General features: G+C 44.0%; 1 protein-coding gene across 2 annotated transcripts; it reads left to right on the top strand.

Annotated features, from left to right (window-relative positions):
- Positions 1-19,234: 19,234 nt before the first annotated feature.
- On the top strand, positions 19,235-182,966 carry Zswim6 (zinc finger SWIM-type containing 6). 2 transcript variants are annotated; one of them, XM_021180894.3, is made up of 14 exons: positions 19,235-19,988; positions 119,376-119,732; positions 134,292-134,440; positions 138,107-138,257; positions 158,587-158,766; positions 163,005-163,181; positions 163,460-163,606; positions 166,861-167,007; positions 168,578-168,838; positions 173,318-173,453; positions 176,375-176,532; positions 177,202-177,365; positions 178,938-179,019; positions 180,281-182,966. In XM_021180894.3, exons 1-14 carry the CDS (start codon positions 19,235-19,237, stop codon positions 181,141-181,143), a joined length of 3,726 nt encoding a protein of 1,241 aa, XP_021036553.2. In that variant the 3' UTR covers positions 181,144-182,966. The 2 variants fall into 2 exon arrangements, with proteins under 2 accessions (XP_021036553.2, XP_085686979.1); XM_085830853.1 differs by lacking the exon at positions 19,235-19,988 and adding an exon at positions 65,860-67,616.
- The last annotated feature ends 105,392 nt before the right edge of the window (positions 182,967-288,358 follow it).

Below are 288,358 nucleotides of genomic sequence, written 5' to 3' on the forward strand. Positions count from 1 at the left end.
TGCGCTCTATTGTGAGGGCTTTCAAATGGGCACCAACTGCGAAGAACTTTACAGTGAACAACCGTATGACTCCCACCTTCCTGTAGACGTTACCATTAAAATGTGACCCTTCTTGGGGTTGGAGAGATGGCTCAGTGGCTCAAAGCATCAGTTTTTCTTCCAGAAGACCTAGGCTCAATTCCCAGCTCCAACACGGTGGCTCACAGTGATCTGTAACTCCAGTTCTAGGGTGATCTGATGTCCTATTCTAGCACGAGGCCCACCTGGGATGCACACACATGCACACGCACGTGCGTGCGCGCATGCATGCACACGTACGGGGGAGGTGGGATGGGAGGTGCTGTGGGGAGCTAACCTTCATCAGTCCACCTTAAGTTTTCATTTACTTAAAAGTAAATTGTGGAGTGGAGATATAATTCAGTGACATAATACTTGTATGTATGAGGCCCTGAGTTCGAATCTCAACAGCATTAAATATATATATATATATATATATATATATATATATATATACAGCTGAGTATAATGTAATAGAATATTTGGCAAGTATATATAGGGCCCCGAGTTTAACCCCAACACTGAGAAGAAAACCAAACGATAAGCATCTCTCCACCTCAGTATTCACATCAAACATCAGGGCAACATTTGTGCTCTTCGTTCGATGTGAGATGTTGTATTGTTGAAATGTGGGAATAGTAAGCTTGGGATTGTGGAAAATATTTACCTGTGTATCAAACCCTTACTAAGATACAGACATTGTCAGGGGGTGGTGGCCCAGGCCTTTACTCTCAGAACTCAGAGGCGGAGGCAGTCGGATCTCTGTTGAGTTTGAGGCCACTCAGGTATTCGGAGTGAGTTCCAGGACAGTCAGAGCTACACAGAGAAACCCTGTCTCAGAAAACAAACAAACAAACAAACAAAACAAATAAAAAACAAAAATGAAAACAAAAACAAGAACAACAACAACACAACACAAAACAAAACAAAACAAAAAAGAAAAAAGAAAAGAAAGAAAGAAAAGATATGGAGCATTTTCGTTACCCCGAGCTCCCGCATGGCCTCTCTGCCAGTGCTTGCAGCTGTTCCTTGGTCCTGGATGTGTTCGCCCTTCATTGCTGAGTAGGACTCCAGGTGAGGCTGTGCTCCACCAGTCTCACTGTCTGCTCTTGATAGGTGCTAGGGTTCTCCAGTTGTGTTGATTAGGATTACAGCTGTTGTGTAGTATGCCAATCTTTTGATAGGAGTGGGGGATACCTACTGGGTTATTGATGGGTCACAGCTGGTATGCTGTTCATTTTGAAAGAAATTAAACATTTTTTCCAAGGTGAATATTCCTTTTTGGAGGGTGGAGGTTGAAGACAGGATTTCTTTGTGCAGCTACTCACTGTCCTGAAACTCATCCTGTAGACCAGGCTGGCCTTGAACTCAGAGATGAGCCTGCCTCTGCCTCCTGAGTGCTGGGGTTAAAGGCCTGCACCGACACCACCCAGCTGTGAGTATACATTTTTATGTTCCCAATAATAATATACAAGCATTCCAAGTGTGTTTTTTTTTTAAATATAATGTGTAGTGTCATTAGTGTTTTTATTTTAAGCCATGCTGGTTACACATATGCTGGTATTTCGTTATGGCTTTAATTTGTGTTTTTCTGGTGACCAAGGATATAGAGCCCACTGTCTTTATAAGTCCTTTATTTATTTTCTTCTATTTAAACCATATTTAACTGCCATTTTTTTAACATATTATATATTTTATGAATCGCTGTCTCTGTCTCTGTGTGTGTGTGTGTCTGTGTGTCTGTGTGCTCACAAACTATGGTTAGAATGTGGAGGTCAGAAAACAACAACAAAGAGTTGGCTCTTTCTTTTTCTTTCCTCTTCCCCCCTCCTCTTCTTCTTCCTCTTTCTTTTCTGAGATAGGGATTTTCTGTGTCACCCTGGGTATTCCAAAGCTCTCTGAAGACCAAACTGGCCTCAAACTCATAGAGATCTGCCTGCCTCTGCCTCCTGGGATTAAAAGCATGCACCACCATGCCTGGCTGTTTCTCTCTTTTTACCAGTCGGATTGGACTTGGTTTGTCAGGCCTGGTGACCTCTACCTGATGAGCCATCTGGCCATCTGTCATAGATCTCCTTTGTGAGGCATCTGCTAAAATCTTTTGTCCACTCGTGATTTGTTGTCTTTATTTAGTTAAGTCAGAAGGATTTCTGTTTGTTTTGAGACCAGTTCTCATTCAGTACAAGGACCAGTCTGGCCTTGACTCTGCAATGCTCTTCCTGCTTCTGCCACCTAAGTGCTGGGATTACACATTTGTGCCATCACTCCTGATACCAGATGATCTTTACTGAGCCTGGACATCAGTCTTCTGTCCAGTTTGTCCTATAATTCTTCTCTTCCAGCCTTATCTATTCATTTTTAAATGATCCCCTTTGCTGAGAGGGCTCAGTATTTTTTTTTTTAAAGAAATCTGCTATATCTAATTTTTCTTCAGTGGTTATTGTTGTTGATAACTGAATCAGAGCACTTGGGTTTTATTAAATGATATCTCTACAATCTGTTCCTGGTCTTAAGAAAATTCAAAGGTGCCCTGGGTCCTCTGTAATAAGTGGTTTTGCCTAGTGAAACATCCATTTTTTTGAAATGGCTAATCTGTAAGCTTCTCTGGAATGAAGGATGGAGAATGAAGCCAACTGCAGATCTCTGTTTTATGATCTTCTATATGGTGACTAGAAAGAGTCACCACCGACAAGCCATGTTGTCATCGCCTCAAACCAGTTTCCTGCTTAGGGACATACTAAAAGAAATTCAAAGATAGCTGCAGTATGTGTGCAGATAGTGTCAGTACGATGATATGGGAAATGCAGGTGACGGTATGGGAATGAACAGGATATAGTCTGCTGTGAGAGAAACAGGACTTGGAATGACGGAGGCTGGATGCAGGGATGTGGCGATTCCTTTGGCCCATTCTTAGATGCCATACTGAAACCTTTCCCCGAGTTTTACTGGTCTGTTTGTCCATGAAGTTGGTTTCTCCCTGCTTTGTTTGGACTGGGGGGCGGGCACCCAACACAGACGTGATACTTTGAAAACGAAATCACATCTCTTTACCTGGTGTCCTTGCTGCTTGACCCACTTTCCTCCCAGTGCTCCGGGGGGGGGGGGTGCAAGCTGACTGCGGGCTTCTCCCCATTGCTTTCTCCAGCGTCCTTGCTTCTCTTGGCTATAGCTCCCCGTGCTTCTTCAGCTATGGGTTAACCTGGGTCATTGACGCCTGCCTTTCTGTACCTCCTGACCACTAAAAAGGCCTCCCTGCTTGTTAGAAGCTGGTGGGTTCAGGAAAGGAAAGGGTTGAAACTTGAATGGATACACTTTACTGTTTGGTTGCAGGGTGAAATTTGCAATCAAGTTTTTATTTTTCATTGATCTGGTAGGCTTTTATAGATCAATGGATGCTTTTCATCGGAAATTACCCTGAGATAGGGAATGTGGAGGAAGGATCAAGTCCCAAAGCCCTGGGCAGCTCTAACTCTAAAGAAGCCTATGTGGTGACTGTGCCTCGTGCCAGGGAAGGAAATAAGGTAATGGCGACTTTAATAGCCCACCTTCTAGGTCTAGGTGTTTTTAATGGGGATGGAAGGTGAGTGGTAACTTTTCTACAGCTGTCCCTGAAGCAAAATGGTAGAGTCGGGATGAGTCTGTGTTATAAATATCAAACAGGAGCCTGGCACGGTGGCACACATTCTAAACCCTGGCACTTGGAAACCTGAGAATCTCCAAGTCAAGTCCAAAGTCATCCTTGGCCCCATCATGGCCAACCTGGGCTCTGTGAGATCCTATCTCAAGAACTCCCAGACCGAAGTAGAATAAAACAAAAAAATAGCCATCGAGATGCCATGATATCTAAAGTGAAGATAATGGTCCTAAGTAGTTAATAAGCAAACATGATGGAATTACAGATGACAGATAGATGGAGCTGATCACATGACCACAGGACAAATGATGCCTGCTGTTCAAATAGGACATGTTCTTCCCTAGTTCACGGCCTGTATTAGTTCCTTTCTATTGCTGTGATCAAATAGCAGGATGAAGGCACTTGAAGGTGCTTTTATTTTGGCTTACAGTTCCAGAGGGAGAGGAATCCTTTGCCATCACAGCAGGGAAGTGTGGCAAGCAGGCAGACAAACAGCGGAGAGCCCACATCTCAAACTACAAACCATGGGTAGAGAGAGGGAGCTGGCAAATGTCTTTTGAAACTCCAGAGCCCCCTCCCCACAACTGACCTACTTCCTCCAGCAAAGCCACACCCTCTTAATCCTACCCAAACAGTACAAACTGGGCATCTGGTATTCAAATGCCGGAGACTATGGAAATGTATCTGTTATTCAAAAGACCATGAGGCCAATGGTGCGATAGCCACACTCAACCAAAGAATTAACTAAACACTCTTTTTCTTCCCTTTCAGGATAGTAATTCCCTCTATCAATAGCTCTTCCATTATGACACCGGAGGAATCCCAGGAAAGTCCAATCAAGATGTGTACCAGCTACAACATTGGCATCAAGTGGACACCACCGCTTTGCTATCTGTTTATCTCTTCTGGCAGTTCTGGTGCCGACCCCCCTTCAAAGTCACATTCTGCCTGTGGACACTCTTTCTACGACAGAAGAGGAGAGGGGAACTGCCTAGCACTGGTACCTTCTATTCTTTCCCCTCTTTTTGAGCTATTCCTAAAGGTATCTGAAGCCATCCCACAGAACCCTGAGACATCCTTTCTGCCTGAAGCTAAGCTGAAGTCTGTCAGCCTGACTGTGGGGTCTGCTGGGAACCCCTGGGCTGGATGAGGTAGTGGATAATAATGTGTAATGTGCGATGCGACAGAGAACACAGTTCACTGTCCATTCCCCTCCCCGACCCCGCCCTTCCTTGCTACTTCCCTTCCTCTTCCCGGTCCTTCCCGCTGCTGTTCTTGAGTGGCGGCTCCAACATTCTGAAGCACAGGTCTGACAGCCAAGTGAGAGGCTTGGCAAGGGAGACTTAAACTTTTCTTATGACTGAATTAAAAACTGGCAATAAAAACGTTCCAGCTTGGTGATTATACTGATAATTGAATGAAAAGTCTGTGTGAGATGAAGCGTGACATTCTTTAGCTCTGATTTTGACGTGGCACCTGAGTTCAGTCAGAACATCTGTTCTGAGAACTAAGCTTTGTACAGGAGTGTCCAGTCCTCACCATGGTCAAGGGCTCTCCTTACTATTGTTCTTCATTCTACCCTGTCTATCTGAACCTTCCACTATCTAAAATGATCTAAAATTTTCTTTCAAGCTGATTATTTGTCTTTCATTAATGTCATAATTACCATGAAGGTCTTACCACACAGTCAGAGGCCCACCGGTTCCCTCGGTAGCGACCCTTGTCACTGTTCTTAAATGAATTCGTAAGAACTGTCTGATTTTTTTTTTTTTCAGGTTGGCTTTGTGGTGCAAGGTCTGTGAATGTTTAGTTGACAATACAAGTGTGCCTCTCTCGTTTCCTGTTTTCAAGCTCTGTGCTTAAGTTATTTGAAAGGGTGGAATATTTCAAATGACAATTCAGCAGTTTTACTGAGGAAGGCTGTAAAACACAATGAGCAAGGAGTTTTACTTCCCCCTTCAGATAGCTACTCCCCTCTTTTGAAATAGTGATAGCCTCCAATCAGCAGGGATGACTTTAACTCACACTGTAACATTTGGAGCAGCTACTAGGCCATGGCTGGAGCTGTGGAGATCATGGTACTCTTGCACACTGGAGTTCCAGACGTCTTATTAGTACATGGAATGCGTCTGCCTGTGCTGATATTGTTCTATCTTGTTAAGCTCCCCCCTCCCCTCCCTCCCCTCCAGGCACAGCCTTCGGATTGGCTAAGGTATACAGTCGCTTGACCAATCAACTGAAACTTTTCTCCTGCCACCCTAGCAACACCTGACAATGGTCATTGACAAATGTTAAGAGGAAACCCCTGACAAAGCTAAACAGCCCTTGCAGATGGGTCCTGCCAAGGGCAGACAAGGCTAGTGCTACCTACAGAGTACTTCGTATGCTCAGAGGACTTAGTGGTTTCTGTCAGCACTGCTCCCTTGTAACCAAACCTCCACACCCACCAGGATGTTTTCAGTGGTTGGAGAAAGAGTTCTCGTAAGATTCTCACGCTCTGCTCTTGTGCTGTCCCTGATGCTAGTTTGTTTTTAAGGGCAAGGCAAGAGGTGCATTTTCTGAGGGTGGTAGGACACCTGGCTGTATCCCCAGTGGCATCTTTCCCAGCCTGCTAGCTATGTAACTACTGCTTCCCAGTGCTACTCTGAGTCCTGATGGTGTGATGGGTAGACTCATCTGCAGGCACATCGAGGCAACTCCTCTCAGGGTGCTATAGACCTCACTGGCTCATCCCACTCTGTGAGGCTTGGTGACTGAGGGATCTGAAGGCAAGCCCAGCAGAAGCTGGGCGGAGTGCTAAAAAAAGACAAAGAAAGGAAACCTGCCAGAAACATGCACTGACAGTTCATAGGCAAATATGTTTCCTTCAAAAGACATGATAACTGTGTCTCTGTGATGCCTTCCCAAAGTCTCCCTAAATGGTCACTTCAGTTAGTCTAGCCACTTCGAAAGCATATTCAAACCCTGTCTGAGAAATCCATTGTTACCCCTCAGCTGCTAATGAAGCTGAGAATGCCCAAACCATGCAACACATAATCTAGATTAACTTTTTATGATTACCAATGATACGCATTGGTAGCCCAACAAAGACAGACCTGAGGATACAAACGCAGACATTTTACACCCAGAGCTATAAAATGTGCACACAGCTAAATTACAGAGACAAGTTTAGACAAGGAGAACAGAGTAGGAGAATGTGTGTATGTGTCTGTGTCCATGTATTCATGTATGTGTCCATGTGTGTGTGTATGTGTGTATGTGTCCATGTATCCATGTGTATGTCTGTGTGTGTGTGTGGTGTGTGTGTGTATGTGTGTGTATAGTGTTGGGGCAGGGAAACCTTCAAGGGACACCAGGGAATAAAAGAGTGTGAAATCCAAGATGGTATTAGTTTTTATTGTCATCTCTTCTCATCAGCACCACCCTCCGGTGCCTGCCCTGATGTTCATTTTCCATAGAGGGTTGGCACTATGTCAGCTTAAGGAATCCCTTGGGAGTCTAAACTGATAATGACTTCCAGTCTAAGCCCTTCAAGGGATATTGATGGTTTTCAATGGGGATTTACAAACGTGAAAAGAATCAAATCTCTAGTGGGTGGATTGTAAATTAGGAAATATCTTTAGTCTGAGAACTTGGCTCTGCTCAAATATACTTTTTAGGTTGAGGTCTCTTGTGAGTATTCTTTTTAGAAAAATATTCATTTATTTATTTTGTGTATATGTGTATCTGAAGGCATACCACATACATGCAAGAGTCCACAGAGGTCAGAAAAGGACATTGGATCCCATGGAATATAGGCAGTTGTGGGGTGCATGTAGGTTCTGGGAACTGAACCTGGGTCTTCCACAAGAGTAGCTAAGTGTTTGTAACTGCTGAGAAATCCTGTTTTAGGGCTATTAAGGCTAGCATTAGCATTATGGGCAAGAAAAAGTATTTCAGGTAGAGGGTTTGCAATGAAGAACAATTCATGGAGGGCGGTGCCTCCTAGAGGGAGAGGCCAACAGACTAAGTTTCCACACAGACACTAACTAGTAGTTAGTTTTAGAATGTTCAGTATCTGCTCTCCAGAGAACTTCTGAACTTTCTGGCGACATCAGATAAAGACTTTTAAACCAATGTATATTATAACATGGTACAAAAAAAAATCTTATACTGCCACCTGCATGCAATAAGGTTTTCAAGGCCAGAAAGAAACTACATCATTATATAAATATGTTGAATTGTGTTTGCCTATTAAGAGGGGTAGATATTTTCTTTCCTAGGTCTTTCAGAAATTTCAATAACTTGTTCAAGTTTACAATAGATTTGAGAAACTATTAAGTTTTAAGATTACAGAACAATAACAACCAAATGGTTTAACACCAGGTGTTATTTATTTGTTTATTGCCCTGGAGGTTGAGATATTTTATCTACCTGTTAAAAAAAAAAAAAACAGAAAAAAAATTAACTTGACAATGTATGGTGTGGTTTCTTCCTTTATAATCCAGCTTTCCCAGGTTGACAAGAGGGGTTCAGAGGTTGAGGAAGGGGCTTAGAGGAAGAGGGAAAGGGGAAGGGCGAGTTTTCACTCTACACCGAGACCATGGGCAGCTATTTGAACATCACTTGAGGGTAAAATCAAGAGCTGGCATCTGGGAGGGTATGATGATCTTCACAGAGAAGATTCAGCCACTGGTGGTGGCATAGACCTTTGATCCCTAAACTCAGGAAGCATAGGCAGGTGGATCTCTGTGAGTTCAAGGCCAGCCTGATCTACAGAGTGAGTTCCAGGACAGTCAGGGCTGCAGAGAAAAACTCTGTCTCAAAACACACACACACACACACACACACACACACACACACACACACACACACACACAGAGAGAGAGAGAGACAGAGACAGAGACAGAGACAGAGACAGAGACAGACAGACACACACAGAGAGAGAAACAGACAAACGGGGGGGGGGCAATAGGGGGTGTTTGGAGATGGAGGGTTCCTGGCCAGAATAAAGCTCGGCACATAGTAGGCACAGAAATATTTGCTGACAAAGCTGCACAGCCTCCAAATCACTCTCTTGAAATAAAAAATAGCAAAAATCTAGAACCCTGATAGAGTAATAGCTCCCCCCCCCAAAAAAAATAACCAAAAAAAAAAAATCTCAGAGATTGTTTTCTATGTCTATGGTAACAAGAAGACTTAAAATTGCCCAAATTTGAGAGACACTTGAGACGAAAGCCAGGATGAAAAAAAAAAAAAAAAAAGACAAATGCTACAAGCAGCATGTGTGACAGTGTGGTAAAGTTTTTGACATTTGTTTGGGGAGATTGTCTTATTTCTTTGCTTGGAACGATGTGATGATTTCCAGAATGTAGCAGTAATAGCTTCACACCACGCTGCTGATCGTTCATGGAATAGATTTTATTCTTTTCCTGAAAGGGAAAAAAGAACAACCCATGAGCCTTGGTGGCAAATGAGTGTCTGTAAGCCCGTGGAAACTGCTCTCCTGGCATACTCCTGCATGCTAACTGCAATGAGAGGAGGTTTGCCGGGCGGAAGTGACTTCGTTTTTTCCCTTCTTCAGGGTTAGCAAATACTTATTGAGCATCTACTATTTTCCCACATAATCTGCCCTATATACAAACTAATGGAAAAATCGTGACTTTGATAAAGATGCCTGCTACGTGTAACTACTGGAGTGTGTAATAGGCAGAACTGATCTAGCAGAGCGGCCAGGCTTTCCTACGGAAGTGCGATTAAGCTGAGTCTAGTAAAACAGCCATGGCTTCAGAGCCTGGAGGAGGAGAATGTCCAGGCAGTGGGAACTCTTGGGCAAAGGGCCCCCTGGAGAGAATGAGTGTTCAAGGAACTGAAAGCAGGCCTGAGCAGCCTGCTTTGGCAGAGGCCCAGAGCATGAAAGGAACACACTTGGGACAAAACCAGTCGGGGAGGTGGGCAGGGCTAGCTCTTTCCTGTTCTGTTACACAGCCGTTCTTGCACAGTGGAATTGTGAGGGATTTGGTCTCCAACCTTTGGCATATGTACTGGCTGGCTTTGTGTGTCAACTTGACACAAGCTGGAGTTATCATAGAGAAAGGAACCTCCCTTGAGCAAATGCCTCCATGAGATCCAGCTCTAAGGCATTTTCTCAATTAGTGATCAAGGGGGAAAGGCCCATTGTGGGTGGTACCATCTCTGGGCTGGTAGTCCCGGGTTCTATAAGAAAGCAAGCTGAGCAAGCCAGGGGAAGCAAGCCAGTAAGTAACATCCCTCCATGGCCTCTGCATCAGCTCCTGCCTCCAAGTTACTGCCCTGTGTGGGTTCCTGTCCTGACTTCCTTTGGTAATGAACAGCAACATGGAAGTGTAAACTGAATAAACCCTTTCCTCCCCAACTTGCTTCTTGGTCATGATGTTTTGTGAAGGAATAGAAACCCTAAGACAGCATACTCCAGGGAGCTAAGGCTGTCACAGGAATGAGCAGCAAACTATTCTTGTGTGCACTCTAGTAATGGCAGCCTCTGGACCACCTAAAACCTGTCATAGCATTGCTATAGAGTCCAGAAGAGAACCACCAGATTCTAGCATTATAGCTTCATGACATTAAAACTAAAGCATGTCCAATGTATATTATTGGCACCTCAGATCATCATGACTTTCATACATTAACTCCTCAGGAGTCATGGTTTGGACATTTAATGACCTCCCTCCTAGTTGGGAGCCATTTGAGATCCAGGAACACTTTAAGAAGTCCAAGTAAAAGAGACCAAGGGAACTTGATTTTTATTTTATAATAAATTCTAATATGCAGGCCTTGTGCTTTCTACGGCCACACAGAGTGGGAGTGATGGTTCAGGAAGAACAGAGTTCTTATGAGTTAGGTGTGGGGTAAAGAATTTAAACTTATAGGGAGGCTGGAGAGATGGATTAGAGGTTAAGGGTACTGGCTGGTCTTCCAGAAGTCCTGAGTTCAATTTCCAGCAACCATATGGTGGCTCACAACCATCTGTAATGGGATCTGATCCTCTCTTCTGATGTGTCTGAAGACAGCAACAGTGTACTCATGTACATTCAATAAATAAATAAATAAATCTTTTTAAAAAAAGGTATAGAGAACAGTGCTACTGTAAAGGCAGAGTCAAAAACAAGACTAGAAAGAAAAAAAGGACATAAACTTGGGGGGTTAGAGAAATGGCTCAGAGGTAAAGATCAATTGTTATTCTTGCAAAGTACCCAGACTCAGGTCCCAGTACTCACATGGCTGCTAAGAACTGTCTAGGGGTTCCAACAGTGTTCCAGCCCCCTTGGATACTAGGCATGTAGGAGACACACGAACATACATGCAGGCAAACCACTGTTGTGTAATGGTTTCCTCCCATATTGAAACATTCTATTCTTCAGGGCTGTTCTTTCTACTGGAAGTAAAACATGTGAAAGTAGCTTCAGGAAGTCCCTGAAACTGACTCGATTCACTAGGTCCCACGTTCCTCCAGAGCAAACTATAAAAGCTGGGTGTTCTAAACTTCAAAGAAGTCTCAAGCCACTGCAAAGAAGATGCTGAGACCATCTGCCTAGAAGATGCCGAAAGCATCGGAGTAGCCTGGAAGGGGTTTTGACCTGTAGAGTCTCTAGGGAAGGACACTCTTCAACCTGTTGAGTTGCCTGTAGGCTGTGCAGTGTGCTTCAGGTTCCCAGCTTTGTGAGCTTTCATCCGTGCTGGGGCGGGCTTTGGTGAATTAGCTGTCTTTTAATTATTTTTGCTCCTGAAAGTAATCTTTCACCCACATTCCTGTCAGTAACCTTAATAAAACTCATTGGTTTACCAAGTTGGACTTTGGTGGTATCTGCACTTTGGTCTGGCAAAGGCTCCCTATTTGGAGTGAGTAGATGTGTATGTTATGTCTCTCCCAGAAAAAAAATTTTGTCATAAAACACACTCATACACAAAATAAAATCTTTTTAAAAACTAGATATGGAGAATTGAAGCAAAAATATCTTAATAGAGCTTAAATAGTTTCATCGTGTTTATAAGTCTTTATAATGGACTTATGAAGATAAGAAAGTATATTACTATTTAGATTTCTAGTCTGTGGAGTTGAATATCCTAAGAGTTTCAGTGCTTAAGTAGATCCTGTGTTCTAGATAGCTCTCCTGAAACTTGTACTCTGTGGTCTGGAGGTGCCGGTGAGGGCAGATTCATATTGAAAAACTTTACATCCGGTTTTGCTGAAAACTGCATCTTTACAAGTTACTACTTGTGGGTTTTTTGAACATTTATTAGAAGTGACACTTTTCCTGTCTGCACCGTCATGATGCTATTCCTGACAGGAAGTGACTTCACAATGCTAAAAAAAAAAAAATATTGTAGGTGATAACACACCCTTAGCAAATCCATTTTAAAGTTTGGTTTAGACATTTTAAACTGATTTTAAAAATATTTTTAGTTGCTTATTTTATGTATGTGAGTGCTTTGCTGCATGTAAACCTGCAGGCTAGAAGAAGAGCATCCTATCCTGTTATAAATGGTTATGAACTACCATGTAGGTGCTGGGGATAGAACTCAGGACCTCTGGAAGGGCAGCCAGTACTCTTAACCACTGAGCCATCTCTCCAGCCCTTAAACTGACTCGTAAGTCTTTCTTAAATGGAAATACTCTTTTGTCTAGTAATAAGATACCCCCAAGAGATACCTGGTTGTTTAAATTCTACATCTAAATTCTACTGACGGGAATGAAAACTAATAAACTATTTGATCACTGTAGAAAATGCTTATGCTATGTGCTTGCAACATGACCTTTTGGTTATGATTATTATTATTATTTTGAGACAGGATCTCTTTATGTAACTGTCTTAGAACTCACTCTGTAGAACAGGCTGACCTCAGATTTACAGAGATCCACCTCTGCCCCCTGAGATCTGGGATTAAAGGTGTGTACCAACATGTCCTACCCTTTCTATTTTCCTTTCTGACACAGGGTCTCATGCTGGCTTGGAACTTGCTACGTAGACCAAATGGGTCTTGAACTCACAAAAATCTTCCTGCCTCTGCCTCAGTATTGGGATTAAAGGTGTGTGCCACCACTCCTGGCACAAGGTGATTTCTAGAATGACATTTTTCTTTTAACTAATTTTTTTTCATGATCATTTTTTTATGTGTATGGGTATCTTGCCCACATATGTCTGTGTACTGCCTGCTTTCAGTGCCCTTGGAGGTCAAAAGAGGGCATCAGATCCTCTGGAACTGGAGTTACAGATGGCTATGAGCCACCAGGTGGGTTCTGGGGATCAAACCCAGGTGCCTTGTCAGTGTTCTTAACTGCTAAGCCATCCCTCCAGCTACATGGGAGGACATTTTCTACAAATGTGTCCTTCATACATGTGAGAGCCTTTGGTTCCATACTACAGTTCTTAGGATGTCCTAAATATGTCTGCCTTGTGTCATATCACTTATCAGAGATGAAAAAGGAGTAAATTAACGAAATTGGGGTTATCAATATTTTAAACTGTGATTCTTTTGTGTTGCCTTTACAGTCTTTAAAAGTGGGAGCTCTGTCTTTCCTGGTTGACATGGGCAGAAACTGAAGTAAGTGCCTTTATCCACTTAAATATTGAGTTATAACTGAGAATGATCTTAAAATGCTTAATGAAAAGTAAGTTTTCAAAGGCAAAAGTGAGAAGGTTGTAACTGTTTTTTTTGTTTTTGTTTTGTTTTTTGGTTTTTTTTTTTTTTGTTTGTTTGTTTTTTCAAGACAGGGTTTCTCTGTGTAGCCCTGGCTGTCCTGGAATTCACTCTGTAGACCAGAAATCTGCCTGCCTCTGCCTCCCAAGGGCTGGGATTAAAGGCATGCGCCACCACAGCCCGGCGGAGGCTGTAACTGAGTGCAGCATTTCCTCCTTGGTAACTAGGCTTTCAGGCCGCTGTCAGGTCTCACAGACACCAGTGCTGCGATGGTTCCATACAAAAGAGCTTCACCGTTATACTTTGAATTGGAAGGCAGACTAGTACCTCCATAGTCTGGGCCACTTTCACAAGACCAAGACTGCACACACACTATATTCACAACTAAGTTTTCAACTTGACAAGGAGAGTAGACTACCCACTGAAGAAAGCAAATGCAATGCCTCTGGAGAGCTGATCGAGTCAAATTTTCAAAACTTCAAAATACAAAGTAAACTTGTTAAGTGGATTGCTGACCTGAGTCCTTGGAATACGTTGAGTTCAGACGATGGATTTTTTTTTTTTTTTTTTCAGAATTCCGGACCGTAACCAAAGTTTCCTGTTCTAACAGAGCACATTTTTTTTTTTTTTTTTTTTTTTTTTTTTTTTTAAGGATAGAAAGTGGTTACTCAGTACTTGAACGATAGTCTCATGACAGACTGTGGGAGGTTCCACCTTAAGGGAGAACATGGCAAGGACCAGAGGGTGACAGGGAAGCACGGCATGATTCCAGGTTTTTCCTATTCTGAGGAATCCGTGGCACGGGTTAAAAGGATCAAAAGGATCAGTTCTAAGCCTCACCACATCTTGGTGGAAAGTGAAATTCAAGAGAGTTGAGAGAAGTCTGTATTTCTAACAAGTGCTGGGGGGGAGGGGGGATTCTTATGACCTGGCACGTTTGAGAAATGCTGACTAACGCCATGAGCTCTGGCAATGAACTCAAGTTTGAGTCTTTGCTCGACTGGACCACATAATCATTGGCAAAATTCTTTGTGCCTCAGTTTCCTTATTTGATTCTTAGGTAAAGTTGCTGGGGCACTGAGCTATCTGTAAAGGTCCCAGTACTGTGTCTGTGGTCACTCTCGAAAACACAGGAAGACGTTAGTGGCTTGATTCTTTGGGATTTAACAAAGAGAAAAAGAGTTTCCAAACTTTCTCCTCTTTGAAGATGGAACAGTTGTTCTAAACTGGCTAGTTCTCCATCACTCCACACACTACTTTTGCCTGAGTTTATTTGGTAGAAACGACTGGGCTGGAAGATTCCCTGGGCATTTTCCTATTACAGTCATTTCTTATTGATGAAGTGTCATCTCCAAGACCCCATTCTTCATCCCTCTTATCCACACAACATGGAATTATCTGTCATTCCATTGGAGGGGAGATTAATGCTTGGTTCAGAGGTTAACTATGCTATTTGAGGCTTTTATTTCCTTCTAAACAATTGAATTATATTCCATGGAACATTATTGACTTTGGTTATTATACAAAAAAAAAATATCCCAGTATGAAAAATAGCATTAAAATGAGCATAGCTTTGTGTCTGTCTGCAAATGGCTTGAAGTTCCTTAGATCTAATCCAATTTCCATGTCTTGGAATCTTCCTGCTAATGGCAAATTATTGTCTTAATTAGCCGAGATGACTAGTAATAATGATGAGGCAATGCGGTTTTCTTTTCCTGCAGTCCTAAATACTGGGACTGTGTGAAGTTCTGACTACCAAAGAGTAACTTTCAAAACTCATGTGTTAACTTCAGATCCCCTGTCCAAGGGTGTGGGCTTTATGCACCTTTTCTACGTGTGCAGGAAAATTAGTGCTTTGGGGATTTGATAAACTAGTATCTATTCGATTCAAAGATTTCAGTTCTCATTTCTTTGAAATTCATGCTGAATAGCCCAAGCTGGCCTTGCGTGCCTCATCCTCCTGCCTCTGCTTCCTGTGTGATTACAGGCAAAGAAGTGAGAGGAGCCCTGTTAGATCTCAGGCGAGGACTCCACTTCCTTTCTTAGAGTCCTGTGTCTTCCTGCAGGCCTGCTATCCATCCAGCCATGCACCCAGTCACATGGTCCAGGTGCTGTTTTTGGAGCCTGGGAATAGATGGGGTTTTCTTCCTTGAGTTCATTGGTTCAGTGACGGGGAGAACTTTTTTATGGAGTTGACTGGGGAGCCTATCTTCTGACCTCACTGTGATACCAGGTTGAGTCACAGCCCTTTCAGCAGTCTGGTTCCCTACTGTTGCCTAATGGTAGACACCGGACATGGCTCCAATCCTGGTTTGGTCCCTTGGGTAGAGGCCTGGTAGGAAAGGGAAACTGTAAGTAATTTAGTAATAATTTATACGAGTAGCAGGAAAATAACAACCATGAATCCTTAAAATAGAGAAGCAGCAGGAGAAGCAGCCGAAGATGGCATACGTACGGTCACCAAGTTCATGGGAGTAGCTAGCTATGGGGAGAAAGCTTGGTGTAGCAGGGGAAGGGGCTCTCAGAGGCTCTGGAGAAGCAGACATAATCCCAACGGCTCAGAGAACTTGTAACCTGGCAAGAAAGAGAAGACAATAGCTCAGAGCAGGGTGATACTTGGCGCAATGGTCTAAATGTCTTAAGACAGAAAGTAGTGAGGGTGCTTAGAGAGAAGCCACACACCAAGGTGGGTTTTTCCAGAGGAAGTGGCCTTTAAGCAAGTCCTTGAAGGAAGGGGAGGAATTTAACAAATTCCAAGAGGAGAGAGAAAGAGAGAGATTTCAGGCCTCAGGAATGTATTGAGCAAATGTGTGGGGCAGGCATGTCCTGTTGGGACATAACAGCATTCCTGTTGGGAAACTGGGGGGAAAATTCTGTTGCATTTTAGAAGACAAGGCTGGAAAGTTGGGTTTGGTCTTTTGGTTGAGACAGATCATAGTCACTCTGGACTCTTCCCAGTAGGCAGCATAGAGCCATTTCAAGGGACTTGAGCAGGAGGGTGACACCATGGCAGCTGGTGGGGGAGGGGGGGTAGGCTACACAGACATGCCAGCCAGCAACAAGGCCCTGCACAGCAAAAAGAAACACCTGTGAGCAGTGAGAGGGGCTGGGATAGTCAACACCGAAAGTGAATGGGGGTGGGGGTGGGGGGGAGCTGCATCAAAGAAGTTATCAAAGGGGACTGCAGCTTGGGGGACCCTGATAGGTCACCGCGGGGAGACAAGAAATGCAGCGGAAAGGGAGTACTTTAAGTTTGAAAGAGGCGCTCTGACGGTGAGCGCTGTGATCTGGACACGGAGAAGAGATGAGCCAAGGTTTCTGGGTTTGAAATGGTGTTGACTCTCCACGGGGTGTCATCAAAAGTCGATCATAATAGGCTGTAGGATGAGGGCACATTAAAGTTTGGAGGAAGAGAAACAACAAACAACAAATGAGGCAAGAGAGGAAGAGACAGATCAGAGTCCAGAACAGAAGAAACAACAGGATACCAGAGAAACCCAAGAATGAGGGGAACCATTCCAAAGAAGAGTGGGCAGAGTGTCTGAGACCCCAGGGAGATCAAGTAGGGTTAGATCATATTCAGTGGCCCTGGGCTTTCTTTGAATTAGAAAATGAAGCTGGATTGCCCCAGGGCTAGGGGGTATAGTTCAGCCCAAGAGCATTCACCCTGGAGGGCCTATGTTCCATTCCCAGCAAAAACTTAACAAAAAATGACTGGATCCCTCTAGGGAAGGTCCATGCCTTAGATCCAGCCTCTTTAGTTCATTGCGATATCAAATTCTTTAAATGTTAGCCTCCTCTAAAGGTATGTATTTTCCGGTAACGGAAATTAATCCCTCCCACCAACACCGCATCTGACCCTGAATGAGTCATTAATTCTGTCCGAGGACACCAGTTCTGTCCTTTTTAACTTTCTAATTCAGAGATCCGTGGACACGGGTGAAAATGTTCAGCGATCTGTACTGCACACGCTTTTGTCGTGACTTTTTGAGGACAGACTGGGGCTGACCTTTCTTTCTGCTCCGATACTCTAAGTTTTAAAGTCTCTTAAAATTATTTTTAAAAGAGATACAGATATTAAACAACCGGAGGAAAGGGGCTTCCTCTTCCGCTTGCCCATAAAGCTCTTCCAGTTTTCTGTTCGGCTTTTTCCTAGGCACCGAGGAGGTGCCTAGAAAAATACTGGATGAATATACAAAAACATGTCACCAAAATTTTCCTAACAAGCAGCTATGGAAAGTCTGCCAGCGTCCTGTCTCCAGGGACTTCTAGCCTGGGGCTCCTGATGCCCGACATGGATCACGTCCAATGTCTCGGGCGGCCTTCGCTTTGAGTGGGCAATTTTCTTTACAACGCCGATGCGCGCAGTCGCTTTAAATTCAGACCAGGTAGGCAGTGGGGAGTTGCCAATATGCGAAAGTGTCAGAGGAGCGAGGGCTTATCTCCAACAATAGGACAGTATCTCTAACACTGTTTACAGTAAAAACAGAAGGTGGAGCAAGAAGTCAGGGTGTCTAACGTGGTCATTAAGCCTGCGGCTTGGCTGAGATCTAACCAAGCTCTGCAGAGTGCGAAGAACAATGTCCGCAGGGTTCCCGGTTCAGACGGGGACTCGTTTCTCCGCCTCCGCTGGCGCCCGGGCACAGTCTCCCAGCGCTGCTCGCTCGTCCTGCTGCCCTGCAGCGGGAGGACCCGCCGGTCGGGCGCCGCCAATGCTGCAGGGAGCGCAGCGCGCGTCCCGAGCGCCAAGGACTCCAGGTCTCAGCCCCGCCGCAGACTCCAGAGCGCCCGCGGCTGCTGTCCGCCACCGGGCGGCCGTGAGCGACAACCGTCTCGCGATCGAGAGTTTGCGCGATCCTCTCGGCCCGTGTGTGCGCTCTAAGTGAGCGGCCGGACCCCCTGGGTCTGCAGCAGGTCGCGGCAGAGGGCGACTGGGGCTCTGGGGTGAACCCGGGCGGGCCGGCTTCTTGGCCCGAAGGGCTGAAAGAGTGCGAGGGCGGGGCGGGGCAGGGCAGCGCGGCCGGCTCGGGACGCGCGTCCAGCGGCTGCGGGGCAGCATCCGAGCGCTGCGCGTGTCCGGGCGCTCGATCGACTCGGCTCCCTGGCGTGTCGCCGGGCCGGAGCGAACCCGGGGCTCAGGGCTGGGTGCGCTGCAGTTACGCGGGGCAGCCGCGCCCCTTCCCCACCTGGGTCGGCGAAAAGTGAAGTGGAAAACAGTGGCTGAGCTCAGCCCTCCTCCCTTTCCCCCCCTGCGCCGCAGCCACGGCCGAGGGTGGGGGGAAGTTCGCTCCGCCGGGTTGGAAGGAAAGCAAGGCGGCCTGGGCCGCGCCTCCCCCGCCTTCCTCTCGGCCGCGTCCCCGGGGCTTCACGCAGCATTTCTTTGTTTTGAAAGCGCCTCCTCCGCCCAGAGGCTTTTCCCCGCGGGGCCGGCTGAGTGGGGGGTGGGGCATCGAGCAGTCGGCCCGCCCTCCATTTAGTCCGGAACCCTCCCCCCTCCCCGCCCCGCGGCGACCCACGCGGAGCGTCCTCGCTCGGCGGACATCAAAAGGAGGCAGGGCGCTGGAGGGCTAAGTTGAGTAGACAGGGGGCGCAGAGACCCACCCACCCTTCCCCTTGGCAGACGGCCCGACCCCTCCCGCGGAAACCCCGCCTGAGCCCCGCCCCCCGCGTCACAGCAGCCTGACATTCTCACAGCCCACCGGGCACCCAACCCGGGTGCCCCCGCCACCCCCGTGTCCACGGAGCGCTCTATTTATGTTTCAGCCCAGTGATTTGCATAGGCCCCGCCCCCTCCCCTAGGTTCTCCCTATCGGCGCTCCTCCTCGGCGACGTCGTCACGGCCTAGGCCACACCTCCCGTGCCCCTACAAGGAGCGGCGGGCCCTAGATGGCAGCGTGGCGTCGCCACGGCGTGTGCGTGTCGCGCTTCCTTGTGCCGTTTATAGGGTCCCGGCACTTCCGCTGTCGGGTTAGAAGCGGCGCGGTCATGGCGGAGCGCGGACAGCAGCCTCCTCCCGCGAAACGGCTCTGCTGCCGGCCGGGCGGCGGCGGCGGCGGTGGCGGCGGCGGCGGCGGTGGGGGCAGCAGCGGCGGCGGCGCGGGTGGCGGCTACAGTTCTGCCTGTCGGCCCGGCCCGCGGGCGGGCGGTGCGGCGGCGGCGGCGGCGTGCGGGGGCGGCGCGGCACTGGGGCTGCTGCCGCCGGGCAAGACCCAGAGCCCCGAGTCTCTGCTGGACATCGCAGCGCGCAGGGTGGCGGAGAAGTGGCCGTTCCAGCGCGTGGAGGAGCGCTTCGAGCGCATCCCGGAGCCGGTGCAGCGTCGCATCGTCTACTGGTCCTTTCCCCGCAGTGAGCGGGAGATCTGCATGTACTCGTCCTTCAACACCGGCGGCGGCTCCGCGGGCGGCCCCGGCGACGACAGCGGCGGCGGCGGCGGCACGGGCGGCGGCGCGGGCGGCGGCGGCGGCTCCTCATCCTCGCCGGCCGCCACCTCAGCCGCCGCCGCCACCGTCGCCGCGGGCACCGGGACCCCGTCGGTGGGGGCGGCCAGCGCTGCGGACGGCGGCGACGAGACGCGGCTGCCCTTCCGCCGGGGTATCGCGCTGCTGGAGAGTGGCTGCGTAGACAACGTCCTGCAAGTCGGTGAGTCACGGGGCCGCCGCGGGCCGTCGGTCGGTCCTTCGGTCTGTCCTCCTGTCCCTCGGGGGTGGGGGAGGGAAGGGTCTCCCCTCCGCTCCCCTGGGCCGCCCCGGGCCGGGCGCGCGCGGTGCAGCAGCGGGCCACTCGGACGGTCCCCGGAGCGGAGCGCCCATTTCCTCCCGCTGGTCCCCGCCCCCGTCTCCCCGGACGGGCTAGCGCGAGTGGGAAATGAATCAGCAGGACGCGCCCCTCGGTGGCGGGGCGGTGGGTGTCGGCGTCCCGGTCGTCTGTCCCGCAGGCTGAGTGCGGGTGTGCGGGGCGGGCGTGGACAAAGGCGCGGGTGGCCGCGGGGCTCGGGCTGGGGCGTGCGGCGCGGGGGAGGGGGCGCGGGCCGCAGACAATGCCGACCGGGGCGCTCGCTCTGCACTGCCCGGCTCGCGTCCTTTCTTCTGGCGCCGCTCCGCGCCCCGCGGTCCGAGGTGGGGTGGTGGCGATCCCTTCCACCCCGCTCGGCCACCGCTCCGCTCGGGGCTCCGACGGCCGGCCGGCCCCGCGTACTCCGGCAGCTTAAGGTGTCTGCGACGAGCTCCGCGGCGTCCGCGTCCGGGTCCCCGAGCCACCCCGGCCGGGAGCGACGGCCGGCCGGGCCGCTGAGGGGCGCCGCTCGCGCTTCTCCGTCCGGTGAGGCACCCCGCCGCCGGACTTCTGCCTGAGCCCGGGGTTCGGGCGCGGTGCTGAGGGAGCGGGGCAGCACCGCCGATGCCGTGACCCGCGGCCGGCGTCCGCACCGAGGGGCCCCGCGGCCCCTGCGCCGCTGTGCGCCCCGCACCTCCCGGCACTTTGTTCTCCTTTCGGGTTTATTTGTGCCCCTTTCAATTTTCTGTCACCCTCCGAAAAGGGGAAAGCAAACAAAAGAGCCTCTTTATTTCTTTTCAGGGCTTGTAAAGTAGAAGATATTTGACAAAGGCGAGAGAAGGACTTGTGATTTAAAGCTGCACAGCCCTTCTTTCTCTGACAGACCAGGAGAGTTTTCTCAAATCCCTCTGCCTTCCGCGGGGCTTTTCTTTTTCTTCTGATTCGATATCTTTTCCAGCCATAGTTACGGGAACGTTTGAACTGGATTGAAGTGAACAATGCTGCAGCGCAGCCTCCCTGTCCCCATATTTTTCCTCCGGATTGCTGAAGGCGTATTTTATAACCCCCTCCCACTCTGGTTGAAATTGTAGGGATGAACCCCGAAGCAAATGAATGAGGAGAGATAGATTTGAAAGGCTGTGTCTGCCTCTGTCCGTCTCTCTCTCTCTCATTTTTAACTTGATCTTTTCTCTCTATGGTTCAATCTTTTTATCCTTTTCCTTGGGAGTGGAGTGGGGGTCTGGACAGTGGCCCCGACACAGAAGATTTGTTTTAATCCTGTTTGGTTAATTTGAATTCTAATGTAATCTGAAAACGTGATTTTCTGCATGGTCATTTATTTCCAAAGACAGCCCTCAGTGTTGCTCAGCACCGTTTCCCTCTAAGAGGGGGGTTGGTTTTTGAGGCTATCCGTCTTTACCCCCACCTTTTCCCCTTTAAAATCTAATTAACATTCTTTCTAGTTACACTGCCCCCCCGCCCCCCCCCCCGCCCACCTTCTCCTCTTTCCCTGCCGGTTTGAAGCTGATTGAATCAAATGTATGGTCTCTGAGTATAACTAACTGGAGTCTGAATTTTTATGGCTTGGCTGGCAATGTTGCGTCGTGGCCCCCCGCCCGCCCCCCCTTTCCCCTTGCTGTGTTTGACTCTGCTTGTGAGCAATGAGGAATGACAGGAGAGCACATAGGGAGGGTTTCTTGGCTGATTGCATTTAAGCCAGGAATTCACTGTGAAAATAAAGCCAAGGGGCGATAAATAAAAGATGCAATCTTCTCTAGGAGACAGACACACAGCGTGGGCTTTGCCTGCTTTCATCAGTGGAAGAGGCTAGAGTGAACGGCAAGTTGTAAAAGAAAATAGTAACTTTGTCAGTAGTCGCCAAAGCGGGAGGGCCGCCACTTGAGTGAGTGCAGTTGGCCAGTGGACTTGAAGAGGCATGCATACTTCTAGTACTGTTTGAAGACTTGACCACCTCTTGGAAATACATATGTACTAAACCAATGCGGTACAAATTGTGGAAAACAACGTTTTTTACCCCTTTCTTCTCTGAGTTCTGCCAGTTTCTTTAACATCCAAGTTTTCTTACTTGTGCCAGTGAGCGTCGAGATGGAAGCCTGTTAAACAAATGTCTGGCAGCTGGCACTGTGAGCTAGAAAAGGTAGAACCAGGTTTTGACCACCTTTGATGAGTGGGGAGGCCAGCTAGATTAAATATCTAACTTAGCATCAAGTGGTGGCTGGAGTTAGTATACTTTAAGAAGTTTATAATTGTGATTTGCTGTAGAGTCACCCCTCCACTCCCCCAAGTCAAAACCAAACCAAAACCAAAACAACTCCAAAAACCCGAGATGGAAAAGAACAGAATACTATATTGATGTCATTATAGACAGTTTTCTGCTGTTGACAATTTGGGTTTGTACAGGAAGTGTTCCTGAAGGCTGGTCACATAGGACACTCTCGTTGTTGGCCTTATCTTACAAGCTTGTCCACAGCTTGAGCAGCAGGGAATTGGGCTTGCTAGAAATGAAGCTTGTTGGGTAGATTTTCAGAAATGCACTAAATTTTTGCACTGGCAAGCGCTATTGAATTATTAGATATAAATCACTGTATTTAATAATTGCTCTTTGGTGGATATAGGGAAGTTTTATAGAAATGTGTTTACTTACTTTTGCTAAATTAGGATGCTTTTTGTTAAGAAGGGTCTCTGTTGGTCTGTAGTCTCAATCTCAGTTAAGCAAGAATTTCCGAGATAACACCTGAACAGCTTCCCCCAGGTTTTTGTCCGACCCTCTTGTATATGACTTAAAATCAAAGACAAAGACAGATTAATTGGAAAAAAATCTTTAAAAGTTTTCTGTTGGTCTGAAAACATCGTAAAGCAAGTAAAATCTTTGGAGTAAATATTTATGGCATGTTTGACCAAAGTTAGGCATTTATAATCTATAGGATTATAGATGATTGTGATAGTGTCCAATAAAAGTGCTCTGTATGAGAACGCCCACTGCATGTACTTTGCAGCAGTGAAAACCTGGGCTCATTCTCGATATCTGTCAGATAGGATTTGGTCAAGAACTGATTGGAGTACTATGCAGCTATGAACAAAAGCAAATTTTAACAGAGAGGTGATCTTTTACAGTAAGTAGTTATGTCAAGTGTGATGGCTCATGACTTTAATCCCAGCACTCAAGGTGGGGAATCTCTGAGTTTAAGGGTACCCTGTTCTACATTGTGAGTTCCAAGCCAGCCAGGACTATATATATTAAGGTCTTGTTCCAGGAAAAAAACAAAACCCAAAACAAAAACTACACACAGGTTTAAAAAACAAACAAAAGACTTTGGCCCAGCAGTGTCTGGAGAGGGGTTGAGTGGACTGGCAAGTCTTAGAGGATTCAGTTCTCTCTTAATGCAACCACGGTTTCAGAATTAAAGACGATTAATCTTGGAGTTATAATGTAGTTTTGGGGGTTTTTGTCCTGTGTGTGAAGATTATTCTTTCTGAGGGATGGGTATGTATTTTTTTTTTCAAAGTTTATTTTGATTACAGTATTTTTTAGAACCAAGGCAAACTTAAGCACAACCAGAGCCCTGTGTGTGAGAAGGAAGGAGTTTGGCTATTTCTTTCTTTGGTAGTTGCTTTTGGGAGAGAAAAGTACTGCTTGCATTTTATTAATAGATTAGCTCATATATTCTTTTTTTTTTTTTTTTTTGCTGGGGGTGATGGAGTGAAGACAGGAAAGTACAAGGAGAATATGTATTGAAATTAAAATGAATAAAAATTTTAGTCAGTTAATATATTGACCTTTACTAGAGTGTTTTTATTTTCTTCATTGACCAAAGATGACTGTATAAAGATGAGATTCTAAATTCACTTTCAGAGTTGAGTGTATTTTAGATGTCTGTTTTATTGCACTCACTTTCAAGGGTGAAATAATAGGGAACAATTTTGTATAGCACTGTATACTAATTTATTTTTGCTTTTCAGGGGGATTAAGAGCAGGGACAAGGGAGGCAAATGCTCTACCACTGAACCATACCCCAGCCTTTTGGTTAGGGAGCAAGTTTATTGAGTGCAGAGAAGAGGACATTGTGGAAGCATTCACATGTGTTTGTGTGTGACGTGGGAGGTTGGTTTGCAGTTTTTCAGTACCTGCTAGGTGAGGAGTGCTTGGTGTTTAGTGATGCTTCCATCACTGGTATTGGTCCAGTGAAGAACTCTCTCTCTCTCACCAGTGGGCTCAGACACAGATCCAAGGAGGGAGGGAGGAGATGGCTCAGTCAGTAGAGTGCTTGGTGAACAAGCAGGAGGACATGAATTTGGACATTCAGTACCCCCATAAAAAGGATACATTTCTTACCCCAGCATGCAGAGGGCAAGAGCCAGGGGGATCGTTGGAGCTTATTGGACAGCCAGCCTTGCTGAATTGGTGAGCTCCAGGCTCAGTAATAAACCTTATTTCAAAAAATAATATGGAGAGTAATTGAGATGCATACTCATTGTTGACCTCTGGCCTCCACATAGGTATACTCAGATGTATACACATTCACATGAACAATGTATACATCCCATGGCTATACACACACACACACACACACACACCAATACGTCAACAATACTGGAAGATGGACTTGCAGACTTTGGTTAAGCAGCCGTTTCTATTTTTGCTTCAGCCTTGCTGTTGTTTGTTTTTCGTGCAAGGGGTTGAATGGAGTATCTCTTTGATGCTAGGCAAGTGTTCTACCATAGAGCCACATCTGCAGTCGGGCCTTGTAATTCCTTGCTAAATAGTTGTGTTATGAGTACACTCTTGGACTGCAGAGGCTGTCTCTCTTTTTTCCCCTTTTGTGTTAAATTTCAGTTCTTTGGAAAGCGCTAGGCTTCAATGCTATTCTTTTGGAAACATCAGGATGCCTGTGAGCCATGGCCTTTAATGGAAGAGAATTACTGCAATTAATCAAACATTGGAGCTTCTTATTCTCTTAAGTATGTCCTTGTTGCATTTAAGATGCTCATTTTGTCATTGCCAGCCGCTTGCTGTCTCCTTCTTTGCTCTGATGTTTCATAAGGAGAAATGCTGGGCCAGGATCTCCCATCACACTCATGCTTAGCATTTAGTTAGGGATGTGTGATTTCTGCTGGTAATATGTGCACAGAACAGGATGGCTTTAAAGAAAGCAATCCCTTTTAAAAGCTACGTGATTGGTTTGGATCTTCACTCTTTCTGTTTTTGTGTTAGACTGTAAATTTTCTTCAGTGCATCAGAATGAGTTTGGTATCTCGAAGAAGCCTACTTTAACATACATGTGATAAAACAACTCATTTAGTGTTAGGAACCTCATTGGGGAGACATTCAACTCCAACTGCCATGACTTAAATTGTTAGGCTAAATGGGACATACAGTCTTATTAGGAAATGTGATTGTCTTAGAAATAAAGCAAATGACATTTTCATTACCTTTTAAATTACCATTGCATAACTAAAAACTTTGCTCAGTGAAAAGCCTAATTTATATCTACCTTGCTTTATTTGCTTTTGACTGTACACGTGTGTAGATTGCTACACATGTGGAAAGTGAGTTGTACATGTGTGCAGATTGCTACACATGTGGAAAGTGAGTTGTACACGTGTGCAGATTGCTACACATGTGGAAAGTGAGTTGTACATGTGTGCAGATTGCTACACATGTGGAAAGTGAGTTGAAGTAATTAAGCAGGATGACTTTGTCTCCTAAGAAATTAATATCAAATGATAATTTGGAGAAAAAGAATGTTATCTTGATTGATGGAAAAGCACTTCTGTTTTTCAGTTTAGCCAGATTCCTCAAACAGTAAAGTGTTGGTTAGATTTATTGAAAACGCCTGGGTATCTAATTTTAAATCAATGTCCTGTGTACTGCCGAATGTTTGCACATGGTTTTAATTTCTTTAAAAATAGGGTAGTTTTCTTTCTTTCCTCATCTAGAAAAGAGGGATAAAGTAAACTTTGGAGAGAAAGCAGTGTGAAATCTGCTATTGTTTTAAGCAGACAGAAACATGGACTTTCTAACAAATAGTAGGAGGCTGTTTGCTTGTAAAGGCTCTGGCAGAGATTTTCCGTCTTTGAAATGCTTGTCCGCCCTTCCTTCCTTCCTTCCTCCCTCCCTCCCTCCCTCCGACAGCATCTCACATAGTGGCATTGATCTCAGGATTGTCCTGCCTAAGCCTTCTAGGTGCTGAATTACAGGTGTGTAGTCCCATGCCTGGCCTATTTCTGTGGAACTGTGAAGTGAGAGTTTTGAGGTAAATATAAGTAGAAAAGGAGACAGGCCAGGGCATGGCCATCTCAAGACTTCGTTCAGTGACCCTGTGCAGTGTGCAGAAGCTTTCCTCTATCAAAAGAAACAAAACACAGTAGAGTGTTATTTTATCATTGTGTGTGTGTGTGTGTGTGTGTGAGAGAGAGAGAGAGAGAGAGAGAGAGAGAGAGAGAGAGAGAGGCTTTTAGAGATAGATCCATTTACTTCAGCTTCTCTTGATTTTCATTTTATTGAATATGTATTTCTAGACAAGAATCCTATTCTGTAGTTCTGGACCAGAACTCACTACGTACATGGTTTGGGATGGCCTGGAGCTCCCAGCCATACTGTCTCAGCCTCTCTCTCAGGTGGTGGGATTATCCTTGTGAAACACCATGCTTGGCTTTCCTGATTTTTCTGTTCAGAGCAAGCCATACGTGGCAGAAAACAGTGACTTCTGGTTTCCACAGCTTCCACTTGCTTGGATCTCTGGGGCCATTGGGTCATCTCAGAAGGGACAAGCAGCACTTCTTGAAGGTGAATTGATACAAATGCTGGTGAAGTCACTTTATGTGAGTGTTGTAAATGTGTTCTATTTCAGGCTAAAGTCTAGGGCTTCAGTTCAGTTAGTGTGCACAATAAGCGCTATTTATTGCTAAACAGTAGTAGCAGTTGGAGTTAGTAATGCTATGATATAAAAATCCATGAAAAGTTGTGTCTGCTATGGCACAAAACTTTTCCAGCTCTGTGCATAGGGAAAGTGCATGCAGACACCCATGTAATAGAGAATTTACTCAAAGTGGGCAGTGCTTACACACAGCACAGTTGTAACACAAGGAAGAAGTGTGGTGTGAATTTAATGTGTTTATAGTCGTACTCATATTTGGAAAAAAAAATTTGTACATATCTCCCTGCTCTCGTCGGCAAGCTGCCTCCTCCTCTGGGAAGGGAATATTCAAAGCCCTTCAGGAGGATTATACCCATATACACTTTTTTCTTCTTCCAGTCAAGTGTTGAACTTCTAAAAAGATTTTATTTTTTTTTCCATGGTTTGGGGCAGTTCTTTGTTAAATCAGTATGTCTCACAATCAGTCTACTGTAACATTTTCATAAAGTAGTAAAAGCTAAATTTATAAAGCTATTAGCAATGTATACTAGGTCTTGTTCTCCTTATTCTTTTTGCTTTTATTTTGTGTTTCAACACCGGGTTTCTCTGTGTGGTCCTAGCTGCCCTGGAACTTGCTCTGTAGACCAGGCTGACCTCCTTGGTGAGTGCTTTGCCAGCCTACTCGGCCCTGCCTGTGGTGTGTCCTCAGTATGGTTACTGATTCTAGATTATTCTCAAGCTTACAGTTACTCGCTGCTTTTCAGAGGCCTTCATGGAGATCTGAAGGTCAACTGTTAACTGTAGCTTGGATTCTAGTGTCTGTCAGAGCCAGTCCTCCCTCCTTCCCCCAAGCCCTCTGGTTCCTGCCCACCACCAAGCCACATCTGCAGCCAAATGCATCTTTTACTGTCTCTCTACTGAATTTCAGCTTGTATTAGGTGATAATCAACTTCCAGGAGAAGCTCAACTGTTAAGGAGTAACTTGAAGATTGGTCATGTGTGTGCTGCAGAGAATGTTCTCAAAGTGTGTTTAAGGGCTTACATTTTTCCTTTTCAGGCCCTTTAACAATAACTGTGATTAGCAATGATACTTCCTAGTGCTGGCAGAGCACTCAACTTTCTTTGAATGAGATAATTTTATAGCTTCATCTGTACAGTTGTTGTGCCCAGATGTTAATTGGTAGGACACAGCAGAACCTTTCAGTACATTTAAACTCTTAAAACCCAATAAGTTGATCAGATAAATTGGAGGCTCATTAAGTGAATTAATGTGCTTAAAATTCAGGTGACTGGCTGCCTGATCTTGCCTTACTTAACAGTCTATTTGAAGGGTTTTCATTGTTAATTAATATTAGGTCTTTACAAGAAATATCCTAAGACGATGATATAAAGATGATCCTTGAGAGCAGGTTTTAAATTCTTTTTTGTTTTGTTTTGTTTTAAATAAAGGTTTATTTGTTTATTTTATGTGTATGTGTGTTTGCCTGCACTTACGGGCATCTCATGCATGCAGAAGTCATCAGAGGTCAGAGGAAGACATTGCATTCCCTGGAATTGGACTCACAGGTGAGTGTGAGCTGCCACGTAGACGCTGGGGACTAAATCCAGGTTCTCTGCAAGAGCAGAAAGCGTTCTTTAAAAATATTTTTATTTCAGTTTTATTTAATTTTATATGTATGAGTGTTTTGGTTGCATACATGTGCATGTACCACATGAATGTAGTGCCCGCAGATGCCAGAAGTGGGCATTTGATCCCGTTTTGGAGTTACAGGCAGTCGCAAGCCACAGTGTGGGTACTAAGAATCAATACCTAGTCTTTTGCAGGAATAGCCAGTGCTCTTAACCACTGGGCCCTCTCTCCAGTTCCACACCAAGCACTCTTTCAACTGCTGATCCGTCACGTTTGCCTCTGCATTTTTGATTCTTTATGTCAGCACAGTTTAGAATACTGTACCTCATTTTACCCACTAAATATTTGCTGAGGCAACTAGCATCCCAATATCTTCATATGTGAAGGACAGTTGTTTCATAGTTTAGGTACAGAGGACAGTGCTTCTTTCTCTTAATAAAGACTTGGTCAGGTTGAAGGCTGCTGCACTACTTCCTTTGTCCTCTCCTCCCTCCTTTCTTCCTTTTCTCTCCTCTCCCCCCTGCCCCCTGCCCCCCGCCCCCAGACAAGGTTTTTCTGTGTAGCCCTGGCTGTCCTGGCACTCACTTTGTAGACCAGGCTGGCCTCGAACTCAGAGATCCACCTGCTTCGTCTCCCATGCGCTGGGATCAGAGGTGTTCATCACCATGCCTAGCTCATTACCTGGTTTCTAAAAGAAATGCTCTGCTAAATACCCATTGTAAAATAAACCCTGTACCTCAGAGGCGAGAAACCCGTTGTCTGACTGTTTTATGTAAGTAATCTTCTAAACTTTGCCCTGTTCCTGAGGATTTTTTTTTTTTTAAATAGCATTCTTTTAAGCTGACTTCTATCTCTGATGGATCTTATTTCTTCCCTCTCTCCATCCCCAACTATCAGTTGTGGAACTTTTATCAGCAACTCAGTCCTACAAAGATAATGGCACATGCCTTCCCTGGACAGTTGGTGAAGCTGACAGTGGGACGACCAGTAGAGGCTATGGGATGATGGAGCTGCAAGTAAGAGCCAGGGCATGCAGCTTCTGAGCCTCGCTTGCCCCGCAGTCTGTTTCCTTCTCTCCACATCTCTTCTCCTCCCCTCTGCTTCCCTCCTCCTTCCCGCTTCTTCCAGACCCTCTGTTGCACCCCCCCCCCCCCCGATTTAGGGACATAAGCTGACGTCAGAAGGACCTATGTGTTCCAGCTGCTGCTTAGCTGCTATTTTTAGCCTGGCCCTACATCAGGCTGGCACTAGGCCATGGTGGCATAGGGCCAGTACTTTGTGGGACTGGTGGCTGATGTCGGAAACTTAATTTTTCATCAGACTAAGTTTGAGATATACTCTGTCCTACAACGTTCTGTTAGTTTGTACTTTTAAAAGAGAATAATTTTTTAATAAAATAAATGTTTTAAAAATAGTCATCATAAATAATAAATCTTGAAACACGTGCTAGAGAGATTATTTTAGAGAGAAGAAAGATTTAAAAGTTGTTTTATCGGGTCGGACATATTTAGCTCAGAATTTGGGCGTTGTGGTGGCACCAAGAGGTGCAAAGTTTACGTGGCTCATTGAAGTGCCTCAGCATTTTTAAAATTGCCACTGCTGTTAGAGTTGAGTTATATAATTAGAGGTGTCATCAGACCCAAAACCAAAAAAAAAAACAAAACCAGAAACAAAAAACCCCAGACCAAGAGTTTTTTCCTGCTGCACCCCTTTGCTCCTGCGTGTCTGTGGGTTCAGGTTTGTTAAATGGTCAAACACTTACTGTTCTTTAGAGAGCAGCAGGATTCTACCTGAAGGCCTGAGATCTGGGTCTAGATTCTACATACTTCCTAGCTGTATCCTGGAGCTCACATTTGCAAACCCAGCCCTACACTTTCAGATGCATCTGTACTTTTTTGTTTGTTTGTTTTTGAGACAGGGTTTCTCTGTGTAGCCCTGGCTGTCCTGGAACTCACTCTGTAGACCAGGCTGGCCTCGAACTCAGAAATCTGCCTGCCTCTGCCTCTCAAGTGCTGGTAAAGGCATGTGCCACCACCACCTGGCTGCACCTGTACTTTTTTTTTTTTTTTTTTGGTTTTTCGAGACAGGGTTTCTCTGTGTAGCCCTGGCTGTCCTGGCACTCACTTTGTAGACCGGGCTGGCCTCGAACTCAGAAATCCGCCTGCCTCTGCCTCCCGAGTGCTGGGATTAAAGGCGTGCGCCACCACGCCCGGCTTGCACCTGTACTTTTAAGAACCTACTTGACTATCTGCTGTATTGAAAATGGAAATTAGGATTTGTTTCTGAGTGATTTTTGGGAAGAAATAAAAAGTGTCACCATATGAAATGGCAGGGAGATCAGTAAGGAGGCTAAGCCATGCTTTCCTGCAACGGCGCACGGAAAGCTGAATGTGTTAGGGCTGAGCTGCGGTGCAGTTGAGATGACACTGTGGCTTCCAGTAGCGGCAGTGACGATCAGTCCCATAATTCTCTAGAAAGTGGTCCAATGTGAGGCTAATGTTAGTGCGTTGACCTGACACGCCTTCCTAAGGCAGTACACCATACTGATATAAAATCAAATTGATTTCTTCCTTAAGGTTGTTAAGGATGAATTCTAGGAAATTCACTTTTTATGAAAAGTCCAGGTCTAATGGCTTAGTGAAAAGTAGATGTTTGAGAGATTGTATTACGGTTTTATAGTTTTAGTTTTCCTTCCTTCTTGAGGCAGTCTTGTATGTTGCCCAGGTTGGCCTTGAACTTGTGGCCTCGTGCCTTTACTACCTCAGTATTGAGATTGTAGGCATGTGCTGCTACATTCAGCCCTACGTTCTCATATAGTAAATCAGAGATGCTTTTCAAAGCATGTGAATTATTTTTAGCCAGGGTCTGTCAGAGCAGTTCAAAATACCTCGGCATTTGCTGTCATCTTTGCCTCTTTCCCGAGTGCTGGGTTTGCAGGTGAGTGCCACCATGCCTGACATCTTGGAAAAGAGCAAGGTGAGCACTTGGATGAGTTATCTAAGAGTGTTTGATTTCTTTCATGGTGAAGGCAAATATTTGATCACAACTGAAGGTCTTGAGGGTGGAGGATCAAGTGTATTGACGTATATCACATCGTAGACATATTCCCATGTTGCATCTTTCTGCAGCTAGAGGCTGTATGTTCTACAGGTAGGTTTTCTTGAGATAACCTCGGAGAGTTATCTTGGGTGTAGTGTGGAGAGTGACCAGGTGGCATCAAGGGGTGCCTACAGAAGTGTGTCTGTGAGCCTTAACATGACTGATAGAAGATGATAACCTACCGCATGGTAGTTGATGGATGACTGTTGTTTGGATTGTTAATTTAATTGAGATTTACTAGGTGAGTTACGTTGTGTCAGTTTTGCTTTCAGAAGCTTGATTAAAACCAAGGTTCTAGAGGTTAGACCAGTGGACCTCAGAACCCCTGGAAGAGGTTAGACCAGTGGACCTCAGAACCCCTGAAAGAGGTTAGACCAGTGGACCTCAGAACCCCTGGAAGAGGTTAGACCAGTGGACCTCAGAACCCCTGGAAGAGGTTAGACCAGTGGACCTCAGAACCCCTGAAAGAGGTTAGACCAGTGGACCTCAGAACCCCTGGAAGAGGTTAGACCAGTGGACCTCAGAACCCCTGGAAGAGGTTAGACCAGTGGACCTCAGAACCCCTGGAAGAGGTTAGACCAGTGGACCTCAGAACCCCTGGAAGAGGTTAGACCAGTGGACCTCAGAACCCCTGGAAGAGGTTAGACCAGTGGACCTCAGAACCCCTGGAGGCAGTGTTTGATGACTGTGTTCCTTGGAACTTGCCAGAGCAGTTTCTTTTCAGTTTCCATGGATCCCTCTTAGCAGTGTATTCAACAGGCATTTTGTTTAAGCCGTTTCACAAATAGCCAGGAACTCCAAAAGCCTGGGTCATATTACAGTTTTGTTTTTAGTAAGGATGCAGCAGTGAGAGAGAAAAAAACATAAACCTATTCACTTAACAATACAACAGATTTTCGTTTCATTGAAGATTTTCATGTTTTTATAAAGTGCTTTTCGTTTTCAGGGATAAAGATGGACCACAAAGCCTTGAGCATGGGAGGCTAGGCTAGCTCTCTATTGTTGGCTTCTTCATCCTCTTTACAGTAACCCATTTTATTTTCACAGTTCAGACTTTCAGATATTTTTAAGAAGTTGATGACAGAGCTAGTAGTGACTAAAATTCACATTTTAGTGTGAATTAGGTCTGGGTTTGTGTTAGTAATTTATTGCTTAGCAGTGATTCTTTGATTTTGAAATTATGAAACTTGTGGGGTTTTATGCATAAGAAATCTATTTTAAAGTTTTTCTTTGTCTTGGATTTTTAAATATGTATGGGTGTTTTGTGTGCCCATGTCTGTACCCCTGTGTGCATGTGATGCTCATGGAGGCCAGAGAGAGCACTGCAATCCTCCTAGGGCTGCAGCTATAGACCGTTGTGAGTGCTGGGGCCCTGTGTGCATCTGATGCTCATGGAGGCCAGAGAGAGCACTGCAATCCTCCTAGGGCTGCAGCTATAGACCGTTGTGAGTTGCCCTTTGGTGCTGGGAATTGAACCCAGGTCTTCCTGAGGAGCAACCAGTGCTCTTAACTGCTGAGCTGTTCCTCCCAGCCCCCTGCAATCTATTTATTTATTTTTTTTTTTGGCAAAAGTGTATGGTTTGTATTTTTTAAACGCCTCCCCCATGTGTATGTGCCCCCCCCCCCCCCCCCCCCCCCGTGTGTGTGTGTCTGTCTGTCTGTCTGTATCTATGTGTGTCTGTGTCTGCTGGGGGCTAGGTGATAGTGATGGGTAAGTTCTGATAAGCACAAAACATTCCAGCAACTCTGGTCAGCTATGGTAGGCACTCTCCTGGTTCCAGACATTTATAGTTTGTTAGGCTGGTTTGTAATGTTATATAGGATTGTATTGTTAGAGCTGGGGATGATGGCCTATACCTCTAATCTCAGCATTCAGGAGACTGAGACAGTCTCATTTTAGTGAGTTCTGTTTGGGCCATGCTGGGCTAACAGAGGTAGATTCTGTCTAAAACACAGACAAAATCCCAGGAACCTGAAAGTTTTTGTCTTTTCAGCCCCTGATTTCTTATCCAAGGCCGGGTGTCTTCTGCCTTGTGTGTATGTGTAAGTCTGACGTGCAACAACGTACCTTGATGTCTTTTGTGGCAGTCTGTCTTATGATATCTTCTGTGACAGTCTACTTTATGGTATCTGCTACTGCATTTCTGCAGACTGACTGCCTGTGTTGCCTTTTAACTCTTTACAGTTGTTGGAGCAGTGTCTTTCAGCTTGCCCTCCGGACAGTTAAAATTTGAATTTCTGTTACGAAGCAATATTGAGCACATCTAAAACTTTAAATGTCTTTTAAAATTTTGTTTAAAATGGGCCTGACTGTAGTTCAGACTGCCTTCAAACTCAGTCCTCCTGTCTTAGCTCCTGAGGGCTAGGATTATAGGGGTGCACCCCCACCTGGCACTCATTCTGGCTCCAGAGTACCTTTGTAGTACACAATCTGGTAGATTATGTAGGTGCAATGGGTTTCTACTGAGGTTGAAGCATGATCTCTCTGTCCAGTGAAGGTCAGTAGATCTGTAGGTTGTGACATTCTACAGTTAGTGAAGAGATGAGCCGAACTTGAGAACTCAGCGATGGAATTCATTTTTAATGTGAAAGCTGCAGGAAATGAATGGCAGTTTCTTATGAGAAATCAGTATGCCTGCTCTTAAATCTCAGATTGCAGAGTTCTATGCATCTTTGATGAGGGGAGCGTCAGTTAGCTAATCAAATGGACTGAAAGGCAGGGTGCTAACAAATGTAAAAATATTCCACCACATGTGGTTCTGAGGTCGTCTGAGTTTGCCAGTTGTACAAAAATCTTCTTAAGAATGAATGATGACCCTGGTAGTCTGGGAAAAAAAATGTTGGTGAATTTTAAATCCAGGACAGCCAACTATCAATAGTATCAGTCAGTGTGTATATTGCAGACATGGAAACTGTCATTTAAATGAATGATAGATGGTATGCCAGGCCTGCGGTATGTAAGTTGCAGTATTTATTTCTCTTCAGCTTTCTGAGCAAGTGCTGCTGTGACTTAGTAAGAGTATGAATACTGGGTAGATGGTTGGGTTCTGGTACTAGACTCTTGTGTAAAGCCTCTTGGTTCCGTCTGGTTGGAGAGGTCTTTTCTCCTAGTTCTGACCCAAAAGCTATTCTGAAAGCAGTTCATTTATTGGGTGGTTGCACCTTTGAGTAGGTATTCCTGGCTCATTCCCATGCAGAAGAGTCTTTGTGGGTTGCCCAGGGGAGCCTTGCCATTATGTGTACCTTTGTAGAGTTTAGAGCCCTTGCCCTTTTACTTGCTGTTTCACTTTTTGTAAAGACTCTGTCATACCTCGGTAGTCTGAAGCAGAACTGAGCTTTGCAACAGCCACAGGTTTGACCGAGTTCCCCTCAGCCCTCAAAGAAAATCCAAATCAAACTTGGAAAACTAAACTTAGTCTTTTGACAACTCCCTCCCAGCGATGACTTGCAAAAGCACGCACAACTTCAAGGCATCCATAAGATCTTGTACATTTTGAAGATACATTGGCTGGTTAACATCAATAGTTTGTTAAACTTACCTATAAAACACTGATGGCTTTCCCTCGAAACTTTTAGACTTAGTTTTGAAGTATAATAAGATTTACCAGAGGGTTGTTTTGTTTTTAAATTTTATTTGAGGAAGAATTTAGCGGTATGGGTGTACTCCCAAAGCCTGGCTCACAGCAGGGTCGGTTTGTCCAGTCTGTCTTGGTTGTGCCCTTTCCATTGGACCGTTTTTGCTCTGGCAACTGCTTTCTCAGTTCTGTTGGGTGTTTTTTATATGTCTGTGTCTTGGAAAGCCATGATGATGGAGCCTGGGATCTCACCTCCAGTCTTTCTAGCTGTAGAAGGTTAATGCATTTCCCCTTTGCTGATATGTTAGTGGCTTTTCTCAATTACTTTATACCACAAAGCTCTTAAAACTCGAGCTGCTCTGTACTTGGATATATTTGTGATTGTGTAAGAGCAGACCATACACACGCACGCACGCGCACGCAATGAGTGTGCGTGTATAATCTTTGAACAGGTGGAGATCAGCTCTTAGATTCTGCACGTATCATAGCCAGTAGGGTCCTGTTTGTATCAACCTTTTGTAGACCCTTCAGTGGCCTGCTTTTGCTCATAGGTCCAAAGGTCACAGCATGGCCCACCCCATGATCCTCATCTGCCTCTTGCATTAATATTTCTCTTGTCCTTCAGTGTGCTCAAGCTGTTCTGCCACTTAGGGCACCTTTCTTTGCATAGTTAGTACCTTGTTTAATTATGGCAACAAACAAACAAACAAACAAACAAACCAAAAAAACCTTTCCTTTGAAACCTTAATGATTTTTTTTTTTTTTTTTTTGGTGGTCTCTCCCCTCCCATTTCTCCTGTTAGATTGTAAGGCCCAGTGTGTATATGTCTGTCTGTGTGTGTGTTCCTAGCCCTGTGTCCTAGGACAACTATACATAGTTGATATCTCAGTAAAAGCTGTTGATTCAAAGAAAGAAGTAGTGTTTTGCCATAGAACTAGTTTTTCTGACTGTCCAGAAGGAGGCACTGCCTCATCTATCCTTACCCCACCCCTCTGACATGAAGAACATGAAAGGTATTTCCGTGTTTTTTATTTGTAGTCACTTGGAGCTACTCCCAAATTCCCCAGAAGGTATATTTGCATCCACCACTGCTAGACTGTCCTAGACGATGAGAGCTCCCTATTCTTTGTATGTAGTAAGTACCTTACCACTGTTAGCTGCATTACAATGTGGGTTTGGTTTATATGGGTTGAGAAATTGACACATTGGGAAAGAGCAGCCAGCTCTGTTTCCAGTTGTAGGTTGCAAGTGAATGGGAGGTCTGAGGGATGGGTGGCACTCTTGCTTTCGCTGGAGCCCAGAGCTCACTTCCTTTCTCTGTCCTGCAGTTCTGACGCAGTTCTGCTTGGTCAGAGTAGACACTGGCTTGCGATAGTGCCATTTGCAGGGGACAGTGTGGGCTAATTCCAGTCTGCACGGAGTAGTGTTTTTTCTTGCCTTTTCATTTTCAGTCCCCCACCCCCAATCATTTTAATCTTTTCACCCTCATTAATCAAACAGAAAAGTAGCAGGCCAGAGTGATGGATGTAAGAAATCTTAGCCAAGCATCTGCTGTATAAAGTTCTTTCTGTTAGAAATTACTACTGTTAGAGGTAGTCTTGGAAGAACAGCATCTTTTTCTAGTGTCTTTGTATGTGGGGGTCAGGATTGGGTCAGCGTTTATTTGAAATTTGTATAAATCTTTCCACTTTTGGAGTGCCAGTTTTGTGTTACGAGCATGGTTTTTACGTTTCTACCCACTTGAGAAGGCATGAGCGTGAGATGCCGGGTTCCTTAACGCAGCAGCAGCAGCACCAGGCAGCCCTCTGTGGACCTGTACCCCAGGAGTCCCATGTGTCAGGTCGAGTTGTCTTTGAGTGTTGTCCCTATTGCTTATCATCTTACAGCTGCTTGAACAATGTCTCCCTACTGCTGAATTTGCTGTGGCAGCCATCTTTACACAAAGTAGTGGATATATGGCCCGTTCATGATGCAGTGCCTTTTTGCTCCTTGGAGCTGATGCTGTGCTTAGTTGAAGATATCTTCTGTCCTTTGTTAGACTTAACAGAAATACAGTAGTTACAGTTAACATTGGGGACACTGGGAATTTGGCTTGAAAAAAGTCCCATTCCTCTTTGTCATTAGAGAGTGGTTTTCAGAAGACATGGCAGCAGTGTTTGGAGGAGATGCTTCAAGAAGCTCAGTATAACAGAAGTGTTGGTGCCACAGGAAAGGGACTCTGGGCACCGTAGGTTGTGAGCAGTTCCGCTGATGGAGGCTCATTGCCCCTGTCACTCTATTGCTATCAGATTACCTCCTTAAAGGTCTGCCAACTCACACAAGCCAGCCTTGGGTTTCCCTTGTTTTTAGCAGATGTCCTTGTTGTCGGGAGAGGAAGATTAGATGGGTCTTTCTAGGTAACATCCAGTCTCAGCTTTTGCACTTTCCCGTATCTTCTCAAATTAGTAAGTTGCCATTCTTTCAACTTAGCCATCTCCAGCGGGATTTATTTGTGGCGGTTGCAGCTTTTGGTGTGGTCTGGTTACAAGTTAAAAAGCTTCGGAAGTCTATATAACTTGCCATAATTTTAACACTTTGTACTGTTTTGATGATACAGTACACAGGTACTGTATAAAATCCCACCTCTGCTGTACAGTCGCTGGAACAGTGAGTGAGCTCTGCTTTTTATGACCAAGTTATGGGATGAGTAATTACTCTCTAGAGTGAATGGCTCAAAATGAAATAACTGTATGTTTAAGGTGCGATGTGACACCAGATGTACTTAGGCCTCAGAGGTATGTAATTATCTTGCTACACCAACACATACACACAAGCACGTTTATGCTTGTGGCAAGAGTTTTACTTGCAGAAGAAACCCCACTTTCTGGTAAGTGAAAGAACAGTCCATTATCTTTGAGGGATTCAGAAATTGCTTTGCTTTACAGGTGCCATCTCAATCCCCCTACATTTCTTTAGGGCATAATTTAAATTATCCATCAATGGATCCTGGAATAAACAGGTATACTCCGGCTTTTAGATATTAAGGGTGGTTTAGGGATTTGCCCAGAGCATCATGCCTCTCCATCCCTGGCTGCTTCTTTCGCTAACTTGATCCAGGCTCCATTCTTAGACTCGGTCTTGATTATCAGTTATATTCATTAAAGGCCACACCTGTATTTTGGCTTTCCACTGCAAGTAAGATCTTTTGTTAGGCTACTTAGATTTTAAGTTTTCTATATTCTGTCTGGTCTCATGGATCATGAAGAATTAAAGATGCAAGTACTTTAAATTCATTTGTTTTTCCTCCTTTTAATTGAGTGTTAAAGTAATCCTTGAGTCACATAAAAATGTGACTTTTTCTTTTTTTAATAAAAATTTCTGCTACCTACACAGGCAAGTTTTCTGTGCTGTTATTGAATGGTATTAACTTGCTCAGCTGGCCCCATGTTCCCTACCATAGGACCAGATACTTGTCTTGGAGATTGAGGGTGGTGGTTAGGACCTAGCTAGCTCCCTGTTCACAAGCCCAGGAGATGAGAATTCCTTACCTAGGGAGCCACAGAGCCCTGTAGTAGCTGCTCACGCCTCCCCTGGGCTAGAGAAAGTAAGCAGAGGTGGGGCCTGGTCTTGGGACTGGGAGCGAAACTCACTGAAGGGACCTCACTTGTTTGTGGTATGATGGTTACATGTGATCCTCCCGAGAGAAGTTAAAGAAGGACAGTAATAGGCTACAGATGCCACAGCCACCATGTCACCTGAGAGCTTTTTAAGCAATGTAGAAACATTAAGGATTCAAATTTTTAAAATTAGAATTCACAGATAATTTATGGAAAAACTAGTAAGTTGTTAGCACTGTGCCGGTTATCGAAGCAGCGAGGAAAGAGACATGAATTTCTGTGGCGTCTGTAGTCACTAGCTGTGTGCCACCATTGAGCATGGACATGTGCAGCACTTTCCATGTAGAACATGGGCATGTGGCAGGCTAGAATTGAGATAATACACACACAGAAGATTTTGAAGACTTAAATTTGAAGACAACAAAAAGAATTAAATGTATTATGACTTAATTGAGTGCAGTAACATTTTGTGTTAAATGTATGATTAATCTCACATTTTAAACTTTAAAGTATGGCTAATAGAAGGTTAAAATTACATCTGCATCATACCTAGTTATGTAGATGTTTTGATCTGGTAATAAGCACTTTAGTTGTCATGGTTTTCTTATATATTTGAAGTTGACTTTTTAGCAGCTTAACACTTTAAACTTAGATCCAAGACACTGAGTCTTCATTTTGGTTTCCTTTCAGGTTGAGACAATTTTTTGTTCTTAAATTTCTAAGACTGATGAAGGATGGGGGATGATCACTTTATTGGCCAAGTATTTGCTAATAATCTGGGCTTAGATATTACTTCTTATTATCATAAGCAGTTCAATGAGTTAGTATTTAAAGTTTTTTATTTCTAGGCAGAATATAGAGTAAGCGCTAAAATTATATAAACTTATCCCTTTAAAACAAACTAGAATTTATGGTAATTAGAAGAAGCTATCTCTAAGCCTTACCTCCTTCCCTTTCTCACTCCTCTCTCCACTCCTACTTTCTCTTTGTTTGAAGACTGATAAATGGATTTTCCCTGAATTTAAAAGTGCATTTGGCATCGGATTAAACGTAACAGGGATACAGACCAGTGGGTAATTTCTTCTGTAGTAGTTTTCATTGTGGTCACTGGATCAGCAGGTTCGTTATCACCTGGGATTTGGTTAGACATGTGAGTTTACTGACTGGAAAGTTGAAGTTAGGATCCAGCACCTCGGGATTTTAATGTCCTCCAAGTAATTTAAATATTAACATCACCATTGGCTTAGTAGGCACTGTTCAGTGTCCACACAGAGAAAGAGAACCTGGATCTTCAAGTCAGACTCTAGAAACTAAATTTGATTGCGCACACAAAGAAGGCAAGATAAGATGATGGACTGACCAAAGATCCACAGCAAGGTGATGATGTGCCCAGGAGGGAGGATTGTGGGAACCCTGCTGGAACTAGAGAAAGGGGAAAAAAGTCATCCTGGCTTCTCCCCTTTTCCTGCCAGCCTTCCCCAGTGCCTCTCACAGGCTGAACCCCAGGAAAAGCCAGGTGACCCAGGAGTTCAGAGAGTGGTGTGTACCTTGGTAGTAATCAGGAATCCTGAGATACAGTGTCACGGAGCCCAGGCTCTGTGGGCAAACAGGCTTAGAAGTGGCACATCTAGTTACTGCACTTTCAAATGAAGCAATATTTTAATTAAAATATTTAAGAGGTATTTTTAATGTTAAAAAAATCTGACTATAGTAGTCTTCTTACTAGAGTACATACATGTTTATGAAAACTAAAATGTTTTTTGAAATAATTTTACTGCATTCGGGGAATTCTTTACAGGGACTCGAGCCCATAGGCGATGGCTGTTGTGGGTTTTTTGGAGAGTTTGATGCTTTCTTCCTGTTGCCAGTCTATTTTGACTCTTCCTAGTTGAGGGGTTACCAAGCTGCCCTTGGTTGTTAGTGCCATCGGATGGCAGACCCAGGAAACACTGTCATTTCCCGTTTAACAGCTTGCTCTCATCCCCTAGCTTAAGCAGTTCATAGAGTATGAAGTGTTAATATTTACAACCTCCTTTGAAGGTGCCAGGCAGCGATCAGAAGTACTTTTAAAATTCATTGTATTAGAGCAATCTCCAATGATGTGCTAGTGGTGTCCACAGTCTGCTCATGAAAGAAGCACCAGGCGTTTTGAGCAGAAAGGGATTTAATACAGAGAATTGGTTACAATGCATTTGGAAGGAGCTGAGGGGGAAAGTGATGAGGTTAATGCTGGGTCAGCGAATGGGTTTAAAGTCCGCATATGTGTGTGAGCACGTGGCCTAGGTGAGTTCTGAATGACAAAATGAGGAGGAGGCGCTACCCATTTCCTTTGTCAGACGAGTGCTGAATGACCTGTTGCACAGCTTAGATTCTGCTGCTTAGAAACCACACAGATGATGTGGGCCATGTTCAGCCCTTTGCTGCTGTGCCTGTGGGTACCACTTGAAACAGGAACCAAAGGTCTTTCCTTCCTCATCTTACAGTTTCCTGTTACTGTTCCCACGGGCAGAACCAAGCTGGAAGACACATGACACGGGAGTTTGGAATATGTAGTTGGTAGATTTTCAGTCCAAGTGCCACTTTTGTCATTACACATGCAGAGACTTGAGGCACGTCAGACAGGTATGCACGGCAGAGTTAGAACGTGGATTCAGGGAGTGTGATGGCAGCCTTTACCCTGAGCTCCTCCTCGGATTGGATTGAGCTTCTGTGTCTGATGATTGGATCTTTCTCCTTGTTGCTGAGCACCCCAAATGAGTGGCTGTTTCTCTCTCTCTCTCTCTCTCTCTCTCTCTCTCTATATATATATATATATATATATATATATATATATATAATTTTTTTCTTATTTAACACTTACTTTTCTTTTGATTTCTCTGGAACACTTCTCTTCAGGTCATCACTGATTTTGTAGCCAACACACAGGGATGTTTCGGCTTCTGTTTCACCTTGGTTTTTTCCTGACCTTTAATCCCTAGGAGTGTTTACGATATGTTCTAGCCTTGACCACTATAGAGCTGCACTGAGACACGATTCCCTCCTCTTATGAAGGTTCTTGTTTGTCTTCCTTTTCTCCCTTTCTTAAGTATTGATCACTGTCTAGGATTGAGTTGGAATTTAGATATAATATGCTTTCAGTGTTCATTTTTGTATTAAAGTGTAATAAAAAACAGCAAGCAGACATTGTTGTGCCTTTTCCTACTGAAGAGACACTACAGTCTCTGAGGAGTCTGCAGGCTCTCCTTGAGCAGGAGGAGGCCCAGGAACTGGAGAGCACTCACTTTCCAGTGCCCAACATCTGCCTGCTCTGCATTGTGTACACTAAGTACGACACCAGCGGTTGACTTACTCTGGAGGCCAGGGCTTCCTTTAGATCACTTGGGGGAATGTCTCAACCTCTTACTTTTAAAATGAGGAGAATTGCCAAGATTTCCGAGAAGATAGTGAAAAAAATTAATATTAAAATAGAATTCACTCTGAGATATTTTGGCACCTAGAGAACAAATAGCCCTAAAATCAGCTCTCCTATAGCAGCTTCAGACTGGCAATAGGTGGTGCAATAAGTGGCCATCAAAACCCTTGTTACAAAGTGTCCACCATAAAACATCAAACACTGATTTCTAGGTCTGTATCAGTGGAGTGAAAACACTTCCAGGCTCTGCAGGAAGCTTTTCAACTCTTATTTCCTAGTATTCTCCAGTTCTTTACCTGCTCACACTAACTTTGTAAAAATGGGAGGTTCATAAGATAGACCTCTTAACTTTGAGGTTATTTTTTGTTTTGTTTTGCTTTGCTTTGCTACACTAGAGAAAGTTTGAGGGAGAATGTCAGCTCTTTGGTTTCCTGCTACCTCTCTGTGCCTCTCCTCCCTTGGTTTTTGTGGTTAATGTCAAGCCTTCCAGAATTTTCTGTGTCACTGTGGTAGTCACCTTTGAGTTGCTGTGAAAAGGGTTCCTGGAGATAATTACGAAGATGACAGATTAATTTTATCCTGCATCTTTGGAGGTTCCAGTCTAAGATTGGCAACGTCTACCTGCTCCGGCCCTCTAGGCCTGCTGGATGGCTCCTAGCCACCATCTAGCAGTGTGGTGGAGCACACTGCTTAGGCCATGGCCCATGATGCTTGGTTTTAAAAGCTCCAGTTCATGTGTAGTTGCTCTGTGGTTTTGGGCTGTGCAGGGATGTATGGTGGAGCAGACTCACTTAAAGTCAGATGAAAAAGAGAGAGACAGCTGGGAAAGAACTAGGGTCCTACCATCCCCTGGAGCACAGCAAGCACTGACAGTGACCCAAGGCCTAGCAGTGGCCTTCATCTTCTAAAGGTTCTGCAGCCAGCAGGCGTGTCCCCCTAGGAGGCACACTTTAACCCAGGGATCTGAGTGACGCTGTCCTCTCAGGCTTTACCTCAGGTCTCAGGACTCTTTGTCTTTTATTGAAGTCTGTTTAGGTGTGGCAGTCATTTTAGGCTGTTTTTAGACAGTCTTCTTTCAAAGTGAGACTATACATACAACACACACACACACACACACACACAACTATTAATTTAAAAAAAAGCTTCGTAAGAAAAGACTTAATCCTTAAAACGCCATGCTCACTGATGTTCTTAATAACGCTTCCCCAGTTCCATTAGAAAATGCTCTGTGTGACTGACTGCATTGATTTTTTTGACCTGTGAGTGAATCACGACTGAATCACCATTTGCAAACCCTGTTCTTAAGGCAGTGTAGTAGTTTTACAGATACCTTGGGTTAGTGGAGCTTCCTGTGCTCTTATCCAGAGACCATAAATATCCGAGGCAAACAAATAATTACAGTGTAAAAAAAGGAGTGGGAAGATTCTTGGCCCTGCATTAGGAAGCCAAACTTGCTTGGGTTGTACTGTGCTCTAGGTCACTATTATTCTATGTTTTTACCTTTTTTTTGATGTGTTACAAAGGGTATTACTACTATATTTAAAAGATTATACAATAAACTACATACATTTCCCATATAGTTTCCCTTCTGGATGCTGTTTTAGGTCATCATCACATTCATTCTAGTGAAGCTTCCGGAGATACTGTTCATCATGCCATAGACATTTTAACTGACCCAAACGACTTAATGGCATTAATTGACTTGCAGATGTTGGGGAGAAAACCAAGATTATCAGGACAGACCTAAGAATGCTTAGTGTGGGCTAGGCATGATGATTGCACACCTCTAATCCCAGTAATCACCAGGCTGAGACACATGATCATGAGTTTGATTGAGACCAGCCTGGAATCCATAGCTCCTGCCATAGAAAATCAGACAAAGGGAAAAACAAGACTAAGCTACTGAGAGGTGCTAGTGTCTAAGCCATCCTTGAAGGAAGCAAAATGTGTTTAAATATTATTTAAAAGACAAAGATTCATTTACAATTTTTGATATTAACTTTAGTGGCTAGGACTTTGGAATAGCCTATACAGCATAATTTCTATTTCTGAAGATACAAAAACAAGTGTTCCCTTTAGATTAGAAAATAATGTAATGATCACATTTGCAAGTTGGTGTTTTATGCACTTTCATTTTTGAATATTAATTTGTATCCATTAGGATTCATAAAATTTGTGGTGCGTGGGGCAAATCTGGCCTGCCACCTGTTTTTGTGTAGCCTGAAAACCAAGAATGGTTCCTTCTTTTTTTTTTCTTTCTTTCTTTCTTTTCTTTTTTTTTTTTTTTTTTTTTTTTTAGTGGTTAGAAAAATTATTACAGAAAACTCTTTTCTGCTATGTGAAACTCATATGCCATTCAGTTTTGAGCCATGAGTAAGCTGTCTTGGAGCGCGTCCTGATCAGCTCACTGGTCTGCAGCATCGTCCCTTCAGGTTGCTTAACAAAATACTGAGGGACTGTTAGACAGGAGAAATCTGTCTCAGTTTGGGAGGTCAGGAAGGGCTTCCTTGGAAGTCTCCGGGTCAGTGTGCCTGCAGGTTTGGAGCCTGGTGAGGGACGTTTTAGCAGGTAGTACTCTGTGAGAACTCTCACATGGCTGCAGGTGTGGTGAGGGCTTTTTCTTGTGCCTTCTTGAGAAAGGGCACTCATTCCACTTGTGTAATGTTTGTACTCTGGAAGCCCTCAGTCTCACGCCATCACATTGGGGGTACCCAGCACTCAGACCACAGCAGTTTACAAAGTCTCTGTGACTGCTTTTATGTCAGTGAGTTCAGTAGTTGCCAGAGATTTCATTGCCTGTAAAACCTTAAATATTTACTTCTGGGTCCTATAAGAAAAGTTCGCTACCGATGGCCTACATGGTTTGTATTTTATCATCAGTCAACAAAATTATGTATAAAAGTTTCAATGTAAAATGCCATGCTCACAAAGCTAGATAATAAAAATAAATTGGAAGTTAAAAACATGAAATTTTCCCTCTCCTACGGTTTGCAGTCCAGCTTCTTGGAGGAATAATAGTGATAAATTTTGAAAAATGGTATAGTTTCTGCAATGAGTGAGCACTGTAAAGGTTGTTCAGATTTGACAGCTTTTCTTCTATTTCTGTGTGCCCACCATCACTTCTCCCTCCATTGTATGCTTCTTATTTTTCATCCATCCAGTGAATATTTGCCTTCACAGTAAACAGTGATCATATTCTCTTCTCCCACCCACTTGGTGGCTTCAGTACTTAAGCTTGTCTTAATGGGCTCATCCCTAAAACAGTGATCATATTCTCTTCTCCCACCCACTTGGTGACTTCAGTACTTAAGCTTGTCTTAATGGGTTCATCCCTAAAAGGTCGGAGTTGGTTTTCTCTGCTGATTTGCCAAAGAGTACACGCAAATAGCAAAGGGGGTGGATGGCCGACAGGAGGGCTCTGTCACATCTCCACATTTGTCCATAAGCTCAGCTGTTGTGTTTCAGATGAGGACATCTGCTTGATATCCTAGTTCCATTTCCCTACGGTACCCCAACCCTCAAACCTGCCTTGTGCTCGATGCTACTTCTAGTCAGTTGTGGCCCTTTGTGAGTCAAGGGAGAAGCAGCTTTTATTCTAGGATCATTTGAGCAATCAAGTGTATCAGTCCCTGCTCACCATCTCGCCCTTCCTCGTGTGTAGCTGGTCTTGAAGAAGAACACCTAGGAGTGCCACACTAGTGAGTTCCAGTGAGACCAAGGTTATCTCTAGGTCTGAGATTTTTTTCATACCACTATCTATCTATATCTTTAGTATAGATATAAAGAAGCCTGTGTGAGAAGTCATATAAATAGAGAACTTTGAAAGGTAAAGATTAGGTGATAGTGCTTACATGTTAAATGTTTTCTTTTAATTACTTAAGAGGACTCAGAATCCTCTCTGAGAACTGGTATGTTCTTTGTAGAAGTCAGAAAGTCCAGCTTTGTGCTTTTCAAGTTTATAGTGCATTTGAAAGACCAGTAAAGGCAGAAGAGAAGGGGACCCAGTGGCCGAGCAAGGGCTTGATTAAGTGACAGCCTGAGAGTGGAGAACATTAAACAGTGAGAAAAAAAAAAAAGAGTCAGGAACTCACTGAGAGCAGTTCATGGCCACTTGGTATGGGGCCAAAGCCCAAATATGTCACTGTCCCCTGAGGAGTCACTGCTATTGCAGACTGTGATCACTGAACTCTGTGGCAATCACTCAGTTGCTGCTTTCTAAGAATCGTGTTTGCTCCTCACAACCATTCCATGACGACTTAGAAACTGCCCATATTTATCTAACTTACTTCTTAAGTGTTTTACAGCACTGCTGAGACCTTCACCAGGGCTTCAGATATGTTCTGCCAAAGAGCTGCACCCCCATCCTTTGAAGGAGGGACTTGTTAGCTGAACGAGTTTGGCCTTAAATCCAAGAGTGCTTCAGCATCCTAGAGTAGCTGGGGTGGCAGGTGGGAAGGTAGCGCTGGACACGGAAATGCTTACGTGTCTGTTTTGGTGTTGAGAAAAGTAAGATCTATATTTTTTTCAAGATCACTGAGCTATGTAGTTAAGCTTGAGTCTGGATCAGTTCCAGAGTCTGAACTTTTTCCGGTATCAAACCCTAAAAGAACAAAGGTCATGCTCGGACAGAGCGTAGTAGGTGACTTCCTGGCTTTAGGTCCCAGTGCCTTTTCTGATTGGCTGACCGATGTTTGGGGTTCATGTCCCCCCCCCCCAGATAAGATGTAAAGTTGTTTGTGCCAACTCCACAGGACCGTTGTGAGGAGTCAGTGAGACTGTATGTAGATAGCCTCCTGCTCAGCTAGCTGTGCATGGCAAGAACTCTGCTCTCTCTTATACTCTTAGCAGACAATTTCCCATAGTTTAAGAAAATATTTAATAAATTCTAGAAAAAACACCCTTTATATAGTTCCCAGGGATTGAACTCAGGTCATCCCAGTTTGCACAACAAGCACCTCTGACTACTGAGGAATCTAGCCAACCTGGAATTTTCACCCTTAAAAGCTCATGTCATTAAATGATCATGGTTAATTTTAACCTTAGAGTCTGCCCTACTCTTCTGATAGTCTTGAAGGCAGATAGCATGGTGTTTGGTTTTCATTCACATACACTTGGGGATGTATACAGTAATCACCAACTACAGTCAAGAGAGCAGACAATACAGGGTGTCCAACATCAGAGATAACTTGTAAGATACTGGAAATATTCCGGAGAGCTTCTTAAAGTAATAAATCAAAAAATCCAAACTTGAGCTCAGGTCACCTAACCCTAACATAGTCAAATCTAGGGAGTGTAATAGTATACATTTATTTATTGTAAAGGTTTATCAACTTCTAGTTCTATAAAATGGCGGATAATACACAGTGCTCACTTACTGGAACAAAGAAAGGATGTATTTGACTTTGATCCTATGTTCCAGTCAGGTAATTCTGCAGTAGATAATTGTGATTGGACTAAAGGGTAAGTTCTCTCACAGAATGCAGTGCTTGGCTCACCAAGAGCCAGCAGTTCCCATCAGGGTGAGTAGTCTTCGTGTCTTAGAATGAGAGGCAGAAGTACACAGTCTATATGGAAAACCCAGGGAGGTGACGTTACGTCACTAAGCCCTCCCCTGTTATGTGCTGACTGCACAGTGCATCCCAGGTGACATGCTACTTGAGTACAATACAGTTAGGGCTTTCACTGTAGCTTTCTATCCTACACACACACACACACACACACACACACACACACACACACACTTGACACTCAGCAAGCCTTTGTGTGTAGGGTGTTACTGTCTCAGAGGTGGAGATGGATGACTAAGCTCAGGTGAATTACTGAAGGTCAAATAGCCGAGGCAGAAACTGTGCTTGTGAAGTGAAGACTCTCTCTCTCTCCTTTGTGTCTCCTGGTGCCAGATCTCCAGCAGAGAGCTGACTGCCTTGCTTCGAAGGCAACGTGATGAAGGGGGGGGGGGGGTCATTTCATTACAACCCACGCTGGAGGCCTTTCTTGATAGCCAGTTGGTGACAAGAGCACTTACATCTACTGTGACACAGCCAACTGATTATCCACAGGACTCCTGCTAAGCCAAACTCTCAAATGGAGGGGCTGGCATCATAAAAGAGAACCCCCCCTCTCCTTCCTCCCACATATACCCTCACCCATGGCTGGTGCCTGCCCCCACAAAATGATAAGTACAATAAAAGTCAAATTTTGTGGATATAGATCTCCAGAGCCTCCTCCCCTTATGGGGAGGCTGTAGATAAACCAGCTAAGGAAACCTCGTCTTAAAGCTTAAATGAATATCTAGTTCTATTTACAAGGAAATGAATTCCTAGATAACCTCTAAGGCCCAAGATGAGCTTCCAGCCAGGCGCATATTACTTTCCAAGGGATGATCATGGAGCCTGCACTGTGTGGGGTGCTTATGTGAGATGCCCTTGTTGCACCAATACTTTGCTTTCTGTGGAAGGTTTCAAAGGACACACATGGCCTTCTCTAGGGTCTGAATATATCCCTGTCTAGTCTGTTCTTGTGAACTTGTTTTGAAAACTTCATTAAATTAGTAAAGATAAAGAACTCATGTTACAACACCTTTGCAAGACAGTGGGAAAAAAGTTGTTTTATGTCCTTGTTATTCGATCATAGTCACTAACGTAGCATTTCTTATGGTTCTATTTTTCTATGCGTTAAAGGACTTTGTTACCTGTGCATTGTTACATCTGGCTGTTGGCTTAGAAACAGACTAAGAACTTTTTTCTTCTGTTGTACATGCTGACATTATTTTAATGACCAATAAACAGTGGGTTTATGGTATTTGATGTAACTGTCATCTTTGCCTTTAGCTGGCTTCCAGGTTCTGTCTCGTTAGGTACCTACCGCCCGGTGCTGTGTCTTAGGTTTCCAGGGTGGGCAGTGGGGCTAAATGGCATGTTGGTGGTTTTTTTGTTTTTGTTTTTGTTTTTTTGGAGACAGGGTTTCTCTGTGTAGCCCTGGCTGTCCTGGAACTCACTCTGTAGACCAGGCTGGCCTCGAACTCAGAAATCCACCTGCCTCTGCCTCTCAAGTGCTGGGAATAAAGGCGTGCGCCACCACCGCCCGGCATGTTGGATGTTTTTATGGCACTCCATACACATTGCCAAGCTGCCTACTAGTCTCTGCACTGACCTACCTCACTGGATTGTTTCCTGTTTTCGCCACATTAATAGCAAAAGTAAACTGTTAAGTTCACCGTGAAAATTTAGGGGTATTCATGAAAGCTAAAATGTTTGTGTATTTTTCACCTTTTCTCTTTGATGGGTTTTGTTTATACTCTCCTTCCCACTGGTTGGTACAGGTTTGTAGAGGATTACAACAGTGCTGAGTCAAAGTGGTACTGAGCAGGAGCTCAGCAGACCTTGGTGGCCTGAGTCCCCACCTCTGCTCAGCCCTGAGGGCAGGGAGAGAGTGTGAAGTATCTGCAGGTGCTGTCACCTGGAGGAGTTTAGGACACTGGAAAGATTTTACTGAGTGATTCAGTTTTATTTATTTATTTTTTTAAGACTTATATCTAGATTTGTATAAATTTCCTTGCCTTTCCTGGATTTTATTTTTGTTTTAGTTTTTTGAGACTTTTTTTTTTTAAACATAGATAGCCAAAGATTGGTCTGGACTCCTGCTTGCTCTTCTGTCTCAGTCTCCCAAGTACTGAGGTGGCAGTTGTGAGCCGCTGCACTTGGCTTCTGGAGTTCGCCGCCACCCGGTTTTGTATTTCTTTTCGTTTATAACATTTCCTTCTCTTTAAGCCACTGAGATGTCTCTTTTGTATTTTAGACTCTTAAAATTAATGATGGTTGTTCTAGCCTTCTGTGTTTATTATGAAGGTATAAAAACATTTCTCAGAAATAAAAATCCCACTTTTGGATTTGAAAGTTGACACGGTTTTGTAGCACAACCAAAAGTTTACAATTCTATGGCACAGTGGTGTGTAAATAATTTGTTAACACTTTTACCTGTGGCTTTTATTCAGATTATTAGGACTATTCACTAGTACTTGTTAGTTGCCTTGTTAGCTCTTGGGTAATTACCAGCAGTTGTGTCTCTTTAGAAAAGATGGCCATATGGTTATCATTTTCCTTTCAGGTGAGTTTTCTATAGGAATCTGTATCTCAGGATCACGTGGTGTCAGAGTGTCCAGGGAGCAATTAGCAGGGCAGTCTGTTAACCCTTTTGCCTCAAGACCAGACCATTAGGTGTGCTGTATATGATCCTCAAGGGCTGTGAATCACTAAGCCATCCACGCAGTCAGCTTTTGTTTTTGTTTTTGTTTTTGTTTTTTGTTTTTTGTTTTTTGTTTTTTTTAATTTCGAGGTATGTCTGAAACCTTTACTTCATAGACAGATCACAGGAAGTTTACCTGCTGGAAGCACACATTAGTCTCATCTGATTATGTTGTGAAAGCGTATTACAGGTTAGTGAGCGAACATTGGCCCTGTGAACTTTCAATTCCACATTCTATTTTGATGTGAGTGTCCTAAAAATTCCCTTGTGGGTCAGATGTGAGCAGATCTTCTAAATGAACTCCCCTGTGTCTGCTGAAGAGGCCGTGTCCTTAGTTTATGAGTTCACTGCATGATTGCTGTGCTTTTTCGACACCACTGCAAACCATCCTTGTCCTTAGAACTCAGCACTGCCCGTTTGCTTCCCGTATTTCTAGGGCATTGTTGAAAGGAGGATTATTTTTCTGTGTGTTGTTGGGCATGAATAACACTTAAATGACAAAAGTCTCTTAGATTAGGCAGTCTTCTTTGGGCTGGGATGTAGCTCAAGGGTAGATAGAGCATGTGCTTAGCACATGAGGTTCGTTTCTCAGTATTCACAGTTTTTTCTTTGACATCAGCCTTTCTAATCCCATCATTTTCTCTCAATAGCCTGTTTTTATTTTTATTTCTGTATTTAAGTTTCTGACTTACCACATGCACCTCATATTCTCCATTCTGCTCTCCTGTTCTAGTCCATGTCCCTCTCCTCCACTGAACCCATAGACGTGCATTGGTTCACGTAGTGAGGTAGTGGGGCTTTCTCAGTCACCTTGCTGTGAGAAGCAGACAGGTCTCCCTCCACAAGACTGCAAGACCACTCTAGTAACACAGTCCTCCCTTGAATTTCCTAAACCCAAGCTTTTCTGATTTTTATCTTACTTCCTGGCTACCCTAGCCTTCTCAGTAAGGCTCCCCCATTGGATAGCCTTTCCTGGGCCCTTTTCAGCTCATCGCCTGTCAAGAAGCCACGTGCCTGCTTCAAATGTTTACTTTCCTGAGCATCGGACTCACGGAGTCCAAAGCTGTTCGCCGTGTTAGCGTTCCTTACTGAGCCCGTTTGTGATTCGTGCTTAACTCGGTTTCTCCCAAATCTGTCTTTCTCTGCTTGTTCTCTGGTTCTGTGAGCACTACCACCATCCCCTGAGTTATTCAAACCAGGAAGTTATCACTGCCTCACCACTTCTAATTTCCCCACCCCTGATATCTTTTGTTGGTAACATCTCCCTTTGACATCAGTCTTGTTACCTTCCCAAGTCCAGTGGCGACAGCAGGTTCATTGTAGAGCCTTTTATTGCCCTTCCTCGCTGCTCTTCAGTGAACTGTCTTCTGTCTGGACCAGGTCATCTAAAAAGCACGTAGGATGGTGTCCTTTCTCTGTTTAAGATCTTTTACTGATTTCTTACTATTTCTGAGGCCGACATTCTTACTGCTGCCTACCGGCCTTTCACAAGTTGGCCTTGTCTATTTTAAGTTGAGTCTTAAGTTTCCCTACCCCTTCAACAGGTGCTGTGTTTCTGTTTTGAACTTAAGATGGTTTAGTATTAGAATTCTCGGAGATAGATAAAAACCAGTTTTTGGTGTTGTTTTAGTTAGGGTTTCCATTGTTGGGAAGAAACACCATGGTGGAAAAGCTAGTTGGGGAGGGGCAGGTTTATTTGCCTTTGGCTTCCCTCACTGGTCGCTGTTTATCCTTGAAGGAAGTTAGAATAGGAACTCAAGCAGAGCAGGGACCTGGAGGCAGGAGCTTATGCGGAGGCTATGAATGGAGAGGGGCTGCTTACTGGCTCGCTTCCCCTGGCCTGCTCAGTCTGTTTTCTTACAGAACCCAGGACCACCAGCCCAGGGATGACACCACCCGAAAGGGGCTGGATCCTCGCCCATTGATCACTAATTAAGAAAATGCTTTACAGCTGGATCTCATGGAGGAGGCAGTTTCTCAATTGAGGCACCTTCCTCTCTGATGACTCTAGCTTCTGTTAAGGTGATCTAAAACTAGCCAATATACTGTTGAAATACTTTTTTTTTTAACTTTTAAGGAAGGAAATGTTTTTTGGCTTATAATTTTAAAAATTATCTTTTTATTTTTTAATATTATACTATAATTACATCATTTCCCCCTCCCTTTTCTTCCATCCCTCTGGTTACACCTTTCCATATACCTCCTCTTGCTCTTTCAAATTCATGATCTTTCATTAATCACAGTTACATACATATATGTATACCTATATGTGTGTGTGTGTGTGTGTGTGTGTGTGTGTGTGTGTATGTATATATATACACATACATACAAGTATAGCCTACTCAGTTGGTATGTTATTTGTATGTTTTCAGGGCTGACCTTTTGTATTAGGAAGCCAGCATGTTTGCTCCTTGCTGGAAAGGGTTATTTTTCCTGTGTTAACATTCTGTAGTTGCCTGCAGTCTTTGTGTAGGCCTCTCTCACTTTAGCATGTCTGTTGTCCTTGCTCAGCTCCTGCTTAGGCAGTCCTGTTGGTGAGCCTTTATGGGTGTGGTTTCTGACATTCCTAGGAGACATAGTCTCACAGCAAACTCCTTGATCTTCTGGCTGTTAAAGTCCTTCTGCCCCCACTTAAGCAGAGGTGAGCCCGAGCCTTAGGTGAGGGTGTTGTGGTGTAGCTCTCTCTGTTGGAACTGGGCTCCACAAGCTGCCATTTTGATTGCTTGTGGTTTTCTCTGATGGTCTCGTTTTGTTGAAAAGTGAAGTTTCCTTGGTGAGGAATGAGGACTAACTACACTTCCCTGTGGCATAAGGACAAATGTTTAGGATGTAGTTAGGGAGTGTCCTGGTTTAGTAAAGTGCTGGTTGTAGATCTTCCTTCAAGATCCATGACTTCACTAGCACTGAGTGGTTGGCTAGGTTTCCACACCAGGCATGATTTCCTCCTTGTTGTGTAGGTCTTAAGTCTAATTAGAGAGCTGTTGGTTACTGCCAAGGCGTGCGAGCCACTAATGTACCCTTAGGGTTACCGTGCCGTCGTTGTGGCTCGCAGAGACAGACATTATTAGCTGGGTAGGACTGTTGGACGGGTCCCTCCTTTAGAAGCTTGCATGACATCTTCTGTACCATAAAAATTAGTCCTCAGGGAGGAAGCTTTCAGCTTAGTTCTAGCTCAGGAGCCTCTGGGCCCCCTTTCTAAAGTGTACAGTACCAGTCGGGCCTTAACAGCTATCTCTGGGGCAACCAAGGGCAGTAACAATAGCCTGTAGTAGTTGGGGAATGTCGTGGACAGTTCTGACTAGCAGCTGAAAGATGGTCTCATGCCTGGTGCTGGGGTTTGGTTAGATGGCCTTTGGTTCTTAGAGGAAGCATTGTCCATCAAGATGAGAAAACGTTGAAGTAGTCTTCTTTATAAAAGTGATTGTTCTTCTGGCAAGCTCAGTCTCAGAGAGCTTGTGTGACCGTGAAAAGCCTGTTACTAAATTTTGTTTTCACACGTGTTTACACATGCCAAATATTCCTGTGAAACTGTTGATAACTAAAATATAAATGTAGAATACGATTTCTCTCTTTCTCTTTTTGCTCCATCATTCCCTTTGCTTCCATTTCTCATGATAATTAAGGATGCTGTGGTGTATGAGTCTTCTTTCTGGAAAAGTGTAGCAGCCACCCCGTATCAAAGAAGGCTCTCCTTTTAGCAAATTGAGATCATCACAGAAAAACACAATTAGACAATTGTGTAGAGATCAATGAATTGTGGGGACCTAGCCCTAATGGATACATCTACGTCACAGCTTCTGCAGAGATGTCACAGGAAACAGAGTAGAAGGGGTGAGAAAGCATTGCAGGGTTCAGGGTACCAGGAGGTGTGCCGTGAAAGTCCCTAGAAATGACGAAGGTTGGGACAATGGCAGTATCAGTGGACATGTTAACAGGGAAGGGGGTTTAGTCTGTGGGACCCCACACTTAGAGAACTACAGGGAATTAATGACTGACAGAGAGAATTGGCTCTTCCCAGGGCTGAGCCCCTGCTTGACTCTCCAGTGCAGAATGGTCAGTTCCAGAGCCATGTACACACAGACAACAGAGATGGACTCAGCACGTGGGGTTTATATATTTGTGCATACACATACATATATACAAATGTATGTGCATATAGGTATGTGTATGTCACAGTAATGACCAAAGGAAGAGTAGAAGGAGCATGGGAGAGGAAGGAGCATGGGAGAGGAGAGGTAGGAAAGAGAGGAAAGAAAAGGGAAGGGGAAGATGATGTAATTCTCTTTCAGTTAAAAATATATTTAAAAACATTTCTTACTACAAAGGATGCTAAATGTTTAATATTTGCATAGTAATATTGGAGTGACGTTAACACGATTTCCCAATGTGCAGTGTCTTTTGAATGTAAAATTAGGAAACAGTCTATAAAATAGTCCACACCAATGGAACTGATACATGTGTAGAAGACTGGATTGTTTAGGACCTGTCTGGATCATCTGTACTCGATGCCATAGAGTTGCTACTGTGGCAAGAATGCAACTTAACTATCTAGAGATAAACTCAGATTTTACCAGTGCTTTTGACATTTGTACACTCTTCATACAGCTCTTGGCAGTGCAGATTATTAGCCAATGTCAAATGCCACTGTTACCTTGGAGGAAGGCCATCCGTCGTCATGGACTTGGAGACGTGAACATGAAATAGGAGGACTTTAGTTACGGTGTGAATAGTTACCATTTGGCACAACAAAATTATCAGACATTAGGGTTGTTTCTTAAGTAATAGTACCCTAACGTTGCAAATTGGAAGTACCACCAATAAAAAAAATGCTGCTAGGCCCTTTTGGTTTTAGAAACTAATACCAAAATTCATACAGAAGTACACATACAGTAGGAACTTCATTAAAAAAAGGAAATGACCCAGCTTTGCAAGAGTTCTGCCATTTGTGAGGAAGGCATGCATATGGAATGGAATGGAGGACTGCAAGGGGCCCAGAAGCAAAACGGATAAATGGCATCTGGTTTATCTGGTAAATAAGGCAGTAGGATGACTAGGTAGACGTGCAGGAAAAACCATACCTCCATGATGATGACTTTTAAATGAGCCAGACTGGAAGCTCTAGACAGTTAATTATTTTTTATAACGTAGAGGGAAGCTTTTACTTTCGGTAATGTAATATCTTGAAGCAGTAGAAAAGATTCACAAATTAGACTGTGAAGATAAACAGTTTCTTTATATCCAAACTACCACAAGCAAAATCTAAAGACAAGTTGAAGAAATTTACAGCTTAATGGAGATTATGGACAGATTTATTCACCATATGAGCAGTAAGGAGACTCAGCAATTCAAGACTGTGGAGATAAACACTCACGCGATGTTGTTAGAAATAGAGTGGGTTCTGTACCCTGCAAGTTGTCCTTTGACCTCCACATATGTGGTGTGGTGTGAGCCTTCATGCAAATACAAATAAATGCTATACATTAAAAACAAAAAGACATTACTGAAAAAGCATGAAGACATTACTGACTTGTAACAGTGTATGAAAACCCTGGAAGGGAGGTACAGAATAGTGGGTTTTGCTACCATTGAGTAGAAAGAAACAACATTAAATGGTGCTTATGTGCACATGCAATGTCTTTGGAAAGGTTCACAAGGAAGTGATTGTCTTAGGTTGCTTGGGAGAGGATTTGGGGGATAGGATCCCCATTCATACTGTTTCAGTCGTGAGCCACCAAATACAAAAACAAAACAACAACAAAGAGCTTAACAGTGAATCTAAAGTTTATTCAGAAAGAAAATTTAAGTTTGATTTCCAGGCTGGAACTTTTGAAGGGAATTTTATCCTGAGAGCTGTATTTTGTGAAGTGTATTTTATTGCCTATCTAAACAGCTGCCCTGAAGTGTACTGTCATCTTAAAATTACAGCCATTTACCTATGGCCTAGCAACCCATTGCCTTTCACAGTTTGTTTTTCCAAAGGGTCTTTTGGCTACTTTGAGTTGATAACTGTATGAAGACAAAGAACTTAAGAACCACAAGAAAGTGGCGTTGTTTTTACAGTGCACAGCCACAAACAGCTCTTTCAGGGGATGGTTTATTCCCAGTGTTTTGTGTGAGGCGGCCTTTTGGGAGGGACTTGCTCTTTATGCAGTCTCAAGCGAGAACCAGAACAAAGCAGAAAGAACCTTTCCAAGAATGCTAGCAACCCCCTCTGCGGCATTTTCTGCTCTGGCGGTACGGGGAATGGGAAAATACGCTCCTCTGCACTGATATTGTTAGCATGTCCTCATCCCCAGGGCAGGTTCCTTATTGCCACTCAGAAGAAACTTAAGAGTGTGAGTGCAAGAGGACTGTTAGCAATGCAAATGCCAGGGCGCCTCGCCTCTGATAGGCAGTAGCAAAATGTCCTGCCTGTTGGTATTGGTGCAACAGATGCAAGAAAAGCCTCTGCCTGCCCTGCACGACTCTCGGTGGCCCTGGGACTGTTTTGTTCTGTGTTCATTACTTTATCTTCACACTAGATTTTTCTATAGTTTTAGGTTACAGTAGTGTACCCCGGGTGGTTTTCCTAACAATTAGCATCTGTAAATTGGTTTTCTCACTGGATTTTAATTTGTGTTCTGAAAATAGCTATAGTATAACATTCACAGCTCTTATTACTACAATATCTCAACAAAGCTACCAGTATCAAGTGTGTTATACTAGGGTGAGCAGCCATGAGTCTTCAGAGACCATCTTTGTGTCAGGTCAGTGTAGACAGAGGAAACAATAAGCCATGTTGGATTGACACATAGTAGGTACTAAGGAAGTATTTGTTAGGCCTGAAGAGGTGACTGGATGGTTAAGAACATTAGGGGTTTTGCCCAGGACCAGGGTTCAGTTCCCAGCACCTACGTTTGGCTGCTCACAACTGTTTGCTTCATGGGATGTGCTGTTTCTGGGCTCCATGGGCACCCATGTGAATGCATGCATCCAGACACAGATAAAAAGAAATCTTTAAAAACATCTGCCTAGAGCAAGGAGATTATGCCTTGAACAGTGACCACCAAGTCTTCAGAGACCACTTGCTCCATGTCACTTTAGTGTCAGTGATTTTTAACCCCGGTTTAGAAGTGTTACTGAGAGCACAGGCACATCTGTTTGTGTTCACAAACTTTCACTGTTGCTTAAGGCATTTGCTTGTGTATTTGTAGAAGGCATCATTCTAAACCTGGTTGCCTTAGAATGACTCCCTTGCAGATAAGGTGTGCTGCTATAGTTCTGCCTCGTTGTTTGGGCTTGTGCTATGCGGCCCCTCTGCTAGGGAGAAGATGCAGAACATCGCCTTCCTGCTACCCAAGTGATACTTTCCCGAGTTGAGCTGAAAATCCATATAGACATCCCAGTTGGAGCCAGGAGAAGGACTGTTTGCCCTTGGTAACTGAGGCTTGTAGGCAGCGTGAGTAGATCCTTCTCCTCAGTGCATTAGCTACCTACTGGTTTAGCTAGCATTTGCTGTACTGGCAAAGGTCCCGTGCTGAATGTTTCCTTCTCTGTTGAGAGGTAGATAGCCTGATGATATACAGATGTGTGAGGGAATGAGACTGGAGTGCAGGCCAGAGCTGGTCCTGTCGAGATGCCTGCCTTAAAGACTCAGCAGCCTCTGTTCATCTGATAGATGGGCATCCTTGTTACCAGCTGGTCTGGTGTGCTGTCTCCTGCTTGTTCCTTCTCTTTGCAAGTGTCATTTGGTGGAACCAGAATTTACCCTTCGGCATTTCAAGGTGGAAAGCAAGGATTCTTTTCACTTCACTCTGTGCTCAAAGAAGTTAGTGGTGCACCGTGATTGTCTCTTGATGTTCCTATCAACTTAGATAGAGCCACATAGAAATCAGTTGCAAAATTCACTGGACCTAATGCCAACAGTTCTCTTTGAGCGGTTTCTCAAAAACCATTCTGCCATTCAGCAGTAAAGGTAGGGTGCCTTAGGTGAGAAATGAAAACAGGTGCCTAGGATGTACGTAGGACATTACACAAGATGATTTGCAATAGATTAGAATACAGGGAATTGACGGCCAAGAACCAGGATCAGTTTAGTTTTAAATAGTATGTTTTACTTTCAAACGACATACTTAGCATGCTTTTCTTTAACCTTGAGACATGTCTCAGGGTGACATTTCTCTGGTTACAAAGCTAGATATTCAGTTTATAACATGCAGGTAGTATGACAGGACAGAGAGAGTCTGGGATGTCTGTCTGGGCACAGAGAATTTTGTGTTTGTTCAGTATCTATCTTATGGACGTTACATTCTATTTAAAATGAAGTTGTCCTGGTTTTGTTTTCAGACACCCTGCACTGTGTTGCTTTTTATGATTTCTTTTCAAGTTTCAGGCATGGTGATAAAATAACTTTCTAGAGACAACAAAGAGACTTGGCAGATGACAGGCAGCCCCCCTCAGTCTGGTTAAGGAGCTGGGCATTTGGAGGTGGGAGGATACTGGCAGGCGGGTGATGGAGAGCAGAGGGGGTGAGGCGGACTGGCTGGGTTTGCTGTTCGCCCAGCAGCTGAAGTTGCTTTCAGGTCTTGTTTTGAGTGAATGAAGACCTGGGAGAGGTTGATGACTCCAGGGTAGAAAGACTGTGTTAACCTTTCTCACTGTCATTGAAATTCTGGGAACTTTGTTTTTCTCATATGCTAAAGCCTTTTCCTGTTTGCTTTAAGTAATAGGGCAAGAAAGAAAGGATGTTTTTAGTCGGTACTGTCTCTACTGAGGAAAACTTTTGTTTCTGCCAGGTTAAAATGTTCCTTTTGCCAAAACAAAGTCTCCATGTTTCTGCTAACAGGTCTTCCACTTTGAGTAAAGAAAGGTGTTGAGAACAAGCACACAGCGGAAGCACACAGGGGAAGCGAGCTCCCCACCATAGTGCTAGGAACTGAACTCAGATCCTCTGTGAGAGGTCTTAACTGGCACAAGCCAACTTTGCAGTCCTTAAAATACTGGACTTTGGTTGTTGTTGTTTCTTTGTTTGTTTGTTTGTTTGTTTTATCTCTAGGATGAAAGTGCCGTGCAGTTTTAGATTTGGTATTGGGGTTTTTGTGTGCCCAAAATGTCTCATGTACAGTTTAGATTCATGGGATCGTGTGTGTAAATGGCTTTTATTTTGTACTTTAACAACCAATGACTGCAACTTGGAGAAATCTTAGGAAGAACCTTTGGCAAGCCAGTGGACAGTCGGCGGGACTGTTTATCTGTTTCCCCTGAAGGGTGTTACAGCACACTCTCATTCAACATGGCAACCTCTACTGTCTTGCACACACATTGTTACAGTTGGTCAAGAAAGGAAATTTTATTATGCTTTGCATCTTAAGAGATGGGAGACACTTTCTTGTTTTTAAAGGATTTTCCAGAGATGGAGGGCATGCTTGGGTCGCTTGCATCTTAAGACACCTGTACTAGATGGCAGTGATTAAGGAAAGCCTAGCACTTCACAGCAGCTCTGTGATGAGAAAAATGAACCCTTGCTTTGTAGTTCCACAGGCCTGGGTTTGAATTCTCATTCTCTTTTGACTCCTTTGTGACCTTTGAGGAAGTTACATAACTCCCCTGGGTCTCAGTTAACCTTAATTGAGATAAGATGTGCCTAGAATTGTGGTGACTGTGTAGGTACTGTCACCTCCAGGACCTAGAAGCTGCAGAACCCTGACAGACACGTCTGGCTTTTAAGGACCAGTGACTGGAGATGTGTCATTTGAGTATAGGCAAATACCCTGGAGAGTGATGCCTGACTGGATTTGCTTTGGACGAGGGGGTTTTAGTGCCATTTGTGCAGGCTCAAGGAAGAGCTTTCCTCAAAGCCATACTTTCTATCGGGCAGTGGTAAGAAATAGAGAGCATCCGAGGCACCGTTTGCTGGGCAGTGGAACATGGCTGAAGATAGAACACACTAAGCCTGCTCTGCACTTATTTATGCATTGCATACTAATTAGGAAGGCACTTTGATGCTTGGAAGTTGTGAAAAGCGTGCCTGCCTGCATTCAAGTTGATGCCTATCTGTCCCTGAGATGCTGTTTCTTGTGAGTACTGGGGAAGCACAGACCTCATTGACCTTTGGCTTATCCCCATGCCTCCATGGATGGTTCTCTTCTGGCTTCTCAGTGATTTTCCTTTGCCACCGTTCCTTGGCAAGTCTCCCTATTCTCTGTTTAAACAAGGATTAAAACATACTTCCTTTAGCTGCTCCGAGGCCGTGCTGCATGGGCGGGTGCTGAGTGTAAAGCCTTTCGGAGCAGGTGTGGAACAATGAATAGTCTTTAATTTCATTTTTTTTAATTTACATTTTTAACCTCTTTTGCAACAAATGGTGGGGCACCATGGCCACACTGTTTTCTGTGCAGAGTTAATGGTTTCTCCAGACCTCCCAGCTGCTTACCATGTGCACAGCTGACAAAACCAGAAGCGCCTTTCCAGTAAGGTGAGCTGGGCTGGCGTTTGAGCAGGACAAAGGGCTTTGGTAGAAATGGGGCTTTGACAAAAGGAACAAATGTAAGGCAGCTGGAAACTCGAGTGTTGCTAATCAGGAGTATGTTTCAGGATCCGGAACTTTCCAAAACACGGGTGCACAGAAGAAAAAGGATCCCACAAGTAGTGGGCTAATAGACTCGCCTGTGCTAAACCCTCTCCCTCTCTGTGTTGGTTTACCAAACAGGGTTCTCATACCTTTGAGCTGTTTGCTTTCTCAAGAAACATTTCTGGCTTTCATTTTCCTTTCAAGGCACTTTGCCCTTGCTCGCCTGCCAAATGCCCACTGCCCAGCTTACTCATTTACGGCAGGTTCCTTTCTCTTTACTTGCTAAATCAGATTCTTTTCAAGGGAGCATTTGGCTTGTGTTGAGTTCAAAGGGGCTTGTTCTGATTCTTGTGAGTGTATTTCTCTGCAGTTGGCTGCGTATGTTTGAAAGCAGCTTTTTAGAGAGGATCGGCCATCTGCTTTCAGGGAAAATCTACTTTCCTCAAGTCAACAAATGGATAATACCAGTAACAAGATACAGTAAATACTACTGCCCCACCAAGCAGCTAGTGACAAGAGTTTCCTGGTGACATGACAATCTAGTGTTGGTTCAGTCCATGTCCAGGCTAGAGATATCTATAATTGAGAGAAAATGATAGGATATTTTAAGTACAGGATACAGGGAACAAGGGTAAAATAGCTTTCCGGTTAAAAGTTACTTTGTAGGAAAGGACTGCTTGGAGTTAATTGAGTGGTTAGCAGCAGTCTGTAGTCTAGCATTGTAAGGCAGAAGCACTTAACACAGCAAATGCTCGTACAAATGTGTTTAAAATTAGTTAGAATTAATGACATGTCAAAGCCATCCTCTGAAAAGCAAAATAACCCACAGACCTATGTCTTCTTTTTCCCCTTGAAATCTGGAACCATTTATACTCAGAACCTTGCTTGTTCTGGTGAGGTCTACAGAAAAGGGCTAGGAACCTAGACATCTTGATCGCCCAAGTGCCCCTCAGGCAATTTACACTGAGGCCAGTGCAAACATCTTAGGGATTCCAGGAGCAAGTACGTGTGGAAACTGCATTCACATGCAAGAACAAAGTAGTGCCATGTGCAAGTCTAGGGATGCCCACTTCACATCGATTTAAATCCATGTGTGTTTGTCTTTTCTGTCTGTTGGTCTTTCTGTGCAACTGTCAGAGTTTACAGCAGGCCACAATGTGTCTTGGTGAGGATATGGTCTTTTATAGTCTTCTGCTAAGCTTGCATTAACTTCAATGTCCAAAAAAGGGTGCAACGATAGTTTGTATGATGTAGGAACAAAGAAAGGGAGTCCTCTGGCTGGTTTGGGCGATTTCTATGAGGCAGTGCAGTTGATGGCTTTTCCTGAGGGGCACCTGTGAAATGAGGCAGAGTGGAATTTTCCTTTCTCCCCGACATAACTTGCTACAGTTTGTTTTCTGTTTCATCGTCTTCCTGTGACACCTTTCTCTAACTCCCACCTGACTTCCTGGATTCAGTCTTCTTCTTAACTCTGAGACATCCCACCTTCTCCAAAGTGTCTTCCCAAGCTAGTCTGCTGCTAGGAGAGGCTATCTTTTTTAGCCTGGTGGCCCTATTTGTTTTGAGCTCTCTATGTATTTTGACTAAGAATTTCATTCTATATTATGCATTTCTTAATCGTTTATGCTTTTTATAAAGAGAAAAATTACTAGTGTTGAGAAATGATTTGATTGCTGTTGTGCTAAGCCCCGCCCCCACAGCAGTAGTTGGAGAACAGTGTGTGGCAGCCTGCACTAGGTATGCCTGACTACTTGTCCACGAACTGATGTGTGAGACAGGCGTATTCTTTAATATTTTTTTCTGATCATAAGAGAATTGTTTCATAGGAAATGCTGATGCTATAGAAAGTTGCAAAGAAGCAGAAATCAGTTCATTTCGGTAGTATGGAAGTCATGGCTGTTTATAGTCTGGCAATGTGCACATGCCAAAGCACTTAGACACACGTCACTGGGATATAATGTAAGTGAAGCCCCGCATCATGTCACACTGTTGACCAGCTTTTATTTTTTTCATTCCCCACTGTGGCTTTCTTCCTTTGCCGGTGAATGTGATCTTGAAAATGGCTGAGCCTGTTCCATTTAAAGGGTGTTTCTCAGCGCCCTTTAAAGATGCTTGCTTGCTTCATGGTTCTGAGTAATTCTATATAAACATATTGACATGACCTTCTTGCCCCTTAATATTTTGGGTACAGATATTCATAAGTGAAGTAGCTTGTGTAATTTATTTTACATATAATTATATTTAAACTATAGCAGTACACTAAAATATATAGTACAGTCAACTGTGTCAGTAGGTCAGATACACTGATCATCCAGACACATAGGACAAAGTGGGCTTGCCGAACTGACGAGTGCTGTGTGGGCATTTATAGTTCCTTCATTTTGTATTCCCCTCTCCCTTTCTCAATCTGCAGAGCGGTTAGAAAACAAGTAACTTGGTTATATATAAAGTATAAATAAAAGCAACCTCCAATATAAAGCGTGTGAAATGTTCCGTTACAGATGGGCCAGGGAAGTTCTTGGTGATGTTTGGCCCAAGAAAGACTTGCTTTCCTTTGAAGAATATTGTGTGGACACTCTGGAAGGTTGTTACTTCTGCTTCATAGTAGCAGTTTACTGTCACAGGTGGAGTCAAGGCCATGAAGACCCAGATAAAAGGCAAGCTTGTCTGAGCTCCTTCAGGTTGTGGTCTCTCTGCTCAGGAACTCAGTGTTGGTACAGTGCAGGCTCCTCCCATCTATCTGTCAGTCATCTACCTACCTACCTGATTCCCTACCTTGCGCTGGTGTACCATCTCACCCTCAGTCTCTGTCTTCTTCCCTTTCCCCTCCCACGGAACTCCCTCTTCTCAACTCTTAGGAAATGATGAAATCCTAGTTTTCAGTAGAGACTGTGCTAAGCGTTAGTACCAGAGGGTGTTTGTTTCTCACGTGACTTAGCCCCCATCAGCAATGCTGTACCAAGGCTCAAACAGTGAGTAGAAAGAAGGCTGAATTTAGGGACACCGTTTCCTCAGACTGTAACTGCTCAGTGCTGAACTGTTTCTCTGCAGATAGTGTACTGGAGGAGGAGGTAGTCAGTATAGGGCATAGACAGGCTCAAGATAGGACAGACAGCAGGGTATATAAGGGCAGTCCTTCTGTGGAACAGGAGGGCCACTTATATGTTTATCCCTCAGCCCATTGATATCTACACTCAGCTAGGAATCTAGCAGGGTATCACCTTTGTATATTGAGTTAAACTGTATCAGAGTTATAATTAAAATCAATGGGTTAATTGATGGAAGAAACAGAGCTAGATATACGGTGATAGTTCAATAAATACTAAATTGATTTCTCAAAACCCAACTTCAAAACAGAGTAGACTTCAGATGTTGAAAAACACTTGGTTAGAAATTCTGTTTCTTTTTGATGTGTCAGGGAATTGAGATTTCAAATCCCTCATTTATAAATTAAGGTATTTTATTCACTTGGCCTTTTAAGATAAGCTTTGTAACTAAGACAGAGCAGGCCATGGACTGAACTGGTAATTGGAAATTTAAGTGTTATAAGGTAATTTATTGCTCTATTAATTGTTCAGATGAAGTAAAGAAAATTGCTTTCCTTGGGGAGAGTGGGCTGTTGATTTTGAATGTCTACATATTTTTTTGAGGGAAGTTGATTTAAGACACCCTAACTTGGTATAGTTCTTCGAAATTACAGTCTGGAAAGGTTGTGTTTCTCGCACATTTAACAGACGGTGATCATAGCTGCAGTGTGACATTTGGAGGCAGAGTAATGTTGGGCAGGGTGGGGCAGAGGTTCAGCTTTGCTTTCACGTTGTCTCTGCTAGCTCTGCTGTGCCTGGGGTGGGCAGCTGTTTGCTTTGGTGTTCTGTCCAGCAAACCCCATGGCTAAGCTAAAAGTTTGCTTAGTGTACAATCTGCTTAGCAATACAGGACCCCATGGAATTCCTGTCCTTTCCTCTGGTGACAGTGTGGCCTTGTAGGCTGTAGCTACTACCAGAAGTACTGTGGCAGTACTTCTTCCCAAGGAAAGAAACCAGGAGGTAGGATTTCTACCGAGGGGCTGCTGCATTCACCCCTCTGGAAAGCCAATGCATAGTTAAGGGCCATGGCTGACTTAAGTTGGTCACCTTTACCTTCCTCGTTTGAGCAGTTACCCCTGCTACACATAACTCGCCTGGCCTTACTAGTTTCTTTTGAGAATTGGATGTTTTCATTCAAATGCCAGCAAGACCTTTCATGTAGCCTGTATTATACTATGCAAATGGCAATGCTGGTATCAGAAATTTTTTAGAGATAAAGTGTACTGTTTAAAGTGGCCTGGCTTAGGCAAGTTTAGATCACAAGTACAGTAAATATTTTGAAACATGGTAGATAAGGGACAGGGGAGACATAAATGAATTGTCTTTTAATTTCTTCTACACAGTCAACTTTACTCAATTGTCAGACTGGAAAATTCTCTTAGGAGTACTGTAAACATAATACCAATGAGCTTGTCCTTTATAGGGTTTTAAAAACTGTTTCCAGTGTACAAACTAGGGAACTACATCTTGGGGAGACTGTTCCATGACTCTTTCCCTGGTGAAGAGGGAAGGCGACCTTGAGTTAAAATTTCTGCCTCATTGTTGAGTCTGCCTGCCTGAGGTCTTTTTTTTTTTTTTTTTTTTTTTTTAAATTGTATAAAAGAAACAGGCTGTTCACTTTGGGATATTGATTTGTATGCAGTCAAAAAACCATAATATTTCAAATGTATCCCCTTCTAGAAGCCACCTTATCTCTGTTGTAACACAACACAGCTTCAGCATTATACAGAAAATGTATTCTAGACAATCAAAATAACTTTCCTTAACTGCTTTGAATCCACCACTAACTAATTTGATCTTAATCAAGTTTACCTCAAGTGTTCTGTTAGGATGCCAGGAAATATCCTGGGCACTGGTGGCCTTCATTTCTGGAGAAAAATGACAATTTAGCTTTCTGTCTGTGGGTATTGTGGGCTCCTTCGGGAACTATAACATAGGCGGTTCATCATCTAAGCTATTTTGAGGTGACTTCTGCGGGGGACACAGACTGCTCACCTTTTTAATTCACTAATACCTGTGGTCCGAAAGTATGGGCGAAATTCTGCCACATTGAGGGAAAAGTGAGGGAGTTTGAACACAGAAGGAAAGTTAACCATTACTGTCATATTATGCCAGGCAGCTCCTCCTGCCATTTAACCCTCTGATCCCAAAGCAGCAGTTCTGTAGGCACTAGAAGAGATGATGTCTTGCTGTCTGGAACTGTGAAACCCGTGCGTGAGCTTGGATCCCACACCTCACTGTGGTTCTGGTCCGTGGCTGGGGTCTTAGGTCGGGATTCTTGAGCAGCCGATCAGGCCATGCTGTGCCATGGTTGTGCGATATTGGAGTTTGTGGCTTTACTTTTGGATTGGAATTCTAAGAGTTAATACCTTTTGACCTTGCCAAATAAATGATTCTCTCAGAGCCTTGTTTTCTTTGGTAAATAGGAATAGTATTTACTTTGTCAGCATTGCTTATGGAGTTCTCAACACAGTGACTGGCTCAGTTAATATGGCGGTCCTCATGATGAAAGCAGCCATTGTGTGATATCATTTTCTAGAATCTTCTCTGAGTTAGAAGACAAACTGAATCTGTGAGCTGGTGCCATGAGAGAGTGTGTTATGCCACAAGGAATGGTGACTGAGTTTAAGGTTGAGTTGTAGGCTGTGGTATTGTAAAAACACTCATAAAGACTAATATTTGAAAATAGTTTGAAGATGGACATTCTGATGCATGCCTGTACTCCCAACACCTGAGGGCAGAGACAGAGGAATGACCACGAGGTCAACACTAACATGATCCAGTGTGTGGCCCAGTCTCAACAACAAGAATGTATTTTGATCGAACACATTGAGTTTGTCTGGTATATTGGGTTGAGAAATTTACTGTCTCATGCCAGGTTCTTGTACACATGAAAATTTGCTTTGCCAGTGAACCCATCTGTTTTTGACAGGGGGAAACAATAAGATTTTTTTGTTTTCTAGATCTCTTCCCTTACTGAGTTGGTTGAAAGGTGTGAGCAAGACTTGAAAGCATGTCCTTTGTGGCTAAGGGCCCGAGTCTCCGGTTGCAAAGCCTTTAGAACTGACTTATAAAAGAAACTTGGATGCTGTCAGCATGTACTAAGGAGTGGTGGTTTGTGGGCAGTTTCAGCACTTTTGGACATTACACGAAGAACTGAAAAACAAAACCTTTTGTCCCGTACAAGGTGATTGGTTCCTGACTTCTCCCCCAAATCTGAAAGGACTCTTGGGAAGCTCACATGTCCTGTGAGAGTGAGGACTGAAGTGGCACAGTGTTTGGAGGTAGAAGAGCGCTGGCCTCGGATGCCAGCTCGCTGGTTCATGGTGATGTGCCTAAGGGTGGCAGCTCCCTGCAATGGCTTCAGTGTCTCCCCTGTCCTCAGGCGAGCCCCGGATTATGGAACATGGCGTCAGCAACAGCTTGTGTGAGTGTCCGTGCGAGGCTCATTTCACTGGTAGACATTTTGCTTCTGCTGGAGATGGGGCACCCTCTGTTTTCAGAGTTTCGGTTGTAAGCGGGTTTTCCCTATTGTGTGGGCTCCTTGCCGCTTCCTGGGCCTCAGTGTGTCTGTTTCGGAGCTTACGTGATACGTCATCAGGTTCTGGATAAGGATTATGTCTGCTCATTTCCCGGCTCTGCGCCCAAAGCTTTGCTTATGCTCCTCTGACATGATTTCAGACTCCAAATAATCACGCTTGCTTCCCCCAGCGACTCCAATTTCTCTCTGTCATTTTCAAAATGTGACCCTCAGAAAATCATGCAGAACCCTACACAAAACTGACTCAGTGAGTGCAAGACACACTAAGTGTGCCTCAGAGCTGTGATTTCCTCTCAGAGCCCAAGTGTTATTTTTAAGCAGACAGCATCTCTGTGTGGAGCCTCTCCAGGGTTGCCTTGTATGTAAGCTGCTCATGAACAGGGCCTCCTGTGGTAGACGGACAGCCCATGTTTTGAGCCCCTAAAGAGTATTTCATGTTTATTTTTCTCTTTGTGGGTTATATCTGTCACTTGTTCTGGTCTGTGGAATTTTTATGACCCTCTCTTCTGGGTATTATTAAGTTCCTCTGGTTACCTCCTCATTCCCTTTTAAAAAAGAATACTTTTAATTAATTTTGGACAAATTATATATATGTATATATGTGTGTGTGTATATATATGTGTGGGTGTGTGTATATATATATAGTATGTGTATGTCTCTATGTAAACAATACACATTGATTATATGCACCCCAAACTCCCTCCAGGAACCCCAACTCCTACTTCCCACTTCTATGGGTATCCCCAACATATCCCCTTCACCCTTTTATGTCACTTCCTTTTTGTTATTAACTCGCTGAATCCAGTTTGTGCTGCCCGTTGGAACATTGGTTAATCGCAGCTGCAGAACGCTCTTGTGAGCGAGAGCCTTGTCGTGCCCAGGAGGCAGCAGTTCACAGCAGCTCCCCACCCTCTGACCCTTACATCCTTTCGGTCTGTCTTCACAGTGCTCTTAGGGTAATCTTAGGGATGGCCTTAGATAGAGATGGCTCACTCAGGTCCAAGCATTCACTAGACTCACTGACCACTTAGGAGTCTGCGTTAATGTCTGACCACTGCAGGGAGGAGCTCTGCCAAGGCTGAGGCCAGCACCCATCTATGCTACTTCCTCATTCTTGCCAGTCACGCCCGTGAGTTCCTCCCAAGTGGTAAATGGAAATGCTTACTAGGGCACAGTCTAATAGAGGATTTGGGCAAACAGCTGGTGTCTTTGTACTGTTGTGTGTGTGACTGGTGGAGATCCCTGACAGTGGTTTGGGGCTCTGTTGCCCATGTATTTTTAACTGGGTTTATGTGTCACTTGCCTTGCTTTGAAGCTTTAACTTAGTTTCCTGATCAATGTATTGTCTTGTATCTTGCAAATTCTATGTCAGTTTTGACTTCTTGCTATGTTAGCTACAGATAGGAGGTTCGTCCTCTGCCATGTTTGTCCAGCCTTTAGTTAGTGATTTCTGCTCCCTTCTCTTTTTCTTTGTATTCAGTCTCCATGGTTTCTAGTCCCAGAATGCATGATATTGAGAGTTAAAAATGGACCATCTACAAAGGAAGTCGTGAAAGTTGAGAAACTGCAGTGCTTCCCACAGGAGCCACTGCAAGCACATACCAAGGTTTTCCTAGAAGACTTAACCTGAACAGTCTGAGAATATTCCGGAGTCGGCTCCATACAGTGGCCTGGAGGAAGGCCTCTCGGGGTATTTTGAGTATGTTCTCTGGTGAGAGAGGCTCTTTGAGAAAGCAGAGGAAATGTGGGCATTGCTGAGATGGCTTTGAATTATGAGTAGAATGTAATGGAAAAGCAGCTGGTTAAAAACCATGTAGGAGGCTGGTGCTGTTATCAGAAGCCTTGGTGTCAGCCTCTGACTTGGAGCTAGAGCCTGCCACACCCTTCCTTTTAGCCTGCACTTCTTAATTCAAGCCCCCTGTGTGCACCAGCAGAGGTTCATTAAAACTGCCACTGCTCACCTGCTGTCCCGAGCCAAATCCCAGTTCCTGCTGCTTCTCATCATCTCCCTCTTTCTTCTCTGAGAGTACCTGTGTGCTTCAGCATGCATCCGCACAGAGTATTCACCCACATCCTCTGTTGTGTGTGTGTGTATTCAAAGGCATGTGTTCACACTGAGCCCCCATTGTGTCTCTCCTTCCCCCTTTCTGCAGTGGTATACTTAGGAGTTATTTTCTAGATGATTCCATGGATTTTTGAATTTTAATATATTTTTAGTTGCAATAGATTTAAAAATTACAGCAAGATTTGTCTATATCACTTAGGAGAACTGGAATTTTACTTGACTTAGATCTGTCTCATAATATACAAAAATTTTATCATTTGATAATAAACTTGTTATGGATTTTATAGTGTAGATTATTGTGATTCTATTTTTGTCTTTTTTTTTCCACTTAGAAGATATAGGAAATATTCATCCAGAGGCTCTCCAAATGAAGGTGTTTTAAATGAAGTCTCTTTTCCCCAACACTGCCCCCAAGAACAGGATTAGGATTCTCTGTAGTTTCTAGCTTGTCGTACACTTCGGCCATAGGTGGAACTTAGAATTTTAGTGGTGTTCAGCTTTGTTAAGTACATAAAGTTTATACCTGAAGGTTAAGTCTCCAGCCAGATCTAATGTAGGAACTCAGTTATTATTCCTATAGCTGCCATTACAGAGTCTCATGTGAAGATCGAGTATTTGCCTTGTAGGACATAATATGTAATTTATATTTTAATGTATGTGCAATTGAACCTTATATCTAATTGAGAAAATAACTGTTTTTACATATGGGGTAATTGTGGGGCAGCAGTCAGTCAGTAGTGATTTGCTCATAAGCTATGAAGTAGGCCCTGCAGACAATAGAAGCCAACATATGAAAGAAACCCCTGTCTTTATGATACACTTGTAGGTAGCATGGGGGAAGTGCATGTTTGTGACTCTGACTCTGTGATAAACACAGGGAGTAAACAATGCACTGAACCATGTCAACCACAGTGTGCTGTTTGCAGAACATGGAACTTGCCACACTTATACACCCGACTCAGAACAAACCAAGGTTTCCAATACAGCTCAGGACACGTGCCTTTGATATCGTTCTTGGATTGGTAACTCTTTCTAGAACTTAGATAATTTTGAAAATATTAGTGGGACAATTGAGACAGTCATTGAATAATTATTTCTCTATCCACAGCTGTTATATTTTTCAAACCTAGATGTGTGGGTGGAAGGGGCAGGCCCATTCAGAATCCTTTTGGGTTGCTAAAGCCACACTCTTTCAAAAATACCAGATTATTTAAAAAAAAAAATGGTGTGTGAATCCCCATGAAGCTAGAAGACTTAGCCTTTCACAGAGTAAGGAGCGAGCTTACTCCCTATCCTGCAGTCCTTTATCTCTTGCCTGTGTGCTTCATCACACAGAGATCAGGGAAGACAGAGCCAGCAAGTGGAACACTTGTCTCCAGTGTTAGAAAGTAGACCTGGCAGCCGGGAGATGTCAGTGGTTAAGGGCACTGGCTACTCTTCCGGAGGACCTAAGTTTAACTCCGTGCATCCACGTGACAGCTCACAACAACTGTAACTCCAGTTTCAGGGCTTCTGACACTCTCACACCCTCACACTGACAAAACAACAGTGTACATTTAAAAAAATATATATATGTATGTATATGTATGTGTGTATATATATATATGTGTGTGTGTATGTGTGTGTGTATATATATATATGAATATACATATATAAAGAATAATTTTAAAAAAGCAGACTTGGAAAAGAAAATCTTGTGAATAAAGCCAGAAGTAATAACATCCATGCAAACAAGATTCTGGGGTTATAAAAACTTGCACATGCTTAGGTTAAAAAACAAAAACAAAACTGTTTTGGCCAATGTAGATTTTTGCCATGATGCTGGGTTCTTAGTTCCCAGTCTTGTGAGCTTCTGGATAATTGATGTTGTCAGTGAGGAAATGAAATTATGCAGACGTTCAGTCCCTGAAGTATGCTTTCAAGTCTCTTTCCCTGGATAGTCTAACTGTAGCCTTGTCTCTGGCTACAGAGATCAAATTAGGTGACTTTTTCCTGCTCACTTTTTAACAGCTACCCTTGGAGGATTAAAGTGGGTTTTGTTGTTGTTTGTTTTTATTATTTTTGAAATGCTACAGGAAAATGTTGTGTTTCCATTGAGGCAGATGGAAAACTTGGAAGTGTTAGCATGCCCTCCTTGTGTCTCTAGATCCTCTCACCTGTGGCTGCTGCCTCACACAAGGAAGCTTGTCTCTCCTCTCCTCAGGTTCATGCTCACTGGCAGTCCGCAAGCCTTCCTGTAAAGCATGGAGGATGAGCTCTTGATAGTTCTCTTCAGCAGCTCTGTGTGTGTGTGTGTGTGTGTGTGTGTGTGTGTGTGTGTGTGTGGTGGGGGACCGGGGTGGACATCTCAGTGAATGAGTCCCGGACAGGAGAGAAGATGTTTTACTGCCATCTTTTGCTGAACTTACACCTTCACAGCTCCATCGCTGTGTGTTTTTCACACCATGTCTAAGCACCTCATTCACTTGGGCAGGGTTGCCTCTGCCTGAGCTCTCAGGACCTCAGTTGTAATGTCTCCGTCAGACTGAGACTAAGGCCATGATTAATACTTGACTCGTGCAGCTGATTGTGAGGCTCAGGTTTGAGAACTGCAGTGAGATGCCTTGTCCTAAGCTTTGGCATCCGGTCTTAAGTCAGAGTAGGCTATGCCAGTATGTAAAATGGTGAAATGTCTGTGACTGAAAGGACTGTAGGTTAGGGATTCTGGAAATGACAGGCGTTGCTTTGTGTTCAATAGTGTTCACCCAGTTGAGGTTGGTTTCTGTAATATCCTATTTATGATGTGTTAGCTTTTGTCTCTTTATTTTAATTTGTAATTGACAGGAACTTATGCTTTAAGGTATTATAAGCTGATTAGTCTATGATGATGATGATGATGATAGATATGCTTTAGATACCAAAGTGGATATTTAAAAGTAAATAAAAATAAATAAGGATACTTATAAATAAATGTATTCTTGTTTATATTTGTCATCTAGAACTCATTTCCTCGGTTTCTTGGATCTTTGTGTTAATAGAAACCATGTAAACACATTCGTTGCACTTCTCTTTTGCATTCTGTTCTACCTCCACCATCACCCTAGCCGTAGGAGGCACGGGATGCCAAGGGGGTGGCATCTCAGCTGTGACTTTAAGACGGGAGAAACTTCTTTAAGTTCGGAGACTGGTGTTCTCTGTTGGTGGGAGAACAGTCTAAGAGAAGAACCTGAGAGCAAAGTCAAACTCGTGTTCAGAAACAGCAGGCCTCTATGCCATGGGGACACAGCATAGGCAAGGAAGTACAAGAAGAGAGCAGATTAAGCTTTAAACTAACGTCTGTTGGGACTTTAGTCTCTGTGTCATAGTTTATAGAAAAATGTGTGTAGTGTTTAAAATGGTACTTTAGAACTATAATGAGAGGGCCAGCTCTCGCTTAAACAAGTAAGGTCTTTTGGGTCCTGGTTCAGAACCTTAAAATATGCAAGTGTTTGTTATTCACATCACACAAGGAAACTACTACATGTCTGTACTCCTATGAGATCTGGTCATTGGACTCCTGTGAAATACAAATGATGGCCTAGTCATTCAAGACTGCATGCCTTTAGGGCCTTCTGCATCTCCCAGTGTTTGAGGCATGTTGCTTTGGCAGAATTCCTTCTTCCTATCCTTGCCCTTTCTTATCTCAACACTCAAGTACTTAGAAACTCATGTCTGAAGATATGGCACTGGGCTGTACTGTAGGAAACACCTTCCTGACTTTATGAGTTCATACTCAAAATAGTAGTTTGCTGTTCTCAGCAGCCGATTGATATTGTCTGTATTGCCTTTTAACATCTGCTTAGAGTTCAAAACACGTATGTACTCAGTTGCACGTGTACTATGATATCTGTCAATCTGTTTTACATAAGTGTTCAAGGAAGAGCTTCAGAGGGACCTAGCATAGTAATTAATTACTAAGAGATATCAAAAGAATGAGGAAACTTAGTTGACAGGACTAGTTTATCCTCATTCCTTGTTTATTTAAAACATTTTAGATTTACGTATTTTATATGTGTGTTTGTGTGAATTTTTGTGTTCCACCTACATGCGTGGGGCCTGTAGAGCCAGGAGAGGGTGCTGGGTTCTCTAGAATTGGGCTTATGGACAAATGTAAGCTGCCACATGGGTTCTGGAAATTGAAATGGGTCCAGTGTAAGAGCAGGAAATACTCTTAACTGCTGAGCCATCTGGCCAATCTCTGCATTATTTTTTTCTCTTAAAAAAAATCCCTAAAGAATATATTGAAAGGCATAGTATGTGTCTTAGTTAAGGGTTTTATTGCTTTGAAGCGACACCATTACCACAACAACTCTTATAAAAGAAAACATTTAATAGGGGCTGGCATACAGTTCAGAGATTTAGTCCATTATTGTCACAGTGGAAAGACCACCCCTGTGACACACTTCCTCCAACAAGACCACAAGTACTAGATATAACAAGGCCACATGTTCAATAATGTCACTTCTTATGAGTTTATGGGCCATTTTCACTCAAACCACCCCAGGATGACATGATGGCTCAGCAGGAGAAGACAACTGCCACCAAGTCTAATGGCTTGAGTTGGATCCCTAGGATGCATATGGTGAACACACATGGGGAAAACCAATTCTCTGAGGATGTCTTCTGACCTATACATGTATGTTGTGCACATACACTCACCTACATGTAATTTTTTTTGAAGAATTATTCAGGTCTTTTATGTATATTTGTGTGTGCCTGGAAGGTCAGAAGAGGGTGTCAGATCCCCTGCAATTGGAGTTTTAGGCAGTTGTGAGCCTGTATTGTGGGTACGGAAAAAGAAACCTGGATTCCCCTTGCAAGAGCTCAGGTGCGCTTAGCTGCTGAGCCACCTCTTCAGCCTGTTGAAAAAACAAAAACAAAATAAAAATAAATTTTAAGTAAAGCAACTACAAATTAGGAAGACTGAAAGACCAGTAGAAAATTGAACAAAGGGTATGGTGGGATCGTATACAAAGAATCTGCTCTTAAAGGGTAAAAATGTCCTGCTTCATTCGAAGTATGAACAGTGTACATTATTAAAGTACTGAAATCTGTTTTCCAAAAAGAATCTTGGTAACAGCGGCTGCGCAAAGACTCTGCAGTCGTGTGTCACAAAGGGAGCACACATTACAAAATGCAGAGCTGGAGAGATGCTTGAGAAGATGTGCATCTTCAGGTACCACTAGTGCGAGGGTGCTAGACAGCCTCTGTGAAGGAGGTGTGCACACACTCAACGTCCAGTGCAGGTGTTGCCTGGGATCTAGTGATGCTCCATAGAGGTGTTTTAATTAAAGACGGTCTAATGTAGTCCAGGCTGACCTTAAACTTCCTGTCTAGCTGTGGAGTTAACCCCTAGTGAGCACCATGCTGCCAGAGATAGGGCTGGGTAGATATTCTGCCACTGTATGCCCTTTGCTCTGTAGTGTGACCTATTTGAAGGGTCTTGAGAATATTAGAATATTTAGTGCTGCAGTGTAGCTCAGAGATAGCATTCCCAGGCATAGCCTGCTCAGGGTCCTAGTTCATTCTTCAGTATTATTATCATCATAAAAAAAAGGCTTAAAATTAGTAAAATGTTTTTATGCTTAAAAATTAACGTTATTTTCAGAAGCAAAATTTGGGTAGTTTAGTTAGGTAGTGGGGAGCATGTGTGTTTAATTAAATTCCGTCTTCAGCAGTATTAAAAGTCAATCAGTTGTGATTTGGTGAGAACATATTACAGACTCATGAGGAGACTGAGTTGCAAGGAATGTTTTGGCCCCAGAAAAGAAGGGGTTAAAGGTGAGATGCAGGTAAGAAAGGGTTAAGGGCATTATGCAAGCTGTTAAGTAAAAAGGAAGTGCATTACAAAATGCTGAGCTCAGGAGTCTGGCTGCCAGCCAAGCCCTTGCTTCCCTCACTACAGCTGAGGGCTTTCGAAGCTTCCCACCACTGGGTTTGTCTGAACTGTTTAGGAATGCGGCCGCGGTCGCCAGCTGACGTCAGCGCCACCGGTTCAGCCCCAGGCCAGAGCGGTGCTCAGACTCAGCTTGCTGGAGTGGGCGGGGAGGGGCGGGGCAGGGCGGGACCCGTATGTGATTGACAACGAGAGGGTCGGATGGCCTACAGAAACCTTGGGGTGAGGGAGCAGGTTAGGAGTTTTTAATACTAAGATTGTCGATAATGATACTTTGTAGTAAAGGCAACAACTTTCTTTTTTGTAAGTTCGGTAAGGCTTCTGTTTAATTTTAAACAAAACCAAATATAACTTGCATATTAACTTGGATATTTCAAACTTTATCTCCCTCTCTTTTGAGAAAGGAAGAGACTGTAAGTCTTGCAGATTTTTCGGATGAAGGATCAGAAAGGTGGTTTTTGCTGGATACTGAGACCTTTGACTTTTGTTACTAAAATCCATTTTTATTTTTGACTTGGCACAGGAAAGAAATCTAAGAAGCTCTCATGCAGTGTAAAGCAGAGATCAAAAGGTAGGGAAATATAAGTGAAAAAGAGCCAAATTTGAAAATATCTGCATGACAACCATCCTGGACACGATAGCTCTGGGCTATTGAGGCTGACACGTTAGCCTTGGAAGAAAAATGTTGGCTTTAACCATGATGGCATCTTTACTAGGCTTAGAGCTCTTTTTCTCTTAAATCTGTCCCTTTTCTGTGCCCATTAACGGTTAACTTCACCGTTCACATTTGTTTTTCTTGACTTAATTAGATCATTTTGCTTAGTCATAGCTGAGAGTTTTGTTCGTCTTCTAGCTCTTGGTTAATGTGAGTGAGAATCACAAATTTATTAGCTATTTTTGTGTGTAGGGTGTTTAGGCAATGTGAGGTGTGGGTAGTGGACCTGGGACAGTCCTGGTTGAAGGATCTGAAAAGGGGTCACGGAACTACCTGGAAAACTTCAGTGACTTGACGAGGTCAACAAAGAAAGGCTGCAGAAGTTACCTCTGCTGTTCATTTTAATTGACTGGCTTTTAGTAACTTAACTGTTTCAGGTGTCCCTGATTTATAACAGTGGTAGTATTAAGAAACATCTTCTGGAGCTAGAGAGAGATGGCTCAGTGGTTAAGAGCACTGACTGCTCTTACAAAGGTCCTGAGTTCAGCTCCCAGCAACCACATGGTGGCTCACAACCATCTGTAATGGGATCTGATGCCCTCTTCTGGTGTGTTTGAAGACAGCTACAGTGTACTCACATAATAAGTAAATAAGTAATTCTTAAAAAAAAACCAACTTCTTCGTGATCTTGATGATTCCCTTAGGCGTCGTGGCAGTCACCCACCTGTGAGTCATGAGGGTTTGAGTATGTGAAGAGGCTCATAGACTAAGAAGAAACACACCACACAAACTTGGACTTTGCAAGTTCCGCAGAGGCAAAATGGTCAGTCACAAATTACCCAAGGGCTTATGAGGGCAGTGCTAAACTGACAGAATTTAAGGGTGTTTTGAGTTTTTATAGCAGTATTGTAATAATTGTCAAAGTGTGTATGCGTGTGTTTTATGGCAATATTTAGGATAAAAACATGCACTTGTATGTAACAATATAAGATGAAGATTGTGATTGGCCATATGAGTTTCCAGACCCCTTTTCTACACAGAGGTCACAGTTAAAGACAGCATCACTAGGTTTTTAAAAGCCCATCTTTCCGTATCTGCTTTTGGGTCAGCTTGGGTTATTATGTGTGTATGTTACCATTCTTTAAAACTTCTTCTCTGGGCAGTGGTGGTGCACACCTTTAATCCCAGCACTCTGGAGGCAGAGACAGGCAGATTTCTGAGTTTGAGGCCATCCTGGTCTACAAAGTGAGTTCCAGGACAGCCAGGACTATACAGAGAAACCCTGTCTCGAAAACCAACAAAAAAACTAAGACATGGATGTATGTGGGGGTGGGCTTTTTCTTCTTCTTCTTCTTCTTCTTCTTCTTCTTCTTCTTCTTCTTCTAACAAGTGAGGACAAAGGCTTCATAAAGTATTTATCAGTGAAAGGTACTGAGAGCTTCCGTTGTTATTCAGGTGCCTTTATCAGGGCTTTGACTTCCAGCAATGGAGTTTTCTGTCAGAACAAAGTCGCAGATCATTGTCTATGTAAGGTTGTCTTACAGGTCAGGTGGGTAGATGAAGTAAGGTGGTCCTAGGAATCACTAGAGACAAAAGAGGCCAGATGTCTGCACGACAAAAGGCATTCTTAGGATGCTCAAGTAACCAAATTCTGCAAAGGAATAAAGAGGAAGGATACAAAAGTAGTAAGTTACCATGGTGCTCTTTCCCTCCTAACAACCTGTTCAGTCAAAACGACGTTCTTAGGATGCTCAAGTAACCAAATTCTGCAAAGGAATAAAGAGGAAGGATACAAAAGTAGTAAGTTACCATGGTGCTCTTTCCCTCCTAACAACCTGTTCAGTCAAAACGAAGTGCCCTGTGTCATGATAGGGATTTCCCTATGGAGGAGTTATTGGTCAGGGTTCTCTAGAGGAACAGGATCAGTTGACTGGATATATTATTGCAAAGAGGCAATACAGCATATGTGTTTGGTAATCTAACAGTGCTGCACACTGAAAAAACTGAGAGCAGGCTAGCTGGACGGTCCATGAGGCTAGATAGCTAAGTAGTCCCAAGCTAGCATTGAAGGCCTGGAGGATTTCTGGAGAGCCACTGAACTTCAGTCCACGATGGAAGTCCGTAAAACTGGATTTTGATGTCAGTGAAGGATGGTGGTGGTAGTGACAGAGGCCATAGAGTAGATGCACCTACAAGCAGGGACAAAGACAGAGGCACAAAAGCCCTGTCTCCCCCCCCCCCCCCCCAGACTTCTTTATATTTGGGTTATGTGGGGAAGGTTTCTTCCAGTGTGGGGAAGGGGGGCTGTCTCCCCTCAGTTAATTCTTTTAACAAGTATCCTCACAGACCCACCTAGAGGTGGTATGTTTCTTAGCTGATTCTAGATCCACTCCAGTTGACAGCCAAGATGACCACACCCACTGTTGAAGCTTCTCTTCACAGAGCTTCATAGCTTCTCCCTGGAAACCATGAAGTTTCTTGAATGTTTTAATAAGAATTTTAGAAATTCCAGTAGTAGTTTCCAGGAGCCCTTGCATCAGATACCCGGCTGCTTTTGATCTTCCTTCTAGCTGATTGTATGCCTGTCAGAGCGTATACAACTCTTGATTCCTAGGGGTGTGTTAGCGGTCTTCTCATGGATTCTCTCAGAAGTGACGAGTGACTAGCAGATGAGGCTTTTTAGGCAAGTGATTAGAACCTCATCGCTCATGAGCTATGAATCATGCATTTGATTCTTGTAGCTCCATCCTTTGAGAGTGATTTAGTGAAGCTTTTCCCCCTCCTCTGACCTCCAGTAGCCTACATATACCTGAGCCAGCTGCCTTGTCGGCTATTGCTTGTGTGTGTGTGTACGCTCTGACAGGCCTGGCTTGTGTGTGGGTGCTGGGGTCTGAACTCGTGTCCTCTTGCTTATTCAGCAAGCGCTCTTAACCTACTGAGCCTTCTCTCCAAGCCTCTATTTATTTACTTTTGTTCATTTCTGTTTTGAGGCAGGATCTCATTACGATATATAGCCCTAGGCTGCTCTGAAACTTGAAGTCTTCATGCCTTGCTTCCTAAGTGCCTGGGGGTTATAGGCATGTGCCAACATGCTCAGCTAGGACTTTGATTTTGAAACACTATAAATGCATGGATATCTTTTCTCTATTCATAAACTAATAGTCTACATTTTGGAGAATGGATTGACTGAAGCAGATCAGCATAATTGGTTCTGCTACATAAATTACTATGTGCATGCATGTCTGTACGTGTAAAGAAATAGATCAATTAATTGTAATTAGGAAGCTAAAAAGAAAAAAAAAAAGACCTTCAATGATGAGATTGTCACAAAATGGAAGTTTCGGAATTGGAAGACACTTGAGGAATAATTTAAGCATACCATCAATATATACACGAATAACCTGTGGCGGTACAGAGTCAAATCACTTTCAAAGCTTTAAATAATGGGTGAAGAATCAGAACCAAGAATGTGGGTTTGTGGTCATGTCCAATCCTGTTCTTAGCAGGAGTGAGGTGCTTTGAAGGTGGACTGTAACTAAACTAAAGCAATAGGACATGACATCTGCTTTTGTTCATGGTATTTATCAAACCTCCCCAAGGAGTTTTGAAAGGCTCAATAATTTTAACCCAAAGAAGAATTTGCTGTAAAACCTTCGTTTTTATTTAAGTGAAATCTAGTGCCTTGCCAGGTAAAGGTAGGGAGAAATCAGAAACACCATACTGGGATATGGGGTGGACGGTCTGCCCCAGAGATGGGAAAGAGGGCGTGGCTTTGAAGACACTGCTTTGAATTCTTAAGCACAGGCACAGCGATGACTTTAAGAGTAGTCTGCCTTTCACATCTCTCAGCCCGGGTTCATTATTGTTTGGAGGTACTTCCCATTGCAGAGAGAATATTCTACTGTGGTCTGTGGGATGGAATCAACTTTTCCCTTTAGAGATGATCCTGTCAGCAGCAGGTCTTGGCTTCTGCAGTTAGTCATTGGCTTAAGCTGCCCAGAGGAGTTTACAGAGATCACAAGATAACTGCACTGTTATCTTGGTGGTTGTGTTACTCTGATAGTATCGCAGCCACGCCAGTTCCATGAACCTCCCGAGTAAACCAGTGCTACGTCTGGGCTCACCAGGAAGTTGATGCTCGTTTCTTTTTTGTTTGTGCTCACAGATTCATTGCAACATTTCGATGTTGAGATTAAGATCTGCTTCCAGGCTTCCAGGTATAGAATTGCATTACCCAGCAAAATAAGCACTAGCCTTGTGTGATTATTTCAATTTTAACTAATTCTTTTAAATAACCTTAAACATTTGGTTCCTTACTTTTGTATTTCATGTGGTTAATGTACTGAATAGCTCAGGTATGGAATGTTTCATCACTGGAGAGATGTCTGCTAGACAAGACTCATTTAGAATCACATTCCTTGTCCATCAGTGCAAGTCTCTGATAGACTTTTGATCTGACAGATCTGCCTTTTAGGACAATGATAGAGTGTAGCCCTTACCTTCTGGTTGTGTTACTTATACAAAAGAGAACATGCAAACAGACAATGACGTGATCTAGGCTGGTGTTAGATGAACAACTGGGTTGGAGGTAGCCGTGGCTTTATTAAATGGGGGAGCTTGGAGATCATACTTAGGGGTCTAGATTGAGGCCTGATTCTACCACTTATACCCAATAGAGATCTGAGTTTATTCTTTGTCTTCTCGTTTTAGTTTCTTCACTTGTAAAATAATAAAAGGTTGGTGTACTAAATAATTGGGAAATGCCTTGTTTGATTACGTAGGCTTTCTAAAAATGAGAGGACCTGCTTAAGTATTTGAGCTCAGGCTAGCTGAGCATTTCCTGCCGATGACGTCATACTGATTGATGTATAAGGAAGGCTGCTTTATTAGTTTTCTTTTCTTTTTTGAAATAACTAACACCCTGAGAATTGTCCTTGTATTTATTAAGAATTTATGGCAACACCAAGAAAAACTACCACAGAAGAGACCATCTCCTTGATGGACAGAGAAGAAGACAGGGCTGAGACCTGGGCCATGCCTGAGGAGAGTGGATGCTGATAAAGACAAATTAGTCCAGTGGTTCTCAACCAATGGGGTTGAACAGCCCTTCCACAGGGCTCGAATGTCTGATATCCTGCATATCAGATATTTACATTATGATTCACAACAGTAGCAAAATTACAGGTAGGAAGTAGCAATGAAAACAATTTTATGGTTGGGGTCACCATGACATAAGGAACTGTAGGGTCACAGCAGTAGGAAAAGCCCTAGGCTTTCCCCCAGGTGTTTGAATGCTCTCTGTGGTTTACTGCACAGTTTGTGGTTTCTCCCAGTGCTTTCTCAGGATGCTGCTTCCCTCCCTGCTGGCCTGGTGCCAGTCAGTAGCCCACCCATGCAGGAGGGTCATTCTTGGTGGGGAGACAGTATCATATTGTGGCTTAAGAATTTGGGTTCTCAGGGTTGGAGTGGTGGCCCAGGAGGAGGGAGCTCATCTTGCTCTTACAGAGGACTTGAGCATGGCTCCTAGACCCATGTTGTTTGGGTCATAACTGTCACAACTCCAGTTCCAGGAGATCCAATGCTTCTGGTTACTGCAGGTGCCTGCACTCAGGCATGTGACCCCTCTCCCCCAATACAGATTGTAAAAGCAATAATGATAGTATTTGTGTCTAAATTTTTTACACCATTATTTACTACTGTAGCTCTGTAGTTACCAAATTAAGTGCCAAAACCTTGGTGTGTGTGTGTGTGTGCGTGCACACATGTGTATGTGTGTGTAAGGATTATACTTAATTTTGTTTTTTAAGATTCATTTGTGGGTCTAGTTGTACCACCGCATGTTACAGAGGTCAGAGGACACCTTGCAAGAGCTGGTTCCCTCCTTGCAGTGTACGGGCTCCAGTTATCAAATGCAGGTTGACAAACTTGGTAGCAGGCACCTTTACCTATGGAGCTGTCTCACAATCCCTAGATCTTTTTTAAGTTGTAATCATTTCAAGCTTGCAGAAGACGTGAGATTGAGAATACCGCGGACATCTTACTCTTAACAACATTGATTTTTGTTCTGGATGAGAGCACAGCAGGCATACCTATACACACAAATATTTTAAAAGTTCATTAAAACGCACATTCTCTATGAATCTTCTCTTTAGAAAACATCGACAGAACAGTAGTCATCTTCAGTAGATTTAACATGGACAGGTTTTAAATAATCCACTGCCATATTTCCGTCTGTCAGTTGGTCCAGTAATACTCTTTACAAAGGCCTTTCCACACTCGGTCAGGAGTGGCTTTAGGTTGGGCATTGCATCTGGTGCTCACATCTCTTTAGCCTCCTTATTTTGGAGAATTTCCAGACTTGGGCCTATTGTGAGTGACACTTAGCATTTGGAAGAATAGAAGACTTACTCTTTTACATGGAATGTTCCTAACTCAGGTTGTGGATGGGATTCTCTTCTGGTTAGGTTAAGGTTGTATTTTCCTGACATAATGCTACATCAGTACTGTATCCTTTCCAAAGCATTACCGTTGATGAATAAGAAGTCTGTCTGCCCCTTGATGGTAGTGCTAATTGTGATCATTAGTCAAAATGCTTTCCAATTGCTTCACTAATTAGCTATTATTTTTTTTTCTCTTGGAACTAATAAGGGATCAATGTGGGGATACCTGAGCCCACAGAAACCTTGCTCCTCGTCAGGATTTCCCTCCAGACTTGCACTCTACAGGGGATCATGTCCAGTCTCATTTTTACTAAAATGGTTGCAAAATGATTAAATGGCCTACTTCTAGATTTTGTTATATATTGCTGGTTTTGTTTTTACTCATCAAGCATTGCATTTTAATAAATTTCTTACAAATTCTCAAACATATTTAAATGATTTTTCAAACCCCACCCATAAAAGTACCCATCCCTTAATTCACTCTGAAAGCCCCCTACCCAACAGGTGGCTTTCTTTGTTCCTCCCTAACGTGAAGCTGGCTCCTTGACACATTAACTGCTGGATTTCAGCATTAATTGTGTGTTGGGGTGGAGATCATGGAGGACCTTATGTCTAGTGAGCAGCACCTTAGGGAGCTATCATTTATTCAGAGTTGTCTTTCTAGTCGGAGAGAAGACAGACACTTGTTTTGACTCAAATGTTAGGAAATGTCACATCTTTTTTTTTTTTTTTTTGGTCTAAGGCATAGGAATGAGTGAGTGCTGATTTGAGATAAATCGCTTGGCCTTGTTTCTTCTAAGTGAGGTTAGTCTCAACTTAAGAAGCTCTTCTAGGGGCCTGTTTTCTTTCTTTCCGAGACAGGGTCTTGCTCTGTAGCCCTGACTGGTCTAGAAGTTCCAGTGACCCTCTCCCTCCCTACTGCTGGGATAAGGAGTATGCATGGCTTTATTTTTGTCTGTTTATCTGTTTGTGTTTTGTTGTTGTTGTTCTGTTTTTTGTTTGTTTGGCTACTTTATTTTTTAAAAATTACAAAGATGGAAGAGACACTTGATTACAAAACGGAAGAATTACAAAAACAGAAGAAACACTTGAAAGGCCAGAAAACATGGTCACATTTCATTGGGTATGTTCATACTGTATTGTTCTCACTTTTAGTGTTTGCAATTTTGTTTTCCTATCCTTTCTGACACTCTGGGCAGCTCAGTGCTTTAAACTATGCCAAATAGTTGCTTAGTCATGAAGAGGAAAAAGGCAACATTATTAATAGTCTACTGTAGTCCATTTCAAAATTCTCAGTTATTCAGAGAAAAATGTATTTCAAATTCATGGGCCCACTGCATCTTTATTATATTGTTTTGAACTATTAGGAAAATCTCAGTTAAAAACTGTTTGTATGTGAGAGGGACAATCAGATGTTGCCAGCTGAATTTCTTTCTTTCTCTCTCTCTCTCTCTCTCTCTCTCTCTCTCTCTCCCCCTCCCTCCCTCCCTTCCTTCCTTTCTTTTTATTTTTATAGTTTTAATATTAATATAGTTTTTTTAAATATTTAATATTAATATAGTTTTTTTCTTTCATTGGATATTTTCTTCATTTACATTTCAAATGCTATTCCAAAAGTCCCGTATACCCTCCCCCCGCCCTGCTCCCCTACCCACTCACTCCCACTTCTTGGCCCTGGCTTTCCCCTGTACTGGGGCATATAAAGTTTGCTAGTCCAAGGGTCCTCTCTTCCAGCCAGTTGAATTTCTGACATAGTTACTGAGTGCCTACACATTTGTGGAGACCTTCTCCCAAAGGCCTTGTTGCAGAGAACGTGATGGGCTTCTTGCTTTTGACCAGCTTCACGTGACTGTGTTGTAATAGGTTGTTACTGGAGGGAGGGGGCTCAATGGATGAAAACTAGAGTTCTCTAGCTTTGATTTAAACAGATAGTGATAACTGTGGGTGGGCATCTGTGCTTAGAAAGTAGAAATAGGAAAATAGAGCAGCAGGAAGAGAGGTGGGGCAAGGATGCCGGGCCCCCAGTGTTCCTCCAGAATGTAGCTGGATCTCTGGGAGCGCAAATGCTAGTGTTCCTCTATGCTTTCCTGAGAGGGCTAGAGTTGAGCACAAGATGCTTGGACAGAGGTCCCATTTATTTAAGATGAGGAGTGAGGCCTAATGTAGAGAACGGCATTGGAAATGGATAAAAAGGCAGTAGTAAGAGTGAGTTTGGGAGAATACGTGGCTAGATCTGCTGTGGCCATGAGAGAAGAAATGGAGGGAGGCTGGCACAGTGCATTCTTTGGCAGGGATAGTCAGCCACGTGCCATGTGCCATTCAGGTATGAGGTGTTTAGAGTAAGGTGCGTGGTGAGTTCAAGTATGGATTGTCTATATGGAGGAGGCTGGCAAAGACTTGATCAGGGAGAATCAAAAAGAAAATAGGAATGAGCAGCTGTGTGCATGAGGGTAATAATGGTGGTGATCTGTGTGTCTTGGTGGAGAGAGGGGAATAGAGACTAGTGGCTCGAGAAGGGACGCATTATGTGTGCCAAGGCTTGAGGTTAGTCCAGGGATAGGACTGTTGGTTACTGTGCTCTGCTGGGTACTAATCCCCTTATCGTTTGTGTGGCTGACATCTTAGGACGTGCTTAGTGGACTAGATCTGCAGGCAGGGCAGGCAGAAGCTCCAGAAGAAAGTCACAGCTGTATGGTGTAGTCTCAGATGCTGTAGAGATGCTCAGGAGGGCGAGGCCCACCAAGAGTTTCTATACCATGAAATCAGTGGTAAGTCTTGAGAGAACCCTGATAATGGGTCCTTAGGATAGAACGTGGACTTCAGCATGGCTGTGCAGGAGGAGAGGAGGTGGGAAGTGGCTTGAGAAAACTGTGGAAGTAAGACATGATTTTAGTTACTGACTTAATAACATCATGGCACATCGTTAGAGGAGTATTTGCACGAAGCGAGTGTGGTTTTTGGAGTTGATACTGCTTAATCACAGTCAACACACACTATAAAAACGTTATAGGGTACCATGATAATTGCAATTCATGTATACTCCATAATGTTCAAATCAGAATAACATAACTGTTTCCAGACATCATATCTTATGGTGAAAATACTCACAATTGTTACAGTGTTTTAAAATATGCAATTCTTTAAAATACAGAAACTTCCTGTAGTTTGAGTGCATCGTGCAATTGCACACCAGAATTTCTTTGTCCTAGCTGACTGTAACTTGGACAGCCTCTCCCTTCTCTGTCCCTTCTCCTCCTCTTAGTCTCTGGTAAGTGCTGTTGAGCCCCCAGCTTTGTCAGTTCAATATTTCAGCTCCCTCCTTGCATGAAATGGAGCACTGCTTGGCTTTCTGTGCTGCTTGCCATAATGGCATCCGGCTGCTTTTATGCTGTTGCACATGACAGGATTTAACTTTTTTAAATGGAAGAGAAGTACTGTATTGTGTGTACGTGCCAGCTTTTCCTGATATCTTCACTGTGATGGACACTTTGGTTGTCTCTATTTCTTGGCTCTTGTGAAGTGGGGCAATAAGATGCAAATGTACTCATCTCCTCAATTGAAAATAACGCTTTATTACTGTCAATATTTTGAGCCATTAATAAGATTTTCATTATTATGTGTGTGTGTGTATGTGTGTGGTGTGTAAGCATGTTTGCACATGTTTTGAGATGCACATCCATGTGTGTACATGTGGTTCAGAGCTCAGAGGCTTGTGTCTAGTGCCTTGCTTGACCACTCTCTCCACCGTATCTATTGAGATAGCAACTCTGTATAACCCAGAGCCCACTTGTTCTGCTAGTCTAGCTTCTGGGTGACCACATGCGAGATTACAGGTGGGCCACCATTCCTCCTGGGCGTTTACAGAGGTGCAGGAAACTGCTTATGTGGCCAGCACCTCTGCCGATGAGCCATCTCCTCAGCACCTACTCTTGTTTTTAGTTGTATATTTACTTTAAGTCTTCCATTATCAAAAATATTATTTGCTCTTTTGAGGGCCATACTATATAGTCCAGGCTGTCCTGGAACTCACTGTACAGCCCAGGCTGACCATGGTATTCTCCTTAGTGTTGGAATTCCAGGTCTGAACTGTAAAGTACTGAATTGTGGAGTGCTTGCTTGCCTGTTAATCATAATGTAGATTATTATTCATAATATAGATGGTTTCTTGTATATATGTGTAAGTAAAAATGACTTTCCTAAAATGTACAGTAATTTCTGTCATCATGATAGTTCTGTGTAACTGAAGCATTTGAATTAATATTTATGCCATTAGTAATGATGACATACAGTTAAAAAATAGAGTAACATAGACCCGACCTGTGCAAATAGGAATTTAAGGAAAACGTGCCATCTTTGAATCAGGATAATACTAAATAAACTGTGAGTTTATCCTGTGTAACTATTACTATGTTAGGGCCCTTAACCAGTGTTTTTGGTCATGAATCCTACACCATCTTATGATAACTAACTAGATTCTTCTCCATCTCTCTGGTTCAGACTTTGACCCTGCAGCTGCCTTGGTAGATCTTCTGTTGGAGAATGGTGCTGCATCAAGGCGTTGGTGTATGTTGAAATAAGACCTGTGTTGAGTTTGTCCAAGGAAAAGCGGGAGCTTTTTGCCTTTTTTTTTTCCTTTCTTTTTTCTTTTGGGAGCTTCAGATAGTAGTGAATTTTTTTCTCTTCTCTATATTAGCCATTCACAGGACAGAAGCAAATAGCCATTTTTAAAATTCATGTCTTCAAATGTTAATTTGATGCTTTAAAGCATAAGTGACCTTTCTAGCCAGCCCAGACTTGTCAAACAAAGGACCAATATGAACAAGCTGCTATTTGTTTTAATACAACAGGTTGGTTTTTTTTTTTTTCAGAGAATCTCAAAACAATTTTGTTTCACTTTTCTCCCAAACATTAAACTTCACCCTGTGCTCCGCTTGAATTTAGAAAGAACTGAAGTTGTTGAATAAAAACCCCTGACTGCCTATACAGAAAACAATAGGGTTTCATTCATAAGCTAGGCCATCAAGTTGGTAAGAGTGTGAGAAAAACAAAGAAGGGAACAAACGCAGAGCGAAGCCTTTCACAGAGTGCCTGACTGGACCATGGCAGCCGAAATAAAGATGGATGGGGCCCAGAAGCTCGGAGAGCTTTGATGTACCATCCCTGAGTACTGAGACTGTGGGAGTGAACTGCCATGGTGCTGTGGGCCATCACTGGGCTGCCCTGGCATCACAGACTTACTCACTTCCACCTCTTTGTGGTGTGACCTCAAGCTTCATTCTGTCGGATGTGAACAACACTGCTTGCATTTATCGCAGTAGGTTTTGGTGTGAAATTAGCCTTAGTTTTGTTCTCGATCTAGTCCACCTAGGAATGCTAAGTTTCTGCTATGCCTTCACCTCCAAATAATTCAACCGCCTTTTGCCAACGTCAGACATTTATAAAATGTTTTGTGATCATATTCACCCCATTACACTCTCACCCCACTTCCATTCCTCTAGAACCCAACTACTCCCACTTTCATCTGTGTGTGTGTGTGTGTGTGTGTGTGTGTGTCGGGGTGGGGGCGGAGGGCAGCCACAGCTGTTGTGTGTCCTTGATTCGAATGACCGTGTTCTACTCAGAGGACGGTATTTCACAACCCTCCTTCTCACCCTCGTGCTCTTGCAGTCTTTCCAGCCCCTCTTCCTTGGTGTTCCCTCGAACTTGGAGGGTATCTAGCTATAGGGTTGAGAACTCAGTAGCCACTTGCTGTAGGTACCAATGGCTTTCGTAATGACCATGTTCTCCCCTTGAAGTTGAGTGCTTCACTTAGAATGTAACATGTTTAGTTTTGATGGGTTGTTTACCTTGGTTTTTTAATTCTTAGAAATTGTGAGGAAGGAAGAAAGAAACGGAATTCATTTTGGTCGAAGCAAGGATGATTAACACAAATAAGCTTAAAATACTCATTTTGTAAATTTGTTTTTCTTAAGCCTTATTAGAGTAATTTTTAATAACAAAAGATTTCTATCTAGTTCCTTTGGCCTTGTTACTTTTTATTCCCCCTCCCAAGCATGGAAAACATATATTTGCATTCGGGGATTAGGTTTTGTTTCTTAGGAAAGTCGCCATTTGAAACGTTTGCTAGTTCTAGTTAGGCAAAAGCTTTCTGTTCAGAAGCATGCAGTATGGTGGTCACTGTTCTCTCTTCTCTCCGAGCTAAGACTAAGGTTGGTTTGAAGTAGCAGCCTAGTCGCTTGTGGACTTGCAGGAAGGTTTACATGAAAAACTTGACAGCTAGGCTCATGACCTCCACTGTATGCTGGGACCCAGCATTATTAATGCTAAGGGAAGAACTGACGTCGGCGTGCTGACCGTTTACTCCTCCATCCGTGCCGTGGGCCATGCACCCACACACGCACATGGGCAGTAAATAAGTACATGTTAAAAATTCATTACTGCTTAGCCTTTTGTCCACAGAGATAGGGTTGATATACAGAGTTAGTTTTGTTGGAATGTTTTCGGGGGTAAAATGTGGAAAAGGACAGTGATTATAAAATTAACAAAATCTGCAGAATGCTTTCAGCTTTTATGAAACACAACTTGATTTTTTAATCTTTGATAAGTTAATATTTGATGGAAATGTTATATTCTCTTATGATACCTGGGACTTATATTTCCACAAGTGTTACCCAATTATTGTTTCGACTCCTGGACTCCAGTCTTCAGATGATGATTCTCCAAGTATTGCATACTCGGAGACACTGTTGTCCTGGACAGAGTCTAGCTAATAGTTGTTGGATCTTGGACAAATCATTTGACTTCTGTACATGTTCCGTCATTTGATGAATGGTTGAGCACGTGAAGATGTTTAAAACATAACTTACATTCTTGTTAATTTTGTCTTTGGACAAGGATATGAGGACCAGTAATAGAATTTATTTTAAATATATATTCCAAATACTATATTTATTTTTCCCTCGAGGAGTTTTTACTTAGCCAAATGAATTGATTTAAAGTTTTTGACCACAGCTGCTATAGAAATGTGTGCCCAGCCACTGTTTTGGTAAACAGAGACTAGTAACCAGATGGTAGTAATACTTTAAAAAGTTGAGCTTTATGGGCTAGAAACCATCCAAATGGGCTGTTGAGTGGTTTGCCTAGGTACCTTGGATTTAGTACATAGTAAATGGGTTTGAGGGTGTTTTATTACTGCGGTGGCTACAAGGAACAAATAGTATTATGTAGAATACAAATAATGCTTATTAAGCTTGCGGTTGGTTTCTTCTGATGCTCCAGACTGCTGCCAGTCTGTACTCGTGAACAGATGTTCCTTTGCTTTAAATCAGAGTAACTACTCCGAACCTAGTTATGCATATTTAAACAACTGTTAGGAATTGTTTAAAAATCAGGGTTGATTAAATAGGATATGGATTTATGATATTTTCTAAAGTTGTTAGTTTGTGGTGGTGATTCTAAATAGCAAGGGAGTTAATTTTTATTTATTTATTTATTTATTTATTTTTTGAAATTTAATTAAAGCTGGTATCCCATCAGTTAAAATTGACTTCAGTGTTGTGTGGTTAGGAGTAATTGTCTGGAGTTCAGGTTGTAGTTGGGTGGTTGAGCCCTTACCTGGTAACTGTTGCGTGAGTTCTTTTCCTGGGGAGACACTACACATGTGTACTAACCCCAACTAGCCGATGGAGACAGAAGTACAGATACCACTAAAGTCCAACTTGGTGAACCAGTGGGTTTCGTTGGGGTTACTAAAAGGAGCAGAAATGACTCAAAGACAGCTGCATCACCAAAGTCCACCCCAGCATGGGTGACAGCTCACAAAAGCTGGGAACCTGGAGCACATGGCACAGCCTGCAGGCAGCCCAACAGGTTGAAGAGTGTCCTTTCTGAGTGACTCAGTTTGTCTAAACCTCTTCCTGGTAGCTTGCTTTTTCTGAGAGTCTTCTTTGTAGCTTTGCTTGCCTAAAAGTATCTTAATAGTCTTTACTGAGGAGGAGTTGTTTATCTTTCCTCTGTGAAGAAGGGGGTCTAGTGAATCTGGTCAGTTTCAGGGACTTCCTGAAGCTGTTTTCAGTTGTTTAGTATCCTGCAGGATCTCAGAGGATATTGTTGAAACTCTGAAGATCTGGGTTCTAGTTTTAGCACGCAAAAGGAGCAACTAATTGTCCCATTGTCTTAGCCAGTAATGATGAGCAAGTTAGATGTCAGCCATGTGGTATCAGCTGGGCCGTGTTCTGACAAAATAATCTAGTAGTAGTATCCGCGTGTTAAATGTTTAGGGTGTTTGTGTTGGAGCTATTTCTTTTAGATGTGTTATAATTTACTCATTAAGATCTTTTCCAGTTGGGCCATACTATTCATTAAGTATATAAACCTTCCATGTTCTACAGATTCTGACACTAAGCTAGATTGATTCTTCATGGTATCCTTACCCAGTACTGACTTCTGGCCTGTTGTACTTGAACAGTCTGTGTGAATATTCTCACCAGCTCTTAGATTACACCTAGCATTCACATTTATGTGTTTTCATGACAGGTTTTTATTGAATCATTATAAATATTGTACATGATGCTAGAACACATGGGTGACCCCAACCTTCTAGATGGAAGAGAAAGATGAACGGTTTAGCTGGGCAGTGATTGAGCGTGCCTTTAATCCCAGCACTCGCAAGGCAGAGGGAGGCAGATCTCCGTGAGTTTGAGGACAGACAGCCAAGGCTACACAGAGAAACTCTGTCTCAAAAAAAAAAAAACAAAGTAAGACAAAAAAGTAAAAAAGGTTGACAGATAAAACTTGCAGTTGTGCTAAAAGTACCAGAAGGTAGAGAGCCCTCTATAGTTCCTTTTCTCTGAGTACAGACTGCATCAGTACTGAAGGGCTGCCAAGGGTCTCTAAGAGATGGTGTGTGGTTGGGTGGGTGTGATGAACATGTATTTGTAGAGTTGTTGACTTGTATTGGCAACCAAAATTCTGAATCTTAAAATAGAGTAACTTTTTTTTTTTTTAGTTTATATTGGATTCATGAATTATGGGGTTTGTGAGTAAGAACTTGAATGCCAATTATTTACTGCAGTACCCACAATGGTTACTGATAGAAAACAAGGCCCCAGTAACCTTATACCTAAAGGCAGTATCTGATAATAAATGTAGATGGGACTGAGGAAATGGCTCAGTTGGTAACACAGTTGTGACTCACACATGAAAACCCAGTTCTGATCCCAGCATTTAAGTCAAAGTTGAGTGTGGTCATATACCTGTAATCCCAGCACTGGGAACTCAGAACCTGGCAGATCCCGGGCTTGCTGTCGCTCTGAGTTGATGAGCTCTAGGTTCATTGAGAGACCCTGTCTCATAAAATGAGCAGGAGATGTTGAGGAACATACTTGGTGTTGTTCTTTGGTCTATAAACATGCATATATATATATATATATATATATATATATATATATATATATATTAATGTGCACATGCACACATATACAAACATACACAGAATAAGAATTTTAAATAAAAAAATTTGAATGAAGTCAGAATACTGACACAAGTTAGAGAGAGCTAAGCAGTCCAGATGATTCTCCCAATATGGCAGTCTAGACTCTATTTACACAGGCACTAGTTGATTGTTTTCCATTAATTTACTAGCACTTAAATCTTCATAGTCTTGTCCAGGATGGTTCGTGTTTGCTTTGTAGTGGAAGTGTAGATCTCGCTGTCACTCTGCCTCAGCCTCCTCATTGTGTGCCGGCACATGACGTGATCAACTTAAGGGTTTGGTTGTGGTAGGTGTTTCACTGGGTTGTGGCGGGCTGCTCTCAACCTCTTTTGCTTGAGCAATTCTTTTGCTTCATGGCTTAGCCTAGGTGGATCTTAATTATTAAATTGTGTTTCCTGCTGAGGTATGAAGGTTGATTTACACCACGAGGAAGTACTGTCTTGTATACTATTTCTTTACTCAGACTCCCTGTTCTGTCTCTTCCCTGTCTGTAGTTTATTCAGTGACGTATATTATCACAACTTGGAGAGGGGAGTGACATCCTTTATGCGGAACAGATTGCTTATGGACATTGTCGAATACAACTTTTAACACAAGTGTTCAGATTTTCTCGGAAAAGAACAGTTGTAGTGTTGTAGATTCAGCAGCTGTTGAAGAGTTAACGCCCCGTGTGCTTTAATTCCTTGCATCATAGAAGGCTGATGAAAGTGTATTCAGAAGTGAGGAGTCTGGAAGACAAAGCAAACTGCATTCGTGGCTGCCAGTCAGATAGCGTTCATGATTCTACTTTGAGGCACCATTCACTTGTGCCTCTTTTCACGGATGTCACCAACAAAGAGGAGTAATAAAAATCCTGTGTTGTTCCAAGAGAACAACTGAGAATACTATCTCCTAGGAGTATGTGGTATCAGGACAGACAGGCAGTGAGCAGCACGTAATCCTGTACCCTGTGCAGAGACATCTATGTACATGTTAGTAAGAGAGCAGATACATTGGTTCTGAAATTGACATACACTAGCACTCTTTCTCTGTAGGGCTTTGTTCCAGCCAACACTCCTTCACATGTAATGAATGAATAATTCAGAACAATAGCCTATGGTCCATAGGAGACTGGTAGGGAGCTGGGAGGAAGGCACTTCAAGCCCTAGAGCCAGCAGGATGTGCTTATTAATAGAGAAACATTCTGTAACTCTTGGGGTAAAGTCACCAAGAAGATTGCAGTTGATTTTGCATTACATTGAGGAATCATCAATACTGTTCACAACTAAGTGTCTGGCATCCACACTGCAATGGGGAAAGGCCACTGAACTGAGCTCAGGTGCATTTGAGAAAACGTATAGTAAAATTATCCTGTGTTAAACAGAGCACCTTGCTAGATGTGGGCCTGTGAAACTGGTAGTTAGCTAACTGAAAGGGGGGTTGCTTTTTTAAACTGTTCTTTTCTGTGTGTGAGGAAAGGCAAGTGACTTGTGTCCTTCTGCTTTATGGAGACTCAGTTGCTATTTGGGATCTCCATTTGTCCATAATTCATTCATCTGTCTATCCAGCCAATACTTGCTGAACACCTGTTATGTACTGTGACGTTCTGGGAGCCTCAAAATGAATAAAATCAACCTTTACCCTTAAGCAGTTTGTAGTTAGGTGGAAAGACCTTTAAAAGGGGTGGCAGGAGACTTTGTGTGGAAGCTCGAGACTTTAAAGAGCTGCTGCTTATTGGGAACTACACAGCTCACATGGTTCATGTACCATAGGACTACAGTTGAAGAGATGGGCATGGGACTGCCTGGTGCTTGTTGCTTTTACCCATATTGTATGGCTCATCTATGTTGCTTGGAGCCTCTCCTTTGCTGTTTAATACTATCTTAGTTCTCTACCGTGTTGTTTATTCAGTGCTCTGTTGGGAGACACTTGAGTTGGTTTCCTTTGGTGCTCTCATTGGGAATAGTACTAAATTAAAGCATTGTGGTTGTATCACGGTCTATGTGTACACGTACTTAGGAATATTTATTTAGGGATGGGATTCAAGGCTCATGGATAGAATACATAGCATTTTGGCTAGGTAAGGATAAACTTTTTCTGAGTCATTGTTCTAATTTAAAAGGTCTAGTGACAGGTTATCCAATGTTCGTTTGTTTGTTTAAGTCACGTACTTTTGGGGTTTTTGTTGTTGTTGTTTTGTTTTGTTTTATTTTCACTCACATATCCAGTATAGAGATTAAATGCCTATCTGCCCTGGACTCCTGGTCATTGCTCTGTAGTAACTGGAACAGTTGTTCTCATATCAGGAAGCATGGGAAGGAAGGAGAGATGTCTGCGGGTCAGGAAGCATGGGAGAGAAGGAGAGATGTCTGCGGGTAGACACTATGCTCTAGATTTGTTTATTGCTGGGGGAAAATGAAAGGGAAAAAAGCTAGTATATATTAAAGACACAAAAAGCTTAGCGGCTTTTAACATGCTGTGCTCACTTTTGAAAGTGTAATTCTATTTTAATCTCTTTCCTAATGGAAGAAGCAAGATGACTGACTTGGTAGGGTAATCTTGTTTGAAAATTGACAACTCTTTGGCACAAGTCCCGGATTTCTTTTCAGATTTTTGAGAAATAAAAAAAGCAGACTCTTACATGCTGTTCACTGGTGTAAGAAAAAGAAAAAAGATGAAATAAAAAAGAAAAGTTTTGTGCATAGGGTGAAGACAGTTATGGCTCTAGGAAATGTGTGTAGGCCACCCTCTCTGACATCCTTAGGCTGGAAACAGTTTGTCATTGATGTTCTAGCCATCAGCATAGTGCTTACCACATGGAGAACATAACGGTTCTTCTTTCTTGGCCTCCAAGTTCATAAGAAATGAGAACTTAAGCAACTTTTAAAAAGTTCTTTCCCTGTAGATCTCAGAGTGTAAAGGGTTGCCTGATGTCACTTTTGTTGTCTAAAACATTGTCTCAGCACGAATGCTCAGTGTGTTCAGACCCAAAGCTATGTTGGGTGAGTGAATGGGAAATTTTTTACTGTATTCAATTCAGTTGAGAGAACATTTACTGTGTACCAGCCATGTGCCTGGTCCTGGTAGGTACTGCGGACACAAAGATGAATGAGCCAGCTTACTGCCCACTGAACCAGGCAGGCACATAAACAATTCACTATAGTGTTTGTGCTAACAGTGGTAAGAAGAATGTGCAAAAAGTGCTTTGGTGCACAGAAGAGAATGACTACTTGTGTGTGTGTGTGTGTGTGTGTGTGTGTGTGTGTGTGTGTGTGTGTGGCAGTGAAGTCCAGGTAACAGAGGCCTTCCACTGTGCGGAAGGATGGGTTTTAGAGAGGTCCTGAATGGGATTAGGACTTAACAGAGAGGGCCATATTTGGCAGAGGAATGAAGAGAAAGGTTAAGGCCATAGGTAGAAATTGAAACTCAGTGATGCTTGCTTTGGCTAGAGATACTGAAGTAACTTGAGAAAATTACAACATCAATAGAAATAGAGAGTAGCAGGTATAGACAGGATATTGTGGCATTCTCTGTTTGAAATGCCACCTGCAGAGAAGCACACAGGGAACTCACAGAATCCTAACCTCTAACACTGGTCCCTGGGCCTGGAGCATCTATGTTTCATTTTCCTTCCTCAAAGCCTGGGAGGGGTGGAATAGGAATTATTGCCATGTCGGAAAGGGAGCACCGAGGGGGTATTTTAACACATGTTGATAAGCTTATGAATGTTTGAGCTTCATAACCATTTGATTGTTTTTGCTAAATATTTACAGGACTCCCAATGGGCGAGCAAACAGTGCTCTGACCACTGTGGAGGGAGCAGAATGCAGCGGAAAGCCTGGGGCCAGGGCGAAACATGCATTCCTGGGAGAACTGAGTGCAGCAAGGAGGAGCTCCAGGACCGTTTGGCTTTGGCCATTTTGGGAAAACTTGAGTGGCTGGGTGTATTTCTTACGGCTATCTGTAATTTTATTTATTGAGTTGAAGTTTGTTTGTTTAAGGATAATGTGGTTCCAAGAAGTCCATTTCCAGGCTCCATGGTTGGAAGCTCCTGCCGCTCTAGGCTGCCCTGCTTCCCTGACCAAGGCTGAGCATCTGCCTAGTAGTGCACGGTTTTCATTGTGATCAATAAGGAGGATTTTGGCTTACGAGTGACTTAGCCTGCTCACAACTGTACAGTGGAGGGGCTTTGGGGCTCGGTTCCTGTTTAGGGCAAACCTGAGCTTCCTTAAGGCCTTTCAGAAAGAAACTTGGCATTGTGGCAGAAATGTCTTAGACTCAGGAAGTTAGAGTACCAGATGTGGAGTAACTTACCAGGATGGTCTGCATTGTTACTTAGAAGCCAAACTGAGTTTTGCTTAAAAGTTTGTTCCTTTCATTTCAGGAGATCTGTAGGAAGGGCTGAAGCTCTTTAAAACTTGTTATGGCTTGGTTTTGCTGTCTTCATTGGCTTTAGTTCTTCAGTTTTATACAGCTATTTACTACAGTCCTTTTATCAAAATGCAAGGAATTACCTTGGCACAATGATGTAGTCAACTCAGACTCTGTTCTAAATCCCCATTGCTTTTACTAATTCCTCTATGCACTTGACGATCAAGCTCAGGGCTCCATATTGCATATAGTCTTCATGTCTCCTGAATCTCTTCCACAGACCTAGAATTTGACTCTGAAGGCCGGGCCAGATAGTCCTGTAGCTCCCCAGGATCCGTCTGTCTGTGCTTTCCATCCTCATTGTTCCTGATCTGCATGCATGTGCTTCCTTGCCCAGCCATTTAGGTGTGTTCTGGGAATCCCAGTTCATCTCCTCCCAGTTGTGGAGCAACCCCCATCGTGACACTTACTGGTTACATGTTTTGAAAGTGGTCTCTCAACTTGAGTTATCTAATCCTTTTATATTGGATTGAGGTACTTCTTTTTTTTTTTGTAAACATACACTAGAAATTAAATTTGTATACTTCTGACTATGTCAGGGTATGGATGATACCAAAAAGATTTCTTGCTACATCATTTATCCATGCCAGGTTTTTCCACCTTAGAGTTAACTACATTTCCCCTTTCATGTTTTCTTTAAAGTCTTTTTAAAAAGATTATGACATTGTAAAGTATATGTATATTGTTAAATGACTCATCTGGCTACCTGACAAATATTACCTCACATAGTTATTGTTTTCTAGTGAAAATAGTGCACATTTGCTTTCTTAGTAATTTTTAAGAATATTTATGCTTCTACAATAGAAGAGTCCAGCCACATCCAAGTGAAGGGGGAAATTAAGTTCTCCCTAAAAGTGGGAGGATTGATTACCAAAGCCTTTGTAGATATGTGCTGAAATCGCTAGTTGTCCACAAATATTTGGAGAGGGAATATTCTGAGGGTATTTGAATGTTATACTTCCTCACTCAGTAATTTTATCGTCAGCTTCTTGCCGGCACCAGTTTGCTTCGGTGTCCTTGTGATCTTACCCACGCCCCCAAGTCCCTCTGCCCAATCGAAATGTTTTGTAAGGAAGACATGTCCACTCTCCCCTATTCATTCATTCATTCATTCATTCATTCATTCATTCATTCATACAGTAGTTTGGTTAGGTCAGTATGGACCCATAGATTACTTAGGTTTTTTGTTTAGAATCTGTTATTTTTGCTGTCTGTTTTGCTTTTCAGATAGTTGTAGCTTGGTCATGGGGTGGTGGTAGTGGGGCTTTCCCATGTTGTAACAGTTTCCTAATTTTTTTTAAAAACGTTATTTCTGGTACTAAATTCTCCATGTTCTTTGTTCTAGCCCTTTCTCCAAGAAACTTTGGTCTGTTTTTTTTTTTTTCCTTGAAAATAATTATTTAGAATCTGAGATGACTTGGGTGTTGTCTTGTTTTATACGATGGTACTTGACATGGATGATAAACAAAAGGTAACTTCACATATATCTTCAAAGTCATTTTTCTGCTGTCTGGAAATAAAGTGAGATTTACGTGGTGGCAGGTAAAGAAATTCGTTTCTTCTCAGCACAGACAGTAGCCGTTAATCAGACATGTTATTGCACCATCTCACGCTTATAATAATGGGGAGTGAGTTTAGAATTTGTCCTTTTGGAATCGTTGCATTTTTGTGGGAAACTTGAGAAGCAGTTGTTTTCCGTTTGGGGACCTAACAGGTAGCAGTGAATTGAGGACAAAGGAGAGGGTCCCTGAAACCCCCAAGTTAAGTTTACCAGTAACTCCTGGCTAGGTTTTCTATGCCTTAATTCCTAGAATAAAACCTTAGGCATTTTCCTTTTTCTATTTTCTCTTTACTTACACACAACTCTAGAAATGTTGGCTAACTACTTTCTAAGTGTCTAAAAGACTTAAACCAGTGCTTTAAAAGAATCACAAGGGTCTCAACAATAAGGGTGAACAGTGTTCATGACCTCTGAGGAAGGAGAAAGCAGAGACAGGCACTTGTCTCAGAGGTGACCCACCCAGAGCTTCAGCTGAGTGAGGCTGTGGCCACATTGCTGAAAAGACATAATACAATACGTTTTCTGATACTGACAATGCTGGGTGACCAAGCAAGTGTTCCACTAGACCTTCCTTTGCACTCTTCCTCCGCAGTCCTCCCTCGCTGTTTCTCTCTAGGTCCTCCTCTGAACTCCTCCTTGCTCTCCTTCAAGTACATGCCTTCCGGCCTCTGTTTTCTTTACATCTTATTAAATGCATATGTACTCATACATACATACATATATACATGTATTCCGAAACATAACCTGCTTAATCAGTATAGTGTTTCTTGTATGTATGTATGCATGTATGTATGAAGACTAGCATCCTTTAGGACTAATTTTCATGAAATAGGTGCCATGTGAACTTCCAAAGAAGAGAAGCAACAGTCTTGCCCAGCTGTCATACCCAAGAAGTGCCGATAAACTTGAACCTACTGCTTACGTCTCTTAAGCTAGAGGCGTGTTTGTTATCCCACGGCTGAAGAGTTCCATCAGTGTGATAAAAGTAAAATACTGTTTGAGGAGTAAACGTCTTTTTAGTTACTCAGGCTAAAACTTTGGTTCTTCGGTATTACTGAGAGACAGTTTGTGACTACAGATGACTGCTGTTTAGTTAGCCATGATCATGAATTTTAGATCTTCATTTTATCTGATTATATTAGCTTGGTTTTCCCTTCAGGAGTGAGCCTTTTGGTTCTAGTTTTCTCTCTCAGAATTTGTATTAGTATATACTGTCATGTTAGACCAGTATTCATTTTTACTAAAAGATTGCATGTTATCAGAGATATTCTTAAAACAAATGTAAATACAATGTTAACATTCTAATCTAGAAGAAAACCAAGATGTTTGTTGCTGGAGCATCGTTGATGAGAGTGGGTGCAAGGTCCTCGCGCCCCACCCCCCCAATTTTTCCTGGGAATGTTTTAAGGCTAGTATTTCTCTTTAGATAGATTTTTTTACACTGTTATATAAAATGATGATTTGATACATAAACATTTTTTTGATAAAGCCTACCTAGACTTGCCTTTTCAGTCTACCACAGAAAGGAACAGTCTAGAGAATTGCAGCTGCCCCTGAGACACTAATGGTCTAGGTTTGGAGTTGTTGGGGGTGGGGTGCAGCTGCAGCAGGAGAAGCTGCATGCATGTCTCTAATGAGCTTCTAGCTACTGAGTGTGTGTGTAAAGGTAACTCTGAGGGTACAGAGGAGGGGAAGGGAAAGAAGCCCAGAGGTGCTTTGTTTTGTAGAACTGGAAGTGTTGGGAATCCAGACAATGTTAGGGGAGCGGGGAAGGAGGAACACTTAAACTGGCAAAAGATAGGGTCCTGGCTGTCACTTGCTTCTACTCTTGTGTACCACGTTGTTATCCTGTATGCTCAGAGGTGTCTGAAGCAGGGGACTACCTTCTATTGGAGACGAGAGCTTTTCTCATACTGCTTCCCTCCCTACCTTAGAAGAGACAGACCAGTTTCTCCCTCAAGTAGAAGGGTTCTCCTCTGCTCTGATGAGACACTGATGAACTAATGTACTTGAGTATAAATATGGGAGCATTGGCCTTTTTTCTTCCAAGTTGCAGAGCCTGAAAGCTTTTGGTTTTCACTCAGATTTTGACAATATGGCCAGAGCATTTAGATGTTAGGCAATTGAAGTCACTTTCTAAAATAGCTATTTTAATTGGTTAAAAAGATGTTACCAAGTACCTTTTAACTTCTCTCGTGATTTTTGAAATGTATTTTATTTGCATTTACTCAGAACTTCATTGTAGTTTTGTGATGAACTAGGACAGTGATTAATCATACACATTACGGCAGGTACCTCTGTGACTTTTCACTTCCCACTAGAAATGGATTCTAGAATTATCTCTTTTCACTATCTGATGCCCTCTTGTAGGTTCTCAACAGTGGGTAATACAGTCCCTGAGCTACTGGGTTTCTGCTGCTGACAAAATGCCTAGGAAAACTAACTTTTGGCTTCTGGCTCCATCCATGCTCACTTAGCTGTGTTGGTCATGGCCCTATGGTGAGGCAGGGACACCATGATGGGGGGGGGGGGGGCGGGAACAAGTGGTAGAGAGGAGGTTCCTGAGGTGGGAGTACAGGGAAGAGAGAACGCAGATGAGGGGCTATGGGTAATTTTACCCCAAGAGCATGCCCCTCAGTGCTTCCTCCACCTAGGCCCCCATAGTTATTAAGCTCTAAGTCCATAAATGGATGTGTGCACTCATGAAGCCAGGCTTCCTCATTCCCTCATCTCCCACCCCACCTCTGACATCTGCTTCTTTTGTTTGGAACCCAACACTAGGAGGTTTATGGGGACATTAACGTTTAAAGCATAAGGGCCAGGAAACGTGTATTTACTTTTACCACACAGGAATCTGGATGGGTATTCAAGTTGGCATTGTGAGTGACTTGGAAATAAACTAGGTATTTTAAAATTAAAAATCTTAAAAATCAAGAAAAATAACATGAGTCAAAAACCTGGGCTTTGACTATGTATTCTGAATGTATGTATAATTTTGGTGCTTTGGATTTTTAGACTCTGAAAGTTTTAGATTTTGAGAGTCTTTAAGAAGAGCCACAAGGTTGAGTTTACCCCTAATAATGAGTCTCTGAGGTAGCCTTCAGAATTTTATACATGTTTTGGGCGAGGGACATCTATTGCTCTTTATCACATACTCCACTATCTATGACCTCATTGCTGCCTGCCCTCCCTCCCCAGGGAAGGAGGGAATCCCTTTAGTTTTCTTTTCCAGATATGAAAATAAAACCAAAAGATATGAAATTCACTGGCTAACTATAGTGAGGCTAGGATTAAAGATCTACGACGTTCACTAACTCACTGTAACGAAGCTAGGATTAAACTTGTCTCTTTTTGGGTCAGTGGTCTTCCTTGTTGTTTCACTGTTTCTTAGATGCGGATTTTGATTCTGAAATGTGAGCTCCCATGTATGTAACTTGATACTTCATTTGCACCCTTTCAGATTTGAAATGTTTCCATTTCCATTTCTTGGTAAAATTTTATGCCATTTTTGTAACCTTAAAATATAGCAACATGAAACCACTATTCATAAATGACCACTATTATTTGATAAATAACTCGATTTGATGTTGAAAAGAGAGTTGTAGTTTGGTCTTGGTGCAGCATCTGAATTTTTCTGAATTATCAGCAGTATCCACTGGTGAGCTCTCCTATGTTAAAACAGAGTCTATCTGTTCATTTACATAACAGACACTTGGTTTTCAGAAGAAACAAAAGCAAATTGCTACGTACAGGTACGTGCTGCAGTAGTGTGCATGGTGGTGACATTTAAGAGTTTGTAGCAGTCACCCTAAGGGCTCTTTTCTATTAACATTGCCTTAATTCCTGATCACTGCTCCATCCCAGCATGCTTCCTGGATGAGGCTTATAAATAATTTGTTTTCAGGTTTTCTCTTCTCACTCCCCACCATGGAGCAGTCTAACTTGCTGGTTTTCGTATAGCTTGTTATTAAATTGGAAGTTTGATGTTCGACAGAAGACTCATCAATGACGGATACCTGCTGATCTTCCAGAGGACCTGACTTTGGTTCCCATATCACCTGGCTCACAGCCAATTGCAACTGCAGCTTCAGGGAATTCGCTGCCCTCTTCTGGCTTCTGGGCATACCCAGACAGACTGACAGATACATACATGTGATACTTAATTCACTTACATAACAAATGCTGCTGTGTATGGTATGGCAGGTGCTCTTGTAGATACTTACTTCGTTTTTGAAGCAGGCTCTCCTGCAGCCAGGGCTGGCTTCAGACTCACTGTGTAGTGGAGGATGACCCTCAGTGTTTACTCCTCCTGTCTGTACCTCTCTCAGGTCTCAGATTGCAGGCATTTACTACCATGCCAGCTGTTTGGGCTACTTTAAGTACCACCTGGGTCTTAACTTTAGCCAACCGTAGTTAGGACCATGAGTCTCATTATGTGGAACATATCCTAATGCAACATCTTAGACTTGTTAAGACCCTCCATTCAGAGTCGTATCAGAGCCACAAAGAGAGCTTGACCTTTGGCTTTTAAGGATTTGGATATAAAATACTGTAAACACATTTCTTGACCATTGTGGGTAAAGAGTATATGATATTCGGCTTAACGAAAAATTCATTGATATTTCTAACTCAGGGTATGCTACATGAACCCTTGACTAATTGGGATGCAGATAATAACAACATCGATGTGTTTGATTAGGGACAAGATGATCAGTTTTCAGCAGCAAGCTTATCTTTCCGGATGCTGATTGGGGTGTTGAAGCCTACCCAGCATGTAAAGCCCCATAACCACCTGGGCTCAGGTCTGGGCTTTCAAATGGCTTCCGTGGGTTATGATTTCTGAACTCTCAGCTGAGCCCAGGGTTGCCTTTAGCAGTTTACGGCTTGCTCATCCTGAGGTTTTCATGCCATAGGTTCAGCTGTTCTAGGTCTCTCACTACCATCCTTCTTTAGGGATGTAGTAAACGTTCAGGATCTGGATCTCTGAATCAGGATCTCTGCTGTGTAAGTCCTTGGGTCTATTAACATTTCCGTGTGCTTTCTGAGTCTCTATGGGACTGAGGCCACCAGACAGTTCAATCCAAACCCACCTGACCTTGGAGATGCCTTTCTCCTCCTGAAACATGGAAGGAACATAGTGTAGGAAACAGAGATCTGTACTAAAGAGATAGTTCTGGAAGAATTCAGCTCCAGTCTGACTTCTTAGCTGTCAAGTAATTGTCCTTATATTGTCTTAATTGTTCTTTATATTGTCCAATAATCCAGTGACTTAGAATTGGAACCTTTATGCTCTTCACGAATGCATCTTCTTCAGCCTGGATCATTGCCTCTTACCAAACAGTGGATTATGGATGTTGCTGTTAAATAGTATGGCCACACATGTTCATAATGGTTTTGTGGGAGTTAGGGGGAAAAAGCACCTATTGAGTGTGCAGGTAGTCAAGGTGCTCCATGGGTTCATTCCCTCTTTAGTGAGATGTTAAAAGAACGCTACTGTATTATTTGTTCAGTATTATAGGTAGTTTGTGTAGATAGTACTCATACCATACGAGTTTTGTCAGCTACCTTGGGCACAATAAAACAAAAACCATACCATAATGTTTACTGCTTAACAAGAATGGGTAAAAATTATTTAAGTGAAAACTCAATATTTACTTGATTTAATATTTCTTCCAAATCTTAAAAATTGCCAGTGCCACATATGTGACCCTATTATAAAATGTATCCTTCACTTTGTCCTCTTCTTTGACTAGAAGTTGTAAAATCATTTAAGATGACGGTTAGTGACCAGAGCCAGTCAGAGGTCTTGTGCCATTTCTCTGTGAGTGACGTCTGCCTGTTATGGGTATCACAGCTTCTGCTGTTTACCCCTGTAATGTGTGGAAATTGCCTTAATATCTGTTTCTCATCGTGAGAAGAGGGAGCAAGAAATAGGCAAATTAGCTGTTCTTGGTGCTTAAGTTAGGTAGCAGCAGCAGAAATGACAGTCAGGAGCTCCAGCCTTCTTTGCTTCCTTCACCTTTGGTCCATTCAGTCCATCTTCTCTAGACCGTGTAAACCACCTGCAAGGGAAGCCTCACTCAGTGTTAAGGAGAACTTTGGGGAAAGCTGGCAAAACTTTATGATGACCATCATCAGTATGTGTGTCATTACCAGGCTGCCAGAGCATGTTCTGGGAACCATTTGTACATCAAATCCTTCACTCAGAAGTATCTTGAACATTTTTATGGTTATAATTAAAGCATTTTTTTCTTATAACTGATAAATGTGTAGAAGTTGCCCCATACCAGCTAAAACAGGGAAACTATAAAGCAGTTTCACTGTAGGTTGGAATGCCTTAGAAATTTTATCCACATACTGAACAAATTTGTTTCAGCATCTCTTTTATCACTATGCTTAGTATAAAAACATCCCACACCCAAGGAATAACTGTATCCACCTTAGTGGTCCTGCGGACACAGAGCAGGAGCTGGTTTGCTTTGCGGCTGGATCTCTGCAGTCGGGGTGGACACTCGCAGTCTTGCAGAAGCTGGCGTTCTTTGTATCTTCCAAGTGAGGAGGGGCTCTGGTTTGTCTGGACACAAATTACTGGTAATTCAAAGCCGCTCGTTGTGTTTAGATGCTCATTCTTCTGAAAGGCAGCTCTGCTGGTCTGCACTGTAGCACTGTGGCCACTGTTTGATGACCACCGCTCGTATCTTAACTGTAGCATCCAATCTTTTATTAGTCTGTGACTCAGTTATGGGATAGATTTAAACGGTGAAAATAATTCCATTCTTCATGAGAAGTTGGAGATAAAAGGGCACTTTATATTTTAGTAGAAATATCTTTAAATAAAAAAGTAGCGCACTTACTGAAGTTGAAAGTTATTTGGAGTCAAAATCGAGTCTTAAAGTCCCCCTTTCCCCTTGTTTGGGACAGGTCACATTGTATCTATGTGATATAATGTGCTATAAAAATACAAAATGGGGAGAAAGGGTGGCTCTGTTAACTGGAGTTTGGAGTATGCTGAGCATTGAGTCACTGAAATAGCCAGTCCTGGCCTGCTTGTGTAACAGAATTGTGTGTGTTCCTGGGCACATGGCATTTCTAGCAGCAAATGTGCTCACCAGCGGCATAGGCTGGGTGGGGTTCAGTGCACGTGTGGAAGACGCCGAGCTCCCCAGAGCATGTGGCACTGTTTTAAGTAATGATGGTGGCAGGCATTCCACGAGAGGACTTATGTGCCTCACCTACATGTCAGCTCCCATTTCATCCTTACAGCAGGCACGCGTTGCTGTTAGCTCTCTTTGCAGGTGAGAACTACCTAGGCCAAGTGACTTTCCTAGGTTCCAGAGGTTGGACGCCAGAGCCCGAAGGCTTGCTGCTCGTGCTTAGAGGCTCATTCTTCCAAACTGCAGCTCTATAGCACAGCCTCAACTCTGCCTTTCTCATGTGCTGGAGACTTCGCCTTAGGCAAAAAATGTGTTACCAGGAGTTGCTGGTATTTTTCATTAATTGAATTGTTTCTAATATATAAAACCCCTCCAATTAAGGGGCATCCCATGGGCATTGTAAAACAATCTCTTTGTAAAAGTACAGATTCTGATTAATAACGGTTTAATTTTTTTATATTTTGATTTATATTTAATGAACGTCTTATTTAAGGTGGCACAGCAATAAGTATTTGATTATACTGATAACATGTGTTACTAGAGAGTACTGTTCCTCACCGCCCCCGCCCCCCTTTCTATCCCACACCTGACAAAGTGGGAACATTTGGTTGTACAATAAGTTACAAATTGTGTAGGTTTTTTTAGTGCTGAGAGTTTCCCTGGTGGCTTTGTGCTTGCTAGCCATGTGCTTTTCCAGTGAGCCACAAGCCCAACCCACCTATGAATTCTTTGTGTAAAGAATTATGTACTCTTCCTTTGTCCCATTTGCTATGTATACTCCAGTATTTTGAAGAAAATAGCCTTCTTTGGGCTGTAATTAGAGTCATTTGGGTCAGTGGTTCTGGTTCCCAACTGAGCATCATTGGGTGTGGATCAGAGAGACTCACGATGTGTGGGCCTGGTCATCTACGTTATCATAAGTTCTCCACATGATTCACATGGTCCTCACTCCAGTTGAGGACCACCAGTCTGTGTATTTTACATGCCAAGAATGTTCTTCTGGTCTTTCGTCTTGTAGGCTCTTCTAACCTAGTACCTTTTCTGAGGAGGTCCTCTGTGATGTGGCTGTCACAGACCTCTGCTGTGGCCAAGCTTCCAGTTTACTTTGGAGTATAAGAAAGGGCTGGAATCTTAAAATAGCCTTCAGTTCATGTAAATGTGGGGAGACCAACACATTTAGTTATTGGTAACTTACATGATGTGAGGCAGGCATTGCTTGGAAGACCCCAGTAAGTTCTTTTATGTGATACTTTGTCCAACGCCTAACCTGTTCTGAGAGCTGTATCACAGACATCCTTGGACATTTAGAAATGAAACTGTGACGCCGCCATTTCCAGGAGTGCTAACCGTTGGTAATGTTTACGTACAGGCTCTGCATCTGTAGTCTCCTCTCCACTCCTCTCCACCATTTGTTGGTGCAGAAAAGCTGCATTTGTGGAGGCTTACGGAAACAACTCTTTAAATCCTTAAAGGGCCTGCTTCATCTAAAGCAGTGGCTCTCAGCCTTCCTAGTGCTGTGTCTCGTGTACTGGTGTGCCCTCAACCATAAAATTCTTTTTGTTGCTATTTCTTAACTAATTCTGCTGCTGTTAGGAATCATAAGTAAATGCAGGATATCTGATATTTGACCCCTGTGAAAAGGTTATTGGATCCCCAAAGGGGTCCTGAGCCACAGGACCTTTGATCTAAAGTATGCTAACCCACTGGCTCTCAGCACCTCCATTTCTTTTCAAATAGCCCATCTCAAAAGGAATCGTACACGTGCATTTTATGCTGATTATGAAACTGATAAATAGGATTAGAGCCTGGGTTAGATCCAAACCATAGAGCCTCGTGCGGAGGTTGAAGGTAGGCCAGAACTTTGGGAAAGGGAATTTGGCTTGCATCCTCTGTTCTTGCTTTGAGACCACATTCTCCCTTACCTCTTGGCTTGCTAAATAGAACTGTCTTCAGGGTTCCCCCTCTCCCCTCTTCTCCCGCTGGCGCTGAAGGAAACAGTCAAACATTTCTGAGGGCTGCAATGAAAACCGGAAACAAACAGGTTAGGGTCTTCTGCGACCTCCTTGGTGAGCCTCCTGGAGAGAAGACAAAGGTGTGAAGATGTTTGGGCAACAAAGGCACTAATAAACCCATCTGCACTTCAGAAGTTGGAGACCCAGGAGCAGGGCCTGCGTGAGGCCTAGAGACTGGGGTGATGAAGGGCCTGCAGGGCTGTCTGTTGAAGCCTCTGTAGGTGGTGCTGGGACTTGGAGGCGGCGAAGGGCAAGAGGTTAGAAGTGCTTTGCTTGTATTAGAAAAGTTTGCCTCACAGGAAAGATCACATTTACTAAGTTGCTAAGCACCTTGCAAAGTAGGAAGTCTGACTCCTATTTGTTTATTAGAGCCCCCTCCCTCCCGGCTGCCCAGCTCTTGGTGTCCCTCAGATACACCCCTGAAAAAGTCCTCGATAGAAGTAGTTTCTGTGCTTCGGGGTCAGGCTAACACAGGCTGCTGCGGTTTCTTAGTCTTGTCTTGTCTCTGCACTTCTCTGATTAAACTCCTGCCTCCTCTCTGTGCCAAATATAGCCAAGTTTTGGTGTGTTTCTTCTCTGAAGAAAGAGTTTTAAGTAACTAATGCCAGACCTGGCTAACATATAGGTGTTCTGATTGACTGGATCTTTGTATGAAATCATGTAAGAATTCACATTAATGAGGAAACAAAACCAGTAATGCACAGAGCACTGCTGGATCTCTTGGTTAGGGCAGTCCAGGGCATGCTCTTTAAGTTTTTATGTGGTTTATATGATGTGCTGTGCCTTACAGTCTGGCCTGTGCATTAATTTGCCATTGTCTTTCTCAGATATTAATGAAGTGTACAAGTGAGTCTTGTTTCAAACAGCCATTCTTAAGTTGGATCTAAAATAAAGCTTTTCCTTTAAAAAAATAATTTTTCAAAAAGATGGAAAGTACTTGATTAGCAATTACCAGCAAGGTCTCCTAATGTCTTTCTATAAGCTGTTTAAGCTTAGTATTAGAAATTAGGGCTAGAGGATTTAATTAGGCAGCTCACAGGATGCAGTCTCTTTAATTTGGGATTTCCCTTTGAGAAAATTATGTGGTTAAAGAAGGAATATGATATTTCAGATAAGTTGGCTTTAAAATTACATTTATTGTCTTCATCTTGGGCCCCATAGTATCTGTACTGCTGATCTGGAGACTGTGATCTAAATGAAAACATTTTGGTTTCAGTCTGATTGTTGCAGTGCGGGCTATTGGACTGTGTGCAGTAGTTTTGCATGGGAAAGGTTTACTGTTAGATTTGGGGGTTAAGGATTACCTCATCTATTTTACCAGTTATGAATCAATACTGGTTCTGACACATTTAGCCTGACTAGTGTGCCGAGTAACAAACAGATACACTGTTATGAGACCGTTTCACACCAACACTTGTGCACTTAGACCTAGCTTTTAAGAAGACAGAAAAAAACCCTCTCCCAACCCTGGCCACCCTTTCAGCCATAACATTGCATTGCCTTGCTTCCTGCCTTTAATTTCCCTGGGTTGTTTTTTTTTTTTTTTTAGGAAAAGGGTGAAAGATGTATTTGTGTAAGTACTACACCATGGCTTCTGTTCAATTCTCTAACAAAGAATATGTTCCTTGAGCACTTCATGCACGGGGCTCATATTTTTTGGAAAAGAATGTGCCATGAAAGGAATGCTTTCAGGCCTGTGTGTTGATTTCATGTCTGCCAGTTTATTCTAGCTTAGAAATTTTCTAATGCTCCAAGTTCATAGCCGATTTTTAGCTGAGAATGTATACTCAGATGCTCAAAAGGGCCAGCCTTTAGAGCTTACTGGTGTGTTTGAAAACAGCTGTCCTTTTGTGATATTACAGTTCTCTGTCCCTTATAAAACCTAACTTAATACTTATCCTCACACACGAAAACAGTCTTTTTTCAAAATATAAAGCTCATTTTTTGTCAGTGAAGAATCAAGTTTTCTTTTAAGGAAGCTTCATCTTTGTTAAGACAACGTCGCTGACTTCACTGTGTGCATGTGTGAAACTCTTGCTGCTTCTGTTTCTCTGCTTAGTGTACAGTTGGCCTCTCACTTTAAGGTCCTAGTACTGGGGCTGGAGAGACGGCTCAGTAAGAGCACTTGTTGCTCTGCCACAGGATTTGGGCTCAGGTCCTGGGGCATCCATGCCTGGTGGTTCACAGCCTCCTACAACTTCAGCTTCGGGTGAGCTGATGCTCTCTGAGCCCTGTGAGCATCTCTGACACACAGGCACACCCTCAACAATGACAAGAAAGCTTGAAAAAAATAATCTGAATGCAAATATGTTGCACAGAGTAGAGTTGAGCTGTCTCTCCAGAGCAGTGTCATGATAGTTCTAGAGCTTTTGGGTCTCTCAGGGGAAATTCCTTCATGCTATTGTTTTTCGGGGTTCATGACGATTGGCACTTGATTTGTGATATTTGGCTTGGGTTTTTGTTTGCTTATTTGTTTGTTTTGAGAAGAGGGAACTTCAGTTGAGAAACATCTTCCTAAGATTGGCTCTAGGCAGCCCTGTGGGGCACTTTCATAACTGGTGATTGATGTGGAAGGGTCCTGCCCACCATGGGAGGTGCCACCCCTGGGAAGGTGATCCACATATTGTATATAAGAAAACACACTGAGCAAGCCATTAGAATCAAGCTTGTAGTGGCGCACACCTTTAATCCCAGCACTTGGGAGGCAGAGGCAGGCGGATTTCTGAGTTCGAGGCCAGCCTGGTCTACAAAGTGAGTTCCAGGACAGCCAGGGCTATACAGAGAAACCCTGTCTTGAAAAAATAAACAAGCTAAAAAAAGAATCAAGCTTGTAGGTGAGTGTTCTTCCATGGCCTTTGCTTCTGTCCCCCGCCTCCAGACTCCTGCCTTGAGTTTCTGCTCTGACTTTTTCCAGGATAGAGCTTGATCGAAGAGTTTTAGATCTAAGAGTTGGTAAGATGGAGTAAACTCTCCTTGAGTTGGTTTTGTTTGGGCACGGTGTGGTGTTATTCCAACAATAAACAGTGTGTTTCAAGGTAAAACCTATAAGTAATTGCAATACATGTTTATTCATTAATAGCAGTAAGTATATATTAATAGAAATAAAATCTTTGTATAAGAAAACTTCTGTAACTCCTAATAAAAATGTTTTGCTGAAGCAAGTAACATTATCTGTTTGTGCACATCTCTTTAATGTTTGTCCACCTCCTGTTTATCTGTCTCTGCTACAGTAAGTGGTCTACATCATGTCAGCCTCTTGAAACTAAATATGCATTCAGGAGAAGTGGGGTAAAAGGTCAGGAGCGTCTGGGTATAATTATGAAAGATTTTATTATCATGTTTGCTCTGAAAGGCACTTGATTGGGGGGAAATTAATTCCCCCCCAATTAATAGCAAGCTTTAAAAATCAGTGTATTACAACATTTGCAAACTTACAGTTTTAAAAATGCTGTACATAGTATTTTTCTTAGTTTGTCTGCATATGAAATTGACACAGTGCTAAATAGGAAAATGGGGGAAGAACTGGGAGGAGATGTGACTTAAGATTTTCAGGTTTGTTCTCAAATCAGAATGATTCTTCTAATGTTTTCCTAGCCACTCGCCTCCAAAAACAAAACCTTTGTGATTGTTCTTTATTTACCAAGCTACCCCAGGAGAGCAACCTCCTCTCTTCCCCCCAAATTCCAGTAGCTTAGAAAAAGAAAGTGTTCTGGATGAAGGGAAAGCGCCCCACCCCTCCTGTTTCTCCAGCTGGGAGGGAAGGAAAGGGAAATAAAATTTAATGAGCATTTTTACTATGTGCCAGGTGCTTTGCACATGGTATTTCATTTAATCCCCCAAACAACCTTGCAACATGCTTCTGGCCACGTACTTGCACAAATAAAGTGAGACTCCAGAAGTCGGAATAGTACGTCCAAGGCACACAGCATCTAAGAAGCAGAACACACATGGGGCCAAAGTCTCTATTCCAAGGCCTGCATGATGGATGCTACAGTGCCTTACACGATTTCCCGTCGGTTCTTGGGGTTAAACTGTAGAAACTAATGCGATGCTGGGATAAGAGATCCATTTGCTCTGTGAGTGCTGCTTTCTGAATTAACTTCCCAGTAGATTAAGCAAACATTTTTATTTAAAAATGTTCATGCATGCATATATTCGTATAGATAGATCATCATCACCTACAACCATCCTCCCACCCTCTCTTGCTGGCCTTCACCTGCCCACAAAAGAAGTCTCCCTTGTACTCTTAATATGGAACCTCTTCTGTTCCTGTCACTTCCCCCATGTTCCTTCCTTAATATTGATTACATCTGCACACAAAACCCACAGTCAGCACTGCACCGCACCGCACCGCACAGTAGCCACTTGTGAAGCTTTCTCTCTGAAGGTCTCCTTCACTAACAATGATCGCTGGCTCCATCCATCCATTTTCCCACAATGCCTTGGTGTCTTTTGGGTTTTGATACAGGCTTTCTCTGTGTCGCCCAGACTGTCCCAAAACTCACTCTGTAGACCAGGCTGGCCTCAACTGTCTCTGCTTCCTGAGTGTTGGGTTTAAAGGCATGTGCCACCACTGCCAGGCTGGTTTCATTTTTTTTTTAAATGGCCAAATAAAATTCTATTGCATATATATAGCACTTTTTCTGTAGCCATTTCCCTGCTGATGGCCTTGAGATCTGCTCTGTTCCTTGTTTCTATTGTGAATATCACAGAAAGAAGCAGAAGTGTGCAAGGGCCTGTTGTGCTGTGTTGGCTTGGGTGTGACCACAGGGCTACTCTAGCTAGGTCGTCATACGGTAGTGAGTTCATTCTTGTCTTTTGAGGAGTCTCCGTACTGTCTTCTTCTGTGATGGCCGCACCAGGGTACAGTTCTACCAGCTGTGTGCAAAGGTTCTTTTATCTCATGTCCCTGCCGGCTTATTTGGGGTCATGTGTTCTCTTGACGACAACAGTTCTGACTGGAGGAGAAAGATATTTAAAGTGGTTTCTCTAACCATGTTTGTCTCATGGTTAATGGTGGTGTTCAGGTATTGTCATTCCTATATTTTGTCTGTCTGTCTCTCTCTCCTTCCCTCCCTTCCTCCCCCCCTCTCTGTTAGAAGTGTCATTTCAGTTCCTTAGCCTATTTTGATTGAATTGTTTAGTTTTTGTGGTTCCAAAAATATTCTGTTAATCCCTTGTCTCATGACAGGAAAACTTCCCCATTCTACAAATGGATTCTTCTTCCTGGTGGATACTTAAGTAACCGTTTAGTTTGGGGGCCCTTTGCTTTTGTCCAGTCTCATCTGTTAGTCCTTGGGGTTATTTCTAGTCTATGGTTATCGTGAAGTGTTTTCCTGTAGCACTTTCAACGTTTTTAGGTATAACAGTTAGGGTCCGCTTTGTTTGATTCCCCGATGTTGGCCTTAACCCGAGGAGGTGTGTGTGTAAAGTGAAGAGACAACGAAGACAGGCAGACTCGCAGGCACTGGCTGAGCTGGGGGCTGTGCTCACGGACATGTTCCAGCAGCCCAGCAGCCCAGGGCATTTACTGATTGCATGCTGCTGCACGGGGAAGCAGGTTTATTGTGTGTGGCTGAAGAAGGGGTATGTATGAACATGGAGTTAAGTTGGTAACACCAGTAGCTGGTCTCTGTAGGAAGGCAGTTTCAAGTTGTACTCATCGGGAGGAGGAGATGGTGGCTGAGTTGTCATCTCTGTCACTGGTGAGGGTAAAGGTCAGTCTTCTGTAACGTTGGACTTGGACTGGAGGAGGAGGCTCTGCCCTTGCTCTGAGCCTGCCCCGGGCACGCTCTGCCGTTCCGTTCCCATGCTGAGGAGGCTTGGGGTCCTTAACATGATGATCATGCCAGTAATGCACGTTCACGCCAGGCTTCATCCATTCCCCATGAAAGGCTGTGTGGTGCTTTTGCTGGTGCTGGTGGTGGTATGTGTATGTGTGTGTATGTGTGTGTTTGTGTGTGTTTGTGTACTGAGTGAGAGAAATGGAAGCCATTCCATTCTTTTACATGGAAGTTTGTAGTTTGCCAAGTGCCATTTGTGTTAGAGAGGCTGTCTTTTTTTCTGATGTGTATTTTTGACATCCCAAATCAGATGGCTGTGGACCTATTTCTAGATCTTCTCTTCCATTTGTCTACATGTCTTTTTCTAGCACCATACAGTTTTTGTAACTTGGCTCAGTAGTACAACTTGAAGTCAAATGTTGTGATATCTTCAGCTGAAGTAAAAATACTATTAGAAAGAACACCGAGGGGAAACACAGTGGGAAGAAGAGGAGGAAAGATCGCAACACTGGAAAACACACACGCAGTTAGATGAACAAGTGAAGGGAATAAAGACATGAACAGAATCTCCTAGCACAGTTGTATGTTTAAAATACACTGTAGTGAAAATAATACTAAAAGTGCAACAGAAAGAAAAGAGAGGAAGGTTTTTTTTTAATGTTTTTATTAGGTATTTTCCTCATTTACATTTCCAATGCTATCCCAAAAGTCCCCCATACCCCCCCCACTCCCCTACCTACCCACTCCCACTTTTTGGCCCTGGCGTTCCCCTGTACTGGGGCATATAAAGTTTGCAAGTCCAATGGGCCTCTCTTTCCACTGATGGCCGACTAGGCCATCTTTTGATACATATGCAGCTAGAGACAAGAGCTCCAGGGTACTGGTTAGTTCATAATGTTGTTCCACCTATAGGGTTGCAGATCCCTTTAGCTCCTTGGGTACTTTCTCCAGCTCCTACATTGGGGGCCCTGTGATCCATCCAATAGCTGACTGTGAAGTAGCTTCTTTGCTTGATGTATGTGGTGTGAGGACTCCATTTGCTAGGTGTGTGTGGCATGAGGGGGTTGTTTGCTAGGTGTGTGTGGTGTGAAGGGGAGTCTGGGCCTGAGCAGCTCTTAGCTTTGTCCCTACTTTATCTGGTGCAGAAAGAGGATGGGACCCACCTGCCATCTGCCAGAGCTGTCTGCCGGTTACCCGCTTCCTTTGCCTATCAAGGGTCTTGGCTGTTCCACTTGGCATTTTCAAGTGTGGACTGGGCATGTCTCCTCCCAGCCCCTACCCTCTGTGGCCATGCTACTTAATTTTCCTTTCACATTGTTTACTGCTGTAGTATTTGTATGTATTGAATGTAGGATGTTGTCTGTCTCATTCTTCTTCCCTGGCCTTCAGTCTGGTTAGTCAGGCTTTCTATTATGTTGTCTATTTAGTTGGCAGACTTTTCTCACTCCTAGAATTTCTCTCCAAAGAGCTACACCCTGGAGTGGCTGAGGTTCTGGCTGGGCTGCTTCCCAAGTGCTTTATAAGCATGGGAAGCAGTGGCAGCGCTGAGTTGTGGAGGGGTAAAGATCCACCTACGTATTGGTTACCTCTCCCCCCCCCCCCCCGTGTCAACTGTGGTGTCAGGTAGTCCACAAAATTCAGAGTTCTGAGAACCTAAAGTACCAAAAAGGTATATGCCTCCAGAGACATCTACCCACTGACCTCAGGCTGCCCACCTACCCCAGGCTTCAGGCTCTCCAGAATTGATAAGCTTGGCTCCCTATCATTGAGGGAGCCTGTCTGTCCCTGTGCACGCTCTGTGTGAACCATGCCTCTGATGCCTGCATTTTTGACCTGCCAAGAGTCCGGTCCTCTCACTCTCTACCACTGTCTCACATCTGTGCCTCAGTCTGGGGCTATGGAAGGTTAAAGTCAGACTCTAGGATGTGGTCCCTATCATCATGTCTTTAGGGTAGTGTAGTATTGAATAAGTTCATCCTCAGAACAGTGCTCACTGCTCTCTTAGTCATATACAAAGACAACATGGGGTTCTGATAGTGCTGCAGGAGTCACTGACCAGACACAACCTAGGTGCAGTAGAGACTTAAGTGACCTTAGGCTAGGCCAGCCAGTCTCTTTTCTTAATTGCTGGCCGGTTTGCCTTTCAAATAAGGTTTCCATTTGCCCTTCTGCTTGCTGCAGAGGCACCCAGTCACCCAATCGCCAATCCGCTTCCTGCTCAGCTTGGATGGCTGGGGTTCCATTTGTCTTCCATCTCCTTAGTGCTTCTAATTGTCTTCCATCTCCTTAGTGCTTCTAAACTGGTTTGTTACCACCTTTGTGACTTTCAGAAGTCCTTCCATGGCCCCATTGAATAGTGCCTGTGCTTATCCTGGCTTCTCCTTAAACAGATTACCCAGTTTGTGATCCACCATATCAGGAGCTCAACTTTGTGGGGTTTGTTGTTGTTGTTGTTGTTGTTATTTTTGAAACAAGGTCTCACTATAGTCTGGACAGTCTTGAACTTAAAAATAACTGCCTGCCTCTGCCTCTCTGCCTCTCTGCCTCTCTGCCTCTCTGCCTCTCTGCCTCTCTGCCTCTCTGCCTCTCTGCCTCTCTGCCTCTCTGCCTCTCTGCCTCTCTGCCTCTCTGCCTCTGCCTCGTGGAGTGTTGGAATTAAAGGCATGTGTCACTACACCCAGGTCCAAACATATTTTAGAAGGCAGCTTATAGTAATTTCTTCAGTTTAATGATTTAGAAATGTTTCACCAGGTAATAATAGTACAGGATTGTCCCCTTTTCTGTGCCCTTAGTGCTTGTCCGAAAACAGGTAGTCATGGTTTGTCAGAACTCCAGAAAGACAAAACCCATTCTTGGGTTATTGTCCTGAGTTCATTCAGCACCTAAGAGATACCACGGTGGAGAGGAGGAGGGATGCAGGTGAGGCAGGATGTCTTCCTGGCCCTCTTGCTGTGATGGAGGGACACACAACCTCCTTGCTCCTCTTCTGTGTGCATTGGCATGATCTTAGAACACACAGATGTTAGTGGAATACCAAAAGTTGCTCAGGCTGAAGAGGTCAAAACACCATTCTACAATCCTGAGGTCAGCGTAGTGGGAGTTCTTCATCCTGACTCCCTGTCTTGTCCCTGTCTTCTTGTCCCTTGTCCAGAGCTATCTTTTCCATATGAATGTGTGATCTTCTTGTGTTTGAGGTAAAGCCTTGCACCTCATAACCCTCACCTGAAGGCAGAGAGAAAATTGCCCCACATTAGATCAGCCCCTGTGTGTTAAATAACTGCTGTAAAATCAGTTTGGAGAAGTCTCACTGACCTGACAGCAGTGCTTTTCCTAACAAAGACAGGCCATCTGAAGAGTCAAGGTAGAGAGTAAGGGAGAAAGAAAGCCATGAGACACTCGAGGATGGCTCCCTGTCCCCTGGTCGGCTGGATAGCGTGGCCAGGCATAAGGCACAAGCAGCAGTTGACTGCTAGTTACTATTTAGAAATATTTCCATCAGATAAGGCTGGAATTCTTAAAGGGATTTGGGCACTTGAAAGGTGACGTTTGAATTAGGAAAAAAAATATAAAATACTTTAATCTTTGAGCACAGATTAATGAAGTTTTGTGACCTATTTTGTGTTTGTAACTTCATATCTTTTGGGTTAAGTTGTTTTGAGAGTTAAAATATTTAAAAGTTTGATTTTAAAAGCTGAATAGACAAATAATCAATGCTGGTTGTGCAGTTGGAAAACCCCCCTTTCTGCATTAGTGCTACTGTATCTTTGTCCAGTATCTGACTTGTAGTGTGGCGCTTACATGACAAGGGTCGGTTTTTTTTTTTTTTTTTTTTTTTTTTTTTTTTTTGCACTAGCTGCCTGAGGGCTCCATCAGTTTTCTTCAGGATCGTTTCTCTTTAATGGTAATTAGTATTGTTTAGAATACCTATTCAATTATCACCTTGTTGGCTCTTGATTATGATGCTGATTGCATGTGTAGTTGTGTCTGTGTGCTTGCATGCATGTGTGCATGTGTGTACGCCCCACACGTGTTGCTGAAGATTGATCTCGGGGCCTGTACCATGCTAGGAATGTGCTCTCCGCCCAGCCCATGTGGTGAGCTGTGGAGGACGGGTTAGTCCTGCTCTTCTGAGTCCTCCCTTATGGGCTTCATCCACGTTTAGAATTCTCCAATGTCATTTTTATGGAGGGACAAAGTCTCTCATGAGGTGGACAAGGAGAAAGGTGATCGTTTTAAGTGGGAAGATGTTCACTTTATAAATTCCAGTGTACAGCTCTTAACCTGCTGTGGTGTCTGACATATGTGTATGACATATGGAAACAGTTTTTCTTGCACTAAATATCTAGAATGTGGTTGGAGCCTTTCTTCTGAGTTAGACACTTTTTTTTTGTCTTATCTTTGCCTATTCCATGCATGTTTTTATTACTACATATATTACATCTGGTATGTACTGACTAAGGCAGGATCACCGTAATTTCTCACTTTTTCACATTTTTCAGGTATTTACTTTGTCTATTAACATTTTTAGTAGTAAAAATGTAATAGTGCTTATTTAATAGTGCTTTCTCTCCATAGAGAACTTTTTATCAGAGGGATAAAGGAAACTAGAATGTCAATTTTAAAAAAATATATGTATTTTATATATGTAAGTACATTGTACCTGTCTTCAGGCACACCAGAAGAGGGCATCGGATCCCATTACAGATGGTTGTGAGCCACCATGTGGTTGCTGGGAATTGAACTCAGGATCTCTGGAAGAACAGCCAGTGTTCTTAACCACCAAGCCATCTCTCCATTTCATAGAATGTCTATTTTTAAATAGATTATATTTGTGGGGGAAAAACCCCAAATATCTATTATATGACAATTTTCAAATTTTCCTACTGTGAACCAATAATTTGTGTTTATGGAATACCCTTTTAAAATTGATTTGTTTGGTAAAAAAAAAAAAAATGTTACAACACATTTATCTTGTCAAGATGAAATTACCTTTCTCTGGGAGGTTTTTGTTCTTTGGGGTAACTCAGAAGAGGCAGTAAGAGGGGTGCCAATGTCATCTATGAATCCTTGCCATTGGCTGCCAGTCATTCTCAAGCCACGTGCAATGCTTCTCCAGTTTTCATGTGGGTTGTGAAGGGGAATTCAGTCACCATCTTGATGATTTTTTTTTTTTTTTTGACGTAGCATAAATAGCAAATGTCCAAGAAAACACAGAGGGCCTCCTGATTTCAGGTTTGTCCCTCACCGGTAAAGGTGGCTTGGGGGTGGGTGGCTGGCTGAATGGATGCTTGCTTATCTCTTCCTCTACCCAGCACCCCCAAACTTCACGGAAGCTTTTCCATGCATTTAGGGAAGAAGTAGAGGTTTGCTGGCCAAATAGGAACTGCTTGGTACTCAGTGGTTATGGGAGGCATTTGCCTTAGCTAGAACTCTCCAAGGGCAATCAGCCTCCTCAATGGGGCAGGCATTCCACTTCCAGATTGTTGTATGTAGTGTATAGCCGGCCATCGATGATGGAACGTGTGAAAGATTCCTGTCTGCTTCTGAACTGAAGGTGTGTTGCCTTCAGTGCCCTTTTCTTAGTGGTGATATCACACTGTGGAGCAGGTTGTATAACCTCGTATTTAAGCTTTCCTCTGTGCAGGGTTAAAAACATAATCACATGAGTGACTCGGACTGTGATATGCATGAACAGCTCTCCCTGTAGCTACTGTTGATAGATACGGGTCAGAGTTTGTGAAAGGGACGTCTGCTATGTTGCTGTGTTACTGGTTGCTTCGTGGCAGACCAGAACAAATTTTCGGGGGTGGGGGAGCAAAGTTTGGCTGAGAAAAAATGATAAATAAGCCAGGTGATTTATACTTGACATTTTACACATATAAGAGGGAAGACAAGAACGAGATCTTGGTCACGTGTCCCACGTGTGAGCACTGTAGTGATGCTGTAAAGTAATTGTTTGCTTAGGTGTGACCAAGGGGAACTGCTGCTGTTGACTGACACTTGTCTTCTCCCTGTTAGAGAAAGCCATGGTCACCATTGGCTTGAATGTGTCCACGTGTTTCTCCTTGCTTCGCTGTCCAGAGTCACCTGTTTCCAGAGTGAGGACTTGCAGTGGCATCTGCGTGCAGAAGCTGACCTCTTCTTTTCTTGTCACCTAGGTTTCCACTTGAGTGGCACAGTGACAGAACCTGCAATACAATCGGAGCCAGAAACCGTTTGCAACGTGGCCATCAGCTTTGATCGTTGCAAGATTACCTCAGTGACCTGCAGCTGTGGAAACAAGGACATATTTTATTGTGCCCATGTTGTGGCACTGTCTTTATACCGCATCCGCAAGCCAGAGCAGGTCAAACTGCATCTTCCCATTTCAGAGACTCTCTTTCAGATGAACAGAGATCAGCTACAAAAGTTTGTTCAGTATTTGATCACAGTGCACCACACAGAAGTCTTGCCAACTGCGCAGAAGCTAGCAGATGAAATTCTCTCCCAGAATTCAGAAATCAACCAAGTTCATGGTGAGTATGACAGGCGATGTCAGTTTTCTCTAGATTATTTTTCATTTACCAGTCCAATTATGCATAAAGTGAAGTGTTAGAAGTGGGGCCTCAGTAATGCTGATAGAGAGATTAGCTTAGCATGATAGCCTACAGCATTTCTTAGGAAGCGTTTTGTGCTGGAAGGCAAGCCCTTTTGGGGAGAGCTAGGAAATAGGGTCTTGTTAGGTGTGGCTCAGGTGTGGCCTTGAACTCAAGATTGTCCCTCCTCAGCCTCCTCCTGCCTCTGCCTCCCACCTACCTGGAATAACATGTATGCCACAGCACATCTGACTGGTTTTTTGTTTGGTGGGTTGGTTGGTTGTTGGTTTGGTTTGGTTTGGGTTTTTTTTTGTGTGTGTGCTCAGAAAGATCTCATTTGTTTAAAAAAAAAATGTGTCTTACGCTTCATTTAGTTACATTTCAGATAACAATTCGATATTAGTTATATAAAACACTTGTCATTTAATTTATACTTTTTAGCAAATGCATGTGTACATTCTTATTTTTTCACTTTCAAATTTACTTCCTAGTGTAGGAAAACTTTTATGTAGTACTTTATAAAAGAAAATAAACTTTGGAAAATTATTACAACCTAGAGTTTATGGTATGTGTAGGCTAAAAAAAAAACACTTTTAAATTAGCTCAAAAGAATATATGAAACAGTTCAGAAATAATATCCACCAACATTTTCTCATGCAACATACTAATAAAATGTAAATAATGCTAGCCTGGGGAGACGGCTCATCTATTGAAAGTGCTGGTTTTGCAAGCAGGAGGGCCTGACTTGTACCCCAGAACCCATGTTTAAAAGGCCAGGCATGTTGGCACCCCTGGAAATGGTGTGCTGGCAGGGCAAAGACAGAGGACCTGCATAGTGTACTTAGCAAGTTTCAGGTCAGTGTCTTAAATCAAACATACACACATACACACCCCCCCCACACACACACACACCCCCAAAGCCTGGTGCAAGGCACCCAAGGAGTAACACCTGTGGCTTTAACTTCTGGCCGCTGCATACACAACACAGGCTGCCTGTGCTTTTAAAATACTTAGAAATAATTTTATGAGAAAAATACATTGCATAAAGTGTCACAGTCTTGGCTAAGCAGTATGGGGACCTAATATTATTGAATTTATTCTAGTTACATTATTTTGAGGTATGGAACAAGACATTCAACCTCATTCATTTAGTTTTGTGAGTTTCTTCAAAGCCATTACTTCATAGCACAGGTAGACATGTTTAGGGAAAGCAGCGCTATGTCATTTAAAAGCTGTAAGATGGTACTCTGATTGTATATGAAGTCTGAACACTGCTAACATATACTGCAAACCAGCACCCAGGCTAAGCAGGAGGTGGCTCTGAGCTCTTGTGAGATCTCCATGCCCTGCCCCATATGCTCCTCCTTGATTTGTGTTACAATCATATCCTGGGTAGTGGTGACATTTTTATATCATTAAATGCTGATATAACTTGATCTATTCTATCTTACTTAAAGTCTTAATAGTAGAATTTGTCCATCTTTCATGTGCCTGTAATTCATTTGTTTTCTTGTATTGGGTGTTTACCTGTCTAATCTAGGGAAGTACAGTGTGACCCACATATACATATAAATGTAAATATTCTAATAAATACAATTTAAAAAATAAAAAGCAAAACTAATTTTATGCCATTTCCTGATACATGTAATAAATACTGCTTCAAAAAATATTTATATAGTTTATATTTTTATATCACTCCTATTCTTGGGTTTTCAATTTTTTGTTTGTTTGTTTGTTTGTTTGTTTTTGGTTTTTTTGAGACGGGGTTTCTCTGTGTAGTCCTGGCTGTCCTGGAACTCACTCTGTAGACCAGGCTGGCCTCAAACTCAGAAATCAGCCTGCCTCTGCCTCCCAAGTGCTGGTATTAAAGGTGTGTGCCACCACGCCCGGCTATGGTTTTCAATATTTTGTAAGTAAAATTCAGTATATCCCTCTCAATGAATCTGCAAGATTTTATACTGTGAGGTTTATGATGAGGTATAAAACAGCAAGCAATATCAATAGCTTACAATGGTTACATTTGTGTGTCAGTGATTGTATGTAAATAGTATATGTGTGCACCGTATACTTATGTGTGTGCATATCATCATTTAGGGAAGTTTATAATTTTTCATATGAAGTTTGAAATTTGGTGCCTGTTTCATGCTTATAACACCCCAAGTCACATGAGAGCCACCTGCAAGTCTGCAGCTGTGTGTGATAGAAAACAGTACCATGTCCCTGGTTCTTGGTCCATTTCCGCTGTTGATGGGCCTTGTTTACAACAGAGATGCTATGAACGTTCTTTTAGAAGTCTCTTGGTACTGTGCTGTGCGTAGTTTTTATGTCAGGCAAACTCATTCGGACACATTTCTTCTGCTGCTCCCCATGTCAGGCCCTGCTTCATTTACATAGCTATCATAAGGGGTGTGAAGCATTTCACTTGGAAGGGGCTGCCCCTGCAGGGGAATAAACAACTGCTGCAAAGGAGCCTTTGGCCTACAGAAAGGGCTTGCATGTAGGAGCTTCTCTCTGTAGAAGGTATCTGCTCTATAGCATTGTCTTACTCAACCCCCGCTGCCTTGTGAAAAGTCACACCACCTACAGTCATCCCAGAGATTTCTCAAGAGCATTTAGGGCAGTGGTTCTCAACATGTAGGTCACAGCCCCCTTTAGGGTCACATATGAGATAGTTACATTTCATAACAGCAAAATTACAGTTACGAAGTAGCAATGAAATAGATTTATGACTGGGGTCACCACAGCATGAGGAACTGTATTAAAGGGTCGCAGTATTAGGAAGGTTGAGAACCACTGATCTGGGACTTATTAAATGTTTCAGTGGACAAATAGGATATAGTTCTTTCTTTCTTTCTTTCTTTCTTTCTTTCTTTCTTTCTTTTAGTTCAAATAACCCATTAAGGTCACTTTGTTCTCTGAATTTTAATTTAATTGAAGGTGTCATCAGTAATTATATATTCGATGAATTTACCTTACTTTGAAGGTTAAGAGCTCCCAAAGATTATCTAAAAAAACTGGTTTTAGTCCATTACCATGTTGAAAATACACTATGATTGTTTACAGGAACGAGTTCACATAATATTCTTTCAGAATCTCTTAGCTTGACAAGGCAGTGTTTAAGGGAACTGTGATGAACAGCGCAGGCTAGCCTGGAATCTGAACTGCTGTGATGAGCAGCGCAGGCTAGCCTGGAATGTGATTTTCCCAGCTTGTCTATGAGAAGAGGTGCTTGAGAGCAGAGAAGCTGCCAGCTTTCTCACTACTTAATTCCTCCCCAGGTTTGGGCCTGGACACGGGCCCTTTACACAAGCTGTCTACTGCCTACCACACCTGTAGGACAGTGGTCAGGAGGGGCAGCAAACAGGTGTGGCCTTACAAGATGAAGTGGGAAATATCTTCCCTGGAGGGCCTCACTTCAACTGTTAGATTAATGACACGGTGAAGAGCAGGGCTAAGTGTTCCACAGGCATTTGACCACGTGCCTTCAAACACCTGTAAATAAAACATTCTTTTTTAAAAATTAAGTCTGTTTTCAAAAACAGTACTTCCTTGTATGATTTTAGGTTGTTGTTTTTGTTTTAGAAAATCAAGAAAAATTAATTCCGTTAATTTTTTATATTAATCCTCCCACTGTGCACTTGGCATTGCAAGTGTACAGTTGCAGTAGCATGCATACCTTGATTCCTCTACTCACACACACAGTGAAGGCTGGGTGAATACAGTGTGTCATAACAGCCGTCTTGGTCAGCTCTTTCTTTATTTCATTGTGTTTCATACAGTTTTCTATGACTTTATGAAAAAAGTTAAATCACTGTTATTGATGTTAATATCCTACCAAGGAGATTGCAGCCGTGTATCTTTTCAAGCAATCTCTTTGCTTTTATCTTTATACCCTAATAAAACTTTTCCACCTTTGATACTGTGTTTTTTAAAGAGGCGAGCATCTTTGCTAAGTACTTGCCAATAGATTTATTGATTTCCAAGTACTGACTTCACTCCTTAGTCAAGTGAGTTGGTGCTTGTCTGGCTTTGCTTCCTATTAAAGGTGATGCTCTAGCCAGGTGTGGTGGTGTGTGCTGTAATTTCAGTTCCCTAAGGAGGCAGAAGCAGAACTCGGACTTTGAGGCCAGCCTGGTTTATATATATAGGAAGATCCAGTCTCAAAGTACGCCCCAAAGGAGATGGCATTCTAAGCTGGCAAATTGTGGCTTAGAGATGGAATATTGAACTTGAACACGAGTCCAGGATTGTCAATGGATATGTGGAACACATTTTCTCTCATATTTAAAATGCTCATGTCTTTTATGAAAAAATGATGCTATGGATATATATGGTAATGCTAAGAACAAATTCAGCCTTATCTCCTTGGCCCTCACACCATAGTTTGAGAAGATAACAGAAGGCTAGCAGAGTGGCTTAGCAGCCACGGGTGCCCGCCACCAAGCCTGACTACCTGCCACTCTCCACCATTGGAAAGAGAGAACAGATTCCTACAGGCTGCCCTCTGACCTCCCTTATGCATGCCATGGCTCCTGTACACCCATAAGGCCCCTCCCACATAGCAAATCAAGAACTGGCCATGAAAATGAAAGTCAGAGGGAGTCTGCTTTCCCCAGACTCTGTGACAGCCACCCCCACCCCACCCTGAGCCTTTGGTTTTACTGCGCTAGCTTGTACTGGGCTAGCTACAAGAAAGGAAAAGGTTAAAGGGACACCATATTGACCTTGACCTTAAGTGAAGGAGGAGGTCATTTAGTGACCCTTTCAAACCTAGGCCCTGGACCACTTCCCAAAGTGTGCCAGTGCTCTTGCACATACCCTGATACCATCTCAGTAAGTGCACTGCAGAGCACATTCACTGGTGTGTCAGAGAAGGGGTGGCTTGACTTCTAAAGGCCAACTCATCTGACCCATCTAACCCATCTGACCCATCTAACTCATCTAACTCATCTAACCCATCTAACCCATCTAACCCATCTAACCCATCTAACCCGTCTAACCCGTCTAACCCATCTAATTCATCTGACCCATCTGACCCATCTGACCCATCTGACTCATCTGACCCATCTGACCCATCTGACCCATCTAACCCATCTAATTCATCTGACCCATCTGACCCATCTAACCCATCTGACCCATCTAACCCATCTAATTCATCTGACCCATCTGACCCATCTAACCCATCTGACCCATCTAACCCATCTGACCCATCTGACACATCTAACCCATCTGACACATCTAACCCATCTGACACATCTAACCCATCTAATTCATCTGACCCATCTAACCCATCTAACCCATCTGACCCATCTAATTCATCTAATCCATCTGACCCATCTAACCCATCTGACCCATCTAATTCATCTAACCCATCTGACCCATCTAACCCATCTGACCCATCTGACCCATCTGACCCATCTGACCCATCTGACCCATCTAACCCATCTAATTCATCTGACCCATCTGACCCATCTAACCCATCTGACTCATCTGACCCATCTGACCCATCTGACCCATCTAACCCATCTAATTCATCTGACCCATCTGACCCATCTAATTCATCTAACCCATCTAACTCATCTAACCCATCTAACCCATCTGACCCATCTAACCCATCTAACCCATCTGACCCATCTAACTCATCTAACCCATCTGACCCATCTGACCCATCTAACCCATCTGACCCATCTAACCCATCTAACTCATCTAACCCATCTAACTCATCTAACCCATCTAACCCATCTGACCCATCTGACCCATCTGACCCATCTAACCCATCTGACCCATCTAACCCATCTAACCCATCTGACCCATCTAACCCATCTAATTCATCTGACCCATCTAACCCCTCTGACCCATCTAACCCATCTGACCCATCTAACCCATCTAACTCATCTAACCCATCTGACCTATCTGACCCATCTAACCCATCTAACCCATCTGACCCATCTAACTCATCTAACCCATCTGACCCATCTAACCCATCTAATTCATCTAACCCATCTGACCCATCTGACCCATCTGACCCATCTGCGGTAACAGAAGACAACCAGGGTCCACACTTAAAGGTCCCATCTCCTGTTGTTTCTCCCCAGTGTGCATTGGATATTACTGTATTTCTCTTTAAAAATTAGTTTATTTTTATTGAAAATTATGGTTTTTTCATATAAGATTTTGATCATTTTTCTTTTTATATAACTAATACTATAAATCCACCTTGCCTGCCTATCCATGTCTTCTTAGTTTAGCCTTCAAATATTTGTCTGGATCGTTTTATTCATCAGTGTTCATAAGCCTCCCAGTTACTATCAAACACACATGCACACGCACACACACGTTCTCTTTACACTCAACTGTAAACATGGAGACTTGTATTATGACCTGCATATGTTGGGAGCATGTCTGAGCACAACGCATAATAAGCACCCCCTCATATTTTTTAAAACAATCCCCTTTAAATTCTGTCTTGTTCTTAGTAGGAAATTGGTGATTTATTTCATAAGAACACGTAAACACGTTTGAAATCCACTGGTGACAGTTGGGGTGTCATCTGATGCGGGGCTGCATGTGAAGTTTCCCTTCCCTTTATCTCCCTGTGGGTGGTCACATTCGCTGTATTAGACTTGCGTTAGCAAACAGCCTTTGGAAGTATCCCAGGGAGGTCTTTGATTATTACTAACCTGTTTTTACTGTGACGCACTCTAATGTTGACAGTTGGCACAGTCCATGTATGATCTACTGGTGGTCAACACAATAATCAATACGCCGCAGGTGAGGAAGCCTCTGGAACTGCACTATCTCAGAAAAGTAGTGCTGTGAGCCCTATAGAAAACTCTGAAGAATAATGTGAAGATAAAAGTGTAAGTCCTCCCAACTCCAGTGTCCCACGGTAGCACCCCGTGAAGACAGCATTGTCTATGCCCTATAAAATAGGTTTTCCTTTGTGAACATACATACACACATCTGCACATTCAACTTGAAGTTTCCTAAATGGGTATAGCTAACTTGCTTTAGTTTTAGTGTTGTAAGTTATGCAGTTGTCCCTTGCATGGGTATAGTTAATTATTAACCTCATGAGTGATGTACAAGAGGGATAGCCCAGCTTGTCCTATCTAGAAGTGTTGCTGTTGGGACCATTACTTAGTATGTGAGGTTTTGGGGTTTTTTTAATTTTTAATTTTTTTTTTTTGGTTTTTAATTTTTTGAAGTAATAGAGTTCCAGTAGTATAAATGCCAGAATAAATGATATATGCATTTTGGATTTTTATAATTAGTACCAAATCTCCCTCTAAAAATGATATTTTACCCTAAATCATAACCAAAATGGACTCTGTGACCCACAGCTGTCCATATGTAGATATGGACATCCACACCCATATGTGTAGGTTATAGCATATCTTTCCTTCACACAGAGCCTCAGCACTTTCATTTAGCAAAAGAAGTCATCTTGAAGTTGAATGTCTCTTAATTTGGAGGAATTACAAATTCTCCCACCCATGAGGGATTTCTCTGGTGTAATGCGGATATCTGCACTCTACAGCCTCTAGATGCAGATCAACTAACACATCACAGTGTCGGTGATAACTATGAGTACGTGAGCTCAGTAGCCTTCATCATGTCCCGCTGACTTCATCCGCATGTGCCTTCCCCCTCATCCTGCAGGCATCTCTGATGCCCTGAGCCTGCATCTGTGGAGAAACCACTAGCCACAACCAGTCTCCTTCGTTGTTCTTCCTCTTTTAGTTGATCCTCAGATCTCTGTGTTAGCTAGGTGAGCCGACTTTCTCACTGCCCGCCATGGGTTGCTTACACCTCCCTATGTGGCCTGGTCAGTAGTTAATAAGTAGTTAATGAGTCTTTGAAGTACTCAGAGTGAGGCTCTAGCCGCTGGTCCCTGTGCTTTCTAACTAGTTACTGGGGGCCAGGGATCTCCTTAGGCCTAAGTTTTCTGAGTACCTATTCCATAAGATGGGGAAAGTTCAAAGGGTGAACATCACTAGACCCTGTTATCACTGTCACTATGATGTGAGCTGAGCTGCAGCTATAGGCTAGAGAGTCAGTAGTAAATAATGAAGGAAAATATTTGCAGACTCTTTTGTTTTATTGTATTATTTTGCTTGTTGGTTGTTTTTTTGTTTTGTTTTGTTTTTGTTGCTTTTTTTGGGAAACAGTGCTCCACCTCCTGAGACGACAGGTGTGTGCCACCATACCCAGGTCACAAGCCAGCATTTTAAAGCATCATTTAAAATAAGCAGAGCAGACTATTATTGCTAGGGCTTGCCAAGTATGGAATAGCCCCTTCTAATAAAGGCTGAGGCTTTTGATTTAAAAAGAAAACCTTCAGAGAACTTGGCATAACAATTTATATTTGTGTACCAAGTCATTGTTAGGACATTTTATCAGAGAAATAATGGAAAATGACTTACCTGCTACTATGTAGCTTTTTTTTAATGCTGTTTGTATGCTACATTTTTAATGAGTGTTAGAAAAACATAAACACACTTTATTGCTTTTTACCCATAAAAGATACATGGATAAACTCCTGAAGACTGAAGTAAATGAAATGATATTAAGAGCTGAGGGATGGTCAGAAGAGGGGACCGGGTGGACAAGGGTCTGGAACTGACAGCTCTGTCTGAAGCCAAGACACGTCCGTTGGCACGTGCCACTCATTTCCTTCCTTGGCCTCTAGCTAAAGAAAGGTAATTGGTTAGAACATCAGTGGGCACGCCGTGAGCTAAGAACCAGGCCCCTCTCTCTACAGCTTCTGGAGAAGCCGCCACATCCTCTCCCAGTGGTAGACTGAATGGAATGGCTGTAGAGGAACTGAGGGTCTCGCTGCTTGAACTACAGCAGAATTATAAACTGAAATAAAAGCATTAGTCAGACACTATCTTAAAATGAGAATTAAAGAATGGAATATGAATCTTTTCTAAAGAACATGGCTATTCAGTACATGTTTTACCATATTTTTTTAAGTGTTCTACTTTATGCTCTAAAGAAAGACTTTTTTTTTTGAATCTTACAACACTAAAACTTTGCTGTTTTGCCCTTTCACCTCCTGGAGAGACTCCTGGTTGATGTGATGGTTTTGCCCTCTGTTTGTAAGACAGGCATACCCATTGACTTGATGTCGTCTAGCATGAACAGTGGGCACTGAAACGGTATGCTAGCGCTCTTCCATAGGTCCCCAAGACACTAGTCACCTCTGCAGTGTAGACATCTGCTGCCTGCATCCTGCCCAAGTAGAGGGAATTGGATAATTTTGACAAAGGAGAGTGTTACTTCTAAGTATAAGTGGCTCAAAGCATTCTCTAGGGGGACAGTGAGAAGGTTCAGTGGATGAGGCACATGCCAACAAGTCTGAGGACCTGAGTTCAAGTCCCAGTGCTCACTTGACGTGCACACCACACTAAGTAAATGTAGAAAAATGAGCGCCTGGAGAGACAATCTCCTGGAAGCAGTTGGTCACAGTAGAGTCAGAGAAGAGAAAGAGTCACCTTCTGCATTAGCCCTCAAAATACACCACACGCCCGCAGCGACTGTGTCTTCATGGTTCAGTTTATAATGTACACGCTGAGTCAGTGCTAGCTAATGTCGAGGAGAGACGGTCGTTTCAATACACATCTTAAAATGTGCTTCCTTTGGAACGGGGAGAGGTGCCTGAGTGGTACCTCGGGATCCTGAGTACTTGCCTCTATAATTAAGATCCACGACATGCCAAGACACTTAGCATTCTCTCTAATGGCAGAATCCTTGTTCTTTCCTACTTGAAGGAGAAAAATCTGAACGAGTAGGTCTGAAGTGGAGCCAAGGCATCTGGTATACCCTAGGAACTTTCATAGGTTTTAATAGCGGGAACTAGGTAGTAGACTTCTACTAGACAGACGTTCTTCGTGTCCACGAATTCTCCTTTGCTTCCTCCTCTGCTGTCACAGTGTGAAGGTGGAAGGTCAGTCAGACTCACATACCTGTCTGGAGGCAAGGAACTGTTTCCTGCTGACCACCCCAACTCCCACTCCAGGGACCACCCATCACTCCCACCCTGTGGACAGTTTTCTTTTCCCCAAAGGCTTGAAACTGAAGAATTGAAATTTAGTAACAAAATACCCACCATGTTTGACTATACACTGTAAATATTATAGCACTTATGAGTAAGAACAGAAATCAAAGTAGCTTTTAAAAGCATTTAATGTATGGATGTAGTGATTCTGGTTCCTGCCTAATTCAGGATATTTATTATAGTAAATATGTATATAAATGAACTATGTTTTTCTTTGCATTTTCTTTTCAAAGTTAAATGCTTAGAGGGTTATCTCTGATTATAGATAACCATTAATAAGTAGAAATAGATCCTGCAGCTCTTACATTTTTATATAATGGCAAGTCATAGCATTCTAAAGTGTACAATCAAGACACATTGGGATTCAAATAGTTAACCCTCAGATTTAAAGTTTATTTTTCAATATTTATTTATTATCGAACAGGCTAACTGGTCAACTGTGCTGAAGGTGGGACCTGTGGTCTTGCCTATGGTGGGCAGACAGTTTACCACAGAGTTGTATCCCTGTTCTAGCATTAAAGCTTAATATATGCATTTATACATTGGGGATAAAGTTGTAGTAATTAGTGAGATATTTAGTCTTTTGGTCTATAATGTATGTGGTGCATACCTTTATATGTAAAGTATATCAAATAAAATAGTTTACCCATTAGTTATGTTTGCTTTCATTGTTATAACTAAATAACCAAATTTTCCTACAGTGTATCAGCAATTTTTATTGCCTGATTGGTGTTTTTACTCCGGTAATGTAGACTATTGCATCAAGATGGAAGCCTGAGAAACATAAAGGATAAATATTCTTTCTAAACTATTCCTTGAACTGGGATCCTAATGCAGGCTTAGAACCTTACTTACTGTGGAATTCACAGCCTCCTCCCCATACTACTCTTACAAAGTAGGCTGATTCTGGTAGAATACCAAAATACCCCCAAACACGCAGAGGCAAACCAAGTGTAGTTGTTTCTCCAATTGGGCAATAACCAGAGTCAGCCTGTCTGCCTGCCTGTCTGTCTGTCTCTCTCTCTCTCCTTCCCCCTCCCCACATGTATTTCTGTCTGTCTGTCTGTCTGTCTGCCTGCCTCTCTCTCCCTCTCTTTCCTTTCCCTTCTCCCCCAATGTGTGTATGTGTGTAACTGATTCCTTGAAGTTTTAAACTGTAATATATTTTAAAGCTGTTACTTTTAAGTTGGGGGAGGAATCGTTGATCATTATTTAATTCAAGTCAAGAATAATTCCCAGATTATAATATCATTTGTTACTCTTTGCTTCAGATAATTAAGAATTGAGTATAGTCCACAATTTTTAGAGGGTCTCTTAACATAGGTCACTTTGCCAGTTCAGGCCTTAGAAAATAACTTTGTTACCTCCAATTTAAGTTCATACCTACTTAAAATCCTACTTGGATGACTGAACCCTGCATTTCTCTCAGAGTTCAGGACCCCGCAACTGAGAGAGCCCTTACTTGGAACACAGCACAGCCAGCCTCTGGTCAAGGAAGCTCAGGTGTAGATGAGAACTCTGTGTCGAGGAGGGAGTTCCAACGGAACACACCCACAAGAAATTACCAGGCAGCCATTCTGAGAGTAGATGGTGGATGTTAGTCCAAATCGTCCGAAGGAAGAGTAGAAAGGAATGATAAGTAGCCGACGTGAGCTGCCCCTGAGATTTCCAGGGGCGGGGGAAGGGGGAACTTAGAAGTTGAGACCCTGTAGTTTAGTTATTTGGAGAGTGTCTTCTGAAAACATTTCCATAAAGAATCTATAGCTGTCTTTCCACAGAGGGTATTATGAGAAGGTCCCTCTGGATTCCTCTGAGATATTCAGATATCTCAGATATCTTCAGCCTTTCAAAAAGAGTCCTTAGAGAGAAAGGTTACTTTTGGGGGGTTCCTCCTCTTTTCCGATACTTTCCTGGAAGTGGTTTCCAGATTGTTTGGGCAGTAGGGACAGACAAAAATCCGCACACTTACAGGCGGGCCAGAAGCCTAATGGCCCAGCCCCCAGTTAGAACAACTCTTTCCTCTTCTGGGAAAGACCCCGCTCTTCTGAGAGGCCACCCATTCCCACTGTGCTCCCTGCCTTTGCTCGAGCAGTTACGCGGGGCTTCCCTGGGCTCTATCCTGGCTGCCTTTCTAAAGCTGCGCTGTCTCCCATAGCATGCCCTCCTTCCTGATGAAGATCTGCTGCTCTCCTTTTGTCCTGTCTCCAAGGTATTCCGTATTCCAGACTCACTATATTTAAAATTGATCTCCCAAGTCTAAGCATTCTGTGTCAGTGAAGTGTCCCGCATTCTGTATAGTAATTTAGTCTAGAAACCAGCGCTCTGTGCGTGCCCCGATCTTACCCTCCCTCATGCTCACGTCTTTACCAAGTCTTCCTGAATCTGTATTACCTTTCCCAGACAGTTTGTGTAAGGAGATGATAATGCATGGTCTTTTTAAAAGCCTCCTTGTCACCATAAACTTAGTGTGCACATGTATATTTTTCTTCCTTTGTTATTTTCATTCAACAGTATTTTTAGATGTGTTTCTATGGTCTTACACGGAGATTATCCCCATTCATTCTCATGGCTACCTAATTAATATTTCATGATAGAATGTTGCGATTGATGCGTATCGGGGTGAAGAGTATTGCGTACTTCTACCACAGAGAGCACCCTTCATGAGTTCCCACCCATTGTCCCCAGTGAAGAGAACCTGGGCTGCTTAGCTCACAGCCCCAGTGTCTTTCTGTCTTCCAGGGTTGTCTGTGCTGCTCCATCCTGGGCCTCAGCTCTCAGGTTGGATAAACTTGTCTTCCTCCCGTACACCATGCTTCTTTCTGCCCACGTTCTTTTTTTAGCCCCTCACGTGACCCATCCCTCTTTTCCCTGCCTATAGATGACTTCTAATTAGCTTCTAATCTTCTTAAGACAGCTCTCTCAGCTCCTTGCCATTTCCTCAAGGTATTGTATTCTAGCAATCTATAGCCAACTTGGCGTTCTGGTAAGTCTTCAGAACTCTGACTTATCTTTAAAGAGCGCCCACCATTCAGTACTACACATACACATACATTTGTATTTATCATTATTTCACCGATTTTCCTCCTACTCAAAACCATGCTTTCCTTGTAGTGTATTCAATTCAACTATAGTATGGTATAAAATTAATGTAAAGGATTATAACATGTCATTTAAAAAAAATGATACAGGCCAGATCAAGTTCCAGGACAGCCAGGACTACACACACACACACGAAACAGAATAGCAAATATCACACCATTTCATTTATGCTAAGGGTGTTTCTTTCCAGTCGGACTTTTCAGTTTAATATACACCTGTGGTCATATAAGCACATTAATGCATAACCATTGTGTAAATTGTATTTACTATTATAGGTACAAGTTTTTTAAAAAACAGACTTTAAATGAATTAAGAACAGGAATTCTGTGTGTTTTGGAATGTCATTATATCTCCACGGCTTGCCAAGAGGCAGGTCACCAGAGATGACAGCTGTGGACATACCGACCGACTGAGTGAATGAATAAATGTCACTTTTTAGCGTGGCTCTTATCCCACTGTACCCTTTCTCCTAGGGTCAAGCAGACCCAGTTCCTATGGAGACACAGTGATTATCTCCTTGGTCAGTTAATTTCAAATTCAATCATTAAATGACAAGTAACATAGAATCATATCTATTGAATAAAATGTTCTCATATTTAAAAGCCCTTAACACGCCTTTGTTTTATTTTCTCAACAAATACTGAGGCTTCAGTTTTTTTTCCCCTAAGTATCTGGGTAACTTTTAAATTTCTCTGGTAGCCTTCACTTGCTGGGTTTATTACATAGCTGTTATCTTTTGTGTGTACTTCAGCAATAAAATATTTATGCAGTTTGGCAAGGTAATACTACAACCTGAGTTAGTACAACAGCTGCAGTGCCTGCTCCCTTGTGTCTTGATTTCCCTTTTTAATCTTTGCTTTCTTCAAGTAAAGACTTGCGTCAGCATGTTGTTTCTACAGTAGCAGATAATGGTGAGGCTTCTTGAGTTAACATAGGGAAGGGTGAAGGACTCTGCCGAGGTGACTTGTTCCATATTTCTGGGTGTCTTTGAGAAATATTTTTCTGCTATGTCCTACATAGATCTTCCTACGTCATGCATTTGCGATAAGACACTTTTTCTGTGGCTCTTCAACTCTTTAGAGAACTTGTAAACCTCTCTTTAACAGGGAAGTCCTTGGGTCCAACAGTATTCTGCCCTTAACTAAGCACAGAATAGGAGCGGCTTGGAACTCCACAGTGATTTACATTCATTTCAGGCATAAATTGGTCGGTGTAATTGAAACTAAGATAAACTTTACACGTGTCTAGACAGAAACAGAGTCTGACTTCTTTCCAACCTTTTTCTCAAGGTCTCTGCGTACAGTCTTCATCCAGTGTGCTTTCCCTTGGCTTTCCAGGTGCTCCTGACCCTACGGCGGGTGCTAGTATTGACGATGAGAACTGCTGGCACTTGGATGAAGAGCAGGTGCAAGAACAGGTGAAACTGTTCCTCTCCCAGGGAGGGTACCACGGATCAGGAAAGCAGCTCAACCTGCTCTTTGCAAAGGTATGGTTGTCAGTTTTGAAGACATACTCCAAGTATAGGGGCATATATATGGTAACTGTGTAAGATCCTGTATGGACTGAGATGGAGATTTTAAGCTAATGAACCAGTGAGAAACTTATGTTACAAGGTTTAACTTGTTTAATTGACTTTCAGCAGCATAGGAGGCCATTTTTGCCTCTCTCAGTTACTATAAAGTGATGCTAATTTGTTACATTTTAAAGAGAAAATTTCTTTCAATATCAAAAACAGTGTAAATCGTTTGAATGTTACTTGACATCCTCTCAAGTGTTTTTTTTTTTTCTTTCTTTCTAGTTTTCCCACATGGAGCATAACCATAAACATAACACTTCTTCTACACATACAGCTTAGTAATTTTAGTGATACTTAATGTTAGTTTCAATCTGTAAATTAGTTTCCTAGACTTGAGAGTTCTAATTTCACTATGTGTATAAACTTAAAACTTGAGAAATTTGTCAGCTATAAAGCTTTGAGGTGAAGTCTATAACTGATAAATTCCTCATCTATAAAACCTACAGTAACATATCTCTTTCCATTGTTTTGATAGTAGGGCTAAAGAATGGTGTTATGTTTATTTCAACCACTAAAAACAAATGACCCAAGAACTAGCTGGGATCCTTAAGACAAGTTCTCTGGATCACAAGCATTGCAGAACATTTGCTACCATGAAATCATTTCAAATACTGGATAAAATGCTTTTCAAAAATAATACTTAGGGCTGGCAAGATGGCTTGGCGAGTAAAGAGCTCCCTGCATGAGCATGAGAAGCCCAGAGCCCAGAAAGCTGGGTGTGGTGGCATGCGTGTATTCTCAGCCTTAGGGAGTGAAATACAAAAGCCCAGACAGTGGGTTAGTTACAGACGTCCAGGTTCAGTGATAGACGTCACCAAAAGGAACAGGTGGAAAGTGATAGGAGCCCTCCGTCAGCCTCTGACCTCTGACCTCTGGCCTCCACTCTGTGAGCACACATGCTTGATAACCTGTACATGGACACATACTTATGCCCCTCCTCCCCAAACACACACACTAAACCAATGCTCAACCATTATATTCCCCTTGAGGATTAGTCATTGTTGTAGATAATGGACTAGCATTGTTTTTAGGAGAACAGTTAATTTTATTAGTTGATCCTTTTGTTAAACAGCTTCTCTGGTATTCACAAAAATTGAAAGTTGTGCTTTAATGTTTTGTGTTCATTCATTTTCAATTCAGAAAGATTAACATGAATTTTCTTATTAAATATGGCCAGAGACTAGTGTGCTCCATTAACAAGATTTATAGGCTGTATGTAGATTGTCAGGTTTACAAAAGTTTGTCTATACTGTAATGCATTTAAATCTATAGAGATTTAATCTATCACACATAATTTCACTATTATATGTTACACAGGTACTTCATATTCTTTAAAGTTATTTGGAATTATATTAGCTGTAAACAATAGATGTACCTGAGATGATGACTGTACAGTTTGGGTTTGTATGCTCAACAATTAAGCATTTGTTTCATGACTGGTGCTGACTACTAGCTTAGAGATTTGTCAGTATAAGAAATAAATCACATCCATTAGATTTGCAGAGGAAGCCCTTCATGTGTATTCATGTCTGCACAGCACCTTGTGGCCAAATGAAAACAAGGTAGAATGTGTATTTTTAAGCCAGTATACAGTTGTCACTTTTGTCCCTATGTGTTACATATGTATTAGATATACATGTGAAGTAATAGAGGTAGCTAATTTTGGAGTTGTATAGATGTGTATAGTGTCTTTAACCTTAGGGAAATGCGGACTCTGATTCCAGTTGTTATTTTTGTCATTGGACAGTTGCTTAGTTTCTTCTCTGAGGCTTGGTTTTATAGAATTCATGAAATGGGGGTTATGATCTGGTCTAGTCTACACATTTTTTGGAAATTCAGTGGTGAACATAAACATCCATCAAACTCTTTAAGTGTCGTGTCCAGCAAATGACAGCTCCCCACTTGTGACTTTCTCCTCCCTCCATACTGGGAATAAGCTTTTAGGATAGCCTTTGGGTTCAGTGCTTGCAGGTGCTTTACAAGACTCAGATGCACAAGGAGCTGAGGGAGGTCAGTACTTACGATAGCCCAAGCCTAAGGTAGAGGGCCTGTGGTCTGTGTGGGCTGCTGTATTGCAGATGAGTCCATTTTTTTTCCTTGCCTTGCCTTTCATGTCAAATCCTGAACAAAGAGCCCCCTTCCCCACCCATAGGACCCTGTTCCAGTAATTTACCACACGGACAACTGGTGTTAGGGTTCTCACATGATGAATACGAACTGAGAGTCATACACTTCGAGGTTGTATGTGTAATGAAATTAATGGTTTCTTTTAGAGAGACTCATCTTGGTGGGTTGTTTTGTTCTTTTATTTGGGAAATTTAGCACAGAGAAATGGGCAGTTTAGAATTTTAGTTTTGACTGTCTGACTTCAGTTAAGCCAGAGACTGGTTTTGTTGTTTTGGTGCATTGTGGAGCATTGACATAGAGTGAACATTCTTAAACCCTCAAGTTCTGTCCAGTTCCTCCTCTTGTTGCTAAAACCTCAGCTGAGTGAGTGTCCACAGCCCATTGTGACTCCAGGTTCTGTACTGACAGATCTGACCATCCATAGGCTGAACATAAGGACCATTTCCATTGACCATGTACAGATTTTTTTCCCTCTTTGTCACCCTTGGGTACCCCGATGTATTAACAACACAGTATCGTGTTATATTGAATCATAACTTAATGATGATTTAAAGTGTCCATGTAGAAATATTAGAAACTGGGCAACTGCAGATTATACTGTTTCCATGAAGTCTGGAACTCACAGATTACAGTATGCTAGTGCTCTTGTTTGAAATAATTCAGCAAGAAAGAACATTCCCGAATTATTAATATATCTGAAAAAGTAAACTTTTAGCATGATTTTTGTGAAAATAATAAGAAACCTTGAGTTCTGGGGTAAAATTGATGAATTGTGTGATATGTGAATTCACTATCAGATCAATTTACAGAAGTCCTAAGCCACAGTGGAGTGCCTTGGGTTCTGCTGCTCCGGTGGTAAGCATAGTCAGTAGGACAGTCAGGAGCATGTGAAACTGTTTGTCATTGTGTGTGTGTGTGTGTGTGTGTGTGTGTGTGTGTGTGTTGTCTCCTTACGGTGTTTCTGTGGTCCAGCAATGGTGTGCCGTCACACCCTTATGAAGCATCAACACCTTGCTAAAACCACTTTCTGTGAGCGTGCCAGTTTCAGATACCTTTTTCTGTGTACTTCATCTACTTTGTTAAATATAGGCTGACCAGAGGCTAGGTTTGGGTTAGATAAAAGACACACTCTGAGGGAAACCTTAAAAACGGAAGGCAGAAGCCAGGTGCTATGTATGGTACATGCCTGTAATGTCAGCAGTCAAGAGGCTGAAACAAGAAGACCGTGAGTTAGAGGTCAAATTGAGCTGTACAGCAAGGTCCTAGCATAAGACTCTGCATGTGTACATGCATGTGTGTGATGGAGGATTGCTTCTCATACTTCTGTGTGCCTAAGGACTTGTGAAATCATCTCACTCATACACACATACAAACACAGAAATAAGGTGTTTGTCTCTTGTGTTATTTATTTACTTACAAAGTTTGTTTTTTGTTTGTTTCCCCCTCTAGGTGCGGGAAATGTTGAAGATGAGAGACTCCAATGGGGCCCGTATGTTGACCTTGATCACAGAGCAGTTCATGGCTGACCCTCGCCTGTCACTTTGGAGGCAGCAAGGCACTGCAATGACTGACAAGTATAGGCAGCTCTGGGATGAGCTTGGTAAATGAGTTTCCTGTCAAACTGCATTGGGCTGTGTGTAGATAAGACTGCAGTTGGATATTTAAGAGCATGGTCCAAGGGATGCGGGAGAGAGCAGCTCTATGCTAGCCTGTGCCAGGGTGCTCTGGGCAGTTGAGTGGGCAAAGCTCAGGCCACTGTTTGAAGCAAGCAGCTGTGGCAGGGTTAGGGTGTTGAGTAGAGTGAGCACAGGAATCTCCCTTTAGGTACTTGGCGAAAGGTTCTGTATGTTTGCAATGAATGGCTTTCATCATAGGACTGGTTAGTGACTATTTAATCTCAGTTTTTGAGTCTGCCTTCCTTTTTTTCCTTCATTGAAATTCTCAAAAACGATTTGAATAGCTCACTTTTTTCCAGCCAATACAGACCTAGGTCAACCATTGCTCTTGAGAATGAAAAAGATAGGGCAAGCTCTAAAATTTATTGTCTAAAATCTCTGGTCATTACAGATATAAATATATCAGGTAGTTGAACAAAATGAGGCCTTTTCTTGTGTTAACCATGAAAATACTGAGTGTGAGTTTCCTTGTCCAATGCTCATTGCTACAGAAATTTTTTTAAAAAATTGACATTAATTTCATAAGAGGAAAATGCTTGCTGTACGCGTAGAGTTAGTGACATTTCTGTTGACAAGTGGCAAACCACTATTTGATTCATTTTGATCCCAGGCCTAGATAGCTCAAGAGGAACAGTTGTCTGTGAAGGTTCTGTCTGATCACACGGAAGGCACTTTCGGGAGCAACTATTTGGAGACAAGGAAACTGAACCTCAGGGAGAGCCTAGAACTTGATGATGTGGAGTTTTTAGGATTGTATGACAAGCTCCTAAAAACCTGAAGTCAGGGTTTCTTTCCTGCTTCTCCAGGAACGTGACTCATGGTAGAAACTCTGGTGGGTTTGTTTCTATACAAGTAGGTCTGCTACTTGCCAAATATTAAAGTGTATCTGTGAATGTTTTTCTACAGTGTTTCTTAAAAATAGTGTATTGTGTCCAGTACTTTACTTGATCTCCTGAAAATCTGATAGTAGCTCCCCCCAACCCAGTCAAATTTAAGTCGATCTATGAACAGTAAGCAGCTTCCATCTATGGACAGTAAACAGCTTCCATGTGTTGCCTGGGGGTTTGAGGCATAGTGTGGAATTGAAGAAGAAAGGGTAATACATGGTTTAAGTAAACATTTTTTTAACAGAAAAAAAGTGAATGATTTAGCTTTCCAAATCAGGCCTTCTTAGCTTGTGACTCTGTAGTACATGATGAAGTCACTCGTTGGTTCATAAAGGTGAAAAAGGACTAGCATTGAAAACCAATAACGAAGGGGATAGTGTAGGGAAAATACCGGATTACTATGAAGTGTATAAAATTTTAAGCTGTGGCACTCAGAAGTATGAAAGCATAAATAACTGGTTAGGAAAACAAGTGCCACTTGAATATTTTCAAAGTGCCAAGAAAAGAGAAAAAAAGAAAAAAAAAAGAAAGAATACAAATGATAATGTAGAGTGAAGTTTGCATGATTCACATTTAATCTGTAGTCACATCTCACCTTTCCATGCTGGCTTTGGAAAATGTATGCCGAGACCATCAGTCAGCAGTAGGACTTCTCATTGGACAGAAGTTTTTGGCAGCTGATACATATTCCCAAGACAGGACTGCTCTACAGAGACCCAGTCTTTACTCAAGATGTTTGATTGCAGACAAGGATCAAGAACACAACTATAAACACACACACACACACACACACACACTCATACAAAAACCCACACGCGCTCTCTCTCACCTCCTCCCTCCCCCAAGCCCCTCCCTGAAATCATTGGTAGAGTAGTGAACTCCGCCTGTGTACTCTGATGCCAAGTGGGATCTAAAGTTTGTGAAGAATCTCCCACAGAAGTCATAGTATCGATCACATCCTAGTATCTGTTCACCAAAAAATTAACTTAAAGTTCCTTCTAGACTCCAAAAGGAAAGGCTTTTGCTTCTTAATAAAATGGGGGAATTTGACTTTGTGCCCCTACACAGGGCTCACAGTGCTTCAAGGCGCTGCTTTGGAATTAAATGCTGAGCACTGCCAGATGCCAGACATTGAAGAGAGGCTGAGTTTTGTCGGCAAATGGGATCTGCAAGTTAATTGGTGTTTTCTGCAGGCTTCTGGCTGTGAAATGAAATTGGAAGCCCTTTAGCCACATGGATAATACAGGACCTGAATACAAATGTCACATGTCACCATCAGGACCCACTGTGAGACAATGGTGTTCCCACTCCAACATTGCACCATTACAGATCATTTAAATATGGGGATTACATTTAAACTAAAAGCCCCATTTGCCTTTTACTGCAATTTAAATGTCCTCTTAGCAAAAGCTAAGTGACAAATTAAATGGAAAAAGTGCCCACATTTTTAAAGCTGTAATGCAAAACAACCTTTTATTGCTTCTCATGTGCCACGGATGAATCATTATACTTGTCAACCCTAAACCAAGCCGTAATTGGAGTAGCTCCTGCTATCAACGTGGGGCCGCTCCCTCCGTGACAGCTTAATAAAGCCGAAACTGTTAAATTAAATCTCAGATGCTTAACTCCTTAGCACCAGTGGATTCGATGGGTCCATGTCTGGCAGTGGCCAATGCACCAGGAAAGGAAAAAAAAAGATTCCTGGCACGAAAGCTTCCATGGGCTAAGAGTGAACCGGCACCCTAGCCAAGTAACTCTGCTTCTTGGCAAAGGACTTGGAGCCATCAGGTTGTCAGCTAGGAGACGACAGAGTCTTTTTCAAAGGACCAGATAGCCCCCTTCCCAAGATGCGTAACTTTCTGGTTAGATGTGATTTATGCAGTTTCACACTGTTGATGCTTCAGAAGTAGTTGAAAGTAACACATTCATTTTTTTTTAACTTTTCCTTTTCATATAAATATGCAAAGTTGGTTTCAGTAGCCCATTTCTTCCCCGTTCTCCGGCTCCCAGAGGGGCTCCTTGTTCCCAGGATTTCCTGTGCCTGTGATACTCATTCTGTCTGGGTAATCTTTGTGACTCTCTCCCTGATGCTCATACTGTGGGACAGAATAGATACAGATGCACTCTGTTACGACCTTCTGTTACACCTCATTGGCACATGCATTTATCTTGGGCATGAATCAGTCTCTCAAATATTAATATTACTCTCTGTGTGTGATGCTCATTTTCCAAAACATACAACAGTATTCTGAAGATGAGCAACTTTGCATCCTCAGCAGCTGTCGGGGAAAGAAAGGACTGCAATCTTAAGGCAGAGAAGAAAGCCCGTGGTGCTGGTGGAACGGCCGCAGGTTTGATCAGGGCCTTGCCTTTGGCAGTCTATGGAAGACGTACGTCTGCACTTACAGGCTTCATTAGTGACATCAGTATTCTCTGGAAAGCAGATCTTAGAAATAACTTGTGGATTGAAAGAGCAGCCCCGTGCTGACTTGTGGTAGGCACACCTAATGTTAACCCTAAGAGCTGCCTGTTCCCTGGACTTAATTACCATGCTAGCCTTTAGGGTGTGAAGGGGAATAGTGTACCTCTCATAGGCTTCAGTGGGTCTCTTTCTGTAAATGTTTTATAAGACTATAAGTTTACTTTGCATCATAAAGCTATAGATTGTGGCGACCAGTCTATTAACACCTAATTAAAATGGATGTCATTTAGAGGAAACAGTTAAATGCAGTTTAATTACAGTTTTGTCACGGGGAGAATTCTTAGTTTCATTGTCAAGTGTTGTGTAATACCTTTCCCCACGTTTGTTCGCTTTCTCTGGAGGAAAACCATTAACTTTGCAGTCTTGGTACTTGGAGCCTTCTCATAGGGAGAAGATGGGTGGCAAGGGCAGAACCAACCCATCCCGAGCTTGTTCAGGTATTGCCCGAGAACAAGGTGGTGATAGCCCTTGGCACCCCTTCCACATCTTCTCTTCTGGGGATCCATTTCTTTGTGAGCACAAATAGAGTTCAATGTTTCTTTCTTTCTCATTCTAATTCTATTTGAAGAATAAGGCAACTGCTACCTTGTTCCAGAGTCAAGTGTGAGACCAAGTGGTCGTTACCTACACCTAGGACACTTGGAGTCAGGGTAAACCTACAGTCACCAGTAGAAAACTTAACCCACCAATTGCAGCCATATTTATGGAAAAACACTAAAAAACTGACCTGCTTCCTCGACCCAAATGTTCTCTCATTTGCATCCCAGACAGAAAAAAACAGTTCGTCTGCACCTACCTTGTTATTCTTGAAGTCACACATTCAGAATATAACCTCTTAATTTAGGATACTCTTTGTTCACAGACAGAAATAAAAATCTATAAACATTCTGTACTGGGAAACATCATCTTACATGTTGAGTGCAGCAGCCTTAATAACTACCACCCTAACTTAGTAACTACCACCCTAACTTTCTGTGGTACATTCAGACTTTGACACATATTGAAATCAGGTGTGATGCAAACCCCGTTGAGGAGTCACTTGTTTTGCGTCGGGAGCTAGAGAGCAGCCCGAAATGGCTGGTTGTATACAGGCTTACTTTGTCAGGGCTGTGCAGCAAACAGCAATCCCAGAATGCCCTCGCAGCAGCAGAAGGGTGTCAGCACAGACTGGGAAACCATACCGCTGAACTCAGGGCAGAACTCAAGTCTGATGAACGCCTCATCGGGGCTTGCTTGTCATCTCTATCGGTCTGTCTTCCCCTGTGCACAAAAAGAATACAGCTTTACTATGGCGTGTGCTCCCGGCACCTCCTTCCCCTTCTTCCCAGAAGTTTTATTTCAGGGGACACAGAGCACAATATCCAGAAGAGCAGAGGCACTGGATCTAGATTTCCTCTGTAGCAATGGTTCTGATAATAAGGAGGGAGTCCACCTCTCAGGCCTCGGGAGACATGTAAATTAACAGTTATAATGAGCCAGGAAGCCATTGATGGTAGAACCTGACCATGAGTGTGGTTTGTAAGGTGTGGATGGGAAGGATTTACAGGGGAGAAGTAGTACTAATGCTCCAGGAAGGAGGAGCAGTGTGGACCAGGACAAGGTAGGCTGAATGGGAAAGGTATCAACATAATGGCTGGAAGGTGTCTAGTCTAGCTTTGCTCATTGGTTTGTAACCTAAAAGAGGAGGGGAGGGAAACGGAAAGACAGCAGAGGACCTTGGTGCTGGTGGTGCTGGTGCTGGTGGTGCTGGTGCTGGTGCTGGTGGTGCTGGTGGTGGTGGTGGTGGTGGTTGTTGTTGTTGCTATGTTAATTTTCCATTTTGGTCTAGCTACTATTGGCAGCATAGTTGTCCACACTTATTTTCAAGCACTACACTCAGCAGTCTTTTGTATACATTACATTACTTAATCCTCAGAACAGCACTGCGATGTAGGTATAACTTTTAGTGCTAATGTTACAAACAAGAAAACCAAAGCATAAGAAGGCTGGAGAGTTGCCTAGACAACATTATCAGTTGTCTCTGTCAAGCATTTACACTCTGCATAGGCAAAATGGCAGTGACCGAGTGGCCTTGGCAAAGGGCCTTGGCCTGTTTGCCTGTCCTCAGTGCCACCATCCTGGCTGAACTTGCTCTAGGCAGTCTCGCTGCCTATCAGCAGCCGTGTTTCCAAGGAATCTAACTTCAGGCCCTCTGGAAAGACAAACATATTGGTGAACAACAGCTTTATGCTGCTTTTGAGAGCACTAGTGATGACGGTAAGCTTATCACAAGCGCAGAACAAGCTTACAGAGTTGGGATCCAGTGACATTTTGGTATCGGAATGCTAAAGATCTTTTGTCAATGTCTTTGCCCTGGCCTGTACCCGGTCCTGATGGCAGCCCTGGAGTTGGCAGCACTACTTGATCTCATGCAGTCTATAGGTTCTGTGAGCCGCCTGCTCATAGGCAGGACGGAGTGATCTCTCTTGGTCACTGTTTCTTCCTGTGGTATAATTCAGAGCTCTTTCTGGACACCTGGCCCTGTGCATGTGTCTTCCTACAGGGCCTGGGTTCTATAGTTGTATGACTCTGTGTTCTTTGGTCACAGGCCTATGAATTCTCTTGCTGCGGGGTTCAGGGGAAGGGAGGTTTTCTCTACTTCACAGAGTAATTTGTAGTTTAAATCAGAAGTTAGAAAAGGAAGAACATGGACTTTACAGTGAACAAACCTATGATAAATACCTCGAGTATAATTATCCGAACTGTCTTTCTTTTGACTGCTGTTTCTAGGGTTTAATTATCCATTTAATACCCCATGTAGGAAAGAGAAAAACTGTAAATATGTATTAATAGGAAGTAATAGACTCTGGGGATTAAATGAGGTCATTAAAGGTCACTTGGTTTCATTACAGAACAAATTGGAGATTCTTAAAGATACTGTAGCCTTAGTTATCTGCATGTACAATTAAATCATTTATAACAAATTAAATGGTTTAGAATAATTTCACTTTTGTGGTTTTATAAACCTCTAGTCTAAATACAGACTGTAGTAGTTTGGCTAGACGTTAAGATAGGGTTTGCCGTAGTAAAGCCATGAATACGTACATTATACCAAAAATAGATTCCTTCCTTTGTTTAGTGTTGTTGATCTATAACAGATCATTGATAATCTACATTCTTCTTACATTAGTGGCTAATGGGGATCTCAGAGTTGGTATTAGATGTCTGTTTTCTCCTTAAAACAGTTTCTAGTAAACTTCTGTCCTCACTTCTTCATCTTCCTAAGAATTATTACTGTACTTTTCACCAAGAAACAGCCACCAAGGGGTAATGCAGCCAAGATGTCACCGCTGGGTTGTGGACCTAAGACAGTGTTGTAGTGGTGTAGGATATAGATGCAGTGGTTCTCAATGCTGCAACCCTCCCCATGATGTAGTGACCCCAACCATAAGACTATTCTTCTTACTATTTCATAATTAATTTTGCTATTGTTATGAATCGTAACATAAATATTTTTGGAGATAGTCTGGTGCCAAAGGGATCTCAACCCATGGGTTGAGAAACGCTGAGACAGGAGTGAGGGTAGGCATGAAGTAAGAAAGGCTGCAGGGCATTTCTTCCCTTGGCGTAGCAGCATACAAATTATTGAGGCCTGAAAGGCCCTGTGTTAAGCCATTTGGAATTTGCAGTGGCTTTGCAGAGAATCAGGCATGCCACCCGCTAAATCGTAAGAAGGGGTATGGGAAGGTAGGCCAGAAGCAGCAAGAGCCACGGTGGCTCTTGGTGTGAGCTAGCACAGGGCAAGGTGCATCACAGATGCCGTTATTGCATTAAGTGGTGGGCCACAAGGAGGGTGAATCCAAGGATATAGACCATGATTGCCCTCCTTGGAAGGTTTCAGCCACTGCCCAGCAAGGCCCTACGGCTAGAAGGGGGGCCAGACAAAGCAGGAGGCAGGTCCCACTCAAGAACAGCACTGTGACTTCTTTGTTAGATGCCAGGCTTCCTAGGAACAGTTCTGTGGAATACAAAGTTCTAAGATTAGAAATGTATCTATCTTCAATGGTGATTTCTTAAAAGAGTGACTTCTCTTGAGATACAACAAAGAATTAGTTTGATTTAATAGGCAACTTTCACATATAGTTTGGTGGCAGAAAGAATGCAAAATAGTTTACAGCAAGTGAATTTTTGTGACACTGTCATAAGCTTGTCTGATAATTTTGTAACATTTTAATGACTTTATTTGGAATTCTGAAATTCAAATTTAAACCATACCACTGGAGTGAGAGACTGCTGCAGTTCTCATTAGCTTATTGGAGTGAGCAGATAGCCTTGCTGGGGGCTGTGTCTTTTCCTTTGACCTGCTGATAAAGCAAGTAGGAAGGGAGGGTGTGTCAGAATATGGGTAACTCCAGGGATTTCTCTTGCACAGGTAACCTTTGAGGTGTAAAGGCCAATCTCGTTTTGACAGTGACAGTTACTCGCTGTTGACTCCTTTCATTCTGGAGTAGATTAGTAAACTTCAGATTTTTGCATCAGCAGACCTTGAGAAGAGTATAAAAAACATTCACAAAGTAGAAATCAGAACAGGTCCCTTGAAATGGCTTAGATTGGGAGCACAGCTTCGATGAGCCAAGATAGCATCAACGAGGAAGTCCCAGTCAGGTCCCAGTTGAAACTGAAAGTCATGCTGGAGTCATTGACTATACTGCTAAGAGCTCAAAATCCCTCCATAACATGTCACCAGCATGCTCAGCATGTGTGTGTCTGTGTGTGTATGTGTGTATACATATACATATGTGTGTATGTGTGTATACATATACATATGTGTGTGTGTGTGTGTGTGTGTGTGTGTAGCCAGCCTCTGGTGAACAGATTGATCATATGCAGAGCAGGTTCTTTCCTAGCTGTACAGGCCAAATCATAGAAAGGGTATTCCTGAAACTATTAAACTACTTAGTATACTTAATATTAATAGTCAATTGTCATTGATCTTTATTAAGACATGAAACTTTATTTATTAAGATATGAAATGTCTATTTTTAAAAAATCTTTTTAATCTCTTCTTTTTAAATTATATATCTTTTCCCCTTCTATTCAAGTAACATTAAAAGTCATCCATGTTGTTGGCTGCTTTCCTGTAAAAGGGAGAAATGTATCTGGTGTGTAGCCGGTGCTCAGTAAGTGTTTGTGGAGATGAAAGTGAGGAGAGCTTGGTGCACAATGCCAGCTCCCTTCTTGGAAGCCTTAAGGAGCAAATTTCTGATATAAACCCTTGAGAAACATGACTCTGCCTGGACCATCGGTTCTCTGGTCTCCCACATTTTGGTTGACGTAACCTTCCCTGCCCGGGATATTCATGGGTGCCCATGTGTGCATGTGTACACATGCGCATCCTGAAATGCAAACTGTTTAGAGTACAGAAGGGCACCGATTCCCCCTTGCCCTCCGTGCTGCAGGTAATCTATTGCATTAATCATGTAGCCTGTGGGAAATGCATGGGGAGTGATTATACTATCATACACAATGCAATCAGCATGGAGCACTTGTCAAGACCAATACATCAAAGTTTAACTCAGTAATAGGACGAATTAGAGCAAAACGAAACATTCTGCTCTCTAGGAAACCCAGCACCCACTGTAAGCTCTCTTTGCACTCAATACAAAAGTCAGTGCATTCCAGAATTGTTTTTATGAACAAGTTGGCGTTCCAGTTAGACAGATGCTCCCCCCACACACACACACCCCTCCCTTGATATCTCACACAAGTGTGCTAAAATGTTGACTTGACCAAAAATACTCTAGAATGCTCAGCACTGGTAAATTTGATCACTTCTTAGTCCAGCTTTTGGTGAATTTCTGTCCTAATTGGCTCTCAATGCCCAGCAAAAGGAAAAGGATTTGCTCAGAGGTGCAGTCAGCTTAAATATGGGTCAGTGCTTTGTCGGAGGAATAGCAGGCCGATTAACAGGATCCTACTTGTGTGTCCTGTAGTTCTGTGTGCTCAAGTTGTGTATGTGTGCTGCAGTAATGTATTGGGGAGCTAGCTCCCTGCCTTACAGTCTAGTCAGGACACAGAATAAATAAATAAATGAGAAATTAAAAACAACCCAAGACAACCACAGAAGCATTATATAATATAGAGCATGCTGCAGAAACAGTTTGAGGATCAATCTCATACATTTCCTATGTTAAAATGAAGTAAGTCACTGTTGTAAGAACTTACTTGCCAAGAGACTCCTTTCAGAAATAGATTTATATGGAGTTGGAGTCATGACCATTGAATGAACCATGGAACTGTTTATAAAGATGGCTCAGTCATATAGCCAGTGCAGAACCCCTGAAACTGTTCTTTCCAGTCCCCAAGTTCACACTCCTTTACCTTACCTGTTGGCTGTTTGCTCTCTGTCTCTGGGTAAGAAACCATCTTCCTGCCACGGCCACTGTGCATTCCTCTCTTCATTTCTGATTTTTTTCCGTGTCTTTCCTTTTCTCCCTTCCTCCCTTGAAAAGGAGAGGGATTGTTCAGGGTGTGGAAAAGCTTTCCTCTGATCTCCTACAGAATGACGTTCCTGTTGAAGGCAAGCTCACAGTACTGACAGATCAGATGCAAAGGGGAAGCTTGTTTATCAGATCATGAACACGATTCAGGATGTCAGTTAACTCCTCTTAACTATTTTCCTTCTTGACAAAAATAAAAAAATTCCCTTTATTTAAAAATTTTCTGGGAGCCCGGCTCTATCCCAACTAAGCACATGCCATTTAACATGAAGTTTGGTGGTGCATAACCCAGGTAGTTGGTAAAACTTGTCTCACTGTATCCCTTGGGTCTGATTTTGAAAATTTTCAGAGATGTTTTAATAAATTAAAAGCTAGCATATCAAATTTAAAGACGAATGTTTTGCCAGTTAAACGTAACTTTCCAAACAGGGAGTGACTGATGTATTAAAACTTCATTATGCCGATAATAACAGTGTCATAATTAGGGTCACGGTTTTCATGTGGTCTGACCCATGAAGTTTTGTGACTGTAGTTTTGCTAGCACAACTAATTATGCCCATGATCTGTTGGTGACTGCAATTAGATATTTCATGGCCTCTCAATAAATACGATTAGATAATTGGACCATGCGTGAAATTTATACTATTATAATAGCCTCTGAGAACAAAAATAAATACTGTGAATTATTTTATAATTATTGAACCCTTGGAAGTACTAAAAGTGATTGCTTTTCCTTGCCTGCTACTTCCTGGTAAGGCTTTACCTGGCACTAGGATGTAGACATTGGCCTTTCTGTCTCACAGGACTCATGCTTACGGATATGGAACAAGGGAAAATGAACCTTGGACATACACACTCTCTGTTAGAGATTGGGATGGCACTTGTCTTGCTCCTCTGCCCTGTACTGGCCTGGCCCTTTTCCCAGTTGCACCCATCTCTGCTTTCTGGTATCATGCACACTAGTTAATTATCCTAGAAATTAGAGAAAAGAGAACATTTGTAAATGATTCCAAAGAAGATGAACAGCTTTATTTTAATTAATCTGCCTCCTTTCCCCTCTAAAAAAAAAACACCCCACAAAAATCTATGACCTTTAATCACTGAATTGATTTGATATTAACGACAGCAAACAAACACGAGAAAACAGAAAATGCAGTGAGAGGCTGCCGCTGATTTATTTGCTGATAATTCATAAAGCCATCCGCGGCAGTATACTCCAGCGGTAGAGTGGGTCCTCGGTCACATGCATCACCCAGAAATGCTGATGCAGACTTAACTCTAACCAAGCTGACCATAGTGTCTCCAGACAAAGCAGATTCCATCTGACTTGAATCATCAGGTGTGAATCTAAGTTTAGCTGCTATTTGCCCATGTACCGTTTTAATCTGAAATTACTTTCTATGCCTGTCAGTTCTGAAAAATGCAGCTCCGTGTTGTTGAATTGGGCTTTTATTTAGATAGACCTGTGGTTCTTGTTGGGTGTACTTTGCTTTATATGATCTGAGTACATAAGACACAGCTGGAGGTGGGTAGAGATGGCTTACTGGCTCAGAGCACTGACTGCTCTTAAAGAGAACCCAGACACAGTGGTTCACAGCCACCTATAACTCTTGTTCCAAAGGATCAGGACCTTCACATGGACCAGACACACACAACACACGCACACACACACACACACACAGGGCAAACACATACATGCATGCAGCCAAAACATTCACACAATAAAAATAAAGATACACTTTAAAAACAAAACAGTTAGGGCACAGGTTTACTAGATGTAAGGATTTCAGAATACTTAACAATGTTAGCTAATAAAATATTTATACTTATAAAATACAAAGGATGGAATGATTCGGTCAAAAGACTAAAATCATTAGTTTTAGAATTTGCCTAAATCCAAACTTTAAAAAAAAACACAAACTTTTGGTTATATAGCTGGACTGAGGGCTAAATTGCTGTAGTATTTAAAGACGCTGTCTCTGATGGAACATGAGCCTTGGACAGGATTCTTGCTCCTTCCTTTAGTAGCATCTACAAACTTTAGTTTCTTTGTCTACAAAGTAATGCTTTTTGTTTGTTTTTTGGTAGGGTAGTTCGATAATTATGTAAATATTTAAAACGGGGTTAATGTGTTATTTAAAGCAAGGTTAATGTGAGGTAAAGACTCAGTAAAATGACAGCAATTATTGTCAGGTAAATAAGTATAGATGCCATTCACTTTTAGAAATGGTAGTTGAATTAGACAGAACAATCTTTGTACCCTAAAGATAGACATTTAAGAACGTTAAATGTAGAATCTAATTAGAAACCCAACATGTGTAACTTGATATTGTTAGGATTCTCCTTGAAGGGATGAGAATTTGCATACAAAGCAGCATGTAATAACAACGCAGTGTGTTTGGATGCCTCCTATTTTGTTACATTTTTATAACGGCTGCTTGTTTGGCTTACAGCTCTTTCATCTGTTGAGTGATTTATGTGAATTTGATTATTTGAGCTGATGATATTCACACACAAGTTCTCGGTTGTGGAGGCTCATCCTGTGTACTGTAGGATGGAGCAGTAGTGTCTCTGGGATTTATTTTCTATGACCAAAATAACACCTCCCAGCAGAGCATAGAATCTTCCTTGGTTGAGAACCATTATGAATGTCAGGTTGCATGTTAAAGAGAAAAACGCAGCAGTAAGGAAGGCTAATGCCCTGTACCTGTTCGTGGAGTTTCTATATGAAGTGTGGCAACCTGAGGCTTGGTGCTGTCCACAGTGGCAGAAACTTGAGTGTAAATCTCTTATGAATTAAGTAGAAAGTATTGTCCCTTTGTTGCAGTTAGGGAACTGGGCCCACAGAGGCTCAGTGGATCCCTTCAGAGTTCTGTGGCATCTCATCCACATGCTGTCCTTTAAGATCAGTGCTTTTTTGGTGGAAAAAAACATTTTGTTGTTGTTGAAAATGTAAACAGTGAGTGTTTGCGGTGGAGCAAAATGGTATTGATAGTCCACATATCTCAGTGTTTTCTAGAAAGAGCTGGTGGGGTTGGGTACAATTAATTCTTGTCACCCACTGTTACTGAGAGTAGCCTGGGGTTCACTAGTATTGTTACTGGCTGGGTACAGAAGTAGTCAAAAAGACTGTCAGAGCAGCCTGTATTCTCTGGTTGTAGTCAGACACAGAGTGTGCGCGGGCCTAAGACTGCTAAGTAGACAGAACTATTTCCTTTAGGGAGAAAGTTTCTGTACTTTTCCTTGGGTGAAGGACTTAGCTTCCCTAGTTTTGGGCTATTTTCCTTGATGTTGTCTGGGCTAAAATCACTGACTGAAGACTGGACTGGGCAGTAGAGGGAAGAATGAATGCATTCTGGGCGGTTCTGTTAGCGACTCTGCTGTATACTTATGATAAAACCATGAGCATAGGAACTTGGAGGAGAGTTCCTTTTGTCTTACAGTTTCAGAGGAATAATAGACAGGCATGGTGACAGATGCAGAGAGCTTGAGCATCCATCTTCCAACCATATAATCTATATATTGAGGCTATATAATCTCAAAGCCATGATGCACTTCCTGAGACCTCCCAAAGAGCACCAGCAACTGGGAACCAGATACCAAATATCTGAGCCTGCCAGCTGTGGTAGTGCACACCTTTAATCCCAGCACCAGAGAGGCAGAGGCAAGAGGATCTTTGAATTTGTGGCTAGAGAGTTCCAGGACAGTCAAGGCTCCACACACAGACAGACAGACACAGACACAGACACAGACACAGACACACACACACACACACACACACATGTGATGATTTGTATATGCTTGGCCCAGGGGGAGGCACTATTAGAAGGTGTGGCCTTGTTGGAGTTGGTGTGTCACTGTAGATGTGGGCTTTAAAACCCTCATTCTAGCTACCTGGAAGTCAGTATTCTGCTAGCAGCCTTCAGATGAAGATGTAGAGCTCTCAGCTCTGCCTGTACCATGCCTGCCTGTACACTGCTCTGTTCCTGCCTTGATGAAAATGGACTGAACTTCTGAACCTGTAAGTCAGCCCCAATTAAATGTTGTCCTTATGAGAGTTGCCTTGGTCATGGTATCTGTCCACAGCAGTAAAACCCTAACTAAGACACTTATCTTAAAACAAACAAAACCAAAAAAAAAAAAAAACACAAAAACTAATGTGGTTGTTCTGAATGTGCCTGGCCCAGAGAGTGGCACTATTAGGAGGTGTGGCCTTGTTGGAATAGGTATTTCATTGTGGGCTTGCCCTTTAAGACCCTTGTCCTAGCTGCCTTTCGAACAAGAAGTGTAACTCTCAGCTCATCCAGCCCCATGCCTGCCTGGACACTGCCATGCTCCCACCTTAATGATAATGAACTTAATCTCTAAGCCTGTGAGCCAGTCCCAATTAAATGTTTTCCTTTATAGGAGTTGCCTTGGTCAGTACAACCCTAACTAAGACCACAAACAAACAGAAGACTTCGGATTCAAATTCCTGAGCCTACGGGGTGCAAATCTCTCTTGAATCACCACATTCCACACCCTGGGCCCCATAGGTTCATGGCCATATCATAATACAAAACACATATAGTCCAGCTTCAAACAGACCCATGGTCTGTCACATCCTCAACACAGTGTAAATATTCAAAGTCTCTCTGGAGACTCAAGATGATCTGAGCTATAACCCCCTGCAGCAAATCATGTAACTCTGTGTTCAGTGTCTGGGTCTTTACTTTCAGAGGACTTGAATGGCTGTGCCCCTCAAGCTGTGCTACCTGCAACATACGCTCCTTGGGCTCTTCCTGCTTCATGTATGATGCTCTCCTTAGCAAATGGCTCCCAGCTCCCAGCTCCAGCATCTTGGATCTCCACTGCAAGCCCAGCTTTACTGGAACAGCCTCACTTAATGGCCTCCCCTAGCCTCTTGCCCGCTCAGGACCTTCATCCAGGGACTCCTCTACCACATGAAAGAAAAAAATTGGCTCATGGTTCCAGAAGGACAAGAGTCCACATAACAGCAAATGTCAGGCATGGTGGCAGAGCAGGGTGCTAAACTTCACTCCTTCTAACCCAAGCACAAAGCAGAGAGTGTAAACTGGAAGTTAGACAAGGCTATCCACTCTCAAAGCCCACCCCTAATGAGCATTAGGCTATACCACCTAAGCCACCCAAACAGTTAGGGCAGCTGGGACTCAGGATTCAGATGCCTGAGGGAACATTTCTAATTTAGATCACCACAGTGGTAGCAAAGGCTGGAGTTGGGTGAGGCATGGATAAGCCTGGGTGATACACACTGTGGATTTGGTACTGGCATTGTTTACTTGGAGTAACTGAACCTAGGAAAAAATGGAAATGTATGGAGTTGTTTTCATTCTCATCCATAACAAGCATGCATCCTATCACAAAACCCTCACGTTCCTCACCATGTGCCCTGCAGGTTCACTGCAGTGCCCTGGAAATGCTGGCTTCTAACCGAATCTCACCACTTTCCCCACTGAATCCCTGAAAGAGTTAGCATTTCGGAGAAGCCATAGAGTGGGGTTTCATCATTAAAGAACTTGACTCTCAAAGCTATAAATACTCCAGGCACACTGCAGGGAAAAGAGAGGAATGCTCAGGGTGGGACCCCAAATTAATAAAATTTGGGGAATGACTTATTCAGTTTGGTTAATTTGGTTATTAAAGCTAATTACAACCTTTGTGGTGATGACTGTTAAGATAAAAAGCCCATAGCTCGCATGGCACTGAACTTGAGTCTGGCATTAAGGATGAAGCCTCTCTTTAAGGAGGTGAGCAATGAAAGGATGTTTCAAGCAAATTAATAAAGACTCAGGGTTTTGAAAAAAAAAAAAAAGAATGTCTCCCGTAAAATGGAAATTTTCTAGTTGGGGAAATGCAAGCATGAAAAGCCAAGGCGAGTTTTTATGAATTTCTTCCTCGGGTCGTATAGAAATCCTTGCTGAAATGAGCCGAGAATACTTAGCACCTTGTGTTGAGGGCTCCCAGGCTCTCTGGGTTTGAGCCTTCACAGTGTGGATGTCTGGAACCATCATCCCAGCTGCACCTGTGACATCCTAACTCTCAGGTACTAAGAAGCCGAGCCCGTGGAGGTAACTAGACCGTGAGATCTCCTGGGTAGAATGAATGCCTTTCGAAAGAACCCTGGCCAAGGTGTGCCACTGTGCCTTGTGGAGATGCCTCAGGAAGGTGCTGCTATCAGAAAGGGTCGGTCCTTCAGGAAGGTCCAGTCACTAGATGCCCAAGTTGCTCCTGCTCTTTGGCCTCTTGTTCTCCTGGCTATGAAATGTAGTTAAAGCAACCAAATTGACTTAGGACATTCAACATGGAAATCGTAATAATTTTGGAGAGACTAACTGTAATGAGTTAATGGGATATGCTTGCAGGGTTTTAAATAATGTACCTTGCAGCATATGGTGGGCATCCAGCAAACGGCAACTTGCTTGGTTTTTCCTTCAGTGGCAGGGGCCAGATTCAGGACCCTGTGTCACCAATGTTAATTGTTCTATACTGTGAAGCCTACAGAAACATCACTAACTATGGCTATCACTGACCAGAGTGCATTCGCGTCCATGCATCCAGATTAGTTGGTTGTTTTATATGGCTATACCATAGTGTCTTTTGATCCATTCTCTAGTTGAAGGGCATTCAGATTGTCTGTTGTTGTTGCTGTTGCTGCTGTTGTTGTTGCTCTTGTTCTCAGAGTGCCATAATCGTATCTTTCCAAGTGTGTTTTTAATTCTGCTGGGCAGATGTATAGGAATGAGTTCTGGATCCTGTTGTCAAGTGTCTTGCTATCCACTGTGTTAGGCGCCCTCTGCAGTTCCCCAGGGTTCCAGGAGTTCTGCCTCTGCCTGCAGTTGTTACTGCCTTGTCTCAATGTGATTGTAACTTATCTTCTCCTAGCCATTAATGATGTTGAGCATGTTTGTTTGTTTGTTTGTTTGTGCAGACTGCCCAGTTTTTCTTTTAATAAAATATCTTTCTATAGTTCTTTTACACATTTTAAAAAACACTCCCAGAATGTTGGTGTGGAAATTTCCTGTCCACGAGTGGCTTTCCTCTTCTCCAGTACTCTACACCGGCGGTGTATTTGTTCAACTACTGAACTTTCACTGACACCTTTTCTTTTTTTTTACTCAACGCTCATGTTTTTTCAGGAGAGTTGACACTAAGAGCTGTGTATTTCATGGGCTTGGATGACATAGTGGCATATGTCTGCCTCTGAAGGCTCCTACTCTTGATTAGTTTCACCATCTTAAATGTTTTCTGTCCTCTTCCCATTTTGATACCTTTCTTTCCCCCTAATTCCCAGAGCAACCACTGATGTCCCTCCCCCATCTCCATTAGCTTGTCTGTTGCAGATGTCCCCTGACTTGAATGCTGTCATAGGGAGCCTTTTGGATTGGTGTCCCTTACTCTCATACGCTTGGCTCACCGTGTTGGCTCATACAGTTTTCTTCACGACTGTTGAGAAACCTGGATGCACTTGGACTGTTGCACATTGTCATTCTCCCATCTTTGTAGAGCAAAGTCTTTAATTTTTTAAAGTGGCATTATAGCAAATATGCCTATACCTAATACTGAATTAACCTTTACTACATTAAATGAAATATAAAGTCTAATAATCATAGATCCCTTATTTCTCTCTATGTTACAGTTATTAGTGTATATTATATATTTCATGCATGTACAAATTCATAAGACAGTGTTTGTGAACTTTTCTTTTTGAACATTCATACGTATTTCCAAAAAGCAAAAATGGCAAAAATAGTTTATTTCCTCAGAATCATTTCTGGTATTCATTATTCTTAGACAGTCTGCTTTCGTTTTGGTGGTATTTCTCTTTAATTGGAATACTTGGCTTTAGCGTTTTTCTAAAATAGATCATTTAGCAATGAATGCTGTGGTTTCCTTGTTCTGAGAATGCCTGGGGTCTCCCTGTGTTTCCTGGGTGATAGATATTGTCACTGACCATAGAATTCAGCATTGGCTTTCTAGTTCCACTTAATGCTTAACTGATATCATTCATTGTGTCCTGTCCTGTGTGGTTTCTGGTGATAAATTTGTTATTTGAACCAGTATTCTATAGGTGGTTTTCATTTTTGGTTGTTGGTTTGGTTTGGCTTTGGTTTATTTTTCTATTTTGCTTTCCAGCAGTTTGAGTATGCTGTGGTTGGTCATGGCTCTAGTCAAGCTGACTGACCCTCTTTTGAGGTTGACTAAGCTGCTTAGATCTGTAAATTAGTATCATTCTGCACATCTGAACAGGTTTTAGTAATTATTTCTTCCAAAGTTTTTTACTTCTCATCTTCTTGTAATCCAGTGGCACATGTTGACCAACCTTTGCTGTTTGCCCGCCTGTTCATTGAAGACCATCTGGTTGGTCATCTGTTTGCCCCGTGAGGTTGCTTCTCCCCTAAGTTCACTCCCCTATGTCATTGCTCTTCAGCTTTTGGCCCCATTCAGTAAATTTATTTCACTACTGTCTCTACTTACAGGGTTTCTGTTTAGTTCTTTTTCTTACTGAGGATGATGTTACATTTTTTTCTTAATTGCTTTTACCTTCTTCTAGCAGAACACAGTTACTGTTGCTGTCAAATCTCAAATTCTGACATCCGTTGGGAGCTGACAGACTTTCCTGTTTCTTTGTAGACATTTTAAATATTGTGAATGACAGAAGTCAATTAAAACTCCCTAGAGAGTGAAAAACTGAAAGCAACCAACCAAGGTGATCAGACCATAGCTTGTCACAACACTTTGGGTGAGAGTTGCAGTGTCAGCAGTTTGAGCCTTGGCCCTTGAGCCTTGCTTCTGCCCCGTGTGCATGCTGTGCCGAGATAGCCCCTCTCACCATCTCTGAGCTGCATTTTCTCCTTTCCCAATACTTGCTGGGGGGGGGGGGGGGGATCAACTTTCAGGTTTTTCTTGCATTTGCCCCTGTAGAGTGAGAGTGCTTTGAGTGGAGGAGAAGAGAAGTTTTGGGAGGGGGGCCTCTTGCTGTCCGGGTCCTCTCCTGGGCCTGCTCACCTCTGCTCATTTTTCACAGTCCTTAGATTACTGCTTTCCATTCTTCCAGAGGTTTTCCTTGTAATCACTGCGAGGAAGGGACACTGTGGTGAGCTTACTTAGCTGACCATGTTTTGTTTATAACTGGCAATTTGAAAATTTTAAAATGTAGATTGTAAATACCTGTGGCTTGGACAAGCAGAAGCTGGGTTTGTTTTTGTTTTTTTTTTTAACTTTATATATTTTATTTTACAGTTTTACGTTTTTAAGCTGTTTTACATTGACAGTATCAGGTTCAGGAAGTACGAAAGACTGTTAAGCATTGCTTTTGGGCAAAGAAAACAGCACCTGTCTTGTTCATTCCTACCTTTCTTACCCAGCTAACAGAGAGTGAACAAAACACAGACAGCCACACAGGTCTTGCTAGAGAAAACATTGTGAATGGGGGGCATTGGTATCACCTTATTTAAAAATTAATATTTTAAAAGTGTGAAATATTTGTGTTAAGCTACCTTTTAAAACTATGCAGAAAGCATAACAAATTCACCATTATCTTATTTAAATTATGAGGTATTTCTTTCCCTTGAATTCATCTGAACTTTTCTTCTGAAAAAAAAAAAAAAAACTAGTGAAAGTTTTATTTGTTAAATCTCTTAGCATTTAGTGGTTATATGAACATTGGCACCTGTGAGATGCCTTAGAAAAGTGTGCTTAATGGAACTTATTTTTTATTTTGTTTTGTTTTGTTGTCTCTGACACAGTATTTCACTGGTCTGGAACTCAGTCTGTACCACAAGTGAATCTCCTGCCTTAGCTTTCTAAGTGACAGCTGTGTGTCGTCTTACCCGCCTTTTAGTTTTATTTGTAAACGATTTATTTCACTGACTTCTAAACTTAAACTCTTACTCCATTTACATATGTGTATGTGCATGTATGAGAATATGTGTGCACATGTGGACATAATTATGGATACTAATTAATAAGCATAATGCTTGAAATTCTTGTAAGTAGGCTAAGAAATTGTATTCATAGTATAACCTTATTCTTTAATTATACAAAGATATTCTTTGAAGGTAAATTTGATTTGGGGGAAGAATAATATGGAGTAGTGTATTGCGGTACAGGTGTGCACACACTGTTTCAATTGAACCCTGTGATTGTTGATGTTACTGGCTTTAATATGTAAAGTATAATGAAAGTAAGAAGGTAATGACAGAACTTGTGAAGTATGTATTTGTGTGTAACAACTCTTTGGCCTTCAGTTTAAACTTGGATTCTGTGACGTCTTCTATCAGTGAAACTGGCAGACTCAGTTCCATCTTGAAGTGATTCAGATTTTTTTCTGTTGTGAACATTTTTATAATTTTTGAAATGTATTTCTTTGTCCTCTTTAAATTAGGTGCTCTGTGGATGTGTATCGTTTTAAACCCCCACTGTAAGTTGGAGCAAAAAGCCAGTTGGCTAAAGCAACTGAAAAAATGGAACAGTGTTGATGTCTGTCCGTGGGAAGATGGAAATCATGGCAGTGAATTACCCAACCTAACCAATGCTCTGCCTCAGGGTGCAAATGCCAACCAAGGTGAGTCCACAGTGGTAGCCTGCCCATCCTCACCCACTTCTTTGTGTACACGTGTGTAATGTTAACAGATAACCTACTTACTTAATCCAAGGACAATCCATGTTACTTTTAAATGTGTGCATGTATTTTAATTTTAGCTGGGAACATTGTATTCTTTTAAAAATAGTTACACAATGCAGATAGATATAACATATTAGTGTGGATTTAAATGATCCACTAATGGCTTAGTTTGAATTTTACTTTTTAATTAAAAACACAGAGTGGGGCAGTATTGAGTCACCGTGTAAGACAGCATTGAGAGACTTGAGGCACACACTTGCTGACTCTTCGGGGCTGGTGTGCACATAATGTACCTTTGTGAACAGGGCCTTGTGTTACTGTTGGCACTTGCATCAAGGGACTTCTTTACTGTGAAAAGATTGTGTAGATTTTTTGGTCCCACCCAGAGGTGAACGATGCCCTCAGTCTGAGACAACCAAGAAATGTTCCCGCATGTTTCCGGAATAACCCATTATTTTATCCTGTAGTTTCAGTTTCTCTTCTGTCCTTTAAAAACCAACTACTCCTTGGCTTCACTTTTGTCTGTGAGATGCTGCTGAATTTTCTGGTCTTTTTCAGAATCACATTCTTAACAAATCTACTGTTAGTCTGTAATTTGTACCAATATTCTGGAATGATTTTATGCTTGATGGGGGATTTGAAAGTGGTTTAAATCACATGGTAGCAGCAGGGTTGGAGTTAACATTGGGAGGATCCAGAATCAAGCATTCTTTGCTGATCAACAGAGGAGTTGCTGTTCCTAAGGAGAATGCTGTGCAGTGTGCCACGGTCGGATGTGATGTTAGCAGAGTGTTCCAGTCTTTACAGTGGACGTCCACAGGGACTTGACAACCAGAAAGAGGTTTCAAGACCAAGGAAGGTCATCAGGCTGTGTTTTAACTGGAGATACTTGCCTTGGGAATTCAGTATTTGAAGTCCATCCTGTCTGTATCATGTTCATGATGATGTCACTTAATAATTAAACATAGCCCTCAGATCTCCATTTTTTTCCAAGTTGTCAAGTTTAATTGGTCAACGTTTATTCTTTTCATTGCTGGGGAAGGTTCTTTGATGTCTACCTAGGTGATATCTTTAACCTTCTGAGTTTTGGTTGCTGCTATTTTGGGGGGCTGCTTCTTTGACATCCTACACTTTGCATTTTACTTTCTGGTTCTAATGTTACTTTTAGTTTACTATGGAAATTCTGTAGACCTTAGAAACTGGGTGGCAGCTAGAGAGATGGCTCAGTAGTTAGGAGCAGCGCTCTTTCAGAGGACATGCCCTTGGTGCCCAGCACTCACATGGTAGCTTACAACCATGTGTAACTCTAGAGCTGTGAGATCTAATGCCCTCTTCTGGCCTCTATGGGTACCAGACGTGTGCACGGTACATAGGCACACAAAGAGGTAAAACACCAATGTACATTTAAAGAAGAAGAAATGATCTAGCTTTCAGGACAACACAGTTCATTTCCCTTACAGTTTGACTTGTGCAGGACAAAGCCAGGTCTGCATTTATTCCAAATAAATGCAGTGCTTATGTCTTTCGTATCTAAAGGTATCTATCTGCTTTTGAGCAGACACTCAGAGTCCTTTCTGAGGAGTTGTGAGAAGAGCCATTGCTTTCAAAGGGTGGTGGTTATCATATTTACAGAGGGTGTGGTTGCTCATACCTAGAACCACCACCTCGGTGTTCTCTCTAGAGGAGAGGCTGGGGACAGAGGGGCTCAACCCGGTAGCCAAGGCATCACACCGAGCTGACGGCATCTGGGAAAGACGCATGTGCTAGAGTGCACACACAGGCTTTCATCACACCGAGCTGACGGCATCTGGGAGAGACGCATGTGCTAGAGTGCACACACAGGCTTTCATCACACCGAGCTGACGGCATCTGGGAGAGACGCATGTGCTAGAGTGCACACACAGGCTTTCATCACACCAAGCTGACGGCATCTGACGTCCACCATGGCTGATTAGTGAGGCTTAGTGAAGAGCATCTTGATCCTACTCCGTCAGGAGGACTTTTAAACATTATAGAGTGAAAGCCAGTTTTCTTTCCTTCCTTCCTTCCTTCCTTCTGTCCTTTCTTCCTCCCTTCCTCCCTTCCTTCCTTCCTTTTTTTCTTTCTTTCTTCCTTCTTTTTTTAATAAGACTTCTTCACCTTTTACTATCCCAATTTTTCCAAATTTTTTGTTATACACTTTATTTTTTAAATGCTTATGAGTTTGTGTATATCAATTTTTGTGCTCATCATGGTCATTTAAATACAATTTTATGAGCATTTATCAGTTCTGTTGGTGTCTTGGAGCAAACCAACGTTGAAAGCTCTGTGTGTGCTCTCTGCGCTGCCGTGAAACAGGAACAGTTCAGTTGATTCTCTAATGAAACCACACTGCATGCTTGGATTAGAATCCTAGATAGAGAGCCGAGTCAGTGCATGAATACTGAACTCACTGTCACAGCATGTACCATAGCAAGTTGCTATTCTGTAGTCTCTTCCATTTTAAGTTTTACCTTTGTAACTTGAAGTAAAGAAAATAAATACAAAGACCACACTTTAAAATATCTAGGAAAATCCCTTAAAAGAAAAAAAAAGTAAAAATTCAAAGAAACTTGAATTTGGGGCTATTTAATTATGAGAGGTCATAAAACTTTTTCCCCCTGGGAATAGCACTTTTATTCTGCTTGACAAAAGGCAGGTAAGAGTTGGGCCCATCCTTCCAGTTGTGCAGAATGGTAGCAAGGATCTTAGTCAGGAGTCTCAGCAGACAGTCACCTGCACCTCTTTATCTGTCATCTGTGCACTTCAATATGTCTTCCCTCTAGATACGGATAACTAAGTTGATATGAGACCACTCCAAAGAAATGTCTTTGTGGACTTAACGACAGCCGTTGCAAATGGCTGGCTGCATTAGCTAAACTAAGGGGTGTGTTTGACTCTCGGCAGTACTTGGCTGTGAGACTGTTACAAGTCATGGTGTCTCTGTTGCTGCTTAGTTCCCTCAGCAGGACAGAGCCGGGGGTAGATGAAGCCACCAGGCTGCTCATCTCAGCACAGTTGTGTTCACTGTTTGTGGTTTGCCTCTGTCTGCTCAGACAGAAGTCCAAGGACAGGAAGATGAAGCCTTTCCATAAAGCCTTTCCTCATTTTGCTGCTTCTTTAGTTGAGTCTCCGAGAGCAGTGAAGGGGACTCTCCTTGAGCACTATTAGGTATATGTAAATGAAATTGTTCATTGCTGTGCCACAAATTGTTCAGTGGAGGCCGTGCCACAGCTGAAAGTAAGTTTAGAGTTGGGGCCCAAGGGGCGGGAGTTCCTGTAGTAGTCTCTTTAGGAATTGAATAATCCAAGGAGCCAAGGTGAGACTATCCTTTATTCCCCAAACATTTCTTTTCTTCGTCAGGTCCTGAACCTTGAACCCCCTTCGGACGGTATGCTTCTGCTCTCTTGTGATGCCCCGGCATACACTATGCTGGGGACATCACACCAGCCATGGAACCTGTCCAGGAGTCAGGAGACAGCCTATAGGGGCAAGGTAAGTGCGCTGGTTTGTTTTGTAGCTATGTTGTGTGGCTTTGTGAAATGTTAAACAGATGCATTTATGCCCTTTGGGATATAAAGTGGCATTTAACCATTATATCCCAAGAAGCATAATAGTTTTAATTGTGCAAAACCGCACAATATAGTTAAAAAATACAACCAAAAGCACAACCCTCATGGCATAGTTTTAAGGCTGACTGCGTCTTCCTGAAAGGTTCCATGGCTGGTGTCGCATCTCTTGCACAGTGTTTGTGAGAGCTGTTGATCCCATCAGGGGCAGCCCAACACTACCTCAGAAGTGGGGAGCAGTGAGTTTTCATGGGATTTTTTTTTTTTTAAAACACAAGTGCCTCTTTAGCGTACCTTCGGCATGGAGACTAAGACATGAATTCTTTTTGCAGGATGCCTTTAACCATAGCTTTAATGGCTGCAGAATGTTTGTGTTTGATACAACAAGTAAATGTCTGGAAACTCTTTAGGCTAACTGCCGTCGAGCATTTAGGATGTGAGACTCTCCATTCACCCTCCACCCTTCTGCTTAGCGGGTGCAGGACAGTGTGTGTGGGTGTGTTCATGAACATCTGGCCGCAGAGTGCTATGACTGATTTATTCACATGTGAATAATAGCTGACACGGCTTTCTGAATTGTGGAAAAAACAGATTCATCGAACAGGCCTCATCGGACAGTGTTCACAAGAGCCATCGAGGCATGTGATCTCCACTGGCAGGACAGCCACTTGCAGCACATTATCAGCAGTGACCTGTACACCAACTACTGTTACCATGACGACACTGAAAACTCCCTCTTTGACTCCCGGGGGTGGCCCCTCTGGCATGGTAAGTGGCCAAACCGGAAAGACTTTTCCATGACTTACTCCTTTGTTTAGTTTCTATAGCATTATTGGAGTGGGAGGTAGAGGATCGAGGTATTCAATGGGCAACGCATGAATGCTTGGCACAGGGGGCTGAAATTTCCATTCAGATCCAAGTTCAGAAATGGTTTCTTATATCTTCTTCTATGGCGCTTGGGGAGGAACATCTTACTGTAGTAGCCCGCTTTTATGGATGGATCTAACAGCGGCCACTTTGCCCCCTTACTGGGTTTCTGTTTGTAGAACACGTCCCTACAGCCTGTGCAAGAGTGGATGCGTTGCGTTCTCACGGGTACCCCAGAGAAGCACTGAGACTAGCAATAGCTATTGTGAACACATTACGACGACAACAGCAGAAACAGTTGGAAATGTTCCGGACTCAAAAAAAAGGTGATTATGAAAGAGATTGTCTCTATTGGAATGGATTCCTGGTGTGCATGGAGCTTGGTTTCACGTTCTACTGGAAGAGATGGAGTTTTGAAAGTACAGCCATGGAAATGGCCTTCATTCACCATTCCTAAAAGTGTTTGACAATGCACTCATGTAGAACACAGCCATACATGCAATCAGACACCCATACACATAAGCTAAAGACGAATAAATTTTTTTTAATTTGATAACATATCTGCAAAAATAAAATCCAAGTTGTTTTGGTTGAATTTTGAAAGAAAACAAATTCCTCCCTAATTACGGAGATTTTTACTTTTTGAACAGCTGATGATCTGTCTGGATCATCTAAAATGGAAGCTAAGATACCTTCCTGGTGTAATCTAATGTAAACACTAAGAACTTCACAGTGGCTGCCCATCCTTAAATCCCAGCAGCTCGTCTCGGGTGGGCGCCCTCAGCTGATGGCTACTGTCTCAGTTTCTGAGGTTCCTCTTCTGCACAGCCGGTCTCATCAGAGGGGCTGTCTCTAAGAGCTGCTGAGATGGACCCACTAATCCCTAGAAAGTCTGAAACAAGGCCTGGCACTCTATACTTTTATAGCCATAATAGTCTCTGTTGGAGGACTTGTTATCTATTCAAAGTGATCAGAGCAGAAACCCCTGCTTGCTGAGGTAGCAGTTCGGTTGGTTTTTCAAGGTCTACAAATGACTTTTGATGAGTGATCAACTGACAGGACACCTGACCTTGTCTTTATCTCAGTTTGTTAGTTTTCTCATTTTGGATAAATACCATAGTAGTAACAATAAAGTCTGTTACTGGTTCTCAGCTTGCTGATTGGATAGTGTCTTAGTTAGGGTTTTGCTGCTGTGAACAGACACCATGACCAAGGCAAGTCTTATAAAAACAACATTTAATTGGGGCTGGCTTACAGGTTCAGAGGTTCAGTCCATTATCATCAAAGTGGGAGCATGGCAGCATCCAGGCAGGCATGATGCAGGAGGAGCTGAGAGTTCTATGTCTTCATCCAAAGGCTGCTAGTGGAAGACTGACTCCTAGGCAACTAGGGTGAGGATCTTAAGCCCACACCCACAGTGACACACATACTCTAACCAGGTCACACCTCCAAATGGTGCCACTCCCTGGCCCAAGAATATAGAAACCATCACAGATAGTGAGAGAGATGTATCGGCTTTTCCTGGTTGTACACTGGTTCCTTCTGGAAGCACACATTCTTGGGATGACTTGCTTTGCTGTAATTTTTTTTATAATTATGAGCAGTTTTAGTTACTGTTGGCTTTTGTTGTTAGTTGTGTTTTTAATCCTTTCATACTTACATATACTCACCTTAAATACAAATAAATAATGAAAAGTTGTTGGAATAAGCTGGAGGGTAGAAGTGCTGGCTGTGACTTTCAGTTTCTTTTATGATGAAACCAGTAGGAGTGTGGACCGGCACTGTCACTCACAGTGCACATCATTCCAGAGTTACACTCTCAGCCACAGGAAGGGCAGTGCAGATGGGGCTGGAATGTCAGTGGCCTCGATCTAGAATGACTCTGCTGAGCCTCCCGAAATGTATTGGAGGCCCTGTAGAAAGCTTTTCTGAAATCCACTTCCTCTAAACACATGGACTGTGCCTGGTCCAAGGTGTTGCTTCTCCTCAGCTGTGCAGAGGATAGCTTTTGAACTAAGAGGATGCATAGAACTTTGTTTAACATCAAAAGAATTGGCTCTTGAATCGTGTCTAGTTTTTGGTTTGGGGTTTTGTTTTTTGTTTTTTGGGTTTTTTTTTAGAAAACATAAATTTTTCTGAGTAATTTTAGTTTTTAAATTCTGTTTTGTAAATTGTTCCATTTAAGAAATATAAAGTAAAAATGATTAATATGTTCAGAATCACGTTGGGTTAGACTGCTATGATTTGCCTTGGACTCGGGTGTACTGTAGCCCAGGCCTGAGTATCTCAGACACATTCTGTGTCGTCCTGCAGGAGATGAAACGTGTGTCTGGTGGTTCTTGATTCCTTAGGACTGTGTGTGTGTCTGTCCCTGAGCTGCTGCTGTTTGTCCTAATATTGAAGTGGATGTTAGTGTTAGGTGTGCCGCACAGTGACTTGTAAATGGACCAAGGTTAGTGAGTGTAGTTCTGAGTAGTTCAGTTCCCTCTGACCTGATTTGTCAGCTTTACGATTCTGAAAGAAAGTAGCCCCTCCTCTCTTTAAAAGTGTGTTTCTTAGAAATCTCTCACCTGCCTGTAGATTTGTCTACACACGGTTCTCTTAACCTTATACAATTTTTAAATCAAAATCCAGAGTTAGCTGTACCAGAGAGTGACGCCCTCCTTGTGCTCGCTATGCGGATGAAAGCCAGTGGCCAAGCAGGAGAAGGGTGGCCTTTCTGAGGCCTCGAGAACACAACTTGAATAAGGTTTCATGTGCTGTTCTTACGCGCTGAGAGTTAGTGATGTAAAATCAGAAGGCTTCTTAAGACGTGGTAAAGTCATGGAATAAGGCTTTGGCCAACTGTCAGTCAGTTTGTTAATCTGTGCTCCGGATAACTGGATTTTATTCTTTTAAAAGGGAGGTGCTGCTTTTTTATTATTTTGGTGAGCAGCTTTAAATAGCATTCGCTAGTAGATCATACTAGAAATCATTTGCAAGGATTTGTTTTCTCAGCACTTTAACACCAAAGAGCTAACATTCTGTAAAGAAAATGAAAAAAAAAAAAACATTTTTTTTTTTGTCAGAATCTACATCTACCTTGTGCTATAGCTCACTCTTGCTGAAGGTCCACTCTTAGCCCCTCTAACGGCAAGCACGGCTGCTGTGGAGTGATTAACAGTGCTCCTGTGAGGGATGGAGTCAACCCCAGAGCGTCATTGCTCCACTCCTCATTGAGATGACCCAGCGGGTGCAGGTGTGGTGACAGTGTGACGGTGCAGCTCCTCACCACCTCTGCTGACTCACTCAAGGGCACAACCGTGGCAGGATGAGTGCCTATGACAGGCCTGTGAAGGTTAGCCCATGATGCTGTTACACAGATGTGGGGAGCCATTCTTGGACTTGAGTGCCATTCAGATTGATTGATAGATGAACCATTACAACTCATAAGATGGGCATTATAGTACCTCTCAGCGGATAGTTTTTTAACTAACAAGGGGCTTTCCATCTGAATTAATTCCTAATTATTCTGAGAGCTGCTATCACAGTCTGTGTTACTCATGTTTCTCTCCCTTTTCTCCATTCCTTTTTTAAACAGAGCTGCCCCATAAAAGCATAACTTCGATAACCAATCTGGAAGGCTGGGTTGGACACCCCCTGGACCCTGTGGGCACTCTCTTCAGTAGCCTTATGGAAGCTTGCCACACTGACGGTGACGCCTTCTCTGGCTTCTCCGATTGTACAGGTAAACCCATTAGCGTTTGTTTGCTCTTCCCCTTTTCTAACCCCAGAATGGTGTTAGTTAGTCCTTGGTTTTCTTTATAGTATGTATTTTAAACAATATATTTATTTTTACTTTATGTATATTGGTGTTTTGCCTGCATGTGTATCTGTATGGTAGTGTCGGAGCCCCTGGAACTGGAGTTACAGAGTGTTGTGAGCTGCCTTGTGGGAACTTGGAATTGAACTCAGGTCCTTTGGAAAAGCAATCAGGGCTCTTTAACAAGTGAGCCATCTCTCCAGCCCCTACAGTATGTTTTATGAAGCCATGTAGTCAACAGAGTCTGTGGTTAGCGTTAGTGCGAGCTAGGAGGCAGGCACTCAAGCCTCAGGTGGGCTCCCCCATGGGAACATCTTCAGCATCAACATCTGGCCGTGTTTGTCAGTGACCCAAACAATACTCTCTGCTGGCACATGATCCTGCACTAAGAAATTAATAACATTTATGGCATGTTCAACCTTGATTATGATAAACAAACAGCTGTGTTCCATAGCTTTCAGAACTAGAATATTTAGTTGCTTTTCTTTGCATGAAAAGTGACTTAAATATTTTAAGTCTAATTTAACTATCGTATACGTTTCGAATGTTTGACACCATACATACCATAACAGAGATTTCTCTTCGGTCTCCTGGAAATTCAGAATCATCCCTCAAAAGCTCCCTAAGGCAGAGTTGAGAAGGGGTAAGGACTGTCCTTAGTTAGTCCTTGGATGAGATGGAACAGGTTTAATATTTTGTCCGTCTCAGTCTCGCCCTTGGTGGTTGCCTTCCTGAGTTGGGGGTCGGGAGTCCGAATTCGCATCCCCTGAGACTTGGACAACTGAAGTTACAGTTTTACAGTTTTACACTGACACTCTTGAACTGAGACGAGAGAAGGCGTCTCTGGCATTGACTGACCCTGAAGTTGAGTTGCATATGCTGTATTCTTTACTGATCTCACTGGAAATGTTAGTATTACAGAAAAAGTATGAAAACACTTTTCATGCACATCTTAAAATGTAGCATTATAGTCATATAATTTTTAACATTAACTTTTTATTGTTAGCACTTATTGGTTATACAATATGAATTTTATAACTCTGATGGCATGTGATTTTATTTTTGTTTGAAATCTTTTTCCACTCTTTAAGATCCTTAGTAACCCACAAATACTAATCCCACAAAACATACACTTTATCATCCATAGTCATGGTTTAAAATATACTAAACTTTAAGCCAGGCGTGGTGGCACACGCTTTTAATCCCAGCACTTGGGAGGCAGAGGCATGCTGATTTCTGAGTTCGAGGCCAGCCTGGTCTACAAAGTGAGTTCCAGGACAGCCAGGGCTATACAGAAAAACCCTGTCTCAAAAAAACAACAACAAAATCTAAACTTTAACGTAAAAAATTGAAATGTGAAACTTTGCGTTTTAATGTAAAAATTTGATGTTCTGACTTTATCAGAGAATTCAGGCACCAGTACTGATTAGAACATGTAATTAGTGCCTGACAGTATTGAATGTAACTTAGATACCCTCTTTGTGGCATTTTATAGACAACATGGGACAATGCAAGTCCCTGGAGTACCACCATCTGCCTGCACACAAGTTCTTAGAAGAAGGGGAGTCCTATGTGACCCTGGCTGTGGAGGTGGCCCTAATCGGGCTGGGGCAGCAGCGGCTCATGCCTGATGGGCTCTACACACAAGAGAAAGTTTGCCGGAACGAGGAGCAGCTCATCTCTAAGCTCCAGGAAATCGAATTGGATGACACACTGGTGAAAATTTTTCGCAAGCAAGCAGTCTTCCTATTAGAAGGTAACATGCTAAAAGGGTCTGGTGTATGTACTAATCTGCTCTGTTAAGAGCATAGTATGGATACATAGGATACGGTAGGATAGATTCACAGACCACCTGAGGCATGCTCACTAAGAAACCTGTCAACCTACTTAAAATATACACGATTAGGTTTTTATCATTTGGTTTAGGTTGTCATATAGGATAGCTTGTTTGAAATCAGGTCACTTGCTTTGTCATGGGCTATTTTTATTTCGGCTAGGTGGCTCCTGAGATAAATGCAATGTTGATGCTTGGCGAGATGTTCTTGGCACCTATGTACCCATTTGCTTGGTCAAGTAAATAGAAAGTAGACACTGATTGACACTCCTGTAGATTTATTGGCCTTTACAACATCTGGCCTTGTAGTATCATGTTTAATTGCCAACGAAGAACTAAGATCTGCAGGAGTGCTTTCTACTGTTCTTTAATAACGTCACTAGGTTTATTAGGCGTAGGTTCACCAAGGAAAAGGCTTCATAGATGAGCTGAAGCAGCAGGGGATTTTCTTGATCTTACAAAGTCTAGGTTTTGGCTGGCACTGTTGTTGAGGTATGTTTTCTCAGAAGTGTAAGTGTAATTAGTATAACTTATAGGGTGCAACTTTAGTTGTCTTAGTCATAGAAATCTCTTTGAGATGTGTGCTATAGGGTTTTTCTGTGATTGATGGTAAAATGTGTTCACATTTTATATCATGGACTGCTACAGACTATAGAGGAAATACTAATTTAAGACCTTTTTAATTTTTCCAAAACTAAGGATCTATTTGAGAGATATATTTTTTCAAATATATTATACATTTATACATTTTAAAAGGGAAATGTTCTTAAAGCAAGCCTTAATATGATTCTTCATTTGGGGTGGGGGGAAATAAAACCCCATTTTTAATTTTAAAGTATTCTCCTGTAGTTTGTCATTGTTAACTGTTATTCATTTATTAATATATAAAGATAAAAGGCCTGTCCTGGCTATTTTCAAGACTAATCCTGATTATTTAACTACTTCTTTTATTTTTCAGTTTCCTTCCACATAATCCCTTTTGATATCTAAGCAACATCATTGGCCCCAAGTCTTTTCAGTGTGGTCGTGATTTATCCCGACCTTTGATTGCCATTATATTGAAGTTCTGGAAGAGGACATGGGATTTTTCAAAGCTTATAGTTAGTGTGTGGTATCTTTATCATTTACCTTTTTTTTCTTTTAACTGTGTCTCTGTTCGTTTATTTATGGTTTTGGGTTGTTTTGTTTTTTTTTTTAACTCTTAGTTTTCAATTCACTCTCATCAAACTTTTTATTTTTTTAATATATGAGTGCTGTCTAAGGAAGGACTCTGACTCTCCGGGGCCTCCTTCCCTTTTCTGGCCCTCTAGAGCCCAGGGGTAGCTCTTACAGGACTAGGGAAGTCACAGGAGGCTGAGGGCCATTTCTGTAAATACTGAGGAGAGCAGGCTGCGGTAGTGACTTGAGTCCATGACCTCGTGGAGTTTTCCATGCACTCATAGTCTTTATAGGAGTCAGGAATGTCCTAGCATACCTGACACCTGAGAAGAGGGAGCAGTAGGTACCGTTGCCGAGTGTGACTCTTCTGCTGGCCATGGCACTGGTGGCTTAGTCACACATTAGAGAAGTGCCTTTGGGGAAACTTTGTGCCAGACGTCAGGGTTTTGTAATTTACTACACTTGAATTCTGGGATTATAGGTCATTATTAATCTAAAAGTAAATTTGTACTGCCTGACGTGGTATTATACTTGTTGATTCTTCATTTTGACTTTCTCTGAATGATAAGGAGATAATGTAGTGTGTTTAAAGGGAGCCTTTGAGAGGGAATGGAGAAAGTGAGGGAGAAGGGTTGTCTGCAGTACAGATTGCTGTAATCTGTCCTGCAGTAAAATGGACTGGAGGATTCAGTTGCCTGGGTGCTCGCTGTGTGGTAGCCAGGTGGGATCGCTAGGAGGTTTTTATTTCTCTCAGTGTTTTAGGAATTCACAGAGCTCAGAATCCAAGGTCAAGGGGTTGGCTAACTGTGCTTCTTTCTGTCTTTCCTTGACAGAGGGAAAGCAAGCTTTGACATCCTTTTTCCCCCCCTCTCTCCTCAGAAAAATGAGTTCTTGGAGAATTTTGAATCCTCCTCACCTCCTCTCCCAGCTCCTCCCAGATCCTTGCCCCACTTCCCTGTCCACCCAATTCTTAAAACAATTAAGTCTACTTTGCACTGCCCATATATACTCTTGGGTGTGTAACATTTCACTGGAGCACAAGGAGCCTGCCCTGAAAGAAATGGAGGCTGCCCCTCCAAGCAGCTGTGAGTTGCTAATAGCATTTTAGTCAGGGGTAGAACTAAATGCTACTATTCTCTTCTCCATGCCGTGCTGGAAGTCTATCTGGCTTGAACTTAGTAAGTTCTTCTGCATGCCGGCATAGCTGCTATGAGGTCCTATGCACAGCTGCCCTGCTGTTTCCAGAAAGCTAAGCTGTTTCTTTAAAGTTATCAACACCTCCAGCCTTCAGTCTCGCTGTTCCCTCTTCACAGTGACCTCTAATCCCTTGGGAGGATGAGAAGTGATAAATATATCCCATTTAGGGCTGATCATCCCAGCCCTTTATTCTCTCCACTTTGACCAGTTGTGGGCCACTGTTAATTGCCATCTACTTCCAAAAGAAGCTTCTGGGGTGAGGGGTGAGGGTGAGGGGTGCACTCATCTATGGTTGGAATGATAGGTCATCAGGCTCATTTAGCTGCGTGGTGGTAGTAGGTCCTCCCTTGAGGCCTATGACTTGCTCAGGCACAGGTTCTTAGACGAAGGTTTGGTTTTGACTTGTGCAGCAGGCTTCAAATCTAATCAGCAAGTGGTTGTTGACTCCATGGTATCTCTACCATGTTTGCACCACATGTGGGCGTATTTTGCCAGGCTTATCATTACTGTAGTGTGAAGAGTTCACGGCAGAGTAAAAAGGCACTAATCTTATTTCAGTGCATTGCTCTATCACTTCATTTAAGCATAATTCTCTCATAGCGTGTGTCTGAAAATATATTCATATTGTGGTAGGACTTTTGCTATTTGAGTTTGGAGATTCATACGCATTTAGTTTATCAGTATTGCAACTTATTTTGTGAACAAAAGGTGCATGTAGAACACTGTATCTACTTTTCATACTGTATTACTAAGTATTTTGAAATGTCTTACAAAGATTAGTAGATTTGGCAAAATTAGAAATTCATCCAGGATTATAATTAAGGCTAAAATATGAATTGTGTATGATTTTCAAAATATTTAAATAGTGAATAACTTAATAGCTTAAAAAATGCTAACCTGAAAATTGAATCACAAAATGACTTTTAGATCATTCTAGAATGATCTAGAATGTACCATGCTCCTACTCAAAGCTGAGTTCAGTAAACCTGTCTCACCATTTCTTCTGAACTGCATTTCTTGCATTCTAAATTCTTTTCCAGGGTGGTTTTTCTCATGGAAAACAAATGTGTTGTGTTCTCTGAGCAGTAGTGTCATGGCTCATAATTCTAGAAATCATGAAACAAATGTTACCCAAAGGTGACATGGAAACCAATTTATTAAACACTTTACAGTAACTAAACCTTGGAGCACCTAAGTGCTGAGTGTTAGAACTAACCACTGTGGTTTCCTTTCAAAGCCAAGGCCTGGACTTCCTCTGAGAGAAGCATTTGGGGAGCTCACAGGGGGCCAGAGCTGCCACTGCACTTGTCAGAATTTACTAAGAAATGAGTTTTGACAGCTTAAATGCAATTTTGCTTTCAAAATTGGCCTGTTGGAGCCCAGAAGAGTAATTTCTCGTTATTTTAATGTTTTTCCTTTGCTTATAGTGAATACCAAACGAGTAATTTATTAATCACTTTATGGAATTACTGTTTCTGCTTATTAGAAACAGTAGCATCCTGAGCCTGTGCTGAGGCCTCAGCGTCCTCCCAGATGGGAGACTGAGCTCTTTTCTGGACATGGCGCATCTGTCGGTGAGAATGCAGGGGCCATAGCATGGCGCATCTGTCGGTCAGAATGCAGGGGCCATAGCATGGCGCATCTGTCGGTCAGAATGCAGGGGCAGAGCTAAGCAGCCTTGTGTGCATTTCCATGTGCTCAGCTAACATACACTAAGAAAGAACTTCTCAGATTCTGCAAAGAGTGTGCTTCCGAGGGCTGCTTTATGGGAGGTTCTTGTGCGAGCTCTGTTCCTGGGTTCCCTGGTTCCTGTTTTAGCAGTGGAACACTTGGGGAACTGTTGGTGACTTAAAGCCTAAACTGGGACTGCGTCTTCAGGAACATTTGACTAAGGTTTTTTTTTTTTTTTTTTTCCTTTCTCCTGTTACTTAGTTCAAATTCTTAACTCTATTAGCTGTACATTTGCATAAAGAACTTTAAGTACAGTTCATAAGGGCTATTAGTTTGTTCTTTTGGAATGTAAACGCTGTATGTTCTCTTCCACAGCTGGACCATATAGTGGCTTAGGTGAAATAATCCATCGGGAGAGTGTTCCAATGCACACATTTGCCAAGTATCTCTTCACCTCTCTCCTACCTCATGATGCTGAATTAGCATACAAAATTGCACTGAGAGCAATGCGGTACGTATCTCCAGCCCCGCCCTGCGAGGCAGTCCACATTCCCCTCAGGGAGAGATGACCATTAGCTGATCTCATACTCAGTCATGTCTCTTACAGGCAGCAGAGAAGCTAAAGATACTATGTATCTGCTCCCTGGGTTGTTGTGAGGCGAGAAGCTAAAGATACTATGTATCTGCTCCCTGGGTTGTTGTGAGGCAATGTGTTTGCTATGTTTAAGCTAAAGATACTATGTATTTGCTATGTTTAAGCTAAAGATACTATGTATTTGCTATGTTTAAGCTAAAGATACTATGTATTTGCTATGTTTAAGCTAAAGATACTATGTATTTGCTCCCTGGGTTGTTGTGAGGCAATGTGTTTGCTATGTTTAAGGGGCGCATCCTTTTCTTAGCTGCGCATAGACTATGGCCATCATAGCCTCTTCTTAGTGGAATTTGAGAGTAAAATAACCAATGCTCTAGAGCAAGTGTGACACTGAGGAGACCCTTCATCTCTGAGACCCCAGTGGCAGCATCAGTACAGCTTCTAGGATGCAGCGGTGCACAGCTGGAAGCCAGGCGGATGTGTCTGGTGTGCAAGGCGTCCATGCCAGGCATCCCTCTGGTCTGTTCACTTTAGCTCCACTGCTCCCGTCCCCTCAGTGTTTTTGGTCATGGCAGTGAAAATAATCTCTGCCAACTCACTTGCTTCTTCTCACTTCCTTTGAAACATCAACTCACCAAATAATTGCTTTTATCATGGACTTGCTCAAAGTTGACACTTTCTGATGAGTTCTCAAGAGCCTGCTTTTAAATCTTGTATGTAACCTATTCAACTTGCAGAGCCAGAACGGACATCTGCCATTCTTAAGGCTTTAACCTTACCCTTCTGCTTTTTTAAATAATAAGTCACTCTTGTGTCTTTAATGGAAAGTTCATATTATATATTATTCTAATAGACTAAAGCCAAGCCCTGTATAGATCTAAAAGCCTGAGAATGTTTGATTCCATAAAAAGAAGCTTTTCATCCTCGTCTGTAATGCAGATAAGATTGGCACGTGAATCTGCCTAAGAATTACTGGTGTCACCAAAGGTGTTCTTACATCTCTCTGATATTTGTGTAAGAACCATATGCTAGTCGATTAGCCGTCAATTATATTTGTGTAGGGTTAGGGTACTGTGTGTGTGTACACCTCTGTAATAGAGGATTCAGGGCTGGTATGTAATTCACATGCACTTTTGACCACAGGAAACATCTGTAATGTACTAGAGGAATTTTCTAATACTCTCTTGATCTTTAAATTGCCAAAAAGTAAATAAGTAACTAACATGAGCAACAGTCCCCTCCCAAAATATTGCTTTATAACACTTGGACAATAGTTTAGAATATACTTTCATAAGTAGATATAAATTCCCAATTTTTTTGAAGCTGAAATAGAAGTCTTCCGGGGGAGGGGGGCAGGTGTTCACCTGTCTACTTACTCTAATCCAAAGAATTCCACTCGGAAGAAACTTAATATTATGAAATATTATGTTGCCTCCAGATACTGCTACTACTACCAGGCTAAAGTAAAGTGAAATGGGGGCCTGGTCCTGTGTGCTTCTGGCTTAGGGAAAGAAATCTTCTGCCCTGATGAATGCCTGGGCTATAGCAGAGCACAGGGAACGAACGGCGTTCCCCTTTGCCCTCTCTTATCTGCCCCTTGTACCCTATACAAGCTCTGCTGCAGAGCACCAGATCATTGCAGGATGCCAGGAACCTTGCAAGGAAAGGGGAGATAGAGCTACACCCTTGCTCCCTACACCCGAGAGAAAGGGTTGGTCAAGAAAGGGCAGCTCCTGTGCACTTTCTCATCTTTGCAGAACTGTTGACTACTTTGTAGCAACTCCAGCGAGGACCTGGCTAGAAAGGGCAGCTCCTGTGCACTTTCTCATCTTTCCAGAACTGTTGACTACTTTGTAGCGACTCCAGCGAGGATCTGGCTAGGGAGACCAGCATTCTTGAATTCTTTTAATTCTTTTTTTTTTTTTCTTTTTCTTTTTGAGACAGGGTTTTTCTGGATAGCCCTGGCAGTCCTGGAACTCACAATGTAGACCAGGCTGGCCTCGAACTCAGAAATCTGCCTGCCTCAGCCTCCCAAGTGCTGGGATTAAAGGCGTGCGCCACCACGCCCGGTTTGAATTCTTTTAAAAGCTGAATAACAACCCTGCTGAAATTCTCACTTCTTGATCCTCTACTTCTCCCTCTGAGCCTTGCGGGCTGCGTTCTCTGACTGCAAACTTTCCGGGGTCCCTAGCTCTTATTTCATAGTCCCTGAACTAGTAGGCTGGATGAAGCCAATGTGTTGATAATTCTTAAGGCATTATTCTAGTTAGAACTAAGCTGCTGATCTCTTTGGTAATTTCTATTAGAAGAAGTCACTAATGTGATTTGTTTTCAAGAATTGTTTATTGTCAACATAATTGAAGTTAGAAATCATATTAAATTCATGTTCAGTTCCGTTCAGCCTCTGGTTGATGAAATATAAGTTAACTTTAGATTCCTGAGGTCACAGGAATAAATCCTGTTAGAACTTAAAAATGTAGGAAGAGGAGCCCATTTTAGTTTTAACAAGTTAAAGACTTTTTCTCTACTGCTCTCTGTTGCAGATTCCATCCTAAATACCCATTTTTATCTTGTTTTATTTTTTGATGGGCGATAAGATTAAAAACTAGTTTGTGGAGATTAAAACTCATATTTCATAATTCTTGTGTCTGGGTTCTGGGTGTCCCTGAATGTCATGCAGTTTTCTTAGTGATGCTGCTTAGGAATGAAAGGAAGAGAGCTGTGCAGTTCCCCGAACTCATGCCCCAGACAGCACCCATCTCCGTAAGCATGGCTTCTTGTGGCCAGGATAATGGACCAATAATAACAGGATGGTCTTTTTTCCTTTCTCCTTACAGGTTACTAGTATTGGAATCTACTGCTCCGACAGGAGACCTCTCCCGCCCCCACCACATTGCGTCAGTCGTCCCCAACCGATACCCTCGCTGGTTCACTTTGAGCCACATTGAGTCCCAGCAGTGTGAGCTGGCATCCACCATGCTAACTGCAGCCAAAGGTAGTGTGATATTGAGAAACCACGTCGTCTCGGTGGTTTGCACTCTTTTCCTCCCAGAAGAGCTTTATATTATTGTTGTGTTTAACTCAAATTCTCCACAGTAGTATCACTATCAAATACGTTTCAAAGAATCTTTATAAAGATACTAACTTCATGCTTACTCCTGAGACAAATGGGTGCCACTCATTTGAGCCTGGTATCATCTTTATTTATATCATGTTACCATTTGTGCAGCACCCTGCCCCCAATAGAAACAAAATTAAATCATTGTGATTTAGAAATAGAACAAAAGATTTGGCTAGTTTTGTTGTCCTTGAAATATTCACTACAATACATACACAGAAGCTAGAAGAGCTGTTTGTTCTCGGTGTTGGTTGGTTCCAGATTATGTGTGCTTTTAGTCACTGTTTGGGGGGGTGAGGGGGAGTAGTGTGACTTGGCCAATCATCACGTGAAGCTGAGATGTGTATAGTCTTCAATGGCTATGGGACATTGAGTCATAGCACCTGTACCAGCTGGGAGCCTCCCAAGGAAGTGAGCGTGTGCTTTGCATTTCAAGTTCTTTGGTCCTCTGGGTTTGCCCGTGTGTGATTGCATGGCTTTTCTCTTATTTACGTTGCTTCGCCTACATTGGACTCGGTTTGATTTGGTTTTCCTTGGTCCTTGCAGGCGATGTTCGGAGGCTGGAGACAGTATTAGAATCCATCCAGAAAAACATCCACTCCTCATCACACATCTTCAAACTTGCCCAAGATGCATTTAAAATAGCAACTCTCATGGACAGCTTGCCAGACATCACTCTTTTGAAAGTGTCTCTGGAGCTGGGCTTGCAGGTACTACTGGTTCTTTCTGGGGTGCTAAAGACTGCTGCTAAGCAGCCCTCATAGGGATGTTCATTTTAGTTTTTCAATGATTCTTTAGAGCCCAAGTGTGTTGGACTTTTTAACAGTGCCATCTTTCAGAACTCTGGTCACTTTAGCTCAGCCAAAGTTTAGTCCCAGCTAAGGCAACAATACAGTCAGAATCCTTATGTGTGTTCCTCAACTTTAAAAACATTTTTTCCTGACTTACAGCTTTAAGATTTCTATTTCTCTTGTGAATGAGTGGAAAGATACTGCCGACCAGAGACCTGAATGATGCTAGAGCATGCAGGAAAGATTCGGTTGTAAGGGTTGACTTTTTAGAGGCAGTCTGAATTTTTATTGATGTTTGCATTGGACAGTTCCGTCTCCTTTTTATAACATCAAGAGAACTGGGTAAAAGACGGGGCGGTCAGCCTGGTTTCTGCTTGAGATTGCTGCAGCACACAAATGCAGGAAGATTTGGAATCTGTCACCCAGGTGATGTCATCCTTACAGTTCCTGCACGGAGTACACTGCAACCAGGGACTGTTTGGGCTTTCTTTGTGAAGCCTGTGCTAACATTTGTGTTCTCACTCATTAAAAAGTAGTTATGCCCTACCTAAGCATGGGAATTAGAATGCCCTGATTAGATTATTGACTTGTTTTCTAAGTTATCGATTCTTCCTTTCAGTGATGTATTAATAATGTTTAATGCAGTGGGAAAATGCATATGTCACTAGTAGCATGAGATAGTGTATAAACCAAGGTGCAGAGATTGCTTTTAAATGTGGTTCAAAATTTATTTTCTTAAACATAAATTCTTGTTATTTGATTTATTTTGTTATAAATTGTTGAGGGTGTTATACAGAAAGGGACATTAATATGATTTTTCTGTGCTCTTGAAATTCTGGGTTAATGGCAAATTGGTGAAAACTCACCTGCTTTGCCTCATTCTTTCTAAAACCCAAGAAAGAATTTCATGGGTTCTTTGTAAGGCTTTCAAGTGTTCAAATAGTTATGAACATAAGGAGACAGAGAAGTTTATCTTGGAAATTCTTAGTAGAATGTAGGAGAGGGAGGGAAGAGATCAGCAGTGATGCCAAAGATGGCTTCTTCCAGTTGATCTGAGCTACATCACGGTCAGAGATCGAAGGAGGAACCAGTTACTGTTCTACAGCAATCTTTACCCACACGTGCCCCCCCCCTTTGATGAATTCATAAGAAACCTCAGAAATCGTGTCTTAGAATACTAACGCTAGGAAGGAGAAGACAGCCAGGCTCTTCTGGCTTCTCAGCCCCATCCTGTGACTCACACAAGAAAAGACATGGAATGACTTTGCCACATGTGACTAGTGGACCCGCCAGAGGTGCTGAGTGAGCTTCCTATAGGCCTCGCAGGCCAGGGCAAGACCAGCTGGGGAAGCCAAGTTTTACTCTGACCTCAAGTGCTTTCTGGCCCCCTGGGAGTAGAGTCTACCTAGTAGTTTACACTGTGAATTGTTTTTTTTTTTCCCCGTTGACATAAAATTATATTGAAAACATTTTGTCACCCTGCTCTTGTAGGTCATGCGAATGACCCTCTCAACCCTCAATTGGCGACGTCGAGAAATGGTGCGGTGGCTGGTGACATGTGCTACTGAAGTGGGTAGGTAACTTGGAGGAGAAGCTTGTGATAGGATCTCATCTCACATTATGAGAAGCCCCCGTGCCCTCAAGCACACACTGGGGACTCGCTTCTCCAAACCTCACCCTTCACTGCACAGAGCTTCTAAGCTGTCCCAGTGGGCAGCTCCAGCCTCTTACTTTAAATGGAGGGAATTGGTGAATGTGCTGTCCATTCAGTTCCTATATCCATCTCATCCCTGCAAGGGCCCTAGGGAGAGGATGGCCACCTTGTGTGGCTTGGATGGACTTTGAAGTGTGTGAGAAATTGTAGCGGGCCATAAGAGAATCATCTGGCTGGCTGTCAGCTGTGACTTAGGGGCCCTTGAGGCCTAAGGTTTCCCCTTTGCAGGACAGAAAGAGCACAGACATTGGTGGCCATGGCTGCTTAAAACAGCCTTTCTTCCTGCTTATGTCACAGAAGGAAGCACAGCTCTTAGTGAGATGTTGCCTTGAGATTCTGACAGGAGACACTGTGAAATATGCTTACTGTCCTTCCCTCATGTGACATGCTATTCCAACAATCATGAATTTGATCTCAGTATGAGAATTATCTTTAGATTATTAAAGTGCTCTGTTGCTAAAATGTTACAAAGATATTAGGGCTTTGAGAAGTGCCCACACCCCTGCTGATGTGCCAGGGCCGACTCCTACTTTGTGTAGGTGAGCTCTGTGTACAGGCGCTTAAAGACTACATTCGTTTCCAGCGCCTGTATCATCGGCAGTTCTCTTCTGTTCACTTTTTCTCTCCTGAGTCTGGGCGATATTTTCATAATTGTAGGTCTTAGAGTTTTGTGTTGTATATCTTTTAAACTTAAACATACCACGCCACATATATTAAATCCCTATTTGTGGGAAGGTTACCCCTTTGTTTTGTTTTGTTTTTTATTTTGTTGGCCTCCAGTTCTACAGTGAATGACTGGCAAGAGGTCCCAGCGAACAAGTCCTCATTAGTAACAAACCATTGTCTGAAATGGCAAGAGGCCCAGTGCAAATACCAGCCACCAAGAGACTTGTTTCCTTATTATAGGGAGTTCGTGCTCCTTTCGGGCATTTCACAGAAGAACAGTGCAGGTAACCTTATTCTGAAAGGCTGCTCCCAGGCACGGTACCTTCAGTGTTCCCGTCTAGCTCCTGTTCTGCAGTGGCTAACAGTATGAGCAAGCATCAATTGTGAACGTGCAAACAGAACCTTATCCAGACTTCCTGTTAGCAGTAATAAGGTTTGTTTATGTTCCTTGCAGGCGTTTATGCCCTGGACAGCATCATGCAGAGCTGGTTTACACTTTTCACTCCCACAGAGGCCACGAGTATTGTTGCGACTACCGTGATGTCAAACAGCACCATAGTCCGCCTCCACCTGGACTGCCATCAACAGGAAAAGCTGGCCAGCAGTGCCCGGACGCTGGCATTGCAGTGCGCCATGAAGGACCCACAGAACTGCGCCCTCTCTGCACTGACCCTCTGTGAAAAGGACCACATAGCTTTTGAGACGGCGTACCAAATCGTCCTCGATGCTGCTACCACCGGCATGAGCTACACACAGCTCTTTACAATAGCACGGTACATGGAGCACCGTGGGTACCCGATGAGGGCCTACAAGCTGGCCACGCTGGCCATGACCCATCTCAACCTGAGCTACAATCAGGACACACACCCTGCCATTAATGACGTTCTGTGGGCCTGTGCGCTTAGTCACTCCCTCGGTAAGAATGAGCTAGCAGCTATAATACCTCTGGTGGTTAAGAGCGTCAAATGCGCAACGGTACTGTCGGACATTTTGCGCAGGTGCACCCTGACCACCCCGGGCATGGTGGGACTTCATGGAAGGAGGAACTCTGGCAAGCTCATGTCACTGGACAAAGCCCCCTTGCGGCAGCTCTTGGATGCCACGATTGGGGCCTATATCAACACAACGCACTCACGCCTCACACACATCAGTCCTCGGCACTATAGCGAGTTTATCGAGTTCCTCAGCAAGGCCCGAGAGACCTTCCTCATGGCACACGATGGACACATCCAGTTTACACAGTTCATCGACAACCTGAAACAAATCTACAAAGGCAAGAAGAAGCTGATGATGTTGGTTCGGGAGAGGTTTGGTTGATAGAACTTGTATGAATGGGGTGGGGGTGGGGCGGGAGGGACGGTTTGTTTTTACTTGAGCCTGCCTTTGTACCCTTTTTAACTTAAAGAACAGAGCCACACCGGTATTATATGTGTATAGTTATATTGCGTTTGCAGACTAAATTGTCATGTTGTGAAAGTTTGTGTGTTTTTACGTTTTTCCCTTTTTCTTTCCTTTTGTTTTTAATTATTTTTATTATTATTATTATTATTGGTTTGTGTGAGAGAGGTTGAGAAGGTTTGGTTTACACTGAGTATATGTTGTCAAGTGGCGAAAGTCCACATAGCTCTCCTGTTTTCTGTATACGTTCACAGCCTCAAAAAAAAAAAAAAAATAATTGAAATGGCTTTAAAAACCAAACAGAGCACCTCCATCCTGTGATAAGTACCTCGAATGGATTCAGCTTTACTCCTTTGTAACTCATCCTCACATTTTCAGCATATGTAACAAACCAACAAAAGGAAATACTAGTAGTGAAAAGGCTGACCCACGTGGCTTTGCAGTGCTCTTCGTCCAGAAGCATGGCACACGATGCTTGTGCATGTGGAAACTTAGCGACTGTCAACATACATTCTCAGGGATTTATCCAAAAAAAATTAAAAAAAAAAAGAATGAGAGCATTTATTGTACTGTATATATATTATAGTATATGTCTGAATATTGAAAATATAACATTAACTAATTTATAAAAAATATTCTATGTAATGCAAAAATACTTGAAGCTGCAGTAGCTTGGTTTTAAACAAAAACAAAACATGGAGAGGAAACGTAGCAGAAGGACAGAACGTGCGCGCGCCTTGCTTCGGGGTTGGCTCAGGCCGTGAACCTTCCTGCCGGGCGGTGACTGCGTGGCTGGACTGAGATCTATGGGGAAGATTCTATACGTATATATATATATATATATACAGCTTCTGTATACATATGTATATGTAGACACACAGACACCAACAACCACTACACCACACATGCTTGTAACAGGCACTTGAATAGAGAGGGGCAACACACAGCAAGCCTTAGCATTAAGAACATACAGTGTGCCAGAACCGGGGTTCGTGCCTCCTAGCCTAGGAAACTTAAAATATCCTTTTGACACAAAACGCAAAATGTTTTCCAAGACAATTGACATGATACATTACGCCTTTGCAGTGAGCTAATAAGCTAACATTTGTGCACAGATAACATTATATATATTATATATCTATTCTGCATAGGGATTTTGACTTTGTGCAGGACAGAAAGTTGTGTAGGTCTGACTGTTCTACTTTTCAGTTCTCTCTCTCTCTCTCTCTCTCTTTAATATATTTTATTTTCTCTAGAATTACTCAAACAGAAGCAGCCTTCTATCTTGCCTTTGTCTTAATGCTTTAAAATAACCAAACTGGAGATCTAACTACCAAACTGTTCATTATATTATTAAAATACCAACCTTGGTTACAGTGTAGTGTCTTTACTTTAGCTGATGGTTCTGTAACCTTGTGCTTTTTAAAGCAACCTTATGTTTTGGTGCAAAAGTCGTCCTGTGTCTCTTGTTCCCTTCATTAGAAAACATGCTAGAGGTATGTTTGTAGGTATTTTTGTTTAGAAGAACTATTTCATGCGCTCCATTTTATTTATTATAATAGGTAAAAAGAAAAAAAAAAAGGTTGTACTTCTTCACTCATGTAAACATGCTCATGAAGTTGAAAGTAATTAAGATTTGATACACTGATATCAATTTATTTATGTAACTAAATCACTGTTTTATAAACTTGTTAATGATCAACAATTTTTGTTTTGATTAAAATTAGTTTTTTGAAAGTTGATTCTGCCTCGTTTATGGTATATCTACCTTGTTACACTTGAGTTGTGTGTTCATTAACTATTACTGAGTCTAAATGTTTAATAGCAGCTACATTCATCCTCCAATTATCCATGCACTGAATTCTGGGTACTTTCTTAGGCCCTAGAGATAAAGACAGTGGCAAGCAGAATGAGGGCCTGGCGCTTGCTGTCTGGTATCGAAGACAGGTATAAATGAGAGGACCTCACAGATAAGAACGAGGCAGTAGCTGAATTGGTTTCAACCATACAGTACAGGTTGTCCTCTCTCCCTGATTAATGACTATAATTTAGGGTGCTAAGTACTTCTTATATTTAATAAATGCTAAGATTGTAAGGCTTTGGATGTGTGGTTTTAAGGGAAATTATAAGACAAGTTCTATAGATTATGGATCCGCACTACACTACCTCTACCAAAGATCTGTGTTCAGGAAGGTGAATATGTGATGTATGTATGCATTTTAGAGTACCACAAAATGTACTGCAAAGTGCACAGTTCCGTGCACTATTTTAACGTGACTGTACAGCAGATCGCCAGAGGTTTCTCAAGCGTGCAGAACGGAACAAGTAACAACAACTTCCTCTGGTGCCTGGTAAATACCAATCTATTCTTTTGCTACCAGTTAGCTGCTTTGGATGCTTCCTCTAAGTGAATCTATGCAGTGATTTGTCTTCTTGCAGCCTATTTCTCTTAGTGTGCTGTCTTCCCGCTTCATCCATGTTGGCGCAAGTGCCAAAATTCCCAGTTTTTAAGGCCGCACTCCTTCCCATCATACAGATCTCCCACATTGTTTACTTATCCGTCCTTCGGTGGACATTGGACTAGGATACTTCTGCTTTTGGCTGTTGTCAACAATGTTGCTTTAAATTGGGGAGAAATTTTTTGGAAAGATTTCCAGTTGTGTAAATGTGGATACATACCCAGAAATAGGAATTTAAAAGCGGGGTGCTTTTTTATGGTTTTATTGTTGTGAGGATCTCCACTTTCAGGAGACGTTTCCTTTTAAAATATTCTTACTTTAACATCTGGTCTTAAAGGTAGATTACAAATGTCAAGAAGTTAAGCCAGTAAGAAGTGAAGATAAATGAATCTCTGGTGACCTCAGAAGTACAATTATTGTCTAGTAGAAATAAAACCTATGTGGTGGTATGGAATCAAACCTATGCAGCGGTCCACAACTGCCTCTCTTATTGTAAGCTTACTCACAGTTTAGTAATCCTTCATATTGCTGAAGGCAGATACAAGTTTATGTAAGCGCTGGAACATTCCATATGATAAGGTAGGCTGCCAGAAGGCAGCTGTGGCATCAGAGGAAGATGATACATGCATGACTTCCAGCTGCCAGGAAGTGACCTATTCCCTGGTGGAAACTGGTCTTATTTTCACAGACCATCTCTACAGGGAGTGATTACACGTCTCATGGAGCTTTTTGGAAAATGATGGAGAGTCACGTGCTGTACCTCCAGCCCCTCAGTTGTTTGGTGACAGCAGTCCTGCAGACAGGCTGATCTGTGTACAAGTGTCTGGTGCTGAGAAACACTCTGAAACTAAGTATGAATAGCAGGAAGGAGAAATAGAAGTAATGTATTTAGATCGTCTGGAGGCAAAAGAGTTGACTCCTAATTGGAGCTTTTATTGGGTCTGTTATTTGAGGATAAGAGCTATAGTTTGGGGTGGCAAGTATTTTATGACCTTCAAATACTGGTTGTCAGCCGAATAGAAACTGGGGCCTCTGTCGTCATATGTTATAATAGTACAACAAAATTAACGAAGGAGAATTGAATTTTCTATATTGCTGAAAAACTTAAAGGGTAATAAATGGTCAGAGTATGGAAAGAAAATCATTTAACCTGATACACTTTAATAAAAGACATGTGACCAGGTATAAATATTCACCAATATGACGAATTCTGTGTAGTTCAGGCCGAAAACAAAAACAAAGGCACTATGTTGGGAAAGTTGTGGCTGGTCCATTCAGTAAGCTTTCTACTGTATGATGGGGAAGCTTCAGGTCCAGGGTTGAAGCACCTGCAGAACATAGGTCCCACAGAGGGAGGTGTGCAAGCTGCATTGGTGGCACATGTCACAGAGGAAAGAGGAAGGTATAATTTTAGGAAGACCTGATGGGAGACACAAACATTCCCAGGGGAAAATAAAGAAGCTGGCCATTCAGATGTATGAGGCACCATGTTCCATGTGGTGGAAGTGTGGAAGGGGCTAGAGTGTCAGCAAAGGCAGATGGGGGGAGTGGTGAGGCGGGCAGAGGGGTACAAGGCAGAGCTGGAGTGGTGGACACATTATTCCCAGAGAAAGAAGCAGGGCGAGGAGTTAGGAGGTCATTATACACAAACCATTTGAGTTTGGACCAGCTGGGCTCAACAGAGAGGGTGACCAGCGCTTAGTCTTCATGTTGGGGAAAAGTTGAGCCTGTTGTGTCATGGTTTTAGATGTGGTGTGTTAGGAACCACCAGAAATGACTCCCTAGTTTCAATCTTGAGCTGCTGGGAGATGTTCCATGAACTAAAACGGAGACCCTGCTAGGGAACAAGTCCCCATTCCCCCCCCACCCCCCGGGAGAGCAGGAGTTCGGTGCCGCCCACTTTAAAAGCTGATGCCTGTAAGACCCACGAGCAGCTGTCAGTGGGCGGGTCAGGGAGAACTCAAGAGCTGGAAAAGCGTCTTCAGAGTCTAGTTTTAAAGTGTTTTATATAAATTGAGACAGTAAGTGAGTGGGGATAATTTGATCCAAAGTAAAATCCTAAAACTGTTACTTACCTAATTGGATACTTACATTACCCCACCCCAACTGGGTCTCAGCGTCTTGACGTCTAAACGGTGGTTCCGATCCTGCACCAGGCCCTCTGAGCACGTCTTTATCGTCTACAGTTAACTTTAGTCTAGAATGGTTTTCCATATGCGGACACCATGCTTCCGATCCTCATCCCATCTTCTGGGAAGTTCCCATTTGGAAAAGGCCAAGGAGGCCCTGTTTGGACTGGGTCATGGCAGGTAGAGGATGCTAGTTACTGAGAGATGCAATTCCCAGAAAGCCTATCGCAGCTGAGAAACCCTTTATGTCTTACGTACCGACAGCAACCAGAGCCTTAGCGATAGTTTGCACTGATTTCATAGTTTCTACATTTTGAAGACTATTAGTTGTTTAAATTCAACTAAAGAAGCTATAGGCCCCATGCCTCTGTTCTTCCTGCCATTCCTAGCACCCCCTCACTTCCTACTGTGAAATTTCAAACCCACAGGAGGATTGAAAGAGTGACAAAGGAAAAGCTGCAGCGTGCTAACAGTCCTTGGGAGCTGTTAGTGAGCGCCTGTGACCCACATTTATAGCTCGGCCTGGGCTCCAGGCCCTGTCTGTGTGAAGGACCAGGCTCAGCTGAGAGACATGACTGCTTCCTGGGGCACCAAAGTCCAAAGTGAGAAAGAAGAAAACTTCCTCTTCTCAGAGCCAAACTGGAGACACCTTCCTAGTGGAGATAGAAAGAACTAGGAAGCAGGAAAGAAAGAGCACTTAAAAAAAAATTGCCCTACATAGATGTGTATTAACATTCAGTCAGGGAAGTGGGTGTGAAGCAGGAAACCCTTGGCTCCATTGGCAAATCCTCCCTGGAAGAATGGAGACACAGGCCTGTTTGGAAGACCTTGCTTTTCCTCTGTGCAAGGCTTTTCAGTGGGCCGCTGCATTGTAAATATGTGCCTTTGAGAAATGTGGTGTGGAGCGGATGAAATATCCTCTAGAAGAGTTAGGTCTGCTTTAGAATGAAAGCAGTGTGCTGCCCGGGTCCACATACACTAAAAGGATGCTCAGGATTAGTGTAGCAGGTTTGGATCCAACCATAGAGTTTGGATCCACTCGCATCACTGTCATGACGAAGCAAGAGTGCCGGGAAACCTTTCATGCTTACCGCATGAGACACCATCCTTGCTGTTTGCATCGGTGAGGGCATCTGTTAGTCATGCATGTGTGATTACGTAACATCCCAAGTTAACTCAGGAAGGTCCACAAACACGGGTTATCCACAATCACCCAGTCCCAGACAGCAAACAGCTCCAAGCCCTGGCAACTGTCTCCATAGCCACTCCTAAGTGGTTCATGGTCTGTCGCATCTCATGGAATTACATTTATTGATCACGTACTGTGCCCGAGCACTGTAGAGCCCAAAGGAATATATTACATGGTTTCAACCCTCAAGAGAACTTGCTAAGATGAACTTAAAAATGGGTGAGCAAGATGACAGGGAGAAGCTATTCTGAGTTTTCCAATTTTTGCTCAGTGGAGCTGCATGACATGTGGCATTACTTTTTCCACTTTCCAAGTCATGCCTTCCCCTCTTCTCTTTCCCCTCTCTCCTCTGTGGGGTGTGTGTGTGTCTGTCTGTCTGCCTGTCTGCCTAAACTCACACCAACTCACCTAACACTCCAGAGAGAACCCTAACCATAAGTCTATTTTCCATTTCTGGATCTGATTGCCTAGTTTGGATGTGGGCATCACATCTACATCTTAGTCACTGCAAAAACAAAAACGGGGGCAGGGCCAAGAGGAAGAGCAAGCCCATTCATTCTCACATTAACAGGATCTATATGATCACCAAGGTTTGTTTATTTGAGTGTAGTCCATGAACCACCTGCATTAGAGCCATCAGAAGCCCAGTCAGACAATACCTATACCCAAGATTGAGTTATTAGGTACACAGAACTGTATATAATGAAGCTAAGTTTAAAAAAAATAATTTTTTGCTTGTTATATTCAACATACATTCATGTTACACAAGGAATGGGTTGAACAAGATGGTTTGGAAAAGCAGGTGTGTGGAGTAGCCTCTGGGCAAGACTAGGTCCCAGGCCTCTCTATGGAGCCCAGACACCTTCTCTGTACCCTCTTGCCACGCACAGAAGTAATAGCTGTCAAAGGGCAGGCAGCAGGTTTCTGCAGAAGCCAAATGTAGCCAGGAGAGAATGGCTGCTGGGTGAACCCAGGCAGGCTTTCTCCTGAAGGAAAATTGGAGTGGAACCCAGGGCATTCAGCAAAAGTTCTATTGAAACATCTTGTACAGTGTGACCCCCCCCCCCGGGAAAATCCATACATTCGCTTGAGCTCACAGCATCTTAAAAAAACAAGCAAACAAACAAACACAACAAAAAACGCAGGAGCCTCCCTAGAAATTGCACAGCCTAGTCCCAGAGCAGCCCCGCCCAGTCTGGCTCACAGCTGAAGCGCATCTGTAGCCCCTGCTTTAAGCTATTCCATCAAGCCAGATGATCAAAAGCCTCTTTGTTTTGTCTTTTCCAAGTCGTGCCTCAAACCCTCCCATCTCCTCTCTGGCAAAGTCACTGAGCATCTGTACTGGGGACTGGTAAATTTAATCTGTGGGTGAGATTCCCCAAATCCATTTTGATTGCTGTCACTCAGAGAGATCTGGAGGACTCATAACCAGCGATGATGTGTGAGGGACGTTTCTTGAAACTGCCTAGCAGAGAATTCGCATTCGAGGTTTACTTGCCCTTCAGGTCTGAGTGGGTCTTCGACTGCCTGGTGGCTCAGGGAAGACAGAGGTGGGGGAGGGGGTGCTCTATCTTCGTGGGCTTCTCAAGTGCCTCTGTTTGCAGTTTCTTTGACAGCCACATGGTTTATAAAGAAGTGACTTTGAGGCAGAGATTTGCTTCCTCTGAAGCCATCCTGGGACACACACCTAGAACTTCTGTAGAGAAAGAGGATTCTTGGGCTTGCAAAGCAGGTCCTCACATTGGGTACAAATGGCTCTGTACACTCTGTGGGTGACTTGGATAATTGACTGGCATGGTTGGGTACAGTAAAGAAGAGCCTGGCCGGGCGTGGTGGCGCACACCTTTAATCCCAGCACTCGGGAAGCAGAGGCAGGCAGATTTCTGAGTTCGAGGCCAGCCTGGTCTACAAAGTGAGTTCCAGGACAGCCAAGGCTACACAGAGAAACCCTGTCTCGAAAAAACAAAAACAAAAACAAAAAAAACAAAACAAAAAAGAAGAGCCTGTCTGGCATTTGTCTTTTCTTTCAGCGTGGGACTACACACGGGGTGGGACTGGGGGCGGGAGACGGGGAGGGATAGATGTCAACTGACTCGTCATTCCTTGGAGGTTATATATGCCAACTTTGTTTTTGGAATGACCTAGAGCTCAAAGACTAGCCAGTAAGTCCGGCCTTGGGATCCATCTGTGTCTGCCACCTGAATGCTGGAATTACAAGCCAACACCACCATGGTGGCTCTTCTGCATGGGTCCCAGGGATGAAACTCAGATCCGCATGTGTGCACTGTAGGCCCTTATCAATTGAGCCATCTCCCTCATCACCTGTCCTGTTTGTTTTCATTAGGGAGACATTTAAACATTCCTAATCTGATTGTTACCTGGCCCACTGGTGCTTCCTGGTCTGACAACACAAGGCTCTGGGTCTCCTGGTCAGTAAGGGAACATTTGCTTTCAACCATTAGTCATCTAAGGTGCCAGACTCATCTTAACTCTTCCATTAAAGCTGGGATGCTTTTGGTTACACATGTGAAGTCTACAAGCCCTTTAAAGAGCCCGTAAAATGGTTTGCTTCAACTTGAGTTGGATGGGAAACTCAGAATGTATAGGTAAAACCAGGACGCCATGAACTTTGCTCTGCAAGGAAGGTAGCTTTACTAGTGATGGGCATCTCTCAGGAAGCCCTGAGCCTCCTTTGTCAATGGAGTTGTAACGTGGGGTCTGAGATCCCATTAATACTACTGAGAACAGGTATTAGACGGGTTCTGCCCTCTCACAAAGCCGGACGGTCACCAAAAGCAAAGAAGGAAGCCGAGAAGCAGTGGCTGGGGACAGAGCTCAGTGCTGGAGTGCTTGCCTAGCAGGCACAAGGTCCTGAGTTTGCTTGCCAGTTACACCTCCACCCATGCAAAACAACAACCTTTAAGTGGGTGCGGTAGTACATGCTTGTAACCCTAGCACTTAGGAGGCTAAAGCAGAGGAACTGAGTTCAAGGCCACTCTGGACAAGGTGGCAAGATGTGGGGGGGGGGGGGGGGGAGAGAAAGGAAAGCAGGAGGAAGGAATGGAAAAAAATGGGGAGAGGGAGAGGAAGAGGGAGGGAAGAAGAGAAGGGGAAAGAGAGGAAGAGAGGTAAGGAAGGAAGAAAAAGGAAGGGAGAAAGTACGACAGGGGTGGTCTGCCATTTGATATCAGCAAGTGACAGATATCTAGGAATAAATGAAAAATCAGTGTCTTGGAATTGGGTGACATATGGAAGAGGATGAGGAAGAAAGCTCCATACAGCCCCTAATCTGTAACTGCTGATTTCTAAAATAACACAGGGCCAAGATCACACAGAGAATTTTTGCTCGACTGAAACTCAGGCTGGCCTAGCCCAGGGTTATCTCTTGCAAAAGGCTGGTCCAGGGACGCGAGTCTCATTGAAAGAGAACAATCAAGTAAGGAATAGCAATCAAAAAACGGAATCAGCTTGGGCTCTATTCAAATATGTTACAAGAAACATATGAAAGAAATGCTAAGAAAAAGAAATGGTTAAAGAAGAAAACGCGGGCATAAGAAAAATGTGGTCAAGTAGATAAAAGCCTTGATCCTATTTAAAAAAATAAATGAATTCAAACAATGTAGCACCTCAATCTAAAAGCTCAAAGCAGAGAATTAAAAGCGGGAGGAAAAGCAGCTATTATCAGCATTATTCTCGCCTTTTGTCAATTCACAAACAGACCTTAACATGTGCCCAACGGGACTCAGAGCAATTTTCTGTCTTAACTCACCCATCCTTGCAACAGCCTGTAGGTGAGTGGGTGAGTGCTCTCTTTCACTCACCCTAAAGATGAAGAACCCAAAGTCAGATAACGTAACCAGCACTACATCCCGGCAGCCATGACTCGGGAGCCCTTGCTCTAACCTCTCAGCCAGCGGCATTGGCAGGGTGCTGCGAGAAACCATAGAACAGGCCTAAGGAGCACACAAGGGAACAGCGACTGCGGAAAATGGGAACAGGCAAGGCAGGAAGGAATGGGTGGAAAAGCAGCAGAAGGAATGGAAATGAAGAGGAGTCTGGCAATAAAGAACTGAAAATACTAGCAGGCGATGTCAGTCCAATGAGCTCTCCAAACACTATTTCTACAGCAAAGAACCTGCAAATAGAAGAGATTAAATGCTGGGATCACTCAGGAGTGTTTACAGAATAGAGTCATAGGATCGAAGTGCATACCCTGTACAAGGAGAGCTCACATCCTCAGATCACAGCACAGCACCTCATCTGCAAAGATGAGGAGAATCCCAAAGGCATTTGTATAAGGAGAAAATCAAGTCCATGCTAAACTTCATGGTAATAACACATTGGAATCACAAAAAGACAACATGGGCAATCTAAGAATGTCATACCCAGAAAACAAATGAACTATAAAAGCAGCTGAGGGGCTGAGATGGCTCAGTGGTTAAGAGTGTTGTACTGTTACAGAGGACCCAAGTTCAGTTCCCAGTACTAACATTAGGGAGCTAACAACTGCATGTAAGTCCAGCTCCATGAGATCCAATGCCCTCCTCCATGGCTTTCACTGCCATGGCCCTCACGTGCACATACACATGTCGTGCACATACACATGTCATACACATACATACATGGAAAAACTCACATACACATGGAAAAACACACATACACACAGACAAATACACATACACATAGATAAACACACATACACATAGACAAGCACACAAACACATGGACAAGCTCACATGCATATAGACAAACACACACATACACATGGACAAATTCACATACACATAGACAAATGTATAGTTAGAAATAAAGCAACAAACAAAAAGCAGGTAATGAGCCTTTTCAAATACTCTAGGAGAAGCACTGCTGACCAGTTTGCAAAGAAGCTGCAAGGTCAATTTTTAGCCAGCCAGGAGAAATTTTGGCTAGAGAAACGGTGGTGACCATCAATCATTGAGCTTCCACCTAGCGATAAAGGCGTCGGTGGGAACTGTGGTTGGGTGGTAGGTGTGGTGTGCCTTCTGTGTCTAAAGACAAGATTCTGAAAGGGAGAAAAACAGACAAGCAGCCTGTGGTAGTTTGAATAAGAATGGCCCGCAGAGACTCCCAGATTTGATTACTTGGTCACTAGGGAGTGGCGCTATTTGAAAGGATGCGGAGGTATGACCTTGTTGAACTAGGTGTGCTCTTTTTGAAGTAGATATGGTCTCCTTGGAAGAATTGTCCACTGAGGGATGAGCTTTGATTTTCTTTTAAAGCCTAAATAGACCCAGTGGCTCTCTCTCTCGCTCTCTCTCTCGCTCTCTCTCTCTCTCTCTCTCTCTCTCTCTCTCTCTCTCGCTCTCTCTCTCTCTCTCTGCTGCCCGTGGATCCAGACACAGAACTAGCCACTTCTCCAGCACCATGTCTGCCTGCACGCCATCATGCTTCCTGCCAAGGCAGTCATGGACCGATCCTGTGAAACTGTAAGCAAATTCCAATGAAATGCTTTCTTTGATAAGAGTTGCAATGGTCTTGGTGTCTTTTCACAGCAGGAGAACAGTGTCTAAGACACAGCAATTTTCAAATATTTTTAGATCAGGAAGTCAAAGAATAGATTTTTTTTTTTAAAGCAAATGCATGACAATAATGTAAGTACATTTACTTGTGAGCAATTGGTTAGTTGCTGAATAACTAAGATATACTGTTAAGTGGACAAAAGCAAATCATATATATATCATACATATGTAATATTATATATATATATATATATTAGCATTTAATGGGTGAAAAGATTATGTGTATAATGTGCTTATAAATGCATAGATTGTCTATAGAAAGCTATATGATCATTTTCCCTATGGAGGAGAAATCTGCTTGGTTATGGTACAAGTTTAGGAGAAGATTTAATTTTTCGCTTTTATCTTTGGAATCTTCTACCGTTAAACCTCCTTCCTACCCAAACTAATCAATGGTTATTTTTAACGCAGGCTTTGACACATGTTCCCAAGCCTCAGGTTTTGTCCTGTTCGCCGCCTTTTTTTGGCATATTTGGCTCAGCTATGAATTCCCTTTGCTTAACTCCAGGCGATTCACTTGAGCCCGCCTGAAGAAGCATGTGCCACCACCTTGTCAAAAGCCTCTTGCCAGGGACCGGGCCCTCACATGGAAGCCTCTACTGGCCTCTCAGATGGATGTGCACAACTGGAGAGAAAGACATCTGTCCCAAGAAGGCTAGGGAAATTGATGTAGCCCACAAAAGGGCTTAATAAAAGTGTCTGTCTTTTTTATTCTATACAGAAAACCTGCAACCCACTGAGGCCAGAGCACTGTGCACAAAAGAGCTGAGCTATAGGCAATGGCCTCTTTCTTTACTATTAAATCCAGTGACTCAGTGGAATCCTCAGACTGCGACAAGGGAAGAGTTGGTGATAAATTGAACCAGTGCAGTTGTATGTGTCTCACAGAATCCTGGGCTTCCTGAATGGGCTGGTGGAGCACCTGATGCCCAGCAAGGTCAAAAATGGCTGCCCACCGCTGGATGGTTAGCTGCCTCTTAAATCTCTAAGTACACATGTCAAGATGCCCCCCTGTGTCTGGCTTCACCTCCCTCTTCAGGCCAGACAAATCAGTTCCCTCCAATGGAGCAGAGCTCTTGGCATCTGCCTGAATGTTCTCTGGGAGTGATGTTTTATTTGGCTTCCAGCCAGGCCAAAAACTGACTCAGTTCTGAGGTCTGAAGTCAGAGTCCCCTTGGCATGAGATGGACAGATGACTGTGCCAACAACCGTGGAGATGGCAGTTGTCTTAGTCAGGGTTTTACTGCTATGAACAGGCACCATGACCAAGGCAACTCTTATAAGGACAACATTTAATTGGGGCTGGCTAACAGGTTCTAAGGTTCAGTTCATTATCATCAAGGCAGGAGCATGGCAGCATCCAGGCAGGCATGATGCAGGAGGAGCTGAGAGTTCTACATCCTCATCTGAAGGCTGCTAGCAGAATACTGGCTTCCAGGCAGCTAGGATGAGGGTCTTAAAGCCCACACCCACAGTGATACACCTACTCCAACAAGACTACACCTCCTAATAGTGCCACTCCCTGGGCCAAGCATACACAAACCAGGACATTTGTACAAACCATGACATTTGTAAAACCATGACAGCAGTTTCCTGGCTTCTTCTTCTTGAGCACTTTAAGTCTGCCGCGCCATCCTTACTGTCTGAACTGCACCATCTCTGGGATCCACAACTGTGCAAAGTGCCCAGCTTTTCCCATCCATTACCAAGGCATCTTTTCCTAGGGCAGATGCTGCACAAGGAGCTTTGTGGCAAATCTCCTAACAGCTTCTGGGGCTGATGTTTGTGGTTTAAAGATTTAGTCTTGTGCCTGTCTCTACCTGAGCCCAAATGTACAATTTGTTCAACTGGGTCTCCGTCTCATTCTTCCTGTGCTGCAAGCCTTTCCGGTGCTTATCATTACCTGCATCTCTAGGTCCTGCATCTCTAGGTCCTGCATCTCTAAGCTTACTACCATTCTTGAATTGTAAGTGGGCTGGAGGAATTGAAAAGCAGGAGCTGACATTTGAATCATACAACTGTGTATTTCGCTCTTCTTCCCCTGTCTCTCTTACAGAATCAAAACAAGTGTAAAAAGACACCACAGACTCCAGCGCTGTGGACAGGATGGAGGAGCGGATCATATCCCCTTTGCCCTTTAAGGCCTGGGAGACAGAGCTTAGAGGGCACTGAGAAAGTAAAACTTTGCAACGAATTGGGATCCGTGAAATATTCGAAGCTATGGATGATGTAAGCAAGACCACCTCATTTCTCCCAACTTTGTAGCTTAGGTTCTATTCCCCCTTGAGGGGTGGGGGAGATGGCTCAGTGGGTAAGGCATTTGCTGTGTAAAGTTGAAGACAACAGTTGGGACCTTCAGTCTTCACTCAAATCATGGTGGGAATGGGATAATTACAACTCTTGGAAGTGGAGACCGGGGAATAATCTCCAGAATAAGATAGTAGCTAGGCTAGCTGTATTGGTGAGTTCTTGATTCAACCAAGAGATTCTGCCTCAAAGGATAAGGCAGAGAGCAAACAAGGAAGACTTCTGATGTCAGGTACACAGGTGAACATCCATCCATGCGCATGCACTATACACAAAAAACGGAGCCCAGTGTGGTGGCGCACAGCTTTAATCCCAGCACTCGGGAGACAGAGGCAGGCGGATTTCTGAGTTCGAGGCCAGCCTGGTCTACAGAGTGAGTTCCAGGACAGCCAGGGCTATACAGAGAAACCCTGTCTCGAATAACCAAAAAAAAAAAAACTGGGGGGAGAAAAATTATTTTAATAATAATGTACTATATCTCTATAGATTCAGGTGGCTTATTGGGACATGGCAGCAATCTTTAAAGGAACCGCTTTTACTCTAGGAGGCTGGCTTTGAAAGTGCCCCACCTTCAGTCTTGTTTTTGACGTCCTCACCCTCTGCAGTTGGAGCCCATATAACCTCCTTGGATCTGCCATGAATTGCTGAGCAAGGTTTAGTCAGGGCACAGTATAACTGTGTGTCACCTGGGTGGGAAGCAGAAGGTTTCTGTGACAACTCTCGGTAGCTCTTAATTTATTTATTTTTCTCCCAGGCGGTGTCCAGCATAGTGATGCTCTTTGCACTGGCTCGGTTGGGATGGAGTCTGCGGATTACTGGGTTGAAGGGATGACTTACGGGCTTGTGACAGGGCTCCTGAGCCTCCGTGAAGGTTGTCCACCAGCACATTCTTCCCACTGTTGGGCTTGGAGAACCACATCTGCTTTGATCTCTACTCAGAAAACCTGGCACCGAGGAACTCATAGAACCCAGCCATGTATCTCACTTGGAGTCAGGGAAGCCTAAGATGGAGGCATCAGCATACTTGTTGTCTGCTGGGGGCTGCCGCTCTTCGCTTCTGAGATGGACCTTGAGTGGATCTGATTTAGAGGGAAGGGTGTCACACCCTCACAGGACAGATGGTAGAATGGCTGAAAGGCTGCCTAGGTCAAACCCTTTTTTTTACAAGGCATCTAGTCTAATTCTGAGGGACAGGCCCTCTTGTCCTAACCACTTTTTTTGGAGGCCCCATATCGTATTATTATCACAGTGGGAACTGCTGGATTTTGGAAAGGACACTGACCATCCAGAGTGTGTTGCTATGCACAGCAGCACCTAGAGGTGTGTGTGTTATTCTGGCCCAGCACAGGAAGCACCGTGGGAGGGAGGTCTGATAGTTGGTGAGCCCAAGACTTTCTACAGAAGCCATGGACATGCCTGTGGTACAGAATTTGCCTTTTGCTGCAATGTAACAAGAATCATGGTCCATTACCACCAGCTGAGCTCAGGCAGATGACCCAGGACCAAGGTGAACCTCTTTGGACTCTGACCTAAATTCTCACATTTATGGTCTTGAAATTCCTCTTTGGCAGCACCTCCCTGGTTTACAGGTATAGAAAACTCAGAGGATGTTTACTTAAACACAGCCACGGTGCCAAAACCATGCCTGACTCAGAGACCACAGTTGTGCTGCTAGCAGGTGGAACCAGACCTTTGCATGGAATCTTTCTAAGTGGCAAACCATTACAGGCCTCGGGAGACTGGGATGTGTAATATTGCTCGGTCCTCAGATAGTTCTTGGAGGCGATGAAGGCTAAACTAATTAAATCAATAAATAACAAGAGGATCCTGGGGTCTTCTCAGGTCCTGGAAACACCTATTTCACGATGGCACAGTCAACACATCAGTGCATTTGATGAAGGCACAGAGGAGGGCAGATGTGGTCTACCTCGGCCGAGGAACTCAGAGAGATGGCCACCCTGGGAAAGAAATGGCAGTGTGGCCTCCCTGAGCACTGGAGAGAATTGTCTTGAAATTGGGGACATCAGAACCCATGACCTTGGAAAGAGACATCGTCATGGAGAAGGGTCACTGAGGATAGAAATGAAGATTACCAGCTTATGTAGGAGGTCTAATTTTGACTATGGACCTTTGGGAGACGGCTGTGCTGCCAGCAGTCTGGTCTGACACCTTATACCTGGCCACGGGTTCTTCCTGACGCCCACACAAGGTCTTTGGAGAGGAGCTATAAGCATGACAAGCTGGTGGGCAAGCAGGTACAAAGCTGGTTACTAGGGAAAGGAAATAGGCCTCTTGGGTTTACGTTTAAGCCAACAACACTCAGTGAAAACCTTTGATGTGCCTGCACTGTCTTAGCCATTTCTGTATTATTTTCTTATTTACACCCCACATTGTGAGTTTTACATGTTTCTCTTGCTTATAGAAATGTAGAGAGGAAAGGACCCAGGTTCAGATATGGGAGGTCAGCTCTCCACAGCTACACTGGGGGAGTCATAATAAGAGCCTGGCCTATTGATTATGTTGACGCAGGTCTGGACCTGTTAGAGCAGTGATTTGGGCTCCTCCTCTGTGTCCTTGACTTCCTAGACCAAGTCCTCTGACCGCCTACAGACTTTCTACCCTGCCAGGCCATTCCCCCGCTGCCCCCCCCCCCCAGCATTCAGCTGGTTCCTTCCTGCTGTGGGGACAAACTGGCCTCAGGCATTGTTCTCAAAACACCCAGAAGGGACAGGCTCAGAGAAGACAGGTGGCATCAACTTCTCTGCCCCAAGGCAAGGAATTCATCTGGGAAGGCTCAGTGTCTTAGTTGGGGTTTCTATTGCTGTGAAGAGACACCCTGACCATGGCAACTCTTATAAAGGACACATTTAATTGGGGCTGGCTTACCAGAGGTTCAGTCCATCACTATCACGATGGGAAGCATGGTGGCATGCAGGCAGACGTGTTGCTGGAGAGGTAGCTGAGAGTTCTACATATGAATCTGCAGGCAGCAGGAAAAGAACTGTGAGCCACTGAGCCTGGGCTTGAGCTTCTGTGACCTCAAAACCCACCTCCACTAACCCACTTCCTCCATCAAGGCCCTGCCCACTCCAACAAGGCCACACCTACTCCATCAAGACCACACCTCCTAACAGTGTCATTCCCTAAGGGTCAAGTATTTAAAAATATAAAGGCCACACCTATTCAAACCAACACACTCAAGCATCCTTGAGGGGAATAAAAACGTGGCCTAGAAGGCTCCTATGCTAATCTCCCTAGCCAAGGGAAAGCCGAGACCTTTGCACATCTAAGGCCACCACAGGGATGAGGGAAGCAGGGACAGGAGCCTGTGGTGAGGGGCTCCTGGTGCACAAAGGCTTGGTTCTAAGACTGGAATCTTCTTTGTGAAGAGTAGAGCCCTGGTTGTCCCCAGTACCCAGAGAGGCTACTGTGTGTCCCAGCATGCAGGCCTGGCTGGCATTAACGGTTTCTTCCTTAAAACTGCCACTGCACTCACACTAGCTAGAGCTTCAGAATCAAGCGATGGCCTGGCACTGTCTCTCAGGTGACAGGCTGACTGACTGAAGCAGACTGGGTAAGGTGTAAGTGTCTCCAGTGTCGCCTACCCTTCCCTTAACAAATTTGAACAGTCACGTGATGATCATGTGGCTTGTTACTTCACAGTGACAACATTCAAAGTGATTGAGGTATTCTTGGTGGTAAAAATCTAGTACTCGTGAATTGAAGTGCCACTCACCCCCAGGCTTAAATCTTCATTCCTGCTTGATTCTCACAAGCATACACACACACACACACATGCACACGCACATACATACACGCACTCAACCCCAGGTTTAAATCTTCATTCCTGCTTGATTCTCACAAGCATACACACACAAGCACTCACACTTGCAAGTTCAAGCAAGTACACACCTGCTCACAAGTATGCATGCACACACATGCATACTCACAAATATGCACACATACACACACACACCTGCAGATACATACCCACTCACAAGTACACATGTACACACATGCATTCACACATATGCACACATACACACACACACTCATGTAGTGAGTGGTCTCACCTCCTTGTTCATTCTTTCTATTGCTCACCTTTTTACCACTTTTTCTGCTTTTCGGGATCTAAAGGGAAGGGGCTATGCAAGGAAAAGTACACTCCCAGGCAGGATCTGCTTCCTGGGTGGCTTCATTCTCTCATGGAGACCTCATTTTCCTGTTATGATCTCAGTGTTGGGGATGAGGCAAAGGGGAATTGAATTGCTTCCAAATCTACTTAGCCCAGGCTGTACTATCCACTGGTTTGGACTGCCTCAATTTAGGCACTGAAGTCGAGAGCTGGAAGATGGGACTCTGTCTTTGCTCTTTTACATGCTAAAAGCTGAGGGCTTGGAACTAGTTTTGTCTATGTCACTAGCTAGCTGAGCATCCTGGGAAAGGTCACCCACCCCCTGTGACCACAGGGGCTTCTCATAAAATGGAGTCAGTCTTTACCCTTTAGGGCTTGTCTAGCTGGAAATAACAGATTGGAAGTAGTTAAGCTTCAGTGGATAAAGGCTGCTCCATCTCGTGGCTGCCACTTTATTACTAAGGGATGTGGGGACCACATGGCACATGCAGTTGTCTCTTGCAGGTCTAATGGTACAATTCTGAGGCTTTAGTTTCTCCTTCATCAATCTCTGTCCATCTTGCTTTGGTCACTATCACCAATCCATTGCCTAGACCCAAGAGGTAATCTCTAACAAGACTATGAAGTCCCATAATTCTGCCCTCCTCCAATTTATCATCTTATCTATACTTGGCTCAGTGAAGACTCAACAGATCTCTTGCCTGGACCGTTCATCTTAAATTTCTCTTCCTGAAAGCTTCCTAGGTCAGCTCTTCCTAATACCATTGTCATCAACAATGATTGGCAGCTACTTCTATTGCCCTGTGGTCCCTGCCAGAGTAAGGATGTGGGATTATTTGGTGCTTGTTTTCTCTCTTCTGTACTCACTGTCTAAAACCCCCAACCATAGGGACAGGATCTATTCTATTCATCAGTATACCCTAGTGACCCACACAGAAAAGAGTCATGGGCTCATAAGAGATGCTCACTAAACAATGAACAACCCCCATACACACAGACAACCCCTGTGGTTTCCTTAAAAAAAAAATCTCTGACCCCAGGCACAGCTCACTCTAAACCATTCTTGTGCTTTCTTATGAAGTCTAGATTCTGAAACCCATAGGGAAATATCAAAGCTCTGAGTCTGGCCTTTCAAAAGTTAGCTTCAATTTACTTGTTTACAATTTCCATCCCTCCAACCCTTATCAGGGTTTCTCAATGTTGGCAAGGCTGAAAATTTGGACCTGATAAATTTTATTGTATGGTCTACCCAATGAATGATAGGATTCTGACCTGCATTCCTGACTGTGTTTGATGCCATCAGCACTGCCCCTGTATCTGACAGAAATGTCTCTAGACCTTGCAAATGTCCCCTGGGAGGACCTGTTGTTCCCAGTTTAAGAAGCATCACTCCAGCATAGCCAACGCTCTCGCCAGTTACTCCAGCTGCAAGACCAGCATGCTCCAGGTCTCCCTAATTCTGATCTCCTAACCTAGGCTGTGGTCTACCCTGTGAAAGAAGACTTTGACTCATTCTTTTAGCACCAAGCCAAAGGTCCCCTTTTCTTCCGAAACCTTCCCTGATTTCCATAGTGAAAAACATTTGAAAAACTGAATGATTCTATGTACATGAAAAATCTTGGGCAGCAAACTACAAAGGTGACATTTATTTAATGAATGGACAAATGTTCATGTTTGGTGCCTATATAAAGAAACAGAATGCCTTCAAATAGTAGAATGTCATTTCTCCCAGAAAATTCATAGTAACTTATCATTAGGAAGGTCTGATTCCGTTGTGAATCCTACTAAGAAAAACCTTAACACCCTAAGCAATTTCTACCCACCTGTGTAAGAGTGGCATAATTTTGAGGATAGCCATCTCTGATTGGCCTTAAGGCCTGCTTCACTGGAAAGAACCCATATCTGGTGTTGGTGTCTACAACTGTAGTTAACACCCCATGTCTCTCAAGGTTTAAAGCTTGAATAGGCTAAGTACATTGAAATAGCATCAAACTGCTTTCTAAATACACATTTATACTCATGAACAAAAATCTATTCTCAGCCTTAATCAAAAATGTTTCTCTTAACAGTGAATGACAGTGAACACAGAGGCTCATGGATGTTCAAGATGCTAAGAATAAGTTCCTATTGAAGGGCTTAGCCCTAAACAAGACATGCATACCACCTCCTCGAAGGCTTAGAGAACACTAAGTGGGAAAAGTGACAAGAACATGGAAAAGCCAGAAGATGGGACAAAAGGCTGAGGCATGGTGTACGTATAACTTTTGTTTTGTTGCTGTGATAAAACACCAGGACTAAAATCTACTTACGGAAGATTATGGTTGGAGAGAGAGTCTATAATGGTGGGAGAGGCATGGCAATAGGCAGTCAAAGCAGGAAGTAGAGAGATCACATCTACACACACACACACACACACACACACACACACACACACACACACACATGAGACAGAGGGCAAACTGGGAAATGGAACAAGGCTATAAACTCTCAAAGCCCATCTGCAGTAATAGACTTCCAACAAGACTTCAGCCCTGCCAGGGAGTGGTGACACACACCTTTAATCCCAGCACTTGGGAGGTAGAGGCAGGCGGATTTCTGAGTTCGAGGCCAGCCTGGTCTACCAAGTGAGTTCCAGGACAGCCAGGACTACACCGAGAAACCCTGTCTTGAAAAAAAAAAAAAAAGAAAGAAAAAAAGACTTCAGCCCTTAAAGGTCTGTAACCAACCAAACAGTATCACAACCAGGCACACACTGTTCAAATAAGGGAGCCTCTGGGAGCATCACTCATTCAAATAATCAGACCATCGTCTGGATCCCATATAACCATTGTGATAACGAACCCACAACAACTTTGACTAGTTGCTCTGTGTGGGAACAAGACAGGCTCTGTCAGCAATTAGTCATGAGGGGAACAGGGGTCCATAAGGCCAGACCCCATTACTGCTAACCTATTGACTATCCATAGTTGCTGGGAGCAGGGGGACGGGGGGCATTGTCTCCAGTTTCGTATCTACCACGGAACCCACCAGACTCCGATGGTTAGCTCCCAAACCACGTTCACTCACACGGCCTTGGTTAAACTCGATGGATTTTACATAGAACAAAACATACAGCCATGAGAAATACTCGTAGGGAAGCAGGGGTAGATAGGGACTGTAGGGGCTGAGAGAGGGTGAGAGTGTGAGAGGTGTTGGTATGTATTATGTATGTGTGTGAGAAACCATCAAAAATTAGTAAAAAATAGAAATGACAACCTTATAGTAGGTAAGTAAGGGGAACCCATCCCAACTCTAGAGTGCGAACACCCAGGCAGAGTTTGAGACCTCAACTCAGATGCCCTTAAGGGTCTTGTCCAATGTGAAAACCTCTGAATTCTGTTCTGACTAGTGGAGTCTGCAATTTGAATTCTCTCCACTGTTTGCCAATGACTTGGGTAAATGGTACATGTTTGTAGTAGTCAGGGTTCTCTAGAGTCACAGAACTTATGGAATGTCTCTCTATATTGAGGGAATTTATTGTGATGACTTACAGTCTGTAGTCCAACTCCCCAACAATGGGCAGCTATGAATGTGAAGTCCAAGAATCTAGCAGTTGCTCAGTCCCACGAGGCTAAATTGTTTTAGTTGGGCTCCCGGAGAAGTAGTTTCTGACAGATGTGCTGGCAAGTAAATGCAAGCAGGTGAAGAAAAGTGAATCTTCTCCCAATGTTCTTATGTAGGCTGCCAACAGAAGGTGTGGCCCAGATTAAAGGTGTGTACCACCATGCCTCAAAGATCTCCTTGCCTCAATCTCCTGGGATTAAAGGGGTGTACTACCGTGCCTGGGCCTAAACTTTTCAGGCCACTATGCCTCAAGATCTCCATGCCAAGATCCAGGTCAGAAATGTGTTTTCCAGCATCAAGATCAGGAGGATCACAGGTATGCCCTCCAATTCTGGATTGTAGTTCATTCCAGACATAGTCTAGCTGACAACCAGGAATAGCCATTACAATGCTCCTAGATATAGTGCTAGGCTCATGCCCTAGTAGTACCCTGGCCAGTACAGAACTCCTTGTATTTTTGACATTGTTGTTGTTGTTGTTGTTGTACTGTATGCCAAAGAGATCCTGCTCTAGGTATTGATCGTGTAACTCTGCCCCAGTGAGCATACAGCTCTCTCATCTTTGGGAATACAACTCCAGAAAGTCCCCCATCTTATGTGCCAGTTGATCTGCCTCCCAAGTACTTCGCAGTGCTTCATGCGGCTCAAAGCCCTGAGAATCATGGCTCTTCAAATGTCCTAAATTCTCAGTAGCTCATAGTGAGCTATGGAAATGAAGGGGTTTTAGCATGTATCTCAGTGGTCATAATACTCCTGCTCCCTCCGACAAATCCTTGTTGGCCCTGCTTGGGGAATTAGAAGGTTGCTGGAGCTTTCTTGTAGACTCCTTTATCCAACAAATCCCCAAGCTCTGGGCAGTAGAACAACATGGCAATGCTTGAACTCTCAGAACCCTAGGATGTTTCCACAAATGCAGAGGCAGGAGCATTGCTAGGGGTTCATGGGGTGTGGCAAGCTATAGCAGATTTCTCAGACAACTTATGTAGGAACTGAGGAAGTTCTACTTGAACTTATAAATAGTTCAACTGATTCTAAAGCCACTGAATAAGATTTGGGGTTGGAGACAGAGAGGCTCATCTCCAGATTAGAAAGGAGTTTAGGTAGAGCCCTCCCACCCCCACCCTCACCCCCCACCCCGCCCCATCGCTAAATCTATGCAAAGGTGAGTTTTCTCTAACTTCCTCAGCCTTTTAAGCCTTGACCTCTGGCAAGGATGTAGAGAAACTCTGATCAAAACTCTGACCTTCAGCGCCCTCCCACTGCCTCTCCATCTCCTTTCCAGGAGCTTCCTCCTTCTCTCTGCCAACTCTGCCTTCACTAAATTGCATTTATTCAAATGATGGGTCTCAGAAGGATGCCAGACCCAGCAGAAACCCCTCAGGGATTAGAACCTGCCGGGGAGTGGAAGTATTTCAACCCGGAGGCTCTGGTCACTGAGCCAAGCCCCTGAGGGGACAGAATGCAAATTTCGTACTTTAAAAGTCTGGGATGGGAGAAAAGGTGTCACAGACTCACTCTCCCCACTGAGAGTGCCAGTATCCTCACAGCTCTGCCTCTGGCCCCCAGCTGCCGTGGGCTCAGGATGCAGAAGACAAAATCAGCTTCCAGCTCGAAAGAGATGCTTGCACAACCCTCACCATCTCATCTTCAGCCAACACCCACCTGCTTTGCATTTTATGAGACCCTACTATGTGCAAGAAACATAACTATCCTCAGAGCTGGCAATGAAGAAAAAATATATGCTATTCTAGGTGGTACTGGGAAGTCAGGGCTCAGGCTTCATTGTCATCACACACCTGGGCTTACACCATTGGGTCTCAGTATTCCCATTTTAGTTTGGGTTCAGGCAGCCATGTGTTAGAAGAACAACAGCCGCATATTCATTAGTGTGCTTTTGGGGAGCACGTGTACCTGGATTACAGGGTAAAACCTGGGTGGGGATGTAAAAGGGTTCAAGCCCCACCAGCTTGCTGCTGGAACTGAGAACTGGGATCCTGGTGACAGACGCTGGGTACTGATGCTGGAGAGCAGTTCTGTAATAAATCCCATTGAGGCTTCTAAAGACCTGAGTGCATTTTGGAGAGGATGTATCTGATGCTTCTTGAGGCAAATCCTGTCATTTCTACTTCCCTAAGTGTCGGCACCAGGTGCCCTAGTTACCTTCTCGGCCTCATGGGGGACCTCCTATCTATTCCCAGAACGGTAGTGGCATGTGATATTTGAGTGCACCTTTTTAAGTCTCCATTGCCTGCATAGGTTGTTTTTTTCCCCCAGCTTATCCTGGAGCCTGAGATTTCAGATTCACTAGGGAATACCATGGGAACATAGCTGTCCCAACCAGTGAGGGACTAAAGCTAGATGCGAAAGAGCCAGCAATTGTCTTTCCTGGTTAATCCAGTTCCAATATAGCACAGAGGGCTGAACAATCCAGAGGCCCAGAATGTCCATATCCACTTAAGAGAGAAGGCCAAGAGAAGATGGACATAGGCTTCTAGGCTTGTCCAGCCCCACCCAGCCACTCAATTTTCATGTTCCTCCCCTTGGGATACAGAGGAGCATAATGGGAAGACATTGCCCAAAGGTAATCTTTTAGTGGTTATACCAGGCAAGGGGTAATTGGTTAAATTATGTAGTGCCTGCATCCTGTCCAGGTCTTTTCTTCTTTCTTTCTTTCTTTCTTTCTTTCTTTCTTTCTTTCTTTCTTTCTTTCTTTCTTTCTTTCTTTCTTTCTTTCTTTCTTTCTTTCTTTCTTTCTCTCTCTCTCTCTCTCTCTCTCTCTTCTTCTTCTTCTTCTTCTTCTCCCTTCTTCTTCTCCCCTCTCCCCTCTCCTCCTTCTCCTCCTTCTCCTTCTCCTCCTCCTCCTTCTTTTCCTTTTCTTCTTCTTTCCTTCTTCTTCTTCCCCCTCACTCTCCTCCCCCCACCCCCTCCCCCCATCCATCCCTCACCCCCTCCTCCTTTCCCCCCTCCTCCTTCCCTCTTCCTCTTTTTTATCTTCTTCTGAGACAAGGTCTAGAAGCCCTGGCTGCCCTGGAACTTGTTATGTAGACCAGGATGGCCTCAAACTCAGACATCTGCCTGCCTCTGCTGCTCAAGCTTTGGGATTAGAGGGCATGAACCACAACCACCCAGCTCAGGCCAACAATCTTATATAAACTGCTCAAGCCTCGTGTCTCCAGAACATGACCTTATTTGGAAGAAGGACCACTACTGATGTAATTAGTTAAGATGCTCTCCTCAGGGGGACTCCAATCCAAGATGACTGATGTCTTTATCAAAACGGGGAGATTTGGAACCAGGCATGCATGTAGGAAAGACACCATATGAAGCAGGAAGCAAGGGTGAGTGAGACCCTTATGAACAAAGGAATCTCAAAGACTGACAGCAAGTCACAGGGCAAACTATGATTGTCCAGAAGGCCTGTCGATACTGTGACCCAAGACCTCTAGCCTCTAGAACTATGGGAAGCCAGGTGGTCCAGGCGAAGTAACACAGTGTACTGTGCAGCTCGGCCTTTGGATCTTATGAAATATTCCTTGCAGAGCCAGCTCCCAGGTGGATTACTGTCCTTGCGAATGATCCTGTAGTGGAAATGACAGTAGTGGCAATATTTAAATTATTGGGTTTTTTGTTTGTTTGAGCATCTATTTATTTACCTGGCCTGTTTAAGTGCTGACAGTACCATAGAAAAGGATAGTTCTTGGAGAACTACATTCCAGAGACCAGGGTCAGCAAAGAAAATGTGTGAGTAACAGACAATAATCAGACTGTGACAAGTGTTACTGGGGAAAATAAAATGTGACAGAGAATAAGGAAACTAAAACGGGACTAATATGCGGGTATGGGGGGTCATTTCGGGAGAGAGTTCTGGAAGTGAGTGACATTGCAGTCACCCCTGAATGAGGGGAAGCACTGCCACAAGCACTCTGGAGAAACACACCCAGATACAGAGCACATGTGTGAAGACTGGGGCCAAGAGGATGCCTGCCAGGAGGGTAGATCTACCGGAGTCTGGGGCACTGGAACAGAGAGCAATGAAGGACCAAAAGGACCAGACACTGTCTTCTACCAGTGCCACAACCCAGGTCCCCTGCTGTCCTGGTCATAAACCTGAGGTGTGGAAGAAACTGACAGAAACACTTCCCGGAAATACACTGAGGTGGTTTCTGGAGACACACAGGAAATGGATTCTCTACTAGAAACTCAGGTCAGTGTTAGTCTAATGCCACCAGATAAAGGTCCCAAGTCTTCCTGTTCAGTCAGGAAGCCATTTTGTGTGGGTATCTGCCTTCCCCTTGGAGGAAGTCCTACACAGAAGTCCCCGTAGAGTCCTCACTTCTACCTCATGCTAACTCCCATACGTCCCAGGACAATCACAGAGAACTTCTGATGTCATTACCTAGCAGCGGCAAAAGAGGGATTGGTATTTCATTCCTTGGTAATTGTTACCAGCCTCAGTGCCTTTGATGGCTTTCCCCAGAAACAGGAGGACCTGGAGAGAGGGACAAGAAGGTGGTAGGTGACTCTGGCATGCCTTTATTTTGCTCTGTGCTCACAACTGAAGGCACACAGTGTAGCGGCAGCAAAAGCCTCCAGAACTGGCCACAGGGTTGGGGGTAACTGGACCTTATCAACACCTAGTTTTGTACAATGCAGAAAGAAAAGGAATACTTCCATACTAAACCAGACCCGCTAGTCAAATACTCATTAAAACCTGTCTGTGTGAGGCATCGTGCAAGAGGCCATGGGCACTGAAGGGAGAGGTGCTTGAGCCCTTGTCCCCAGAAGCTTCCAGTCCCATTGTGGGATCTAAGAAAGACCCTGTGTACATACACAGGTGGACCAAGAGATGGTTAGCAAGCCATTAGGAGAGGAAGAGACGCTCAAGATTTTAGGTTAACTTCTTATTTTTTTCAGGGTAGAAGGTCTGGCCCCAGGTTCAGATCTGAGGAAGGGGAGGACGGAGGTGCATGAGCAACCCTGGTCTGGCAGCTCAGCCCCCTCATAGAGCCCGGACCCCGGCTTTAAATGCCACTGTGAGGCTCTAGAAGGGAGGAGCCGGGGTGTGTGGTTTGAGCTGCTGAGTCAGAACACCTCCCGAACCTCCAGCACTTGGGGCTGTTTTTTCCAGGACTGGTTTTGTCGCTATGTGAGCCCATTTTGTCTTTGTGCCTCCTAACACAGTCTGTAGAACTCCCAGACTGCTTGATGCACAGTCATGCATAAAACATGTGCTACAGCAAGCACACACACACACATACACACGTCACTTTGACTTTTCAATGCTTTGTGCTAAGGGAAAAAGAAACAAGGTTAGCTTTCCAGCCTCCCACCCCCAAACTGTCCCCAGAATGGGTAGACACAGCCTTCCTTTGTGCCGTTTGCCAAGGGCTCAGCGTGCCATGTGTGGCTGCTGTTGTTCTGATTCCTCTGGTTAAGGAGGAGTCTGCCCTCCCTCAAACCTAGGAATCTGGCTCATTTCCTGTATCTTCTATTTCACTGGACATGTGGCGCCCAGTTCCTGTAAGTGGCATGATGCAAGCCCAGTGGTTGGGGATGTGGCGGCTCAGGCAGATCTCTGTACCTTCTGCTGAGCTACAGGGCACATTCCCTCTCTTAGCCCCTCGTGTCTAGAGCAGCCTGGGGTGGGGTTGGGGCATCTCACCGGTGAGCACCTTGGACTCCAAGGAGCGGGAGAGGACGTGTGGAGAAAGCCACAAACAAGAACTGGACTTTCCGCAGTGAGATGTACCGATTCCTTGGGGGGACCCAGACCTTAGCAAATCAGAAGACTAAACACAGAAGAAAGTGAAAGGGCATGGAGGTCACAGGAGTCTTTGAAGAATACTTGCCTGGGCCTTGATTTTCAATGCGGTGAGGCTTCCCAGGCAAAAGGGAGTCACACTCTGCTAGTCAAGGCACACCCGACCTACATTTGATCTTGGAGAAGCACTTTTAAATCGATCCAGTGCAGGGTCAGTTCAGTTTCCCAGGGGCTCTTGTGTTTGACCAGGGCATGGAGAAATGATTTCCAAGGTGAGGCTGCCTAAAACTTAAGTCTAAATTTTCAAATGGAAAAGCCTTTCTGTCTTATTTCCTGGGTAGAGCAAAATCTATTATCCATGAGTGTGATTCAGGAAGCACATACAAAGTGCCTTGTACTAGTTGAAACTTGAACTCAGCTGTTGTGAGGCAGATGTGAGATCATCCCAGCAGAAGGCATTTCTTGGTGGAGGTTGACAGTGCTGCTGGTGAAGAAACCATCCCCCCAACCCCCACCCCCACCCCCCATGCAGCCTGAGTCCCCTTTCTCTTCCAACCTCCATGCTCTACATAGACCAACCTGACTGGCTAGCACATCTGCATTCCAGGTGGGGAAAAGGAGGGTGAGGAAGGAGAGAATGAGACTCAGAGCTACATGTGCCATCTGGTCCACCTCCTGTTGGCCCAGAACTCAGGCTTAAAAACCAGAGCTAGCTAGCGTCGGAAAGGCTAGGACATGTAGCCTTTGCCAGGAAGCCCTGTCCTTGGCTTGAAAGATGCAAAGTGGATATGAGTGGACGGTTCACCGTTTTTGTCTCGCATGCTCAGTGTGGAAGATCCTGTGCCAGGATAAACCAGGCAGGCCCCATCCACAACAGATCCACTGAGCTCTACAGAACTACAATCCTGCACACATCATATCAAATACACAGGGCAGACTTTGAGAAAGGCACTTGAAGAACAGAGGCAAAGAAATCCCAGGCTGACAAGAAAATGTTGGAATTTGATCTGGATCTGGCAGGGGTGGAGGAGGGGCAGCCCCAGGCAGAGGGACTAAACTGAGGCCCCTGGTGTGGAGAATAGAGCCAGAGACAGGAGTGTGGAAGGTGCAGGTGGGTAGAAAGTGAGCATAGAAACAGTCACCTACATCATCCTGACGCTGGAAGCGTCCCCAAAGAGAGGGAGGTCACATCTAGGGATGGAGAAGGGGTGTGGCCATCGGATGGGCTGTGAATGTGTGTGTCACCTGTGCACACACAGGTGATGAAGGTATGGTGGGATGGAAGTGTGCCAAGGCTATGTCCCAGGGAAGAAATCAAGAAAAGGACATCCTTAGCCACACGAGGGAAACTGAATCCAGCCTGGGCTACAGATGATTTTGATTCAAACCAAACCAAACCAATGGAATAAACCACCACATGGGTGTGAGGGTGGAGAATTGTGTGAGGAGGAGTTTGTTCAAATACAGAGACAGCCTTTTCTCAGGGAAGGAAGCCAAAGGGGAAAAGGCCCTCTTAGGTCCCACTTCATTTTCCCTGGGTAAGTCAAGCAGCTTTGTTCATGGACCCAAACCCACAGGGAGCTTTGCCTCCCCCAGCTCTGAGTCCTGACATAGCTACCATCACTGAGGCCCACTTGCAGTCGGTCTCTGTGACTCCTGGCCCGTTTTCAGGGGAAACCACGCACCTAAAAGTGTTTCATGGACACATCTTGAGTTCTTTGGAGCCATATGTTCACTCTCTGCACAATCCAAAGAAACTTTAACTCTCTAACTACAAAATACATTCACAGTTTTCAAAGTTTCAAAATCATGAAAAACAGCTTAGTACTTACAGTCCCTCTGTCCCATGTCTGTCCAACCCCCTCAGGTGTCTATCTACAGCTGTAATCACTTTATTACCAATGTGTCTAGTTTCATGTCCCTTTTGCTGTGATTTTTTTTTTAAATGTGTATGAATGTTTTGCCTACATGTATGCATGTGTATCACAAGCATGTCTGGTACCTACAGAGGCCAGAAGAGGGCATTGGAATCTCTGGAACTGGGTTTACAGACAGTTGTGAGCTGCCATGTAGGTGCTGAAAACTGGACCCAGGTCTTCTGCCAGTGCCTCCCGTGCTCTTAACCACTGAACATCTGTCCACCCCCCCCTTTTTGGTAATCTTCATTTATAATATTAAAGCTGTTTCATTTGCTTGAACTATCTGAAAGGAAAAGTACTGGACCCAGGACACCCCAAGACTAAGTTCTCAGCATAAAGGAGATTTAATTGTCCCGCGGGGACAAAGGACAGGAAATAAGAGACAAAGACAGGAGATGGAAAGAGGAGAAGGAGAGGAGGGGAGGAGAGGAGAGGGAGAAAGGGGAGGAAGGGGACAGGGGACAGGGAGAAGGGATATTTGCCCTGTCCTGGAGTGGAACAAAGGACTGCCTCTTGAGAGAGAGACAGACATGATCCATAGGCAAATGGGGGGTTAGAAGGATAAAGGGAGAAACCCCATATAAGGATGAGGTGTTTCTTTTTTATTGGACATATTAATTAGATGAGCTAAAAGGGGCTTTTGCTTGCTGGACTTGAACACTTTTGATAGCTGGACGTTGGTAGTCAGCTTCAGGAGGAAGAATTGGCCAAAAAAGGGAGTGGACCTTGGGGGCTGGCTTTAGGAATGTATGTAATCTAATGGTTTTTAGCAAGGCAGAGGGAGTCAGAAGAAGGACAAGGCCTGCCAATGTCGTGCTCCCCAGCTGACCAGAGGGCCTTTAGTCTTCCATGTTTATTGTGTTCCTTCCATTGGCTCTGCCACTGTGCTTAATTAAGTCTGTGGCCTCATGTCTCTTCTCCCTACAATCTTATCACATATACTTGACCACTCCTCCAGCATGTTTGTGTCAACATGGTCACAGGCACTCACAGACACATGCTCACACACAGCTGCCCCACCGAGTACAAAGACCACACTGCTTCCTGAGTGACCTTCATCAGATGCAGCCTGGGCAAAATCGCCTTGTGACCAGAGGATGTTGCCAGAGTCAGGCTGACCCCAGTATGGTCTTTGAACTCAGCCTAGAACCACTTCCTGCTACCAACAGGTTTTCCCTGACATATTCAGAGTTTCGATCATCTCTCTCTGCCTTGGATTGCTCGTAGTCCCCCTTCTTCCATGCATGAATCCAGATCAAATTCCAACCCTTCCGTGGAATCATCAATGGGGATTTCTGCATCTCTGTTTTCCAGTGCCCTCTTCAAAGTCTGCTCTGCACATTTGTGATAGTGTATATTACATGACGCATTGATTAACAGCAAGATGGAAGAGGTGTTTGATCTTAAGTAGGGTGCTTTTATTTTAAAATAAAAGGAACATCCCAGGGTGAGTCTCTTTGGCTGAGATGAGGGGCTTTTCACTTGGGTGAATTGAGACTCCTTCCAGTACAGGACACCGTCACAGCCTGGAAGCTAGGACCAGTCCAGCAGAGTGCTAGACGTAAGTATCATTTTCCCAGAGCTTCAAGCCTAGTGCCTCTTCCTGGTTCCTCCCTTGGTAAGGCCAGGTGAGGTATTTGAAATTGGCCATGGGCGAAGCTCTCATATTCCAGAATTGATATAAATTCAACTATTTCCTACGGCCATGAGTCCAGTCACTAAAGAGCTGTTAGCACACTGCTGTGGACATGGATGCAGACTGGTTATTTCTGTTCATTAAGACCTGCCTGGGTCTTAGAGGGTTCCTTTGTTCATCTAATGGTTCTGGTCACTTGGGTTAACACATTTTCCTCTTGCTCCCTTCTCTTTATGTTATCAAGTTATAGTTAACTAATAGGCAAACCCAGCTGCTATCTCTTGGCTTTGAAAGGTTATTCACTATTCTTGTCTTGAATCTGCTAATAGACTTTTTTTTTTACATGAAAAGAAGTCACAATTTACCAGCAATAAATAATAATTACTTCTGTATTTGTCTTAATCCATCCTAAAATAGATTAGTCAATCTTACTACCCTACTTAAAGTTTAACTGCTGTTTTGAGATGACCACAGCAAGTCTTCTAAGAGAAAGCGTGTAATTGGAGCTGGCTTATAGTTCAGAGGTTTAGTCCATTATCATCATGGCAGGAAGCATGGCAGCACACAGACAAGCATGATGCTGTGGCGAGCAGTTCAGAGGTTTTGTCCATTGTCATGGTGGGAAGCATGGCGATGCACAGGGCAGACATGGTGCTGCTGGAGAAGAAGTGGAGAGTTCTACATCCTGATTATAGGCAGCAGGCAGAGAATGAGTCACAAGGCCTGGCTTGAGCATTTGAAACCTCAAGGTCTGTCCCCACGGTGACACACCTCCTCCCATAAGGCCACATCTACTCCAACAAGGTCACACCTCCTAAAAGTACCACTCCCTATGAGCCTCTTCAAGCCCTTTTCTTGTAAACCACCACACTCATCAAGTTCACTTTCGAGCTGTGTATGCAGAACACAACCTGTTGTTGTGGCCCTTTGGTTTAAAGGTGATGATGATCACTGTTGCAAACCGTGGATGAGCTTTTGAGATAGAAAAACGATTGATCTCTCTCTGGATACCATAAAGACAGTAGGTAGAGTATTAAAAAATGGAAGATACAAGGATGTTTGCTTTGAAATATTAAATGAAGGGGGTGTGTTGGCTGATGTTGTGAACTGAAATAAAGAATTAAAGGAGACTTTCTTTTTATGTATGTGAGTACAGGGTCACTGTCCTCAGACACACCAGGCATCAAATCTCATTACAGGTGGTTGTGAGCCATCATGTGGTTGCTGGGAACTGAACTCAGAACCTCTAGAAGAGCAGTCAGTGCCCTTAACTGCTGAGCCATCTCTCCAACCCTAAAAGAGACTTTCTTAAGTGTGCCCTGATTTGGGATATGCTTAATCTGAGTCAGTCACTGTGGGATAGGGGAAAAGCACCTGCCCAGAACACCTGAGGAAGAAATTCAACGATACAAAGACACATTTAAAGAAGTGTGTTCAGTCTGTGGTTCCTTTTTTGAAATAGGCTATTTCTAAGCTATGTTTGTTATTTCGTTTAATGAATTCCCCCACCATCCCTGATCATAGCTAATGGGATTAGGAGTGATTATACTTTATATGAGCTGTGCCATTGAGAATATCTTCTATGAACGTTTAGAATTAATAGACCCAAACTGTGGTAGTGCTTGTGGGTATTAGATGTGAAGGGTGTTGGAGTCTCGGAGAACAGGAACAAGGAAACCATTTTGGAGCTATCACATCTTTTCATGGATCATGATAAGAAAGAGGAGAAAGCCAGGCTGCAGATGGAGAGGAAGAGGAGACAGAGAAGGTGGTCAGAGAGAAGCTGTGATGACAGATGACTGTATGAAGGAAGGAACAACCAGCTGCCTTGGTCTGAGACTTTTCTAGCCTAGTTCTAGTGTACCCTTGACCCCACTGTGTGTGTGTGTGTGCTCGCACACGTGCACACACCTGAGCAAGAGTGTATGCATGGGTTTTACTAGGAAATTGAATTCAGGGCTCTAGGTATGCAATGCAAATGCTCTACCACTGAGATATTTCTCCAGTTCTCCAAATACTTCATATTTTGAGGCAAATTCTTACCAGGTTGTCCAGCCTGGCCTTGAACTCACTTTGTAGTCCAGGCAGGCCTTGCACTTGTAATTCTTCGGTCTCACCCTCCTCGGTAGCTGGGATTACAGACCTATATTAACAGACATGGCTAGTATAGCTTTCTCTGAGACTAACCTATAGCTCCTATTCCTTACTCCTAGGGCACACCCAAGTTGCCTTGTAGTGAATCTACCTTTCTTTGTTTCAAGTCACTGAACTTGCTCAGCCCTGACTCTTTGAGTGACCACCGTCTATAGTCGACTATCTGAAATCATTTTGCAGATGGAGCCTTTTCATGTGTAAACTGGGGGACTCGCATTTATCTTTAGAGCTATCTGAAGATTAGGAAGCATCCAGAAAAATACTTAGATCTTAGTAATCATTAAGTGGATGGGAGGTGATATTTTGTGAAAGCACAGAGCTTGGCGCCTACATTTAGGGGGAACTGCAAGTGCTCGTTGGTCAATGTTTAGTTCTTCAGTCCTCATACCCTTGATCTTCTCTCTACCTGAGATGGCTTTGCTGTCACGTGTGCTGGGCAATACTCCACTTAGCCTTTCCCTAGAGTCTCTAAGAGAGCTTGCCTCTATAGTGTCAGTGGTTGTCCTGCATTATTATACCTTAGTCTCATGCATCAGTGTACTTTTGATTTCTCCTCTGAACTTTGATTTCCCTAAAAGAAGCTATATTTGTCTGGGCCTATTTGATTTTTAGCAACAGACTTCATACATGACAAAATTAATAAATGGCCGAATGGAGATTTCTAATTGAGACTGTGGAGTCAAAAGACAAATGACACACAGAGATAATTTACAAAAAGTAGATACTTGAGATTATATCTTTGAATGACATTATTAGGAGAGTGAGGCAGGAGATGGAAAGGGGGAGGTGGGGCTCTGAGGATGCAGCAGACCCGAAGAAATAGAGAGGAAGGACAAGGGGTGGGAAGAAGCAGGCGCATATAGAGGAATCACACAGAAGGGGAGGGAACTTGGGGAGTGGACAGAAATGTTAATAAGTTGATTTACACAGAGACTAGACAAGGAACTTCAGAATCCATTCATGAGATATTTAAAGACAGAGCCAGAGAGCTGGTCAAGGGGGGGGGGGGGAAGTCAGATAATCAGGTTTACCGAGTTAGTGGTTAGTATGCACTGTTTGGTTAAGAACTCACCAAAAGAAGATAAGGAAGAGAGGAGGATAATAAAGATGTGCACTAGGGTAGGACCCTGCCCTACCTCAGAGTGAGTGGGCTGCTTCGGCTTTCTTTGTGCTATGTAGTGTCAACTTCTTCTCTTCCTTGTTTGCCATTTCAATGAAGCCTCTCAGGCTTAACAACTTTGTCAACCAACTTTTAGTAACTATTGTTTCTACTCTTTCTGATTATTTATAACATAGCAATTCTATCTCTGTAGTGTTTTTCTATGGAAGTTCATCCATCCATCATCCTTGTATCCACCCACCCATTCATCTATCAGTCTTTCCATACAATAAATATTTACTTGGCCATGATTAAGGTCTAGATGCTCTACTTTAGGAGTTACTTATAGAGAACAAAGATGGCTCTAAGGAGTTGTTAGTCTCATTACAAAGAGTAGAACTGACTGGCTGCCTCGTCTGGGGTTTTCTAGTTTCAATTTTGGAAGTTGCAACCACCTGTTAGTATTTGAGATTTCCTGGTGTTGGTCTTGACTCCAAGGATAAATAGGAAGCGATCAACCTCCAGCTTATTCAGAAGCCAGCCTTCACTGAGCAATTGTTCCAAAACCAAGCCAGAGTCCAAAGGATACAGGCTGTGTGGTTTAGAAGCCTCCACAAGAGACTTGTGTGTATTATTCATGGCTTGTCATTTGCAGTCAAAGACATAGGCTGCCCTCTAACATCTCTGAGGAAGTTCATGATTTATTGGAGGCACCAGAAGAAATATAAAGCTAAATAGTAATCTAACCCCTCTGGGGGAGTCTTGCTTCTGTCTTTTACATAATATTAGGACCTCAGCAAATAGTTTCCCTGAGATTAAAAAAAAAAAAAAAACTTCAGCAAACATTCAACTGGAATGTTTGAGAACTGAAACCATTCATGCTTTTTATGTTGTAAGACTTGAGTCTCATCCAAAGTTCTTTTTAGATATCAAGTTTTGAAAAATCCCCCAGTACAAAGGAATAGGAAGTCTGTGGTGTAAGCAACACAGTGCAAGCCACTCTAACCCCACTCTTAGAGACCGTGGGCAAGCTCAAACTCTTCCTCTTTGATCCTTTCTGTAGACCGTCAAAACAAGGCTGAAAGACACATTATTTCATGGTTCTTCAGGGACGGAAGGAAATACATCAAATGCCCAGAGTTTCTGAGGGATCACCCTTGTATAATTTAAGAACACGTTTTGTTACAGACAACAGCAAATTCAACTATAAGAGACTTAAGCTGCTGAGCCCGACTTCATTTTTCTCAAATAATGAGAAGTGTGCAGGTCAACAGCCTGGGGCTGGCACAGTTACTGGTTGGTGCTGTCAGGTCCTCTGTGTCTTTCTGTCCCATCATTCTTCCTGTGAAGCTCTGAGCTTCCTGTTTTCAAGTCGGCTTCCAGGCAGGAATAATGTGGATGCCAAAGCCTTCCCCTAGAGAAGAAAGGGACATGCTTTGAGTGGCTTCTACGGGCACTGTCTTGACTACAACATAGCCATTCCTATCTGAAGGGTGACTAACGAGCCCAAAGACACCAGTAGCTTTTCAGACCCTGTATTAAAGGTAAAGGAGGTGGCACTGAGATTAGATGTCGACTAAGCCACTCTGCAGTATATGTTGTGACACTCTGAAAATGATCTTAGAGTTTTTGAAGACACGAAGATTTATTACACGGGGTTGTGGCTGTTTGTTTTAAGTCAGTGAAAGCAACAAACTAACAGCCAAACCCCAAGAGTTATGCTCTGCATATAATGGTATCTCCATAGGATTCTTCATAGCATTTGATCAAGAAGCTGGGATACGGGTACAGTTCAGTGGCAGAACACCTGCCTAGCATATGTGCAGCCCAGAGTCTGATGCCTAACCCTCGAGGAATAAAAATAAAAGTGTAACGCTTCATGACATATCAATCTGAAATGCCAAAAGGGAGAGAGGAGGATGGTGGGAAGGGGAGAGAGCGGAAACTCTTGTCTTCTCAAGAATGTGAAACGGCTTCTGCTTTCAGTGCTCCCAAGTGATAGACTTTGGGCTAACGGAGGAACTGAAGTGCCACTCCAGTTGGGAGCCATAAACTACCAGAGAGAGTTGTCCTCAAAGTAGTAGACATCAGTGCAAGCCCCTCTGGAAGCTGTCTGTATGCTTTGGATGACATTTATCATGAAAGTAGAATGTCCAGTGTAGTTGCCAAGACAACATGTTGCATTGCTCCAAACACTTCTGTACCTCTTACATGACAATCTGCTTAGCTGCCTTTGGGTGATGGGTGTGCAGGGTCCTATGAAAATTTACAATTTCACACTTTCCACGCTCTTCCTATGGGCACATGTGGTGGCCGTAGGCACATGCATATGTGTGTACATTCATGTAGAAGCTACCCAGGAACATCAGCTGACTTCTTCTATTTCATTCTGCCTTGTTGCCTCAGACAGGGTCTCTCACTGATCCAAAAGCTTGCTGTTACTGCTAGGCTGCCTGGTCAGCAGGCTCAGGACCCAACTGTCTCAGGAGCCAATCCTGGGTCTTCATACTTGCAGAGAAAACACTCTGACTCACTGGCAGCTGCCCCGCCCCCCGCCCCTCATATCCTCCACTTTTGATTAAGGGAGTTAATTTAACACATGTCATAAGTCTAATTACTAAAATAAGTTTTCTCTGCCATACATGATCAAATATGCCCTCCTGCCTCCCCTCTTTTCCAATTGTGATGCTTGAGACAGGAGTAGTTCTGAGCATCCCTTAAAAATGGGTTTTCAGAGCCATACAAGAAATTGTCTTATATTTGCCTTGTTAAAAAGGACATCCAGAGATAGTGTTGAATAGCACCCATACACACACACACACACACAAACACACAAACACAGTGCGGGGAGACAGAGACAAAGACTGAGAGGCTCAGTTATGTCCAGGAGACTGACTTGTAAGGCCCAGTAGAACAAAACATCAGGATTGGTGGCACTGGGACTGAGTGAGGGATAAAGCAAGAAAAGGAGAGAAATCAAAGTCTTTAAGTCAACTCACATTCTTGTTTGCTTGTTTGTCTTACAAAGTCCCAAGAATAATGTATCCAAGAAGCCAACCAATCAACCAACCAACTAACCAACCAACCAACCAATCAATCAACCAACTAATCAACCAACCAACCAACCAACCAACCAACCAACCAACCAACCAACCAACTAACCAACCAACCAACCAACCAACCAACCAACCAACCAAACAAACAAACAAACAAACAAACAAACAAACAAGCAAACAGAGTTCTAGGTGGTTGAGTACCTTAACGTTTACTGCAGCCTCTCTCTGAGGAAGCAAAAGAAGCTAATGGCTTGCAGAAGCCGAGTGCTTTAATATTCCCGATAAATCTAGAAGGCTGCTGAAGAAGGTGAGAGCTGGGGAGGCTGCCCTCTACCTGGGCTTGCACAGCGGTGGAGGGTGTGAACCCTGGCTCGTGAGACAGTAACTCAAGCTCCCCTACAAGATAAACTTTTAGAGTCCTACCCTCTGGCCCTGTCTTAAGTTCCTTGGCTTGGACTGTAAAGCAGTCTCTCAGTCAACTTTTGGAGACAGAGAGGGGGTGGGGTGCCCTTTGTCTCCCATCGCAAAGGCTCACGTTGGCAGCTCCTTCAGGAGAGAACATTGGATGCTGACCAAAATGGCTGCAGAGTTCACTAAAGTTGCTTCCTTAGTTCCATCTGGAAGCTCTTCAGAGGCATAATTTCATTCCAGCCAAATGTAATTAGGAATGTGATTTGATTAAAAAAAAAAAAACAAATCGAAGGAGAGAAATGAAGTTTCTCCTCCCTCCCTCCCTTTCTTCTCTCATTAACAGGGCTTATATATGTGACCTTAAGGGTCAGCTTCCCTCTGACCCTGGTCAGGCACCCTAAAGGAACCATGGCCCCAGGACGTGAATGGGGGGAGAGGCACAGTTCCTGCAAGAGAATCCTAAGGATCTTTAAAATTCTGATCTCAAGATCCTGGGAAAGCACAGCAGCTGTATGCCCTCCGTGGGAATGAGATGTCCACTTAATTAAAGCAGGGCAAGGCAGTGGGTGAGCAACTCTCTGGGAGGAAAGCCGGGGTTCTTATCTCACCAGGGCTTTAGTCAAGAGAATTAGCAGCAGGGAAGCAGCTCTGGCTTCCTGGGAGCATGGGTGCCTCAGCCAAGTTTGGTGGAGGAGAAAAGGAGAAAAGTAGGAGAGGAGAGGACCCTTGACTTCCTGTATTATTGGCCATGACCCAAAGTAATCTCTCTCTGACCTACTCCATCTTATCGCCAAGGCTCTAATGAGAATTGTGTGGTGAGTTTTTGATAAAGGGCAATTCAAAATGAGAACAGAGAGGTCAAACATTGCAGGCTGCGGCTGTCAGTTTCTGTCTGCACACACCGTCTTGTGACTCTCTCTTGTTTGTGGGAACGTCCCTTTATCCATTTTCTGAATCTGTTTTCTGCCTTCTTGGGAGAAGCCTTGCGTGCACCTGAAAACAGCTAATGGGAGCTGGAGAGCAGTGTCCAGTGTTCCTGGGTGGACAAATTAAGCCGGAAGTTAGTGCAAAAGAACTGAGTACAAGGAAAGTCCTGGGGATTCCTACAGCTATGGTAGGGATGGCACTGAAAGATGGACTGGGAAGGCTAAACTGGTCCTATGGTGTGCATCTCACACCCATGTTCGACAGAACACCAATGTTCTGTTTCCGCTGCATTGTTTCTAGAGGACCCCCCTTTGATTGTCAAGTTTGTTGACTCGTGGATGCAAAAAGGCTGCTGCAGGTCCCAGCATCACATATTTATGCAAAATAGAAAAGAGTATAAACGGTGGCTCCATTCCTATCTGTTTCATCTTACCAGGAAAGAAAACAGTTAGTTCCCTTTAAGTCCCAGAAAACTCTTTATTTCCTTGGCCAAAATTGTCACGTAGTTACCCGGGAAGTACAAAGAGACTGGGAATTTAAGGGTTGGGAAATATTGTTAATCTAATTCAAATTGGAGTTCATAAGAGAGACAGAGTAGCTGGCTACCAAGTAGGCAGAGAATGGGGCATCCTGGGGGTGTTTTGATCTACAAACTGCCAGCAGTTTTGTAAAGAAAACTAAAGCAGGGGAACGCCAGGGCCAAGAGGTGGGAGTGAGTGGGTAGGGGAGCAGGTGTGTGTGGGGTATAGGGGACTTTTGGGATAGCATTTGAAATGTAAATGAAGAAAATACCTAATCAAAAACAAACAAACAAACAAACAAACACAAAAAACACCCTAAAGCTTCTTTAGGTAAACCAAACAGAAGAAATTCGATGCAGCAATTTGTTATCAGTCTGGGAAGTGTCAGGAAGGCCTAAGAAAGAGGAAGGGAGGGAGGGGAGGAGGAAGGGAGAGGAAGAGAGGAAAGGGAAGGGGAAGAAAGAGAGAAGATGAAGGAAGATGAATTTATTCAGACATTAGGGATTGGGCTACAATTATATAGAGGAAATATTATAACCCCCCAACCCAGGGTTGCTGTATTCCTGGACAGTTGGTATATGGAATGCCAACAAGATTCAAGAAGCTAGAAGCCTGTGCTATCGCTTGCAAAGACATAATACTCTGACATGACGGCTATAAATGTATGAAAAGCATTAAGGTGCCCAGATTTCCCATAAGCCCAGAACTGCCTCTTGCATCTTCCGGGTGCCAGGAGGAACCTAAGACTGCACCCCCTTTTCCAGCACCCCATTCTCCTAGTCCTCTTCACTGATGGAATCTAACTGGTGACTAGCTGGTGTGAGAATTGACCTGGGAACTCTTTGCTGACTTCCAGCCCCTGTATGAGCCATCCTCCAGACAGCACAGGTCAGAATGGTGCGGGGGTGTGGAGATCAACCTCATGAAGGTAAGTGTGGGATGGAGAGCGAGGCGCCACAAGCTCCTTCGACTCCTCGAAGAGTCCTGACACCGCATTAGATCTAAGATGGCTCCCAGAACACCAGTGAGACAGCAGGAAGGAACTGCTTACCCCGGAAGTACTAACGGCCCAGTTCCTTCTGAGTTACCTCATCAGGCACAGCTTTCATTGGCGCACAGTGACAGTGTGGTGAGATATGATTGGCTGAGGATTTAAGGGCTTGGGAGCGACTCAAACACGGTATATAAGTTTATGCACTGTGCAATAAACTCAGGTCTGCACCCTGATGCTGGTCTCTGGAGCCTGATTCCTGGGATTCATCATGTGATTCCATCCTCTCTCATTCCCCATCCTCAGTCCTGTTCCCACAGGATGATTCAAGACAAATGATGGCCCAGGCATGGTCCCCTGAAACGATAGGGAGAGGCGGGGCTTGATCCTCCTGGACTTGTGAAATGGCGCCCATGATGCTTTGTCTTCTTTCTATGTTAACTGGTCAAGGAAACGGGGAGAGAGCGCGCCTTTAATCCCAGCACTCGGGAAGCAGAGGCAGGCGGATTTCTGAGTTCGAGGTCAGCCTGGTCTACAAAGTGAGTTCCAGGACAGCCAGGACTACACAGAGAAACCCTGTCTCGAAAAACAAACAAACAAAAAACAGAGAGAGAGAGAGAGAGAGAGAGAGAGAGAGAGAGAGAGAGAGAGAGAGAGAGAGAGAGAGAGAGGAAAAACCCAACTTCAAACACTATTCAGGGGTGTGAGGGTGGGAGTGACATCCAGAGATACTTTTAATTGTATGTCCAGATAGCTAGATTCTCCATCAAAGTTTCTTTCATTTATTTCTGTTTTAGAAGACAAAGAAATTTGAACCGTTGGATAGATACTTTAAAAAGCATGCGATGTCTCCTTTCAGGCTTGATATTATAATGAAAGTATTGAAAAAGATAAAGGTTTCTACTGTTGATGGTTTGGACTGGAAGGTCCTGCTCTGTGATTTAACTCTGTTAGAGAATTAGTTTCCTAATTATTATTTTATTTGGGTATATGTGTATGTGTGTGTTTGTGTGCATTCAGATATGTGCAGGTACTCACATAGGGAAGTGTGTGCGTGTGCACAAATGTATGGAGGGCATAGGGCATCCTCAGGCATCATCCCTAAATCTGTTTAAGGCAGGGTATCTCAATATCCTGGAGCTTGTCAGCTAGCAGGTCCCAGACCTATTTGACTCTGCCTCCCGAGTGTTGGCATTACAAATGCTACCTTACTTGGCTTTTTAAATATGGGCTCTGGGGATTGACTTAGGTCCTTGTGTTTGCAAAAGGCAAGCACTTTACCAACTGAGCCAGCTCCTTAGTGTAAGTCTCATAGTTCTTTTTTAGCAGTGAGTTTGTTTAGGTCATTAAAAAGAAGCCACAGTAAGCTTGCTCTGGTCGTATTTTCTCTCTGTGGTCACTGTGACCTGCCATTTTTAATGCAAGACCCTGTGCACTGTGGCTGTAGACAATTGTCTGCAAGAGACATTTGCAAATATTTTGGCTGGGGAATGTTCGCTTCCGGGGCAATTAGGAACATCCATTACCGAGTACACATGTGGATACCTTTTTCCATATAGGAGTGTGGAGTGAAAACCTGGGATTTGAAATTCACCTATATACAGATTTATAAAGGAGGATCATCATGCAGATGAAGACCCTTGGTTAGGCAAACCCAGAGGCCTCTTGGTCTCACATAAAACCTCACCTGGAAAATATAAAACCTCATGTACAGAGCCAAAGCAGAAAGCTGCCTGAGACAAGAGCCCAAATTTGACTGAAACAAAGGGCCAGGCGTTGAGTTTTTTGGACAGAACCAGAAGAGAGTGGCAAAAACTCATGACATTAACAGTGAGCCTTTATATTTGTGGAGCAATTTAGGGCTTATGAGATACATTTGTATAATCTTTTCAGCCTCCTGTGTTCTTCATTCCTCATGCTGCAGAAGTTAGGTGTTCTAGTGATCCACTACTGTGTACCAAGCTTGCCCAAGGTCAAAGCTTGCTCATGTTTTCAAGGCTGGCTGGGGATGCTGGTGTTGGTGTGGAGCTCTGCCAGGATGCTTGCCTGAATATTTGCAGGTGGCCTTCCCTGGTGGCTTGGGATTCTCAGAACCTGGTTCTAAGTTTAAAGAGAGAGAGACACACAGACAGACAGACAGACAGACACACGCACGCACGCACGCACATACACGTAGACAAACAGAGAGAGAGAAAGAGAGGCAGAGACACACACAGAGACAGACAGAGACTGAAAAAGAATGAATATTTCAAACATGGCAAGTTTAAGACTGAGTACAATTTGTACACAGCAGATAATGTGATTCATTTTTCTCTTGTCTTTTGACCACAGAAGCTGGAAGTTGGACAAAGGGGAGGGGAGAGTAGCCCCTCCTCAAATTTTGAAATTGAGTTTTTAGCATTGAATACTTCAAGGAGGCTCCTGAGCCCTACTTGGCATGAAGAGTCTGTCACCTTAAGTATCAGACCCAGAGGGACCTTTGAGCATACTGAATCACAGAGAACAGGACATGGGGACAAACAGTTGCCTCAAGATCCATAGCTAAGTCAGAGATGGGATAAGTCTCAGTCTAATGTCCCTGAGCCACACACAGCCAACTGCCCCTTTGAGGAGTCTGGTCTGTTCCATGTTTTCTACTCTTCCTTGCTAGCCACTGCTCACATGCTAGAAGCAGTAGAGTGTGGCATACAATGGTTTAAAAACAAAACAATTAATGAACTCACCCAAACCTGGAACTCTTCTGTTTTGTCTTTGGGTGCAGGGGGGTGAACATTTACACATGCTACTAATGAACCCAGTCTGGGTCCTGTCTTCTAATATCCCAAATCGACAGCCAAGCCGCTATCTGTCAGAGGCCTGACTGCAGCTCATTAAAGCAGTGAGGAAGGGGGCTGTCATTAGAACCTGGAGACAGGCCTTTGTTCAGCTTGTCTCTTGACTTGGAGTCTACAGCCACTCACAGCAGAGCCCTGGAGGTGAGTGGGGGAGGGGAACCTTCTGTCTGTCTGTCTGTCTGTCTGTCTGTCTGTCTGTCTGTCTGTCTGTCACTCTGCCCTCACTCACCCTTCCCCCTCCTCTCTGAGACCTTAGGTTGTTTCTCCATCCCCATCCCCTCCTCACCCCAAGGTCAAGATCTGATTGTATAAGGTAGGGTCTTCAGAGAGACGCGTGGTCCCTTCGTAAGTGTATGAAGAGGGATTAGTTTATGCAGCTATGGAGGTTGGCAAGTCTGGAGATCTGCAGGATGAGTCAGCACACTGGAGACCCAGGACAGCTGTCCTTTGAGCTACAATAGGATGGCAGGAAAATTCCCCCCAAACCCACAAGAGGCTTAGCCCTTTGTCTTCTTCAGACCCTCCTCCCTTAGCTGGCTTAGGCCCACCCCACACTGGAGAGCAATCAGTCTCTTTCAGTTTTAGTCTCATGCAGAAACATCTACAGAGACACCCACAACCCCCAAAATATATGACCAAGCAGCAGAGAAGCTATAAGCTAGTCATTACTTACAATCAATGGTCACAACAGACACCGGGCACTGCCAGGGGTAGCTACGGGCTGTAGAAATGTTGCCATGAACACAGCGAGATACCTGTGTCCCTGAGCTGGCTGCTAAGACATGAAATCTGAAGCATGGACTGGCCTTCCCATCACCTCTCAACCTCGCATTGCCTTTTCTATATTTCCCTCTCCAGCCTGTATCTTAACACATCTCCTGGCCCTTCCCTAACCATGCCTTGCCTGCTGTGAACTGGTGATTTTTGTCCTAGGGGTTCACAGCTCAGAGCATTTGCATGTCCTGTTTTCTCTGCCTGGGACACCCTTACCTCCATCCTGTGCCTGGAAACTTCTATTTGCCTCTTCACGACTCAGTTGAAATGTTATTAAGGACGTTAATAATTCAGACACACGGAGGGCTGTGCCTGATGCTTGCACTGCCTGGGTGTTTGATATAACCAGTGGTAGCATGTGTATTTGTATCAACTCATTTCTTTGGCCAGCCAATGAATATTTTAAAGACACCAAGCACATGTCAGGCTCTGGAGTAATTGCTGAGATACAGGAAACCAAACGAGATCGGTGGAGTATGTATTTCAAAAGAGAGAAGGTGCACAGAGATCCAAGTCAGATAAACACACACACACACACACACACACACACACACACACACACACACACACACACACACACACGATAACACTGACAGAGCGGCCATTCTTTGGCTGTGAGTTGGTGATGGTCTGATGAATATGTTTAACTGAGGCGGGACTGATGACAAGAAAGACCCTTGTCCATAAAATTGGGTGGGGGAGGTCATCCAGGGAGAAAGAATGGCAGAGGCTGTGAGTCTAGAAAGAGCTTGGGGAATCTGAGGGACAGTAGGAAGACGCAAAGGCTGGAGAGAGTTGGAGGAGCAAGGGAGCAAGGCAAGGACCAGGCAGAGAGAAGACCGTGGCTTGGATCTGTTGCCCCTGTCATCCTGGGTACACACAGTTCTTGTCCTCGTGTGGTGTGGCCTAGCTTTACAGCTGTCTGAGGTTTCCCGAGGAAGGCTGGCTGTCTACTCCAGAAGCAGAGGAGTAGGCTTGCTGCCTGGAGGGCACTCTGGAAAGTTTGCTGAAAAACTTATCACAGCCCTGTGACTCATGAGACTATGGGGCCCTGGAGATTGGGAATCCCATCCATTTCTTCTTCCTTGCATTGCCAATTCCCATCCCAGACTGAGTCATAGTGGGTACTCCTTACCACTAGTAAATTTTGCTCCTTCATGGGTTTAGGAACAGAGCTGGGGACAGAAGAGTGGACCAATGCACACTGTGATCAGCCCACATTGAGGTAGACTTATGCTTTACCTCTTGAGGTGAAGATGGTAGAGCTGAACAGGTGTGAAGGCTGAGGGCACAGGGAACTGCAATGTTCCGAATAGTTTTGAAAAGTTATGTACTATACTGTTTCCTGACTTCAGCGAATGTCTGTGTGTCTGCTTTGGGGACTCTTCTGTTGTGCTATATTCTAAGATTAACCCTTTGCACACTCAGGTCTGCTTAGCTATAACCTGTTTTATTTATGTGTGCATGGGACTGGTCTCGCTTGAAGGGAACCCAGCCTTAGGTTCCTTCGGTACATTTCTTTTTCTTTTCAAATGATGCACTTATATAAGCAGATTGCCTTTGCTTCTGCCTTAAAGACAATATGCTTTTCTAAACTGTTTCTGGAAAACACAACCTCAGCTTTGTTTTGTTTCACAGATCATTTAAACAACAACAACAATGAGAAACTTAGTATCCTTTTAGCCTGACCACCCAGCAAATTACAGAAGAGTGGTTCACTGTGGTTTGGAGTTTGTTCTTTAGGTCTCTGGTGGATGCACAGATGTTGGGAAAAGTGATAGGGAGTGGGGAGGTCCCCCAATAAGTGAGGAGGGAGGAGGGTTCCGACTGAGAGGAGACAGGTGGCTTAACAGGAAGGAGAGGAGAGAATCAAAGAGGAAGTAGATAGTAGCAGGCTGGAGAAGCATGCTGCTATCAAGTCCTCAGGGCCAAAGAGCAGGGAAAATATAAGCAACAAACAAACAAATGATTACCCATGGTTGCCAAGGCTGTGAGCTGTTAGGAGCATGGTGTTGTCTAGGACTACATTTTATTTATCGCCCCACGTATTTTCCAGGGAGGCTTCTGGGACCCCCCTTGTGGGACTCACAAGCTGCTGGAGAACTAAAGGGATGGTTGGTCCCATTGGATGACCTGATGCCACCGGTCAGGTGAGCACCCTGGACGTCTGGAATGTTCCCAAGGTCCCCAGGTGGTTCTGAAATGCAGCCAACTCTACAGGCCATGGAGTTTAATGATGTATAAAAATAGAGCTCGAAAAGGCAAAATAGGATTAGTGGTAAATGAGCGAGGACATTAAGACAGTAAGGAGATCCAGGCAAGAGTAAGCTGGGAATGAGGCGGTCTCATCAGGCTGCATGTCCATGTTCGAATGCAAGTGAGTTTCTCAGGAAGAGTTTCTTAATGTCAGGTCCTAAGGTGACAAGAAACTCCTCTAGTGACTGCCACAGACAGAATATTCTGTGCAAAGAGCTTTCAGGCTGCAAGCTAACCATCAACCCGAAAAGCTGGATGCTTCCTTGAGTTATTAATTAGCTTTCAGTTTTGTTTTTTAAATCAATGGCACATTCAAGAGTCACTCTGTAGGCATTTTTGGCATCGAGAAAAGTCAGGCTCCAGACCTTGCTCTGCAGTGGAGACATAAGGTTCTTCAGCTAATTCTTGCCTTGTATAACCCGAAGCTGGAGAAAGCACGGTGATGAAGATGTGGGCTTCCATGTGTAGGATCCCAAATCTGTCACTTACAGCATAACGCTGTCCACAATTCTCTACATTACCAAACCCCGGTTCTCTAGCCTCTGAACCACAGGAATGAGGGCTCTGATAATGCTGCTGCTGCTGCCACAGTGAGGGAGCCAGGAGAGTCGGTGTGAAGAATTTGATGTACTACCAGCAGTGTGATGGATATTCTCAGCTATGATTGATAGGCTTCTCTCCTGATGAGGCTAAACTCGGTTTTTCTCATATAGAATTTTCTAGAAGGTACAAACTTATTAAAATGAAATTTAAATTTCATACAGCCCTGGGTGATTGACTGGGTTATTCAGTGAGCATGAGGTGGCATGGTAACCTACATATTTACTACAATGACAACAAGAACAGTGCCCTCCCCAGATTCTTGTGGGCTTGGTGTTTGGTTTGATTTTAGCTGCCCTCATGGTAACTTCCTGTGAATTTCTTAAGAAATCTAGTGTCCAAGATGTCAAGGCATCTCTTAGAACCCCTTCACAATTGCTCTGATCTCCCTCCCCTCTGTGTGTATGTGTGTGTGTGTGTGTGTGTGTGTGTTTGGGGTAAAAATTATCCTATTTTTATTTAGTTGTTTCTTTTAATTCCATTTCCCCATGCTCTCCCCAAAACCCCAAAGAAAAAGCCTCCTCTTTAGAGGGCTAGAGTGTCTCAGCAGTTCAGAACACTTCATGACTTTTTCAGAGGACCAGAGTTAAGGTCCCAGCACCTATATCAGGTGGGTCACGATTCCCTTCGATTCAGGTTCCAGGGATCCTATACCTTCTTCTTTCAGCCCTCATCCCTGTGCAGGTTCAGAGGTGAGAGAATGGAGATTTGGTAATGTAAAATATTGTGGACAGTGTTTTTCTAAGTGACAGATTTGCTATCCTACACAAAGAAGCCCATGACTTCTATAGGCAGTCGCAGTTTCTCTCTCTCTCTCTCTCTCTCTCTCTCTCTCTCTCTCTCCTTTTCCCTCCCTTCCTTTCTTACCCTTAAACATACACAGACACAGATACAGATACACACACACACACACACACACACACACACACACACACACACAGGAAAAAGACACACCTAAACCGGTTCACTTGAATCCACCCAGAGAAAGATAACAAATAGTGCATTCTATCTAACCTTTCTTCCCCCATGTGTCTATAAGTTAAACTTTTAAAATCCTCATATTAGTTCTAAAATCTACATCCCTTTGCTTACCTTTGTGTCAAATGAGAGCGTCCGCCCTTTTCTTCGAAGTCACCCTGCTGTGCCTTACTATCCTCAGTAGAATCCCTTAGCTCAAGCGACAGTAACACAGCACACTGGCTTAAAGCAACACAGACCTTTTCTGTTGAACTCCTGATGGTAGGGTGTGAACTTCTGGCTTCTGCTGGAAGCTCTGAGGGAGTAATCAGCTCTGTGGTAGTCATCGGTCATCTTTGACACCTCTTAGTTTGTAGGTCCCTTAAAATCTACCCCTCTGTGTGTGATACTTTCTTTATGGTCCCATGTCTCTGTGTCCATATTCCCTCTTCTTACAAAGACATTGGCCACTAGTGAGGAACCATCCCAGCTCAGCATGATCCTTCTCTTGACGACATTTACAGCTCCATCTTTAAATAAGGCCACTTACAGGCCCAGGGAGTTAGGAACTGAACGTTGGCAACACAATTGGGCAACACAATTCAATCCAAGAACCGTAACTATTTCTATGTCTGTCTACCTTTATTTAAAGGAGCAGTACAGATATTAAGCTTGTTGCTTCTTCTTTGTTTCACTGCAGTTAGCCTTCCATTCAACCACAGGTCCAGGCAGGTGCTGAGCCAGGTCAAAGGGAGAGTACAGGAGGAGGGGTCAGCTAAGATCCTTTCAGATCCCCAGAGCAATCAAGCTGGCTGCGTTATACTGGCACCAGGGAATGGGGGCCAGATGAGGAAGGGACAGAAGCCACAGGTGGCAGCAGAAACAGAGCTGAGGGCTTCCTGCAGCTGCTTAGCCACCTGGCTGGACAGCTGTTTTCCCTCTCAGGGAGCTATGTAAAGCAAGGACTGCCTGACTTACCGCAGCCTCTCCATAGTTACAGGATGCCAGAATGCCTGCTCAAATCCATCAATTCCAGTGAGCAACTGTTTGGGGTGGGTGTGATGGACCTGGTGTTAGGGAGTCACCAGCCTGTTTGGTTAAAAAAAAATGCTTAGTGTAGACAAGAACTGACCCATGTGTACCTCCAGTGTCCATCCTGATTGTCTAGAAGTAGAGGGCTTGCTTACTGCAGGCGGGTTAACATCAAATATGCATCTACAGTTAATTTGATGCTAGATAATACTAACTCTGACCTCTAGTTAAGGCAAAGGATTCCTCCCAGAGGAGTTTAAACCTTTTCATTATTAAATTTGTGCAAAGTGATCATGAGGATTCATGATTATTGTCAAATGTTGGCTTTCATCAATAAGAACTAGGACCATTTCTTTTCTATCTTGAGTGCAAATGCCCAATTTTCTCTGTCCATCAGTGAAGTCCAAGCTTTTTTCTATCTTTCCTTTAGTCCATTTTGTTTTCCGAAAGCTGGATGCATGATGCTGGAGAATGGAGAAAATAGAGACCTAGGTGCTGGAAAGGACCCAGCATCCATGGGACATCTTGTAACCATCCTTAAGTCCAGCTCATGGGGATCCGGTGACCTCTTCCGGCACTGGGCACACATACGTACATACAAACAAAAGACTCAGGCTTGTGCAAGAAAAAGACATCTTTTTGTGAAAAACAAAGAAAGGGGGGTTAATTTGGCTCAATAGTTTTAGATGCTAGAAGCTGAATATTGATTGGCCTTATGTTTGGCCTCCAGGATGAGGGTACTGCAGATACAGTTTGTTGATTGGCATCTGGGAGCACAACAGGGTGTGTGGGAGGAGAACGAATGCAGGGGGATGACACTGGTGGAAGAGAAGACAGGGAAATAGCCACATGCAGAAGGGGCCAAACACATTGGGCAGACCCACTTCAGAACAGCCTGTTCTCTCACCATCTGACTCCTTCCGTGAGGCTGACATTAGTCCCCGCTAAGACTGGTCACCTAATTACCCCTAATTTGCCCCAGGTCCCTGGAGCTTCTGTTTAAGGAAATCTGGGATAGGTCCCAAGAGTCTGTATTTCTTTTTATTTATTTTTTTTTATTTTTGATTTTTTTCGAGACAGGGTTTTTCTGTATAGCCCTGGCTGTCCTGGAACTCACTTTGTAGACCAGGCTGGCCTCGAACTCAGAAATCTGCCTGCCTCTGCCTCCCGAGTGCTGGGATTAAAGTCGTGCGCCACCACCGCCCGACTGAATCTGTATTTCTAACGACTTGAGTGTCCACTAATTTATTAGCAGACCCTGATCTACCAGCATTTTCACAGTGTTGGCAAGAATCAAAGCTGGGCCACTACTCAAGCCTGTTGCTGGCCCCACGCCCACCCTGTGATCCTGAGTAAGTCGTTTACATTCCAGACCCTTCACTTCCTCATTTGCAAAATGGGGATAATGAAAGCACCTTACATGGGTTATGAAGAATTAAGTACAACTAAGCCTGTGAAATTCACGCATACTGGCTGTGCTTTAAATCCTCTCCACCAAGAATGTACAATGGAGGCCCGGAAGACCTGGCTGCGTGAACAGTAGATGACTAAGGACTAAGGGCTGTAAGCAGGAAGCTCAAAGCAACCATTCCAGGGGATTTCCAGCAGGAAGTGGGGTGGGAGCTGGGTATGAGAGGCATGGAAGGCCAAAGGGACAGACAGCACAGGGCCTTGGAGATGGAGCAGCACCAGCGTGCTCATTGGTCAGAGAAGAATGCAGACTTCCTGTTCAGTAGGAAGCTCTGCCAAGTGGCAAAGGAATTTTGCATCGGCTCCTGGAGACCCTGTGTGGGGGCCATGGAGACCTCAAACCCGCTCTTGAGATTCCTTTAACACTGGGGGAAATTGCAACATCGGGTTTCTCACCCCCCCTCACGCCCCCCCCCTCCCCAGCTTGTTGGGGCTGCTCATTGGGAGGGCCTCACGCCCTCTCTGTTTTGTTTACCCCACACATTCCTGCTGCTTGGTAAGAGCGGCTGCCTGGGCTTGGGAAGCTTGCTCTGACTTCTAAGAAACAGGAAGTGATTATTTGCCCAAAGCAAACAAACTCACAAACTACAGGGTTCATATTCAGTCCAAAGCTGGAGTCCCAGGAGGTGCTAGTGTAGGCTGAGGATGTGAGGGCCCAGCAGAGAGTCTTCCCCTTCCCACTTCCCTGCCAAGTCAGCACTGCAGTGACCAGCGGGAAGCCTGAGCTTAGTAAGCCCTGGTCTGGAGGGCTGCATCCCCGGACCAGGCAGCATCCTTTCCCAGTGAGAACCCACTTCCCATGACATCAGCAAAACTGCTTCTGTTTCTTCTGGAAGTGGAAGATCAGTAACCTTCCTCATGCCCTGGCTTTCCTCCAGGAAGACAAAGAAAGAGAACATTTATTGGAAGCCCTTCGGAGGTCGTAACTTGAACTTGGCATCCTCCTTCCGTGGCCGGTTTCACTACGCTCTTGCCACAGCATCAGTGAAATAGACGCATTTGCGGGTGAGAGAGGGGACCTTTCCCAACAGAATCCCTGCAAATGCCTCTTTCTGCCCTGAAAATGGGTTTGCCTTTATCTCTTGGACACTGAGCATTTTTGTGCAGTATATGCAGCTCCTGGGACTATGGGACAGAATGCCCGTATTTCAGACCCAGATCGGGCTTATGGAGAGAGAACCGTGGGAGAAGAGGGGAGTCTTGAAAGACTGTCCCAGACATGATGGCTCAGGGAACACAGAAAGCCAACAGGATCCACTAGGGTTTTTTTGTTTGTTTTTGTTTTTGTTTTTTCCTTTCAGGCCCAGCCTTGAGGGGGAGGGGGGCGGGGAGGAGGAGCAGCAGGCAGGATGGGACTGACTAGAGGAGAAACGAGCAATCTCCTGGCTGGATGGCATGAACCCGACAGTGACCTGGACGCCATGTTTGAAAATGTTGGGCCACAGGGCTCCGCTTTTCTATTCTTTAGCTTCTGCACTTTCGGCGCCTCTGTTTCTTCCTATTTCAAATGGCCGCTGTCATCAGTTTAGGAAAGTGTTCACAAAAAGCATGTAGGACACATAGCCTGGAACTCGGGTATGGTAGCATGCAGGCAGACTGGCAGAAACAGCCCAGGTCAAATCCACATGCCTCCCCCTTCCCAACTCCAGATCCACAGCAAGACACCAGCAGATCAATTATTCACCTGATCCCCAAGCCTCCTCCTCCTTGACAGGGGGTGTTTGTACCACCAGAGTGAGACTCTCAGGACAAACTCTTGAAGTAAGCATTACTCATTCTAACCAGTTGGTTATTAATAAGTCAGTCTTCAATATCCTGTCAGTTTCTCCACACAGGCCTTAAGAAATAAGACTGGAGGGCTGGCGAGATGGCTCAGCAGGTAAGAGCACTAACTGTTCTTCCAAAGGTCCCGAGTTCAAATTCCAGCAACCACATGGTGGCTCTCAACCACCCGTCATGAGATCTGATGCCCTCTTCTGGTGCATCAGAAGACAACTAATAATAAATAAACCCTTTAAAAAAAAAAGAAAAAGAAATAAGACTGGAAAATTAAAAGGAAAAGCAAAAAGGTTTGCTTTTGCGTAGTTACTTTGTTTTGCTTCTGCACTGTTACTTTGTGCTTTGTGTCTTGACCTCTCTAACCAGCCTGCTGCCTGCTCACCATGCTCTTCTCTGAAGATCTTACTGAAGGATCTGATGACAGGTGACTCTTTTTTTTTTTTTTTAGTTTTTCGAGACAGGGTTTCTCTATATAGCCCTGGCTGTCCTGGAATTCACTTTGTAGACCAGGCTGGCCTCGAACTCAGAAATCCGCCTGCCTCTGCCTCCCAAGTGCTGGGTTTAAAGGTGACTCTTGAAGGGACCCTGAGCCCCGGTTGCCCTGGCACCTCTGCTGCAGAGAGGGTCTAGCAGATGTGTGGAGTTCCCTGAGGTGGGCTTGTGCAAATGTCTGAGAAACTGGGCCATCTAGATACCCCTTCACCTCCATGTAAAGAGGTCTTTGGTGAGAAAGACAAAGCAAACAGACAGACACACCCCACAGGTAACAGAGAGCATGCTGGTCTGCTCCTCCATGCAGACTGCTGTGGTGCAGTGATGCTGCATCTGTGATTGACGGAGATGATGGTGTCTCCTGCTAGAACTAGTGATGCTCTGTGCTGCAACAGATGGTGACCCAAGTACAAGGACATCGATACTCTCCACTTTTGTGTTTTATAAAAAAAGAAAGGGAAGCCAGGGATATGTTTGGTAGAGGCACAGTATGGTGAGGTGGAAAGGGGGTGCCTCTGCGGGCCTGTGCTGAGACATCCCTTCCCTCTGAGGGACCAGCCATACGATGGATATAGTATGGGATAGAATTTATTTAGGACATGGGGAGGGAAGTTGAGGGAGTAGAGACGGAGAAAGGGTGTGTGTGGGTGTGTGGGAGAGTAGAGGAGGAGAGTCCGCCATGAACAGGTGGAGAGAGAGAGAGAGATGGGTAGGGAATGGGGAGAGAAGGGACAGAGAGAGTGAGAGTGGGAGAGTAGGAGAGTGAGGAGTGGGCAAACAGCTCCTTTTATACCATCAGGCATACCTGGTTGTTGCCAGGTAACTGTGGGGCGGAGTCTAGAAGGAATGTTAACACCCACCCTGCCTGAATGCTCCGTTTTTTTGTATCTGACCCTTTGACTTCCAGCTTTAACTCTTTCAGGTCCTTTTCTGCAGGCAGAGTCTACTCTGCCAGTGCTGGGGTCAGACCACAGCTGCCAAGAAGGAAAATCCTTCATCCCTACTCAAGTGCTGCCTTCTTCCACAGACAGGAAGAAGCTGGTGGCGAAAACCCCATCCCCTTTTGTCCCAGGTCTTCCTTTCACAGGTCTGTTGAACTCCTTAGAGAATGTCCTTTTGCTACCCTGGCTCATGTTTCCATCTTCCTGGGCTCATCTCTCAAATCACCTCCGTGGTTTTGTCCTCAGGAAGCTGCCGTGAAAAGGAAGTGGTTCTGTCTTGTAGTAGAAAAGTCTGGGGGGCTGGAGAGATGGCTCAGCGGTTAAGAGCACCGACTGCTCTTCTGAAGCTCCTGAGTTCAAATCCCAGCAACCACATGGTGACTCACAACCATCCGTAATGAGGTCTGATGCTCTCTTCTAGTGCATCTGAAGACAGTTATGGTGTACTTATATATAATAATAAATAAACCTTTAAAAAAAAAAGAAAAGAGAAAAGTCTGACTTCAGGATTGGCTTGATCCAGGATTCAAATGGCGCCCTTCATTCCCTGCCTACAAGGCTCGTTCTTGGCATCACTTCCCCTGACTCTTCTAGATTGTTCTCCACATTATCAGCTGCAGGGACACAGCCACACCTGCTGTGCAAGGGGAAGAGAGAAGTAACTGCCCGATAACTGGTGGTCCTGGGGATCAGGTCTTAGGGCCCCCAGAGTCCGTATTTGGACCTGGTGATAGCCTTGAAGGAATGCTAGGACCCAGCAGGTCATATGGAGGAGTGTCCATGACAACTCCTCTGTTTTAAACTGGGAAAACCTCAGATTGATGTCAAGAAATGGAGAAATGTCCAGATGAAGCCAATAAGGGCTGCCTGCACACAGCGGATGACCTCTCCACCCCATTTTCCACTGGGAGTGTGGCACCTGCAGCTTTCTCTCCCAGGTGAGGCGCCTGGGGGTCAGATGGTTATTTGTCTAGATTGCTCAGTTGGAAAGGGACAAAGTGACCTGGGTACCCGGCTTAGTCTTTACCGACTACGCTTTCTGCCGTGTTCATTGACTGAGGTACATTTCTAACTATCATACCTCGCCCTTTGATTGGGGACCAAACCTTGGTTCTCAGATGCAGATCTGGGTAGTTCTGGGTCCCACGTCTTTCTGTCCAGACCATTCCCATAGTGTCATTTCTCCTATTTCTACCTTTAGCATCTCTCAGGGATGGATGTTTGATGGTGGATACTCTTAGGAGCAGGGACGGTTACTCACATTCCTTCTTGTTCTTTCTCACACATCTCTGCCCTGTCTAACTCGATAGAGATCTCTTACTGCAAGCCTACCTTCACCGAACGTCTTCAAAGCCATCAACCTAACTTTCATAGAGATTAAAAACTTGTCTTTTGTGTTTAGCCAGTTACAAGATAGTTAATTAAATGATCTGGTTCCCGTGCTTTGCATAGCTGGTGTCGGGAGGTTCTGGAGCTTGGGTAGCTGACTCTTGGTCCCCACCTGCTTCAGGATGCCTGTGTGTGCCTCCCGGTAACAAGTGTTCAGCTGGCAGAAGGCAAGGTGCGCATCCTAGAGGGGCCATCTGCCAGCCCTGAGGGTCAGCCTGCTGTGGACAGCAGATGGAAGGCTTTGGGAGGAAGGGAGTATTTGTTGGCCAGGCTAGTGGATAAGGGGAAGTGGCCTGAGTGTGCCACTCCCCCCAACCCCCACCCCTGCTGGAGTGCCAACGCGCAAGGCATTCCTGAGAGCATGGCTAGCAGTTGGCACACAAATTAGCTACAAACCATTCCTTCTGTGCCACACCCCTGCCTGGTGACCTGAAGCAGTCAAAGAAACAACAGGAACCTGCTTGGTGGTTCTTAGGGCCTTGTCTTTAGTCTAACAGAGCCACCGTGTGAACCAAGAACTAAGGATACCAGCCTTTCTCGCTCCTTCCTGAATATCCAAAAACTCCTGGGACCCTGTGACTTTTCAAGGGCTCCTGGAATAGGTACACATTTGATGCCCTGCTGTTTAAACTGGTGGGCACAGGAACAATTATTTAAAGCCACCACTGCCTGTGCGTGCTTTAGTCTGTCCTTGGAGTTCGTTACGTTCTAAAGGAGCCCTCTCCAGAACCTCACGTTCCCTTTCTGGCAAAAGCACACAGTCATTACCTTTGGACAGTGTACGAAATACTCCACACATAAGCCAGGCCTTTTCCGTTTCCCCCACTACTCCTACCCCTTTTTTTGAGATGTGGTCTCAGTATTGTAGCTCTGGCTGTCCTGGGACTCATTGTGTAGACCAGGCTGGCCTTGAACTCACAGAGATCTGCCAAGGCAGACCTTTATAATGTTTTAACTCCTCACTACGTCTTGGAGTTCCATGCTGAAGGGCAGAGTGGAACAATAAAACCCTGAACATCTCAACAATGTTCCCTGTCAGCAATAGTAGCAACAGCCCTGGGAACTCACAGCAAGGGCAAATCTAGAGGCTTCTCTGCCCCAGACCCGATGGGTCAGAACTTCTAGGCGTGGGCCCATGCACCTGGATTTAAACAGCCCTCCCAGTCTATCTGATGTTTGCTAAGGCAGAGGAATACTGTGGTAGCCAACTGCTCCCGCCCTCCTGTTCTTGCTGCCCAAACACTCTGTGGGGCCATGAAAGGCAGCCTGCTTTAGTTGAATGAGGCTTGCTCCTGAGACCCAGGAGAAAACTCTACAAGGGATGAAACAGTGAGCCATGTTCCCAGAGACCGGTGCCTGACACCACAGAGCCCCCAACTCCATAATTCTGTGACTATCATTCATGCAGACAAAGCCCCAAGCTCCTGGCATTCTAGCTAGACTCCACCCCCACAGTTACCTGACAATAGCCAGGTATGCTCCTCCCCACAGTTACCTGGCAACAGCAAGATAGCCCAGCCCACTATAAAAGGAGCTGCTTGGCCCCTCCTCTCACTCTGAAACTCTCACCTTTCTCACTCTCCTCTCTAGCCCTCCTCTTCCTCCCTTCCCACTCTGTCCACGTGGCCATGGCCTGTCTCCCTCTCTCTATCTTTGTTGTTGTTGTTTTTAGTGGCAGGGTTTCTCTGTATAGCCCTGGCTGTCCTGGAACTCACTGTGTAGACCAGGCTGGCCTCGAACTCTGAAACCCACCTGCCTCTGCATCCCAAGTGCTGGGATTAAAGGAAGGCGTGCGCCACCACACCCAGATTCTATATTCTCTCTTTCTCCCTGCCTTTCTACAATAAAGCTCTAAAACCATAGACTGTCTCTGCTCATCAAGGCCCACCATGCTTGAACAATGGGATAGGTTTTCCCCTTAAGAGCCGTGTCTAACCTTCTGCCAGAAGGCCTTCCTACTCTCCAGCCATGAACCGGACCAAAGACTCTCTGCTGTGTGGGAACCACCCCAGTGCCCCCTCTCTCCCTGCCCTCTCCTCTCTTTAGCACCAGGGTTGACCCAGCTGTCCCTGGGGCCCCCACTTTGTTCTCTGCTCTTCCGCGGTGTCCAGCGATGTCTGGGATGCCCAGGACTGAGAATCTGTTATCTCTGGCCTCTGTGAAGCCCAGAGACCTCGGGCTGCCCCTTGTCCACCCCTGCAGGCTGGGTCCGAGGCTTCCCACAGCCAGACACCCACTCAGGGCCGTGTGGAAAGTGTGTGGCAGTCCTCCTGTGTCTGCCCGCGCAGAGCACTGGACCTCTGGTGGGACACATGTTTTCTCCCACTCTCTTTATTCCTCCATGCCCGATGCCCTACAACACTCAGCATGGCCTGCCATTTCCTCCCCAGTGGCAGGTGAGTCCACTGAGTTCGGCTCCTGCCCTCTGGGAGCTTCCATTTGTGCTAGCTCTGGCCTTGCCTTGCCTAGCACACCCAGAATTTCCACTCCGTAGAAGGAGAGGAGATATCTCCTTCCTGAAGCACAGGAGTCCCTGTCAGTGCACAGACAGGACTTGGGTCTTAGATGGCTGGCTAAGAGCCCCTTCAGAGTGGAGTTGGAAGGATAGGTAACCTACAGAGTCTTAGGGATGTGAGAGGCCAGTCCTACACAAGGAACTTGATCCCACTGGTGGTTAACCTTGAGCCAAGGTGAGGTCTGGGGGAACTCAGCTTCTTTACCACCCCAAGAAGCAGCAGCCTGTTAGCTTTCTCTGCTTAGAGTGATATCCTAGATAACCATGCTTCCCACCTTCCTGAACCACGTGGAAAGGGTGCATGCCGTCTGTTCACAGGTTCTCTGCCAGCTTCTTTTTAATCTCCGTTGCCCTGTGCACATCTGATCTCTTAATCTTTCTTTCCTCGTGGAGAGGACTCCATCTTGCTGCTGCCTTCTTTCTAAGCTGGTGCCTGTTGCAGAAGATGCTGTGACCCCTCATCTGTCTGAGGTTCTAACAAGGATTACTTAGGCCTTCTTCAGGGAGGGGATGCCGCCAAGAGGCAGAGAACACAGTGTTTGAGTTTAGAATGCTGGAACCCTGTGTGAGAACTAGAGTGAATTTTGGTGTTTTAAAGCAATAAAAATTCAAGGCATAAAAAATGAAAAATCCAAAAAAGACAGACCTGAGAAAAAAAAAAAGAAAATCATTTGGTCACTTTGTCTTCTATTCAACTCCTATGAGAGAAGCTTTGAAAGGAGTTGATCGTGTAGCCAAAAGTCAGAGAATATTCTCCGTTTCTAAAGGGCTGGGCTAATCTACACAGCCTACTACCCGTGAGTAGTGAATTCTGTGCAGAAAAGAGGGCTTCACTATTAGAGAGCTCCAGATTTGATCAGGACCAGCATTTACTGGCTGGATGACCTTGGGTAAATGTCTTAGTCTTAGTTTCTCTGATCCTGTCATGCAAATTAGTCAACTTACTGCATAGTTCTATTAACCAGTTATGTGGTACGGAATGTGCAAAAAATACATAAGATTTGTTCACAGGAGTGGGCAGAAGTGAACAGTCAGATGTCAGCCATGCCTTCACTCATCACTGGTTTATAAAGCACTCATTTATGTTAGGTCAAGACAGAGAGAAGTCCTAGGGAGGGTATTGCTCATGGGTACTGCAGTTAGAGCAAGCCTGCCTTCCTCTCCCCTCCCCTCCCTTTCCCTCCCCTCCCCTCTGCTCCCCACCACCCCACCCCGTGAACACTGGAGTTGTTGCTTAGTTTCTCAAAACCTGTTTTGTCCTCTATGACAGTGGAGATGCCTAAGCACTTACCTTGACTGATAGCCAGGCCAGCCCGCTCAGAACAATACTTAGACCGAGCCCGCCCAGCAGCTGCTGTCCCGGTGGGGTTTGTGTCAGATGCTGCCACAGGAAGATCGAAGAGTGACCAGACCATTTGGGGCTGCAGGGATCTTACCATCTAGTGACAGCACAGGGTTTGTGGTGATTCATTATCAACTTGGCACAATGTAACATTACTTGTGAGGGAAACTTCTAGGTGTGTCAGTGAGAACGTTTCTAGATTAGTTTAACTGAGGTAGGAAAACCCACCCTGAAAGTGGGTAGCCATGTCTAACGGGCTGAAGTTTGAACTGAATAAAACAGAGTGTGATGAGCGCTAATATTCATCTCTCTGAGCTTCCTGATAGTGGATGCAGTGTGGCCAGCTGTCTCATGCCAGCATGCCCTTTCTGCCATGATGGGGATCCTTTATTATGAGCCCAATAAACCCTTCCCTCCGTCCCTCTGTCCCTCCCTCCGTACCTCCCTCCCTCCCTCCCTTTCTCCCTCCCTTCTTCCCTCTTTTCCTCCCTCCCTTCCTTCCTTTTGTTGCTTTTGTTAGGTGTTTTGCTACAGCAAGAGAAGTCAACCCACTCAGGGAGCTATAAGGGTTGTCTCATAGTGGGACAGGTCAGAACTGACAGGAGATCATGGTGGGAGGGAGGCCCCTGAGGGATGGGTGGGAAGAAGGGGTTAGGACAACATTGAGCAGAGCAATGCCTGGAGGCTGTAGCGAGTAGACAGGTTGGGGGCTTTGGAGGCTGCAAGGTGTAGCTGGAGAGACTGGACATTGTTTAGAGCTGAAGACTTGGGATAGAGGGACAAGAAGAAACTAAGCCATCAGCCCCACGAAGGTAAGCGTTTCTGTGCTTGGTGAATTTTTGTCTGCATCCTGAGCCTATCACATATTGGGTCATGACTAGCAATATCATTGATAACAAATAACTGACCGACTAAAGAAAACTGAGGCAAGAGGTTGAGAGAGGAGGCGAGGCAAGGTAAGAAGAGCCTTCCCTCAGGCTCACCTGGTAAAGTGGCTTGTGGGTGGGTAGGCTGGAGGAAGAAGAGCTGGGAGGACTGATCTGGGACAGGCACAGGGCAGACATTGAAGCAGGGACACCTTCTGCATCATTTTGGTCTCACTTGGGAGGTGTGGAGGCAGAGGAGGGGCAGGAAGCTCACCAGTCCACAGAGGGCTTCTGGGTGGGTGTCATGGGGCAGAGCAATGGCTGAACCTCAGAACCTTGGCTGAGGGGGTGGGGGAGGGAGGAAGAGGAAAGATTCCAAGAGAGATGAGGCAGAAGTCGGAGGCCAGAACTTGGATGAGGTAGGCACCATTGCTCTTTAAGGGTGGAGCTTTCTCTTTCTCTCTTGAGTCTTCTTCCCCAATAGCCCCTCTACGACACAGTTTTCTTGTCTCCCAGGGCATCTCTCAAATGCCCTTTGAGCATTGAGGAGCTGAGATGCCCTCTGGTGCGTTCCCATCTGCTATAGAGCTGTAATTATTTGCCCCAGGTAACTAGCCTTTCTCATGAGAATGCGAGACTTGAAGACCAGGGGAGGTTTCAGCTTCATAGTCTCCCAGGCTCCACCCAAGTCTTCCTTGTGAGCAGGTATTTGTAAAATGAATGATCTGTTATCACAGAGGGAAAGAAACAGATAAGCAAATGGATCAAGCATTTATTAACCAGAATAATCAATCCTGCTGGCATCGATTCTGTTTCTCTGTTATATCCCTGGAATTAAAATAATACCAATGCTTCTGTGTAGGGTCTCTTTGTGGAGAGGCAGCATGGCCTGCAAGAAGGGAAAGCAGGTGTCAAGCCAGAGAAACTAGTGTCTCTTTATTGGTGAAAAGCACTGATACCCTAGGGACCAGAAATAAATGTCAACACTCAACAAGTCCACAAGCTCAGCCAAGAAGCCACTACAAAAAAAAATGCCCTTCCCTTTGGGTCAGCACAGTCTCCAGGACAAAGGATTTGCGAGTGGAATTGGGTTCCCCGTGTACTTTTAGCTGAAATCTTTCTTGCAGGTTACAGTTGCACATTGTGGCCTTGGTCTAACGTCTGGCACATAGTAGGCATTAGATGGAAGCAGCAATTATAGTTATGGTTATTATTAACATATCATTATTATTATGCACGGTGCCCACCTGGCACTACATGCAGACAGATCCTCTGATTAATATTCCTCTGCGGTTGAAAAATTTCTATTTTAAAGATTCAAGTCATAGACACACAGTAGCGAGTCTGTCTCGAAGAAGAAAAATGAAAGGGTACGGGGAACAGCGCTCTGAGAATTAGACTTTCCTCATTACAGAGGTAATGCGACCTTGCTTTGGCTCCAAGCTCCCAGTGCAGCTGAACTGTAAAAGATGGGGCCTAGACGAGGGCCCTGGAGCCACGGGAACGATTGCAGGAAGCCATATAAATGGATTTGATCTCTTGTTAGTGGTCCTTATTGTCTTGGTGGGGCTCGAGAAACCAACTTATTATCAATAAAAAAGAATAAACACTTTATAGGAAGCCATTTTCTCTGTCACCAAACATTTTATATACCTGCCAATAATTGTAACTGTTAAATATGATATATTGACGGAAACAGGGGGACAAAAGGATTTTTTGGTCCTGATTAGGGTGAACGGATTTTATAGTCTGTATTTTATGGATGGAGGTAATCTAACTCACAAACTTCAGCTATCTATAATCCTCTCTGGGGAAGCAATAAAAGAAGGAATTCCTAAAAGGAGCTCCTTTGGACAAGATCCCAGAGCTGTAGACCCTGCCCTTCTTACACTAGGCTCAGAAAGCTGCCTCATGACGTTTAGCGCTAGAGCAGCAAAGTCCTTGTAGGATTAGTCGGGCAGAGGAACCCTGCTATTGGAGAGAAGGTCCTCCTTCCCAAGGGTGTGTCTCCTGGACATGAACCTTGCTCTCCAAATGTCTATGGACGAAGAGAAAAAAAAGCCAGAATCTCCTGAATTTTATTCCTTGAGGAAGAGAGGGAAACACATCTGGAGATGACTTCATGTGAACATCTGTTTAGAGGCAGCAGCTTTTCCCTGCCCCCTGCATTTCTCTGCCTTCTCCTTGCACTGTGAGGGTCTATCCATGTTCCTCTGTGTGCACTTGAATCTCTAGTGCGGCCATAGTTGGTGTCTCCTGGTTCCAGCAAGAGCTGAGCTTTGTCCCCAGCTCTTCTCCATATGGCTTTGGCTGCCCAGATCGCAGCTACCTCTTTTCTCATGCCTTCCTGGAGAAATACTAGAGGATTCTTGAAGCACAAGGACCCAGTATCTCATTGGCCATCCCTGATTGGTCTGCTGGCAACATCAGGCCCCTGCAGAGTCTGTGATGTTCCTCCTTCCTGGGTGTCTGTAATCTGCTGCTGTCTTTCCTGGACCCACTCACTTCCTCTCCCTTTAGGCTTTTAGCATAAGTGTCTCCCTCTGGGGTTCGCTAGCCTCTCTTCTCCTCCTCAGTTAGGGTCCTGGGAGGGAATATGGGTACTTTGTTACACTCCAAGCTGGGAAAGAGCCATTGTCTTCACAGTGGTTCTGTTGGTGTTCGGACTGATGGTTATTTAGTAACACACGTAGGAAGCAAAAGAACACTGGTGAATTGATGGGAGTGCAGCCCAATCACAGCCCAGGCAACATCAGTGCACCTGTGTTTGCACAGTCCTGGCATGACAGCCCCTCCCTTCCTCAGTCCCTCCCTCTCCTCTTCCATCCCTCCCTCCTTTCTCCCCCCTCTCCATCCCACTCTCCCTTCCTCATCGCTTCCCTCCCTCCCTCATAATTTGAACAAAAGCTTTATCCTCAGAACCCTCAGCTACAATATTTTCAAAGAGAAGCAAACATCAGCCCAGTGGCCCTTACTGAGCACACATGATCAGATTAGAAAATCAAAGTGCCTGAGAGGAAGGGGCCATGACTGCTTATTTGAATGAGGTGAGAAGACCTGCAAAATCCTGTCAAGGGTCTGCTTACAAGGACTGGAGTCTCTCTTTCTTGTGCCTCCCACGCCCAGTGCCGTTTTCACATGGAAAAAACCAAACACCATCAGTCACGACAGAGACCAGGCCCTGAGCAAGATCTTCAGTGACCTTTCCTGGCTCTGCCCTGGGACCGCTGTATGAGCACGAGGGCCTCATTCTTGCTTGCCTGACACCTGCCAAGGAGGGGTGCTCTTGCCTCTGGCAATGTATCCACACTGCTTGCCACTCCCTACCGCACAATGGTACATGGAAGCCTTCTGTCTTCATAACATCACACCAGGAAGCTCACGGGGCCAGCGCCTCTCATTCCTCGTGAAGCTCAGTTGGCTCATATGGCTTCAGCAGACCTGCCAGGTTTATTCACTGCGAAGTGCTTGCTTGCCATCATTAAGAAATTTTCAGTGAGAGAGCAGAGTTCAATCTAAAGTACATTTATAAGCAAATAGCGAGCCCCGTCGCTGCTTAGAAACCAGACTTTTGAAGTTGTATCCCACCACTCCTGCCAACACGAAACTAAAAGGAAGAAAAGCTTGCGGGTTTTTTAGACTAGAAAGAGTCCCTTCCAGAGAAGTGAAAAACCCTTTTCCCTTTGCATGGTTTGGAGGGGGAGATGCAGAGAGGGCACCTTAAGAAGGTACGGGTGGCAGAGTGAAGGAGGACTTTGGATGCTCCTGACCTGTGGTGTTCAGCGGCAGGAGCTCTGAGCAGAGGCCACCGCTGCCACCAGCTATGTGTTTGCGCTTGGTGGGAAGGATGCAGCAGCTGCTCCGAGCCAGGTCATTTCAATAACAACAGGAGACCTCGGTTCCAGTTGAATGGCATCTCTCAGGCTGAAGAGCTTCCGCAGACTCTCCACTTTCATACTGATTAGAAGTGCTTGAGAAACATCATAGCAGTGTCAGTGCGGTGTTTACAGGGGGGAAATTGTCGCTGTCTCCTGCCTGGGAAGGTGACATAATGGGATGCCTTTCCTTTGTCCCGATGACAGGGTGATGGGCACTGTCTGGGCCCTCGCTCTTCGTTCTCTGCCATTCATGAATCCCTGACAAGCCTGAGGAATGGATTTAGAAGGTGTGTCCTTTCCTTGGGATGGGGCTTTCTGGTGCTCAGTGGGGGATGAGTGAGCTGGGGCCAAACCTCCTGCAAGAAAGAGCACTTAGAACATAACATAATCAGAGAGGGAAAGAATGGGAGGGGTAGGCACTGAGGGTCACAGGCTGCTTTCTGAGAGGTTTCTGGGTAGGAGTGGTAAGGACCCAAGGTGTCTTTATCAGGGAGGGTGTCCAGATGTAGACTTAGAACATCTTTACCTTGCCTGCTCGCTGCTCCCCAACCTCACATGGCTGGCATAATTTATCTGTGTGTAATAGCATGTCTTATTCAGAAAGGTTGTGAAACATCTTGGTGTGATATGTTAGTAGAATTAGAGTGGGTTTCGTACTTAAGTTAAACGGTCCCCACTGGAATTTAGATGGAGAGAAGTGGCCAGATACATGGGGTGGGGGTAGGGGTGGTCACTTTTCTCAAGGTAAGCGTTGACTCTGGAGATCAGGGAAAGAGATGGCAGAGCAGAGAAACACAGAAATAAATACAGAAGGAATTCCTTCTGTATTGCAGGCACTTAGGCCCTCCTTAGATTCTAAGGATGACTTGGTATTTGCCATGCCTTGTCTCACTCATTCTGATCATTGTAGAGGTTGCCTTCCCAGCCTGCCTTTCAGCTGACTGCCAGACGGAGACATCCAGCACACAGACATGACCAGATAGCTACCCAAATGAATACAGCAAGACATCCCATCAACTTGCACCTTAAGGCTAAGCTTTGTCTGGCAGGTGATGATGATGATGTAGATGACAATGATAATGATGACAACGATGACAATGATGGCAGCGTGGTAACATGGTCACAATTATCCAACCCTTGAGTAAGTACTCCATGACACGTACTGTTACATGCATGACACGTAATTAATTTTTGATAGCAGCTCTGTGTTGTTACTGTTAGGCATCCCCATTTAACAGAGACAGAGGCTCAAGGAAATGAAGTGACTTGGCCAAGGTCACCCAGCTAGTTTGTTGCTCAGTCATGCCCAGAGCACTGTAATTTCAGAGCCTGCACTGTTCTCCACAAACCGGCGCCTGATTTGGAGTACCTGCTTGCGCTTGCGCAGAGACAATAATAATAATAGCAAGTACTGAGCAGACACTGATTCTCTATGTATACTCTCTGTTGGTTCATACAATCAAACCTTACAACAGATTTGCATATGAGAGAAATACTATTGTTATTATCTGTCCATTTTATAAGCAGGGAAAATGAGCCACATGGTCCCATAGCTACTAAGGAGAGATTAGACTTCAAACCTGGGCCTCGGGATTTATAATGCCTGTGACCTCACTACCTATCATTCCACCCTAGTACCTGCTTCTCACACACACACACACACCCACATCCCATACACACGCACACACATACACACACACACACACACACACCCATACACACCACACACACACACACACACCACACGTACATACCACACACATACACACACACACACACACACACCCCATACACACACCACACACATACACACCACACACACACACACACCCCATACACACACCACACACATACACACACACACACACACACCACACACACACACAGTACCACACATACACACACACCACACATACATACCACACACATACACACACACACACACACACACACCCCATACACACACCACACACATACATACCACACACACACACACACACACACACACACACACACACCCCATACACACACCACACACATACACACACACACACCACACACACACACACAGTACCACACATACACACACACCACACATACATACCACACACATACACACCACACACACACCACACCCCATACACACACCACACACATACACACCACACACACACACACCACACACACACACACAGTACCACACATACACACACACCACACATACATACCACACACACACACACCCCATACACACACACCACACACACACACACACACACACAGTACCACACATACACACACACCACACATACATACCACATATATACCACATACATACACACATACACACCACATATATGCCACACATCACACACATACACACACACACACCTGGCAAGGGACACCATATTAACCAAACTTAAGTGATTTTGAAAATCTCCAAAATGAGAGTTGTCACTGGGCTCAGTCCCCTCATTTGAGCTTTCTGGAAAATGAACATAGGCTCTGTGGGTGTTAAGGCTCCCCTGGGGATGGGAATTCAGCACCTCTTTTAGTCACCTACGCCAGCGTTTTATCACCTCAGGATGCCAGTGGCCAGCACCTTTAAGGTATCTCAGTTGGAAAAATGACTATGAATAAAACAAACGAAGCTTTCAGTGACAGAAACTCCTGATGGCGCCTGCAGTGGGTATTTCCTCTCAGTGACGGAGACTCCTGGTGGCGCCTGCAGTGGGTATTTCCCAGCATCTGTCCCTGACACTCTGAGCTCATCCTTTATCACCCCAAATCGTTGCTCCTGTTTTGTCACTGGCCACTAACAGGCAGTTCAGGTACTGGGCATCCAAGACTGCCTCATTATTTAAGGCAGTCAGTGTTACACCCCAGACTGCAATCCATTATCATTCAAATGAGCCAACCACAATGGGAGGAAAAAAATATGCAAGCTGATTTCTCTCCAACAAGCCCTTCTCAGTACTCCCTAATTACAGCCGACAGTTGATTGGGACAGTTGCTCGCTCGTGGAGGGCTGACTTGGGGCAACCGCAGCGCTCTCCTCCTCCTCAAAGTGGAATGCCAACAAGGTAGAAACTTGCTAGCATGGGCTAGGCAAGCAGGGTTTTATTCACAGCTCGGTGGTATTCAGTGCTCTGAATTTACCAGTCAGTAGTGTCTTATAGCGTTTTCCGGTTTCCCTGTTTTGCTCTGCTCCCCTCGTTAAAATATAATTCATTCCTGATTTGACTTCTTAGTCCTGGTTCTCTTTTCCTTGTCTTTCAAATATCATTCACAGTGGCACTTTTCAGCCAAAGGTCAGTGCTTAACCGGTCAACAAGTACTTACCAAAGGCCTGCTAAGCCCCGGCGACTGTGCTGGGCATACAAAACAAGCCTTGTGCTTCCATTGTCTATAGCATTTCTGGCCCTTGTTGGAGTTAGATTAGCTAACCAAGATGTTGCAAATTGTGGTAACCACACTTTAAATGGGCCAAGGATACTCACATGCTTGCGTGGCGTCTTAGTATGTGTAGAGGGATCCCAATTCTCAACAGAAATTCTTCTCCAAAAGACATTTGTCCTAAGAGGCCCCTCTTTTAAGACAAAAGCATGGAAATACTATCTTCATTGTTAACCTGACTATATTTTGGAATCCCCAGGGAAACACACCTGTAGGAACATCTGTGAAGACAGTTCCAGAACGTTCTATTTGAGGAGGGAAGAACCATCCATATGTTAGTGACCCATGTCTCTTGAGCTGGGATTCCAGATAGAAGGGGACTAAACATCGGCACTCATTTCTCTGCTTCAGATGCTCCAGGCTGCCCCCACCAGGCTTTCCTGCCCACTCACTAGAGCTTCTACCCCTTCGAACTGTAAGCCAGAATAAACCTTTCTCTGTTGCTTTGTATCAGGCACCAGGTCACAACAATGAGAAGAGGAACTAATTGCAAATGTGTGCCAGGAATGCAATTCATCAAACGGGTCACAGAAGATTTTTTTAAAAAGAATAGAAAATTCTCTGGTCCCAGCATGGGAGGCAGCTGGAGAGGGAAGTGGGGGTGGGGGTGGCTTTCTGGGCTCTTTGGAGGGAACAGACGAACAGACAGCTCTTGGGGTGGAGTTAATAATGGAAGAGAAAGAAGCGATCGGATATGCACATGAGGTCTGGCTTGCAGGACAGGCTGGAGGTGGGGAGACCCTTTGGGAAGCTGCAGCAGTGGTCCCCAGGATGGTGTAGGGCTATCAAAGGACATCAGTTTAGAGAGACTTGAGAGGAGTCTCAGTCAGGCTGAAAGCCTTCTCTTGGATGAAAGGTAGAGGCTATAGAAGGAGGCCTGAGGAGGCAGGAAGGGGTGGAGTTAGGGTCCTGACCCATGCTTGCTTTGCTCACTTCCTGTCACAGCACCCAGAGCTCTCTCTGGCATTCTTTCTTTTAGAATCTTCACAGGGGTCCAAAATAATCATGCACCTAGCCAACGCGGTGTATTAGGCCGTGGAATGTAACCTCACAGCAGTGGATCAGCTGGCTGCAGGAGTTAAGAGACTCATAAAATTTACAGCCAGTGAGAAGCAAAGCTGATATCCCAGCTCCATCAAAGGACCAAGTCTACAGCCTTCAGCCTTCCCACCAGTGTGGGTCTCTTTAGAACAGCAGTTCTCAACTTGTGGGTGGAGACCCCTTTGGGGGTCAAATGACCCATTCACAGGGGTTGCCTAAGACCATCAGAAAAACACAGATAAAACACAGATCGGGATTCATAACAAATTACAGTTATGAAGCAGCAACAAAAATCGTTTCATGGTTGGGGGTCACCATAGCCTGAGGAATTGTGTTAAAAGGTCATGCCATTAAGAAGGTTGAGAACCACTGTTATAGAAGAACTGGCTGACTGCGACCTGAAAGCGCCCGTTGAGCTTCTTCAGTCAGCAGCCTCAGTCCCTGGAGACTGGCTTGGTAATCTGGCCCTGCAGGGACCACCTCATTCTGGTTCCATGATCTTGAAAGAACAGCCTCTACTCCAGGTTTGCATCTTCAGGCTCCAACACATTCCACAGAGAGTGCTGCCCCTTCGCAATGAGAGAGGAAAGGGGACAGCAGTGAAGGATGGCTACTTTGAAGGGCTTTTCTGTCCCCTCTTTCACAGAGGGGAATACATCCTATGGTATTATACTGGATAACAGGCATTCCATTGACAAAATCACCATGTCCCCTGTATGGGACATAGGTGCATGGTTGCATAATGGGCTGACAGCTTTCTTTGTGCTATCTTCCCATACCATAAAGTCTGTTTGTTCATGCCTGAGTCAGATTCTCACCTGTAATTAGTAGGAGACCTACTGTGGCTGGCCATGGGAAGCCCACATCAAGTGTCCTTTCTCTTTCTCCTTCCTTTTGGTCCTCTGTTTCTCCTTCCCCACTCCTTCTCTTCCCGTTCTCTTCTTTTGACTCTTTTGAAACAAGGTCTTGTGTTATATCCCAGACTGATCTAAAACTACCTTGCCCATATCTGGATCTGCATCTATCAGCTGATCTGGGATGTGGCCTGAGAGCATGTCTATAGGGTATTGTCTTAATTATTGAGGAAGGAGGGTCCAGTCCACTGTAGACGGTACCACTCCTGGGCAGGTGACCCTGGTGTATATATGAAAGCAGATTCAGCAAGTTAGAGAGAATAAACCAATAAGCAGAGCTCCTCCATGGTCTCTGCATCAGTTCCGGAGTTCAGGCTCCTGCCTTGAGTTCCTTTTCTGACTTCCTTAGTGATGGACTGTGATGTGGAAGTGTAAGCCAAATAAGCCCCTTCTTTCCATTAAGCGGGTTTTGGTCATGGTGTTTATCACAGCAACAGAGAAACGTAACCAGGACAATTCTGATGTCCAGGCTGCCTCTCAGAGATTCTGATGGAAGTGTACGGTGATGCTCATGGCAAAATTCACCACCAGTGAGTCTAGTCTGCAGCCTACTGGAAAGCACTAGGCTATGCTTGGCTTGTGTCCCTGTGATTGGGGTGAGGTGGTTACAGCTTCCAAGGGTCTTCCAGACTATCAGGGATGCAATTCTGATTTTCTGGAATCCAGAAGACTGAATGGAGTTAACTCTGGGACTCCAGTGACTCCTGGAACCTGTACTTAGAGGAGGTGTGACTGCCAAGACCAGGATGCAGATCAGCAGGTTTTCTGTGTCCACACCACTTGTGGACGGGGCTCACATACAGCCTTGATTCTATATCTATAGGTAAATACCCTTCCTCCTTTTGAAGTCAGGACATACCATAACTTGTATCAGTTCCTGTTGGCTTTTGAACATCATCCTACAGGAACGTTTTAGCTCGTGACTTATATGATTTTAAAAGTTAGGGGGAAAGGAGCCGAATCCCCCCCCAGAGGCTGCTGTGAAGCACCCCTGTTCTTTGCTAAGCACTCGTCTCCAGTTCTTGGCACTCCTGTCTTGATCTTGTGATCCAGCCAAGGAAAGAAGCCACACTGACCATGAGGGAGAGCACCTGAACTCCAGTCCTACCTTGGTGGCCAGTGATGATGAGCACAAATACTCTTTCTCATCTGCTTATATTTCCACTTATCCAAGAGTTGTATTTGATGAGTTGTCTCACTCATAGAATCCTGTGTAATTGTGAGTGGTAAGGAATTCAATTGTGATGTTCTTTGCAGCGTCCACTTCACTGAAAGATACGGAGCCATAGATAGTCTAAGAACATGGAAGACCTTTCTTTACCTGCAAGTCAGAAAACCTGCCGATCTCTGCTAGAGTTCTGCTCAACTGGACGTGTCTCTCACCCTGGGCATGACAAGTAGGGATTCTGAGATGGAATACTTACGAATGTGCTTTCTACTATTTTGGAATGAGTTTTCCTAGGAGACCCGTGCCCCAGAGCCCCAGCTGTTTGGGGGATATACCATTCTGAGATAGGATCCATAGAAGCCCCTCTGCCATTTGGAGGCTCTATTCCCGAGAGCCATGAGATTTGGTTGATGAGGCCAAGGGAGGGTCCCCAGAGAGAATGGGAAGTGTTCAACTGGCTGGGGCATTTGTATTCTCTGAAGCCCTTGAATGGATTCTTGTAGTGGACTGGATGGCTCTGCATCTTCTTAACTCCCTGACATTTGCAGCTGGGAGCTCCACACCTGTAGTCTCAGCTGGCTGCAGGCGGTTGGGGGAAGCAAGCTCCAGGGCTTACATGGGTGAGTTGAACATAGCCCTCAGTAGATAAGCATTGAGTTTGTCTCTGGGTCCACTCTGGCTTTAATTTTTCCAGTTCCCTTTGGCTTGTGTTCTATCAACTAAGGAACTCTATGCTGCAATTAACAGAAAATCTGACAGAGACGAATGGAAATAAAGGGCACATCACTATCTCATATAATTGGAAGAGTATATGTGCTAGTTGGAGAGATGCCAAGCTTGGGTGTTTCTTAGATTAATGACATCACCAGGGACCCGTATTCTCTGTGCTTCTCCCTCTGTCCTCTTTGATATTCATTTCATCATCTGGCTGCTAGCAAGGTGATTGCGGCCGTTCCAGGTGTCAGGAATGAATGTGATGACATCAAAAGAAAGAGGGACATCTCTGTCTGTGGCTTGCCCTTAATAGGGAGAAATTTCCTTCCAAGTCTCACTGGGATTACTGGATTTGTCTAGATTAATCTTCTAGGATGGCATGGGTTTGGAGGAGTCAACCAGAGCCAAACATGGTTTCTTATGATAACTCTTTCTATGGTTGACAGGTTGAGCTTCCCAAGTTCTTATTTGACCACCTACTTTTTCTTTAGCAATTTACCAGGGTCCTTCCTGTCACCTTCCAGCTCCATTGCAAACCCCACCAAATTTACCATAGCTAGGTAGGTCACATCTAGATCCTACTGAAGCCAGGCATGAGCAACAGGAACCACCTGCTGTTCAGCATTTCCCCTTGGCCTGACCCTCCTGTCTTCTGGTCTTGATTCTCGTTCCACCGAGGCAAACTTTCATTGATCGCATACTGATGAGTGATGGCGTGTCACAGAAGCAGGCGTAGGACCAGGCTGGAGCTCAGAAAGTGGGCAGTGTCACAGGCTATGGTCACCTCTTCCTCCACATGGACAGCTAGTGATCGTAGCTGCAGGCAACCTTCACTTCTAAGTTCCAGTGGAAGCTGTTACCACTGAGTCTGTACTCTGGGAGTGAACAGCTGTAGGGATTAGGAAGGGAAGATATAGACTTCCCACTGGTGAAGTTTTGCTCTATCTCACCATGACCTGCAGTGCTGGGGAACACGGCAGGTTTTCTTTAATCTGTGAAAGAATCCAACAATTGGAAAGCCAAGGTCTCATCTCATGTAGGGGAGCCACTACTCTCCAGTGTTATTGTCCAAGTCAAAGAATGCCTAAAATGGGTCTTATTACTTTTCGTACAGTTATTTTGCCCTCCCTCCCTCCCTCCCTCTGTCACCCTCCCTTCCCTCATTCAATCCCTCCCTCCCTCCCTCCTTCCCTCCCTCTCCCCCTCCCTCCCTCCCTCCCTCCCTCCCTCCCTCCCTCCCTCCCTCCCTCCTTCCTTTCCACCCCTTTCTAGGTGGTTGAGGTGCATGGCAGAGGCAGTGTATAGAGGGCTAGGCTCACAAGCATCAGACACTCTACAATGCAGGTTGTATTTCCCAAACACTAAGAACAGGGCATTCTCCATAGGCACCAGGGAAGGACAATAGATTAGTTAGGCAGAATGCCGTTCATTCCTGTAGCAGGCCAATACATAACGATGTGTGGTCTCTGTAAATCATGTTTTGGTTTTCAAGAACACACAGATAAGAATTCGTTTGGCTCACAGACACCTGCAGAGGGATAGAGCAGGGCCGTATTATCAGCCCTGTTTAAAAATTGTGAAAAGTAAGGTTCAGAAAAATGGAGCCATTTACGATGCAGAAAGTTAACCATGGAGTCTCTCCCTGATCTCCACCGGGTCAAGCAGGACACTGGTGATGGATTTGAACTCATGGAGTCCCTGAAGTTTCCTGTCGGCTGTGCTGTATAGTTCTGAGGAGGCGTCCCAGCAGACTATGACCCAAATGCCACCTGCCTTCTTTGCAGACAAAAACCTACTGACCCAAGGGCCAATAGCCCTAGTCTGGTTTTAAAAGCATAATTTGTCCACAGCATTTATTAGAGACCCTCAACAGGTAACCCTGAAGTTTGTCAGCAAGTAATCCCATGGTTAGAGGAAATTACCTGCCTGCCTGCTTGCTTGTCTGTCTGTCTGTCTGCTTCCCTGCCTGCCTGTCTGTCTCTCAGAGCACAAGTCTGTATGTGCATATGAAAGCATGGGCATGGGTATGGTCTGTGTGCACAGTTGCACATGGGTTGTGCTGTGCACCCAGCTGGACCTGTATATACACAGCTTGTTTGTGTAGGTCATGCAAGGCTCTCTTAGTTTCCAAAATTCCCAGGCAACTCTTGCTGTGTTCTGTACAGCTTTGGAGCCAGTTTGTGCTGCTCTTTTAAGAAATGACATTGCCGTTCAGACGCTTCTTTCGCTTGCTCCCCCACCCCCACCCCCTTCCACTTGACAGAACTGCCTCCACTTCCCATGCAGGGCCCATTAAGAGCAGTGTATCATTTTGTACGCCCTTGTTTAGCTTTTCCAAATCTCAAGCCAAAGCTGGCACAGTTACTGATTAGCAGAAATCAAAAGCAGAGGCTGGGCTTTTGATGGGAAAACTGCTACATTAGAGATCATTGGCTGTTTTGCAATTGCAGGGTAAGGTTCATAGTCTTACCCAGCACTGAATGGCCATTCGATCGCAAATTACTGGTCACTTTGCCCAACATCTCAGTCATCTGTAATCATGGTTATAATATCACCTATAGTGGTCAAGCCCAGGCATCTACCGGGAGTCAATTATTGAGGTGTCAAGTGGCTGGACTGTATGCAGTAATGGTTATCACAGCCAGAAGGAAGGAAAGCCCCTCAAAACCCTGGATGTGTGGCACTCTGTCCTCATTTGCCACTGGGAAGTAGAAGCCATGTCCAGAATGACTTTAGTGCTCGCTCTGTTTGTCTCTCTGTCTCTGTCTCTGTTTCTCTCTGTCTCTGTCTCTGTTTCTCTCTGTCTCTGTCTCTCTGTCTGTCTGTCTGTCTGTCTGTCTGTCTGTCTCTCTCTCTCTCTCTCTCTCTCATGCTCTACCCACGATGTAGAAAACTATGTAGGAAACTGCTGCGCATCCATGAGTTCAAATCTATCACCAGTGTCCTGCTTGACCCGGTGGAGAGCAGGGAGAGACTCCATGGCTAACTTTCTGCATGATTTATGGCTCCGTTTTTCGGAATCTTACTTTTCACAATTGTTAAACAGGGCTGATAATACGGCCCTGGTCTATCCCTCTGCAGGTGCCTGTGAACCAAATGAATTTTTTCCTGTGAGTTCCCCAAAACTAAAACATTGTGTGGGTGTCAGCCTCTATGCCATCATTCCAGGGAGGAGGTCTTTTGGACCAGCTGGTATGTGGACCCTGATGAGCAGAAAGGGCAGCGTCATCATTTCCCTGGAGCTTTCCACTCTGCTGCATTGTATGTGTGAGTGCAGCAATGAGAGGGCGTCTCTAGCGATGGGGAGCAGGCTGTGAAAGTAGAGAACATGGTAGAGGCATGCATACATTTCTGTGAAGACATGAGCGGCAGCTTCATAGACTATATAGTGTATAATGCTACATGTAGGCTCCTGTGGTGCACAAAATGGAACCAGGAAGAGAGGAGACAAAGCAAATGGAATGATAAGAGCTTAGCCAACCTTCGGCCTCTCTCAAGAAACAAATGGCAGAGTTTGTTCCAGGAGAAGACTCAGAAATTGCTGACGGAGGGATGTGCAGAGTTAAGGGGAAGTCATAGGGCCAGTGCCAAGAAGAGGCTCACTCACTTCTGGGTCTCAAGGGATTAGGAGCAGGGCAGGAGTAAAGGCCTACTGCCAGGAGCTCCACTTCGGTTCTTGCCTTTTGGGGACCCCCCCCCCCGGCACAATGCAGTAGTGACTGAGGACCAGGGGGATACATACTGGGACACATCGTCACTTTACTGTGACCTTCATCCACTCTCCCATTCCTACCTCCTATGGGCCTAAACCAATGAGAAACTAGAGGGCAAGGGAACCTGTGGGCATGATCTACAAAGGGTGGAGTCAGATGGGAGGAGAAGACGTTGTGAGGAAGGAAAGGGACAAGTCTAGGGACTGCTTCCTAGGAATTTGTTAATGGGATGCAGGAACCTTTATAGCCAGTCAATGGGACTCTTAGATCTGCTCTTAGACTCTTACCCTATGCTGCCTGTTACAGAGTAAACAAACCTGGTGGATATTAGATGTGCTTTGCCCTCTGCGGTTGCTTCTTTGGTCCATGGAATAGTGAATTCTCACCCTCACCTTGGATTTGGTTGCTACTCAGTACTTTGGTGGCCATAACCGGGGCATCTTGATGACAAGAAATCACTCTAGATAACTCACTGGCAGGGAAAACGTTGAGACAGACCTGGGGCGTGGGGGAGGGGGCAGGGAGAGGTGGTTTAAGTACTTCATGGAAAATGTGGTGGGTGGTGAAGTGCTGTAGACAGCTCATGGTCAGACAAAGGCCTGCCCATGGTTCACACGGAGCCTCTCCATCACGCCAGTCCCCAGTTAGGGAGAAATGATGTTATGTTCAATTCCAGTGCTAGGCCCCACCCCCAGCTCTGCCTTAGGAGAGCTTGGGAGAATGCTAGCTGAGAAGAAAAGGGTAGGTTATTTCAATTGCTCTAGAAAAACATCACTTTCTCAATGTGAGAGAACCTGTTTGCCAAGATCCTTTCATCAGGACCAAATGGGTGTCAGGAAAAGACTCATTGGAATGGCCTTCTGTGAAGTTAAAGGAAAGAAAAGAAAAGAAAAGGAAAGAAAAGAAAAGAAAAGAAAAGAAAAGAAAAGAAAAGAAAAGAAAAGAAAAGAATACAGTTCTGATGGTGTTCTTACTTTGGGTATTGTGAGCTCTAAATGCCCCTCCCTGCCATGGATCTTTCTTTGACCCTATGACAACTCTCTGAAATGGTAACCAAGCTACGTCCATTTCTCAGATGGAGAAACAGAGGCACAGAGATGAAATTACTTGCCCAGTGTCACACAGAAAGTGAGCAGTGTGGAGCTGGAATTCAAACCTGCACAGTATGGCTCTAGATTTGGACTCTCTCATCTCTTCTTCCCTAGCTAACTTCTTCATAGGTGCCAAGAGGCAGGGAGTTCTTAATGGCACAGAGGTGCAGACCTTGAAAGAGGGCTGAGCTGAACTCAGCCACCATCTTCTTTCAGAGGGGCAACTGAAGACTCAGTGGCCGGGTCTCTGGATTTCTACTAGTGTAAATGATGTGGCTGGCAGCTCAGAAAACACTGAGCAACCTCATGGTGGTTCACCTTCTGTCTGGTGATATCCTGGCAATTTTCCTTGCTTTGTTTACTATGTAAATTTCTTTGAAGTAAAGTTCCTTTTATCCAAGAGGCAATGTGACCTCCAATCTTGTTTTTATAAAACATCTCTGACGTTAGCCCCATGAGGCAAAAGCCTAGAGGTGTTTCTGAGGCCCCTGTGCCCTGAATTGGATGTGGTCTTTGTTTCTACTGTGAATAGCGAATAGCAGTCAAGCCTGGGGTCATTTGGTGGCCCTGAGGCCAGGTAAGACATGAATGCTGGGAACACAGCTGAGAGCTAATATTTCATCACTTTCTCCAGAGCCAGGGCACCTGAAGGACCTTTGTGGCCCACCTGGCCAAGCACCTGTCACAAAGAACAGAGTGTCTTGGATCATGTGATCGCAGAGGAGCTGCCTGAGCCTTGGAGAGAGCTGCCAGCTCTGAGCAGTTGATTCCCCGATGCTGGGCTCTGGAGCTGCAAAGAAAGAGTGGCATTCTTTATTCAGAGGCTCAGGCCAGGAGGCCTCCTGGCTGTCTTCTCTCTGGGAGCAGCAATAGTGACTGTGGGGAGGGACAATCCAGGCTGTTGTCGTGACCCGGGCCAGAGGCCCTGCTGCCAGATGCTGAACTGGTTGTCTGAGCCCGTCCCTGCTGCATCTGCCTTCCTACGTCCTATGTCCTGAATCCTAGGCCTGGGTCAGTAGGTCTTGCCTCACCTAGTCCAGACAACCCAGGAACTGAGAGAGTGAATCCCTGTTCTTTCATATGCCAGACGTTTCTACCTTTCTTCCTGAATATGTCAGCAGGAGACATTTTTATGCCTAAAAATAATTTTGGTGCTAACTTGGAAAACAGATTTCCCCTTGTTTTGCAGGTGGTACACTTCCCAGGGATAGATTGCCCTTCGTCTTTGTGGCCCAAGTGATAAAGGGGACCCAGTGTGTTCTCCTAGGCTCTATTCTCTCAGTGACCATGACTCTCAGGAGACACAGCTTGGTCTCCTAAGCTCTCTTCTCTCTGTGGCTCTTCTCTAATCTGTGACCATGACTCTTCTTGAGAGGGACAGGCATGGCTGGGACAACCCTGGTTTGGGAGCATGTGCTCGCTGTGGCTGTAAGTAGCCAATGCGAGAGAACACAGCCTAGGTTTGGTTTCTAAGAGAAGTTTGGAGGAAAGTCCTATTCTGTTTCAGGGCACGTCAGCCTGATTGGTGTTTGGTCAAGGTCCTAAGAGTTCCTAAATCCCGTCAGACTTTCCTTTCCCCTAAAGGCTTTCTCACTTCATCTGTTTCACACTCAGGGAGGAAATAGATGACAACCCCGAAGGGAAATTGGAGGAAGTTTTAACAAGCAATGAGATGCAAACATGTGGACAGAGCATGACATGGTGATACAAGCCTGTAGTCACAGCACGCAAGAGACAGGGGTAGGAGAATCACAAGTTCAAGACCAGCCTGGTTATGTTGCAAGAAATCCTGTCTCAAAAAAACAAGTGCTGGGAATATAGCTCAGTGGGAGAGCACTTGCCTAGCCTGCAGAGGTTCTAGGATCAACCCCCAACATTGCAAGACATCAATACCAACACCACCCCAGAACAAAGACAACAAACCCAAAAATCCACAAAAAGGAAAAGAGGAAGGGGAGGGAATGTGGATGGAGTTGGGATATGGGTGAGGGACACTCTAGTATCCTAGAGCAACAATAGCTGGGACCTATTACATATGTAGGTCTGAAGGGTCAAGGACAGGAAGCAGTGCGTTCATGTTGGAGAGACAGCCTAGTAGTGCATCCCATAGCAACAGTCTGTGGAGGACAGAAGCAATCAGTGAATTCACCACGATGTGGACAAGTGGCCAAGGGGAGGGTGGACTACTCAACTCGGCTCTGCTCCTGTACCCTGACATCCAGTTTTGCCCATTGGATGGATGTGTGTGTGTGTGTGTGTGTGTGTGTGTGTGTAAACACACACATGTTGATCCCACATGAAGTTGCAGACATTGAGATAGAATAGGAAAAGCAGATTTGGGCAGATAAGTAGGGAGAAAGAAGGTACTTGCCTGCGTTTTTATGTCGCTATAACCTGACCAGCTCTAAGACCCTCAGCACCGTGCGTTTCATGCCACCTCTTTTTTCCCCCTTTATTTTTTCTTGTTGTTTGTTGGTTTTGAGACAGGATCTCATTATATAGGTCTGGCTGTCCTAGAGCTCACTATGTAGACTGGACTGACCTTGGATTCAGAAAGGTCTGCCTGCCTGTGTTTTCTGAAGAAAAGTGTTAGGATTAAAGGCATGTTTTTTGACAGCTCATCCTCATTTTATTTGCCTAGTAATAATTTCTAAAATATTACTGATACCTTATAGCTGGGCAGTGGTGCGTGCCTTTAATCCCAATATTCAGGAGGCAGAGTTAGGCAGATCTCTGCTATCAAGGCCAGCCTGGACTACACAATTTCCAGGAGAGCCAGGACTGCCCATAGAAACCTTGCCTCAAAATTCATCCCCCCATATATAATATTCATCTATTACCAGTCTTTAAAAACATAGGAGAAAGTTATCATATCTCTTATATGTTTTGGAGTTTTGCTTTAAATTAAATACTTCTTATCTGTGAATGATTTGGCCCCTTCCCTGGGGAACATGTGACTGCACCTGGAGATGTTGTTGGTTTGTCACTAGTCTGGAAGGCTTGCTGCTGGCACTTAGTGTACAGAGGCCAGGCTAACATGCTGCTAAGTTTTCTACAGTGCTCAGCTTAGTCTCTGTCCCAAAGAATCTTCTGGTATAAAGAGTCAAGAAGTAGTGAAGAAACTGCTATCAGAGGAGAAAAGGTCGTGGTTTTGTTAATAGCAGTGGGAAAGGAGGGAAGGGCATTTTGTTGCTTTGTTTCCTTTGGTTTGTATGGGACGAATCTGTCACAGAAATGTCCGTATTCTGTCTCTGAACAGCATGGTCCCCTGTTGTTAGGATGGTCCTTCTCTGAGCATTCTGGGTATCAAGCAAGACTAGAGGATTCTGGGTATCAGCAAGACTAGAAGATTCTGGGCATTAGCAAAACTGGAGAATTCTGGGCTCCTTGGGCCCATTCTCTGGGCATCCTGGACTGAGCTCCAGAGCAGCAGTGTTGAGAGCTCTTTAAGGGACTATCTCAGAGCATGAAGCTAACACTCTGGCTGCTGGAAAGCTCACAGTAGACTCTACAGAACTGTTTTGGATGGTTCAGCCTGGCTCCAAAGGCATGGTGAGTTTTTGCCTTTCCCAGTCTTTGGAGCTCTCTGCTTTTGAGCTCAAAGCTCTGAGAATATTAATATGCAGACACTTAACAAGTCTTGAAGTACTCCTTAGACACAAAGGAAGTGCCCCAACTCAGAAAGTAAAGGAGTGTCGTCCTTCAAGATGCTGACTTTGTTGCTTTTACCTGTCCCCCCCACCACACACACACACATCACATTTCTAAGTCATATCCCTGACTGTTGGTGCCTCTGTTAGAGTAGAGGGCAGGCAGAGGCAAAACTCACTCCCAGCTTCCTTTGGGAAGCATTTAACAGTCATGATGAAAAGGTGAAGCAATGGCCACAAGTACCTACGAAAAACAACAGCAGCGCTGCCCCGACTCCTCTCCTCAGCGCCAAGTCTTCTTCTGCCTGTGGTAGAGGAGATGGCTGATATTTATGACTCCATCTCCTTATGTTTTTAAACCAACAATTAATTTATATTGTCTAAAAACAAAACGAGACTGGATTTTTGTAAAAGGGGAATTCTCCATCCCCAGCCATCCCCTTCAAAAAGACAGTACCAACACAGAGATGGTCCCATGGTTACATAAACACAGACATTGAATACATGTGTATACACAAAGAAACACACACACTTGTATGTTTAAATATAATAAGGTAAATACAAATATAAAATTAAGTAGCGAATATAGCATATAATGAAGTATAGAAAATTTCTTCACACTGTATAATGTGCATTGCACACACTGTATACACATACATATACTTACTAATGTATATTGGAAATCTTTCTACATCAGTCCTACATTTTTCTTTTCATTTTTTTTTGATAAATGGGTTTATCATAGCATATAGCCTAAACCTTAATCCTGTTAGCTAAAAATGACCTGTTTTTTAAAAAAGACTATGTCAAGCCCGGAAGAATGCTCAACCAAGACAACAAAAGCCATGGCAGAGCCTTGCTGCCAAGTTCTGCTTTGAGGCCACTTGCTTTTATTACTTGTAAATCCTCTATTTTCTCATCTTAATGACATTTTCGTATCCTCCCCCCCCACCTCCAGCATTTGCCCCTTAGAAGTATCTCCACAGAACCATCCACTGAGTTGCCAAACTGCCTGTGACGTAAGCCCTGTCTGCTTTCGTAAGTTACTGATTGTTTCCTACCCTTTCTTACAGAGAGCCCGCGTCAACACAGAGAGATTTTGACAGCGGAAAAAGCTTGCCTGGCTTGGGATGGCAGTGTTTTCGTTTAGAATGGTCTGGGATAGACAGCTAGCACGAAGCTTTGTGCCGGGCAGGACTAGTTCAGAGTCTAGAAATGTGCGCCTCCCTGTCTTGGCCGTATTTCTGTGGTGCCGCCAGGAGCAGTGTAAAAGAAGAACCCATTCTAAGTAAAGAAAGCGCTTGCCGCATTTGGAAGGCAAAGAGGGAGCGGGCAGAAGAGCCGTCGGGGCGTGCAGCGTGCTGGAGCCCCGGGGCTTTGAAATCCTTTTCTGTGTTGTCACTTGAATGTCGAACACGTTATTCTCGGTGGACACTAAAAAGAAGTACAGGTACCGCGGGCTCCAGGGGGATTCGTTATTCAAGGCACAAAATTTTCTACTCTGGCCTGCAACACATTATAATTCAAATGAGCCGAGCACAATAGAGGGAAAAATATGCAAGCAGATTTCTCGGTGTCGTGTTTTTTTTCCTCCTCTCTGAAGCCCTGTAATTACAGCAGGCAGGTGGAGCATCTGGGGTGTGGGGGAGTCAGTCCACTGTATTTTTACCTTCCTAGGAACGCGACTTGCCTTACCGCATCAATATATTTTATTTTTAATTAAGTGCTTATTGCAAAATCTGAGTCCTTGCACGGAGGTCTGATTTACTGACCTCCCCTCTCGTCCCCTCCCCTGCCTCTCTCGCTGCTATTACTATTTCAGTTTTCTTTCTAAAATCTTTCATCTTTTCCTGAATGGGTTCTGGCCTTCGGTGGGCTCGTCAGCGGCAGTGGTTTGGGCGCTGGACCTTCACCTCGGTTCCCCGAGTCAGGAGTCAGTTTCCCCGGCTCCTTTCGTTGATCATCTACTCAATGGCGGCGGGGCCCCTGTCTCCTCCCCATGCAGTGCCAGGCGGCCCTGCGGTGTGCCCGGACACTGGGCTCAGTGCACCTCCTGCCCACGGCGTGGGCAGTGGAAACTCCGGGCGCAGCCTCAGGCCCCGCCCTGCCGGACCGGGTCCCCAAAACGCCAAGGCTTTGCGGGCTCATGAGCAGGACCCCAGTCCTTCTTGGAGGTGATGGGATGCGAGGTCCGAGATCCTAGACTGGTCAAGAGGAGATGTGGGGCTGCAGAGAAGGCCCCTCGAGTAACAGAGGAAGCGGCCCAGGGGCCCCAGGGTCAGGACCGCGGGCAGGGTGGGGACTCCCTTCCTGAGGATTCTCCGTTTAGATGAGACCCGGCGCCCTGGGGTGGAGGTAGGGCTGAGGGTGGAGGACAGGTCTCCACTGCATCTCTGAGAACCCCCACCCAGGTACTACGAAAAGCCCGATTTCTGGGGACCGTATCTCCTGCCCATGTCAGAGAATAAACAACTGTAATGGGTTTACAGAAATCTGTGGGACCCTGCTGGAGCCTGACTTCTGTGTTGCCACCTCGCAGACGCCTCCATTACCTGCTTTGATGGCTCCTAGGGTTTGGACCAGGACCAGGTGTGTGGGTGGTGCGGGGTGTGTGTGTGTGGGAGGGGTCTAGGGACAGCAGCAGATGGGGATGGGTCAACCTTTGCAGAGAAAAGCGACCACCATGAGTCACTATTGAAGCTCACCCAGGACAGGCAACTTCAGAGGGGTGTTGAAAAGCAGATTAAAAGTAGAGAGAGGGAACCCAGCTCTGGAATACAGATCCTGTCTTTATTTGTGCCTCTGATTTCCTGGCTACCCTTGTCAGGGCACGCACCTGTCTGGATTCCTGATACAGAGTAGAGTCCCGGGTTCTTGTAAATAGAATGAGGACAGAGAAGGGGTTAAGGCTGGGTTGACTGCTGGGATTGATAAATCTTCTTGGGACCTGTGGATGCCCACCACAAAAATAGTATCCCTTGGAAGCTGTTGGGAGGTACTTTCAGAGGTGTGGGTCAAGGTCATGACTAGCCAAATCCCCATCATTCTATGCTAGGCCACTCCTCAGAAGAAGGGCTGGCGCGCTCCACCATGCTGATGGCTAAGATTCCATTTTGTTTCTTATTTTTTTTAAAAAAAGTACATCTTTATCATAAAAGTAATGAAAAAGCGCAAATACTGAAAAGTAAGCACACTCATTACCTAGAGATAAGTCTTCCGTGTACATGGTGATACAAGCATGGCTATTTTGTAGAATAACTGGTTTTTCTTCTTCCAAACAATGTGTGGTGGATATCTTTCTACTCAAGCATCCTTTCAGAGATTACTGGTCAATGGATGTAGGACCTCCTTGATGATTAAGCCGCACTTCTGTTGCCAGGTTCTAGTGTGCTATTTTTAGCCATTCCTTTGTTGGGTTTTTTAGGACTGTGAGACTTTTTAATTTCTAAAGCCTCTGTCCACAACATTTCAGGGTCATCCCCCTGCTGTGTCACCATGCAGGTCCTTAATTATTTTCTTAAGATGTATTCCTCAACATGCCTGGGTCAACTGTTCTGCATTTTAAAAAAAAGTTTTGCAACATTTTATCAAATCAACCTTTGGAGAGGTTATGTCAACGTACACTCCCACCTGCTGAGAATGGAGAAGTCTGTTGCTGGAGTTCTGTCCTCATCAAGTACACACAATCAATTACATACATAGTATGTATAGTATATATAGTCTTTATTCTTTTGCCTGCTTTATTTTTAATTGGAATATTCATCATTTTCTTACTAGTTTGTAAGGACATTTTATACATTCAATCTATTTTCCCTATATTCTGCAATTTAATGCAACTTGCCAATTCACCACCAACCCCATACCGGGGACTGAACCCAGGACCTGGCACAAGCTAGGCAACTGCTCTACCACTGTGACATATCTCAGTCTGCTGATTACTTTTATGTTTAAATTGGCAGAGCCAAGATTCTTAATACTTTAGTTTATGGTTTTTGCTTTTGATGTTATTTTATAAAGGCCTTTTCTACTTTGGAATTTCCCAATTATCTACCTGCATTTTCTCCTAGTGATTCTATTTTATTTAAAAATATTTCATATTAAATTTGTTTTTTTTAAACGGAACCTAACTTTATTTTCCAATCTTTGTTACTGTTTCTGAATAATTTTTGATTAGATATTTTCTTTATTTGCATTTCAAATGTTATACCCCTTTCCTAGTTTCCCCTCTGAAAATCCCCTATTCCCTCCCCCTGCTCCCCAGTTTCTGATTAATTTTGATCATGCCATATACTATAACTGGTTCCCAAACAAGTATAGCCAGGAGGGAAGACCCTGTCTCCAAGAAATGCTGAGAGTAGAGATGAGGGCTTGACCCCATGTCTGGAGGTACACACAACAGTATCTAGACTTTGTCACTTTCCATATTATTTAAACCCTGGTTTTGCATTTGTGCAATGAGCATAATATCAGGAACTATCTCCCCAAATGGTTTTTGAAGATCAAATGGTAACATGCACAGGAAACACGCGTGCATGGCTCAACGGGACTAACAACGAGTAGGAATAGGTTAGGAAGAAGGACTGCAGCAATGTGTGACGTGGTAATGTTAAAAAGAAATACAGACATCGTCACCACCTATAGATACAACTATTCTTACACCATGTGTACATTGCTGTGTAGTTCCAGAGAGCTCATCCAAGTCATTCGGAGGGTTTCCTGAAAGCTGGCTTGTACCCCTAAAGCCTGGCTCTGCTGGAGCCTGGACTGCACTGAACGCCCACATTTCAGGGGAGCCTCGCGCTGGTTCTGTACACAGACTAACTTCCAAGGCCTCCTGCCTGACCTGCCCATGTTGAAGGGAATCAGAAGAACAAGCTGACACTTGCAGAGCTCACGGGACAGAGAGCACTTGGGAGTCTGTGCCCAGAGCGAGCAGCCCTCTCTCCCCCTTCCTGGCTCAACCCCAAGCTGAGGATGGCTGCAGAGAAATAGTCGCTGGCCGTGAGCCAGGGACACCAGTCAGCTTAACCAAAGGAATCAATGGACACTGTGTTTCCCCTCTGCAAATGAGGAAAGTGACGTGGTAAGGAGGCGTATGCCTTGTCCAGAATCACAAATACCAGGGGTGGCAAAAGCAAAAGGAGAAGCGGTCTCAAAAGGGGCCATTTCCCATGTCAGGCAGGCCCCGGTTCACAAAGGGACGGGCGCGCTGCTCTTGAGCCCTGGGCGGTGGAGGCCCAACATATTTTTATGAGGCACAGACAATGAGTAGCCATTCAAAAGGCTGATGTTGCCTCTGCTTAGAAAAGGGCAAATATTTTAGGAATCCCTGTTACTAGGCAAATGCCTGATGGCTGTTTGGAGGACTGGAACTCAGCTGCATGCACAGTACCTTGGGCTTTGCCCTTTGGTTCAGAGTTGTGCTTCCGCCAAAGAGTGGCTCTCTAGTTTGGCTGCACCCTGGAACAAGCTGTGAAGCTCTTACACATAAAGATGCCAGGCCTCACTTCCAGAAAGATCGATGAAATTAGGGCATAGAATGCTATTGCTAAAAAGTTTTATCCTAGCCAAACATTTCTCAAATTTTAAAGAATTTTCTGAAAAATTTGTTAAAAATGTTCCAGACTCTGGGCCTGGACTTTGACACTCCAGTCAATCTCCTATAGGATGCTATGTTCCTGTGACCTGAGGGACAGGATAGCTCAATGACCATAGTGCTTTTTTGTTTTTGTTTTGTACAGATTAGAGTATTACTTAACTAGACAGTTGTCCTAGAGTTGAAATTAAGCAGAGAGGAAATCTATGATACTTGTCCCCAGCCTGGAGGCCCAGCACACTGATGACAGCCCTTTACATTCTGGCAAAGTCCCCTCATCACCCTGGAGGAGACCTTACATTTTCTTGGACTAAAGGAGTCATATGCTTGGGCTTATGTCTCCGTTGTTAGGGTTGTTTGCTCTGTCCCCCATGGGGACATGGGGACAGGGACTATATGTCAAGAGTAACAGCACAGACCCTGGGAGAGTGAAAAGCGAGGGACGTTAGAGGCCTTCCACCTAAGGAAGAATCTGAACATAAACAGCAAAGATCTAAAGGCCAGTGCACTCTGTAATCTTACAGGAACTGCTGCTGCTAATATCGGTCATCAACTTGACAGGCTCTGGAACCATCCATGAGAGGGAAGTTTGGGGAGGTCTAGGTTAGATTGGGTTCATTGAGGTAGGAGCCATACCATAAGTGGGTGGCAACATTTCCTGGGCTGGAGTCCATTACTGAACAGAAGAAAAAAACCAAGCTGAGCCTCTGTCTTCTTCCCTCTTAGCTTCGGGACTGCAGACACGTGTGGGCAGCTGTTTTAAGCTCCTTCCCTTCCCCTTCACTTTGCAGCCATGAAGGAAGGGTGTGTACCCTGAAGCTGTGAGCCAAAATAAGCCCTTCCTTTCTGAAGTTACTTCTTGCCAGATATTTTGTCACAGCAGGGAAAGAGTAACTAATACAGGTGCTCACTTAGAAGTTACCGCAACACTGATGTGTCTTTTTGTTTCTTTGTCTTTGCTTTGTTTTTGGTTTGGGTTTTTTGTTTTTTTGTGTGTGTTTTTTTTTTTTTTTGGTTTGTTTGTTTGTTTTGTTTTTTGAGACAGAGTTTCTCTGTGTAACAGCCCTGGCTGTCCTGGAATTGGCTTTGTAGACCAGGTTGGCCTTTATCCACCTGTCTCTGCCTCCCTTAGAGGCATGTGCCACCATGCCCTGCTTATTGATGTGTCATTTAAAAATCTCAGTAAATGAACTGTGAGATTACTGTGCTGGCTAGTGTTGCTTCAACTTGACAGGACCTAGAGTCATTTGGGCAGGAGGAGACTCAGTTAAGAGACTGCCTCCACCAGATTGGCCTGGGGGGGGTATTCTCCCGATTAGTCATTGATATGAGAAGGATCTGCCCATTGGAGGCAGTGTGATCCCTAGGCAGGGGGGGTTTGGGATGGTATAGGAAATCAGGATAAGCAAGCCATGAGTAGCAAACCAGTACGCAACATCCCTCTGCTTCAGCTCCTATCTCCAGGTTCTTGCACTGCTCCAGTTCCTGTCTCGACTTCCTTTGACTGTGATGGAGAACTTGAAGCCGAAATAAATCCCTTTCTCCCCACGTTGCTTTTGATCATGGTGTTTTATCACAGCAGTAGAAACCTAACTAAACATCACTTAAAGGGCTGACTTAGGAGACTTAGGATGTGGGAATGTGTAAGGTTAAGGACAGACCAGCCTATTACTGGCTACTGTCAGGCCCACCGTTCCTTAAGTGCTGTGCTGTTCTATTGAGGTGGTCTGTTGCTATGCATTGCAATGTTAAATTCTGTACCAAAAGGTCTAGGCCTACAAGTGAATTCTCATGGTTACAAGCTTTTGTTGTGCAAACCTTATTCCTTAACTTAAAACTATTTGTTAAATAAAAATGGCTACAGCCAGTCACTGAAGGGATTAAAGGTAGGTGGGTTTTGAGTTACCTGGTAGGGAGTGGCAGAAGGTAGGTAGGTAGATAGATAGATAGATAGATAGATAGATAGATAGATAGATAGGCATATGGCTAGGAGAAACAGCAAGTATTTGGGGGAATACCGCTGGGGAGGAGCTGAGAGTTCTGCATTTTGATCTGCACTCAGAAAAAAAACAAAACCAAAAACAAAAACAAAAACAAAAAAAAAACCTGTCACCGGCAGCTAGAAGGAAGGTCTCTTCTGCACTGGGGAGAGCTTGAGCATAGGACCTCAAAGCCAGCCTACATAGTGCCACACTTCCTCTAACAAGACCACACCTCCTAATAGTGCCATTTTCTCATGGGCCAAGCTTATTCAACCATCACACTAGGCCAGCCACAGTTATAAAAGCAGATTAGGCATTAACACCCCACTCCACCCCACCCACCCCTACCAACAGTCGTCAAAGCCAAATAAAATGACCGTCGTCTGAGTCTCACTTATTTGTGAGCTAGTGAGGGACACGTTTAAATTGGTTGTACCACGCTATGCAGCTCATAGCAGCTTCTGGCCCTTGGTTTCTCTCCTGGATCTTCATCCTGCTTCTCCTTACCTGCTCATTTCTCTGCTTTGTAGAAGCATCAGAGAGGGTGGGTGGTAGAGGTGTAGCTTGTAGGAAGGCAGCGAGACATCTGCAAGTGGGCCTGTTCATAAGCTTGATGGGAGGAGAGTGGCCTTCATCATCACTGCGGGCTTCATGTAGTCTGTTCTAGGGTGCTGATACAGAATGCCCCCACCCACGACAGCTGACCAAGTTGGTAGAAAAACTTAGAACTTGAAGCATGTCCTTTCACTTGCACACGCTATTCCTTTACAGATTTCTTATTCTCATGGTCACCAGCAAAACCGTCACAAGACGGGGAATATCAATGGATCCTAACACATGGCAAGGCAATGTGACTTCATGCTTAAGAAAGGCGCTTTGTCTGTCTCTCCCAGCCCAGCTCCTATACATTATATAACAAAACATATCTCCGGTTCCCAGTGCTTGATGTAATAAATATCTTGGTGAAATTTTGTACAGAGTTTGATTACTCAGTCAAGATCTAAGTATCCTGCTGGGAGCAGAACAATCATTCCAGTGATGTGGCTCTATGCCTTGGTTGAATTGAATAGTTGCTAATCCAGCCAGAGAAGAAAGCTACAGGTAATAGGAACTGAGCGAGCACACCGAGCCTCACAAAAAAGACTAACGAGAAGTATAACATTTCCCATCAAACATCCATCCATCTCTATTTTCTCCTTTCCTTAGAATAGTCCTCCTGGCTGTAGGAAGTGACTCTAGGGACCAGGTCTACACTGGGGGAAAATGCCATTCCTTGTACAAGTATTCCAAAAATGAGTTTAAAAAGACACAATCTGCCAGTGGTCAGTGTGAGGTTAATAACTCCTGTAGCCAATTTGAATTTTCTTTAAAGAAAATATAGTGCCTCCAACCCATCACCCTACCTTTCTGTATGATATCATCGGACTCTTTTCTTTCTGGATAGTTTGAGAACAGAGCATAGGGATGATGAATCACTTAAGAGCAGCAGTGTTGTCATTCCTAGGGTTACAGCTTGAGAGCTTGAGAGCGCAACAACTGAGAGTAGCATTGCTACTGTTAGCCTGAGCGCTGAAGCACTCAGAAGCACTGACGGTCTCACCAGTGTGCAGTGGTAGGGGTCTCTTCGTCTTTTTTTAGACAAAGTCTCCATTACTGACCTTAGAACTCACTCATTCAGCTATTTCTGTTGGTTAGTAAGCGCCACGGATCTGCCAATCAGTGCTTCCTCGGTCATGGGACAATAAACAATAGCTTCCATGCCTGGGTTTTTACATAGGTGCTGTAAACTCAGGTTCTCACGCCAGCACGACAAGCGTTTTACCCATAGAAGTATCTCTCCAGCCCTCAAGTGATTTTTTTTTAATTAAAAAAAAAGCTTACTTTTAAGAAAATGTTATGTGCATTGGTGATTTGCCTGCATGTATGTCTGTGTGAGGGTATCAGACCTTGGAGCTACAGACGTTGTGAGCTGCCAGGTGGGTGCTGGGAATTGAACCCAGGTCCTCTAGAAGAGCAGACAGTGCTCTTAACCGCTGAGGAAGTTTGAAGTTTGAAGGGACCTTTGAAGAACTAGAAGTCTCTCACTATTTCCTAACCAGCAGCAATTTGTGTGGTCAGATGGCTGAGGAATAAAGTTCTTATTTCACAGAAGATGTGACAGGTTTTGCTCAAGGGACAACAGGGCTCAGCAACAGAGAAGACACCTTTTGCTCTTGGGTCATTTTTATTGTATGCCTCCTCTCTCAAATTTAATGAAAGGTAAATGAAAGGTGTTTTTAAAAAGTGACCTCTGAACTCACTGCCCTTTGCTTTGTTTCCTTGCTGTGGAGAAGCCTGGAATTCAAACCCGGACTCTCTTCCTTTGGACATGCTACATCAAACTGGCTGCTTTCTCAAAGAGAATGCTTCTAGATTTTAAAGAATGGAAAAGACCCTTTTCCTGATTGCCAGAAAACGGTGCACTGGAGACTAGATATTCTAGGTAACAATGGAAAAGGATACAATGTATACCTCACTGGGTCAAGTCTTGCTATCTGCAAGCTAAGGAAAACCACAGAGGGTTGGCCAAGCCTGTGGTTAGAAGACCTAATGGCATCCACAGGAAAAGATAGGCTGCAGGGAGAAGAGGGAGTGGAGTATGGTTTATCCTTCCTGATCCTGGGCGCATTTCGCACACCAGACCATCCCCATCTGTAATGTTTTGTGTTTTCTCTTATTGCTTCCTTCAACCAGACTGTTCCAGGACCAAGGCAACCTGCACCTGGACCACCTGAAGCATCCCTGACCATCCTGAAACATTCTAGTCACTCTCAGAATTCCTTCCCCTCCACCAGGTGGATTTCTTATTCATTGAACATGCTATGTTGGCGGCGGAGGGTGGTGGTGGTGGTATGGCATTTAAGGGTCTCTCCATTGTAATGCTCCAGGGTCAAGCTAGACAGTGTGGGAGCCCTGCCTGGCTTTACCACTCTGACATAAGCTTCTCTGGGCAGCTTAAATTCAGCACAGAATATAGTTGGGGCAGGCAAGACTAGTGTTCTGCATGGGATTCCTATTACGGATACAACACATTCAATAACTTAAAATAACACAGGTTCATTATCAGAAGTTCTGGAGGTCAGATGTCCACACCAGGCAAGAGTGCCAGGCATCTTCTGGAGGCCCCACGGGAGCGTTTGCTTCTTGCCCTTGTGGTCCTGTGTCTCTTCAGTATCTGTTCTCGTTGCCATGTCTCTTCCGTTCTGATTCTGACTTCCTTCATAGCTTCCCTAAGAATCCCCGTGTTTCTTTCAGGCCCACCAACATAGCCGAGGTCACTGCTCTATTTCCATATCTTGAATCCCCTCTGAGAAGCCCCCTTTGCCATCTGAGGCCAAACTCTGAGATCTTCGGAACAGGAGAAGCATCTTTGTGTCTATTGTGACTCCTTGCATCTGTTTACACAGCTGTATATAAAAAAATATGCCTGTCTCCCCCGAGGGACTATGGAAGGATTTAATGTGGTAATTTATACGTATAATTTCCCTATTCTGTGTCTGGCACAGTGGAGGTATTTTATTCTGGTCAGTAGCTTTGTAAGCCAGAAACGAAGAACTGTGGCTTCTCCTTTCTGACCCTTGAGCTTCTTCTAGCTATTGCTGAGTCCCAAGTAGGAAATCAATAAGTGTAATAAATAATTATTTTGATCGATGACAATGGCTAGCATACCATAATTGCTCTAAAATGATTTGTGGGTTATTTATTATTTTGGTGGTAATGAGTGAGGTGTGAGACATCTGATTAAATGTTGTTATTTATTAGATCATTTGGATTTTTTTTTTGCACTTTTACCTAGTTACCCTAAACACTAGTTAGAGAAGAATTGGTTCATAACACAAATTATAGAAAACAAATTGGACTCTGCCCTAACTTTTCTCCTTGGTCCAGAAACTTCTTGGTTTCCTAGGGCACAGCTGACTGTTCTCTACTGGAAAAATCTCTCTGAAGGCCCCTGTCCATTAGGTCACACAAAGCCAGGCTTATTATTTAGAAAGCACACAATGCCCCCTCACATGGGGCACAGAGAGGAAAGAATTTTTTTTTTAAGCCAATTTCAGTCCCCTGGAGCTGCAAACTGCCCTCAGGGCAAAGAAGCCTGCAGAATAATTGGGAGGAGCCTGGCGGGAGGGGGATGTGGCACTAAAGGAGTCGTTTCTTTCTATAAGCACCAATGCCACACCACTTTATAAGCATTCACCTCTGGTCCAAGCCTGCATGTCAAGATAAACAATTAAATAATAAGCAGGGCTCCAATCAGAAAAAAATAACACTGAGAACAGCTAGCCTGTCTGTCTGTCTGTTCCCTATGAGAACGTGGTTCCCATGATTGGGCAAGCGAACTGGGTCAGGGAGGAGGCACTGTCTGCTTTGAAGGGGCTTCTGGGTCCCTGGACTTGGCAGGTTTATGCTTTTTCCAGGGTAACAAAGGTAGATACCAAGCCTACTTTATTCTTCCATCAAGCCACTGTGCAGCAGCCTGATGAATTAAAACTAACAGGGTCCTGGGTGATGTGTCCAGAGACTGGGATGAGGAGGACTGCACATATCAGAACCCCAGAACTATGAGAGTGGATCATGGCAGAAGGATAGTGCACTAGAGTGGTATACCTGTCATGTTAGGGAGACTCAGTGTAGAGGAGTCTGAGGCCTGCATCTCTACAGTGCTTCTTGGGCTTTTAAAATAGCATGTCCAGACTGGCCAAGGCCCAGAGGAGGCCACACAAACTTAGAACACTCGCACAGTCCTGAACTACTAGCACATAGAGGTTGAACTTGACTAAGGAACTTTTAGGAGGAAAAGAGGGAAGCATTCATATGCTGTGTGACCATGATATAAAATCCATGATCCCAGGGGCTATATGAATGGACAGATACTGAATAGATACTGTTTCGTTTGTTCTCAGGGCAGAGAAGCTGGCAGGATCTGAGAGCCAGGCTGCCTGGGATGGCATGTTTCAGAGTCCAGAGCTAATCCCAGTAGTAAGACCCAGTAAGACAGCCAATTAGTGCCCAGGGCAGGCAGGGTGGATCTAGGTCAGGTTACCTCAATTGTATAAGCAAAGAGAAGAAAGGTTAGTAGGCAAATCTTCTAAGGTATTATTAACACTACGGGTAGCTGAGAGGAACAGAAACAAGGAATGGGGGCTGGAAGCGACAACCTGAAAGGCCACCTTGGGTGGTCACAGACTTCTAGGGATTAAGGTCACAGCTCAGGAACGGAAGCCCAAAAGTACTTTCAACATAATGTCTCCTCAGAAGAACTGTGCAGACCCAGTCTTTAATAAGACAAACAAGATGTCCAGTTAAGCCAAGTGGTAGGCTGTGAGCAGAGTAGATCGTCTTTGAGACTCCCCTTGTATATGAAAGCTCAGTGTCAGGTTAGTCATGCTGTATGGAGGGCTTTTAAAAATACACAGCAATCTCTCTATCCACAGTTTTGTCTTCCAATATTTGAATCATTTGTGGTCAAGAGATGTGAAATGGAAATACCTAAAAATGGACAATTCACACATTTGAAAGGGTTCCCTTTGCCCATCTGTGCTGTCAATACTGTCTGCCCATTGGTCACTTAGTGACCTGCTCAATATAAGATTGTCACAGCATAGTGGTGCTTACTTTGAGAAATTCTTATTTAACGACAGCCCCTGAGCACAAGAGTAGTGAAGTTGCAGCTAGAGCACCCCAAAGGGGTCTAAAGTGCTCCCCAGAAGTGAATGTACTATGTTGACAGAAAGAGAACACATTCCGTAATGTTTTGATATGGGACATTGTGATTGTTCTATTTTATTATTAGTTATTGTTTGCCATTAACTGTGCCTGATTTATAAAGTAATTTTTATTACAGTATGTATGTACAGGGAAAAGGTATTGTACATATAGGGTTTGGAATGACCCACAGTTTCAGGTGTCCCCTAGGGTCCCTGGAAGAGATCCCCTTATGGAGGAGTAGGGAGTCACTGTGCGCCCCCTAGGTAGGGTAGAGTCACAGACAACTGGCCTTGATGTCTCCATCTGGCACCATCCATTTCCCCACCACTAATGGCAGCTTTTTAGGGTATCTTGTGTTCTAAAATCCCTATGCTAAGAAGCCTGACATGGGGCTGGAGAGATGGCTGAAAGGTTAAGACTATTGGCGGCTTATCCGAGGTCCTGAGTTCAATTCCCAGCAATCACTTGGTGGCTCACAACCATCTGTAATGGGATCCGGTGCCCTCTTCTGGCCTGCAGGCATATGTGCAGGCAGAACACTGTGTACATTTAAAAAGAAAGAGAAAAGGAATCCTAGCAAAGAGTCTCAAGTGAATGAGAACCAAGAAGACACGGTACTTAGGCTTCCTACCTTCTAAGGCCATGAGAAAATGCCTGGCCAGACCAGCTTAGCGGGGCAATGCTATATTTCATATAGTCGAGGCAGAACATCACCATGGGGAAGATGTGGCAAGCAGAACCCCTCATTCCACGAAAGAACCAAAGAGAAAAATAAGACATAGTCAAATAAGGTATATACCCTTCTATAGACACGGTGGCGTATCCCTTTAATCCCAGAACTCAGGAGTAAAAGGCAGAGAGGTCTCTGTGAGTTCAAGACCAACTTGGTGTACATAGTGCATTCTAGGTCAAGGATATAGTGAGATCCTGTCTCAAACAGTATATAAAAACAAATAGAAAGTATATATGTATGTATATATATATATACACACACATATATATATATATGTGTGTGTGTGTGTGTGTGTGTATGTGTGTATATATATATATACACACACATGTATCATATACATTATATTTGTCTATATGTATATATGTATGCACACATACACACATATGTATACACATGTCTATGTCTATGTCTATGTCTCCACTGACTTTCTTCCTTCAGCCCAGCCCACCTCTGTAGGGTGCACTGATTATGTTAGTGTCTCAGGATCCCAGCACATCTCAACAGTCACACAAGCCTCCAACACATGAGTATTCTGTGGGGGAGGAACACTTCATATTCAAGCCGCAACACTACTCAAACATTTTTAGAGTAGAGTGGCCAAATTTTGCAGATAAAATCCCAAAACATTTTGTTAAATTTGAATCTCAGGAAAAAAATATGAATAAGATTTCTTATGCATGTGTTCCAATACTACATGGAATGTACTTACATTGTTCTTTGTTTTATAAAATTTAAATTTACTAGGACATCCTGTAATTTGCATGGCTACTCCATCACATGGCCCACATAGGACCAGCGGCTGGGTACGAGCCAGGGTTCCAACGCAGAACAAATCAAGCAGGTGTCTCCCTGCTACGCAACCCTCAGCTAAGGGTCTAATTTAAAAGCCAGATCTCAAGTCAGCAGGACATTTGCCATCAAACCTCCATTGAAACACAGTTTGTAATTCATTCCTTAAAGTGCCACTCACCAATGATCCTCACATAAACTGTTAACTATGTCCAGCTAGAGCTGCTGAGGAGAGAGCTGGAGCCCAATCCAGACCTGAAGGACAAATCGTATAGTCTGCCCGTGGCTTTTAAACAGCTTACCGATATTTCTTCTACTCTGAGCTCTCTCCTGAGAAGACTCGTGCACCAAGGGAGAAAGTAATAACTTTGCTCTCACTGGGCCAGAAATTCTATGGCTAGAATGACCCAGAGGTAGTGGGCAGATTTGACATTCTGTCAGTTTCTGGGTAGAGTTACTCGTCAATCATTTCTTCCTGCGAAATTGTAGAAACGCCTTTTCTTTAAATTGAACTATTTGCTCGCGGTGCGGTTTAAACCTTACCTTCTGGCACTCGTATAGGGAAGTGGCTCCAGGTTGTCCGCCTGCTACTTCAGTTGGGGTGGGTCTGCCCCCAGGCTGGCTCTCTCTCTCCCTCTCTCTCTCTCATTTTCTCTCTCTCATTTTCTCTCTCTCTCATTCCTTTTCTTTTTTCTTCTTCTCATCCGAGAACTCACTGCTGGGATTGTTTTACATGAAAAGATAAGAAGACAACTGAAACTTGATCTAACTCTACGGAGATAAGAACATGGTAGTATTTTATTCAAGAAGAATGTAATAACAGTAATCTGAAAATAAGATATCTACAAGGTCCTTGGCAAAGCCACCCAGGAAAAGAAACATAATAGATGTGAAAGGTTCAGCAAATCATGACAGCACCATTCAGTGCCCAGAGACCCTGGAATCAGATTTAGATAAACAGGTCTCACCAGCTCTAGGCTCTCAGTTGGATATGCCCCTCTTTATTCCCTGTGCCAGTTGCACATTTCATAATGACAAGGTGTTGGCTCTCCCTCAAGACACTCAACCATGTAGAAGAGGGATGAAAAGGATTTCTTGTGAGCTTTTGGATCTAAACTTAAAAAAAGCTCTCTCTCCTTTGGCCTGCCCAGTAGAGAGTTCCCCTCCCCTTTGGACTTCAGAGAACTGTTGGCTGGATTGATGCTCAGCACATCTGTACCTGTGTGAAAATCATGTAGAAGCTTATCCAAGATGCAGATTTCTGAGATTAATCACAGTCTCAGGTATTCTGATCTGCTGGGTAGAATGCAGGATCTGCATCCTTACTGGCTCCATACAGCAAGCATTCTTAGGTACACTAAGGTTCTAAGAACCACTGTGTTTGTCTAGATGCCTGGCCCTCACCTTATCCTGTTGCCTGTATTGTTGTTTGACTTTCAGTGTGTGATCTCTTTCTAAACACAATTCCAAGAGGATTAGAGGATGTGTGCATGATGAGCTAGCTCAAAAACCCTGCTTGACCAATTATCCTTTCTTCTGTGCCGTGGTATACACAGAAAGCTGTTTGTTTTCTTTTTTTTTTTTTAAATATTCTTTTTTTTTTTTAAGATTTATTTATTTATTATATGTAAGTACACTGTAGCTGTCTTCAGACACTCCAGAAGAGGGCGCCAGATCTCGTTACGGATGGTTGTGAGCCACCATGTGGTTGCTGGGATTTGAACTCTGGACCTTCGGAAGAGCAGTCGGGTGCTCTTACCCACTGAGCCATCTCACCAGCCCCGCTGTTTGTTTTCAAATCAAGAACACAGCTCAGGCCGGGCACTGATGGAGCACACCTTTAATCCCAGCACTTGGGAGGCAGAGGCAGACGGATTTCTGAGTTCAAGGCCAGCTTGGTCTACAGAATGAGTTCCAGGACAGCCAGGGCTATACAGAGAAACCCTGCCTGGAAAAACCAAAACCAAACCAAACCAAACCAAACCAAACCAAACCAAACCAAACCAAACCAAACCAAACCAAACCAAAAGAACACAGCTCAGTTTATCCCCGTTTGATGAAGAGTAGGGTCTGTGGCCATGCACATTTTGCAGAAGTCGAGCTGGGAAGGCAGACAGGAAGGACGGACAGTAGGACAGGGCTTCATTGGTTCCCTGAGAGAGCTGTGGGTGGGAGGTTCATAGAGCAAATCTCTCCTCTTGCCTTTCTCATTGTTGGTCCTGAGATAAACACTGTGAGTCCATGGGCTGGACTGGACCTGGAATGTGAAGTCTGAATGATGCAAAAGAGAGGGAGAGGATGGAGGTTAATAACGAGGCCTCAGTTTCTGGGAATGGTACATAACTGTGCCAGTTTCTAACTGGGGTACAAGTTCCAGTTTCTAGTCTGGGAAAATAGTCATGCCAATCGCTGCCATAGATGTCAAAACAGTGAGAACATTCCTTTTTTTTTTTTTTTTTTGAAGGAACCGATACATTATTAAAGGATACAAACAATCAAATTGGAGAAAATGTTGATTGGGAGTGAAGAGAGTCTTGAACTGCAGGAAACACTAAAATTTCTGGAAGATGCACACCTAGGGGCTGAGAAAGAGGCAGGTCAGAAAGCCGGGAAGATACACAGGCTATGGAGCACCACGAAAAACAAAGGGAAAAGATAGGTTCCTCTAAAGCTGACCTGTTGAAAGTCCTGGCAAGAGGAAACCAAAGAGTTAGATGGCTTCAGTAACAGTTGAGTGATGGTGGAGTGGGTGTGGGGACTTCAGTGCTTTCGTGTTTGGAAAATAAATAAGATGAGCGATAAAGGAGAGAGAGAGAGAAAGAGAAAGATGGGGAAAGGAAGGAGGGGAAGACACAATGAGAGAAAGAGAGATACAGATAGATGTAGATAGGTAGGGAGAGAGAGAGAGAGAGAGAGAACATCTGATTTTAAAAGAAGTTCAGTTGAGAAGGAGAAGAGACTCCCACAGCTTGAGTGGAAGATGGACTTGGACAATGGTTAGGGAATGATATTGAGAGACACTGAGATCTGTGCGATCTGGACCTTACAATGAATGGAAAGAGTGACCCTTGCAATCCAAAGCTAAATAGATGGTCCTACCATGGTCACCAGGATTGAGCAGTAACGTTGCAAGGACATGATAATAAGAGTCCCACCTGGTGACAGTCTCTATGTTGAGACTAAACAAAGTGCATGGGTAACATGACAAGACAAGTTTGATTAAAAATGGGGAGAGGCTTAAAGGACTAGGTTGGGGAACCAGGGAGTGCTGGGAGGGGAGTGTCTTTCTTGGAAATTGTATAAGACATTGACTTTTGGTGACTTCGATCTGTCTTTAACTAGTCTTCTGTCCTTTTCACTCTTGCAGCATCTCATGTTGTCTGTGCCCCTCTGTTCCAACTCTTTTTGCTGTTCTAGAACTATTGTGACCTCTACAATGTGACATTACACTGCACATAGAAGAGGATAACTTTTTTTTTTTTCAGAATAAGTGAGAGTCTGGTTGATCTGGTAAGACCAGAAGGACCCTTACTTTATGAAATACCCGAAGTTTTGTTTGTTTGTTTGTTTTAGAAGGCAGGGGTACACTCAGGGTTCTTAAAGGACAAGGTACATTACTGCTCAGTAGCTAGAACTATAGGTCTTAGAGCTACTGGAATGTATAAATGGCCAAGTCCAAAGAAACTTGACCGTGTTGTCTCTTCATGTATGGGCTAGCTATTTATTCAGCTGCTCTAAAGTTCCTCACAACAAGCTACTCTGGGATTCCAGGGCAACAGTCCCAACCCATCAAACCCAACACCTTCTCATTACAAAAGACTCTGTAATTCCCATTGCTCAATGTAAAATTCATTGATAGAATACCCATCTTTACATAGAATCTGAAATACTTGCGTAGTATCTTAACTGTACGAAAGAGGAGACGTGCAAGTAGTTTAGAGTAAGAGACTGATTCTTTCACCCCACAGACAACAGAACATAGAAGAGGAGATCCCAAGTGCCTACGTCCATCTGCATTTCCTGGAAAGCATGTGCATTAAAGAGTCAGCTCTGTGGATTTGGGCAGAGCTCATGATCTCAATGCCTTCTAATAAGCTTTCCAATGCTGATGCAGAGGCTTCGGTCTGTGGACCACACCCGAGAAGCAAGGAACCAGGGTAATGAGGAAGCAATTGGTGCTTTCCTCATGTAATAGATAAATTAAGATTTCAGAGAAGTAAAATACATGTAACTGAATATTGATGCCACTTTCTTAAGAATTGGCATTTTGAAGTAAGACATATATGTAATGCACACTATATGTATGTATATACATAAAATCATGGGGAATGTGACAGTTTTGAAGATAAGTTTATACAGGGCTAGCCTATTAGTGCGTCAGATATATCATGGCATGACTTTTGTTGATGATGACAAACCTGGGGGGAAAGTTTGAAAGAATCAAGTCCTGGCTTCATCAACCTCCATTGTTATTTCATTATTGGATAATTCCTTGTATGCTGACACTGATTAAAAATATTGCATTTTATAGAAATTGTAAGTAGTCTCTGGGCTAAGAAAATGGTGACTAGGTTTTAAACCTGCATTCATACCCACTGGAACTTTGAAGTGATGTGGCACAGTGGAGAGTTTTCTGTTGTGGCCACTTCTCTATGCAATGTGGAACATGTACAGTTCAATCCCTACCCAGTAAGGTCAATGGTGGCTGGGCAGTGGTGGCTCATGCTCTTAATCCTGGCACTTGGGAAGCAGAGGTAGGTGGATCTCTGAGTTCAAGGCCAGCCTGGTGAGTTCTAGGACAGCCAGGACTACACAGAGATACACTGTCTTGGAAAACAAAACGAAAGAAACAAACACAATCAGTGGTTGTTCCCAGCCTTGGAGCAATAAAAACATCTTCTCAAGTTTTTCATGAGACGCTCACCTGCTTCCCTGACAACCACTAACATATGAGAACCAAGAAGGAAGAACGAATGTAAGCAGGAGCTTCCAGAATCACATTGCACCAGAACCCATTTCCCTGGGAAGGAGCCAGGCTGGGCTGTGTCATCCAAGTTGAATTTGCAAGTTTATGAAAATACAAGAAAGGCTTGAGTCCCACAGATGTTCTGATCACAAAGACGAGAGAGGCTAATTAATGGTTGAGATGTGACTTGGGATAGAAGTACATGGCTTCCCAGGCACATATCAATGATGCTTCTGTTAAAACTATCAACTGAGGGGAAGGCAACAGCCTGGCTATTCACTAACATCAGGGAGAAGCCGGGGAGTAGATGAGCCAGGACCAGGTCCTGATGCTGCCTCCTCCTCCAGCTTCCTCTGATGCCCGGCTCCTGGGCATCCTCTACTTATACTTTTATTTTGGCTTTTGTGGATTTTAGAACTTTCAGGTCTTGGGGTTTCTTAAACCCAGTGCTCTCTTGAATGTTCTTGTCTGGATGGATGTAGTTGTTGTTTTTTTGTTTGCTACGATTGGATGACTCTTACTCAGAAAAGTCTTCCTGGATTTCCCAAGAGCAAGGCATGTATATGGTTTTCCTTTGATACTCTTGCATTTCCCTATATAACACCAACTGCAGTATTCCCAGTCAACTCCTTCTCAAAGTCTGCTTTTGCTCCTACATGATAACTTCCAGAGGGCAGAGACTATGTCCATCAGGTTGCCTAGCACAAAGGCTTAACACTGAATAGATGCTCAGCAGTTATACAGCATATAATGTATTCATCACGGAATATGAGACAAAGACTAAGCCAGCGGTCTACGGTCAGGTTAGACACAACTGAGAAATATAGTATGCAGATAAGTTCCTCCATAAGGAGGAAGTTGGAATATGGAGAAGTTGGCTGGACACCAGCTGTCTGACTTCCAGCAATTTCTTCAGGTCCAGCTGGGTACATCACAGTGGTGGTTGTCTATTAGGTGCTACTATATGCAGGGAGTCAGAGATGGGCAGAGAAGGGTGATTCCAGAGGACAAGGCCAGGGTTCTAGTGGGTGTGGTTCAGCAATCTACTGGGCAGTTGGAGAAACATTTTGACTTTTGTTTTTCTGGGAAGTAAATTTCTATTTTATTTATTTTGAGACAGGGTTTCACCATGCCTTGACTATCCTGGAACTCACTGAAGACCAGGCTGGCCTCAAACTCATAGAGATCTGTCTTTTTCTGCCTCCCAAGTGCTGGGTCGCCACTACGAACGGTTGTGAAGTCATAGCAAAGCAGGGCTCTGGCTTATTTTCAGCATCTTTAGCTTCTGGCTTTTGGGAAGATTTCTTTTTTTTTTTTTTTTTTTATTTTTATTACATATTTTCCTCAATTACATTTCCAATACTATCCCAAAAGTCCCCCATAGCGCCCCCCACTTCCCTACCCACCCATTCCCATTCTTTTGGCCCTGGCATTCCCCTATATTGGGGCATATAAAGTTTGCAAGTCCAATGGGCCTCTCTTTCCATTGATGGCCGACTAGGCCATCTTTCGATACATATGCAGCTAGAGACAAGAGCTCCAGGGTTCTGGTTAGTACATCATGTTGTTCCAACAATAGGGTTGCAGATCCCTTTAGCTCCTTGGGTACTTTCTCTAGCTTCTCCATTGGGAGCCCTGTGATACATCCAATAGCTGACTGTGAACATCCACTCCTGTGTTTGCTAGGCCCCGGCATCGTCTCACAAGAGACAGCTATATTTGGGTCCTTTCAGCAAAATCTTGCTAGTGTATGCAATGGTGTCAGCATTTAGAAGCTGATTATGGGACGGATCCCTGGATACAGCAGTCTCTAAATGGTCCATCCTTTCATCACAGCTACGAACTTTGTCTCTGTAACTCCTTCCCTGGGTGTTTTGTTCCCAATTCTAAGAAGGTGCACAGTGTCCACACTTTGGTCTTCATTCTTCTTGAGTTTCATGCGTTTAGCAAATTGTATCTTATATCTTGGGTATCCTAAGTTTTGGGCTAATATCCACTTATCAATGAATACATATTGTGTGAGTTCTTTTGTGATTGTGTTACTTCACTCAAGATGATGCCCTCCAGGTCCATCCATTTGGCTAGGAATTTCATAAATTCATTCTTTTTAATAGCTGAGTAGTACTCCATTGTGTAAATGTACCATAATTTCTGTATCCATTCCTCTGTTGAGGGACATCTGGGTTCTTTCCAGCTTCTGGCTATTATAAATAGGGCTGCTATGAACATAGTGGAGCATGTGTCCTTTTTACCGGTTGGGACATCTTCTGGATATATGCCCAGGAGAGGTATTGCTGGATCCTCCGGTAGTACTATGTCCAATTTTCTGAGGAACCGCCAGACTGATTTCCAGAGTGGTTGTACAAGCTTGCAATCCCACCAACAATGGAGGAGTGTTCCTCTTTCTCCACATCCTCGCCAGCATCTGCTGTCACCTGAATTTTTGATCTTAGCCATTCTGACTGGTGTGAGGTGGAATCTCAGGGTTGTTTTGATTTGCATTTCCCTGATGATTAAGGATGTTGAACATTTTTTCAGGTGCTTCTCTGCCATTCGGTATTCCTCAGGTGAGAATTCTTTGTTCAGTTCTGAGCCCCATTTTTTAATGGGGTTATTTGACTTTCTGGAGTCCACCTTCTTGAGTTCTTTATATATATTGGATATTAGTCCCTTATCTGATTTAGGATAGGTGAAGATCCTTTCCCAATCTGTTGGTGGTTTTTTTGTCTTATTGATGGTGTCTTTAGCCTTGCAGAAGCTTTGTAGTTTCATGAGGTCCCACTTGTCAATTCTCGATCTTACAGCACAAGCCATTACTGTTCTATTCAGGAATTTTTCCCCTGTGCCCATATCTTCAAGGCTTTTCCCCACTTTCTCCTCTATAAGTTTCAGTGTCTCTGGTTTTATGTGAAGTTCCTTGATCCACTTAGACTTGACCTTAGTACAAGGAGATAGGAATGGATCGATTCGCATTCTTCTACATGTTAACAACCAGTTGTGCCAGCACCATTTGTTGAAAATGCTGTCTTTCTTCCACTGGATGTTTTTAGCTCCCTTGTCGAAGATCAAGTGACCGTAGGTGTGTGGGTTTATTTCTGGGTCTTCAATTCTATTCCATTGGTCTATTTGTCTGTCACTATACCAGTACCATGCAGTTTTTATCACAATTGCTCTGTAGTAGAGCATTAGGTCCGGCATGGTGATTCCACCAGAGGTTCTTTTATCCTTGAGAAGAGTTTTTGCTATCCTAGGTTTTTTGTTATTCCAGATGAATTTGCAGATTGCACTTTCTAATTCGTTGAAGAATTGATTTGGAATTTTGATGGGGATTGCATTGAATCTGTAGATTGCTTTTGGCAAGATAGCCATTTTTACAATGTTGATCCTGCCAATCCATGAGCATGGGAGATCTTTCCATCTTCTGAGATCTTCTATAATTTCTTTCTTCAGAGACTTGAAGTTTTTATTATACAGATCTTTCACTTCCTTAGTCAGAGTCACGCCAAGATATTTTATATTATTTGTGACTATTGAGAAGGGTGTTGTTTCCCTAATTTCTTTCTCAGCCTGTTTATTCTTTGTGTAGAGAAAGGCCATTGATTTGTTTGAGTTAATTTTATATCCAGCTACTTCACCGAAGCTGTTTATCAGGCTTAGGAGTTCTCTGGTGGAATTTTTAGGGTCACTTATATATACTATCATATCATCTGTAAAAAGTGATATTTTGACTTCATCTTTTCCAATTTGTATCCCTTTGATCTCCTTTTGTTGTCGAATTGCTCTGGCTAGGACTTCAAGTACAATGTTGAATAGGTATGGAGAAAGTGGACAGCCTTGTCTAGTCCCTGATTTTAGAGGGATTGCTTCAAGCTTCTCACCATTTACTTTGATGTTGGCTACTGGTTTGCTGTAGATTGCTTTTATCATGTTTAGGTATGGGCCTTGAATTCCTGATCTTTCCAAGACTTTTATCATGAATGGGTGTTGGATCTTGTCAAATGCTTTTTCCGCATCTAACGAGATGACCATGTGGTTTTTGTCTTTGAGTTTGTTTATATACTGGATTACGTTGATGGATTTCCGTATATTGAACCATCCCTGCATCCCTGGGATGAAACCTACTTGGTCAGGATGGATGATTGTTTTGATGTGTTCTTGGATTCGGTTAGCAAGAACTTTATTGAGGATTTTTGCATCAATATTCATAAGGGATATTGGTCTGAAGTTTTCTATCTTTGTTGGGTCTTTTTGTGGTTTAGGTATCAGAGTAATTGTGGCTTCATAGAATGAGTTGGGTAGAGTACCTTCTGCTTCTATTTTGTGGAATAGTTTGTGAAGAACTGGGATTAGATCTTCTTTGAAGGTCTGATAGAACTCTGCACTAAACCCATCTGGTCCTGGGCTTTTTTTAGTTGGGAGACTATTAATGACTGCTTCTATTTCTTTGGGGGATATAGGGCTGTTTAGATCATTAACCTGATCTTGATTCAACTTTGGTACCTGGTATCTGTCTAGGAACTCCTCCATTTCATCCAGGTTCTCCAGTTTTGTTGAGTATAGCCTTTGGTAGAAGGATCTGATGGTGTTTTGGATGTCTTCAGGATCTGTTGTTATGTCTCCTTTTTCATTTCTGATTTTGTTAATTAGGATGCTTTCCCTGTGCCCTCTAGTGAGTCTGGCTAAGGGTTTATCTATCTTGTTGATTTTCTCAAAGAACCAGCTCCTTGATTGGTTGATTCTTTGAATAGTTTTTCTTGTTTCCACTTGGTTGATTTCACCCCTGAGTTTGATTATTTCCTGCCGTCTACTCCTCTTGGGTGAATTTGCTTCCTTTTGTTCTAGTGCTTTTAGGTGTGTTGTCAAGCTGCTAATGTGTGCTCTCTCTAGTTTCCTTTTGGAGGCACTCAGAGCTATGAGTTTTCCTCTTAGAAATGCTTTCATTGCGTCCCATAAGTTTGGGTATGTTGTGGCTTCATTTTCATTGAACTCTAAAAAGTCCTTAATTTCTTTCTTTATTCCTTCCTCGACCAAGGTATCATTGAGAAGAGTGTTGTTCAGTTTCCACGTGAAGGTTGGCTTTCTATTATTTATTTTGTTATTGAAGATCAGCCTTAGGCCATGGTGATCTGATAGGATGCATGGGACAATTTCAATATTTTTATATCTGTTGAGGCCTGCTTTGTGACCAATTATGTGGTCAATTTTGGAGAAGGTACCATGAGGTGCTGAGAAGAAGGTATATCCTTTTGTTTTAGGATAGAATGTTCTGTAGATATCTGCCAGATCCATTTGATTCATAATTTCTCTTAGTTTCACTGTGTCCCTGTTTAGTTTCTGTTTCCATGATCTGTCCATTGGTGAAAGTGGTGTGTTGAAGTCTCCCACTATTATTGTATGAGGTGCAATGTGTGCTTTGAGCTTTACTAAAGTTTCTTTAATGAATGTGGCTGCCTTTGTATTTGGAGCATAGATATTCAGGATTGATAGTTCCTCTTGGAGGATTTTACCTTTGATGAGTATGAAGTGTCCCTCCCTGTCTTTTTTAATGACTTTGGGTTGGAAGTCAATCTTATCAGATATTAGAATGGCTACTCCAGCTTGTTTCTTCATGCCATTTGCTTGGAAAATTGTTTTCCAGCCTTTCATTCTGAGGTAGTGTCTATCCTTTTCTCTGAGATGAGTTTCCTCTAAGCAGCAAAATGTTGGGTCTTGTTTGTGTAGCCAGTTTGTTAGTCTATGTCTTTTTATCGGGGAGTTGAGTCCATTGATATTAAGAGATATTAAGGAAAAGTAATTGTTGTTTCCTGTTATTTTTGTTGTTAAAGTTGGCATTTTGTTCTTGTGGCTGTCTTCTTTTAGGTTTGTTGAGGGATTACCTTCTTGTTGTTTCTAGGGCGTGGTTCCTGTCCTTGTATTGTTTTTTTTCTGTTATTATCCTTTGAAGGGCTGGATTCGTGGAGAGATAATGTGTGAATTTGGTTTTGTCGTGGAATACTTTGGTTTCTCCATCTATGTTAATTGAGAGTTTGGCTGGGTATAGTAGCCTGGGCTGGAATTTGTGTTCTTTTAGTGTCTGTATAACATCCGTCCAGGATCTTCTGGCTTTCATAGTCTCTGGTGAAAAATCTGGTGTAATTCTGATAGGCTTGCCTTTATATGTTACTTGGCCTTTTTCTCTTACTGCTTTTAGTATTCTATCTTTATTTAGAGCATTTGTTGCTCTGATTATTATGTGTCGGGAGGTATTTCTTTTCTGGTCCAGTCTATTTGGAGTTCTGTAGGCTTCTTGTATGTTCATGGGCATCTCTTTCTTTAGATTTGGGAAGTTTTCTTCTATAATTTTGTTGAAGATGTTTGCTGGTCCTTTGAGTTGAAAATCTTCATTCTCATCCACTCCTATTATCCGTAGGTTTGGTCTTCTCATTGCGTCCTGTATTTCTTGGATGTTTTGAGTTAGGATCTTTTTGCATTTTACATTTTCCTTGATTGTTGTGCCGATGTTCTCTATGGAATCTTCTGAACCTGAGATTCTCTCTTCCATCTCTTGTATTCTGTTGCTGATGCTCGTATTTATGGTTCCAGATTTCTTTCCTAGGGTTTCTATCTCCAGTGTTGCCTCATTTTGGGTTTTCTTTATTGTGTCTACTTCCCTTTTTAGGTCTAGTATGGTTTTGTTCATTTCCATCATCTGTTTGGATGTGTTTTCCTGTTTTTCTGTAAGGACTTCTACCTGTTTGATTATGTTATCGTGTTTTTCTTTAAGGATTTGTAACTCTTTAGCAGTGTTCTCCTGCAATTCTTTAAGGGATTTTTGTGCTTTCTCTTTATTGTCTTCTGCCTGTTTAGCAGTGTTCTCCTGCATTTCTTTAAGTGTGTTATTAAAGTCCTTCTTGAAGTTCTCTATCATCATCAGGAGATATGCTTTTAAATCCGTGTCTAGCTTTTCCGGTGTGTTGGGGTGCCCTGGACTGGGCGAAGTGGGGGTGCTGGGTTCTGATGATGGTGAGTGGTCTTGGTTTCTGTTAGTAAGATTATTACGTTTACCTTTCGCCATCTGGTAATCTCTGGGGTTAGTTGTTATCGTTGTCACTGTTTAAAGATTGGAGCAGAAGCTGTGTTCCACTCACCAGCAGTCTCTAAATCCTGCGGCGGGGGTCGTGGGTAGCTGACGGTACCCCGGTGCTGGTCCAGCCGGAAGAGGCCTGTGGTCCTACACGGGCCGTTTTTCTGCTTCCCTAACTAATGCAGTCTCTGGTCCCGCGCAATTGGATTGGAGCAGAAGCTGTGTTCTACTCTCCAGAAGTCTTAAGATCCTGTGGTGGGTGTTGTGGGTAGCTGGTGAGTGTCAGCCGACCCTGCGCCCCAGCTGCCCCGGTGCTTTTCTGACCGGAAGAGGGTTGTGGCCCTATGTAGGCCGGATTTCTCTCTCCCCAACCAGAGCAGTCTCAGGTCCCGCGTGATTTGACTGGAACAGAAGCTGTGTTCCACTCACCAGCAGTCCCAAAATCCTGCGGCGGGGGTCGTGGGTAGCTGGCGGGTGTCAGGCAACCCTGCGCTCCCGCTACCCCGGCGCTGATCCAGCCGGATGAGGCCTGTGGTCCTACTCAGGCCGGTTTCTGCTTCCCTAACTAATGCAGTCTCAGGTCCCGCGCAATTGGATTGGAGCAGAAGCTGTGCTCCACTCACCAGAAGTCTTAAGATCCTGTGGCGGGTGTTGTGGGTAGCTGGCGAGTGTCAGCAGACCCTGCGCCCCAGCTGCCCCGGTGCTTTTCTGACCGGAAGAGGGTTGTGGCCCTATGTAGGCCGGATTTCTCTCTCCCCAACCAGAGCAGTCTCAGGTCCCGCGTGATTGGACTGGAGCAGAAGCTGTGTTCCACTCACCAGCAGTCCCAAAATCCTGCGGCGGGGGTCGTGGGTAGCTGGCGGGTGTCAGGCAACCCTGCGCTCCCGCTACCCCGGCCCTGATCCGGCCGGATGAGGCCTGTGGCCCTACTCAGGCAGGTTTCTGCTTCCCTAACTAATGCAGTCTCAGGTCCCGCGCAATTGGATTGGAGCAGAAGCTGTGTTCCACTCACCAGCAGTCCCAAAATCCTGCGGCGGGGGTCGTGGGTAGCTGGCGGGTGTCAGGCAACCCTGCGCTCCCGCTACCCCGGCCCTGATCCGGCCGGATGAGGCCTGTGGCCCTACTCAGGCAGGTTTCTGCTTCCCTAACTAATGCAGTCTCAGGTCCCGCGCAATTGGATTGGAGCAGAAGCTGTGTTCCACTCACCAGCAGTCCCAAAATCCTGCGGCGGGGGTCGTGGGTAGCTGGCGGGTGTCAGGCAACCCTGCGCTCCCGCTACCCCGGCGCTGATCTGGCCGGATGAGGCCTGTGGCCCTACTCAGGCCGGTTTCTGCTTCCCTAACTAATGCAGTCTCAGGTCCCGCGCAATTGGATTGGAGCAGAAGCTGTGTTCCACTCACCAGCAGTCCCAAAATCCTGCGGCGGGGGTCGTGGGTAGCTGGTGGGTGTCAGGCAACCCTGCGCTCCCACTACCCCGGCGCTGATCCGGCCGGATGTGGCCTGTGGCCCTACTTGGGAAGATTTCTTAATT

This window comes from Mus caroli, unplaced genomic scaffold (assembly GCF_978045245.1).
Source record: "Mus caroli unplaced genomic scaffold, Mus_caroli_1 scaffold_15, whole genome shotgun sequence".
Taxonomy (NCBI): Eukaryota; Metazoa; Chordata; class Mammalia; order Rodentia; family Muridae; genus Mus; species Mus caroli.

Coding starts and splice junctions, on each gene's coding strand:
- Zswim6 (XM_021180894.3), top strand. CDS start 19,235: ATGGCAGCGTGGCGTCGCCACGGCGTGTGCGTGTCGCGCTTCCTTGTG. Junction 173,454..176,374: donor ATTGCACTGAGAGCAATGCG/GTACGTATCTCC, acceptor TTCTCCTTACAG/GTTACTAGTATTGGAATCTA. Junction 177,366..178,937: donor CTCTGGAGCTGGGCTTGCAG/GTACTACTGGTT, acceptor CTGCTCTTGTAG/GTCATGCGAATGACCCTCTC.